This window comes from Nyctibius grandis, chromosome 14 (genome assembly GCF_013368605.1).
Source record: "Nyctibius grandis isolate bNycGra1 chromosome 14, bNycGra1.pri, whole genome shotgun sequence".
Taxonomy (NCBI): Eukaryota; Metazoa; Chordata; class Aves; order Nyctibiiformes; family Nyctibiidae; genus Nyctibius; species Nyctibius grandis.
This window is the reverse complement of record NC_090671.1, coordinates 4,638,806-4,863,452: the sequence shown is the minus strand read 5'-3', so window position 1 is coordinate 4,863,452 and position 224,647 is coordinate 4,638,806. Positions and strand designations below refer to the sequence as shown.

At 45.8% G+C, this 224,647-nt stretch overlaps 14 protein-coding genes, 1 long non-coding RNA gene and 1 pseudogene across 18 annotated transcripts; 4 read left to right on the top strand and 12 right to left on the bottom strand.

Moving 5' to 3' along the window:
* The first annotated feature begins 4,851 nt into the window (after positions 1-4,851).
* On the top strand, positions 4,852-64,866 carry SPPL3 (signal peptide peptidase like 3). Of its 2 annotated transcripts, none has more exons than XM_068412499.1 (11): positions 4,852-5,193; positions 40,341-40,418; positions 46,446-46,534; positions 49,497-49,616; positions 52,882-52,960; positions 53,707-53,819; positions 58,955-59,061; positions 60,047-60,210; positions 61,505-61,704; positions 62,761-62,870; positions 63,577-64,866. In XM_068412499.1, exons 1-11 carry the CDS (start codon positions 5,171-5,173, stop codon positions 63,646-63,648), a joined length of 1,155 nt encoding a protein of 384 aa, XP_068268600.1. In that variant the 5' UTR covers positions 4,852-5,170; the 3' UTR covers positions 63,649-64,866. The 2 variants fall into 2 exon arrangements, with proteins under 2 accessions (XP_068268600.1, XP_068268598.1); XM_068412497.1 differs by having other exon boundaries at positions 46,446-46,540.
* A 5,063-nt stretch (positions 64,867-69,929) lies between these two features.
* Positions 69,930-78,394, bottom strand: ACADS (acyl-CoA dehydrogenase short chain). Its single transcript, XM_068412636.1, has 10 exons — positions 78,323-78,394; positions 77,793-77,956; positions 75,956-76,105; positions 75,644-75,755; positions 74,631-74,782; positions 74,106-74,276; positions 72,696-72,833; positions 72,327-72,422; positions 71,887-71,943; positions 69,930-71,252 (listed from the first exon to the last, which is right to left on the bottom strand). Exons 1-10 carry the CDS (start codon positions 78,366-78,368, stop codon positions 71,100-71,102), a joined length of 1,239 nt encoding a protein of 412 aa, XP_068268737.1. The 5' UTR covers positions 78,369-78,394; the 3' UTR covers positions 69,930-71,099.
* An 88-nt stretch (positions 78,395-78,482) lies between these two features.
* On the bottom strand, positions 78,483-85,705 carry UNC119B (unc-119 lipid binding chaperone B). Its single transcript, XM_068412506.1, has 5 exons — positions 85,501-85,705; positions 84,760-84,873; positions 84,137-84,248; positions 83,752-83,924; positions 78,483-82,843 (listed from the first exon to the last, which is right to left on the bottom strand). The coding sequence occupies exons 1-5, from the start codon at positions 85,703-85,705 to the stop codon at positions 82,731-82,733; spliced, it is 717 nt and encodes a 238-aa protein (XP_068268607.1). The 3' UTR covers positions 78,483-82,730.
* A 7,482-nt stretch (positions 85,706-93,187) lies between these two features.
* Positions 93,188-100,315, bottom strand: MLEC (malectin). The gene is made up of 5 exons (XM_068412857.1): positions 100,119-100,315; positions 96,500-96,678; positions 94,950-95,126; positions 94,734-94,791; positions 93,188-93,517 (listed from the first exon to the last, which is right to left on the bottom strand). The coding sequence occupies exons 1-5, from the start codon at positions 100,312-100,314 to the stop codon at positions 93,288-93,290; spliced, it is 840 nt and encodes a 279-aa protein (XP_068268958.1). The 5' UTR covers position 100,315; the 3' UTR covers positions 93,188-93,287.
* Positions 100,316-106,058: 5,743 nt separating this feature from the next.
* On the bottom strand, positions 106,059-133,260 carry CABP1 (calcium binding protein 1). Of its 2 annotated transcripts, XM_068412694.1 has the most exons (7): positions 119,947-119,991; positions 115,073-115,249; positions 111,211-111,241; positions 110,384-110,527; positions 108,972-109,081; positions 108,412-108,559; positions 106,059-106,645 (listed from the first exon to the last, which is right to left on the bottom strand). In XM_068412694.1, exons 1-7 carry the CDS (start codon positions 119,989-119,991, stop codon positions 106,620-106,622), a joined length of 681 nt encoding a protein of 226 aa, XP_068268795.1. In that variant the 3' UTR covers positions 106,059-106,619. The 2 variants fall into 2 exon arrangements, with proteins under 2 accessions (XP_068268795.1, XP_068268794.1); XM_068412693.1 differs by lacking the exons at positions 115,073-115,249; positions 119,947-119,991 and adding an exon at positions 132,664-133,260.
* Positions 133,261-148,771: 15,511 nt separating this feature from the next.
* LOC137670090 (uncharacterized) lies at positions 148,772-162,522 on the bottom strand. Its single transcript, XR_011049207.1, has 3 exons — positions 162,436-162,522; positions 151,320-151,409; positions 148,772-148,837 (listed from the first exon to the last, which is right to left on the bottom strand). It is a non-coding gene; the product is annotated as an uncharacterized lncRNA (long non-coding RNA).
* Positions 162,523-162,750: 228 nt separating this feature from the next.
* On the top strand, positions 162,751-164,338 carry POP5 (POP5 homolog, ribonuclease P/MRP subunit). Its single transcript, XM_068412266.1, has 5 exons — positions 162,751-162,794; positions 162,869-163,011; positions 163,140-163,289; positions 163,812-163,895; positions 164,074-164,338. The coding sequence occupies exons 1-5, from the start codon at positions 162,775-162,777 to the stop codon at positions 164,175-164,177; spliced, it is 501 nt and encodes a 166-aa protein (XP_068268367.1). The 5' UTR covers positions 162,751-162,774; the 3' UTR covers positions 164,178-164,338.
* Positions 164,339-164,693: 355 nt separating this feature from the next.
* RNF10 (ring finger protein 10) lies at positions 164,694-185,331 on the bottom strand. Its single transcript, XM_068412264.1, has 17 exons — positions 184,807-185,331; positions 178,730-178,932; positions 177,555-177,754; positions 176,432-176,522; positions 175,222-175,406; positions 175,006-175,142; positions 173,276-173,436; positions 172,573-172,701; positions 172,158-172,416; positions 171,800-171,933; positions 170,580-170,697; positions 170,134-170,235; positions 169,495-169,629; positions 168,608-168,705; positions 168,318-168,378; positions 168,001-168,159; positions 164,694-167,105 (listed from the first exon to the last, which is right to left on the bottom strand). The coding sequence occupies exons 1-17, from the start codon at positions 184,967-184,969 to the stop codon at positions 167,029-167,031; spliced, it is 2,412 nt and encodes an 803-aa protein (XP_068268365.1). The 5' UTR covers positions 184,970-185,331; the 3' UTR covers positions 164,694-167,028.
* A 680-nt stretch (positions 185,332-186,011) lies between these two features.
* On the bottom strand, positions 186,012-191,380 carry LOC137669890 (dynein light chain 1, cytoplasmic-like). The gene is made up of 3 exons (XM_068412294.1): positions 191,188-191,380; positions 186,903-187,046; positions 186,012-186,624 (listed from the first exon to the last, which is right to left on the bottom strand). Exons 1-3 carry the CDS (start codon positions 191,290-191,292, stop codon positions 186,499-186,501), a joined length of 375 nt encoding a protein of 124 aa, XP_068268395.1. The 5' UTR covers positions 191,293-191,380; the 3' UTR covers positions 186,012-186,498.
* Positions 188,911-190,560, bottom strand: LOC137669889 (dynein light chain 2, cytoplasmic-like; annotated as a pseudogene).
* Positions 191,381-191,688: 308 nt separating the features above from the next.
* LOC137669982 (dynein light chain 1, cytoplasmic-like) lies at positions 191,689-194,562 on the bottom strand. The gene is made up of 3 exons (XM_068412508.1): positions 194,414-194,562; positions 193,644-193,786; positions 191,689-192,315 (listed from the first exon to the last, which is right to left on the bottom strand). The coding sequence occupies exons 1-3, from the start codon at positions 194,481-194,483 to the stop codon at positions 192,178-192,180; spliced, it is 351 nt and encodes a 116-aa protein (XP_068268609.1). The 5' UTR covers positions 194,484-194,562; the 3' UTR covers positions 191,689-192,177.
* Positions 194,563-196,499: 1,937 nt separating this feature from the next.
* Positions 196,500-203,713, top strand: COQ5 (coenzyme Q5, methyltransferase). Its single transcript, XM_068412789.1, has 7 exons — positions 196,500-196,690; positions 197,187-197,336; positions 197,817-198,041; positions 200,787-200,893; positions 202,564-202,652; positions 202,866-202,977; positions 203,096-203,713. Exons 1-7 carry the CDS (start codon positions 196,537-196,539, stop codon positions 203,195-203,197), a joined length of 939 nt encoding a protein of 312 aa, XP_068268890.1. The 5' UTR covers positions 196,500-196,536; the 3' UTR covers positions 203,198-203,713.
* A 705-nt stretch (positions 203,714-204,418) lies between these two features.
* LOC137670139 (dynein light chain 1, cytoplasmic) lies at positions 204,419-206,452 on the bottom strand. Its single transcript, XM_068412790.1, has 3 exons — positions 206,363-206,452; positions 205,913-206,055; positions 204,419-204,779 (listed from the first exon to the last, which is right to left on the bottom strand). Exons 2-3 carry the CDS (start codon positions 206,042-206,044, stop codon positions 204,642-204,644), a joined length of 270 nt encoding a protein of 89 aa, XP_068268891.1. The 5' UTR covers positions 206,045-206,055; positions 206,363-206,452; the 3' UTR covers positions 204,419-204,641.
* A 4,581-nt stretch (positions 206,453-211,033) lies between these two features.
* On the bottom strand, positions 211,034-213,529 carry GATC (glutamyl-tRNA amidotransferase subunit C). Its single transcript, XM_068412934.1, has 4 exons — positions 213,374-213,529; positions 212,836-213,002; positions 212,334-212,437; positions 211,034-211,956 (listed from the first exon to the last, which is right to left on the bottom strand). Exons 1-4 carry the CDS (start codon positions 213,527-213,529, stop codon positions 211,901-211,903), a joined length of 483 nt encoding a protein of 160 aa, XP_068269035.1. The 3' UTR covers positions 211,034-211,900.
* Positions 213,530-213,585: 56 nt separating this feature from the next.
* Positions 213,586-216,854, top strand: TRIAP1 (TP53 regulated inhibitor of apoptosis 1). 2 transcript variants are annotated; one of them, XM_068412903.1, is made up of 4 exons: positions 213,586-213,791; positions 214,288-214,463; positions 214,952-215,049; positions 216,633-216,854. In XM_068412903.1, the coding sequence occupies exons 1-2, from the start codon at positions 213,645-213,647 to the stop codon at positions 214,369-214,371; spliced, it is 231 nt and encodes a 76-aa protein (XP_068269004.1). In that variant the 5' UTR covers positions 213,586-213,644; the 3' UTR covers positions 214,372-214,463; positions 214,952-215,049; positions 216,633-216,854. The 2 variants fall into 2 exon arrangements, with proteins under 2 accessions (XP_068269004.1, XP_068269003.1); XM_068412902.1 differs by having other exon boundaries at positions 214,933-215,049.
* Positions 216,855-217,154: 300 nt separating this feature from the next.
* COX6A1 (cytochrome c oxidase subunit 6A1) lies at positions 217,155-218,602 on the bottom strand. The gene is made up of 3 exons (XM_068412901.1): positions 218,479-218,602; positions 217,981-218,120; positions 217,155-217,425 (listed from the first exon to the last, which is right to left on the bottom strand). Exons 1-3 carry the CDS (start codon positions 218,579-218,581, stop codon positions 217,339-217,341), a joined length of 330 nt encoding a protein of 109 aa, XP_068269002.1. The 5' UTR covers positions 218,582-218,602; the 3' UTR covers positions 217,155-217,338.
* Positions 218,603-224,647: the final 6,045 nt, after the last annotated feature.

Below are 224,647 nucleotides of genomic sequence, written 5' to 3'. Positions count from 1 at the left end.
TATATTTACAATAAAAGTGCTAGCAGGGGGAGCCTGTATAGTTCCCTGAATATAGTGGTAAAATTGCCATTGGCAAAAGAAACACAGAGAAATGGTTCTTTTAATAATTCTTTGCCATTTTACTGTTCTTCCTGCTGAGACTGCTAAATGCTTTAGTGGCCTGAATGACATTAATATCATCCCCTCCTTGAAATGTGAGAGCTATTATTATAACATTCACCCTTATTTCTATGGGAGGGGAAAAGAAAGCTATGCAAGTACCAAAACTGGTCATTATTTGTGCATTGGGAGCTTAGTCCCAAATGGCCCACAGGAGTGTGAAAAATCCGAGATAATTGTCGTTTATGTGGTGTTTTCATAGGGTTGATATTTCAATTATTTGTGCAAACCCCAAGTATCTCAGTGGGAAACGACTTGTGTGAATACATAGTTTTAATGTTCCAAGTATATACCTATTTACATTTTGATTTAGTAGTCTTTGTTGTAAATATGTGATTATAGTAAAAAATGTGATTTTACAGAGAAGGAAGCTGTTTTTTTCGTTGGTGCCTCCTTCCCTAATTTCAGTAGTACAATCAGAAGCAGAACAACCAAAACTTTTGGGGGCAAGGCTACCCTTTGACTGAGACACTGGAGTAACTTCCCGAGTTTCTTCTTACCACTGTTTGCAGGATTCAGTTGCATTCAGAAGAACAAATGTTTTACTCTTTATCTCCGAAGACAACATTTGTTAAGCTTTGTGAGCCTCAGTGAAACTGAGGCAAAGGTGTAACAACCATTAAGACCTGGCCTGGGTGCAGAGCTAGAAGGCATGGTGTGATAACGCCATAGGGCATCACGGGTTTAAATTCTAGGCTCTCTCTCTCTACATTACTCTTCATGTATGGGGAAATGGGACGGTGTCCTTCTTCCCACTCTTCCATCTGTTCCCCCTTCACTTACTCACTGTTTCTGCCATCAGGGTGAGGATGAAATTGGAGAGCAGGAGCAGCTCTGGAGTTCAGTTAAGGAAGGAGTTTCCCACTAGGTGGTAGTGAAGAGAACCGTGTCCCACGTACCGGTCAGTGCACACTTTAATTATTTTTATCTAGGGGAATCCCATGAGGATCTTACAAGCAGAATAGCCTAGCGTAGCTCTGAGCTATACTGTCAAAACTGGATCTCTTGATTTTTTTTGCCTTATCTTTCTGCTCGTTTCCATGCTATTTGTTCCTCTCGAACGCAAGCAGTGTTGACAACTCTACCTCTCCTGTCCTTTCCTGAAAGGTGAAGTGTCTACAGGAAGCTGCTCTGGTTCTCGTTCCACCTCCATTATAGCAGAACCAAGATGTGGTTAGCTAAATGTCATTAGGTGACATTTAAACACTTCGGAGGTGAGGACTCTTCTTTCACCTGATCCGTTGCCACCACGCTTCCCTCTGGGAGCTACCCTTCCAAACACAAAAAGAAAAAAAAAAAACACCTTATTTTTGTTTGCTGCTAGTTTTGAAATACCTTGACAGGTCTAAGTAATGAATCAGTGTACATCAAAGGTTCCAGACAGAACAGGTATTTTGGAAGGAGTTAGTTTACTCTGACATTACAATCACTGAAATTCAGAGTAAAGCTCTCTTGTAGGTCCAAAGAAAGACTGTACAAAAGATATGCTTAGAAAATTATCTGGGGAATGCAAGCAGTGCTCTAATTTGCTGTAAGAGCAGATGCTGAGTCTGCAAGGAAGAATACATCTCTCCTGTGAATTCATCCCACCACTATCACGTAATGATAGAGCAAGCTTGCAATATCATTTAGTAGTCTAGTCACAAAGCCCGAGATGCTGAAAAAAAATTACACTTTAATTGCTCATCAACTATAAATCATTTGTGCCAAATTAATGTGCTGGAAATTTTGCAAGACTGAGAAATTAGAAGCTATTTCAATCAGGACACAAAGCAGGGATATTGTTTCACAGATACTAATATCAGTTTTACATCCTGTTCCCAGGGGAGAAAAAAAAAAAAATTAAGAAAGGCTCTTTAGTACCAAAACAAGGCTGAAGCACTGATTTGTCTTTCCCTGCATTGATTCAAAAGGACAGAGAGGTTCTTTTTTCCTCTTGCATTTACTCTAAAAGGGTAGCATAAACAGGCATCCCAGAGACACAGGGGTTGCACCACAGCAGAGTGAGGATTCCAAATTATTTGTCCATTTTCTAATTGCTACTGTAGATTTTTCTGCTGTGCTGAGGTAGAATAAAGACAGGGAACTTCTCCATTGTGCAAGTCCTACCCTGAGCCTGAGCATTTTTTTAACAGGGGATATGTGTGTGTGAACACCAGAATTTCCACCAAAACTGATCGACTAGGCAGTGTACCCCACATGGGTATGACTCGCTTCTCTCTCCTTGCATCATATCCACCAAAGCTTTCTCTACCAAGATGGGCACAAGTACTGTGTAAGTTGGAGGGCAAAGAGCTATATGGTCAAATAGGGGAGAAAGTTTTCCAAGGTAGCCCAGCCTGAGGTGGATGAGAGGAAATGTTAACATTACTCAGCACTCAGTGTCCTTCCAGTACACCTAGCTGCCATAACCGACCCCAGGAGGGATCCCAGTCAGCTAGTCAGTCACAGTACATTGAATATTTCCACCTTATAGTTGGTAAGTCCAATTCTCAAGCAGATTTTAGTAAGTGGGTAGAGTGCTGATTATGTCAGGAGCTCTACAGTCATTCCTGTCCACAAGGTCAAAGGGCTGTGAAAAACACAGAGGATTTGGATGCTGGGGCATGACAACAACCCCAATCACTTGTTTTCAATGCATAAAGATACAGGCATTCAGGGGGGAGAAGCCTTCAAAGTCCAGCACCATCTCACTAAAAGCACTGTTTAACTGAAGCACGAGAATCCGAGGCATTCCCTCCCCCGAGAGCAAGTCAGTCTGCGTCGCATGTGCAGCATCTTCCTTCTGCAGTGCCAAAAACTTCGGTGCCTGGAACATGTTGCAGTTTCCTCTTTATTGATGAAGAGACCGAGATAGCAGAGATTAAATGAGTGACCCAACATTACATAGACAACTGGTAACAGGACTGAGAAGAAATGAGCCATTCTTTACTTCTAATCCTGTCTCATGACGACACACCAGCCTAAGATTTTTCCATTTAAGAGAATAAATGAGATGGACAAAATGGAAGTCATGTATTCAATCCACCAATAGAAATAAACTAGAGTGGGCTTCAAATGCCATTTTAGAGGCATCTGGCGTCTCTGTAGGTGCAATGAGTACGTCCCAATGCTCCATTATTTTTTTTGAAGATTTCAGCAAAATTATATTAAGGCATAGAATTTCTCCATACTTTTTTCTTTTTTTAAACAAATACCTATTTTTACCAGACCCGGGCATTGTTCTTCTGTTTATATTTAATGCAATTACATCACCTCCAACTGTAAGTTAAAACTGGCTCTTCTCCCTCCCACACTAAAAGGAACAATGAGACTGCACAGCTGGCCTGGAACAATTGCTCTAAACTCCGCAAAGCCCCACTCGCCACACAAATTGCTGCAAGTGAAGTAACAGGAGGTAAGGATTACTCCAGTGAGCAAACCCAAGATAAGACACTAGTTCTGCATTTGGCAGACACATAACCAAGGACTGAAGATTTGGCAGCAGCACCAAAGAAACCAGGGAGGAGAGAGACAAGACCGGTATCAATGGCTGCCAGTTCCTCTGCCTGGGACTTGCACAGTTTTAATATAGGGCTGGTGATAACATGAAGCATATAGCTTTTATTTGGTCAAAGTATCTTGAATGCTATTTTCCTTCCTTAAAATATTTTGAGCGTATGATCCTATTTAATTGCTTTGTTTAAAAGATAACAAATTCAGAGATAACAGCAATCTCCAGAACCACACTGTGAATTTAACTTAAAACACTCGAACTTATGAATTATCTTACCTGAACTTCGCATTTACCACCTAACCCTCCTTTCAGAGGAAAAACCCACCACAGCAGCAGCTCGGAGCGGTTCTCGGGAAGGCGCGTACCCCTGCGGGACGGCAGCGGCCCTGCCAGAGCAGCGCGGAGGGCACCCGCTTCCCCAGCTCGGCACGGGCACCCGGCGCGTAGCCCACCCCGCTCCCGTGGGGCACAGCCGAGCAGCCCCGCTCGTCCTCCCCGGCCCCCGCACGCCCGGGGAAGCCCGCGCTGGCAGCGCTCTGCCCCTGCTCGGCGTCTCCAGGCGGGACCTGCCCGCAGGAGCTGACGCTTCACCCGGGCGGGGTGTTCAGCCGAACGCGCATCCCCTGATCCCCGGGTGAAGCCGCGGCCGCCCCGGTGCCGCCCCGCGGGGCCCGCGCCCTCGCTCCGCTCCCAGCGGCGTCCCCCGGAGCTCGGCGCTACCGCGGAGCGGGTGGGCTGCGGGGCGCTGCTTCTCCGGCTGCTCGCTGCGGAGAAGGAAACGCCGGCTCGGGAGCCACCCTTCCCCGGCTGAAGCTCGGAGAAGCGCCCAGCCTCAAACCCCCCCCGCTCGGCTGTTCCGGCGGAGAACGCTCCGGCGCTCCCGCCCGCTCCCTCCTCCCGACGCCGCTCACGCCGCGGGGAGCCGCAGCCCGCCCGCCCGCCCGCGGGGCTGAGCCAGAGCAGCGGCGCAAGGCGCGGCCGGGCCCGACAACCAGCACCCCGCCGCCTCCTCCCTCACCCACAGCGCCTGCGCGCGGCGGCGGCACGCGAGCGTGTTGTGGGCACGTGACCCCGCGCACCGCCCGCCCCCGGCCCGGCCCCGCCCCCCCGTCGAGCGTGAGCGCGGGGACGCGGCGCGGCCTGGCCTGGCCGCCCGGTGCCCGCCGCCTCCTGCCCCGCCCCTCGCCGCCGCCGCCTCGCCGACCATGAGGCCCAGCCGCCGCCGGCGCGCCAGCGCGGCCCTGCGTCGCGGCTGCTGAGCCTCCGCCCTCCCCGCCACCACCATCGCCCTCTCCGCCATCCCCTCCCCGCCCGGGCGGGGACCCCCCCTTCGCTCCCCTCCCTCCTCACAGCCGCCGCCATGTTGGGCCGGGAGCCGCAGCGGGGCCGCCACTGAGCCCCGGACCCTGCGAGGCGGAGGAGGAGGAGGCGGCGGAGGAGGAGGAGGAGGCGGAGGAGGAGCCCGGGGCCTGGCCGCCCCGCACAGCCCAGCCGGCCGGCCGCCCAGCCGCAGCCATGGCGGAGCAGACCTACTCCTGGTGAGCCGCGGGGCTGAGGCCGGGCGCCGGCGCTGCGGGCCGCGGGGTGGGGGGGGTGCGGCTCCGGCGAGGGCCGTGCCGGGTCGGTCGCAGGGGATGTTCCGGCCTGGCCTCCTTCCGGCCGGGCTGGGGACGAGCGGGCCCCCGCCGCCGGGATGGGGTCCCGAGCGGGGCGGGGGTGTGAGGGGGTGCGGGGAGCCGGCGGCGCGCCTCGCCTCGGGACTGCGGGCCGCGGGCTGCCGTGGGGGCTGGGGCATAAAGGGAGCTGCCGGGCTGTGGCCTGAGGTTTAAGCGCGGCTGAGTAGGAGGGATCAGGGGGAAGGGAGGAGGGACGTGGTGCGAGCGAGCGGCTGGGGTGGGTGGGCTGTGAGGGTCCCCCGCTGACGGCCGGGCGGTGGGCGAGGGTCGCTGCGAGCATTAGCGTGGCTGTCATCGCTCTCCGTCCCGGAGCTCTCCTCAGGGGAGGTGGGTCTCTGCATGGCCAGAGCGGGCACACAGCGATCCTCGGCCCGGAGCGGGGACGGGACCTGCTCTCGCGTTTGTGAGGTTGCAGGTGATCTCTGCCTGAAGGGAGATGGGTGTCAGTACCGGCTGGCTGGTAGGGCAGTGGCATGTGTGTGTGTTTTCACCTGGTGACAATGGGCTTGTTCTGTGTACAGGAAATAGAACGAGGAGGAAGAGACCAGTTCCTGTGGGAAGACATGAAGTGTAGCAAATGAGAGTAGAGGGCATTCTTTTTTGTGTCCTGACACTGTCTGGGGCCTAGCTGGCAGGGGATCAAAGAGACAGAGTTTGGTGTCTGCATGTAATTCTGTTTTTTTTTGTATTGCTACGGATCACAATGAAAATATCTCAAATAATTTACCTGTGCATAAGCTCTATTGACCTGTCCACTGCAGCAATTTGATTGTGGTACTCTTACTGCATTTTACATCTGTTCCAGTGATATCATCCAAAGTTGTTTCTTAGATTTTTTGAAAAAAGTTATGATATCCTTATTAAAAAAGGAGTTAAATCTCAGCTTTTGACCTTGGTGTGTGCTGAATGTGGAGAAGGGGTTGAATATGTGAGGAATATTCCTATTCTGAATGGTTCTGGAAATCTTTCCCATCACTTTTGCAAAACTTGGAACCCAATGGAGATTTCTGTTCTGCCACATGTTGAGGCTTTGGCAGCCCCTTCTCCCATCTTCTGTCACTTCTCTGTCAAGCACCAATATATGTATTGGTCTTTTGCTTTTTTAGAATGTTCTTATTTTATTTCACGAGCTCAGTTCAGGCAGTGGTCTGCTCTGCTTTAAAACAACAGCAAAAAGACTTCTTTGACTTAAAGGATTAACTACGTATTGTTACAGTAAGTGAATGTTGGTACAGATTTAGGCAGTTCAATGTAGTTCAATTAGATGTGTCTAGTGAACTGTTGTCTTAGTGTGTTTTAACTGCAGAATGAAATTATAAATTCATAAACTACTCTGGGATTTGTCAGCTTTCTTTAAAAAACTAAATGAAACTAAATACCAGTTGTACATTATTTTGATCTTTAACTCCTTTGCTTTTTTCAATGAGTGTCTTTGCCATAGTAGTTTTCTAAAGGGAAGGGTTTTAAGGAGGCTGGGAGGAGGATAAACTCTTCTTTAGGCTGCGTGTTTTACGGGAGTGAAGTTGGGATTTAAGTTGTTCTTCACTGCTTGCTGGGTGGATCACAAGAATCGTAGTTCTTTCTTACAGTATTGAGGTTGCAACAGAACAAGGATGTGAGGCTTACGTTTCAAAACACTAATTTTGTGTCTGTATCCACTGATGTGTCCTCATGTTTTTGAGGTTTCAGTCGCCTCGCATTTCGACCCGTGATCAGCGTTGTCTGGGAGCTATGGAAAGAACAAAAATCCAGTTTCAGACTAAGGAGTCTTGTTCTATAACTTGTGTGCTCTTCTCTGTGGGTGCGTGTTTAATTACTTACACTTCTAGCAACAATCTTGAGTTTGTTTATTTTTAATTATGGTAATGCAGCTCAGCATAAAATTGGCTAGTGCTTTAGTGCTTTTGGGGAAAATGCACATGTTGTCCACTGAGAAAACTGGTACTTTTGTACAGAAGAGCTGTACAGAATTGTGTCCAGTCGTTAGTGCAGCTGTACGGTTTGGAAGTTGGCGGGTCGTGTCCTGTCCGTCTGCTGGACCCAGACCTTCTTCTGTGTTGCAGAGGCTGGTTTCTCAGAACGAGTGCTTTCCATGTTCCTCAGCATAGTGTCTAGCTGCTGTGCAGGTACCTTATTTGGCATCTGAAAAGACATTATTTGACATTAAGAAAAATCCTTTCAGGTACCTATCTTTGTGTAGATGTAAGTTGGTTCCTGGCCCCAGTAGTGCTTCCCTTTTCTCTAGGAGCGTAAGGCCTGATGGTGCCTCTTTTTGTGCATAACTATCAACGTGCATCATGGAATCACTGTAGCTTCATAAGATATGACAAAGGTTTGGTTTGGGTTTGATTTTTTTTTTTTAATTGTCTCAGATGTGTTAGAAAGGCCTTGTAAAAAATGTACTTACAAGCTATGAATACTGGACATGAGCATTGTCAAACACGCAAAATAGGGCTTTTTTCAGTGATTGATGTCGCTGTTAATGATGTTATTTCGCAGAGATGAGAACTAATGATCATTTTGCTGTATTTATTGTTTTGTAAATGTAAATCTAAGATTTTAAGGTGGGTTTATATTTTTCTTTTAATTATCAAATGAAATTGATTGCAATTACTTCATTTTATCAAGATATTATAAGAAGGAGGTACTTATGCTTTTTCCCCATCCCTTTCATAATTTTAAATACATACGTTGTCTTTTGTCACTATTCTTGTGAGTTACTTCTTCGAACCACCTCTTTTCCCTTTTTTCTTCTCTGTACTTTTATTTAGCTCTTTTTAATGTCTTAAATAGTCTTGCTGACCCAGTATTTCAGATATAGGTGTGTTATCCCTGAAAGGAGGATCTGCTGAGAATTTTGCTGGTGAAACCGAATATTGTCATCCTGGAAAAACTAATTTTAATGTGACTTGTGGGATAAGTGCCAGATGGAAATGCTCTTTCAAAGGATATGCACTATTTTAAAAAAAAGGGTATTTGAATAAAATGCTTGTCAGTAGTGAAAGAGAAACTTTCTTTGTCAAGTACCTGCAATAATAGAAGGAAGTTATGAGATGTGTATTATACTGCTGTTACTCAAATCTGCAAGCTACAGAGGAACGCAACTGCTGCACCGCAAGGTTGCTCATGATTTTCTAGTTTAAATGAGAGCTGAAATTGATTTCCTACAAGTGGAATAGATTGGGAGAGGAAAGAGGTGGTGGAATACCCATTTTCCCTTTGCTTCCTGTCTGTACTCCAGCGAGGAAACGGGACTGGGTAGTGATGAAAGTTCCTGCTACAACAGAGGAGGGAATAAATATGGCAAGAGCTGTTTGCCCATCACCAACGTATACGTGTGTGCATAAGAGGTTAGTAAATGCCAAGGATTTTATCTTCAGGCACCAAGCTGTTGGAAGCATCGCAGCAGATGAATGTGGAAGCAGCAGGACCTCGTGAAATATATGGTCCTTTCTTAATTTCTAGCACCTTGTGGTGAGATTTTTGCGCTGGACCCTGTTTAGAGGGCACAGCAGCATGCATATGTTGTTTATCTTCAGTTAGTAGGTGTTTAGTGTTTTTCAAGGCCTGATGTAACACCCCCTCCCTCTTTACTGTTGCCCAGTCTGGCAATAGAGGTTGCTTTGTTCTTTTTTAGCCCTTTGAATGCACAAAAGATTTTTCACAGCTTCCTTCATATGTGAAGAGAGAAGGAGATTTCTACACCAAAACCAAATATATTTTAAATTTTTCCTTTCCCAGAGCGTTGTATAAGAGTAATATGGATTGCAATGTGTGCACGTCCTGTCAGGGTGATGATTAGGAGACAGACTGGGAGGGTAAGCTAAGAACAAAAAAAGACGCCACTGTATTGAGTCACTAATCTTAAAAACAACTGAACTCCCTCTTAAATGTTTTAATCAGTGGAATGATGCTTGTATTAGCCATCAAATCTTTGATGAGTGAAACATTGATATATATAGAAACGTCTCTTTGTAATGCAAAGGGTGTGGAAATTAAGTCTAATGATGTGTCAGAGTAATCAATAAAGCTACAGGGTTCTGGAATAAGTGTAAATGTACAATGCCATCTTGGCTCCTGGGAGAATTCAAATCGCTTTGTGTTAAAAAGTCTTTCTAGATTCAGAGGTCTGAGAATTTGCTTTCATTGTATTTAACATGCTACTGCCATGAATTAAAATACAGTCTCTTCTAGAAGACTGAGGTAGTGCTTTTAAGTCTTGGTTGGCTGGATGAGATGTGTATGTGGGAGGGCAAGGAGTAAGAGAAGCTACAGCTTGTTGGCTGGCAGAGCTTGTCAAGTACTAGTAGAATCATTTTTTGCATTCAAGATTTTTTTACTTGCTCTGCTCAGTTTAGGTTGAGAGACCTTAACTAATTAAGGTGTTTTGAGGATGGGAAGCAGTTTACTACAGAAAAAAAGCAAATCATTCTCCTGAATTTTTAAAGTATTACAGTTTTTAGGTGACAGATTGCAAAGCATATAGATGAAATTCTGTTGTGTGTACTGTCTAAAATCCGTCATGAAAGTTTGGCCTACAAACATGGAGTTTGGCCTTTAATCTTACATCTTTCAGGAACTGAAATTACCAGCCACATTCCATTTTAACGATTGTTAGAAGCCTCCTGAGGACAAGGATGTCATTGTGTGAATGTGCATGAGTATCTGGCATCAGAAAAGTGACTTAAACCTCAGGAAATTTGAGAATATCAGGTTTACAGTTAATATGTTTGTCTTTCAGTACCAGTCTCACTTCGCTTGTTTGTTATCCTCCCTCTAACCTTTGCTGTCTCAGACTGTATGTCTGGTAGGCAGGGACCCTGTCTACAGCACTGGACTGCAAGAGGAGTAGGGCAAAGAGCATGCAATTAGTTGAAGTTTACAGTTACTTGAATGTACATATATATAATGACTCTGATTAGAAAAGGGAAAAAATTTTCCCACTTCAATGCAAAGGCTGTATTTACTAATGTATTAATAATTCTGTAAGAAAAATTTTGAAGTGAAGAACATAAATCAATGTTTTCTTGGTGCTGGTGTGCAGTACCTGTTTTAATTCAGCTTTCTGTCAGTTCTGCCTTCAGCCTTTTCAGGATCCTGCGGCAGCGAAAGTCAGTGGTTCCTTGCTTTTTACCCTGTGGTGAGAGAACCCAGCCAGGATATAGGAGATCAGTTCCATCCCCGAGGGTTTCTGACCTCGCCTCTCTTACCTTCCATCCAGGGGAGTGCTCTCATCACCAAACTGTGTTATTCAGAGGCTGAGCTTTGCACGTCCATTTAAATCTGTTTTGCTTCATACAGAAGGCTGCGAATGTCTGCTGGGCCAGGAAGCAGGCGTGCCTCTCTGCCTTAGCCATCACAGTACTCATTTGGGGTCGGTGGGGACCTGGGTTCCGCGTCCTGCCTTGATAAGTGTCGTTTGGAAGACTGAAGGGGCTGTAGTCTGGGGGGTAGTTCAGGCTGCTGTTCTAGAGGGGAAAGTTTGAATTCCCACAAACAGAAGATGACCTGAATATGATTTCCTGTGTTGTAGGTGAGCGAGCTGTTCAGCCTGTGGATCTACCCTTATCACTACCTTTTCCTGTGTTTTGTGTCAGGTTCGATGAACCTGAGAACATCCCTCTCTGTTACTGAAGGATGTGATCCGATAACGTAATTGCTGATTTTGTGCACTTTGGGATTTTGGTATGAGTTAAGCAACCTGATACTGTTGGAATTTGAGGAATTGTGTGGGGACCACCGGACAGACCAAATTAATTGAGGATATTAAGTTCTTCTGAGATTAGATGTGTTTTGGTGAATACCACAGTTTTAAATATTAGATTTAGGTGCTGAAATCTCTGCCAATAATCGTTTGTCACTGGAACACTGTCTCTGTTTAGCCAGCACCCAGGGCTGAACAATAACCAGTTGTTCTCTCACCCAAGACCCCTCCCCAGCTGAGAAAGGGAATTGGGAAAAGGAGGGAGACTCACGGGTTGAAATTTAAACAGATTTAATAAAATAAGAAAACCAATATCAATACTAATTCAAAAGACACAAAGTCATACTCAGCCCATAGAGCAGTGGCAAGTCCCTCCAGGGATCACAGCCATTGAGAAGGGAGGAGAAGGAGGAAGAGAGAGAAGAGAGCAGAGCAAAGAGCCCCCCCATCCCCAGCAGCTTTCCCTTTTATAGTGAATGTGATGTTAATGTTACAGAATACACCTGTGGGCCAGCCTGGGGCAGCTGCCCTGGATTTAACTGCTAATGGCCTGGATCACCACAGCTGGCTACAAACTGAAACAAAATGTAACAGAAAAGTGATACTATAAATTTTATCCCTGCAAAACCGGGATAAACACAATGCTAAAAAGAGTGTACTTATGAAACCTGCTTACAAGAAGTACTTTGAAATACATGTCATGCTTTTTTAAAATGCAGTGATTTCGATTGCCTAAAATTTGGAAGAAAAGCAAAACAGATTCTGTTTGGTTTTTTTTTTTGAGTATCTCAGCTATTTTATTTCATTATTTGGGTAATGTGATGTATCAACATCTCTGCTGTAAGTGCCACCTTTGTTGTAATCTTCATTGCCCTTTGACATTTTATGATGACTCTAAGCATTGTAATATACTCTAAAAGCAAATAATTGACACAAGCCATTTCGTCAAACAGTCTGGTTTAATTCTGGTGACATCTGAGTAAAGTTTCCAGGAAGAAGCTAGGCTGAAATTCATAGAAAAAAATCGCTGTGCACATTTGCTTTTTGGTGCTACATTGCTTTAGTGTTACTGATCAAGATTAAAATTTGAACCGATTCAGCCAGTTACGTGGGTTGAGTGGAGTGAAACACGAGCTAGTGTGCTAGCTGAACTGGATCCAGGCCATCAAACTGACTTTGAAAGGTGATGATTTAGTAAGATTAATGGAGCATATGTGTCACTGCAACACTTCTGATCCCCTTCCTCTCTCTTTAATTCTTCCAAGGATGCTAACATTGATGATCTTTTCTCCTACATCTTTTACAAGTGGTGTCTGTGCTTGAAATACTCTGATGTGCCAGACCAGGGTTCTTCTCTCATGTGCCATCCCTACAGAAACTCAGCTCTCATGAGATATTAAGTGTTTCTCTGTCCACCAGAACCACCATGATGAGATTATCCTGGAACTGATTAATTGGGTACCTGTTGTGCTATTGTCTTCATTATTAGATTCTGTTGAGTATTTCTTCTTAGGGCCAGGTCTAAGCCTCAGGTCCCAGATTCGCTTGGGTGGCCTGCGTATCTGTATGTCACATTAAGTGGTGTGATATAGACAGGGGTGTCAGAAAGTAAGAATGTTCTGCTGACTTTTTGGAAAGACATTCTGTAACTGATAACTAATTAAACCAGAACATTTTTAATATCCTATGACAATGAATATGCAAAACAATAAATATATTAAATGAGACTACCTTTATGCTTCACATGTGTGGGTTTAAGGATGGGGTGACTTTTTTTCAGGATGTCAGAACAGAGGTTCTTTAAAACCATCACAGCTGGTGTCCTGAAATAGAGGAGAACACACTATGAAAATTGTTCCCTATTGCACAATCTTGTGCTTAAGATGCCTCCCTTATTACTGAAGTTGCCCACGTAGAAGCTGGAGACATATAATCATATCTTACAGTTTCTATATGGTAGCATTTTCCCTAACCAGTGGAGTCAAAAGGGAAACGATGGTGTTTGACTCTCATTTCTTCTCTCCGTCCTTCTGAAAACAGTATTTTGCTCCGTGTGTGAGGTTTGGATGTTCCTCCTTCACTTCCTGTGGCTAGTTCAATGGCTTTTGACCCGAGAACGTATTTTCCCATGCAGCACGGGTATGGAGCTGAAGACTGTGAAATGATTCTCTTCCATTTTTACGCCTTAGCTGCGTTTCTGCAGGCGTCTCCACACCAGAGGTAGTGTGGGGAAGCAGGAGGAGACCCAGGGGGTTCCACCCTCTGTTCACACACACAGTCTTTAACTTTAGGTGTGAGTTGGCAAGCTTACCTGCAGGAATAGGCTTGAATCTAGATTATTCTTCAGTCCAGCTGCTAAAAGAAAAAAAATGTGCTGTGCAGTGTGAACTAGTGGCTTTCAAAGCTGAGCCCCCTCCAGTCCTCTGGTGTTACTGATTAGTTCTGCCTGGTCGGTGCTTTTCTGCTTGCCGCTTTCTGTCTTGAAAGCCGAAATTTACTTCTTGATTCCTATGGACTCTGCTGGTTTTGGACAGAGGTATCTTTAAAAAGTCATTTGTTCTTCTGATAACTAGCCAGAAGATAGCTTCTAGTAAATTTGCAATGATACATAATTTTAGATAGCTTTAAAAGTTTGGCAGAAGTTTACAGAGATCAGTAGAAATGTTGAGTTGATAGTGTTCCACTGAATCACAGAAGTTTGGGAACTCTTTGCTTACACCGTTTTCTTATGTCAGTAGTATCACAAATAGCAATTTCATGCTGGAATAGCAAAAGCACTGTACAGAGGCAGGTGCAGCCTAGTTTTGGGTGGTACAAAAAATCAAGGGGTCTCAGCATGTAAATTTGGTGCACCTGCCTCTGCAGCGGTGATGCACAGATAGTCTGGCAGGGGTTTCTCCACACAGGTTAAGCTGGTAGCAAGTGTATATCCTCATGGTTTATTTTAATTCCAGTAGTTACTTGGATTAATAAGTTCAGTTTACTCGAGATAGCGTAGCTTGGGCAAGAACGAGCGTTACAAAATGTTTGAGCTCTGCGGTGGTGTGATTAGCAGGACGGAGGTGAGCACAGCAGCTGGGTTATGGCTCGCTCTGCTGCCTCTTAGTTCTGGTGTCTGTGGCACTTAGCGATCTGCCATCCCTTCTTCTGTTGGATAGCTAGCTCCAATTTAAAACTGGATTTAAATTTATTCGGCATCTTTTGTAGTGGGTAGCAATTCAACAATGAATTCTGAATAATCATTATAATTAGGATCAACGAGCTGTTGGAACAGATATGTTGGATGTACGAGACCAAAGCTGAATGGTACGTTGTTAAGCAAAGGACTATTTTTACTAGTATAAATTTACTGCTTTCAAGGCTACAGTTGTGATTTGTCTCACTATCATCTGTGTCAGACCCATTTGGCAAGATAAAATAGGTGTAGCATGACTTTGACTTATTTAGTCAACGGGAAGTCCATTTTCCAGGTGACTGTTAGCTAAAGGTGAGGTCGGTGAAATAGCAGGAGGCAAACAGAGCTGGATTATATGGATTTCTGTAGCCTGTGTCGCAGACTGGTGAGGTGAGTTAATGTCTGTGTGTTGCTTTCTAGGTTTGATGGCACAAGGTCATTCTGGTCCTTCTTAGAAGTTCAGATTGATGGTCTGTTTGCAGGAGGAAACATTATCTGCTCTGTGAACTCTCTTCTCGAGGTGGCTGATCCTATACCTTCACTTGAATAGCTGCTCTGAGAAGTTACCACAAAGGGCTAAAAGCTCTCATGGGGAATAGCATGATCTCTGCAGGGTTTTGAAGATGAAGAGTAGAATCTAATTAAGCTTTATGTTGAAAATAGTTTAAAGAGCTTTTTTTTTTTTCCTCTCTTGAAAAAGGAAACTTTAAAGCTAAATAGTGAAGAGCTGGAATTTTTTTTTTTATTATTTTCTGCTAACTTGACTACTTCTAAAGCAGATGCAGCTGTAAGCAGTTACAGATGGTACAGAACAGAAAGAACCTCTCTATCGTACTTGAGTGCCTTACAAGAACCCCAGTGTTAGTCTTCCAGCTAGTTATCTTTCTCTTTGTTTTTTTTATGTTTTTGCAGATGGAACGTAAAAAAGAGCTACCTTAAAGCTAAATCAAAAGATTAAAAAACTCTGCCATAGAACACAAATACTTCTCTGCAGGGTGCTTTACTGGAAGGAGTTTCATAAGATCCCCAAAGCACCCTCTCTAAAGAATGCTTCTACTTTTTGTTGTCATCACAAACAAACGTTTTTAGATATTTGAGCTAGAATTGGTTGAAAACAGTCTCCATCTGTTCTTCTGCTGCCTGTTTTTTGCACCTGGGACTGAAACTGCTACCTTAAGCCTGACACTCGAGTGTGTTAATGTACTGTGCTTCTCTTGCACACAGGTTGTAAGGCAGAGATCAGGCCCTGTCCAGTCTATCACAGGACGGTGTCTCGTGTGTGGTGTGTTTATCTGTAAAGTGGCCACATTTGTTACTGTCAAGACCTTTTTTTGGGTTTACTTCTCTCGTAATTGGTGGTAGCAAAAACAGGATGCCTGTTTTGATGGGCTGTATTTTGTATTTTCATGCCAGATGAATCCCCTCTCTTCACTTTGTGCAGTTGTGAATAGTCATGTTCACTTCAGAATCTCACCAGCCATCATTTGGCAACACTAATTTGTCTTGATACCAACCCGGAACGATGAAAGCTGCTTAGATCTGGCTAGACAGACTGGCTAGCTTTGACTCATACAGGAATGTGCTTTCAACATTGCCACTGAAGATTCATAGTTCGGTGCTGATGATGTTAACTCATTCTTTTATGGAATTTTTATGAAAATAGTGTTTAATTCCACCCAGGAATGTAGTGATAAATTATATATCATAATGCTGTACTGTGTGGGTAAGTCAACTCATCGATAGCACTCGGAGCTGCTCTTTCTGTATGACAAGGTCATATTGATCAATTTGACTTTGGTTTTGGCTTGTTGATTGTAAGGCCTGGTTGTTAAACACTTTGATTAAACTATTAGTCATTGTTTTTATTTTTTGATCTGACTTCTGAATACACTGCTAAACAGAGTTTGGATTTCCAAGCACATAATCAATAAAATACTGGCCTAAGTGTCAGAGGTATGAGGTGTGGTTTTGCTTTGGTTTTTTAAGTCAACAGTAGAGTCAATATAGATGAGATTATGTCCTCTCTTCTGACTTTAGTGATAAAATCAAACAACCTTTTTTCTGATTAGAGAGCCTACTACATTTTGATATATTTTTAAAAATATTACAGAGAATCAAGGTATTTGCATATTTGCAACTTAAGTATGGGAATTCCTGTGGAAGTTAAACCTCAAATAAGAAAAAATATTCTTTATACAGGGATGGAAACGTGTTTTGTCTAGGAAAAAATGCAGCATTCAGAACAATATCCTCCATACCTGAGAGGACTTGTGTCCTGGTTTGGCAGGACAACTTAAACCGTGACAACTTGATAGTGTCTTTGTGCATTAAGTCTTAGTTCTTCCATCAGTTTGGCCAGATGCATTTTTTTAATCTATGTAAACTACAAAGTGATGATATTTAGTTGTTGGAAAAGTTAGAGACCCTGGCATCTCTGCTATGGTGTCTTCCTGGGACCTATTTTAGGATTTAATTTAGTTAATTCTGCCCAGTAGTGCCTGTGTATGTACACGTTAAGCTTTTATGTAGCAGTCGTTGCCAAAATGCCTGTATCTCACAGATAAACCAGTTCTATGGTTCTAGTACAAGTGTTCTTGCACTTTCTTGGTCTCTGAACTACCGTGGAGCTTCAATTGCTGCATTTCCTTTATGAGGAGACAGTGACTTACCAAAGAGCATGTTCTGCTCCGAGTTCTGCTCTGCGTGATCAGCTCTATCCCTTACAGCAAGAAACCTTATGAATGTGAGTAAGCACCTCTTTTATTAGGCCATGACTCCAACGAGTATTATACTCCAGATAGTTAGAACAAGGTTAGTGGAAGAACATCTGTACTGCTGGATCTAGGTGTGTTGACAATTACAAAGTCCATAACTGGGCACAGACTTTATAGTGGTCTGGGGCAGTTTGCTCTCGTGGAGGGAAGCTTTGATTCAAACCTTAGGATGACCGTGCAAGACGAGGAGCAGGGCCAGAGTGAGAGCCCCATGATAAAGGATTGCGCTGGCCACAAGGCAAAGAAATTAAGCAGGAATATGCACAGAATGTTTTTAGGTAATACTTTGAGAGCAAGTTAGGCCACTCAGGACGGACTCTCCAGTATAATGTACGTGTCTTGAGTGAAACTGTATACATAGAAAAGTATCAACTTCATCTTCTGGTTTTGGCTTCTGGATGAGATCAAATACAGCACTGAGTAGTGGTATTCCTTTGTGTGCTTGTTAGGAAACCTGCTGTACTTTTTCTGTGTGTTCTTCTCTATGTTGCTTCAGTTGGAGATACTTAACTTTGGTCTGAACTTTTTTGGTTTAGTCTGTTACCTGCCTCCCTGCATCCCATAAGAAGTCAGATTATAGTTTTGTTAAGATTTATTGCCTTAAGTATTTAAGTATTTTTTTTTTCCTCATTGTGTTTTTCCTGTCCAAGCAAAGCTGCCAAAATGATCACGTTATTTGTCTTGCAGTGCTTTACAATACGATTTTCAAGGTGAAGCTGTTTGTTAGGTCCTCAGAGGCAATACAGCTTGTGGTGGGTTATTTGTGCTTTTCAGCGGAGGGCTGCCCGGTTAGCTCGTGGGGTAACATGCTGAGCAGGCACTTCAGTTCACACAGCTAAGGCACCTTGGCAGGCGTCTGGCCGCTGTGGCCGTGAAAAATCCACGCTTGCCTGAGTCTCAGCACAGGAGTGTTGGTGCAGGGCTCTGCCCTTCGTGCTGGGGTTGCTCTTGCGGAATGTTGCAGGCTAACAGATGGACAGGAATTTCCCTGCCTGTCTGGAGAGTCCTCGCTTTCTGCCACATAATTAATCTGTTTTCTTTTGTTGTTGGCCTTTTTTACTGCTTGCTGGCACCGTGACAACCATAATACTCTTCACAGGATTGAATGTTGATAAATATGGTGGGGATGATGCGCCTTGGCTCAGTGGCATGTTAGATGAACTCAGCCCTGGATGTTCAGCGGATGTCTGATACTCGGGTACTACGGCTGTAAGAGGAGGAAGGTGAAGTCGAGCTATTAGTTGTATAGAGTATTTAATAAATATCTAATAACAACCTTATTCAGAAAAATGCCATTTCTGGACTTGGATGACTGACAGTGTCTGGACGAGGCTGAATTGCATTACTAGAAGACAGGCTGTGTTTTCTTATGTTACAGACTCAATTATCTGGAACCTTGTTCAAATAACCTATTGCTTTGGTTCTGGAAAACACTAATGTAGTTTCCTTTTGTTACGGTAAAGTGTGAAAAATTGTTATCCCTTGTTACTAATAGTAGCCTTGAATTTACTGTTTATAGTTCAACTATTGGAAGTTTTTTGTAATGCAATTTTCCCTTGCTATTAGGAAACTTGCTGTTGAATATCCTGTATCTTGGTACTGCCTAGGAAATGGATAGCTTTGGATGAACAGGATTCCAGAACTCCGTGGCAATTTATTAATAGCATCTATATGACTAATTTGGAAAGGCTGCAGTGCCATAGTCTTCAAAATTTAGACCTGTTTGTTGAAGTGAGATAACGGAATCTCCTGACCCCTCCGGACACTGAATTATGCCCCCACTCATCTGAAGAGATCCATCTTATCCTTCATTTCTCTAGCTTATTAATTCTTTTGCTGGCAATTTGTGCAAGAGAGAGGAACAAAGGAAATAATTTTAAAATAGTTTTAGGAATGATGTGAATTGATGATTCTTAGAAAGTATGGTGCCTTATCAGGGGAGTGATGTCCCATATTTTTTCCATGCAAGCTATTCAACACTGTAAAATCAAGCAAGTATTTAGATTTTCTTAAGGTTGTGGACACCCCAGGACGGTGACTCTGCAAAATGCCCAACTAATAGAAGTTCATAGTGCTTTTATTTTGGAAACAAAGGTTGCTTTGAGTAGTAGATGTTTTGTAACTAAGTGTCTTTGGTATATAATGTGTTGAGATACCTTTTAGCAATCAGTGCTAATTGGATGTTTTCTTGATGATGGGGGGAGCTCCTCAGTTAAATTTTTAGCATGTTTGTCACTAAGCTTTTTTTTCGCTTTTTTTTTTTTAATCCTGTGTTACTAAACTTAACGATACGCCACCCCCCCATTTCTGATACAAGGCAAGTGGGGAACATAAGGCTAAATGGTAATAAAAATCCTGCACAACTCTGTAATACCATTTGCAATTTTAATCACAAAAGTAATTTTTTCAGATCTTTTTATGATGATGTGAATGTACCAGAGATGTACCAGAACTTGCTTCTGATTTTGTGATTAGGGAAGTGGCTAACCTGTGTTGGGTTCCTCTCTTCCAAGAGGAAGGATCCTGTGAACGTGAAGGTGTGCTGGGTAAGGTGCAAGGAAGGTGGTGTGTTTCTGCTGCCATGTGATGAGCGGTGTGGTTCCTAATTCCTCTTAGGGTGTTGCTCTGTTTTAGATCAGCTACAAAACCTCCTTGCTGTCTAGCCAAGCTATGCTTTCCCTGCTGGAAAGTTACAAAAACTCTCTTAAGTAGCAAAATGTGAAGAGAAGGGCTGAGAAACCCTTTATGTAACTGTGTTGGTTGGATTTAAGGTCTGTGGTGGTGTTTTCATGCCATTAAGAGAGAATTGGAAGCCCATGATGTCAGCAGGGTGTAATGGCCAGGCAATCAGTTACCTGCTTTGGTTATTAACAAGCCATTGTGTTCTGTACCAAGTGTAGTTTTCACACTAAGACACATTCCATCTCTATAGTTGAAATGGGAGTTAGGAGCCGGTGTGTGCTCCTGAATTGAGGTCTTCTGTTCACTTTGGGCTGTACCTGGTAGTCCAGCATTTTGTCTAAATAGCAGCTTTGCATTGAGTATGCAGGAGTTGAAAATATTTGTTATATCACTTCTTGGACTCGTTACTGTAAAGTGCTTGTCTCTTAGAAAATGCAAGCAGTGTTACAGATCGTTAGTATTAGCAAAAAAAAATACAATAGTAACTGTTAAAGGATTCTCCTTAAAAAGAAATTCCATGTAACTAGTCATGAAACTTGCCTGTATGGACAAGCTCTGGGCAGTTCTGTGATGCTTTTCCTGGCTTATTTGTTTATTCTGACACTTCACATTGTTTGGTTTATTTGCTAATTATAAAGAGAAATATTTCTGCTGTTCTAAAACATCCTCTGTTTTAAGATGCCAGAAACTTGAGCTGTCTTTTGTGGTGTCACTCAACTATTCCAAACTGTTCTGGAGAGAGAATGATTGACTCTGGAAGCACGAAACTGAAGTTTATTTTAAATGCAATAACCTGTATACATGAACTTTAGGAAGTACTTCTATACTTCGGGGCATTCACTTGGACTGGTTTTTTTTGTTTGTTTTAGGAATTGATAATTGTTTAACTTCTTGAAAGATAACAATTTCTATGGAATGGCTTATGCATGGCATTGGAAGCCCATAATCGAATGCTACAGACACTGCTGCTTTGCTACAACTTGGCTGTGACAATTGTCTGAACATTAAGTGACCTCACAAGTGACTGTCATGGATGTGCTGGGACCTTTCCAGGCTCAGTTGGTTACATTCCTCACAGCTCACCATGAGGAGCATCGTAACATTCACATAGCTGTGTTGTGTTTTGTAAAGGAATTTTTCATTTGTGCAGTAGCCTGGGCTTGGACGTGGTAGAGATGCTTATATTCTCGTTCGTCTTTTGCTAATCATGTCTCAGGTGGCGTATCTCTAGCCAATGTCTTCCGTTTGAATCTTTAGGGAAATCATCATTCTGTGCTTTGATTATTTCCCTATTACCATGGCAAATAGTTCATGCTGCTAATTAAGACACTGTTAGAATTACACAGAAAGATGGGCAGGGAAAGAATACAGCCTACTTATGCTCACAATTTATCTCTCTTATAAATTTATAGAACAGTTATTGCTAAGGTAGCTCACAGTTTACAAATGAAAGTATATAACCTTCTGATTCATGGTATCTGTCTACTGAAGGTAGAAGGACAGAACCACATATTTCAAAGAGCCTCCTTTTGTCTGGTGCATATGGAGGGATGTGGTTAGAAGAAACATTGTGCCCTGAATGAGATTTGTGTTCCACTACAGAGAAACACATTCAGAGAGACCCCTTGTTTAGTGCTGAGGGCCTGAAACTGGGAAGGCCGTGAGTCCCCTGAATAACTGATGACTGGCAGTTTCACGCTTAGCAGAGTTTTTTCCGCAGGTCTCAGAAACCAAAAGGAGACATCTCTGTAATTGTGAAATGAATGGGAAGCCATTGCAGAGTCTGGGAAGTAGGTAATAAATCCAGAAGACTGTTTTAGTGTTGGTTGGAGTTCAAAGAGAAATTAAGAGGCCTAATTAAGGTATGTGTTAAACACTTGGGAAGTATCAACACTGAAGAAAACTGATGGTAGTGTCTTCATTGTCCACGTCTAATTGTGGAGACTCCAAAAGTAATAATTCTGTGCTACGCTGTGACTGCATATCGCAAGCCAGATATGCTACTTCTGCCTCTTTTCTTTTCCTCCTGTTACAAGTAATACGAATTCAGTTCCGTCTTGTCTGATTTGTGGTGGATAATTTGTATACTCTTTCCTGTCTTCCGAAAAAGTTACTGGTAATTCCTGCTTAATACAAAAAGGTGAAAATCATCAGCATTGCCAATGACATCAGAGTGAAAGATGTCTCCATCGTGGTAGTTCACGCTGCACCGTGTCTGTGACTGGGTAGTGCTGCCATTGCACACCTACTGCAGAAGAAAACGAGATGCCTAATGTTAGAAGAGAAAGTGCTTTTCTAGTCTGTCTGCTTAATAAAAGATGCTGTTTGTCAAGGACCGATGTGATTAGATGTTTATCCTCCTTCATTCCCGGGACAGCGGACATTGTGGTTCATACTTTCCTGTTTTGTGAAACAAGATTTCATATAGATGATTATGTCTCTGGAATCCATGTCATTCTCCTCCTAAAAGGAATTGATAAGCAAATTGGCTTTCTAAAACATGAAAGAAGCCTAGAGCAAACTCTGTCATCACATTCCTGGTCAAATCCAGCATTTGCTTTCCACAGAGTTCCTAATATTTAGTAATGTCTGCGGTTTCCCATGGGGTTGCTTAGGTGAACGTAATAAGCGAGAGCTGTTGAAAGAGAAAAGAATGAAGACTGGCTTCATCGTGAGCTAAACTGGATGAGAACTATTTTGGATTGTATTTGTGTTTTGTATGTAGTTTTCCAAAATCATACTCATGTCAATCCATGTTTCTTACCTTCACAGTAAGGTGAAGGTAAGAAATTCATCAGAGAAAGAAAATACTAACTATTAAACAAAATTTATGTAGATTAATTGAATTCTTACTTATATATGCTTCAGAAGTTACGGGGTGATTATTCACATCATCTTAATTTTAAACTCCAAATTTAGGACTGCATAAATACCTGAACTGAATGGACCAACCTGGTTGATTCTGTGAGAGGCCAGAGGATAATTGCAAACCCTCGGTAGAAGTGAACGTCTCTCCACTGACTGCGTAGGGAGCATGATCTTGCAAACGGAGTGCTTCAGATGCACTAGGTAGGAGGACTCAAGTAACCTCTGTATCCATTTGCTACAACACCATTTGACTGAACACCTCATGTAGATTTGTAGAGAGCACGACGGTTGAAAAAAAGGGAAGTGTTGCCATTCATCTGCGGAGGTGTCAGCAAGTACGAGCTGCTGTCTGAAAACTTCGCGCTGACTTGCACAGCTGCAATCTCCGAAGCATCTCCTGCAGTATCACAATGAACGTGAGCCCTTGCCATAAGCTGCGTGCCGGGAGCGTGGCTCTGTGTGTGTTTAGTGTTTTTAGAACTAGTTTGAGGTTGAAGATGTGCTTTCCGAGAGTTGTGCTGTTAGAGTAATTTCTGGAAAGATTAGAGGAAAACGTTTGGGCAAACACTGGTTAAGTCCTGAATAAAGAAAAGTTCTCTTAGTTTTTTCATCCAGAAATCACATCTGTCACTTTTTTGTCACTTTCTCACATTAAGATGTTGCCCAACTTTGTCCTTTTACATAATTATTTGCTTTTTCTTGCATTTTGGGTACCTTGATTTAGAAGTCTCTTGAAATTTAAAATACAGGAAATGAAATAGGCAGGAAAAATATCTTAAACTTTGTGCTGTTTTGATTTTAAACTACTTAATCTTGAGCTTTGTTTCCTGTGAAGTGTGAGTATGTATTTAATTTACTTTTCTGTCTCTGATTGTAGTATTTGATTTGCAACTTTATGCATGGGTAATGAAAGTTAATCACTTACACATTGATTAAGATAATTTTCTCTTTTTGTATTTCAAAAATACAAGATACAGTTGCTCATGCATAAAATAAATAAAAGTCCCCCAAACACCAGGCAGTAATGAAATAGTGTTTTAAAAACAGCTTAAAATTTATGGTAGCTACAATCCTTACTGTGCTTTACTTCTTATGCAAAAGCAGTTTTCAAATAAAATATTAAGGATGGTTAAGCAATATTTTAAAATTATCAGTTTTACTTTGTTCATCACTGTACGTTCAAATCTGAATAATGCTGTGAAAGTGAAATAGCATTTTAGTAATATTTTAGACTCAAAGTAGCATATAGTTTTTAGTTACAGGAATCCAAGCAAAGTGTCAAACTGAATGTGAATTATGTCTAAATGTAGTAGGTGGCTTATGTATAATACTTAAACAGTCAACAAAAAATGCTGGTATGTTTGAGTCAGCTTTGTCATGTTGCTACTATGTTTTTCTGAGTTTAACTTTTGTTGGAGTTGAGTTTTATCTTCGTCTAGTTCTGACATGAGTGCTTTTGCCTGTACGGTGCTCTGGGACTAAAAGAGCGTTCCAAGGGTGAACTCAGTTATTTTTAGGAAGGTTAAACATCTGGATGTTCACTACAAAACCTTTTCCAGGAAAGCATTTTGTTCCTGAGCAAGAAATATCAGCAGAAATATAAATGCAGTACAACAGCATGTAATCTCTGGCTTCCCAGGGGACTCTGGTATTTTCAGACTGGTCTGTTGCTTAAAGTAACCCTGAGGATTATGGAAGGATATTGGGAGGATTTACCTCTGTAGTATTTTTGTAGGTGGCTTTGAGACATGGGAATCCAGAACAGGGATGAAATCGAGCAGAGGTGCCAAATTAGAAAGGAAGGAATGGTTATGGGGGATATAAATACATTTGTGATGTTTCTAAGACACCAGGTGTTTGCATTCTGGCTGAAAAAAAAGTAGATTTTTTGATTGAGACACGTTGATTAGTAGAAAATTGTTCTCGATCAGTGTTAAACAGTTTTCTGGATTCAGAAAATACAAAAATGTTACAGGTACGATATAGGATTTGGGAAAGAAAACTTAGGTTGTACATAATGGTTTTAAGGTGTTCCCATATACATTGTATGTATATGGGAAAAAAGCCACAAGAAAGTTGTGGAAGTTAAATGAATTAAATGTGTTTAACTGAAATAACTTTGTAGAGAGCTTGACGTCTGTTTTATACGAGCTGTATTACACCCTTGATTATACAGAATACTGCTTTAAAAATAAATCTTGGCTGCCTAGCTTGAAACTTGAATGGCTCGAACAAAAGTCGTATGCAAATATGCTAATGTGTTTTGAAACTCCCAATTTCACTGATATTGATTGCTAAAAAATCCCATTTGCAGCTGAGGGGTATTTTTCTCCCTTATCAGTTTCCAGGTGCTGCTTAGAGAACTGTGACATTCCCTTTTCATTTTCTTAATACATTTTGAGTATCTTTAGCTCTACGCTTTTTTTTTTCCTCAAGCAGGAAAACAGGATTTTCAAATTTTAGTTACTGTACCAATTTTCTATAATTGGTGATGTCATGGTAAATATATCTGTGGTGAGAGGCAATTTTTTTAAACTAAGTGATACGTAGGTGGTTTATGTACCCCTCGAGGATTTCAAAACCTTTCGTGTTTATGTATTGAAAGCTTATGACTCTCCAGTTGTGTATTAGCTGGTCTAATAAGAGATTGGTCCTCTCCACAGATACTATTTGATTTTACTTGTGTGCATTATGACAGCATGCGACTGCTGCTGAGTTGAAAAAACTGTTTTGTTTATTTGAAATGCTTAAATCTGGTCAGTCACTTTAATCTGTATTTTGTTATTTATACATGTATTACATGGAAATGTGAGTCGAAATAGATGCCGAAGGATCAGCATTTAGGCTTCTAGCATGTAAAATTTCCTGGAAGGCCAAGTCCTCTCCTATAGCCCCAGCAGCACGTCTTCGAAACCATGTTGTGTTTGTTTTACAGCAGCTCCTGGCTGCCAGGCACAGGTTAAGTCATTCTGAGCCTGCTGGTACATGGACATCCCTATCAAGCCCAGCGGTTCTGTATTTTTCCTAAAAGTATTGAGCTATTAATTCCCTAATCCTTATGGAAATTATTTCAAGTTAATGTAAAAATTGGAGACTATTGTTTCAGTGGGCTTTAGGATTCATACAGAAGTGTCAGTTTGCACTTTTCAAAGCAATCAAAGGGGTTGAAAGTGTTGTGATTTTTAATAACACCTGAAAAATCTGATGCAGCTGCTCCAGGCAGTGCTGGGTTGGATTTCTGTCTGGGTTAGAGTTCAGTTGTTGAAGATTTGATCCGACTCTGCTGTAATATTTAATGAATACCTAAGTAAAAACATTTTTTTAGAAGTAGATCACTGCTCTGATGTGTTCCAGTTTGTCTAGTGTGCAGCACCCATTAAATGAGTACGACTTGAATTAATGAAATAAAATGAATGTTGCACTGGGATGCAGATGTGAACAGAAGTTACCACCTCGGGTCCTTTTGCTAAGGAATGTCAGTTGTGTATCTGGGATGACCATTGCAAATTAATGGATGACCTGTGAATAGGCGAGAACTTACTTTCCCATGTAACGTTATTTTGATGCCTTTACATACAAGTTTGCTTTTTTAAAAGGCAAACATTTTGTCCAGTAAAAATAATCTTTTTGGTTTTGTTTGGGATTTCAAGTAGCTTTTGGAGCTAGTTACTCTTGAGCTGCAGAAATATTACAGACTCACCCTCTGTGTTGTCTGACACTGGATTTGGTGTGTACATTTCAGTTGTGTTTGCAGAAGAAGAATGGTGAATGGTACATAATGACATGTCAATATCTCTCTGATAAAACTAGTTACATTTTCAAGTGGGCATAATGTGATACTGGTCAAATATAAATTTCACTTGGTCCTATATATGAAGCCTCATATACTTCAGTTTGCCCCAAAGGTTTACATGGTGCAATATTGAAGCCATGAGAGCTGCTGTTATGAAAGTTTGCTCTTAATAAGCGTGGCAACTTTGAGAGGCTCAGCATGTGAGGTGCCTCTAATAATCTGTCTGAACATTATTGTTTCATTAAACCTCTACTGTTTAGAATAAGTGAGTACAAAAGAGCAGTAGGACATGTTCTCCTCCTTTTTCTTGTTTCTCAGGACTGAAAAGAGCATACTGGATAATATGTTTGGAATGGGTCTGTTTGTTTTTTTGGGTTTTGGTGTCGTGTCATCCCCCCGCCCCGAAAGGAGAATGCATGAAAGTGGAAGAACTGCCATCTCTTGTGTTGTCACTAGTGTTCATGTGACTATGGAGATGTTCATCTGAAAATGAATTTGGATTTGAGGGCAAAAAAATTGCTCAACTGGATCAGTTTATCGTTTGTCGTTGGGAAAGAATGTGAATTCCCCTATTGCTAGTAACACAATTTTAGGTCATTTTAATCTTGTAGTTCCCTCATTTGGTGTTTCCTTTTGCCTGTGTGCCTGCTTCTCCCCTTACTGTGTGTTTTTCTAGGCTAAATAAACCCAGTTCTTATCTCTCCTAGTCATCTTAGAAACTCTGTTCTGCACTCATTCCAGCGACAGCCTGATAATTCTGCTCACGCTAAAGCTAAATTCACACTTAAATACCAGTGCCTGCCTTCCCCCTTAATAGTCCTCTCTCCTTCCTGTGCTGTGTTTATTGTTTGCTCTTACAAAATAGAATTAAAAAGAAGAGAAATGGAGAGAACACCTCAGGAAGAATGTGACTACAGAAGTGTCTATCCAAAATACTAGTATTGGTAGGCTCAGTAGTATGGGGAAATCATAATGCTCATAATGTAAAACCTTAATTGACTTCTGTACTAAATCATATGCACTTTTAACAAGTTAATTGCATTAGAGTCTGTTTATATGCATTTAGTGCCATACTATCAACTTAAGCTGAAGTTCTGTTTCCTAGCTTCACGCTGCCCTGAGTCACTGAGCCTTTGGCACAGGTACCTTAGAAACATGCTCCATTGATTCTCGGTATTTCTTTTAGTGTAGCATTTTGGTGCTTTATTCTCAGAAATTTTATTCCTGTAATAAATACATGTAGCTCTGATTCACTTGTTTCTGTTTTCTTTCTGTACTAAGTAAAATAGCCATTCTTTCCCTTCGATTAAGAGACTGTGGAGCGTGGCGTGTGCTTGTGGGTGTGAGAATTTTAACTTGGGTTAATAGGGAGTCAAGGACTTGCATCAGAACAGGAGCAAAATCCCAGTTTTAAGCTTAATTTCCCCCCTTCACCACCTCAGTTGTAACTGAACTAATTACGGGAATAGTCGCGTGTTCACATATGGCTTTGTGCATTCCCTCCAGGTGGGGTCCATTCAGCAGCAAAAAGCTAGTTTGACATACTGGTAATGTAGATCCTAATGATGTTTGATACTTGATTTTTTTTTTGCCTCTTTAAAGGAGTTTATTCATTGTAAAGAAGTTGCCTTGCGTTTTCTTTTTAAAAAGCAAAATATGTTGTTGTTTGATTTTTTTTTTAGAATTATACTTCTGGTTTTGTGAACAGCAGTGCATTATTCCACTACAAATGAAGTACTGGAACCATGAAAAATTATCATTACAGTATTACAGAAGACCTGGTGTGAGATTTTACTTAAAGCTTTTCATTCTAACTACATGTAAGGTTTGTTTTTTTTGCGTTGGGTTTTTTTTTCCTTTTAATGTTTTAAACTCCTTGCTTTTCACTTACAGTGGAAAGCAGAAGGGGTGTTATCTTCAGTCAGTGCTTCTGCTTCAATGAAGAAATTACACATACCTTAAATTTTCTGGGTTCAGCTGCTGGTAGTTCCTTGACTCACTTGAAGTTTGCTTTTTCCTCCACTAGCACTTTTTTCTTGTATTATCAGGAATAATGATGATACTTTCTGCTTGTATCAATATGCCTTTTGATTGTATTTGTATGTTGGAGAATAGATTGATTCCTCTTAGGTGTTTGACTTCTGTGTGTGTGTGTGTGCCAAAGTTAAGCTGATACTATTGTAGAGCTTTCAGTCTACTACAGACCCAAGAAGCTTTTTGTTGTTCTTGAGATGAGCAAGTGTAGAGCTGAAGTCTTACTACCCCCCACGTTTCTAAATTTAGAAAAACTTAAAGTCTGAGTGGCACAGTTTTAAAGTACTCAAAAGTAAAGCTAGTCCAGTATGACCCATTATATGACCTTATTTTGGTTCTCTGGGAATATGTGGGAGAGAAGGCTGGGTTTGGGAGGTTTGGTAGTCTTTTGCTTTTGTTTTTTTTTTTTCTAGTGAAAACAAATTATTTTGTGTCCATATAAGACACTTTTGCAGAACATACTGTTGTCAGAGGTTGTGCATTAATTGTTTGGCAATAGCTTGCAAAGTCAATAGGAATCTCTTACTTGTGAGACAGGGATGAGCTGCAGGCTCACCACTGTCTTTCTGGTCCAGATGGAGCAGCAGTGAAGACTGGGACAAATATTTAATTCCAAATAATGAAAACTTCTACGTTTTATCAGCTCGGACAACTTCTGGTTGGCTTAGGGTCCTCTGAGATGCTGTTGGCTGAAAGTAGCAAGTTGTGCTGCAGTAGCTGTGTTAACAATGTTGAGTCATGATATAAATTGCTTGTCAGCATTTTCACTGTGGTGACTTCTAACCCTGCTCGGAACAGGTCTTCCTGCTCCTGTAAGAGCAAAATACCCACACCGAGCCCACATCGGGTCTGTTCTGACTGCACTGTGGCTGGCAGCAGGAACCGTTAGGTTGTAGACGTCTCGCTGTATAACTCGGGCAGGGATCCTTGTGCAGAAGAGATGTACTCGTTCTGCAAGCAGTAAATTTATTTTATTGTAAACTGGAAGTAGGGACCATCCTCATGTTTTAGGTGATTATAGTCATTGTTAATGAGCTTTTCTGTTAAGTAGAAAAAGGCTTACAGAAATCGAAACATAGATGGGAGCCTAAGGTGAGGACTTTGGGGAAGTTTTTATTCTTTTTCCTGTAACTAGAATAAGCACAGTAAAATGAAACCTAGCACTGAGCAGTCCTGTGTCTTAATGCAGAACTGTACTACCAAGTGACTGAAAACTGGGTGTATATATGACTGGGATATAAACTGATACCTTTATAACCCGAAAAGGTCTTAGCTGTCAAAATGGCAGAAAACTTCCTTGCGCTGGGGATAGCCACTGACATTTCCAAACAGCCCTTCCTGAACACACAGTGTTGTTTGGATCATGACGAGGCTGTCTAGCATAGAACTGTAGACAGCTTGCACAGTGGTGCTCTGTGGGCTTGAATTACAGTAACCACACCCTCGATTTGCCTTTTTTTCTGATGTAAAAAGGGCTATTTTTGGAAAATGCGTGCAGTTGAAAGTGGTAATTTAGATAGAAGAGCTGTTTCAGCAAAGCTTTGGGGTAGGCTAAATATCGGACTGACCTTTGCAGAGTTCACTGGTCTGTTGGAATCTGAAAATTTACGTAAAGAAATATGCTTGTGGCTCTGGCGAGAAAGGATTGTGCGTAACAGATCTTGATTTGACCTCCTCTCTTCTCCCTCCTTCCAGTCCTCCGTTTGATTATTTGTGGAAGGTGGAAACAGTTTTCCAGATGAGGAAAGCCTTCCTATGTGGTCAGTTTGTTCTTGCGGCTAAGCTGCAACCTTCTGCTTTGTCAGATGTCTCATACATATATTTACGTATATTTTCATATTTATATATTTACATCTTGTTCTGATATTTGCTGATCTTAATTCTTCCACACAAGCATTATATTCATATTTTTTGCTTGGCAATTTATATGGTACTACAGCAAAACTTGGATCTATCCTGTGTGGTACACTGAAGTCTTCTATAAAGTGATAAACTATGAAGCCAATTACAGACAATTGCTTTACCTGAGTTCAGCAAATGAGTCTTATCTGTTTTTCTCATTCTTATGAAACATGTTTTTAAACATTCTAATAGTTTGGCCCTTGCAAATGCAGTATGGCTACTTCTTGTACCTCACTGAGTACCCTTACATGTTAATGGTGCTGGGGTTTACTTGATGGTCTTGTTGATGGATGACCAGTGCCTCAAGATGTTATACTGTGGTGGGACCATGCAGCTGTAGCAAAGGTACCTGGGGAGCTGGGGGTTATAAAAGTGTACGTGTGCTCAAAGGGCTTATGGGGACAGATTTCAAAAGATGGATACTGCTGCGTGCTGCAACCATAGAGTTTGCTACTTAAAACAAATCTGGAAGGACTGAAATAGCACAAAATGTTACAAAATGTTGTCATAGATTGCAGCAACTACAGTAGCTGTGGTCTGTTTTGAAAACTAACTTAATTAAACCAGTGCTAACTCCCGCGTGGGTTAGTTAGAGGGAAATAGGAAGGTTAGTTTTGTTGAATTTACGTTTGCTCCAGTAAAGCTTGGATTGCAGGTTGTGTGTATGACAATGTCCTTAATCAGACCTAACTGTAAGCTGCTCCTGAAAGGGTTTGAGTCCCACCTTGTCCCTGGCCACATGTTGACTCCTTTCGCCTTTGCGTCATACCTACTAATTGTGCAACTGCTGCCTGAATGAAAACTTACTTCACAAGAATGATAATTTGCCAGGTCAGCTTGCTGGGTTGCTGGGGTAATTTTTCCACCTCTTTCTTCTTTTCCTGCCCATGAATCAAGTTTTACAAGCAAAACCCAAGCTAATTGTAATGGCAAGTGTTTGAAAAAGGAGGTTTTGTTGGCAGAGCTCTACTAATGCTGCTGAAGTCAGAGGTGAGCTAACTTAAGGTGGCTAAAATGTGCAGTGTAGGGCTGGCCTGTTCGTCTTTCTTGCCTCAGACTTGATTTTCAGACCAACATAGGCAAATTCTGTCTTAAGCTGGAGTCCTTTAGATTTAATTGTCAAGAAGGCATAGAAGTAATAATTGTTTTAAAAAGTAAAACAAGAGCTGTGCCTTGGCTCAGCAGTTTGCTGGGGCTGGTCTGTGGTAGGATGCTGGTGTTCGGGAACAAGTTAGCTGATCTGAAACAGCTCGGTTAGAATAAACATGACACAATTAAAATAAAAAATTGGGTAAAACACACACTACTAACAAGCTCTGTGTTTTGCTATCAGATGTGTTTTTCCATATATTCTTGTTCAGTTTAACTCATTGAAATGTCTTCCATGGGGATGCAGTATTGCAGATGTTATTGTACGGATGTTTTGTTCACATTTTCAAAAAATGTTTGCGGTTGTGTATACTTGTGATACAGTTTCAGAATCTGCTGCTGGAGAGGATTCCTTGGCTGGTGGTGATATGTATTTGGCAGTAAAAGCATACCCTGGTTTTCATGACATCTTGTTTTTTCTTTCTTTCTCTGAGAAAGAAGGAAAGGAGGGGAGGTTCCCAGGTCTTTTTTTGTTTGTCTGTTTTAGAGGAAAAACCCCAGCCCAAACCAAATCAACCAGCAAACCCTCCTTAATAAAACAATGAACGTCAAAAAAGTAAATTTATTTTTGAGTGTAGGCAAGAGGTGAAAATTACATATCCAGGCTGCCATTCAGTCTACAAATGGATAGTATGAAATAAAAAAGCCTGTATTTTCTGTTGCAGCAATGTCAAAAGACATTCAATATGGTTTTGGATATTTATTTTGATTCTGGCTACTTAAACAGATAGGTCTGTCCAGTACAACTTGGCGATGTAATTTTTCTCCATTAACCATACATTGCAGATTTTGCTCCCGAGTATCCTGTTTAGTGTGGTTCCACCAGAGCAGTGGGGAGGTCAGGAGCTGAGGGTGCTTTTGAGGTACACGGACCCTGTTCTGTGTTGGTTGGAAATCCCACTCCTTTGAATGAGGAAGGTGTTCTTGTGCTTCCATGCAGGCACTGGAAGTTGTGCTCCCATCCTCTGAGGAAGTGAGTGCTCCGAGCTGAGTGTGAAATCTGGAAATCTTCCCGTTACTGTAACTCTTACACACTGTGAAACATGTCAGTCTTTGTTCTGTTGGCAGTCAGGTGAATCAAAAGAGCAGCTCAGATAATGTTTTTAACAGAAAATGGTTTTTTTTTTTGCAAGATTGTGTCTCCTGGTGCCTTACTGGACCTATACTTCAATTTCACCTCAAAGTGAGCTTCAGAGGAGTGTCTTCTCTTGGCAGTTTAGTTGGGAGCTTAGAATTTGGTTTTGAGGGAGAGTTTTAGAAAAGCAGCTTTTTGGATAGCATAGAAGAGGGAATTGGGTTTTTAAATTGGATGTGTAGAAATATATATATGGTATCTATAGTGTGAAAATGGTGTTCTGAGACCTCTGTCTGATAAACAGCAGAATTATTCTCCTTTGAATTACAACTTTGAAATGCCTGCCGGAGCCCTAACCAAGTCTGCGTAGGAAAATCGGGTTTAACGGGACATCTCAAATTACTTGGGTTTTTTTTCACTTCAGACTTGCTTTAAGTTTTGTTTCTGCTATGACCCATGTTTCCATAAATTACTCAGACTTAGCAGACCTTATCTGCACGTGACAATGAGATGAAATTGTAAACTTACTTTAGAAAACAAGCTATTCCTTTAACGTAAGCGAAGCCATAGCCATTTGCTTGTTTTTCCTATGAATCACACTGAAGAATGAAATAGTGTTGAGATGTGTTTACAGCTGTGGGTGCCATGACTTCACACTTAAAATTATACCTTTAACTGTTATACTCAGATTTAACTTTGGTTTGGCAGCAAGCCTAATGGAGGCTCTTAAATATGTATAGATCTTGCACATGTAAGGCTGTTGAAAGAGGCTTTTTAGTTATACCCTTGACCTGGAATCCAGTAAAGGAAAGAAGCAGTATTGGTTTTACCTATGGAGTGAATCCGCCCCCCAACCAAAAGGAATATTTGTGCAATTAACTGTAATTGATCTTCGTGTACATGGCGGTGCTGCTCTTTCATGTGCCCTAGGGCTGTGCTCTGGAGTCCTTGAGTTTGATTTGCTCGTCTTAATAAATGACGCTACAGTGATAGCTCACAAATGCCTTGCACTCTAGCGTCAAAAATGAATTGCTCTTAGCAATAAATTGTCCTGATCACTGTATTCTCTCACACTTCTTTTCACTTCTTTTATGGAATAAAGTAGTTAGTGGAATGTTTGGAAAATGTAAGAGACAAGTAGATTCAGGAAAACATTTTCCTCACGAGTGGCATACTCTTGCATAAAGAAAATAGATACATAGGGTCACTGCAGCGGCGTGAAGGTGAACAGTGATTTCTACCTACAGTTGACAGCTCCAAAAACCAGGGGTGGGGCAAGGGAAGTGAGTTGCAAAATATTCTTCAACTTGCCTTGAATTTTAAAACTAGTATTTCTTGCCTTTCTGTTTTTCTATTGTTATAGCAATCACTGATGTAACAAACACACTAAAAAGCTTTTGAAATGTATGAAACCCTTGGAGGAGCGGGAGGTGGGAACTTTCTCCATCCTTGATTTTGACATTTAACACCAGATTTCCAGCAGAAGTTGATTGTTGACATTTGTTTTGGTGTTTTTTGTTTGTTTTTTTTTTTGTTTCCCTTTGAAAGAATTGACTGTCTGCTGAGGTGGGACCCTCCAACTGAATGCGTGCATTCAGCAAGTTCTGAAAATGAATGATGAGTAATAGGGCAGGGAAGGAGATGCTTCATTGCCAGCCTTCCAGCGCTGGTACCTACCTGCGAGGAGTTTTCTTTCAAAGAGAATGGATATTGGGCAAGTGGGATACATGTTTTGGTGGGCATGGATTATTGTCACTTACCTTGTGAGGAGACAGTGGACACTTGATAACAGAAGTGATATTTGAAGTGTAGGTGAAGAGTACCGTATTGATTGAATAAATAGTCACGGCTTTTAATGTGGGCTGAAGAGTGTTTCAAGTTTTGTGTGGTCACTTGTCAAGCAGCCACATCTTTCAGAACCTGAAATATGCAAGTGAATTCATGTATGGATCCAGTTTACCCCAGTTGTGTCTGGTATGAGAAGCTCCCCAGGAGTTTTGAAGGACTTGTTGTATAGGAGAAAAAGTATGGACTAAAGTTGTAGTCATAAAGATTTGCATTAGATGTCAAGAAATGTCTCCTAATTTCACCAATGAGTGTTTCAAACAACAGATGAGGGAAACCTCTGTCATGACTGATTGATTGTCTTTCCCCAAAGTAAGATCAAATTATAACTCAGTGAATTAAATGATCTCTTTGCATTCCTGCCTGTGAATTTCTGTGATTCTGTGATAGATGTCTGCAAGTTGTAGATTTGGTCCCGTTAAACAAAGTAAAAGCTCTTCTATTTTAATCCATCCTTACACTAGCCTATCTAGTATGCTCACCTTCCTTTTATAGTTTTATTTTCCTTAATCCTGAAAGCGCTTGGATATTCTGATCACTGATAAAGAAGAATACCTGATGAAATGCGGTCTTCTCTCTTCAGGTGAACTTTGTGAAGTTAGTCCATCTACTGCACTTTTCAAGTTGATGTGATTTATTTGTTGCTCTATTGTTTGCATTCTCGTATGTGTACAGTAAGTGCAGGGAAAGTTTATCTTGCTGCTGTTGTAACAGCTTTTGTATGAGAATGATTCATGTCCCAGGCCTTCGGCGTGCATTGCTGTGCAAACTTCAGTGCACAGGCTTCTCATTCCCCCCTCAGCAGAATTCTTCACAATAATTTCTCTTGTACCTGGAAGTCAGGGGAGTGGGATTTGCTGCTGAAACATTGAGGGGCTGAATTTTTTTGATCATACGTTTAGTAGGCATCTTGTACAAACAGAAAGAGGTTTTTATTTCAATTGCATAGAACTCCCCTGATCTCTTAGGTGATAGTTTTGGGGTGCTTAAGCCAATGCTGCCACTGAAAAGTCTCTCCTTTTTGATTTTATGTCCAGAATCAGGCCAGATCAGGCATGTGAATCACATGAGAAACCTTTCTGTTCATTCTCCATTATTATTCAAGCAGACGGGTCCCCGATCTAGTTTTCCATGTGGTTTTGCAAATGGTTGTGCTGGCACGGGATGATGAAGGAGAATAGGTGACTGGCAAAAGGTGAGAACTTGCTTTTGCAATGGCAGTGTTGGCTTGTGGTCATTTTGAACTGGCCCACGACAAGTAGGTTATGTAGAGGGTAATGCTCTGCACTGTCATCAGGAGTCACGTTTGGTTCCTAGTTCTGTCTTTCTCTGGGTCCTCACTGAACAAAGCAATTTGCAGATACTTATTGCTTAACATGGAGGGCAAAAGGAAGTACCAGGCTTTGCCGAAGGGACTCCTGCTGTTGAGACTCTTGTCAAGAAACTGCTTATCTTTTGGTGGTAAGGAAGAGCTGAACCATGAAAACCAGTGCTTGCATTGACCGGGTGATTTTCTTGAGTGGAAGTGCAAAAGAAGTAACAAAACCATAGAAATTAAAAAGTAAGTACATGATAGGAAAACAGTGGGGCTAAAAGGGAGGGGTTTATAAGAAATTCCCAAGCAGGCAGACGGCAGAGATCCTGTAGGATGAGCGTTCACACCGACAGGTGAGCTCGGACCTGTGGAGGCAGGGGAAGAGAGAGCTTGACCTGCAGCTACCAATACAGAGAAAAGAGAGCTTGCAAGTTCCTCTAATTTAACGCTATTACTGTTGTTGTTGTAACTTTTATTAGCTGGTTACCATCTTCTCTAGCTGGGAATGAAGCGGGTCTCCGTTCCCTTGGGAATACACAAGTTATTAATTTTTTCCCAGAAGAAGGGAGAGTGCTGCTGGGAACGCCAGCTGTAACTGGTGCGGTGTATTTTGCAGCGTTACTGTTTGGGACGGGTGGAAGGGTGGTGTGTCGCGATGGCTGGGCATCCCTGGGATTGTTCTGTAGGTAAAGGTCTATGGAGCAGGCTGTGCCAGGCTGGAGAGCTCGCTGCTGGATTGTTGTCTGGACAATACTTTCACTGTATAGATGTAGGGCTGACAGAATATGTTACAGAACAGTGCTTGCTGTGTCTCTGCCTTGGCATGCATTAGCAGGCTCTGTGTTGTAAGCACTTGCCCGTGAAGCTGCCAGAAATAGATGCCTAATGGCAGAGAATTTGCTAAAATTGATCTCAGCCATGTAAAGATGCAGGTTCAGAGAGAGATCTCGAGTTGAGGAGAAGGCATTTGGGAAGTCGCCTCTCACTAGTTGGCTGAGAAAAGGAGCTTACAGAGAAAAGTAAACCATGGGTGTGTTTGGTTTGATAAAGTACTTGGGTCTAATAATTAGTTAGTTACTTGTTACTTGGCTGAGTTAGCAAGAATCTGTCTGGTAGCCTGATTAAATAACTTCTAAACCAACTTCCTTACGTGGATGTTGAATTTCAGGTGTGGTAGTGGAAGAATCCTAAAAAATGTACTTCCCTGGGAAAACCAACCATGTCTTTGTATTTTGAGCAGTGTTCTGCACACATACTAGAGTTTAGAAATGGGTTGGTGGTTGTTCTTGTAGCGTAGCATGCAGAGGAGCTGCACTAACGTCCTTCAAAAGACAGCAGTCTTTAGCATGGCCTTATCCAGTATTAATTTGCAGAATGAGAACGAAGAATAATGATCTTTTCTTTGTGTCATGTAGTAAGTACCAAGAATTGCTTCTAAACCCAGTATTTAAATCAAAGGACAGCTATGCACGGGCTTGTGACACGCATTTTCTGTGCCTAAGTTTCCACTGCTTATTCTGAGATTAAATACTTAATTTTACAAAAGTACCTTGTAGAAGGAAGATGGTTTTGTTTTTATATGTGCAGTGGAAGGCTGGTTAAATGTGACTGCACAAAGTCTACTCCAACTTCTGAAAAATTTCATTAGTGTAGGCTTTGTTTTGGTTTTGGCTGATGCCATTTGAGAAGAACGTGGCACTGATGCCATGTTTGGCCGTGGGAGTATGTGAACTTGTGTACTTGAAATATGCTTATAGGAGAATGCAGTTATATGCATATGGACTCTGTTGGACTTGTAGAAGGTCATTTATATTTCGGTTAAAAATATAAATGGGTTTGCAGATCACTGTCTGGTGTTTTGAATAATACTAAGAACTTTGAAGTAGTCTTCTCAGTTCTTCCCTGGGATGCTGTCATTTGCTTATCATCTTGTCTAGAATAATGCATTAGAAAGTGTTTATGTGGGATCAAGAGTTTTTAGTTTCTTAATGAAGTGTCCAGCAGTTAGGATTTTATGAAGCAGTTCTGTTCTCAGGTTTTGTGCAATACCTTGTATAATGTAGGGAAATTAAATGTTAAAAAGATGCAGGGTTTTATTACAGTGATATTCACTTCAGCATTATAAAATATATATTGAGTTTTTAGGATGTCCTGCTGTAAGATCTCTATGCGGAGAAGTTAGGAAACATGCCTGGTTTGCGATGAGTTTATAGTTACACTATTGCACTTCCCTTGTGCAGGATGGAAGGACTTTAATTCTCGTTTTTCCTGTGCATAGAATCAGCAGGCATCATCGCTGCAGCCTGTCAGTGGGGTTACGGTGTATTAGGTCATTGTTTAGAACGGGCTTGCATGTACTCCGTTTCTTTGTTGTACCAAAGAGCCCTCAGTTTTTAATACAAAACTTAATGGATTACTCACAGGGCTGCTCCATGATCCCTGTATCATCCTTATTTTATCTGTTTTATAAATCTTTCTAACATTTACAGACTTGTTTTGACTAATGTTTAGTGATTATGATGAAATGGCATTTTAATTATCGTAGCTTCCAACGTTGCCACTGAATGATGAATTATATAGAAAACATTGTTCATCTCAAAAGTATTTGCCAATTTATGAAGATACAATTTTATGAACAGCAGTTAAAGTTTAGTGCATAACCCTGGATGTGTTTAAGCCCAGTTGAAATTCCATTCAATCCTTTTGCTTTTCTTACAAATTTGGAGTTCCTGGATATTCTTTTAATAGATGAATTCCACTACTTATTCTCAAATCCAAACAGGATACAAAGTTTCCCTTTCCCTTCGCTCAAGGTTGGGTGAGGGACTGCATCTCTCTGAAACTGGAGCTAGTAACAGGACATAAAACTAGTACACTCACCCTTAAGCCGTTTCTTCTTGATGTGTGCTTAGCTGTAATCATTGTCTAAAAATAATATGCTGTGAACTATATTGGATATAACCTGAACAGCATTTATAGATACACTGATTGTAAGTGCTTAGTTACATATTGCATGTATTTGCAATTCAGTATATTGATCTTCATGGATGCTTGTAAGACCTCTTTTCCACAGCGTGGAAACTAAAGGTCAAACATGACCAAAAAAGAAAAAAAATATGTAAAGCTTAAGAGCGCCTTGATGTGTTGGCCAACTTTATGAGCAAATAAGACATCTGTTTTTCACTTTTAGTGTGGGGTTATGTTGAAGTTATTTACGGTAATTAACCAAAGTACTTTCTCGTTTCTTAAAAGCTTATTCCACAAGTATATAGTTTCATCTAAAAGAGGCAGTCTGTTTTTCAGTGATGTTTGATATTGAATTTCTACAGTAGAAAGTTCACATTTGTGTTTATGTCATAAAAAAAGTATTTTAAAGTGTGTGTCTACTGGTTTGGTAATTTTCTCTAAATTGCTTTTAAATTGCGATTCTTTAACTGTCTTGTATCTTTAGTTTTTATTTGCTTAATGATATTTAATTTGGAACTATCATGTAATTCAATTATCTTTGTTCCATATCCATAGTCTTGCTGAAATTGGGCTTTTTGGTTGGTTTTCAGAAATGTTCAGTTATCTTTTTTGTAGGATAAAGACTAATGCAGTTAACATTGGGCATTATTCTTTTCCTTTTCCGTTACTTTAGCACAAGTTGTGGAAGAACTGTTGGGAGTTGCAGTGTGACTCCCAGGGCCTCTCCTTGCCTGTGGTCCCCCAGCCAGCGTGGCAGCCCTCTGCTTGGCTTACTCCAGTGTGCCAGTGTTTTTCTCTTTTGGGGCCCCCAAAACCGTAGGCAATACTTGAAATACGGCTTCACAAGTGCTAAGTAGAGGGAGCAGTCGAACTTCACTTGCAAGGTGTTGTCTTCCTGTTGGTCCATTGCTCGAGGTCCCTCTTAAAGGTTTTTCTGTCCTCTGCTATATCAACCCTGCTCTCCCCAGCTGGGAACATGCTGAGGTTGCCTTCTGTCCCATGGCTGGATCAAAAGAAGTTTCTGCGTAGGCTACAGAGTAGGGTTTGGTCTGTCAAGGATAGGAAAACAAATTGGCAACTATTAATATTTATATTTCTGTGCTTTAAACACAAAGGTATGTTGTATCTGGAAATCGATCTAAATAAAGCTGGTTTTTAAGCCTTCTGCTGAAATTTCTATTGAGAAACCTGTATCGAGTGGTCTGCAAGATGCAATAGGGAAATAATGGTGTGTGGTTTAATCAATGCATATTACAGCTTGTTGTGAGGTTTGGGGTTTGTTTGTTTGTTTGGTTTTTTTTCCCCCTGGACTAAGTGAACCTTGACTGCCATTAACTATTATCAGTTAAGACATAAGTAGTCTTACAGAAAACAGGTTAGTGTTACTTACATGCAAGGTTGCATTAGTTGCAATTGAAGCAATTTTAATGTGTTCGGGGGAAAAAAATCTGAAATGTGGTGAGTTCTGAATAAATTACCACAAGGCTTTTGAATTGTCCTTTGGTTGTTGTACAGATTTTGCGTGCTGCAGTCTTGAATACAAAAAGTTAATTTCCAAGCTACAGGTTTTATATTCGTAGACGATAGGAGAACTTTTGAGAGAGCTGCCATAAAGATTTGTCATCCAATTCTGTATTTATATTACAATAGGAAAATGAATTAGCAAATGGCACTGGAGAAATGGACACTCGTGATGACACACCTGCCTTCTTTTTCCTAATTCCAGGGCATATTCCCTTGTGGATTCCAGTCAAGTGTCTACCTTCCTGATCTCTATTCTCCTCATAGTCTACGGCAGTTTCAGGTAAGATTTTTCTTTAAGGTTCTGCAGAATTTTTATTTTTCAAATAAAAATATGGCAAGTGACTGAATACAGTTTATGCCTTTTGTTTCATTGCATCTTTGTCAGACTGATGGCTAATGTAAATGAAATATTTCTTGCTTCTGAAAAGGAAATGGAAAAGGAAGAAGTAGTAACTAGTTGGGGTTTCTGAGAGACATAATTCTATGTCAAGTTACAGGCACATGCAAGATAACTTAGAAGTTAGTCCTTGAAGACAGCTCTGTAAAATTGTGTTTTGGAGGGATTGTCGAAAGAGGTATGAATGTAACGTTATCGATAGTAGAATTTTATATATAATGTTTCAGTGTTGGTCGATTCAGCATGTCCTTGTGATTGCAAACAAGTCTTGTACAACAGAGATTCCCGAGTCCCAGTACTTGAGCATGAGTAACAGCTTATGGAGAGGTGGGCAACACCGTCAGGGTTGAATTCCAGCAACGTGTCTGAGAACTGCTGCAGGATAAGTTTGAATCTTCAAAAATAAAATTTGCCCCATTTTCGAAGACTTGAGTATAGTTCAGAGCAGACACAGGTGTCTCTTTAGACATCTTGTATGATACGGTTTGTTTTAATGTAGTGGCACCTCAGGAATGAGGTTCATACTAACATATTAAAAAAATAATCACAGCATGAAAGTACTATTTTTCCAAACTTAAGTACAGCATGTTTTTCTTTCTGTTTCTTGAAGAACACTGCTTCATTTAACAAGTCTATGATAAAATGCCATACATTCACTATGAAGTCCCTGAACTGCTATGAGTATTCCTGAAACAGATGATGGCCATGATCATACATATGATGTAAGTTGCAGCTGTTAGGAGAAGAGGTTTTAAGTCACCATCATGAGTTAATAAAATCACATAATGAAAGAACCAATTTTTGGTAAGAGCTGTCTGTTGTTGCTAGCAAGTATTAGGTAATAGCACTGCTGATGGAATTAAAATAGAAGGCTTTAGGAGAACAAAATCTAGAGATAATGAAAATAAAAAAGAAATAAAAGGTTGGATTTGTTTAGTTTTCAAGTTTTGAGACAGTCTAGCATATAGTTGAGGGACTAATTCATTTTTTTAACTATTTGAATTTATGCAGTTGTGTAAAAAGGAACTCTGCATCTGGCTGCAGGAAGCCACAGCATTTATTAAAATTCAATTGTGAAAACATAATGCAATAGAAAACAGCAGGAGTGCTTGAACTTAAATTGCTTGCCTTTCTCAGAGCTCCTTGCTCTTAAAAACTTTCCCCTGCTGTTTGCCATCCTATTCCTACATACACATGCTCTTTTACCATCTTGTCCTATGTTTTACATTTACACAGCTCATGTAACAAGGACTGGGAACTTCAGAACAATCTGACTTACGGGATGAAGTAGTGGAATGGTGATGGATACAAATCAGTTGAGGAAATGCCCTGTTCTAGTCCACTTCCTTTGCATGTGTCCTGAAGACCCCAAGAGTTAAGCTTACAGCCCAAGATAGGGTCCCATAGTTTTAAAATTAATTTCCTATACGTAGTTTCTTTAGCAGATGTCTGAACTGAAACCTGCAGTTATGATGGTGACTCAGACAAGTTCCCATTTTGTTTGGTCAGCAAGTGAGGTCAAAAGCAGTTTTTTACAGAAAATTATACAGTGGTGTTAACAAAGGGGTCTAAGATACAATTAAGTTCTTGAAGAAATTCAAGTGTGTTAGTAAGTTGCAAAGTTATCTTCATCTGGAAATTCCTAAAGTAGTAAAATAAAAACTTCTGGCAAAATGGGTGGATTTTCTTAGAAAAGTGACTTGCCAGAAAGACGAAAGTTACGGCTTAGGGTGCTCATTCTCAGTGACAACCGTGATGTCTTCATGTAGATTTGAGCGCTTCGTCTCAAATGGAGCTGTCATTAAGACAAAAAGAAAATAGCCCCGGTTAGTTAACCTTCGTGTTGCAGACAGTGGGTTTGGTTTCTGACTTTCAATCTCAAAAGCAGCAAATAGAGTTATTGTGGTAGTGCTGGCAAGTGACTTAAGCAGAAGTGCAGTAATAGGATCAGAAAGAATTGGGTGAGTGAGTCATTAGGATAAATTCCACGTGCGTGGTGGATCTAATCCAGTGCAAGAGGTTTCAGGGGAACAAAGGAAAGCCTTGGTCCACTGTCCTTATTTGTACAAGCAGCATTTGTCCAAAGCCAAAACAAATCAAAACACCCCAAACCCTCAAGATACTCAGAAGAATGTCTAATAGAACGCGGGTAAAGTCTGCATCCAGAATGAATACAGAGTTGAGTTCCCGCTCCTCTTACTGTGGGTGAGCGAGCGTTTCCTTCCTACATTTGTGCTGGGTCAGGAGTTTGAGCTTCAGGCCCCTCTGAACGTCTCTCCCATATACATTCTGACTGTCTCTCATTCCTTGAACTTGATATACTTTATTATTGACTGCCAAAGGGGCAAGTGTAATCCTTTAAACCGTTACAAGCTGTAAACTGGAGCATGCAAGTATATGTGTTAATTATGGGGCTTTAAAGGGGTGAGCTTAGCTTGAAACAGGTTGTTTCCTGTGGGTTCTTGCAAGACAGCCACCTATTCTTGTCCAAGTGTTTCTCTGTGATTTAAATGGTGGGGTTACTTTGCAGGCAGGTAACAGCTAAATCTTTTTCTATCCTATCACGTACCCAGATATGGTCTCTCAGCTTATCCAAAGCCAGATTTAACCCAGAATCTACCTGTTCAAGTATCTGCTTTTAAACTGAACAGAGAAGCATGGGATGAAATGTGTCTTCTGTCTCTAGGCTTTGGGTACCAAAGTATGTGTGTAAATAGAAAGTAGTTCAAACGGTGTCCTTATGGTTGGCTTTACAACTTGACATTTATGGAAATCAGAAAAAAAAAAAAAAAAAAAAAAGAAAGGCTGAGCTTGGAGTTCATAAGCACCTACAGCCGCAGCACTGGCAGGGTGGAACCAGGGGTTTGGACAGACCTTCTCACCGAATGCTACAATGGTTGACTGCATGTGTGCACACAAGTGGGTGCACATAAAATACCTGCTGAAGGTGATGTTCTTGTCAGCGATGTGGGACTCAGGCTCTCTTACTCCATATAGGCAGTGAAAACATTTTTTACATGCACTTTCTGCTATTCTTTCCCCTGTTCTTTTTTCCACTCCAGATCTTGCATTGGAACTTGTCCTTTAATCTCATGGGAACGTTTTATAAGCGACTGTAGCAATGTTAGAGAACGCAACATATTTTAGGCTCGCTCTCTATAACATGCATTGAGATTTGGTTGAATTGAACTGTCTCAGGTCAATGACTGATTCTGATCATAGATTTTTATTTAGAGCAATTGAAATCTGGCAATTCTGTGGCAACCCACAGTTCTCACAGTCCCAGAGCTGTTAAGACGGGTGACTGTCCTCATTGAGTAGAGTGAGAAGGAACTTCTCAATATATTGCATCTACAAGCGACACTATAGATGCCGACTTGCTTTCAGATTTCTTCCATTGTTTCACAAGGCTGTTCTCCTGCAGGGTTTCCCTGAAGCGTTACTGCAGGGGAAGTGATCCATAGTTGAATCTGAACTTTCACGATAGTGATGTGCCAGCAGCTTACTCATTCCTTTGGCCTTAGTGTAACCCGACTGAGTGGTTCCCTGCAGGAGGCTGAGCCGTGCTTGCTTTGAAATGCTGTACTAGAAATCCTACCGACTTGAACTGTGAGGACCCACAGAAGAAACAACTGGGTAGTTTATCGCCCGATGGGAGGTGCTGGCTGGATGGTGCCTTTGGAAGCCTGGCAGGAACTTGAACAGAAAAGCAAATGTTTCTCAGCTTGCAATTTCTTTACAGTCCAGTAGTTTTGAGTACATCTTGTTTTGCAATCTAATTTTTAACTTTCTTGGAGGATGTTTTAGTGATCACTTCTCAATTTTTTTTTATTATGTTAGTGATAATTTGTAGCAGAGGGAAGAGGCAACTCATAAAACGGTTGGAGATTATGCAGACGTCTTGGATCAGCAGCTGTGTTGATAAGTGAAAGTAATTTCCTAATTTATGCTTACTTTTGAGGTAGGGATGTTTATAGGTAATAATGTAATAATTCTTGACACTATTGCAATGAAAGGAGAGGGGCTGAAGTTGTTTACAAGCAGTAGATCTAATAGTTTCTTTCCAGTTTTCTTTGCTGATAGCAATCCCTTAAATTACGAGTTGCGCGATGCCACTGGGAGAATGATGGTGTGAAGTTCTTGCTAAACTGCGCTAATTCAGAGGGGAATGAAACGCTGCACTGAGAAAAGAATTACCTTGTTTGGTTGAATCTTGGATCAAATCCTGGAGGGTTGTCAGCCTCCTCCCAGATTTTTATAGCTTGAGAGGAAAATTATGAAGCTACAATATATTAATGGGGAAAAAGGAAGCATGAGTGAAGGATAACAGCAGCCCAAACAAGATGCAGAGCACAGAGATCTTTCAAAGAACAAGCTAAGAAGAACAGATTAATTTGTTAGAATGTCAGTGTTCTCCATTGCCTCTTTGTATTTTTGATAACTTTTTAGTTGATGATCCATAATCTGTGTAGAAGTGCTGTATGTCTGAGGTTGAAGCTTCCTCATATTTCGCCTGAGCCCAAAAGCTGCTTTAATTTCCTACCACTGTTTGGGAGCGCTTGCATAACAGAAGCAGAAGAAACAAACCAGTTTTATACTGGAAGAGCCTTTTTCTTGTTTTTGTTTTATACAGTGAAACTGCTCAACCCCTCTGTCTTTAATACACCCCACCTGTCCTGAGACTATAGACCTCTATGTGCATGACTTCAGGTTGTATGACTGCAGCACAACATTGCAGTAGGAAACCTATACACTGAAATGAAATAACTCTGATACTTACAGAATTGTATGGAAGACTGTGGTGTATTTTTTACTTGTCTGATAAATGGAGAGAATTTGTTTACTTTGCATAGCACAATTATTCACAGCTCAGCTTGAAAAGGAATTTAATGCCTCTTGACCTGGAAGTTTATTGAAATACTTGGATGCTGCTGCAGACTTCAGACAGGAGCTGTACAGTGCTTCTGGTGCTTCTCTATAGCTTATTTAAATAAATATGCAGCTAAATCATGGATAACATGCATGTATCAGAATGAAAAACTATCATGGTAAACTTGATTGCTAGTATTTTTATTAAAAACGACAGAGAATTTAATGATAGAAACAGACCTTAAGTGAAATACCCCCATTTCAGAAAGTTATGCCAAAATTTGTTAGAATGTAAGTTAGAAATTGCATCAAAGTGAAGGACTGTGGCAAAAGGGGCAGAATAGTGTGTTAAAGTGTGTGTATCAAAATGAAAAGATGAATCATTTACAGCTAAGCTGGGTACACGGGGGAATGTTGTCAGCTCCTGTGGATTAATTAAATTGTATCAATTGTACTATTTATTCAGAGCTTCCTCTAGTCATCTGTTCTGCGTGTATGTGAAATACAGATCTGGTTACTTTCTAGGCTTTGCTGAAACTTTTTCAATGAAGTAAGACCTTACATTCAGCAGACAATTACTTCTAAGCTAGTTTTAGTCATCATTCATAACAAAATTTAGAGGACGGAAATAATATTGTTTTAACAATGAAACCCGATAGTCAAATTTGCATGAAAAGGATCAAAATGAGAACTTGGAAAGAGTTTAAATTCATCAGAGAACTGAAACATTTATTGCATTTCCATCATGTTCTATGCTTCCCAGTAATGCAGATAAATATCTGTGTTGCGGTTTGTTGTTAACCAGTTCAGACACTGGTGACTGGTCTCACTATTTGAACCCGTGTGATTTGGTGCCTCACCTGTAACTGGGAGCATTTTTTTTTTTAAATTTTCTGGTACGTACGGTGTTTTTTCTAATAACCAGCATTAAAGGGCGTTTTCAGGGAGAGAGTGCTGTGGTAGAACGGTAACGAGACTGCAGCTGATGAGCCTAAATCAGAGTTTGAAACTTGCCTGTTAAGTTTGCTTTGTTTCCTGCAGGTCTCTTAACATGGACTTCGAGAATCAAGACAGAGAGAAAGAAAACAGCAGCGCAGCTGGGTCTTTTAATGGCAACAGCACCAATAACAGTAAGGGTTAGCTTTACTCCTTATCTTTCTTTCGTCACTTCACTGTACTGCATCTTCTTTTCCTTCATCTGTCCGTGTGTCTTAGCTACGTGTGTTGTAGATTCACCTGATGTAACGGAACTGTTTTGTCTGGGCACTTAGGTCTTGCTGTGCACTAATGCTGCTATCTTGTTCATGCCGTGAAAGCTAAATTTAAAACATCAACGTAACATTTCCACAGTGCATAGAAATTGCATGCTGCACAATTTGTTCAGGTTTCACTGGAAATGGAAACAGCTTTACTTTCAAAAAAAACACCACACAGTTATGAGAAGGGAATGTAATTTCTGTTTGACTGCTGTTTATCACTATGATGTATTAGTCAGTCCATAAGCAATGAGAGAGCTCATGGTATGCTAACAAGTCCATAAGGACGATTCAGCTTTATCAATAAAGAAATTGAAGTATAGAGTTCACATGGCTTTGGGCAACTCATTTATAATGGACAACAAAATATGTGTCTACACACAATCTATTCAGGGTGGGGATTAACGTGTCAGCTCCTACATGGTGACTGTCCCCTCTGTAATCTATAAATAGATTGCAGGCAGCTTGGCCATTTGAGATGCACTGTTTTGCAGGTAAAAATACGTATGTGAACAGTCAGAGTGGAACGCGTGGTACGCAATGTGCTGTAAATTCACACCTGAGTTTAACTTATAGCTATTTCTGTGGCCATATGCTGAGAACAGGCTCAGAATGAATAGTTTCTGCAAGTTTAGAAGACAGGAGCGAGATATGCGAGCAGCCCTGTGCACGAAACACTGAATGCTAAGGTTGCTTTGTTTCAAGTAGGAAATATAGCTTAAAAATTATAAAATAAATAACTTATGTTGTATGTGTCTCTTGCTTTTTTTGCCTTTTTTTTTTTTTAATATAGACTCTTGGAATTTACATAGTTGCCAGAGCACAGCTTCTGTTGACAGCACAGAGCAAAGAGGTGGCTGTGCTTGGTGATTCAGCAGGGAACAGTTGAGGCTTTTGGCATCTGGGAAGTAAGAGAAGACAGTCTGGGGCTGGGGAATAAGCACATCAAGGGGATTAGCTGTCAAAATGACCAGAAATGAAATTAAGAACTTTGACATTTAACACTGCAGGCACTAATTCCCATCTGCCAAGGTGGTTTGTAGTATGTCATTTCTGGGTTTCTGTTTTGCTTGGAACTTGAAGGGGCACGTGAATAAATGCTCCTTCTCTAAGCGGGAGGAACTAGATCTAAGTCACAGATTAGAACACAGGAATTTCTGTGTCTTCACACTGTGATCCCCGGACTACCTATATTGTACTCTATCCTTTTGTACCAGACTTCAGTAACACAGAAATCGCAAGTGACTGAGTTCTTCTGCTTTTTATTGTTAAAATTTATTGTGCTACTTATGTTTAAGGATAATAGATCTGTGACCTGAACTAATAAATGGCCATACAGTGCAAGTGTATTGGCTTTCATGCCCATTGTTCAGCTTTTCTTTTATGAAAATGGTTAAATAATTATGACAGATACTAAGCTGTAGTGAGTGTATTTCACATGTGTTCGAGGTTTGTCGACATACTCAGATACACTGGTAATGGAGTTGTGTAGGTAACCCATTAGTTAGACAGCTGGGCACTCTTCCACAGAAAAAAACAAACCAGACACATTCTCACACACACATGCACAAACAATGCGTGTGTATATTTACGTGTATGTGTATGTCTGTGTGTACGTGCGTACACACATATGCACAGATATTCTGCTTCCTAACCTAAAACCTTATCCTTAAGATCCTGGGACTGGTAAAACCCTGCTTCATACAGCAGTGTTTTATTATTTTGGGATAACACAGTGATGTTAAGCTGGTTTTGATCTCATCTAGGTCTGAGTTTTGTATTAATTTTTCATTAGAAACATTTTGGATACTTCTTATCAAGTGACTACTTCAGATGTTACCTATTACTTTAATGCTCTACAAGTATAAATATGTTTTGTATTTTGAATTGGTTTACTTCTTATGGCTTCTTTCCCCCCCACTCACAATCAAATGTAAATACAGCTACAACGACTGGTTAAGTATTAGAATTTGCAGGGATAGGTGGGCTTTTCAAAGCCTGACCTTCTCGACTTTGTTAGTAATTCTAAAAACTCGTGGTAAAATATAGTAAAAAATGTCCTGTCCCATTATTAATATCCCTAGTAGTCACACGGCGTGGGCGAGGTGGGAGAAATAATCAGAATAAAATACTTCAGTATCGCTGCACAGTTTCAAATTGCGATTATAGTGCACGCTGAACTGAGTTGGTAGTTTCATAAACAGGTAAATGACTTGGGTGTTTTTTGAAAACTGCCCTTTATTGTTAGGCTTGATGTTATCTGGTGGTTGCAATCAGTGATACAATTTAAGTGCATGGTGGCCTTCACCCAAGTGGAATTTGAAGCTGTGGCACCCTTTGCTTGAGCTCGGTCATCCTAACACTGCAGCTCTGCTGTGGGTCAGGCTCTTTACCTCGTGCCAAGTGGTTAAATAAAACTGTCTTATGCTCTTTTCAACACGTTCATGTTGCTCAGTGTAAGATGAAGCAAATACATAATTGCTATATGATTCCTAATCCCTAAATAATGTTAATTTTTTTTAACTTGTTATTCATTCTATCTATGACACAACAGAAAAATCATATATTTTCTTTCAACTTTCAGTTCTGGGATGCTGCAAAGCACAGTTAGTGCTGCACACACCCAGCCGCTGCGATTGTGCAGTGCAGCTGGAGTGTTTTCGCACTGACTGCTTGGCTATGACAGTGAATGAGGATCTCTGAGTAAACATCTATCGCACCAGCACTGAAATGGAATATATTGTCAGAGTCCTCAGTTGTGTCGGAGAGGGCAGGCTGTCAGTATGTGCGTGGCAAGAAACAGCCCAAGTTAAATGTCACCTTCTTTCTTCCGCAGGTATTCAAACCATCGATTCCACCCAGGCGTTGTTCCTGCCGATCGGAGCGTCTGTGTCTCTCCTAGTTATGTTCTTCTTCTTTGATTCAGTTCAAGTTGTCTTTACAATATGCACAGCAGGTGACTAAGTTTTCTTCTCTTTATAAGAATTGGAGTAGAACAGAAAGCACTGATATAATTAAATGTTGTTGATAAGAATTATAATACATGTCATAGTACATTAAAAAAAAACTCATCAGGTTTCACAGTTGTATTTTCGTGTCTCTGTAGCTATTAATAAAGTGACAAGTATTATTTGAGAAGTATTTTCCACTTAGAGATTTGCAACACCTACTGAACTATAAATTGCCAGAGTTCTGAAAGATGCTGGATGTATTATTTTACGTAAAGTTCACTTGTTTATAAATCAGTGCTCAGAACTGTACATGGTATTTCATAATTCAGGTACTTTGTAGGATCGTGGCATAACTGTGGAGATCCTGTCCAGAGACTTCTTTTCTGAGTTAATTTTTGTTTTTTTCTATTATGCAATTTTTCTTTTGTTTCAAGGGTGCTTCTGGTCTCACTAGCATTTTGAGTATTATTCTTTTGGACTGCTTGAATTTAGAACAAAAATGTCATTTTTTCATTTAAGTACATACCAGGGCTTTGATTTTTGGAAAATTTTGGCTTTTTGATCTTTTTGCAGTTCTTCAAGAGACCAGCTGCTGTTCAGGGTAGCAAGATTGTTCCTGCTGCTCCCAATTTGCAGCAGTTTTTAAAAATTGTACTCCTCAGACTTTTAAACCCCTAAATACCTCTCATCCTCTCCTACTTCATGTATATACAATGCAGGCTTTTCCCTCGTGATTTAACTCCTGAGCTGTGCATCCTCTCCAGCCTCTTCAACAGGGCTGATATTGATGGGTGAAATCTAAATCTCTGCTCTTGACACGAGACTGGAGACTCGGATCTCCAGTTCTGGAGGCACAGTCCTGTAGAGGTCTGTTGAATACTGCTTTTATACTTTGACCTATGACACATGTTCTTTCCTATTACAAATAAATTATTGCTTCAGATAAATTCTACTGTATGCTAGATATTAGGGGAATATATATATACACATATATATAAGATAAGGGAAGATTTATGACAAAAGACAAAGTTTAATTTGTCAAGCTTATTGGTCCATTTATTTCCAGAATTACCTTGACATTTGTAACTTTATTTGTAACATTTGCGGTGTGTAATTAGATGATATTGTGTCAGTTGGGGCTTGTTGCCAAGAGGATTGAGTTTGGATTAGTGCACTTGGGTATCTTTATTCTTGAACGTGGTTTCATGATACTTCTGTGCTTTTCCTTGGTCTTGCATCAGAGGGTGTCATTAAGCACAGGGGACTTTGACCCCAGAACCTCTAAAATGCAAAGCTTTGTTAGAGGCTGTACAGCAGGATGCGGACCCTGCTGGGCCTGGGAGCTTGGGAGCTCTGGGACTTGGTCCCTCTGTCCCCTGGAGCTCAAGGAGTGCTATTTTACATCTTCTTTTTGTAGATTTGAGAGGCTGATGTGGGAGGATTTCTAAATGATAGCTGATGTCTGGTTTCTTAAACCCCTCTTAAATCTTCCTCCCGTGAAGATTTGCCTTTCAGGGAAGAGTCGGGAGCAGGGGTAGGTACAGCAAACAGCCCAAGGCCAGGACCAGCTGCTGAGCAGAGGGCAGAGCTGAAGAGCTGGCGCGTTGCCTGCAGACAGGAGTTAAGCCAAGGGATTGCTGATTGGATAATAGGTATTGAGACCAGAGGGAAGAGAAAATTTATGACTGGAAGCCTGGACAGTCAGGAACGAGATTTGAGAGTGGATACTCGTGGGCACTGTGTATTAGTGAGGTTACGTTTTAATTCTTGTACTCTCTGAATGAGCCCAGCTTTGGGGTGGCAGCGGTTGGGGAAACCAGGAGGGGAGGCGCAGGGTTCCCTGCTGAGAAGGGCTGGGGGGAGGAAGGGGAAGGGGAAGGAGAGATTGCAGGGGCAAAGAGGGTCGGTTTGGGGTGAGGAAGGGTCGGTCCTGCTGTGGTGGAGGCAGAGTAGGGAACAGGGCAGGCAGGCAGCGAGACCTGCAGGACTTGGGGCAGCAGGGGCACAGGTTTTGCTCTGCAACATTCTTTGCCAGGCACCTCTGCACATGTTGAACTAGGAACCTTCTCAGAGTTGCCACGCTCTTCATTCTTTCCCTACCCATTCTGCTTTTTTCCTCCTCTCTGAAATACTGATAGAACTGTGAGTTTCCATGGTGCTGTTTGCATACAGACACTTTTTTTAAAAGAATTTTTTTTTTTTTTTTAAAATCTTCCTCTTGCCAGAAGAGGCAGAACTGAGGGGTGGAAAGTTGTGGTTTGACCAAACCAATTTGGCTTAAGCTGTGTACTAAAAAGAATGTTTTATTCCTTCCCATCGTCTTCATTTGAGAAGAGGAAAAAAAAAAAAAATCCCTTTTAAAAACCCAATAACATCCACCCCAACGTTTAAAGGAATGAGTAGAGGGCAGCACAAAGATTTGATATGCAGCAAATGTTGAGCAACTCTTCCATTTTCATTTCAGTCTGTTCTTGCTACAGCAGTTTTGGATACACGCTGCTGACGTGAATGTGTCTCCACGCCCTCACTCTTCAGCCTTTTAAACAGTCCTTAGTACAAATTCAGTGCTATTAATGTTTTAAAAAACTGGGAGGAAGAATGATTATAAGCAGTTACTAAACATTTTTACAAATGTGTGGGTGGGATAATGTGCTTCTTAAAAAAGGAAATGTTTATGGAAATAGTCTATTTGGATATTTATGTATATTTATCGTCCTGTTTTCAAAAACTTAAAGCACTTTGTATCTTCAAAAATTTAAGTTGCCAGCTACTGGATATAACTTACTTTAAGTTGTACTGTGTTTCAGTAATGAATAAAGGGGTTTGAGTGAGATGGGGGAAAAGCCTGACTGAGTTAAAGTGTTAAACCCTTTATTGTGCTGACTTAGTCTGTGTCATGTTGAAGAATTTTAAAAGAATCTCACAACCAGTTTGTAGTAAGTTCTTTCATTTTTTTGACTCTCAGAACATTTGAAAACTGTTTTTCTTGCTGACATGATCATGAATAGCTTTAAGACTTCTTTTTTAAGGTTTGGGGATGGGGCGTTGCGTTCCTTCGAGAGCTTTGATTTTGATGGAAGTTTGAAAGCATGCTAACAATAGAAGTTCTGCAGAAAACCTTGGAGCCTTTAGCTGCTCTTGCTTTAATCATACTGCAGCATATGATAATAGGACATTGTTGCAAGAGCTTTTTCAAACTGGAGAAGCTTGTTTGTGTACTGCAGAAATTAGGTCTGAATGTACTAATATTACCTTTTCTTCTTTTTCTAGTCCTTGCAACAATAGCTTTTGCTTTCCTCCTGCTCCCGATGTGCCAGTACTTAACACGGCCTTGTTCACCTCAAAACAAGTAAGGACTTGAGAAACTTTTTGCTCCTCTTCTTGTATGTTGTATTTATTTCTTTTAATGAGAATTCTTTAACAGAGTATTTGGTTACGAGCATTAACCTCAGGGCTTCAGGGCTGATGTTTGTGCATATTTTTCGTGCCAACACCATGTTTGCACTTTGAAACTAGGAAGCACAATTTCTGCAAGTCACACAGGCGTGCCAGCCTGGGAAGTGCAGTACCATCGCAGGGGACTTGGTTTCCCAACTGTGGTTTTTAAGAAGCCTGGCTTATTTTGGCTGAGGTGTCAGAGTTTGGGTTTGGTGTTGGATTTTAATGTTTAACATTGACTATGGATTTTAATGCTGGCTCTTTCAGGGACGGTAGTTACACTAGTGAAAATTACAGTTGTTAATGTCATGTTTTGAAACTAATTTTTTTTTTAACCTTGTGACGGGAGTTCATGCAAAAAGCACTATCTTAGATGGTACTAGGAAATAGCATTCATGGCAACAATTTCAAGAGAGGTGCTAGGATTTTACAGGGTTTTTTACATCTCTGTAGTTCAGGCTTTACACACGTTATTTGAATGTGAGGAAAGCTTTTATTTTGTTGCTGTTTTGGTACCTATTTGTGGCAAAGGAACTTCCCTTCAGTTGTTCTTGGCATCTTTCATCAGCAGTTGAGCCTTGTTCCAACAGCGTCCATTTTCTGTTCTTTAAATGGAAACACAAAGTCTTCTAGCTAATGTTTATGTGTTGTTCCTAGGATTTCCTTTGGCTGCTGCGGGCGTTTCACTGCTGCTGAGTTGCTCTCATTTTCTCTGTCTGTGATGCTTGTCCTTATCTGGGTCCTAACTGGCCACTGGCTCCTTATGGATGGTGAGTATGTGAATTAAGGGATTTTACTACTGGTTTGTGCCTGTTCTGACACATCCAGTCACCTGGCGATGACTGGTGAAATTTGCTAATGTTAATGACTTGCTGAGTTGTAATATTGTGCGGTCGACTCCCTGAAAACAACCACTGTCAGGAACATGCCAGGGTAGTGTTTGGGATGCCTGTTTTTCTGGTTTGTAAAAGCTTCCAAGGAAGCGCCAGAACACTCATGAAAGATATTCTGCACCTGCGTGGTGCAGGGTGAGTGACCAGTTTTAGTTAAAGATGTGTGGAGACAGTGGTTGTTTATGAATCATAACTTGATCTTAACAGTCTGTTTAATTCTTGCTGTGCATCTTGTTGTTTTTTGGTTCAGATGATCAAATAATTTGTTGTGAGACAGTTCACAGTAGCTGGTTGTCTTTGATGCTTGCCAGTTAGGATGGTGAGATGGGTGAAGCTGGCAGGCATCCAGTTGGCTCCAAGGTGTGATTTATTTTTTTTTTTCATGCTGGTTTAACTGAATTCACAGCTTACTGTTCCAAAAAGGAGCTTTCCTCCTCCCTCCTGCCTTCCAAGTCTCTTGTGCTAGCTCTGGCACTTATTTAATCACATGGTAAACTGATTCAGCTCACTAGAATGGCAGAGTACTATTTTTTTGCCAGGCTATTTTTCTGCTGCTGCAGTGAGATGAATTGGATTATTGTGCAGGCAGGTATATGCTAAAATTAGCAAAAGGTAAGTGGCAACATTATGGGATCTGAGAGGATAGAGTGGATGTGATAGCAAAGGGATGAAGAGGTAGCCAGGAGCAAGACCTCTGCTTCTCAGTAGTGTCAGGCAGCTAAATTGGCTTAGGGCATCTCATGAAATGGCACCCTGAGGTTGTGATTGATTGAGGAAAAATAGCTGGGACAACATTATGTGCCCTTGAAATGGTTTGTTGCAATGGAAAACATACATCCCATCAGCTTCCCAGCTTCTCCAAAATGAGACAACAGCAGCAAAAAGTCGTTAGCACTGAAACCTCTCATGGCACCTTGATTTGGTATGTAGGCATTATGTTGCATTCATGCTTTTTGCTGCATTTAAAAGTTCCCCCTGTTGTATGTTATGGAATACCTTCTAGAATACCCAGATACTAAATAAAAAAAACGCAGATGAAGTTTGTTTTGTGTTAAGCAGAGTAGCCCACCATGAAATCAAGGGTGGTTTTTGATCTGCAGTAGCTACAAAGCTAAATGGAGTGTCAAGTGTGGATTTTGGCAAAATCTGAAGAGACGTGTCTACACGGAGATATCGAAAGAATCATTTACTTAAGAATAGCTATTTCTGTGAAGACTTCAGTCTGAAATAGCGGGCTTTGGGGTAATTAATGCGCAGAGTACTGAACTGCTGGTGCGGAGCGGTTTCTGGGTTTTATTTCTCTTGGTGGTTGTTTATGATTTACTGAATTGCGTTGATACTGTCTAGCTTGGGAGCATTTTATGTCGTTTCTATTAAGAGAGCTTGTACTATATAGGTAAAGCCTCCTGTTCAAATCCAATTAAATCAACTTTGTCAGTGACATTGAACAGGGAACAGCATTTATTGGCCTTCGTCAGGGAAACAGACTGCAGTTTTACTCCTTGTACTGTACTGCTGCAAGTGGGATCACATCTCCTCTGCCTTTACCCTTTGCTTCTCTGTAACCGAATACTTGAGACCCCAATTAATCTTGTGCAGAGGGGAATGTGGGCAGTAAGTACTGCTCGGTAATATATGCAAGTGGAGCACTTGCTGGTCTTTAAGCCAGCGCCTGCCAGCTGCCGGGTGTGCTGTGATCTGACTCCTCCTCCCCGGGATGATCTTCTGTTTCGCTGTCGGCAGAAAATGAAGCAGATGTTGTGAACGTGCTTCCCATCGCCCGGGCCGGCGGCTGGAGGGAGGAGCAGGGCAGGCGTTTGTTCTTAACAGCACACCTCGATTTCTGTGTGTATGGTTTGTTGTTGTGCAGTTGATTCTCTCTTCATGAGAGAGTATTTGTACTTTAGAGCTGAGGAAAAAGGAGGGGAAATACTTCATGGTAATTTCCAGTCCTTACAAAACTGAGGTATGGCAGTTCCTGCCAGAACAGCCTTCGTTGCTCAAATACTACAATTCCCCCGACTGCACAGTAGTTGGTTGAACTGTTTCTAAAGCCAGGGACATTTTAGAGGACAGCATGAGCAGATACTGTCTCCAAAGGGTTGTTCTGGCATGTGATAATGTACATTTATAGGTCTTGAAATGTGTATTTCTCAGAGCGGCTTGTTTGATGGTCACTGTCCCCTGGTAAAGCCTGGTTAAAAGCTTTCCTAAGTAGTGACATAGCTGGAGATATAAAATGGGAATGCTCTAGGTGTGTGCAGTGTCTGTCCATAGCTACAGAGTGACCTGAGCGGTCAAGGATGCCCCAGGAACTGCTTCAGACATTAGGCAGAGGCTGCTTCATGACATGTGTTCTTATTCCCACTCTTTTAAAATACACTTTGAGAGTTTTATAGGAACATGATTAGATCAGAACTTCAGTACCTGTTTCTTTCAAAGGTCAACTGGTGGCTTTTGGGGGAAGTTTAAGCCTTGCCAACTTGTGTAATGCTTCACAAACCAGAGACCACAGCACCAGCATCTCGGTGGTTTCATCTGTTCTGGACGCAGTAGTGCGGTAAAGCTGAAAAATACGCTGTATCTGGAGAGACTAATCACAAATGCAAGAATATTCTTAATCCTCAGAATATCCTTATTCCATAAGGAGTGTGCTTGCAGGGATGGTGAAGATAATTCGGTCTGTTAACTGGAGGTTAGCTCTTTCAGTTAGTTCTTTATTCAGCTCCATGAACTCTCTGCCCAGCACTTCCAACCCAGAGCTGCTGTTTGTGTGGCTATTTCTTTCTTTCTCTTTTTTTTTTTTTTTTTTTTTTTTAATGATTTGCAGTATATTTCAATGGAGATCTGCCTTATATAGTTTGTCAACACCATCCATGAGCTTGGATATGGATGACTTTGTTTCTTATACAATTTCTGGACTTTTCCATCAGCAAAGGAAGCTTGCCTCCATTTAGAGAAGCCTGTGGGTGGTTTGCCTGCACTTTGGCCTATTTTACTCGTACTTGCTCTCAGGCGTTCTCGCTTCCCTTCTGCTTTTTACATTTACCGATATTTCTTAAAGCAGTTGTAAAACTGCATAATTATCAGCTTGTGTATTTCACTGTCATCTAAAGGACTTTTTCCATCTCCTTTTCTACCCGATACTTGCTTAGTTTGCTGAAAGTGTGCGCGTGTGCCTGTGTTTGGTTCGGTGATAGAGAAAGAGAGCGTGTGAACAACAGATAAAACTTCACGCTGGTTAAAATATTTCCACTTCTAGTTAATTATAACCTGGAAATCCTCTCCTAAATATAGGCTTGCTTGAGCTATTATTAACATTGGCTTTAGAGAAACCTCTTTGATTTGACAGACTGTTCCTTTGCATTTGCTCTTCTGCCAGAGGAAGTCTGTAACTGAAGGCTATACTGAATTACTGAATGCAGTTCTTTTTCTCGCTGCTTTGCTGTGTCAAATTCTTTAAACCTCAGTAATTTCCTTACGTTTTGTAGCTACTTAGAGTTATGCAGCATGATTTAGGGTACATTTTTATCTGAGTAATCCCATTACTTTGTTAAAACTGGCAGCCATGACACTTGGTGTTGCGCTAAGCTTGTCAGTTCTCAAAAGATAAGGTGGCTTTGGCAAAGTCCCCGCTGGGGTGCAGCCCCTGGGCGCTGCGGGCAGCCGTGCTGGCAGGCGTTGGTGGCACTCTTCTCCCCTGAATCTGTACGAAATGTTTCCTTAGTGTTTTGATGGCAGAACTCCACATCTTTCAGGTGAAATGCAAGCGTAAGGTAGCTTTACAGCTGCGTAATTACGGTGTGAGAATCAGAAGGTTAACCTATCAGTTTTGGCCTAGTCAAGTTGTCATGCTGGTGGGCACACACATAATGAATCCATTTTCCCTGCGGTTTTGGTTGGTCAAAATGGGATCATAACTTTTTACAAATTGTGTGTCACGTTAGACAAATACACGTGTTTACAAATGTCTGCACGCTTAAGTGAAATCTGTCCCAACAGGGCTCCATTATTGCTTGTACACTGACATCACAGAGGAAAGCTGATTTACTTTTTGGTTGTGTTTTTTTTTTTTATCTCTTTAGGGATTTGCTTATAACCAGTTGAAATATATCCCATTGTCAGCTGAGTATCTTTGGTAGCTAAGGCTAGGCTTAAAGAAGCAGGAAATCACACAAATGTGAAGACTGGGATTTTTTTTTTTTTTTTTTTAGTGTAACATCTTAGTTTTCTACCCTGACAAAATTCCCCTTGGAACAGAATTAACGTCTGAGCTGTGGCATGTTGTTCAGCTCGTTGATCTGGCTGAAAACTTACCCTTGGGAGAGGGCTTAGGAAAAGACTCGCCCATATTTTTTTCCCTTGGTAGGTAGGCTTCCACAGAGATTTTTGCTATTGGGAAATCCCTGTCTATCTAGACAATAATATTTCACAGTTAGTGTTCGGGCAGTCTTACACAATCTCGCCCAAGCACAAGATTGGTTTGAGTGGGTTTTTGCGTTATCATGTTCTAACATGTCACGTAACCGTGCTATTTCTGAATTAAGAGTCAAGGATTTTATTTATTTTATGCATTTACTAGAAAACCTCCTAAGAGTGTAAGAGTAGAGGTTTATGTCTGGGGCACAGAGTTCAAAGTTGTCTTGTTGCTTCTGTTTTTAACTGGGTAGTCAGTGTTTACAGGGGAGAGAGGCTCCAGGACATAACACGTAAAAATACTTCTTTGTGGTGGGTAGTGGAAGTCGAGTGGAATGGGCGGCTGTGCCTGAAGAGGCATTTCTGCGTCCATGGGGGCACGTTCGCAGTTGGCTACTGAACGTATTCTGACGTTTCCTAACTCTAGTCAGAAGAATTTCGCTATCTGGAAATAGTAGGCAGTGCACACAGTGCTGCACAGGTACAAACAGAGGCTTCTCTGGGGTGTTTGGGGGGGGCAGGTATTGGCTTGGGGTTTTTAATTTTGTTTTGTTTTGCTATTTTTAATGAACTAATTATGTGCTCACATTTTGTAGCTCTGGCGATGGGCCTGTGTGTTGCAATGATAGCCTTTGTTCGGCTGCCGAGCCTGAAGGTTTCCTGCTTGCTGCTCTCTGGGTTACTAATTTATGATGTCTTTTGGGTAAGTGTTTTGTTTGGTTTTGCTAAGACTGTTTTTATCCTTTGCATTTGTAATTGGCCTTGGGCCATTTTTACATGAAATGTACTAGTATGAAGTTGATGACATCTGGCAAAGCCAGAAGTTTGGCTTCATTGCTCCGTTCTGAGACGTTAAAGTCTACAGCAGGATACAGAACGATTTCCTTGCTAATCAGTTGGCAAAAGCAGAAGCACGATGAGAATATTTCAACTTTGGCATATTATTTAAAAAAAGAAAATGGACCTCAAATTTGGAAGGCCTGGCTGAAGATCAGAACAAGCATTTCCAAGTAATCGCAAAGCCTTATCCACGCTTGCACAGTCCGCACATACCAACTTCTCATTAGCAGTGAAACCCACAAAACAGGAGTGCAAACTGATGTACAGCCAGTAAGGCTGGCATAAAATCTTGACATGAAACCTGACAGAGTATATTTTGTAATAGTGAAAGGTTTTTGTTTTACCGTTCCATAACACCGAGCACGGATTCAGGGAAACGCTTGCTGACAGCTCTGGCAGCCAGTCAGTCCCCCAGTGTGATGAGCTGTAGCGTAAGAGCCTGTCTGAAACAAGCACTGCACCATTCCGTGTGTGAGCGAGCACCATACTCACCTCCTCTCTGCTTTCCAGCTTTCTCATGTTTTCAGTATCCTGTTACCTGCCTTTGTAGTCCTGGACTACCTGCTTGTAGTCCGGACAGATCCTTTGCCAAAGGATCTCTATCCATTGATCAATGTCTTGATATCAGAAAGTATATTCCAGTTATTCTTGAGGATTAATAGTGTGAAAAACCTTATCTGAATTTTTGAAATACATTTTGCCTTTTATCATCATATATACAACATACATATATGGAAAATTTGGACAATATCCTTTCTTTTCTTGAATAAGCAAAGCAAAAATACATGCAGCTTTGAGTCGCTATATAATTGCAGTTTGTAATTTCTGATGATTTCCTTGCTCCACAGGTCTTTTTTTCTGCCTACATCTTTAACAGCAATGTTATGGTGAAAGTGGCCACACAACCAGCTGATAATCCCCTTGACGTTTTATCCCGGAAACTTCACCTGGGACCAAATGTGGGTAGAGATGTTCCCCGTCTGTCGCTGCCTGGTAAACTTGTATTTCCGAGGTAAAATTAGCAGTTCTTTTACTGTATTATATAAAAAAATTTTCCCTCCCTGTACTTTGTAGTAGCACTAATTCTATTGGAAAATACCAGCTTAGTTCCCTGTTTAGTCACTCCCTCTTCATGATAACAATGTATACTGTGAGTAGTGAGGGTCGGACACGTGGCGTTTGCTGACTCACAGGGTGCAGAAACGATCCTCATGAGGCTAAAAGGTGGCCTGTTCCGAACAGGACGGGCTTTTCAACGTAGGTGCGAGTTCTACAGTTTAATGACTGCTGTTGTAGGGTCTATGACTTTAAGGGTGAAAAGCAAAAGATCTGAGGTTTATTTATAACATCAGAATAGTCTTGATTACTGCATAATTGCAAGTGATTGGGAAGGGAGCTAGAAACCGACCCAAGCAAGGACGGCTTACCGGGTCAGTGCTGTGTTGGAGGGAGATTATTCCCCATCTCTCTACTGCAGGGGCTCCCTGACGTCTCAGGTTGTGAACCAGATACACGTAGGCCTGACTGGGCAGTAAGCTCCGCTGCGTCAGCAGTTATGCAGTGGGCTTTGTTGGCATATTTACCTATTTTTGTTTCTTTAGATGTTGGGATGCTGAAATTGCTGAGATCAGGTGTTGATTGTCTGCAATGATAAAAACAAAATTGTTCATTTTGTCAACTTTGTGATAACTTAATTTGGCTTCGTTTTCATGAAAAATATCTTGGATTTAAGATAATGGGCAATTTTAGTTCTTAATCTATTTCACAATTGGCTCTTTTCTGAGAATCTGGTGAGACTATAGTTTTCTGTGTGTTTTGTCTGAATGAGGCCAAAGATCTGAGAAGTCCATAAATTGACTTACTGCCTTGTATTAGAGGTGATCTATGTGCCTGCTAATGAAGGTGCAGTGTCTATCGACGTTAATCAAAGAGTTTGATAAAATGGTCAGGCTGGTGCCTCCCATGAATGCTTAGAAGGGAATGAAGAGAAGATTGACTACAGAGTTGATGGATCTGTTTCATTGAGTGAGTTAAGAGCAAAAGCAGCTTAAACAGTACTGGTAGAAATAAACTGGTTTGGAGCAAGATGTCATTACTGTCAAAACGGGTATGTTTAAAACTGAGCTGAGGTGGTGGTGAAATCACCGAGGAAAAAACTCTTCAGTGACCAGCATTTAGCTCCTACAACATAGAAGTTTGCTGGCAGAAAGAAGGGATGTGCAAAATGAAGCTCAAAACCAAAGTGGAGGAGTCTGGAGCTTGTCACTTTGTGTCTTGGGCATGAACCCATTTCCATTGCTCTCTAGTTCCACAGGCAGCCACTTCTCTATGCTGGGGATCGGAGATATTGTCATGCCAGGTCTTCTGCTCTGCTTTGTCCTGCGTTACGATAACTACAAAAAGCAAGCCAACAGCGATTCCTGTGGTGCCCCAGGACCAGGGAACATCTCTGGACGTATGCAGAAGGTCTCTTACTTTCACTGCACACTTATTGGATATTTTGTAGGTGAGTAGTTTAATATGGATAGCTGCTTAGTGAGCAGAAGGGGGATTATAGTCGTAGGTTTAAAAGATGATGAAAGCAAGTGTAAAGAGGCTTTGAGAGAACGCTTGGTTATGTTCTTTTTTAATCCTCCTCTCTTTGGGTTTCATTGGCATGGTCTAGGGAGGAAAACCCTTCTACAGTCTTCTTTTTAACATTTTGTTGTTGTATTTTATTTAGAGGATGAAAGAGACTATCAGTGTATTTTTGTTAGCAACTTTTTATACTTTGCTTTACTAGCATAGAAGGTGGTGTAGCTCACACCTGGGTTATGGGAAAAATATGGAAGTTTCTAGGTGGATTATGCTGTGCAAGAGTACATCTAGGTAACTCATTAGATAATTCCTGCATTGTTGTATTCCACCGTTAATGCTTATGATCCTGTGACATTTTGGTACATACAGAAAATCATAAGTAGTCACAACTGTTCATGCTGTTCATGACTTGATGGAGCCGTCCCTCTCCTCCCCAACATAAAGATTTTTCCCTAAGCAGGACAGGTGTGTGCATACCCTGACCTCCTGCAGTCTTTTGGGGGATGAAAAGGGAAGATCATTTCTTACCCTTCCTTTTACCCCTGGTCCTCTTTCCTCCTATTTGGGCAGCCAGCCAGGAAAATCATTCCTGGCGTGTACAATCCTTCCTCTCAGCGCCCGTTTCTCAGGCTGGGGGCCTCAGACTGACAGTCTCAAGAGGTACCAGCACTGGAGTAGCACTTCAGTCTGGTGCATTCAGCTTCCTCCCCTTCACCTTTTGTTGTGCTTTGTTTGAGTTATTCTTAGTTTAGTCTTTGAGATTCAAAACTGGAGCAAGTGGCTCAACACAGCCCAATATTAAAATAGAATAATTTTTCACCGTTTTGTTTATTTCAACTCTATTCAGGGAAAGCAAGGCACAGATAAGTAACATTTCCACAGCCTCTCTCTTAAAATGATGGGGAAGGGAGCCATGTGTGGATGGAACAATTAGAACATCCATATGCAACGTAAAGATATTTATAGGCACTTTTTTCTTTTACAGGTCTATTAACTGCAACAGTAGCTTCTCGTATTCACCGGGCAGCCCAGCCTGCCCTGCTCTATTTGGTACCATTTACTTTATTGCCGCTCCTTACCATGGCCTATTTAAAGGTAAGCCAGGATTACATACAGCAGGGAGCTCTGGGGTCAGCTGGAAACGGGCTCTGTGTTCTTGCACTGGGCAGCAGCTCTCGTGAGGATGATGCGTGTCCTTAACAGCCCTGGCCCAGAACTAAGGTACTGCTGCTGTCAGGGTGAATCCTCATTTTGGAGGACTGAGCAGCTGAGAGAGGAGTGCCTGAAACAGAAGATAATTTATGTACGTTATAAAGTAACTAAATTCTGAAGTATTAAGTGCTGTTTTAATTAAATAAGTGAATTTGTCCTTGCCCAGCTGGTCATGAAGGAATGTGCACACAAAGGTCGAACAGAGACTGGAGAGGCAGATCCTTGTTTACCTCTTTCCAGTCACCTGTTCTGAACTGAAATTTTCAAATGTGCCCTTTCCTGTTGCTGAAACACTCACCTAGCGCTCTGCAGAGCAGAGCGTAAGAAAGGGCAGAATTTTCTACCTGCATAAGTATTTCCTTCCCATCAGAAACCCGTTTGTGGTAGATCTGCTGCCAAAATAGGATATTCTGGCCTGACAGGGAAAGGATTTTTTTTTTTTTACTGTCTTTATTGTAATTTGAAAAACAGGTGAAGAATAGATTTGCTTTAAGACATGCTTGCAATTATATATGCATTTGAAAATCTGAATTCTAAATGGACTTTCAAGTTTCTGAGGGCACGGTCCTTCCGCTGTTTTCCTGCCTAGGGCGATCTACGTCGCATGTGGTCTGAGCCTTTCCACTCCAAGTCCAGCAGCTCCCGTTTCCTGGAAGTATGATGGAACAGAGAGAAAGTGACCTGAACTTCTGCCTTGGTCCTTTTCACTTTAACTTGTGGCTTTGTCGTCTCCTCAAGCTGGACTGGCTGGTACTGGGGAAGGTACCAGTTACGGGACTTGTATGAAAGGACTTTGTCTTAAAAGGAGGAAAAGAACAAAAAAAAGCGAAGATCCTGGAGCTCCGTGTGACTCCGTGTCTCCCTGCAGATGTGGAATTGGGGACCCTTTGTGCAACTGCAGCCACTTTCCTCTTTTCCTCACTCGGATGGATTCGTACCAGACTATTACCTTTGTGAGAGAGGAAGAGACAGACTTGAAACTGAAAACGGCTTGGAGTCGTTCAAGAACTTGTGAACACTAAAAGAAAAAACGGTTAAGCAAACTGAAGCTCCTTCAGAGAACCCCTCATGGACATTGGGACCAGTTTCCTGCTGGACTTCAGTTTGGGAAAGAACTGAGACAGAAGGTCTTCTGTCACAATATTGGGTTTTTTTTGATTTATTAAATATTTCCTGTGGTGTGAGGTTACTTATTAAATCCACAGACATTGAGTGACTTCTTGCAGTATACATATAAAAATTTGTTGTAACAAGTTACATTTCCACCCAGATGTCATGTTGCAGTGAAAAAGGGCACGATTTTTATACATATATATATACACACATATAGATATATATATGAATAAATAAAAAGGAAAACCTGCTAAAATCATGCTATGTAGCAGACAGGGGCTTGCTGTAATTTTTAGCATGTAGAGCAGTTTACTATGGCTTTCTTGTATATGGATCTACAATGAGCTGCTGTTTCTTTCCCCCCTCCTACACCTGAACCTGCAGTTTAAACCCAAGTGTAGTATTTGTACTGATTGTACTCATGGACTTTGGGGGATATTTGATTTTGATCAATGTAGCAAACTAGGGAAGAAAAAAGTTCAAACCCAACCCTGTTCGTTTGAGGGGGGAGGGGGTGGGGAGGTGTCTTTTTCTTTTTTTTTTTTTCCTTTTTTTAATTTTCTTTTTTTACAAACAGCTCCCTTGCAGGTTTTTAGTAGTTCCTTCTTGACCCAGTGCATGTATTATAGCAGCAATTGTCTTTGTGCTTTCTGATCATAGTAATGTATCACTTGTAAATACATTTTTTCTATTTTCTATTTTTTTGTATTTTTTGCATTTTGTTTCATTAGTGTGCTGTATTTTTTCCATGCCCCTGCCCCTTAAAGAAAAAAAAAAAAAAAGGAAAAAAAGAAAAAGAAAACTGTCCTTTGCTGTTGTGACTGGTCGGAGTTTGTGTGTTGACTGTTTTGTACCTGTAGCCTGTTAAAATGTGGATTTTCTTTATTTTATTTTAAACCAGCAGTTCCAGTTCTGCTGTTTTTTGACTGAAAGGCTTCCCAGAGGTAACTAGAACTGTTGTCCTTTAAAATACTTTGCCAGGTTGGGTCTGGGGCACTCTCCTGAAAGGTGATAGCTCTTGTTAGTGGGATAGGTGCTGGTAACTGTTAGCTGACTGGAAGGAAAACAGCAATGTTGAAGAACGGACCTGACTGAACAGTAACGTTCCTTCGGGGTACAGTTCCGTCGCACCAGGTAAGGAAGCGTCAGTGACACGTCGGAGCCTTCCTGCTCTGTCAGAGCGTATTTGGCGCAGCAGAACATTTTGTCCAGCCACGTGTGTGCTCTGTCATGAAATAACGCCTTCCTCTGTTCTTGGGCAGGTCTGTCGCTGCTCGCAGGCTGAGGGGGCTGACGGCCTCTGCGCTGGCCGTGCCACATCTCGGGGACAGGGAAACCTCTGAAGAAACAGTAAGAAGCAGCACAGCCCTTTGGGGGGTGGGGACTCCAAGATCTATCAAGTGCATGGCGGGGTGTGGCCGGGGGGGGATGTTGTGACTTTATTTAATTACCCCCCCCCCCCCCCAGTTCATATCTCTCACTTAGTTGAAAGTGTTTCCTCTAGCATGTGCCTGCAATGCCCATTGTTAGGTAACTGTCACTTTTTAATGAAGTAAATAGTTTTTAATTAAAAATCTGCCTTTTCTGTTCACAGCAGGTGTTAGGTCCCAGACTTGCAGTCAGCTTGGGACAAAAGAAAAGCATCCATTGTCAGCTACATGCTTCCAACTTAGGGTGAATAAAATACTGAGGAGGGTATTGAGAGAAAGAAAAAAGACACTTTTTTTTTTTTTTTTTTTTTTTCCCCCCAGAGGTTCCAAGCAGTGGAATAGCATCTTTAGATCCAGTCTGCTACTGCTTTACCTTCCCAGCCCTTCCACCCGACAGTAATGCACATCTCGGGTGCTTTCAGCTTCTCAGCAGTTCCCTCCTGCCTTTGGAATTAAAATATAAGGTCTTTCTCTGTTTTGCAGCAGCATTGTTTAGTCCCTGCTGGGAAAGCGTGCCTATGAATGATCTTCTACAATTAAAAAGGATTCTGGAAAAAGTTCTAGAAGTGCTAATAGACAAATGCTTAATGATAATCAATTTAGCTTTCCAGAAAAATCTGGGCCTTGCTTTTAAGCTGTATTGCCCTCCCGCACACTGTGCAACCTCGTGACTTTCATTGAGGTAAGAGACTAAGCTGTAACTGCAACACTTTGTTTCTGAGCCCACAGGTAGTGCCCGCTGCCCTGAGCTGACTGCCCTGCGTCCCCGGCAGAAGCCTGTACCTGCCAGGTGAGCAAAACTGGACTGAAAGGGGTTTGGAACAGCAGCCACCACCTGCAGGAACAGGGTTTTGGTGCTTTGCAGAGGTTAACTGAAGCGTAACTGTTCTAAATACAAAGCTATTGCGTTGGCAGAGGGAAGAGCATTCTCTTGGGTTTTCTGAGTACGCTAAAGCTGTACAGCTTTGTCCCACAGCTCTCCTGTCTGGAACAACCTCAGCATTCAGGGGATTACAAAGAGATTCCTACCTCGCTACTCAGCTGCTGGGCCCTCTCCGCGCAGATGCTCCTTTTGTCCACTTCGCTCTGGCCGACTACACGTCTCTCAGCCTGAGGATGAAACTGTACACGCTGCTTTGGGTCCTTTGGATTTCCAGAGGCCGACAAGGGCCTAGGGATCCCTGTCCCTGGTGGGTCTGGTGTGGTTGTTAATGCCTTCCTGGTTTAACATGTTGTTGAACTCCTTAAACTACTTGACACAAAGTCCTGCAGTGAGATTGCCAAGCCCCTTCTTCTGAAAAGTCAGAAAAAATATTTTAATAATTGTTTGACTAACATAAGCCTTCTTGTAGGAAAGTAAAAGGATACTGGCAAAGAAGTGACAGACTAGAGCATGTTTATAGCAAAGTTGTCAGGACATGGACCAGAACTGTAATGTACAGACCCGTTAACAGTTCTGGAGTCGGTTTTCTGCTGTGTCTTTGGGAATAGTCAGCTTAGAAATTGTGCTGTTTGTATTTTGAAATTTCCCTAAGGTCACCCTTAGTCTTGCAAACATGAGTTCGGAAATGACCTGAGGGTTGTCTGGCCAGCCAGTGCAGGTGAAGTGTATCAGAAATGCAAGCTGGTCGTTCTGTGTCTGTGTTGGCCTGTTGGGAGCAACCCAGGCAGCCGTCAGATCCGTGCCCGGGCCGGCTGCGGGGCTGTACCGCGCTGCCTGCAGAGGCTCCGGAGCACGCCGGGGCGGCCAGCGCGGCAGTTTCAATCGTGTGACATTCAGAAGCCTTTTGCTGAGATGAATGTTTCCTGTCTTGAGCGTGGAAGTACAGTATGTTCTGAGAGAGAAGGGGAAGAAGTCATTGAGGCGATGAGGAAATACACGCTGGCTTCCCCACTTAGTACTGACTTCCTTGGAGGGCAAAGGGGAGGGAAGGCTCCCAAGTGTTTCTCTTTTTATACAAGTAGTGAGTGAGTGGAATTTGAAATTAATTTTTAGCTGAACAGTAGTAAACTGCATTTTCTTTCAAGTTACAACACTGTCACATTTTCTTATCTCTATTCCATTTCTTCTTCCTGTTATCCTTACAGGCACTTTGCGTTTTTATTTCAAGATGTCTTTCACATTTGGTATTTTTCATGCTTTCCAAATGTGTGGCTGTTGTCAGGTCTCTGTGTGTGTAATGAGAGCTCTCAACTTAGGCAAAACAATTTAATTTAAAATCAAAATAATTTGTCCTATTTTTCTTACAGATAACACTGTCAGAAAAGACAAGTAGAGGAGACTATTCTGATGTGAAAGCAATGCTACAGCAATTTCAGCTGAGTCCTGTAAAACATTTTATACACTGCTTAAACTTGGAGACTGAGATGGTGCTTCCATTTTTTTTCCAAAATTGTGTGAGCCCCATCCCACTGTGCTCCAAGGAAGGGAGATACTTCAGAAGGGGATCCAGATGCCAGGCAGCTCCTCTTTCTTGGTAGGAGACAGGCCAAGGATGTGGCTCATGTCTGCGCTCCCCAGGAAGAGTTCATTTCTCACTGGTGTGTATTTAATTGTGGCAGCCCAGAACAGCTTGTCTCTTCCTTTCATCTGTTGGGAACTCACATGAAGGGATTGTGAGCTTTATATACAATGTAAAATGTATGAAATCTATAGACACAGGACGAAGTAACTATGTTTCCTAAGGATGCTAGTTGGGGCTCCTCCTGCTTCATTCCCAGTAGTCTGCCTCGTAACCAGTTTCATGTACACTTGGAGCAGTGTGGGGCAAAACCCACACTGTCCTTGAGAAGTGTAGCTGTGGCTTATCTCCCACCCCCCCTTTCTAATTTATGTATGACCTGATTTTCCCATCTCAGTGCCCCAACTCTGCCATGTTGGCTGAGTTTGTAAACTGATAAAAACTTTTGGCTTCACCTGTAAAGAGATGCTTTTCTCAAAGGCAAGCCTGGCCCTCCCCACGCCCAGCCAGGTTAGGGCTGTCTGGGGGCGGCTCTCGGGAAGGGCTCCCTATTTAATGCTGCAAAACTTGTTTGTGTTCTGCGCTTTCAGCAGTTCTCTTCTGTAACAGCCCTGAGGAGCAGACACACGTGCATTACAGCCAAAATCCTCTCAACCAGCAGCAGTGAGGAGTAAGCTTTTTTAGTTTCTTGTTCCTGAGAAAAGCCTGCTCTTTGCTCTCTCTGGGGCAGGCTTTGTGCATAACCGTGCTGTTTACCCCAAAGCACCGCTGTGAGCAGTGCTGTGTGATAGGTTACCCATCCCTCTCTGGACCTGTGGCAGCAAGGAAGGTATTGGAAAGCTTTTGTTTGAGTGATTTTTTGCACCGTTAAAGCCAAAGGGAACCTTAGTAGAATATGTGAAGATGTTTCTAGGCTCAGGAACCTGGCTGGCACGCTGTCCCTACACCAGTGATTTCTGACCAGCTCCACCCTTTCTGTAATTTGATACAGGCTGTGGCAGAGGTGCAGCACTCAGCATTGAGCATGGAGTTGAGCCAGGTAAGCTGTTGTACTGATGTCAGAGCTAGCAAGAAGCTTGTTAATGAGGCACGTGGTGCATGACCAAGGCGTTCCCAAAAGCAGGCTCCGGTTAGAGGCGCAACAGCAGGGCTCCCCCACGAGCAGCCAATACTTGATGCTGCCCCCCCATATTCTCTGCAGAAGGTCCACAGGGGATTTGGTACATCTAGTTTGTAGGCTCTTCAGGTGTGTTCTCTGTCAGCTGAGATGTTCGTCGCTATTCTCCCCCTTAGGTCAGCCACGGTGCGTGTACGGGGCAGTTTCACTCTGCTCTGGAGAAGAGGCACTGCAGTCATTTAGAGTCGGTAAATGACTGACTGCACTGAACCGTAACTGCATTCCCAAAGTCCTCACTGCCTTACAGCAAGCAGCCCTACAGCTCCTGTTCTAGCTGAGCGGCTGCAAGGAGAAGAAGTAAGTGTAAAATCATATCACTTCTTCCTACACACTCATCAAAATGAGCCTTCACCAATCATCAAAGCAGTGATAGGGGCTGAAATCAAGCTAGACAAGTGTATCTCGCTCCTAGGAGCCCTGCATAGTTTACAACACATTCAGAGTCATTAGAATGGTTTTCCAGTAGCAGTAGTACTGTTGAATTCACTGCCTGGCTCTGGTTCTGTCAGTCCTCTGGTTTGTGAGAGCAGGAAAGAGAAAGTCAAGACTTGGGCCCCAACATGCAGTTGCCCTCTAGCGCCCTGCGAAGGGATGAGTTGTGTTGCTGGGACGGCTGCACTAGTGAACACCCGCGGCGCCGCCAAGCAGTGTCTAACCGGTGCGTGCAGGCACTGCTGGTTTTTGCTGTGTCTCGTGACAGGAAGAAAAATCTGCTAAATGAATTCACATTTGCATTAAAAAAGAAAGTGGGGACTGGTGGTCCTCTAAAAATCAGGTTTTATTTGTCTTCTCTGCTCTCTTATGTGCAATAGAATCCTCCCGTTTTTCTCTCCACCCAGATCTAAATAAATGGCACCACAAGAAAATAACCATTTACCTCTAGTGTACTCATCGCTGGGACAAGGGGACAGATCATACTGGCTGCAGTCTTAATCCTCTCCAGCTGTTCTGAGTTTAGAGCTTTTCTTTTGGCTGTTCAATCTTCTGCAAGTTCCTTTCTTGCCAAAGATAACTGATTGAGGACATGTGCTACTGCTGAAGCTTCCTGGTAAGGGTTTCAAGGTCATCTGTTCATTTCCTAGCTCTTGCCCAAAACACAGCGCTTAAAGGCTGTTACTGTCGCTTCTTGTACTTTCTTTCCCATTGAGCACTTGTTGGTATAGTAAAAAGCAGCGTTAGGAGCAGAGGTTTTGTGGTGTGGTGGTGTGGGTTTTTTAAAATCAGTCTCAGGCACTGCAGCTTTTCTGTCCTTTGCTTTTACACCTACATGTGTAAGTGCCTGAGCAAGCAGCAGGCTGTTGGGCTCTGCTGGCCAAGATCGAGGGTTTTCTCCTGACCTTTGTTTTTACATTTATGTAGAGAGCCTGTACGAAGAGCCCTTTGTGTGCCCTGCTGCAAGGATTACCTCAGCACAGCCTGTGTCTGATGAGGAGTTCACACATAGCTGCATCCCACACCTGAAATTCCTTGCAGTACCCTGCAGCCTGGAGCACAGCACAGGTGTAGTGTCTCTAAGTGCCTCAAACTTTAGCACTGGTTATCGCGTACCACGTAGTGACAAATCCTTGCAAACCAGGCAGGGGCTGGGGCACGCACAAGGAGAGCTGCTGACTTTACTGAACAGCAAAGTCATTTTGCCGCTACCAAACCAAAAACAATGCTCTGGTTTAGGAACAGAGCTACTCTCCCCTACAAGGGCAGGGTGCCTCCTCCCTCCTGCACTCACAGCCATCACTTACAAACCTAGATACGGCTGTCCACGCACTGTACTTTGTCCAGAGAAGAATGAGCACATTTTAACAAGAGGGTCAGTTACGCATTTGTGAGGAAAACTTCCATCATTAGCCTCATTCAAGAGGGCCAAGACTTGATCACTGTTGTGCACCGTTACGAGGCACTTTGGGGCAGTGTCTTGCGCTAGTCGGCTTCTTCAGCTCCGGTAGGCCTTGAGCAATTGACCTGCTATCACCAGTCTTTGGATCTCGCTGGTCCCCTCATAGATCTCTGTGATACGAGCGTCACGGTAATGGCGTTCTGCTGGCATCTCTGTCACGTAGCCCATCCCGCCCAAGATCTGGATGGCCTGAAACAAAGGCAGCAGCTTAGAAAGGAAGCAGGGTCAAGGAATTCATTTTCCAGAGACCACAGCCACCTTAAAAGCAGCTAACTGGGGAGGGAACACACATGGGGATGGCTGAAGCCTGTTTGCAGAGGAATAAAGAGGATGTGAGCTGGGTAAGAGCAATACTGATGTCCCAGACAAAGAATGAATCACTTCAGAGGTATTTGTTAGTGATCCATGTTCAGCTAAGACACTTCTATTAAGGACAGGGGAAAATAAACGCAGATGCTAAAGGTCCTGCTCCATTTGCTCACTATGTTGCAAACTTACTACTAGTCCTGACTGGTGCACCTGTGCTCCCTCCCAGGTTGCTTATCCCGCTCAAAACTTTGGCACTGCCCTGGACAGCAGCAGGCACAAGACGACTTGAATTACAGCTGTCACAGGCCAGCAGAAATCCCTGCTCTCCGCCCCCCACCATCCAGGCAGATGGCTGTGCTAGCCAGCTTCAGCCATAGGCCTTGGTTGGTGTGTTGGTTTGGGTTTTTTTTAAACCTAGTAAATACCATCCCACCTTCCCCAAGCACTTGTTGTGCGACACCACAGACTCCCTTTCAGCATGCTGTGTATCAGAAATGCCAGTTGAAGTAGTTACCTGATGAGCGATGGCTGTTGCAGCTTCTGATGCAGCCAGCTTGGCCATCGCCGCTTCCTGTGGGGAAGGAAAACATCACTGAGGGTGCAGCTATCACAAAAAGGAACACCTCTCTCGCACAAGGAGCTGGCGCTCACAGACCCGCTGTGCAGAGAGACAGGCCTGATCGTTGGTGCCAGCTGACAGCAGCCACCCCTCTCCCCTTGGCTAAAACTAGGACCCAGCTCAGCCGGCTGCCTCGGGATAGCACAGTCCAGGATCTGCTGGTGGGTTAAACACCGACAGCACTGGCTGGGCAAGCACTGAAGACAGCGATGCTGTACACAGCGATGCTGTACACAGCGATGCTGGACACAGCGACGCCGTACACACCATGGTTTTCTTGCCTTGAGCCTGTGCCCCGCGCTGTCACTGCCAGACAAATGTAAGGTTGGAAGTACCTTTGTGAAGGGCTTCCCGTTGTCCTTCAGCATCGCGGCTCTCCAGGTCAGCAAGCGCGCGCCCTCCAACGCCACAGCCATATCCGCCAGCTTAAACTGCAACGACAGACACCGCCCTTGTGCTGCTGCCAGCCTCTGCCCCCACAAGGACACAGAGTGGCAGTCTCCCACTGCTGGAGCCAGTAGTGCTAGAAAAGGAGTGGCCCCCCCCCAATCAGTTTTAACAGTATTTGAAAACAGAAATTATTACCCTGTTTATCCCAGACAGTGCAAAGTGCACTGTGTGCCCGAAGCCACGCCTGAGAGCCCACATGAACTTTCCACCAGCACCAGCAGTGGCTGGAACTGCCCAGTCCGCCCAGCTCGTACCTGCACTGCCTGCAGCTTTGTGATGGGCGACCCAAAGGCCATTCTCTTTTCAGCATAATCCACAGCACAGTCCAGAGCTGCCTGTGCTATTCCAAGAGCCTGTGAGGCAATACCAATCCTTCCTCCATCCAGTGTTTGCTGCAAAAGACACAAAATATACATTGAGTCAAGTCGTGCTTGATCAAAAAGACTAAACTCACATTTCTGCTCCTGCTGGGAAGCTGCTGTAACCTTAGTATCCTCTGATCAGACCTCAAGTCAGAATATTCCTGGTTGTGCATGAATAGAGAACTATAAAATGTACTGGGCACTGCAGAGAAAAGCTGGGGGGTACAAGAAGGACAGCAGAAAGGAAAGGTATTGCTTATTAGCTGGGGAAAAAAAAGGGGGTGCAAAATAAGGGAAACAGCACAGTGAGGAGCATCTGCTCTGGAAGGGGGCTGAAAAGAACCCTTCAGCTAGACCCCCCCCCGTCTCACTGTGCAGCTGATTTTACTTCAACTGAAAAAAAAATGGAAATCTGATCAGTTTTCCTCTTTGCCCTCATCATTAGTACACACATTGAAGCAAGCATTTTTCAAAATGACTAGTGAATCGAGTCAATAACCTGACTTACCTCAAACACCTGCTCATAAGGCTTTTAACTGCTTCCCCGCCTCACTGTGCACAGGAAGAATTTACAGCACAGTGAGAAAGGCTTCATCTTCTCAGTCCTGAGCTGAACATCTTAAAAAAATGGTTGGTGACTGGCAGGTTCTTTTCATTATGGACATAATGGCATGGGCTGGCCTCCAGGGAGCTCAGCCTTTTTCAAAAAGTCAGGCCAACAAATGGGTTCTTGCCCCAACAGAGAGAGCAATGAACACTTCCAAGGGGGGAGTGCGTCACTGCAGGGAACGCGCTGTTCCGGGCCTGCCTGGCTCCTCCTCAGAAGTCACACACGTGCTGTAACTCAGATTTCATCCACCTTTAGACACTATCCAGAGGTTGTCCTGGGCCTCCAGGACAGCTTTCCTCTGCCAAAGTATTTAGGGAAAAGGCCATGTTTTCCCTTTATCTATGGGTACAAACTGGAGGAACAGAGGGTTAGGAGTGGAGAAAAATTAAAACACACCACTGCGGCTGACACAGCACCTTAGTGGCATCAGCATTCCTTCACCTGGGAACCACTACATTGAGTCTACAGAAAAAGTGCTGCCAAGGATCTATGGTGAACTAATGGTTCATCAAGCTCTATGAATGATTTCTCCCACGTTGGCAAGAGGGGGTCAACTGCTTAATGTTACACAGAACAACTTACGCTGGCAGTTCTCACCAAAGTGACCGGGAGTCTGAAAATGCTTTTGAAAATGGCAAGCTTGGGAACTAGAGCTTTACACACCCACAGCTGCACCCCGATGCAGCTCTTACCATGGCGATTTTGAAGCCCATTCCCAGCTGCCCAAGTAGGTTGGCCTTGGGTATCCGACAGTCCTCAAATATCAGGTTGGCAGTGGAAGAGGCTCGGATTCCCAGCTTGTCTTCTTTCTTCCCCAGTGACAGCCCAGCAGTTGGCATGGGAACCAGGAACGCGCTAATGCCCTGCAACAAGACCCAAACCCTTAGGAATGGTGCCAACTTCCCACCTACCTGGCTGTCAACAGGCTTCCTCCAAACATTTTTCATAGAAGCTGCATGTAAGCAGTGAGGAATTTAGCAGTGACCTTGGTTTCTTTAAGACTAATTGGCCTGGTTTGGGCCAAACCAGGACACTAGGTAACAGGAGAAGGGAGGGGAGAGCCGAGACAGAACAAAACCAGCACCATCAGCTCCTCCTCTGCTCTGCTCAATGCCTGCACAGCTCTAAATACAGAGTCCCCAGAGCCTTTCCAAAGTGCTTCTCCTGCACAACTCCCTTACTCCTGCCCCTTTTCCTGACTGACCCACTGAACGCACCTTGTGTTTCAGGGATTTATCCGTAGTAGCAAACACCACTGTGGCTGAGGCGTCCCAGGCGTTGGTGATCCAGGCCTTGGTGCCATTCAGAACCCACTCGTCACCGTCCAGGCGTGCCACCGTGGATGCCGCACCGGCATCACTGCCATTTCCTGAGCAAGGCACCAGCAAACACAACTCGCAATCGGTGGCAGCCTGGAGCGTAAGCCTACCCCTGCCCACGCCTCCTCTTGTAAGTGCAGCAGTGTCAGCACTGTCCCTCCCAGAGGACCCAAACAGGAAGGGGAAAGGCCAGTGTGTCTAGATGTGTCCATCTCCAGAGCTCTGTTGTTCACAGAGGGCACCAACATTTTCAGCATGGACCACAGGGATGGCAGTTAATACCTTGGGCACTGAGACTTCATTTACACAGAATTGCTATAAACCACTTTTCTGCAAACTGTTACAATTTGACAGACTGTCTCCGTTTAGCCCGCACCCAGGGCTGAACAATAACCAGTTGTTCTATCACCCAAGACCCCTCCCCAGCTGAGAAAGGGAATTGGGAAAAGAAGGGAAACTCCTGGGCTGAAATTTAAACAGATTTAATAACATAAGAAAACCAATATCAATACTAATTCAAAAGACACAAAGTTACACTCAGCCCATAGAGTGCTGGCAAGTCCCTCCAGGGATCACAACCATTGAGAAGGGAGGAGAAGGAGAAAGAGGGAGAAGAGAGCAGAGCAAAAAGGCCCCCCCATCCCCAGCAGCTTTCCCATTTATAGTGAACCTGACGTTAATGTTACAGAATACACCTGTGGGCCAGCCTGGGGCAGCTGCCCTGGATTTAACTGCTAATGGCCTGGATCACCACAGCTGGCTACAAACTGAAACAAAATGTAACAGAAAAGTGATACTATAAATTTTATCCCTGCAAAACCAGGACACAGACCTAAAGTCCATCCTAAACCTGACTAAGGAAAGAAGCTACCCTACATTCTTTGCAAGAGGAATGGTAACAGTCACATCACCTGGTTCACTAAGGGCAAAACAGCCAATTTTATCCCCACCAGTGAAGGGAGCAATCCACTTGTGCTTCTGTTCTTCGGAGCCAAACTTGAGTATTGGCCCTAAATACAAAGACTTTAAGAATTGAGAGCTGAGTTAGTGCCTCTTGACGGTACAAGCAATCCAGTAACTCCCCAATATCTAAGTGTTCTCCAACACACCAGAACCCACCACAGGAACAGACCCCATTTCTCCCTTACACCCCTCTCCAATACCCCCCCCGATGCCAGCCTCAGTTCCACGCCTGTCCCTGACACACAACCTGAGACACTTACATTATTGACGCTGACAATGACGCCCGTGGATGCACAGCCCCTGCTGATCTCCTCCACGGCAATGGAATAGGCCAGGTAGTCGAGGCCTGCTCCTTTGTACTGCTCTGGCACGTCCATAGCCAGCAGCCCTAAGCCACCCATCTTCTTCACCTGCACGTAGGGAACACAGCAGTAAGATCCTCTGCACCACCAGTGTCCCAGCAAATACATGCAGACACATAGAAATAAAGACAGGTCATAGCAGGGCTATACACACAGAGGAAAAGATGTGCACAACTCCTGGTGAAATGAGAATCTGACTGTACAAACTGAGAAGTGTCCCCACGTCCCGATGACTTCAGCAAGAGCTGTACACAGTCACTGCTGCCTAAGACAAGGCTCTTACTTATTTAAAGACCCCTCTTCAGTACCGGGAAGGAGGGAGCCTTCTGAAGGTGAAATAGGGAGATAAAACCCCACGAGCATTTCCTCAGCCTCCCACCAAAGCTTCTCCCCTCACATGTCTCCTGTCAGTTGGAAGCTCTCAATGGGAAATCTAGCTGATAAAAATCATTAGAACTTTACCTTTGAGTCTGCTGAGCTTCAGCCTAGGACTGCACAAGGAAAGAATTTTACAGAATGAATGACCCACAGAACAGTTTGCAAGAAGGTGATTTTTTCATTCCCATTAAAGCCAGGTCTTGCTTCCCAGAGAATATGATTATTGATCACATTCCAAATTATTCCACCTCAAGTTCCTCAGCTGGACTTCTTATGGCTTCTTAACCATAAGCTCTTCAGAACACCATCTCACTCCTCCTGTTAACGTTTAGCAACACACAAGAGAAAAAAACAAGCTTCCTCTGCTTTTATATTTAAGATGTCAAGCTTTTGGTATTGCAGAAATAAGTGTACTACCAACCTCTGCTTGCTTTAAGAGGAGCCAAGAGGAATTTTTAAACATTTTTCCTCCTGTATGGGCACCCAAAACACTAGTCCTTCACATCAAATCCAGAGGATGAACAAGACAGCACCTAGTTCTATGTGTTGCTTTATCTTAATAAACACTGTTTACATTTTGAATTTTCCCCTACACATTCAAGTGAAAAGACTCAAAATCACACGTAAAATTCTCAGACAAGAACAGTGAAGTTCCTTACAGTGAGTACGACTTCCCTGGCTATCTTCCTGACTCCTTAATAGAAAGAAGGATGTATGACAAAACTCACATGCCTCTGACTGGGCTTGCTTGGAGAGTTTTGGCTACTGTAACAGTATATATTTTTCTCTGGAGCTTAGCATTTCATTGCAATGAAACGGGTGAGTTAGTCTGCTCAACAGGGCACAGGATACACTGCTGTGTCTGTACTGCTTTCCACAAGAGAAGTCACACGTTTGACTGGAATCTCAATTTCTTCACAGCCCTAGAGGATGTTCAACATGCATCTCCTATGTCCTGATCACTCCTTTTCACCATCTGAAATGCACTGAGGTCATCTACACTTCCTCACTATAAACCATTTTTATGGTTATATGCAGTTTGTAAAAGTACTTAATTGATTTTATAAGTCAGCTGTATTACAGCCCACTGGAAAGTCAGTCAAAGAACTGAAAATTCAATGGTACTAAAGCCAGATACAGAGAAACGCAAGTAAAGGTAAGGAGCTCAAAACATCCAGTGGGCATTACAACCCCCACACTCAAAGCACTCTCCAAGTTGGTCTAGACTTCCATTTTCTGCTAAGCCAGAGCTTAATGTACATCTCCTTCAGGCCCAGGCAGTGCTGCCGCAGCAGCAGAGGGAAGCGGGGCTCTGAGCAGGGCCCTCGGGCCCGCTGCCGGCGGGAGCAGCACGCACCTGCTCGGCCGGGAAGCGGTGCTCCTTGTCCAGCTGAGCTGCGAGAGGCATCAGCTCCTTTTCGGCGAAGTCCCGGCACGTCTGACGCAGCATCTGGTGGGTTTCTGGCAGCTCCACGGTCTGGTACACCGTGTGCAGCCGGCGGAGGCACCCCAAGGCCAGCGCTGAAAGCCAGGGAAGGAATTAAGCGCCGTTGCTTCCCTTGACGGCCGGCGGAGGGGGCTGAAACCGACCCAGGAGGGCCCGGCCCCAGGCGGGACTCACGCAAGGCGGCTGCGGGCCTCCCCGGAGGGACGCTTTTCCCTCGGCACCGGGGCCGCGCGATCCGCAGCCGGAGCCCAGCGGGCCGGGGCCGGGGGCTCAGCCCAAGGGCGGCACCGCCCCGCCGCGCCTGAGGGAACCCGCTCAGGCCCTGAAGGACACCGGGGCACCGCCACCCGCGCAGGCCGCGGCCCCTCCCCACCGCCCCGCCGCGCCCCGCCGCCCCCCTCGCAGACGCGGCGGAGCGAGGCCGATCCCGGTGCCCTCACCCCTGGGCGCCCCGCCGCCGCGGGCCGCCAACGCCGCCGCCGCCATCCCGCCTGCCGTCGCCTCGGGGCAGCGCGAGCGGCGGGCGGACTGCGCACGCGCCGGTCGCCAGGGCAACGCCCCCTCGCGGCCGCGGCCCCGGCCCCGGCCCCAGACGGGCCCCGCGGTGCGAAAACGGGAGGTGTCTTTATTCCTATTGCTGGTGACAAAATAACCGTTATACAAACACAGCGGCACCGGGTACCGCGCCGCGGAGGGCAGGGAGCCGCCGGCACCGTGCGGAGACACAGAGAGGGAGCCGGCAACTCCCGGACTGAAGGGGCACGGCCAGCACGGCTGCCACGGCCCCGACCCGCCGGGGAGGGGACAGCACGGCGGAGGGACGCGCCAGCAGCCCAAAGGCCACGCTGTGAGAGATACAAGTACGTGTCCTGTAACAGCAGAGATCCAGGCAGACAGAGCTGGGTTTGCTGGTGTTGGTTTTTTCCTTTGCGGCAGAGGAAGAGGCGATGACTCCGCAGGCAGCCGTCCCTGAGCCTGGTGCTCATCGTAAAGCTACAGGAGGTGGCAGAGTTCAAGCCCGAGGATTACACCTGATACCGGGCCAAGGGTAGCTTGATGTGACAGGACAGCAGCACAGAAGGCAAACACTGGGAAACAGCTGAAGAGGATGTAGTGAAACACAGAGCCGAGACATAGAGTTACCACGTTTGCACCTTACTGCTTCCCCATCACCAGCTTCATTCATTTCTGCCTTCTGAACACTTGTTTTATGCTCTTCCTGAATCCTTGAATAAGCGGAATAAACATCCTCAGGCACCAGAAAGAAGGCTGCTGCTGCTTCTCTGCAGCAAGAGACATTGAAAATCCTAAAGAAAACACACAAAGGAAGACACTTCCTACCAAAAACAGAGGACAGGGACAGCAGTACCCAGTCCGTACAGCAAGAGATGACCTTCCTTCACAAGGTGCAATATGTATTGCTCAGTCAATCATGAAAATAGCTGTCCAGGAAGCTTGCTTGCATGGATCCAAAGCACTCGCCTCAAAAATGTGAAGAAGAGGTCCTGGTCCCAAGACAACAAATACTGGAAAGATTCAACATGAGTTTGTGGGTTTGGTCCCTTTTTTTGTTATAGCAGAACACAGCATGATTCCAGCTCTTTTCTGTTTCCAACTCAGCCCATGACCTGAGAGAAGCTGTCTGCAGATACCTTTTCCCTTGCTCAAACTTTAACCGACACTGAAAGCATTTCCCCTGCATTCAGCACCTGGCCAGGACAGACCATCCACCTGACAAGGATGAGATCCCACTGGCATTTCTTCCTAGCTCACTGGCACGAGCAGCTTTGACCCATCATTAAAGCATCAGAGCACACAATCTAGAAGGAAGATGCCCTGTTAAACCGTGTTTACCAAAGACATCACCCCTGCCACAAAGAGAAGACACTTTATAGAAAGCATCTAAGAGAAAAAGAACCTTAGGGAAGCAGCCAAAGTGGGGACTGGAGTTCGGAAATCCCTGACTTTTTGGGTTACAATCAACTTTTTCAGTGCTGGGTTGCCCAGTAGGGACTTTTTTTCTGCAGCATGCTTTTTGGGCAAAGGCCTTCTAATTTGGCAAAGCAAACGAATTCAGCTTAGAAAGGGGTGCTACTGCCACCTGCGAGCCTTCCGATTTTCCTCCAGTTTTCCTTTTCTTATTGCTGAGTAGCTGATACATTCACCAATGGGAAAGCAACTGCTTCAGTGCTTTTTTCTCATCATTACTGGCAGAGGTAATGACTAAAGATAGGAATCCACTTTCCAATAAGCCTCAAAAGCCTCATTTAATTGGGCAGAGTGCTCTCCCGCTGCCAGTGGCATTCTGCAGAGCAGCGGCTAGATGGCACCCGCACCCCTACAAACACCGCGACAGCGCAGAGCTGCACGCTGGCTACTACTAACAGCTCACACAAGTGGGTATTTGCCCGCAAAGTTTCTGCTGCTCCCTCTGGCAACAGTCTATCTTCCTTTTAAGAACCTTTACGCAGTGACATAGAAGACAGATGGGAATCATCACACTCTTAAGAAAAGCAAGAGGTTGCTTCATACGGAAAATGTGATAAAAGTAACATTTAAAGGCACCTGGATTTATACTACATACAAATTCAGCTCAATATGCTAAAACTTCCCAGGGAGTAACTAGCAGGCTCTTCAGACTTCATCCTGAGCATCTCAAACCACTTCAGGATGAAAAACACACTTCCAGGCAGTTTTGCCTTGTCACAAGTAACTACCTGTTCTTCCATCACAACAAATGTTTCCCACCTCACCATCATGGCATGAGGCCTTCTGAAGACAATCACCACAAGAGGCACCTCAAGCTCCACCTCACAAACAGCTTTAACTAATTCTGAAATAACTAAACAAGATTGCCTAAATGCCTTTGGAGATGCTGGAGGGGATTGATGGTAGCAGAATCGTTCTTCATCTTCCAACCACGCAGACCTTGCCCCTCCACATTCCCAAGACATTTGTTGTGGTTGCTCCTGATTAACACTCCACCCAGAACAGGTCATTTGTTGTGGTTAATCATAATTAAATATCTTCCCAAGAGCTGGAGATTCTTTCATGGCTGCCACCCCACATACTCTCACTGCTTACCCTGATGCCAGCTGATCTTCTACGCCAAAGTTAGTATCAGTAATCTGCGAGGTAAAGGCAGTGGTTTCCTATTGCTGTCTACGCATTAACAAGCTCCAGGGTGTGATGCCCACTGCACTTAATCCTGCTAAAACGTAAACTACACTGACTCTTACCTAACACAGCAGGTAACCAACTGTATCCACCAAGGGGTTAGATTTCAATTTTCTCAAGGAACAAGTGGAACTAATACTAGCAAATGTCTCTAGTCTAGACACAACCTAACTCCCATGCACAAGACACACAACTGACCAGCCCAGCAAGGGGACAGGAAAATGCCAGTCTTGAGAGCCAGCAAAATAGGCAGAAAAGGGTTTTGGTAACTGAGACTTTGCACGGTCAGGAGCTGGGCCCCAGCATGGCTGCTGGGAAGACACGGGTCTCCTCTTCCCACTGCATGTCATTTCCTATCGCCAGATCCCAAACACAGCTGTGAAATATACCCTCTGTTCTGGCAGTAACTAACTTGGTAGAACAACTTCCTAAACCATAAACAAGCAGCTAAGTAGGCAAAGCAGCGATGGGAGCTCAATTAAAAAGAGAGCCATGTCAGTTCTCACTCTCTAAGAATCCCACTCCGTAACACCGAGTGACTTGATCTGGGAAGCTTTTAGCTACTATTACCTCAACTGAAACAACGCAAATGAGCTGGTAACACCACTGTCCCTCCTTCCAGAACCTCTGACAAATCATTCAGGTTTAAAAGTATAGAGAGATTGAAGCCCAGGAAGCTCTGCTTCCTACACATTTTTCAAGTGATTTTCCACATTCTCCCTTTTTACTCTAAGCCCCGCTAGACTGACACCTCCCCTCCACCCCAGCTGGACTGACAATGTGCTGTCGATCTAAAAAGCAAGAGATTCTGCAGCAAGAGCCAAAATGCCTACACAAGGGGAAGCAGGAGAAATGGTAAATATAGTGAGATTAACTTCAGCTCTAAGGTTGACCCCTGAGCTCCAAAATTCAACAATTTGCTCACGAGAGCCCAAATAGAAATGCTATCAGACTGACTCGATGACCAACCCAGATAAAGCCCCTTTTTCCCCCCCGTTTCATATCTCTAGTGAAATCTGTGGCGAGACAGAGATTAAGCTGTTCTCAGGGGCAGCTCAGGCCCCTGGAGGCAGACAGAAGATTCCTGCACTGCTTAGAAGCTGAATTAGTCTCTTATTTTATCTTTCCCACTGGAGAATGTTGGGATGCACCCTAAAAAGCGATGTCAGCCATGCTACGAACTAAACCACTGTGCACTAAAGAGATGATCTATCCAACTGAAGAAGAGATCTGATCTTCAGGCGTCGCTGGCTACTTGAAAGGGGAAAATTCTCCTGCAAAGAAATAGCTTACCCAAACAATCTGACCTCTTGAAAGAGGGCAGTCACGCAACAGGTGACACATCAGAAGCACTAGAAGTGCAACCTAACTATAAAGACTGTAACAGCAAGAATTTTCTAATGGTGCCTCTGATCCATGACCTAACCAAGGTACCAGAAGGTGATCAGAAATAGAGAACGTGAGGCAGGATACGCTGGGTGTTGGGACAGAGAAGTGTTGCAGGGAGATTTCCTTTTCTTTCATGAGCTGTCGTCTTTGCTTCATGTTTTCAGCCTCATGCAAGGAGAAAAGGTTTGGCAAGAAGCCTCATTGCACGAGAGAGCAACTCCAGTCCACTCCTGGACATCTGAACGGTTAACGGCATCACAGCATCCACTGGACACGGAATGATTACTGTCCTCCGTTGTAAGCATAGTCGGCCTTGTTGTGCATAATCAACTTGTTGTCCACAAAGTAAAAGCTGTCTGAGCGGGTCTCATATGGATTTTCAACCATCAGACGGACTGTGAAAGAGAAAGCTCAATTACATTCAAAAGCCTGCCACACTCCACGGGCCAGCACAAAGTCAGAGTAAAAAGTACTCTGCTGGATTTACCAGGCTGATGCTCTGCCCTGCCCAAGTAAGAGAAGCAAACTGCTCTGCCGAGCACACTTCAAGAGCTCTGGCCTGCCCCTTCCTACTCTTCTTATTCACAGGACAAGTGCTGTCAAAAGCAAACGGGGACGGAGTAATCTCAGACAAGATACCTTAGAAATTGTCAGAGCCACCCCTGGAGCAGAGCAGCAATCACGCCTGTAAGCGGAGAGGCAGCAATCCGCAAATGAAAAAGCGGTGGCACTCCCCACACGTACACAGGCGCGGTACAAGCTCTGCGCCTCCTCCCGCACCTAGTCAGCCGCAGAAGGGCCCACGTGCTCCTGCTCTATCCATCCCCTGAGGTCAAACATACCCTGCGCCATGTATATTTGCAGAGATCTCAGTAGGCTCAAAAACACACCTCTCAGAGAAGAGCTGGTTCTGTTCCAAAGCAGAAGGCTCAAGCCCTAACAAGCAAGTGCTGAAAACAGATGCGTGGCTACCAAGAGAACCCTTTTTCAGGGTTTTGTTATCTTCTGGGCTACACTGTTAGGCGTCAGGCATGTCAGCCCTGTGAGCATGATCAGTTCTTGCAGCCTGTGACTTGACAACACAGGTTGTCTTAGGCTCCCATTTTCAAAGAAGGAGAATTTGCAGCACAAATCTGTAATTCAGTCAAGATTAACACACAGCTTAAACCAGGAACCTGTATCTATTTATTCCTGTTCCACTCATCCCAGTCACAACTCCTTCCACAAGCAGAGAGAGGGAGAAAATGAGCATATGTGCACACACAAACAAAATGCCACTCGGTGTGGGAAAGGAGATACTTACTAAGGTCTTCTGAGAGCTGAGGGAATTCATAGATGTGTTCACACGTGTTCCTGCTACTGGGGATGCAGAAGCCAAAATCAAAGTCAAAGTTCTTCAGCAAGCGATCTCGGAAGTAATGTCTCTCAATCATTCGAAAGTTTGACACTGGCTTTTCTCCCACTGTGAATTCCACTCTGTATGCAAAAAATAGGAAAAAACAGCTAAGACAACATACCTCTCTTCTTATTGGGAAACACAGAGCCTTGGACCTGAGGCTACACAAGAATCAAACAGATTTGGATTTGGTATTTGTAGTGCATGTCTTTGAATCAGTTTTGTTATAAACTGTCAAGTGACACTTTGTAAACATCTGATTCTCCCTTTCTTTCTATGAACTCATACTCACGTTGCACCAACAGTCCGAAGACGGAGAAATGCCGGGGTGAACTGGTAACGAACAAAGCGGCCTGCACTAGCGTCCAGTTCACTGTTGTCATCTTCATCCTCGTCATCTTGCTCTAGAAAAAACGCACCAGCTCAGAGTTATTCTGCTAACAACGTACACTTAAGGTAATACTGCCTAGCGGGTGCATCAGGGCAACCCAGCTATTACTTAGGCACTGAATGTAAAGGTGTTTAATAATTGGTCTGAGCCTCATACTGGCACTAAGTAATAAAGAAAAGATCTACTATGATAGTTGGCACAGCCTTGGTGGCTCCGGAGCTGAAACCACCCTCAACCTCACAGGATATCCCCCCTCGCAATTGCCAAAGCACATGAGAGAAACTCTGTACCACAACCAGCCAACAAGGGAAGACTTGCAGTTGATAGCACTCCCCCGTCTCATGATAATCACTTCACATTTTTACAACAACAAGTTTCTCAGCAGAGGTAAACTCAGCCCTATGCTTAAAGGAGAGGAATTTAGTCACCAGGACATACTGAAGGACCTTTCTGCTTGGTTTGCGTGGGTCCCACAATGCAACTTCTCAGCTCCCGAGTCTCTCTAGCCTCCCTGCATGACACACCTGAAGCAGATGGCTTTGCAATTTCAAACAGCACTGTTCCGGTTTCAAGGTCCCGAATCTTAAACCTGGTGAAGTCAATGTTGTAAACGTTGTCCTCAGGTTTGCATAAATAATCTAGAAGAGAAAGAAAACATATAGTAGCATTTCAAAATATCTCTGAGCAATTACCAAAGGAATTTCTTTTTTTGCTAGCCCCAGCCCACTAAGATACATACTGCAAGTTGTTTCGTGAAGCTTCAGGAAAGCGGGACAAGATTGAGGCTAGAAGAAACAAAGGCACACTAGGTGCCAGGTAGCAGAGCAAGAAAGGGAAGGGATCGGGACAGAAAAGCAGAGATCAGCAACCCAGAGGGGGGAAAAAAAACAACAAAAAACAACAAAGCAAAACCCCAAACTCCCCCAAAGCCCCAAACTTCGTGGAGGCTGTAACAAAGCCGAAGGCAGCAGCACGCCGCGCTGCCGCAGCCAGGCGCACGCTCCCCAGCCGCCCCAGCGCACCGGCCGGCAGCGCTCACCGGGCCGCTCCCGCCGCCCCCTCCTCCGCCCCGGGGGCACGGGGCAGCCCGGCCCCGCCACCCCGGCTGCGCAGCCCTCTCCGCCGCGGCCGAAGCGGGCTTAACGGAGCCGCGCGGGGCGGCGTCCGCCCGGGCCCGCGGGGCCAGCGGGGCCCCGGCCGAGCGCTGCCGGCCCGAGGCGCCCCCTCCCCGGGCCCGGCGCCCGCGCTGCCCGGCCCGCACTCACTCTCCGTCACCCGGCACAGCCCCAGGACGTGCTCGGGCCGGACGGTCTCCAGCGCCAGCAGCTCGGACTCGGTCCAAGGCGGCCGCGGCGCTGCGTCGGCCGAGCCGCGCCGCCCCCGCAGGCGGCTGAGCGCTCCCCCGGTCGCTGGCGGCGGCTTCTTCTCCGGCCCCGCCGCCGCCGCCGCCCTCGCCTTCGAGCCGCTCATCGCCCCGCCGCCGCCAAGATGGCCGCCGCCTCCCTCGGTAGCTATGGGAGCGCGGGGCGGCGCCGCGGCGGGTCAGAGGGCGCGGGCGCTGCCTGGCAACGAGGGGGGAGCCCCGAAGCGAAGCGGGGCCGCCGCGTGCGTGGCCGGACGGGGGACCCGGGGGCCGCCTCGCCACCCGCAGAGCCCCGGCACCGACCGTCCCCCGGCACCCACCTCGCGGTCGTCCCCGACCCGGGGCGGCAGCACCCCGGGGCTTCACACAGCGGGCGGATGGCAGCGGGGCAGAAAAGCTGGGAGTTACCTGAGGAAAAGAAACACAAACCCCAAACAACCCCCCCGACCCCAGCCCGCACCCCGCTCCCCCTGCACCGCCCAGGAGATCACCCCCTCGCTGCACCGCGGGGGCTCCCGGGTCTCCCGTTAATTAAATCACGGTCTGAATCCCGCAGCACGATGGGTAATTACAGAGAGCGGGTGTCCCCCAGAGAGCCCTCGTCTTTTAGGGAGCGGCGGCAGGGCACTTTTTGGGAAGCAGCCGCGAGCCAGCGCGGTGTCAGCAAGGGGATGCCATGGAGGGCACACCTGGCCTGGGGACACCCCAGCTGCTGTCCCCAGCGAGCTGGGACCCAGAGCCGGGCAGGGACAGTGACAGGACGGTGTGCCCGAGGAAGGTTGCCCAGGGAGCACCTGTGCCCCGCCACGCTCTCCCCGGGTCAGCCAGCCTCCCAGCCGTGCCACTGTCACCCCCAGCCCAGGCCCCCTGCGAGCACACATCGGAGGGACAGTGGCAGACATGGGACACGTCTCCCGAGGCTGGCGGGAGGGATGGGGAGGTCTCACAGGAGCACCACACCGAGAAGGAAAGGATGCATTTCTTCCCAGAAGGGCAGCCCACCAGCCTGCAGTAGGCACTTAAGAGCTGCTAATAGTCACCTCCAGCCCTTCAGGGAACTGGGGCAAGAACATGAAACATCTGCATCCTCTTTTCAGACTCAAGCCAACACTCAACATGCCTAAGACGACTGGAAACACATTTAGAGCAGCGGTTAGTGACGTTTCGCTGCTGCCTGTAAGCAGCACGTGCCTGCTACTGCCGACCAAATGCTATTTCAAACAAGCCTGCCCATGCCAACGCTCCCAAATCCTCCTCGCTGCACCAGGTTTGGTCCCTCCATCCTGTGCCCTAGGAAGGGCAGACCAAGGACCCAGGCTGTCCAGAGGAGCGGCTGCTCTGCCTGGGGCAGAGGTCCCATGTCCCCCGAGAGCAGGCACCTAGAGGAGGAAGGTGCCGCTTTCTCTCTGCTCCAGCTGCAGCCCCTTCCGACCGCCTCTGACGCAGTTTCGAGCTAAAATCGGGGCAGCTTGCAAAACCCCAGGAGCTAGATTACATCTCTGGTGTTCCTGATCTGAGCAGGAAGCAACAAGGTCCACATCAGCACTTTTAAGAGGATGTTGTACCGTTCAGCTCACACTTAATCACCCAAAACAACCGGCAAGAGAATACTGGGAGCTGTACGGGAGGCTGGCAGCGGCAGGGAGAGGCTCTGGGCTGCAGCAGTGGTGGGATGTTAAACTGCATCTCAGCAGCAGCCTGCAGTCCCCTCCGCAGTGCAGTCAGCCCCGGCCTGCCGCACCTCGAGACGTAAAGCAGAGGGGGCCCCTCCGCCCCCGCGGCTAGAAAAGAGGGACCAGCTCACCCAATGACAATATAATTTTGTTTATTTTCCTTTAACACACTGCTGGTTAAAACTGCCAGACAGTAGATTTCAGAACATTCCCTCAACCGAACATCCTGAGGAAATTAAAAAATAAAACTGCTACCTTGTACCAAAAATAAAATAACCCACCCCCACACCCATCTTTTCCCCCAAACTAGTCCCTGCAAAGCCAATGCAATCAGAAATAAACATCTGTGCTTTTCACCCAGGGCCCAAGCTTGCTGCAAAACAACCTAAAAAAATGTCACTGCAAGTTGTTATAACACAAAGCAATGGACAGTAAAATGAAAAATCCTCCTTAAAACCCCTTTGTACTGGTGACAAGTACAGATGGAGATCTCTCCCCACACTGTTCAGCCTTTACAGACAACTTAGACCTGCAGCTTCAAGTAGTTTGTGACGTGTCCTTAATGCCAACAGCCCGGGTCACTTCCACGCGTCCCAGCCTACGCAGCCGGGCACTAGGGAGCGGTGGGACCATCTGCCAATGCTAAAAGCTGCTACGACGATGGGACCCAAACATCACTGTCACCTGCCCAGCATCTCGCAGTCCTGGCTGCTGCCTCCTGGCATGAAGCACAAACCCTGCCTCTGCTCTCGTGTTCTCCAGGGCTGCTTTACCAACCTGGCTGTTTCTCAAGTGGGAGAGCCCTGAACACACAAAGCCCCTGTAGAAACCATGACAAGTTCAAGAGCCCACTTGCCAGCAAGTTCCAGACTCTGCTTCACCCCATCACCCTTGCTCAGGAACTGTTAGTGTGACAGAACAGCCACGGTAGCACAGGCAAGCACATCCCCACGACACGTGACTGGGAACAACTCCAGGGCAGAGATCCCGCATTTCCTACATTCACACTCTCCCCAGTTAAACCGGTTCAGCTGTACTTCGCCCCTTGCCTTGAAATCTCCATCACACAAACTCTTTAGCAGAGACCTTTGATGTTTGCAAAAGATTATTCACATTTTCTAATCAGCCAGCACTGTTTCTAGGAGGGAAGAAAGCACTTCTGTTTTGTTGATTATTTTTTCCTTTTTTTTTTTTTTTTTTTAAATAAAACACTCTCTGGGAAAAAAAAATCAAAACCTACCAATAACCTGCAGTAGCGTCCCACTGATCAGCCTGGGGACAGTGCCGCCACATCCCTCCCCCTCCCACATCTTCCCCCAGTCTCCAAAAATAGTATTTAATATACAGCAATAAACTCTGAGCAAGCCAGAGTCCCGGAAGACATGGACCTGTTTTCACCTCTCCCGTCCAGCCCAGCAATATTTCAATGCAGTTGCTACTATACTCCTGGGACAAATCTGTTCGGATCCAGGGTGAAACGCACGTGCCTCAGCCCCGCTGGGCAGCGCACGAAGCAGGGCTGCAGCGCAGGAGGCCTGTTCGTGTAATTGCGTCTCTGAACCTTCACAGCTCCAGCCTGGTGTTGTTTGTGCCATTGAGAATACTTGTCTGAGCCTATTTGGGACTAGCCAGTGAAGACAGACTGGTGGAACCAGGCTGACATTAAAAAAAGCATTCTTGAATTGTATTAGACTTTGGCATTTGTTGTGGAGATGCAGAAGCGCCAGCAGGTAAATTAGCTCAGAGCTGGCCCAGCTCCCATTTCCCTTGCATTCTCAGCAAGGGTATTTCCCTCCCCACCACATAAGTGCAAGAAGCAGACAGATCTCGTACATTTGAGCACCAAACAGAGCTTGAAACACTTGGTACTTCACAGCTGCTCAGAATCTGTCTCACATCAAGGGCTGAAGCTGCTGTGCTGGTCTTCTCCCTCCTCCTGCTGTTTTCCATCAAAGACAGGCCTGTTCAGCCCAGGCTTCCCATACCATGGCATTCCCTGGCTGTTGCAATCCCATTTCAACTTAAAGGAAGACCAAGGGACAAAGCACAGGTCTCTGCTATATGTTCAGACCCAAACGGCATGGGACAAGCCCTTGGCAAGTGAGTTTGGGGGGCAGGACCCCCCACAAGCCGTGCTCTGTACCCAGAAGCTGTAAGCGCCATACGACTACTAGGACCCAGCCGTGACTCACTCATCTCTGAACCGCGCAGACACGCAGGCACCAGACTGTCTGGAAGTTCTCCATCCTGCCTTTGGGAGATTTCTGGGGGATACCAGACCTGAAGGAGCTCTTCCAGTTCTTCTATTCCCTGCTAGGCTTTTTTCCCATTGACCTCAAGGGCTGGAACCAAAGATACTCGCTCACAGTTCTCTGCTTCAGCTGTGACCTCCGGAGCTGGCATCCAGGGACAGTAAGACAGTCCCCAGCTGATCACAAGGGCAGGGAATGCCTGTCCCTTGGGGAAAAACAACTCAGAAGCTCCTTAGAAAAAAAAAAGAAGCTGCTTCAAATAGACTTTTATTCAAAGCCTGTGACAAAGGCACCAAAAGGAGACATGAATTAATTTGGCTTTCTGCTCACTGCCACCTGGGATACTCAAAATGGTCAGAGCTGTCATTTTAGTCACACACACAGGAGGGGAAAACTGCCTGGCTTAAAGGTACGAAAGGAGGGGCTGATGAGGGGGTAATTAAACAGGCCCTGGAACCACTACCCTGAGGCTGGATCCAGGCCCAAAACATGATCGACAGTGTTGTCTTCCCTTCATTAAGTGGAAGCTTCATTAAAATTGCCTTATCTGCCCCTCTCCACACAACTGCTCCACTAATCAAGCCAGGGTCTGTTCTGACCCAGCTCCCCACCCTGCTGCACAGGCGCTTCATCTGCCTGCTGCTGGCAGGAGGCAACAAAGCACACAGAGGCTTGTCTCTAACTGATCTCAGTTAAACACCACCTTGGATACTTCCTCAGACACCCGGACTGGAAAGCTACAGCCAGCCCAAACTTTCTCTTTCCCTGGTCAGGACCACATTATATTATCATTATACCCACGGGGCTGGCTTGCAGGTGCCAGACAGATGACAAGGGGAGCCAGCCTGAATACACCATTCCCAGCGACGTGCTGACTGGTTATCCCCTACCATCCTCCTGTGTTCCCACACACTTTGTTTGAAGGCTCCTTCCAAGGCAAAGCTGTCAGGAGGGGATGGACCAACAAGGAAAACTGCTCATAGCACCATGACAGGGTCAGGACCCCCCCCAGCTACCCAGACACCAGCTTTGTAGTGACAAAAATGCATAAAACCAGAGCCAAAACAACTAAATCGAAGCCATGAAGGATGAATTATTCCTCCTCCCTATTCTTATTCAAATAAGACAAATTCATTTGAACTGAGCAACTGGAACGAAACAGGATCACACCCTGCACAGCTTTGCCTTAGGGCGGCCGATGGCACCAAATGGGTGCCCTGGCTGCCAGGAGAGGCAGGGATAAACTTATCCTAGAAGACTTGTCTCCTGACTTTTGCACACCTAAATGCACACCCCTTTTCTCACGCTAGGCAAGATGCAGAGATTACTGTGTGAGCCACAAGAAGCTGAGTGATTCCTTGCTTCAAGGATGCTCAAATAAAACACAATCTAAAAGGCCTGGAGGAGAACAGCACCGTACAGAGAAGCCTGCTTTCAACCTCAGGTTCTTTGCTTAACAAATCAGCGCAGTTTAAGCTTCTCAAAACTGATAAGATCTAAGTGTCTCTGTGCTCCAGTTAGAGCAATCCCAAAAACGCTGGAGAATCTTTGCAGGCACTGCCACCAAACAAAACAGAGCTCATATTTTGTAAGAGTTTTGTAAGGACTAGGATTTTAACAGCAGCTAGAAGACGAAGCAGACAACTTCAAGTTTACCACCTTTTCATCCTAAGGTTTCTTCTTAAGATCTGCTCTCCCTAAAGCCTGTCTTCTCCTGCTGTGGCAGAGACTCTCTTGCTTTTCCATACTGACTGTTACCGCTCGTGCAATTGGAGAGAAGGTCATTAAGGTCCTACTGCGTGCTTTTTAGCTCACAGACACAGAATTAAGGGTCAGGCCTACAGCAGGGATACATGCAATCAGAAAGGCGAGGTGCAGTGCCACTGCTGCAGAGCGCGGTGCTTTGACACCTCCTCCAGCTCCTGTTCTGGAGCCCATGAACTGACAGGTCATATCACAGCTTGAGGGTTAGGAGGAAGCGAAGGCTTCAGCTGCTTGGGCCCAGCCAAGCAGAAAGGCTGCTCCTCCGGTTTCCTTTGCAGAAACTAGGGAATTCTGCTGACCCTTTTCAGCTCAAAGAAAGGCTGAGTCGCTGCAGGGGATCAAACCCAAGAACAACCACTAGGGAAACTCAGGCCCAGGGAGGAGCAGCAGCAAGGAGGACGCCGCTCGGTGCAGCTGCTCCAGGTAAAGAGAGAGCACTTCTGAGAACAGAGACAGCATGAGGTGACGTGTGCTGTGAGCCCAGAGCTCACCAGGATCGAAGCTGGCCTGCAAGGACCCAACCATGCCAGGGCCAGATCCTGCTCCGGCACACAGAACATCTCTCTCCCGCCAGCCAGAAGTGCTCAACACGTCAGAGGCCAAGGCCATGGGAAGGCAGCTCCTCGGGGCCTGCAGCTCTGCATCAGCAGGCGCCACGAGCGCTTTCGCCCTGCTCAGCCTCTGTCAGGCAGGCAGAGGCTCTGCATGTGGAAACAGAAGCCTCTTGCAGAAATATCCCCGGGGGAAGCGGGTGACCTTGTCTCCAGTGTTCTGCTCACTTCCAGATCTCTGGAGGGCAACAAACCACCTTGCTCTACAGTACTGAAATGTTGGACATCTGCCCCTTCAACACAGTGCCTTGATACTCTAAAGGCCGAGCTAACTGAAGACACTAACCAACTCCACTGCACTTCTCACTGCTGGCAGGCAGGCCTGGTCCCTGCTACAGGGAACGAGAGCTCACAGGGAGCATCCGCGAGGTTGCTACGCTCTGTCCTACAGCACAGGTTGTTCACAGTCACAGTCAAGGGGCAGGGAGGGGAGCTAACCGTTAGGAAGGCCAAGGAACGAGCCCAGAACCTCCTTTCTAGGTCATCCAATTCTCAGCTTCTTCCAAAGGAGAGGTCATTTGCTAGAAAGGGCAAACCAAGGAACTGGGCTTAAAATTAAACCTTAGAAAAGAAAAGGATATTAAAGGAAACAAAAGCCATCATCAATGCAGAGAATAAGCGCATCTGATCAGACAGTAACAACGACAGCCTCTCGCAGGCCACAGCAGGATCCCTGTGCAACGGATCTAACATTACAATTGCCAAACTAGGGAAGTCTCTCCCAACTGGTGCAGCAAATCAGGCCAGATAAATCCCTCTGCTCCTGGCGCAGCTTGCACTCTTAGGAGGGGAACGTCTCCACAGAGGCTGAGCGGCTAGCTGGAGTCTTGGTATCTTTATGCAGGCGAGTACCACACGTCGTGTTGCACCATTCAGGGAGATGCTGAGCCGGTCTACATCCTCCATAGCTGTTAGCCACCCAACGGCACCACAACACTTCCACGCTCCCAGACAAAACGTGTATCCAGGCCTGGTTTTAGGAGCTGCTTCCCTGGTTAAGGAACCGTATTCCACCCAGCAAAGGCAGAGATCTTGCAGCACATGGCTTTCTCTCAGTGCGGGACATGGCCCAGGACTGCTAGCATCAGCTTCCAACAGCCCAATACACAGACAGCCAGGACTCAGTTTACTGTTGGACGCCCCAGGGAGGATTGGAGGCTGCACATGGTGCAAAGGGGAAGGCGAGGGCCTCGCTGCTTGCTGGCAGGGGGAAGGTAAGCTCCCTCTTACCTAGACCTGCTATTCATTCCAAATGAATCATCTTTTTTTTTTTCTTTTTTTTTTTTTTTTTCCTTAAATTATGAACAATATGGAGAAATTGAAAGCAACCGTGTTTGGTCCAACTCCTTCCCTCCCAGCCCCTTGGCTGATGCTCTGTGGGAGTTGCTCTCACAATCGGCAGAGGCAGAAGAGGGTAGGAATGAAGACACCAAAGGCCACCAATATAGGAAACATGAGGCTGCTGTTGTCCGAGGCATAGGGGTTTGGTGTGCGTGGGCCCGACTGAACCCGGTTCTTATTTGCCTGTTTTTTAACACTGGAGCCATCATCATATTCATCTTCATCATCATCTTCCTCTTTTTTCTCCAGACCCGGGTGCGGCTGCAGCTTTGGAACATCTGTTGGATGAGACAAAAGGTTGCAAGGAGGAGGCAGGATGTAACCTGGGAAGTCACCCAAGTCACTCCATTCCCCTCTCCCCAATCCAGCAGGCACACCAGCAACAGGGCACTTGACACCACATCAACACCACAGCCAGAGCACCCCAGGAAATAGGAGCATCCTCCCTCACAGAGGCTCACACCATTATTTCTTTCCTCCATGATATAAGAGCATCTAAAGACCCCATCTGCAAAGAAAACAACATCCATCCACCCCATCTACCTGTCACACAGGAGAAGTTACAGCACAAAGGCACACTTACAGCGTACACAGTCAGATACTGCAGCTGCTCAGTGAGATCTAGTCAAGAACAAGGAGCTGCTGCCTGTGGGACCCACAGATACAGGTGCAACAGGAAGGGAAAGAACCCTTTTCACAAATGGTCCTACCTCACATCACTGCACCCCTCAGCCCCAGACCTATCAGAGCAGCATGGTCCTACCCCACTCAAATCCAGTCCTGTGAGCCTGGAGCCTGAATTGCAGGTCCCCGCACAGCAAAGTGCCACCCGGCCGCTGGGTTATGCACCAAATCTTCGGTAACACTTCGCAATTCCTGATCAATAGTAAAGCAAACTGATGCTTTGGTTAGAGGGGGGTCCTAAACCTCCCCTGTTCAGGAGCTAGAGGGGCTCCAACTCCAGCACAGACTTACAAAGACGGTGATGAAAGAGCAAGGACTTTACTAGCACTTCCCACTGCTATCCAGAGGAACAGATCTCTGGGAAAAAAAACACTGCCTTGTCCTCTAGCTGAGAAGGCAAAACCAAGCTCCAGGTAAGAAACACTTAACTACTAGCTAAAAGATCTCTGTAAATTACTTGTCTGCAGGGCTGCTGCTGACATCCAAGGCCAGAGGGAATTTATTTACAGCTTTTAGCTGTAGCTATAAGCTAAGACTGACCAGACATGTTTCCTTCTCCTCTACCCCTTATACAGGAAGTCCTGAACCAAACTGATTTTTCTCATTCAAAAAGTGACACAGCTTTGTGCACTTGAAGGAGTAAGAGGACACTACACACTTATTTCATTCTGCAACTGCACTCTGTGGGAACTTGCTGAGAGAAACAGTTTTGGCAGAGGTGGGTCAGCAAGAGCTATGATCTCATGGTCTGAGAAGCAACAGGCTGCTCTCCAAGGGGGAAGAGCCTTCTGGCTCAAAAACTGTGCTTACCTTCCACTGTTCCTTGCAGGATGTATAGGGCACAGATTTTCGGATTGTCATAGTAGCCCTAGAGAAAGCAAAGAAGGAAGTCAGTGCCACAGCTCTGAGGCAAGAAACATTCCCCCACCTACCACCACCTCTCCTCCCCCAGGACACAGCTGCATCACGTGGCTGGGGAAGAAGGGGAAAAGGAAGATCAGGGCTCTGCCCAGCAAAGCTTATTACCTTTACAAACTCAATGTGGAGCTTCCCTGTGAACGTGGAAACCTCTCCCTGTACACTCAGTTTCCCCTTTTTGATACTCATGGGAATGATCTCATCATGAGCTGTGCTGTGTCCGACTCTGTCAAAAATGTCCAAGTCTTTCACCACCACGTGGCCATTCAAGCGAACATCAAATACCTTCAGGGTGGAAGAAACAACTGTGTCGGAACGGATTCAGGCACGTGATAGTTGAAAGGGGAACAGAACAGGAAAGGTCTCTGCTTGTTATGCACCCAGGACCAAAAAGCATTGCAGCATGCACTGTCCCACCACACATGCTCCACCCCCTTGGGAAGGATTCAGAGCCCAAAAGCAGCCAGGTAAAGACACTGAAGCATTAACATGGTTTTCAAATACTCTGAAATCTCCCTTCAACTTTTAAAATAACCCCTATGTCTGCTGTACAGAAGTGAGGACAGCACAATTTTATTCTGGTTTATTCATACTTTTCTTTCACAACTTTCTTCCACCTACCGGCTGAGGACCTGCTCCTGCCACCCCAGGGTGGCCGCGGCACAGCACACCCTAGGGAGTTAAGCCATTTCTAACTAACAGCCTGCAGCGGAGCAGAGAAGAGGAAATAAGCTGGTGAAGTACACAGCGTTTGAAGGAGGTAAAATGTTGAACTGCTAACCACACCTGTGAATTCACAGTGAAAGTCCTCCTCAGGGCTGTAATGACTAAAACTTCACTCAGCATCTGGGGAATCCCAGCAGAACCACACGAAGGAAGAGGAACCAAAGATGCCTCAGCCCTTCAGTTTAATCTGAGGCTGCTTTTTGCATCCATTCTGCAAGCCAGACCCACCAGTTCTGTTCCCTGAAATACTTCTCTGGCAGGACGGCAGCACAGTGCTTAAGGAGCAGGGCTCTAAAGAAGCTGATGGAGTCAGGGGAAAGCCAGACTAAAACACACACCACTTCTCTCCCAATTTATCACAGCGCTTTGAGTTCTTTGTGCTTCTGCATCTGTACATGAGGGATTTCAAAAGTTCATAACGATTATTCTTCTCTAAAGAGCAATAAAGAGGGTTGAATTTAACTCTGTGCTTTTGGGACCAGTTTGAATCACTATCAAGTCTTATTACATTAGTAAACATTGTTTTAAGTAGGTTATTTAACCCAGATCACTTCCGTGTTTCAACCTGTGCAAACTTCCTCCAGCACAAGCATGCTGTGAGGTCAGGAACAAGCGTTCAGGAAAAAGGCAGAAACACTTCTTCTCAAAGCCAGCACAGCCTAAACAGATCGTAAAACTCTAGTGCTAGTTATGTTTAGTTGCACATGTTTGTTCGAATACTTCGTAATGCAGTTTTCCAGGCCAACTGTATATCTGGAATGTGGAAGAGAGCTCGCAGTTTCAGAGCCCATGAGAGCTCCAGTAACTAAGTTAACCATCAGTGCCTTACTTCCCTCCTTTCTGCAGCATGCAATGCAGCAGAGGGAACCTGGGCATGCACAGGCTTAGCCAGGAACTTGCATCAAATAGACAAGCAAGGAGCTGTTTCTTACCTTCTGTTGAGACTGTGCAAAATAGACCTCTGCAAACTTCAACACCAGTACGTAGTCACCCTCCTCTTTGATGGGAACTTCATAGCCAAAGGTTTCCTCATTGTAACGCTCAGTCTGGTACAGAATCTGATCTTCTGCGTTGGACCGCAAGATTGGCAGCTTCATACCATAGTCAGAAGCTGGGTTGCAAGCACAAAACAGTGAAAGGAAGCGTTAATTTCTGAGACACGTGGAAGAAACACTTTATACACTCTTGAAGTGCTTAACTCCCTAAGTGGCATTAGCACTTATGCCCTCTTCAGACCTGCCTCCCCTCCTTGCTCTGACCAGGAGGCAGCACTACTGGAGCAGAAGCAGAGGTAGCCAAAGCCCCAGAATCCGGGTCCTGTAGAAAAACAGGTCTGGAACTGCTGCAGTCGAAGACACAGTGAACTCACTCACACTGTTTCAGAAAGAAGAGTCTGTTTCACAAAAGGGCACAGAGCCAAAGGACTTGGCCATTGACTCCTGCTTCAAAGAGGAAGAACACCTAGAATATTTTTACAACATTTTCAAATTACAAACTCTGAGAACAAAAACAAAACACCGTATGACTGACTTGACTCATTCATTTAACAGATCTGAACTTAGCAGTTGATGGCATCAGGTTATAGAGACACCCTCCTCAAGTGAAAACCTGGGGAATGACAGAAGGGTGAAAAGCATTAAGACATCTTACAAACCCCTTTCTTCTCACGACAGCCACGCAATACCTGCTAGCTTGAAGACAGGAAGAAGGAAGCAAGAAAGATCCACAAGGCTCTCAAGAGCACCAGCAGCTCCATCAGCTGCTGTTCTCACAGTCACCCAGCTGAAACAGGTGCTGTCTGCAGGCATCTGAACAGCCCCCTGAGAAGGGCCCGAACAACATTCCCAAAGGGGACAATACCTGAGAAAATAACAGAAATCATAAAATTTGCCTTTTCTCTGTCATTACATCACTGCCTCTAGAGCAGCCCTTAAAAGATCTTAACCCGACTTGACATTTTATTGCGTCAGGTTTACTGTACGAATGCAAACTGATGCATGCCTCAAGAACTCCAAATCAAATAATTCCCCAGCAAAGCAGGGGCAGGAGGGAAGACTGTGGACACCATCTGCCCACTGACACTTCAGTAAGGAGAAGGTGATCCGGGCAAAGTTCTCTGCTGACACTTGCCACTTCCACCCCCATTTCCACGGGAACAGACACTGCATTGGCCAAGACAAAGCAAGAACTACCAACCCAGCGCACGTTGCCAAAGATGGAGCCAATGCAAACGAGCAAGAGGAAATTAATGCCAGTTCTTAGCCTCTTGTTTCATACACAGCTACTCAGGCAATCTTCTGCTTCTCTTTACCACTCAAACCCAGGCGCAAAGACTGAAGACTCTAATCACCAGAAATACAGAGGGTGAAGTTTAACCTGTCCTCCCGCACAGGTATTTCTGGCCAGCTACAGATTACAGTGACTGCGAACCACAGACTCCACAGATGTCAGCCCCTATTAGAGGAAGGTCTGCATATAAAGAAAGGGTCTTTAATAGCCAAGAAGGTAACTGGAGAGGAAGACCTGTCACCTGCGTATCAGAGGTCTGTTGACATAGCTGTGGAAGCGAGCTTGATTTCACAGTGTGCTGAGGTAGCTCACGGAGAGATGAGCAGTACGCATTAAGCTTCGACCCAACTGTGTTTGGCACCTGGCTATCCTGTAATTGCCATCAGGAAATTGTCCTTTAGGGCACAACATCTGAACTGAGGCTTGAAAAGAAAAAAAAAAAAGGTTTTAATTTGCCCAGAGGCAGCACGGCCCAGAAACACTGTTTCCTCCCAGTCAGCCACATATTTCTGCTGTAGCCATTACATGCCTATCTACACAGAGAGGAGCCCAGAGTAAACCGAAACAATGGTGCAATAAAAAGCCATTGAGGGAAAAGCAGCTGAGAGCATAAAGTGGTAGTCTCCTCCGCTGTGCCTGGCACCGCTGGCTGAAGCAGGATTACTGGAACAGCCTGCTGTGTAGAGGAAACACCACAGGCCTTCCCCAAAGGAAGAGCATGTCACAGTGTACTCAAAAAAGACCTTTTTTCTCCTCAACTCAAAAATAAATTGTTCAAGTCCACAAGGACGTTCTCCTTCAAGTCACACACACGAAAGGTCTGTGAAGGGAAGCTGACCTACAGCATTCAGTTCACCTTGTGTGACCAGGGCGCCAGCTTCCTTCCACAGGGGGCTGAAAACTACCTAACAAACTGTATTAATATTTAAATGTGACCTCCTCTGTACCCATTGGGCCCAAATGGCTCTCCATTCGGGATGGCATTTGTGCAGGGTGAGCAATGGCAGTCCTAGCTGCACGGCACAGAGCAATCCTCACCATCCTACATGGAAATAATGTTTAGACTTAAAAGTCAACAGATAGCTCATCTTCTCTGCACTCCGCCACCCACGTGTAACTTACAGCATGGGCAGCTCCGCGCAGATAACTTTCCAATACATTTGCAAGTCAACTAAGTTTTGGTGCACTGGTTATCAGAAACAGGCAAAACTCATACAGCCTGAGCGGTTTCAGGGGAAGTAGGAAAAGGCAACCCAAGCACAAGCGTAATATTAGTTCTCCATCCTGTCCTTACCGGTAGACAGGAGCTTTTACTGATTCAGTGGTTAGAGCAGCTGATCATACTCCATCTGCCTCTACTTCTGTCCCTGCCCTGCTCTTGAACACTCTGCCAGGACTGGAGCTCGGCTGCTCAGTGGAGCAGACCAGCCTGCTGCACCTTCCTCCTGCCCGGCCCCAGCACCGGCGCTCCCAGCAAGCGCTCCTCCCTGCTGGGACCAGGCTGCTGGCGGCAGGCATCACCCCGCACCGTGAGCGAATCGGCTGCGCAGAGCGGGCAAAGCACGTTCTCACTTTACCGAGAGCACTGCAGGCTGGGCTGCAAACTGGCAGACCTTGCTGTGGAAACTGGGGTCTTTCAGTGGAAAATGGAAAAAAAGGAGCCAGGCGGCTGCACGCGGCCGGTTTGGCAGCCTGAGCGCTCCCGTCGCCTTTCCAGCCGAAATTCCACTCCAGCCCGCGAGGAGCGACTTCCCCTCCGGCATTACACAACCCCGCAGCCCCAGGCCGGGAAAACCAGCCCGAAGCCCGCAGGGCTCATCCCGCCGCCACCGGGGCCCAGCGCCCGCTCCGCCGCGGGGATGGGGGGTGCACCCCCAGCCGGGCCCGGCGGGAGGACGGGGGTAGCCGCAGTCCCAGCGGGTGACAAGTGCCGTGCGGGGGCTGGACCGGCGCTCCCCGCGGGCCCTCGCTGCCCGCCGGGCCGCCCCCTCCGCGAGGCCGGGCCCAGGCGGCTGTGGGAGCGGAGACCCGGCCTGCGGGCCTGCCTGGCCCACCGCAGCCCCGCCGGGAGACCCACGGACCCTCCACGGCGGGGCCGGGGAAGGGGGGACGGTGCCGGGGGACGCGGGTCCCAGATCCCCGCCGCCCCCGGCGGGCCCGGCCGCCCCTGGCGGAGCGGAGCTGAGCGGGCCCTGAGCGCGGCCCCACCGACACCCCCCGGCGGGGCTCTCCGCGCGGCACCGGCGTCCCCCCCGCCCTCACCTCGGCCCACGCGGCCCTCGAGCGGGTCTTTGCGGAAGTGGATGCCGTTCACGTCCACATGGGCATCGCCGCCCGCGTTGACGGCCCAGACGACGCTGTCGGCGAGGCCGCCCGTCGCGCCCCGCAGCAGCGGCGGCACCAGCAGCAGCAGCACGGGCGGCAGCAGCGGCGCCCCGCGCGCCCCGGCGCCCACCATCTCGGGCTCCCGGCGCCGCGCCCGCCCCTTCCTGCCGCCGCCAGGGGGCAGCCTACCCCGCTGCCGGGGCGGGCCGCGCGCTGGCCAATCCGAGCGCCGCAACGAGAATATTAATTCTCTGCCCGCCTGCCATTAGGCGGCCGCGAGCGCCTATCTGCATATTCATAAGGCGTCGGGCCAATGGGCGGCGGGAGCGGGCGAGCAGACTTGGGTGAGAGGCGAGGGGACGGCGGGAGGCGTGTGCGGCGGGAGCGGAGCGGAGCGGGACGGCGCCGAGTGGGGAGTCGGTCCCTGCGAACCGGGAGTGCCCGGGGCCGGTACCGCCCGCTCGGCGAGGGGAGCGAGGACAGAACCGGCTCCCTCAGGAAGGAGCGGCGGGGAGGGACGAGGCTTCCCGGCGGCGCCACCGGAGCGGGGACGCAGCCCGGCGAGCTCCCGTCTGCGCCGGACGCCTGAGGGGACAGCCCCGCCCCCTCCGCCCCGCCAATCAGGGAGCTCCAGCGCGGCCGGAACGCAAAGCACTGTGGGACGGCGGCGGGAAGCGGGAAGGCCGCGGGGTTGCCGAGGCAACGGGCAGCGCTGCGGCAGCACCGGCCCGGAGCGGCCCCGGGACCGGCCCGGGCCCCGCGGACGGGAGGGGAGGGGGCGGGCCACGGCCGCGGCGCTCGGGGAAGCGGCTGGGAGCGGAGTTGGGATCTCCACTGCCGTCGGGGGCGGCTCCTCGTTACATCCCGGTCGTTTCGTGCCCGCCGCGCTCTGAACAGCAGCTCCCAGTACCGGTTCTCTGCCTCAGCCAAACACGCTGGTTCCCCCCTGCCATGGAGTAGGGGAAAAGGCAGCTACCGGCCTGCCCGGTAAGGAGTGAGACAGCTGGGTAGTCTGCAACCACTTTGGACCACAATAATCTGCTGGAAAAGTAAAACAGCCAGTAACAGAGGGAGGGGGAAGCTAACCATGACACTGTCCGCGATTTTCCTCCCTGTGTTGCATTTTACAGGAGAACATAAGATCCTGTTTTTTTTTCTGGAGGACCCTGGTGAGGTCTTGGGAGGGCTGGGGTGAGACATCACAGATGGAGGATGGATGAAACTCACTCACTACATGGGGCGGGGGGGCAAATAACTTAATGTTTGCCTCCATGTTTGCCCTGCTGTCTGACCTTGGTGTTCCTCAAAGCTTCAGATGCCAGCGAAGCCTCGCGTCCGCGCTGCGGTCACCAACCACATTAGCAGCGGCTGCTCCTAAGTCCCAATGATGTTTTATTAATTTGGGTCTTCCACAATGCATTTGCCTTTAGAAATAAAGACTTGGAGCTGCAGATTGTGAATTAAATGGGCTTGTTGCTTTTGTAATGTATCTCAGAGGCCTCTTAACAGGACATAGCCTTGGAGAAGTGATGTCAGTTTGCTGAGGGGAGAGTAACCACCTGCTCCCTAACCTGCTCTGCCCAGGTTGGAGTGGGCCCCAGAGCACATCCTTGCTGTGGTATAACTGGGCCGGGGCCGACATGGCACTGCTGTGTTCCCACGCCAGCACTGCTGTAAGGGGTTCCTGAAACTGCAAGGTGGCTTAGGAAACCGCAGCCAGAAAAGCTGTGTAAAACACACACACACTTAGCACCTCTCCAGATTAAGCCACCTCACGCTGGTTCCTGGCAAATTGTCTCAGCGTTACAGACCCCAGCCCTGGCAGCATCTGATCAAATCCAGACTAATCTCCCATATCCCTGCTGTGTTTGCAACCTGTTGGGTGTCCCCCAAGTTCAGTTAGCAAAGGAGTGCAAGCAGCCGTGGCCAGAACAATGCTGTCCAGTTGGCGAGGCTGAGGGAGGCCTCGTTAGAGCTCATTTGTACTGATTACAGATGATCCTCCCTAATCTCCCAAGATTTCTCAGCTTAAACTGTGATGCGATCAGGAGTGCAACTTCAAAGCATGTAAACACTTTGTGTGTCACCAGGTTATGGCCGTGAGCTGCAAAAGTGAAGTGAGAAGAGGGACAGTGTGAATCATCAGCAAGCCGAGGAGACGGCGGGGTGGAGGTTACGAACAGCAATGTCCATGGGTGCCAATCCTCATATTTCCAGTCCTGAGACTCACCAGGGCAGCAAAGGTCCCACTGAGGGTCACACAGAGCCCCTTGTGTGGCCCAGGTGGGCTGAGGCAACTCACCCCGTCGGCCCCTGGTCAGCAGGGCCCTCGCAGGTCTCACGCACACACACATACAAAATGGCAGCGGGGGCCCAAGCATTGGCTGGGCAGAGCCTGGCTGAAACCCTGCTGTGCCTCTCAGTGAGCTGGGGAGCGTGGGGCTCACAGAGGGACCTTCACTGCCTTGATGGGCACAGGGGACGTGCAGCTGGTGCCTGGGGCTTCATTATAAACCCAGCATCAAACTGCTCTGCCCAGACCAAACGTGCCCATAAGCAGGAATTCAGACATGAAGGGATTTACAAGCTGACATTTAGGTATGACCAAGACAGGTCTCCCAGCTGAAGGGGCCTCTTTGGCCCCAGATGTGTGCAAGGGCAGCTGGGAGCTCACCCAGCTCATCCCCTGCCTTGGAAGTGTCACCAGCGGCTTTCATGTCTGTGCCAAGCCTAGGGTCCTTGTTGAGGGCTCCTGGGCCTCCTGCACATCTCACAGTGAAATAACAGCAACTCTTCCTTGAAAAGAGAGGAGTTTCCTTGAAAAGGAAGAGTTCTCCTCCTTGAACAGAGGGGAAAACCCCTCTCCTTCCCCTCCATCTGAAGACTCAGCCTTTTTAGAGGGCAAGGCACTGAGCATGGCAATACCTCCTCTGCCTCCCCAGTCAGAGCATCTTCTAATAACTAGCCTGGATGATTATTTCCCAAGAATCAGCAGCCCATCATGAAGCAAGAGGGATTAACTGAGCAGCAGCGAGTGAGGAGGGATAGTGGCTGTGCTCATCTGGGTGCAGGAGGAGCACTCGCCCTGGCTCACGGTCTGGCCATGGCCGCTGGCAGAGGATGCTGCGATGGCTTACGTCTGCGATGTCCTACACTGCTGCCCCTGAATCATTACTTGCAGTCACCAACAACTTGGTACCAGCTTGTGCCCCAGATGTCGAAGGCTCTGTATCCTGTTACTAATCCACTGAGCCATCAGGCCCTTGATGCAGGCTGGATTTACACCAGTAACCTACAAGTGAAAGGCTCAGGGCTGTCTTCTCAATCCCTTGATCTCTCCCTGTCCCCTGGCAACTGTGCCAAAATGACTCTCAGTCTTGAATCAGTCCTTCCTGGTCTACAGCGTGCCCCTACGGTGAGGGGCACGTGTTTTGGGTATCAGCCATTTCCTGCAGGAAAAAGGGATTGGGATTTGGTATGTCCAAAAAGAGCAATGGAGACATGTGGGTCAGAAGCAGACATCATGGCTAACGAGACATCTACAAAGTCAACATGAGCCAGCTCCTGAACCACACGGGGCTACGGGGCTCAGGTGCCCAGTGGGGACCAGCTCTGCCCTGCCACATGGAGCTATTTGGAAGCCTCCCTGGTACCGGATTGGAGATGAGAGCAAAAGGATTATCTCTGGAATTAGATTATTTAGATTGGAGCTTTAATCTCTGACCCTGTCTGCACAAGAAAATAGTAAAACTCCCTGGGATTATTTGGGGTTTGTTGTGGAAGTAAAACCAGGCTTGCAGCAAGAGCTTCTGCTGGAAGGAAAAAAAAATAACGCTTTGGAGACCTGCCTTGTCTGACCTGTTCACTGTATCATGGTGAGACCTGGCAGAAAAGAGCTACAGATCATTTGGCAGAGACCCAGCTTTCCTAGGAAGTAGCTGCAGCTCCAGGACTGCCTCTGCAATGACACAAAGGTGTCCTGCAGCCACCCTTCCCCTAGCACCAGTGTCCCTGCATTTTTTGGGAAGACTAATACAGCTCTGCCATGGTACAAACACAGGAACCTGCCTAAGTGAAAATGGCAGTAGTTCGCAGAGAACATCCCCAGCCACCGTGATGCTGCGCTGTGGATCCGTGCAGCCTCTAGAAATGGGGTTACAATTTTAAATAAATTAAGACCGTGGCCTGTTGTCTGCCACCACGGGCAAAAGATGCGGCTGCTCAGTGCAGGACACGGGAAGGAGCAGGCAGAGACAGCCACTGTGCCTGTTGCCACTGACTGTCCGTCGGGCTCGTGCATGCTGGCTACAGCTCAAGGCACGTGCCCCGTCACTGGTCCCTGCGGGCAGGCACAGTCACTCTGCTGCACCCAGGCAAGCAGCGCAGCTGTCCTCTCGCTCTGCATACGCCGCACGCTTCTTCCTCAACGGGCTCCACTGTAAGTGAAGCACATTTGTGTACAGACACTCCCCATGGCAGACACAAGCCTGCACAGGTCTCTCCCTCCCCAGTATTAACCTAAGTACATATATAACTTACCAGGACTCTGGACTCTGTTCGGTTTATCACCCTCATCTCCTAAGCCCAATATAGCTGCTGTACCAGTAAATATGGAGATCTGTAAATATCCATTTTCCAATTTCTTGGCTCACAACCACATTTCTAAGACTGAACCAGCTCCATAGATACACACACATGGTTTGCATACACCCACTTGCAAACAAACTCTTCTACTGCTGCGCTCCCAGGTACCTATCTGCACTCCCTGCTTTTATGTGCACACACACAAACCTGCCCCAGTGCACACGCCTGTGCAAACATCAGTACACACACTCACAAATATAAGGAGAAACAGGATTTTTCCATTGCTGGGATATCAGCCATCGCTGCAGCTATGCTGGTTCACACAGCGACAGGAAAGTGGAAGAGAAAATCCTCCTTTAGGAGACAGGATTTGTGGACCCTGAGAATTTGAAAGGGAAGCTGGGAAGTGAAAGATGTGAGATTGAGGAAGCAGGAGGATATTGGTCCCTAATCTCCCAGCTGGAGTAAGGGGGCAACTGAGAGGAAAACAGCTCCCAGTCACACTGAGAAACACACAGCAATGATGATGCCCTTTGAAGCCAAGCAGAAATTTGTCCTGGCAACTTGTGACTGAGCCTCTGCAGAGAGAAAGGGGACAACTGTACGCCTGGCAGAGTAGGGGAAGGGAGCAGGAGGCTGGGAGCATCTTGGGAAAAGGGGAAGGAGGAGAAGCATCTGACGTGCCTGGAAGCAGCTGGGAGGGCCTGGAGGCTGCTGTTGTCACCGCTGCAGACATGTGCAGCATTTTGGAGTGTGAACAAGCTGGAGAGTAAGGGCACTGCCACACAGAGAGGCTCCCGGCCAATTCCCAGCACCAACAGTGTTACAGCTCAGCTCCCACAGCACGGCCCCCACTGTGCATATGCTCACAGTTGTGTTTGAAATGGTCTGAAAAGGGGGGAGTTGTCTATTGCTGCCTATCCCACTCCCACCCAGCTCCCCTCTGCACCTTTTCTCCCATTGCTCCTTGCCACAACGCCGCAGGGGCTCTCACCTGCCCCCCTGCAAGCCAGGGGGATGCAGAGGTGGGGACCCTCCACACTGCCCTCACCGAGAGGCACCTCCAGGCCCCTTCACCATGAGGAGAGCAGGAGGGAGGGCAGAGCCCTGCCGCTGGCTTAGTGGCCAGCAGTGACTCCCCTTCCTGCAGCAAAGACTTGCCTCTGGACTCGGGTGCAGACGCCGCGGTGTGCATCTGCCGCAGCCGTTCTCCCCCAGCCCAGCCACCATCGCTCACAGGGACATCCAGGCTCCACATCATTTCAACGTGCATATTTATCGCCTTCCCCCCACAAGACATGTATTTGAATTTACTCTTGGTAAACATAACCACAGGAGATGCGAATATGTGCCGGGGAAGCATAAATAACTCCACACAGATAGACACACACACAGAGACAGCAAACACAGACACAGTTCACCAAGGGAAACCAAGAAGTGCAGAGCACGCCCTGAGGCTGCCACCAGTCCCAATGGCTTTGCTCTCATCCACCAAGCCAAGAGGATTTCTCCTGCTCTTGCTTTGCAACAGCTGGTGGGAGAATAAAGCTGGGGAGGAGGAGTCTAAAGTTTCAAATATCCCATGAAAGCATCATGGAAAGTCCTGGCTCTGCAGTTTCCTGCAATCATCTCCAAGGAATGGTTCCAGTTGTAGGAAGTTGCAAGTCTTTCACAGTGTGAAAGGGTGGAGGGGCATGGGGACCACCATGAGGGAGGAGCAGCAGGTCATCTTGCAATGTCCCAATTGCAGCCAGCCGATAAACCTTCATACGGGAACATCGGGGCTAGATGCTCCATCTAGGTCCTCTTCTGCCCTCTCTAAGGTGCTGATTCTTCTTTAGCTGAGAATTACCTTCAACGGGACATCATGCGAACAAACTCTGCAACCAACAAGAAAAGACAGCCCTGAAGCAGAAGGCATCCATGGTCCCCAGCCCAGTTCTCATTCCCTGGAGACAGCATGCAGCCAGGGTGAAACTGAGAGTCCACACACTGCCAGCAGGTCTGTGCTGCTCCGTGACTGGCCCTGGAGAGCTCACACAAAATGGGCTTTAATCCTTGCATTAGATAGGGTGACATGATCCCACCAGCAGGTCAATTCATTGCCTCAGACTCCTTCCCAGCCAGTGTACAGTCTTGTTTGCCCAAGCAACTCCTTGTGAGACACTACGGCAATTGTTGTGTCCCTTCACTGTAACTTCAGGGAACCTTGATTTATAGTCTCGGGAACACAGTAAGCTTGCTACTTCACAGAGACACCCGTGTGGGAAAGCACTAGTGTTTTGGTAGGTACCAGCATTTTTGTAGAGAAAAGTTTACTTTGATGGACTTTTTGTTTTTAAAGATGCAGGCTAACTGTAAGGATACCCTGGATCTATTTCTTCACCACCCTGCAGCTTGTGAAGTCAATTACAATTGTTCAAATTGAGTGTAAATGCCATCAAATATAAATGTGTTTTCATTCTGCACTTGAATTGCCGAGGAACTAATAACTCTGCAAAGAGGAGGGCAGTGGAAATTACCCCCTTGGCATCTCCTTTTCCATTGATGGAGCTGTCCTTTGACAACTAAAGCAGTAACTCACAGAGAAAATGATACTGGGATAGCATTTCATGTATTTTAGCTGTCTAACATAATTTAGCTGTGGGAAACAAGGAGAGCGACTGTCATGTAATCAGCCAGTGCATTAGAACAACTGCAGCTACCAGATACTTTCTAGGGAGACACTTCCAGTTTGTTAGCATTTTCAAAGCCCTCAGGAGCTTCCGTAATCCTGAAGACTGAGACCCCTTGTCATGTAGGAGATCCAGGAATGCCTCTGAGCCAAAAAATTATGTTAATTTTATTTTAATTCTGTGGTTCCTATGCTTTGCCCTTACTGCAGAGGGATGTCTGCATTTGCACTAGGAAAACAAGCAGCCTGCCACACTCACACATTCCACCTCTTATATCCACTTAGCTATCTGATATCAACTGCTTCCCTTGTCAGAAACCCTGAGCTCTATTAATATTTCTCCTGCCATGGCTAATGGCTAGGATAGTAGACTAACCACTCTTAGTTTTTCCAAGTCCTTCTGGCATGAAAAGTGGAAGAAGAAATTGATTATCTCTAGGATTTAACATGACACCTCTAGATCAGATATCCGCAGTCCTAGTGAGCGCGTCTGGCACATGGCCATCTTCTAGCATAAAGGCACAGAAATAAATTCTCTATAAACCCAGGTAATAAGGTGAGCCAGAGGAAATACAAGCCAATCCAGCCTCCTCACAGCTCTTGCAACAGATTTAATAGAAAGGAAAATGCCCCATAAAAAGAAGGCTGGCACAGCATGTGTGCACCAGAATCTGCTTCTCTGTGACAGGGCATATCTCTTACCATGCTAGAATTATGGAGACCCCATTGAAACTGAGATGCAGCAAGAGATGACAGACAAATGAACACTTCAGCTGAGGAATTTCCTGTGTGGGCTAATATTCTCCATTTTCCTCAGCTGACTAGGGAAAAAAAAGGTCTTGTTTGCTTTTTTCTCCATACTTCAGATACCTGGGCCCCGAGCATGCAAATCTTCCCTTCCGCTTCTGCCTCTGAGCTGAAACTCTGACTCACACCAGAGCAGATGGACAGGGAGTGTTCATCCCTTCTCACCTTCAAAATCAACACGCCCATCTCCATTCAGATCCACGTCCCGGATGATGTCTTCAATATCCCGATGGCCCACCTGCTGCCCTAGAAGCTTCTTCATGGCTTCTCGCAGCTCACTGGTGCTGATCTCCCCATCACCATTGGTGTCAAACTGCAAGTACATGAAAAATACCAGCAGGGGAAATACAGTTACTGGAAATGGATCTTGCTCTGGGTTGGATTTTGTATTGTTCTGCTCCTGAGTGCCCTATTTTTCCTGCATTCCTTTTGTGTCTCTCCTTTTTCTCCTTTGGGTGCCTTTTGGTCTGGTTCCAGTCTGTCTTTTCTCCACAGAAACCCCTCATAACTGCTGTGTCTGCACCAGCTTTCCTCTCCCTCTTTTCAAGGGTTCCCTTATCTCAGTGACTTTCTCTGCTCCTCTCGTTTCATGTCTGGCTTAGCTCTTTCTCTGTCTTCCACTGTGCTGCTCTCTCCTCCTCATCTTTTCTTCCCCAGTGGGTCTTCTCTCTTTCCTGTCTCCTGTTGCTCACCTCTCTGGGGGGCATGCAGTAGGGAGCACTCACCTCTCTGAAGGCATCACGGAGCTCTTTTACACCAATCATGTCTGCAGTTTCCGCCAGCAGCTTTGGTCCCATCAGCTCAACAAAATCTTCAAAATCCACATGGCCACCCACTTGGGATAAGATGAAAGATGGTGTGTAAGAACTCCATACATTAGCCAAGCCCAGCACTCACTTTGCACTTCTGTGTGCCCCAAAGAGGGCTTGGTTCTCCAGGAAGCAAAGCACAGAAGGTGCAGGATAGCGGAAGGAAAAGCAGAGGTAGTTTTACACTGTCTTTGTATTTTCTGGATTGTGGGCTAGGCAGAATGAGCCCAAGCTCCTAGGCATCCTAGGCTGCCATGGAGTGTCACATCCTTATGGCATCACGTACTAGGTATTAGAGGGTTGATCATTCTAGTGCTTATAGCAACCCCCTCCTGTGCCTGTGCCAAAGGGTATGGCAAGGGCACAGCAAGGGCACAGCATGATGTTCCTGCATGGCCTGGGCAGTGCCCTGAAGCAGTGGCAGAGTCTTGCTCCACTAGCAGTGGCTAATGTACATCCAACTGTTTATTCATCGTATTAGTCCTTTTTCTTGTTTGTCCCCTATCTGAAAGCTGGCAGCGACACTCTCAGACTCCTAAGCACTTGTGTGCCAGGGTTATCAGCTGCTTTTGTGTGTGACTGGTGGCGTATGTCACAACTGTTTTCCTTCCCTTTACCAAGTAACTTGTCCTTTTTACATCATCATGTGTCAGAAATAACATGTACTAAACATCCTTTTTCCCACCTGGCTGAGGGTAATACCCTGCACTACCTCAGACAAGAGGCGACAAAAAATGATGGTGAAAGACAAGGGGCACAAACACAGTTACAGTGAATCAGACGCATTTGTCACATTTTTCCATGACTGCAGCAGATGCCCCCATCTGACACTGCCAGCACAGCTCGCTCACAGCCCATCCTCAGGCACACAGCAGATCCACAAACACCCACCACAGAGGGAACAGCCCATCCATCACCCACTCGGACCAAAGCGTTGACATCTTCCCAGGCTCTTTCTTCAGTCTGACACATTCTGACACCAGCTTCAGTATGACAACGCCCACAACCTGTGCACCAGTGTCTTAACTGCCCACAGCAAGGGCAGTTTTATACCTGACAGCATAAGCATGAAGGACAATGCTTCCACACACTGTTCCCATACAGCACAGTCCACACAGTCCCTTCATCTGATAAGCAAGAAACAAAGGCAACAACTGCCAGGGACCACAAACGCACAGGAGATGACAGGGAGCAAAAATGAGAACCAAAAAAAGAGGGGAGGAAAAAAACCACAAAGGAAAAGATACAGCAGGAGACTGAGAGAGCCCGAGGCAGTGATGCAGGGCACAGCAGCAACATGGAGGTACAGCTAGGTAGATATTACTCACGGTTCATGTTGATCTGCTGGGAGAGCTCTATTAGCTCCATCTCAGTAGGCATGTAGCCCATGGTTCGCATGCAGTTCCCCAGATCCCTGCAGTTAATAAACCCATCCTTGTCTTTATCAAACTCCTTAAAGGCTTCTCTTAATTCTGTGGGAGTGGATCCAAAGAACAAGATTGTCAGTGACAGCTTGAAATACCTTTTCCAAGAAGCCTCCCCAGAATCAGCAGCACTTTATGAGGCCAGACCCCCTAAGATACTCCATATTTTCCCAGCAGATCTCCCTGTGAAGAGGCAATGACTGGAGCAATGTTAAGCTCTTCTATCAGCAGCACTGCCGACCCATTCCTTTCAGGAAAGCCTGCTTGGACTACAAGTGCCATGAACTGATCATTCCTAAACTGCATTCCCTAAAGAAACTGGAAGCAGTAAGTTTTCCCAACTTTTACCCCTGCACTATATTATATAGCACTCACTGTAGGGATTAGCAGGTAAAGCAGCTTCCCTGGAGCCATACTGTTGTATCATGCTCTGCGACACTTTCTGTGGGAGCTGGAGTAGACAGCAGTTCCCTGACAGCTAACATCCCATTACTTTACTTATCCTCCCACCCCGAAGAAGCTGGAATGGATGAAAATTCCTTCACTGTCAGCCCTCTTGCAGTTTTACCTATTATTTCTTTTTGCTGGGGTTGCCAGGAATTATTCCAGTAATTGTCTCCCTTGATTTGCCCCAAATTATTTTACCCCATGGAGGCCAACCTGGAAGGGCCAGCCAGTAGGTTTTCCCTGGGCAGGGAGAAAGGTGACACAGAAGGAGTGACAAATTTTACCTTCAATTTCTTCCGGGCGCAGTTCTCTATCCTGCAAAAAGAGAACATACTGTGTTAAAGCTTGCCACAAACATAGTTTCAGAATAGCATTTGTTGGTGCAAACAGTTCTGGGACAAGCCAGAAAGTGAGAGAAGAAACAAGAAGGTGATGACATGTTTAATACCATCTACCTAGCAAGGCTTCCCAGCTCTCCTCCCCAACAGGAGGGGTGTTAGCCTGCACACTTCCCTGTGGAAGCCCCTCTCCATCTCATCTGCTGGTCAGGGGGATGACAGGTGCTCCCTCAAAATAGAAGAGACCTGGGCTAGCACAGCCATATTTGTGGCCTCCCCACCTGATGGTACTTTGAGCACCTTCACGAACCTCCTACACCATTCCCCAGCACCAAGCCCTGGAGCAGAGACTGGCCCTGCAGCAGTTATGATCTCCTCTAGAGCTTTGATTGTATTTCCTACCACAGCTCCCGCTGACACAGCCAGATCAAAACAGCTGGAAGCAGTCCCTCTAACCAGCAGGTCTATACCATTGTCTGCTTGGATCGCTGCTTGATCCCTGTCCTTCTGGCAGGACAGGGACAGACACGAGCTTGCTTACAGCCAACATCCCAGTGCCATCCCCTATAGTCAGTCCCCACAAAAAGGTAGGAACTTCCCCCTTCCCCCAGCCTCAACTCCATATACAAGCATTTTGAAACCAGGCATGAAGGCAGACACACAACATGTACATCACCAAGGTCATCTACAAACAAAACAGGACAAGGATTCACCATGTTCAGGAAACAGTGCAACTTCAAACATCCAATTTGAATTTCTTGGAAGAAGGAGGGGGAGGTTATAAAAGAGTATAGGAAAATTCCAACACTGCACCAGGAAGAAGAGATAACCACGGAAATGCACTGCTTTCTGGTTTAAATGCCCTTGCTAATTCCTCTCATGGCTCCCAGGCAAATCCAAAACATCTGAGAATTTGGAAACACAGAAATGCGATCTCTCTTGTTGTCTCACTCTCAGCTTTTCCCCTCAACCGTGTGGAGTTTCTCCTTGCCTTCCAGGTGTCCTCCAGCCTCACCACACGCCCCTGGAGACAGTGCCCTTGATCAGTTTGAGAAAGATGATCTTTTGCTATTTAACCGCAGGCTTCTCTGGAAACTCTAATGGGGGCTGCTCGGAGTGCTTAGCAAACTAGGACATGCACTGGTTTACGTCTGTGCAAACGTGGGCTGTGCCAGAGAAATGACCAGCTTGCCACTCATAACCTTCCCAGAGGCATCTCTGTGCTGGATGGAACTGTCAGAGCACGCTGGCTCTGATGTTTCATCCTTCACAGACCTGGTATTTTCAAACATGTCATCCCATTTGTTCTGCTTTCAGCAACACCAAGCAATGAAACCATTCAAACTCCTTCAACTGGATGCAGGAGGCATTACTGCCCTCCTGCCTTAGATAAAACAGCAGATGAAAACCACCCATGACCAGTACCAACACCTTGTGCTCCTCATTCTAGAGTTCACAAACATTAATCCCTGGAGATACTGCTGCGTGCCAGCAGCCGGCTCGGCGCGGCAGCAGATGCAGGGGTATGATTACCACCGCCACGGTGCAAAGGGTGCCGTGACTCACCCACAGTAACTGCTGTCTTGTGAGAGTGGCTGGGGTGGGACTCAAGGCTTCCTCCAGTGCAGCCATCACAAGACCATCCTCCTCCTTGCTCACTGAAGACCACATTGCAACTGACATGACTGACACATGTCAGAAACGGGGGCTTCAGCACTGGCTCTAATTTTGCACACCAAGGCATTTGCATTTGCAGAGCTCTGAGCACATCTTTGCACATGCAGATTCTACCATCAGAGAGCCACAGACTGCGAATGCAAAAGGAGGGGGAGGGATTATGTCCCTCCAAAAGTCTGACTCAAGCGATAACTAACGTCATGAAGAGGTTTTCTTTTTTAAATTTGAAAGAAGATCCCCTAAAATGATAAAGGAGGAAAATTGCTTGGGAAGAAATGGGCTGAATCACTCTACAGCTTTTGGAGAACATATGGAAAGAGGAATAAAACTGTTCAGAGAGTTTAGATCCTAGATATGAGCCGAGGTGACCCTCAGAGAGTCCATTATACGTAATGGTCTTACCCTCATTTATTTCTGTTCTATGCACAATAAATCCTGTTGGTCTAGAGAGTCAGTAAAAGTAATGCTGTTTATCAGGTGCATTTATTCTACTTCAGGGTAGTTAAAGACATCACTAATCCTATTTTGGAGACTGTGAGTTTCCAGGACCTAAGCAGGATGGATACCTGTCCAGCTGTGAGCCTTCCACTAGGGAGCTGGACCTGTCTCCTATGACAGGTAGCTCTGTGCCTGCCAGCAAGTGTGCTTGTGTGAGAATATTATGTTTTGTGTTTTAGTGAACCGGCACAAGAAATACATGATCACTTAGAGGCTGAAGGTTAGAAAGAACAAAAGCCCTTTGATCAATAATGACAAATAATGACTCTTTTTTGTGTTGTTAGTTGAAGAAGAAGTTTCAGAAATAAAGATCTAGGTGTCTCCTACAGCTGTAGATAGCCATATCAATGCACGAGTAAGACAGAGATTTCTCACAGAGGCAAGAAAGCTCTGACTCAGGTAACTGGGGTGAGCTTTGTTTCACCAGAGGAATATGGAACACACTGGGTGAATATCTGACAATGCACATATTCACTCATACGTATCCATAAAAAGTCTGTTAATCATATTTGTGTATGTCTTTAAATTCATGTCATTTATGAATCAAATGTTTATGTGCAAAAATACATTTTACTTCTTGTAAAGATACCATACTGGGGTGCATATTTATGTATATTTAACATGTCCAGGTGTATGCATTTGAATTTACATACAAACACGTATTTTTATTGTTTGTATATAAATACATACATTAGATGCATATGAACACATAGTTACAAACAGGTGTGACTGAATGGAGAGATGTTGTTGCTATTTATCTCTGTGCATGTATGGGTAATAGCATCTGGTAGTCTGGCACTGTTTCCAAATATGAGGGCAGACTAATGTTCTTTGGTTTATCTGGCTGGGATTGCTGCAGTGTCAGGCTGTGTCTGATAGTGTATAAGAGATTGCGTTTGGGTATCTGTGGGGAGGCAGACGCGTGCTTATTTCTGCTGGTACTAGCGTGCTCACAGTGAACTGACAGGAACTTTTTTTTTTCTTTCTTTCTTTAAGACAAGACTGGACATGGCACTTAGTGCCATGGTCTAGTTGACATAGTGGTGTCAGGGCAATGGTTGGACTCGATGATCCCAGAGGTCTCTTCCAACCTGATTGATTCTGTGATTCTGTGATTCTGTGAACTGTATCAAATATGGGCATCTATGTGGGCCAGCTTGTTCCCAATATGAATGCTCTGATTTGCATTTAAGTGCAGTTAAGGCTATTTAGGCCTTGAATGCTAATCTGAGCCTCTGTGAATGAGATGTGAATGTCTTGCTGGAATAACAGCTTCAAACACTGGACTCCTCCTGAGTCCATATGATTATGTAAGTCCTGAAGTCCTAAGTCCTTCTCCTGAGTCCATATAGTTATGCCTACTTGAGTGTAGGCTTGGATCTATCTTCCATAGCCGCATTTTTAGAATTCTCCTTTCTTGGTGTTTAGGCACAGGGATGTCTCTGCACATCCTTCGGGTTAGACATTTGCCTGTGATTGTATTTGCACTTGGAGCTGGAGCCGGGATGCTTGAGACCCAGGGCTGGGGGTTACAGAGCTCCACACAGATGGAGCATGCGGGCAGCTCCGCATCCCCAGCTCGCATCCACGTGGCTTTGTGCATGTCTCACCCGGCTGGGTGTAACTTACGTACAGGCTGCCTGTTTTCTGCGAAGCCCTTCCTCAGGAAGATGCATGCTGGCCCCAGCAGGTTGTGCATGACGGCGCAGTTCTGGGCCAGCACCATGAGTGGACCCTGGTACTCGCAAGCCGACGGCCCCTCTTCACTCGTCTGGACAGCCTTATAGCACGTCTTCTCCTCATGGCGGATCTTCCCAGCCAACCAGCAGCAAGCAAACAACACAACAGAGGATGTTACCTCCCCGTCTCGCCCAGCCGTTCCTCTGAAGTTTTACTGAACCGCCTCGCAGAGACATTATTGCTAAATTTCCTTCATCTGGTCCATGCTGCGTCCCCCCCCACCGGTCTATTAGGATTTGTACAGAAGCAGTAAGTCCAGGAGTTCACTTTCAAAAGCTGATAGAAGTACAACCAACCAGGAGAATTTCGCTTTGAAACGACATCAAACTCTCAGCACTGCTTACATCTACCCAGACACAGCCCAAAGGGCCACGCTCCTGCTATCAGCCCCAGAGTTAATGATCCCTTGAATGAGCTGCAAAGGACGATCACGCCCCAACCTAACAGTACATGTGCCAGCCTGTGCCCAGGGCGAAGCTGCTGGCAGAGCTGCATCGCCCAGGGCATCCCCAGGAGACCGGGCAGAGCCTGCAAAAAGACCCTGCGCTATGTTCCGCGTTACATTTCAGCAACACAGCATCACACACTTTATAATATTATTAGAAGGTCGTTTACAGCATCAGGTGGCTCTGCCAACTGCAGGTTCACACTCCCTGTGCCACTTCTAATTAGTTACATCCTCGGGGTCTCAGGCAGTTGCTGCACTGGCCTCTGCTAATCACTGACAGTCCCAAAGTGGAGGCCAGGCACGGGCACAACATTTTTGTCTGTTTGCATTTGCACATTTTCCTAAGTGCACACGTCCTGCTGAGCTACGGCTCCAGAACAGAATCCAGCACTGGATTTTATAACTAGGCACTGCTTTCCTTTTATAGAAATGCATTTCCCTGGCTCTGCAAGAAAACTCTTATCCTGATATTCCCATGCAGCTATAAAAAGCCAGCACAACCCACAGGACCCTTGGTTTTATAGCATAAACATTAATCATACATCAGATTCCTCTTCAGGAATGATTCTACTTTTACAGCCGGTGTTCCCAGGGGTGATCAGAGAAGCTCTGTCAATTGTCATTGTCTCTATTAACCCTTTCCTTAAAGCCTGAGGTGCTTTTTCAGGCTAAAAGACCAGATACACACAAACGCCCCATTCACACTTGTCCGAGTCTACTGTACCTACTTGCTGTGTCTGCCATGTGCTAATATATTGCACACATGGTTTGTGGTTCTCATTTTTGTACACAGTCTTACACCAATCTGCTCATGTATAATGTCATGTGAATATCTAGCATCAAAACAGAAACAACTCAAAAAGCAAGCCATGGAGAAAGAAAATGATGAAGCAGAAAAGCATTTTCGTTGCAGTCATGGATGAGGAAGAAATCTGTCTGTGATTAAATCTGACACATAAGACACTTGTCTTTAAAACCCTGAAAGATGAGCATCCATCCACAAATGGCATATTACTAGCTCAGCTAAATGTCAAGGCATCTGTGTTGAACTGCACAGCTTCATGATACCAGTGCAAAGTATTTTCAAAATCATCAGCTTTATTTCCTGGCACATTTTTCAGTTTAATATAGCAAATAATATGAATCACTTAAAATAGCCTACATTGCTTCTGTGTTTAATTCCAGTGAAGCCATATGAAAGACTGAAGGCCCCACAGCCCCTAATCCTTGTTTGCTGACCCTTCCAATCAATAGAGTTTATTACCAAGCCACAGAGCAGTACCACAGAATGGCCATCCCATTATTTTCCTGCACAGACAGAGGTCGCCAGTTTGATGAAACAGTTGCCAAGAGCCACCAAGGATCCAGACCAGACAACCCGACGCAGTGGCAGGGCAACAAGGTGCACATCTTAGCAAGGCCCTGACAGGGGATCCCTGCCCTGCTCTGCCACTGCAGGCAGGATTTACGGCATTCGATGTTCCCTCTGCCAGCAGCCCCCCAGGTTTCTCCTGCAAGTATCCCAACAAATTCCCTCTACCACGTTCCTCCTACATCCCAGCAGAACCAGAAAAGGAGCTGTGATAAGGGTATGGGGCAAAGCAATGGCAGCCACCTGTTAAAGGGGAAACAGCAGCGTGCACGACAAGGAAAATGCAAGGACAGAACTCGGGGGCTCAGGGTTTCCCTGTCCCTTTCCTGAGCAAAGGACCACTGCCCCTCCTGGCTGAGCCCGGCCCTTGGCTGTGTCAGACCAGCAGATTGCGGAGAGGGAAGACACTGGGCTGATTTAGAGATGGCTGTAGTGATGGTGAAGGGTGGCAAAGCGAGGGACCTGGATGCCAAAGCTTTCCCTTTCTGCACAGCAGAAACACAAAGGATTCACCTCATTTTCCTTGTGTCAGAGGGACTTCACAGAGCGACAAGCCCAGAGGGACCTCTTCATCCCAACCGCAGTGCCTCTCAGAGGGAAAGGCAGCCAGGCTGGCTGCCGGGATCACCAGGGGGACACTGTGACAGTGGGAAAGCGAAGCTGCCAACAACAGACGTCGTGGAGACAAAGCCTGAGCACTGCCACCGGGACAGGCAAGGCACCCCCGTGTCAGCCAGCCCCAGACCAAGCCAGCCGGTGCCTGGGAGTGATGCCCAAATTTCGGGTTGAAATCATGTATCGAAGAGATCACTCTGTCACCCCAGAGCAGCTTTCACACACGTCTGCAGTCCCTCCTCTTTACCATTTCAACAAAATGAGTTTGCCCAAGGTAAAATCTGAGGAAAAAAGACCGGGATCATAAAACAGCCAAGTGAAGTTGTGCAATATTAAGACCAATCTGCAAAGTCTCCACTATAATCATGTGCGTTGTGATCAAAAGAATGGCAGAGCCCCAGGACCTGTCAGGATGAGTGCTTGAGGCCGTAATTCATGGCTAGCTGGAGTGATGTCTGAGAAATTCTCTAATTCAGCTTTGCAACTTTCTCCCTTTTGTCCTGCCATCCCAGGCCTTCTAACCAGGCACAAAGTGCATTATTCGAAGCAGCTTTCAGGAATGAAAGCATAAATTACCTAAAAGACTGACAACACAGAGCTTCTAAGTACTTGAATCCATTTTGATTCAAGCAGCCTGGCCACACGTCAGACTTTAATTGCAATCGCCTTGATCATGTTGAGCACAGCTGCAGCCAACCCCTTTTATTGCAAGTTGGAGGCGACCTACAAGCAACCAAGTTGTTTTTTCATATGTGCAACATTTGGGTAAACCTCAACTACTTCTGCCTCTCCCTGAAGGTCACCCTGACCCAGGGACTGGTCTCAGCACTGCCTAACTGCTTGGTGATGAATTCCCTCCTCGTGCATCCCAGCTCCTCTGCAGCAGCACTGTGCCGTTACTGTCTTTGTTTACAGCAGCCGATATAACAAGTAAACTGTGTTTCTACACAGAAGAAGCAAATCTCTGGCCAGAAGAAACTCCCTGCTAGGGAGGTCCTCTCCCCAACAGCTGCCCCCCAGAGGAGCTTTCCTGGGTGGCAAGGTCTCCTGGGTGGAGCATCCTGATGGCAGTGGCATTTCACCGTTGGCAAGATCTCCACAGAAGTAGCTCCTCATTGCAATACTTCAGATGCTTAGCATAACTTTTTCATTTATGAGGAGTGAATTGCATAGTTTTTTCCCAAGTTACTAGATTTGCAGCAATGCTAAGTGAGAACCATGCAGACCTTCCTCAGTCAAACAAGAAATATTTCTGGGGCACATAATTCCCATTTCAATCTAGTCCCTAACAGCAGAATCGTTCCTGAATCTAATTTGTCCTGGGATCACCATAAAACCTCAGCACAGAGCAGACCGCGGGTTGAAGCCTAACAGATACACATGGCAGCTCGCAGATGAAGTCCAGCTGGGCCCGAGCATGTAGACACATGGGCTGTGCTGACATGCGACATGATGCACGAACACGCAGCCAGGGCCCAGTGTATCCACTCACAAACAGAGGCATGGGCAAACAGATCACAGAGAAAAACAGGCTTCTGTGCCCAAACACATACCAACAAAACTAGATGTGTGCATACGCAAGGATGGATATACACAAACACACACACATGTCCACATACAGACTTCTGTGAGAACATCCACGAGCAGGTACACGCACACAGAGCGCCATACAAGCAGGGATACATGTGTGACGCACACAAATTCCCCCCTATACACTCACAACAAACATTGCACACTTGCTCACGCACCTCAGGATGCACATGTAGAGACATAAAGAGCTAAGGACACGCACGTACTTCAGATGGGCTCATTAGGTGTGCATATTCTTGCACACCAACAGGAATATATACAGACACACACCCATTCACAGGTACATGAATATATGTCCCTACAGAAACGACACACGTGACTAGACTCGTGCAGATACCTCTCAGATGAAGCACACACAAACACACACAAACTCACACATAAACACGGACAGTAAGACGCCCGTACAGAAGATGTGTGCCAGCATACTGTGCACATCGACAAGCACAAGCTTGCATGTACTCAGAGGACAGCTACACACACACACGGAGCAGGACACAAGCCTACTCATGTGCACGCATACGCGCACATTTATTTACACACGTGCTACGGCTCCCAGCATCCCAGGCTCTAACAGCTGCACTTCCATGAGCAGCTCTTACAAAAAAAGTCTGGTGAAGAGAGATGAACCCTTCATACACATCTCTGTGTTTCTCCCACCTCCCATTCCCATCTGTCCACGACGTCACCCATCCCAAGAAGCAGGGCTGGAAACGCACAACGCACTTTGATTCAGGGAACATACCTTTTTTGAGAGGTTTCTCAGTGGAGACTTCACACAGTTGCCCATAATATGTTGAGTCTGCCTTTCCGGTGGACTTGGTTATAAAGGAACTGAAGCAATTGATCCCATTAAAGGTATTCCTTGGGAGCAAAGCAAGAAAGGCAGCGCCAGGCAAATCCAAACAGCTACTGGCTGCTGGGGCTTCCCTCTTCAGGGAGCTTTTTCTCTCTCTGCCTCTCTCTCTCCGTGTTTTTACTTTATGTTCACTTTCTTGAAGAGATGAAGCAGGAAGGAGAGGGAGGGGAGAGAAACAGACAGAAAGAGAGGGAGAGAGAGAGAGTGAGAAGGGGAGAGAGAGGGAGGCGGATGTATAATCTACATCAGATTAATGTTCAAATCCCTCCCACCCCCCTCAATCTGCAGGCAAGATTGTTTCACTCACGGGCGAGGGCTGATTCAGGGAGAATTAAAACAGAGAGGCACCGCAAGAAGTGATTTCAGTGATGAGTTCAGTGAATCCAGCTAGTTTGGGTCCACACAGACTCTGAACATCGCATTCCTACCCACCCCCCTTCTAACTCCTCTCGGCTTTTCAATCACCAGAGAGCTAGGCTGGCCAGAAGGCAATCCACTTAGGGGCTTGGAGCAGAGTCCAGAGCTTGTTTCAGAGCAGAAATGGACCATTTATCTGGGTGGGACCTGTTTCAGTTTATAAATACCAGCAGACCTACAAGTCCCTCATTCTTTTCCTGCCACGGTGGAAGCAAGCCTGGAGGCAGCAGTCCTGGGACCCTACAACACTCTCAGCCCCAGGATAGTAATTTTTAACCACAAGGGAGAGACCTCGAGCCAGTCTTGCGGCAAAGTTTTTCCAGCTTTCTGCAAGTAGAAATCAACTGGTGGTTTACCTGCACAAGTCTGCCACAGATGGGCTAACACCTGAATCCTAAACCTGAACAGCCCCAGGCTAGATAATGTGAAGCAAAGAATTTGCTTGGACATCAGATCCATCCATTCCATTTCCAAGCACTCAAGTCCTGGAATAAATAAGATGTTCCTAAACCTAGAGCCAGCTCTGAACTCTGGACTTGAGGCCTGTTGTGGTAACAGAATAATCTCTGGAAGAAAAGGGATGAGTCCACAATACATTTTCCTCTGATCTCAGGCTGAGCATTCAGTCTGAAAAGAGATATACATTGCATATAAAACTCACCATCACACCCAGGCAACAGGATCTGAACAGAACAGTGAGTGAACCCTTAGCTATGAAGCCACCACAGCTGCAGCTCCACAGTGGTAAGAAGCCATGGCATGAAGAGCTACCTCCTTCAAGAACTGTGAAGACCAAGATGACACTGATCCTACACCCTGTCTATGCAGCAGGATGGTTGGACACTCAGGTGTTCAGCTGAAAGATTTCACAACTTTGCGAGTGTGGTTCCAAACAAAAGGCTCTTCAAAGACCTAACCCATGGGCTGAGTACTTGCATCACATGCTTTTTTTGCTCAAGAGCCAAGGACTCACTCTTCTGGCAGCTCTAGGGCTGTAGGACAGAGAAGGATGAACTATCAATGTCACCGCAAAGCAGGTATTTCTCTGTTTCCACCCTGGTGGTGCTGTGGCAAATTAAGTATGATTGTAAGATGAACCAACAGTTGCTTTAGAGCTTAGAGGCTTCTTCCACCTGAGGAGATGAGTTTAGGAGTCCAACCATGACAAGAGTCAACAGCTTCTCCAGTTCCATTTGCAGCCAGAAGTGCATGGCCAAGCGGGATGGTGTTTCTTGCTCTTCCTTGTACTAACCACTTCCCAAGAGCAAAGGCAGTAGAACAGCCTCCTCGCAGATCCCCTCAATGCCTTCTTCACTGCATGGCCTGGGAAGGAGTTGCAGAAAGGTCTACAGGCCCTCCAAAGCAAGAAGGTGCAGTAGCAGATACTGGAAGACACTGCTTGTACCCAGGGCAGACTGAGAGAGGGATAGAGAGGATGGGGAAGCTCTGGTCTGGAAGATCTCCACAGCAGAGTTTACCCACGGTGGGCTGGGAAGCGAAACTTCCTGAGCTGAGCCTGTCTCCTGCTGTCACAATTTGAAGACCCCTGATGCTGGGGAAATACACAGTCACTCCTTGGGGGCTGTGCCAGCCCTGGGCCTCACAGCAGGGGACTTCGCAGGAGGATGCTGAAACTCCCAGCTCCTATCAAGGCTGCCATCTTCAGCTCTATTTCTCTTTCCCCTCTTAAAGCAGCTAATGGGAGGCTGATCTACCCTCAGCCAAAGTGCAGGTCGTTTATAATGTCCTCTGTCAGCTGGAGCCATTCCCCAGGCTCCTTGTTTGTTGACAAAGTGCTTGTCTCCCTTGAGCAGAAGCTGCCACACAGCGAGTGAGGCGCCTGGGCTCCTTCCCGAGACAAACTACTCCAATTCCAGAGCAGAGAGGAGAGAGAATCGCCTCCCTGCTTCTAATGAATCTCCCCTTGACAGGCAGCGCAGAGGCCAGGAACGCCCTGCAATTGAGAAGTGCCTTTCTCCCACATCCTCCCAGAGAGAGGGAGCGGGGCAAGGGAGTCGGGTATCTCCTGCCAGGAGAATCCACCACAGCGCACAGACTGCCACAGGACAGCTTTGGAAGACAGCCGTTGTCTTACAGAGCTCTAAAAGCTCTCAACAAAAGCTGAGATGGTCACGGTCTAAATATTAGCTTGTACCAGAGCACTCGGAGACAGCCACCATGGCACGCTGCCGCATTTGCCTCCTCTCCTGCTTTTCTTCCCTGCAGTTGCAGGCAGCTGTAGGAAATGTGCAGGGCAGAGTGAGAGGGCTGAGACCTGCTGCCAGGCTTGGCAGGGAGTTCGCAATCCAGGAAGGGAAGAGGCGATGGGAGCCCACTTATACCAGGTTTGCAGCACAGTCACAGTCCTTCGACTGCAAGAACTCTGGCAGAGCTGCAAGGGCCCAAGAGACACGATCGTAAACAATTTTCTTATCTCCTTATTTATCTACCCTGCATCTCTTAAGAGCAATTGAGCAGCACATCACAATCTAGCAGACAGACCCTGCTGACCTCTGAGGAGGAAAACCACTCTCTACATGGAGATCTTGTTCCCATCACCACCACGGGCAGCTTAGAGATAGGGAGGAAAGTGGAGTTGGCAGAAAGGTCATTAGAAGATTAGGTTAGAAGGAACATATTTTCTCCCTTCCTCCAACTGAGGCTGCTGTAAGAGAACAGGATGCTGAGAATAAGTGTGTCAAAAACATTTGTGTGTAGGTGCTGATCTGTGGGTATGCCTATATCTGGGGTAGTCAGTGTGTGTGTGGGAGGGCTGCACATGCATGTATACTGGTTTTCCCACACTGTTCTTTGTGGCAATCACACTGTTCTTTTAAGGCCTGGGGCTCTGTTGCAAACTTTCTAAAAATCGGTAGGAACTTTGTGAAATGCGAGTCTTGCCTATGTGCCCACATCCCTGCCACTCCCCTGAGGTCCAAGGTGGAGAGCAGAGACCTCAGCAGATGAGGTTTGGCACAGAGCAAGGTCTCAGCTCACGGGAAAGAAGCGTTTGGCACATTGACTGACCTGAACACAGAGCAGGGAGGAGGCTGGATGACTTGGCACTTAACAGGGAGTGATTTAGGTGGCTTAATATGTCTGGAATCTTTAAAAAGCAGCAGTGCTGTGTGTCGGGCTGGCACCTTTGGCAGAAATGCTCATTCCATAGGCAAATGTTGGATCCCACCATAGCTAATCACTTGGTAGCTGCCAGAAACTTTATCCAGTGACAGCAAATATCCAACAGCCACAACAGAAAGAACAAAAGTAAATCCAAAACTTGGGATTGCTTATCAGACTGTAGCCTTGCTTCGCAAAAATTGCCAGTGGAATTATAGATTTGTACAGGGAGACTGTTCAGATGCCAGGCCCGTTTCAGTGCACTCTCTTTCACTTGCTGGAGCATTATATCAGATGGTTGTTCTCAACACAACACAAACACTGCAACAGGGCAAGGTCAGTAGGTGGGAGGGTTTAGTCTTTGACAGGAGTATATAGTAAAGCACGGAAAACTCATTCCTAGCATCTCTTCACTGAAGTCCATAGTTTTACCTAAGACCCCATTGCATGCTTCAAAGATTTAGTATTTTAAAATATGCCACATTATTTAATTTATCCTATCAGGGCAAGAATTTTTGGTCTATTTTTCTTATCACAGAATGGAGAGTGTACATATTGATTAGCAGCTTTCAAATCTGCTCCCAACCACCCTTTAGCTGGCGGCTATAGATCTGTATTGTACAAGAAACAACCCAGTCTTGTTTACTGGATGACCTCACATGAGCCTAAGCATTTGGAATTGTTAACATCCTCCCGTTGCCAGTACTGTCGAAGGCCTCGTTTCAAAGCTCCTGGAACATGCACTGGCACTCCAAACTTCTGCGACTGGCTTCCCTCTCTTCTGCATCAGGCTCCCGAGTGCTTTTGCGGCACATTTAGTTGTGTCTTCTCGAATGAACCTTGGATGGTTCCACATTCCCGTCGGACAAGCACAGGTCCATCTCAAGGGGAGGCACCAGCAGGTATTGGTGGATGCAGTCCAGATCCTTCTCTGGGGGGAGGAATATTTCTGCAGAGAGTTTGGGAACTTTCTTTGCTGTCAGCTGTTCCAGGAAGAAAGTGTTGCTGACTCATGCTGTGCATAATATTCTCCTCCATTAGAGCAATTGGATCATATTCAATCACAAACAACAGAAAGGTTATTAAAAAGACCAAGGATATTTTCCATCCCTCTCAAGGTAACAAAGCCTGGGCTGTCAACTTCTGTTTAGAACAGCTTTGTCTGTAATTAGCTAGCTTTATTCTGCATTAGATGAAAAGAGATGGGAACGTGCCATCTCCTGACACCTTCCATGCAGATCTGGTCCGTGTATTTTGCACTAGCCCAACTTCCAAGTCCCTGCGCAGGAGATGTGTTGGCCAGAGCACGTCGTGTTGTGGATATTTTCTGCTTGCAAGATCATCAACAGGCTACAAAAAGACAAGTACAAGCTTGACAGCCCAGAAGCTGCTGTGACAATTTGCCACGTATACGCAGTAGAAAGATTGTTTAAAACAAACCTTACGTGATCCCTTCGCTTTGCTCAGGAATGTGAGACTTGTGAATCACTCTCTGCCCATCTGGGACTACTGCAAAAGCAGCTAATTCTGCCCTGGCTCCCTCACCTCTTTCAAAGTAAGAGGGACAGGGGGTCAGTATTTGGCTGGCACACTGAGGTGCTACAGAAAGCGTGGCTGACTATTAGGTGAGCAGAGGCCTGGGAACCAGTACTAACCAAATACTCCAAACCAACACTGCAGCACTACATGAGATACACCACCATAAAACCGAGGTCTGCCCACTTCTGTATCGAGTAAGGATCTGAGGGCACCTTTAGAAGGATCAAACTGTCTATCCCAGTATGACATCTCTGGCTATATCTCAACACAGCTGGTCACAAACTACCTAAACCCTTTTTGCGTTATTTCAGCAGAACGCAGCGCGGTTGCTGACGGGTTTCTACTTCCTGCCTTCAGCTGTTGTGACATGATGCCTCACAACGGTACACGGTCGCCTGTTTCCTTCCAAGAGCAGAGAATGTATTTCATCTGTGTGGGATGAAGCAATGCTATATATTCTTTCCAAAGATGGTTGCAAGGTGCAAAGTACTCTAGGGGAGGAATGGGTGGAAGATATATTAGAATATTGCCAATGACCTAATTCATATCAAGTATTGAGTTCATGGTCTTATGCTGGTGCAGAAAGCTACTAAAAAACTAAATATGACCATACAAACTATGACAGCTGTTTGTCTTTCTTTCTAAGAGGGGCATTTGACTGAAATTGGAGGATTACTCAAGCTCATAGGCACTGCCGTTGCTCTCTAAGGTCACAGGAATGTCAGAGGATTATTGAAAGGGAGCCCAAAGTTAGCTAGGCGTCTTCTGCTGGATGCACACCATATCGCTGCTTGTTATTGGAAATCAATACCACTCATGGACTCATCAGGGAAAAACAGTTACTGAAGCTGCGATGCTACAAAGAACCACAGCTAATTCAGCTGACAAACCTGCAGCCCAGCCACTACATCTAAAGCTAAACTCCTCCCTGACACTTTGTTCAAACCCAATATTGCATGAAACAAAAAACCAGGGCAGTACAGGTTGATGGAATGCACAGCAGACTAACTTAAATGATTATTAATTTATTATTGAAAGACTTTCTTCTCTCAAAAGATAAGCTGAATCTAACCAGAAGGTTTGTGTATTTCAGTGCATTAGATCATGCTGCTGTATATTTCATGAACAGAATATTTAATGAATGTTCTTTTAGCTTGGTTTTATTTTGATGTCTTTCCATATCCTTTTAAAACAGATTTGTTTAAAAAGTAAATCACTGACAAAGATTAATGTTTGCTGGCAGACCCACTGCAGGCAGGAAGCTTATCCATTGCCCCTCAGTGATTCTGTACGTCTGGCTCCCATCCCTCAAGCTCTTTACAAGCAATAAATGTGATAAATTTTTCTCCAAGCTGAGCAAGGGGGGAGCTGAGTGGATGTGCTCAAGTAGAACAATGTTTTTTGGTGTGTCTGTTACACACAGAAAACACAAGACGTACCTTGGACAGTATGGTGGGTGTCAGCAGGCAGGGATGTACGCGTACACCGATCATTTAAGCACAGGAATGCACGTACAAGGTGGTTGCACATCCACACAGAACATCTAGCAGAGGCTGCACACATACAGGCTGTGTGTATACAGACAAGGCGTCTATACGAAGGGTCTTTATGTCAGGCTACATGCACGGACACGGGCTGTGCCTACACACGCAGGGATGGAAGCACGGAGGCCGTAGAGCCCCACGCCGGTACCCGGACCCCTGCGAGTATGCGCTTGGCCATCAGCGGGACGCCCGGACCGGCTCCCGCCTGCATTCCGGGAAGCACGGGGCTCTCCCCGGGCCTGACACACGCACCGGGCGGCGCGGGGAGCGGGCAGAGGCCAAGCCCCGGCGGCACGGGCAGGCCCGGGGTGCCCAGGCCCGCCGGCCGGGGAAGGGGCCCCGGGGCAGCAGCCGGCCGGGCCGCGCAGCGCCGCCCGCAGCAGGGGGCGCCCTGGGGCCGCCGAGCGCGGCGGGCCGGGCCGGGCCGGGCCGGGGCCGGCGGAGCGGCAGGTGGGGCCGCTGCTGCCCCGTGTCCCGGGGAGCACCGCGGCTCGCCCCCGCTGCGGGTCCTGGACGGGACAGCGACGGAGAGAAGGGCTGAGAACGGCCGCCCGCAGCGGCGTTTCCCGGGGAGCCCCGGCACGGCACGGCAGCGGCTCGGGGCGTACCGCCGGCTGCAGGAGCGTCCCCTGCGGCCCCGGGGACACCTTCCCTCCCCGGCCCTTTGAGGGCCCTTCTGGGGACAGAACAAACCTTCAGAGGTGCCGTAAGAAGAGGACAAAAAGTCGGGGGCGGGTACGGTGTTTCTTCGGGGTTTTTTCCCTCCCAACCCGTGCACCCACACTCCGTACCTCCGAGCCAAGGCTACGCGGTGGGATCAGCGTCACTACGGCAGTTGGTCATTTTGAGTCCGTTCACCCCAAATGACTGTGGCGATGTAATATGGTAAATGAGGAGCTGCTAGAGTCTGTCCTCAGTTTGCCACGAGTCCTGACCCACCGCTGCTTCACCTGCCTTACAGCACGGTACAACGCCACACGCGAGCACCCGCAGACCCCCACCTTTCACCTGCACCTTTGCCATCCCACAGCACGACACCTGAAAGTTTCCGTCACTGGTGTCACCGCTCCAGCACAGCCCAACGCGCTGCAGCCTCCCTCGCTAATACACGCGGGCAACTGAAAACTTCCATTACTGAGCCGTTAACCACTCTCCCTCGGCTGGGCTGGCCAGGGCTCCCCAGCTCTCCGCTGGCAGAGCTCCAAACGTGGTCCTGATGCAGTGACTGCTCTTAGGCAAAACTCCCGTTAGAATCAGCTGAAGCTGAAGCCATTGGAGGGAACAAGGTCATCCTGCAGATGAGGAGACTAGAAGGGAGAGAGGCTGGTGCTTTTTCCCTACCTATTTCCAGCTGGTTTAGAGGAGGATGTTCTTGACTCCCGCTTCCCTCACAGGCAGCCTGGGGACACATCCTGCCCCAGAACAGGGCCACTTCTGTCAATCCCTGTTTGCTGTAAGGTACATTAAGAGCTGTTAAGAAGAACTAAAGTCCATGAGTAAAGGAAGATGGAGCAGAACAAGAAAAGGAAAATGATACAGGAAATGCCGAAAGGTTCCTTCCCTATTTTAATGGTAATGTGGACTCTGACATTAAAGCAGGAATGGGAGACAGTGCAGATAGAAGAGGCTTTTAACTCCCTGTACAAATAGAAATACAAAAGCCCCTTTGGCCACAGTGCGAACAGCAGAAGCCTGTAAATATTTAATGATTCCCTATGGCATTGTTTGTCCCCTCTGATCCCCATGCTACCAGAGGCAATTGACAGAAAACTGTTGGGGAATCACTTCCCTGAAAAATTTAACAGTCAGGCAGGGTGTGAAAGCTAAACGTCTCTGAAAACGGTCATGTCTCACATGGCAGGATCGCTTGCAAATTAATATTGCATAGCAAAGGCCCGGAAAAGGCTCTTCTTAAAGGTGCCAGCTAGGCCAACGCTGTGGCACAGGAGGAATGAAGCGACAAGAACCAGCGGGTTTCTGTGCCGCAGTGCCCGTACAGCGCTGTGCCGTGAGCCCGGTGCCAAGCTGCCGCTGCACTGTAGGTGCTGCTGCCGCATCACCGCTGGCCCAGGAATCCAGCTGCCACAAAACTGTTGCATCACAGTCCCTGCCGCCACTGCACAGCTGTCCCAGTCTCTGTGCTGCTGTTGCTACTGTTGTCACATTAATAAACTCTGTCCTGCTGCCAGGCTGCCACCTCACCACCATCCCCGCTGCCGAGGGATCACTGCTTCTCTGCTGTTATGGACAGGCAACTGCTCAATACCGCACTGTTGCTAAACTGTGTCCTATAGCCATGCTATAGGCACTATAGGACCATCGTGCTATTCTGCTTTGCAGGGGTGATAGCACGCTCCCTTTTGCTCCATGACACTCCTTTACCACTTGGCCATTCCAACACTATGCACCTACCATAAAATGAAATATCCTCCCCACGCTCCCTTCTCTCGCCACTTTCCCACGTTGCTGCATTATCACACACACATCCCTTGCCAGCTACACCCATGAGTCACTGCACTGCTCTCACACCATGCACCGAGCTACTGCTGCTGCAGGGCCAGTTTAAAACACTGCTGTCCCACTATCACATGCATCATATAACCGGCCCGTACTCACACTGCACTTCTGTCACCAGGTAAGTCTGTGGCATTGCGCTTGCGCTAACTCACAGCCGTGCTTCCAAAACTGCGGCATGGTGGTAACACCTCACTCGCTGCCTTCTGGTACAACGGGATGGTGCTGTCAGATCAGCGCAGCCCTTTCCTAATATCGCACCAGAAGTAATCACTGCTGTACAGAACAGCTCCCATCTGGAATATTGTATTACTACATCATTAGACAGCTAAACTCTCCTGTCAGGCTACAACACTACACAATTATCACACCCGTGCACTGCCAAACTCCTCCCGCATGGCACCAGCATCACATCTCTGTTCTGCCACAGGATTGTGTTACCACACCACCGCATTGTCAGTGCCGTGTTCTCCAGGCACTCGGTGCTGCGCAGCACTGCGTGCTAACCCAGTATAAACTCCACAGGAGAGTGCTTTTCTGCAGCTGCCTCACCGATCCTGTGTGCAAACATGTCATTAGACTAAGATAACATCCTGGCTTATACCAATGCATCATTACACTACCCTAGACTTGTTAATTCATACACCACTCAATTACAAAATGGTAACATGCCCTAAAAGAGTATTATTGCTTTATTATATTAGAACATCACTGCACCAATATAGCATAAGCCTAATTAATACAATACCACTGCATCCTGTATCCTGGCAGCATCTTAGCATTCTCCCGGAGCACACACCCACAGTGCACTATATTGCTGTGCTGGTTATATAAACATGGCACTTCTGCCTTCACTCCGTCTTTTTTTCTGCACAGCTACAAATGTGTCTCCCTCAGACACAACCCTGTAGTCCTGGGCTGCTCCTTGATGCTGTTACTGCAATAACGACATCCTCTGTGAAGTCATCCCTGCAATCTTTTCTGCATATCTGATTGTACCACTGTAGTACTGCCTGCATCTGTGACCACATCACTGCACCACCGTGGAACAACAGGGTGATGATGTTCCACATCTGTAGAGCTAGGACAAGATATACTGGTGCTGCTGGACCACAGTGCTCTGCTCCTGCAGATATGCATCCCTGTGCTCCTCTCCTTCTATGTACTGCGAAATTACTGTTTTAACTGTTTCACAGTGGGCTGTGTGGGCTGGAGAGAAGTTCTTGTATTAAATAAATTGTCTGCTAAGCCATTGCTGTCTTCTAATTACAATGTGGAGCAGTCTGGTGTAACAGCACCTGCAGCCTTATACTGCAATCCTGGACGCTTCTGCGACTGTGCCCCTGCCTCAGCCTAGGCCGCGTCTTGGGCTCCTGCAGATTTAAGTCCTTGCCCATCTCAAAACATCACTCACATTTTTACACAATGCTTAGCATTTGTTTCTTCACTCACTGAAACAAAATTTCCATTGTTCAGTTCCATGACAGAATTTCCACAGTTCTTACCCTTGGGCCTTTATTCATCCCAGGATTTTGATATCGCTACAAAAAATATTCACATTATCTCTTCCTGTAACCAGCTCTTTGTGTATCCTACATTATAGTTGTTCTTCTTGTATCCACAAATCCCCTGTACAGCCCTACTGCAGCTCACTCCTAAAAGCCAGTCCTAAAATCTCCACTAGATGGTCGTTCTCTCATAGTTACTTCAAAAAAAGCAAGTGAGAGATGAATACAGAGAGAAATGGGAATAAATGATATTATGCTCTAAAAGAAAGATGTTGGTGTTTGTTTATAAGCACTGGTGCAATGTACCCAGTGAAAAGACAAAAACTAGAATTGTATCTGTCTCTTTTCTGTAAGGTGGATTTTTCAACACTGCAATTAAATTTTGCTAAGTTCACAGCTTTCAAAAGTGTCTTACGACACTGGAATGCAAGCAGCAGAGCAGGTAAAATAAAGATGCCATTCAGGTAAAGACTGAGTTCAAAACCAGAGAGGTTTCTGTGAGTGGGAGCCCTGGCATGGATCTGTTTGTGTTTCTGACACTTCAGGGACATACAGCTCCATAGACTTAAAATCTGTTCTCAGTTACACCTTCACTTTCCTCAGAACTAGAGGTACAGCACAAGTCAGCGCTGAGCCCATGGATTTCAAAGCCTGGTGCTGGAATATTGCTTCTTGTAACCTGGGTGAGCACCAAGCCGCTCAGCAGGCCTTTCCTTATTGCTACCACAAAATTTTAATGTAGACTTCTGGTACACCCTTGGCACAGGCAGGGTAATACTTGTTCTGAGTTAAACACAACCATAACATTCATAAATAACAGACTGTCAGTGAGGATGCAGAATTGTTGAGGAGAACAGATGTGGTTTGATTTTTCCCTGGAGAAGTCAAGATGAACAGAAGTAGACAACACTTCCCGACACCAGATTAAACAGATACGGGTGTATCACCTCCTTCCACCCAGTTACAAAAATTCTTCTCATTCTCTCCATAATCTTCATTTGAATGGGCACCCTGCAAAGCCTCCCAAACCTGCTTAAAAAAAAATATAACAACAACAAACCCCACAAACCATAATTCTGGTTTAATCGATCACTTCCAGGGCTGGAACTTAGCTGCCCAGGCTACTGGCTTATACCTATAATTGTGCTTCTGGGAGATTGCAGTTACTTTAATCTTCCTAGAGATTACATCTCCCAGTAGCATCCCTAAATGGCTCTAAAAGAAAATTTCGAGCCAGTCTCCCTCTGCCTTTTCATTTTTAGAGGGTAGCCCTGTTGGGTAATTTCACTACCAGAAGCAGCTAAAAGCGACAGCTTTGTACCGAAAGAGCTTGCAAACACCGAAAGCATCTGTTCCATCCTAACACAGTGACTGGGAAGGCTTCGGAATTGGGTCAGGATTTTTTTTTGTCGTCCTCCCCACTACCTTCTCCTGACAGCTTCTGCCATCAGAAATGATTCATATGCTGATTGTACAGAAATGTACCATAAGGAGATGTAAACAAATACAGCAAAGCAAGGCGGGGAGCCAGAGAGATGGAATCTAATAAGTAAATACATTTTAAAAATCCGCTTCTCTGACTCTCACCCTCAGCAGGCAGAGCCACAACTTCCCCCGGCGACAGGGAAAGTACCGGCACTTCCCCCGCCAGCACCACCGAAAGCGCCCTCCGCAGCGCCCGGCGGGGCGGGCGGGCGGCCGGGGGCTGCGGGCGCTCCGACCCGCGCCCCCTCCCCGCCGCGGAGCCCTCCTCGGTGCCGGCCCCGCAGCGCCCCGGCGGAGCCGCGGCGCCGGGAGAAGTTCGGCAGGGGCGGCCAGGAAGCAGTGCATTTACAGCTGCGGGCTGCGCCCGGGGGCTCCGGCCCGGGGAGGCGAAGGTCCGCGAGCGGGCGGGAGGAGGGGGCGCGGAGGGCAGGCGGGCAGGGAGGGAGGGAGGGGGCGAGAGGCACCTTGCCCTTTACCTGGCCAAAGACCGAGCTGAGCATGGGGTGCAGCTGGTGGAAAAGGGGGTCCGCTTCCACCGACCGATCGCTGCCGCTGGACTTGGTGGAGTACTTGCTGCTGGATTTGGACAGAGGTGAAGCGCCTTCCGAGAGCTTTAGGGACTCTCTGCTGGACCTCTGCCTGTGACTGAAGAAAAAGTCCTCCTCTGCCTCCTCCCCGTCCCTGTCTGAGAGCTGATGCTGGTCCTGGGGGTGACCGTGGCTGGCGTGCGGCGGGAGGTGGTGGTGGTGCCTGGATGTCCGCACCGGTTCCTTGCCGCTGCCTCTCCTTGGACCTCCTTCCGCCGGCTCGGGCTGGCTCTCCCCCCGTCCATGTGACAGCTTCCCCGCGCCCCTCGCTCCGTCCTCCCGGGCGCCCGGGTGGCAGAGCGGCCTGCGGGCACTGGGCTCCCCGGGGAGCGGCTCCTGCCTCTGCTCCCTCCCCGCCTGCCCGCCGTGTCCTCTGCTGTCCCGGGCGCGGCTGCCGCGGGGCTGGGCGCCCGCCGCCCTCCGGCTCCCCGCCGCCTTCAGCAGCGAAGTGCGGGACTCGCTCTTCGCCATGGAGGAGCCGCTCATCGCGGGGCCGCTAGAGCCGCATCCCCGGCCGGGCGGAGCGCTGCCGCTGCGGGCCGGGCTGCGGCGCGCCGCTCACGGCATGTCCTGCGGAGACCCGCTTAAATCCCGCACCGCGGCCCATGTGACAGCGCAGACAAAGGCCGCGGAAGGGGCGCTCCGGCGGGGGCTGGCGGGCACCGTCCCCCCGCCGCGGGGGCTCCCCCCGCGCCGCCTCTCCAGGTGAGCCGGGGCCTCCCCCCGCCGGCGCCGGCTCAGGCCGGGGCGCGCCGGCTGGCGAAGCGGCAACGCCGAGGGGGTGCGGGCGGCGGCGGGCGGCGCTCCCGCAGCGCGGCGGGCGGGCAGGGCCCCGCGGCCCCGGACACGGCGGGGAGGGGGGCCGCAGGGCCGCAGCCCCCCGCCACGGCGGCGGGCCAGAGCCGCGGGAGCATCGCCCCCGGAGCTGGCGGCGCGGACGGGGAGGTCGGGGGCGGTATCCCGGGGGCGGCGGAGGGGAGGCCTGACCGCCGAAGCCCCCGCATCTCCCTGGGATGGAGCTTAGTGCCGCCCTGGGCAGAGCCGGGAAGGCGAGCTCCCCTGCGCCGCGGGGTGACCCCCCCCGCCCCGCGGGGTGACCCGTCCGCCCCACGCCTGCCCCGCGGAAGGTGCCCCCGCTGCCGCGCCGGGAGCCAGCACGCTGTGGGGCTCGGGGCCCACCTGAGCGCTCCGCCCGGGTGCTCAGCCTAGTGATACGGGACCACGGTAGACACCGGCTCTATAGGTCAGCACCTATAGGTCTTATCGTTATAACTGAGAGGATTCAAAGCCTTGATCCAAATTCCCGATTTCCCAAAGTTCAAGAGAGGGGCTCGGTGCTCAGCCGCTTCCTGTCTGATGTAGCCCACGGGGGAAGTTTTGATCCAGCCTTTGAAATGGGCATAGAGGCTTCGTTAGGGCACGCCATAAAAGGATATAAAAATGAAGGAGTTGGTACCTAAAAGCCAATTACTTAATGTCTTTGTAATCAAACACAGGTAATTAAGTGGCAACAGGTGGTTCAATAATGATGTTCTGTTTAAAAACAGTAAAAGATAATGGTGTCAAATCAGACATATGTTCCCAATGAGGAAAGGACCCGGTTCCTTCTTGCTCATCTTCAGACAGTGATTGTGCCTCCCTGCCAGACTTGGATACCCCAGCAGTTTATGTACCCAGAAAGATGAAGGTGTGATTATCGCATAATAAGCTTACTCATGCTAGCTCTGCTCCTGCTGGCACATGCACAGCAGTTACTATGTGATGACACAGTCTTCTGCAACAACCCAAGCACAACTTCTCTCTGCAGCCTGGGGTCCCACTGCAGCCTGTGCTGCTGCGCCCTCCCCACTACAGTCACGCACGCTGGTCAGGGCAAAGCTGCCACGGAAAGATAATTATGCTGCGGCACTGGCTCAGTGTGCTCTGTCCCCTCAGCTGTGCTATCAGCGCCAGATGCGCAGCAGCCGTGCACAGTTCCTGCACAAGGTGCCCTCCATCCATCCTCGGGATGGCAGAGAGGAGAAGAGGCTGGTCCCTCTGCCCCTTTCCTGCTTTGGACACTTGGTAGCAGCTGTCGTGGTGGCTAAATGAGCTGCTGAAGGGGTTTGTGGTGGGGACGTTTGTCGAGCAACAATTTCCCATTCGTACCTGCAGTGTCATTTCAGCTCCTGATTATAGCCAAGGTACCTTTTTGTTTGTTTTGGTTTTTTTTCAGAACAGGCTGCTCCTGTTTGGTATCAGCAGTGCAGAACCACCACTCACAGCTGGACGAACATAAGCCCTGGCTTTCCTTACTGCAGCTGCATTGCTGGAGCTGTGGCTGCTATAGGCGTCCTTCTGCCAGGAAGCTCAGAGGTAGCAGGAGGCTGAAATGAACGTTTCTCAATACCTCTCTGTCCTGAGGAAGATAATTCCATCAGGCTGTAACATTGCTTCTGGAGAAGCTGCCATTTCTGGAGCTGCAGCTGGTGCTGACGAGGCATTGCTGTGAGGAAGTTCACACAGATAAGATTATTCCTGTCTAGCCTGACTAACACTGCCCTCACTCTCCTTGGGGTCTTTTGAGCTATTCTTGAGGACTGTAGTGACACTGCTGTCTACAGGTGGGTTGTAGCTCCTTGCCTCAATCAACTGAGCACTGCAGAATTTGGAGCAGATGCCTCATTAGTGAGAAGGGACTCACTAGTGCATGTGTGATTCATCACTTTGGAGAGCACTTCAGGGATCAGGGCAAGAAACGGCTTGACTAACAGAGGCAATAACAATGCAGGCAGGGGCCATGTTACAGAACCGAGTAACAGAACAGTAGCAGCAGCTGAAAAAACTATGAAATGGGACAGACTGAGAGCACAAACCAGAAACCTGTCTGTCCACGACACCTGTATTTAGGTTTCAGCTGGGAACAAACCCTGGCTGTTCAGAGAATCTGGAGTACATCCTCCTCACAAATTAATTTTGGAGGTTCTTCATGTATCTCTCTTTCTAGACAAATTAATCTTGGGATCACAGTGGCTGCGTAGCATCCACTGCATACTAAAGAGCTAGCTATTCTGGAGCCAAATGCTAGGGAACAACAGTGCCCGGCTGCAGGGAGAAGCACGTAATTCCAGCACGGCTGAGCAGCGAGATGCGCAGGGACATCTCTCCAGAGAGAGCATGGCTCCTCTTCCATCTGGCAGCACAAAAGAGGACAGGCCTGAATCCTCAAGACGCAAAGATTATATTATGTAATGTGCACGCTCGCTGCTTCCAGAGACAGAGCTAATTCAAAACTACCCGTGTGATTCGGTCAGAGGCCGAGCCAGTGCGCTTCCCTCCCTGGGGCGAGTGAGTAGCCGGGGGCCAGTGGGGGAAGGTGGATCCAATTCCAGCTTGCAATGACAAATACGGTACTACTTGCAAGTGTAAAACCCTGCCTTTCCTTAAAAGTGCTATCAAAAAGCATGCATGTAAGCAAACGCATGAGTGCTTTGGGGGGAAGGGTTCATTTGATTCTTTTTTGGCTTCACTTGTGTAGAGAAAATTTTTGGAAAAAAATGAGAACACTGCTCAAACAACCAGGGGCTGCATTGCCTGCCCTGAGCTTGGAGGAGTGTGTTTCGATTTTGGTTAAAGACAACAGCCCAGAAGAAGTGTCTGAGAGTGAAATGAGTGAGAACTGCCCATGAAAAAAAGTCTCTAGCAAGCTGTTGACGGGAGGGCACAAAGAGTCTGTAATGTTTTGGAGCAGTTTTCTTGGTGCTAATTTCTTAGTCTTTATTATTTCTCTCACCTGCATTTGCAAGAACATGATTGTCTAGGGTAAGTATGATATCATACAATCAATCTACCAAAGCACAGCAAAATCTAAGTTGGATTGGGCTGAGAATCACGATACTAACCATGAATCCGGCCTGTAACAGAAGATGAAGTGTCTAGCCCTCATTTATGGCCTTACCTTTCCCTTCACTACGTTTCCATCGCTTTTAAAGGGTTTCAGAAATATGGCATGTTTCAATAGTCATAAAGATGCCAAGTATCAGTCTTCCAGCATATTGTATTTGGACAGGCATGTGTCTGCCTCCAGAGGAAGCAAAAGCACTGACAGCTGGAGATTCTGTTTGCTTGAAGACTTGGTATTGCTCTTCAGGTTTTACTCCACGGGAGAGGAATAATCCCGACAGCATTACAAAGGCATTATTGTTCTGGCTGTAATCCCCGTGCTCAAATCCACCCTGGTTACTTGCATCCTGATTGCAAATGGAGAACCTCCCTTTGTATTTGTCAGGATGAGACTGGCAGATGGATTGGAAGTCAGTGTTTTCTATGGTCAAATAGTGTTGAAGGGGGGAAAGGCCACAGTGTGATCCTGTAATAAAGCCTACAGGAATGGGAAAGGAGGATGAAGGGCAACGGGACAAAAATAACAGTCCACAGGAGGAAGGGATGAACTACAGGAAAAACACCGTTGCAGGAAAGCAAGATGACAGAGATAAGGGGGAGAAGAAGTGTGTAGGGACAAAGGTGAAGCTCCCTCTACGTTATAATGTAAAAACACAGGGCTCAGAGGGCCAGGCTGTGCCCACAGAGCTGGCAGTGGGAAACCAGGAAAGAGCAATCATCAGTGTGGAAGAGGGGAAGTGTTTCCAAAAGGAAGCAACAAACCTTTTAACTATGATGCCCTGTGAGGGCACAGGCCTCATCTTGACTCTACAGCTCCATGTTGTTGGCACATGAGAGGCCGGTCAGAGCAGGAGACCACACTTCACATGGAGATGATGCCCCAACCCTTTATTAGCTTCTTAAATCAAATAACATGAAAGAAGATACAACGGAAACTCTGCTGCTCAACAGGACAGGTATAGCTGAGCTAGCACACGTGGCCTAACTCTAGCCAGACTCCTGAGAAGAGACCCAGCCTCCCTACTCCAGGTGTGTACAAAAGTAAATAATTTTCCTGGAATTACTCCTCACCCTACCTCCTTCCCACACACCCTTTTTGAGTCTCAGTCTTCCAGTTCACACAGCTAGGAATGCAATTAATGAAGCTGACATAGCTGGCTCAGCTTTGCAGTTTTAGTGCTCATGGCTGGCAAGTGTCACCTCTTTCATATCAGACATCTCTGTCGCCAAACTACAATCAACTTCACAGTCACATCTATGTAGAAGGCACTGCTGTGCAAGTGGAGGTGAACCACAAGGCAGGCAGGAAGCACCATTAAAGTGGAGATCTGAGTACAGGCTCTAGGAAAAAAATACTCTGAAAATCATGGAAGCAAGACTGTCGTGGTTTTAATAGTGATAGCGGTCCCTCTCTCTGTTTGACACAGTCTCAAGGCACGAAATGATAGTGTGCCAAATAGTAAATAGCAAAGGAATGCGCAATTGGTTGGCTTGTCTTCGGCTTACATTGACAGCAGCAATTAATATAGGAAGAAAAAAATTAAATCACTTCATAATTTTCCACTTTCAGGTGACCTGAGCTCTCCTAGATAAGAGCAAAGCTTTTCACAAGCCCATGCAGATGTTTTACAGTCACAATAAACTACGTATGTGATGGAGTGATCTCTTCCAGAAATATGATCTGGACCACAGGATTATGCCTGCATTTCAGAGAGAGAGTTGGACTCTTCAGCTGCATTTAAAAGGATCCTTGATTATCAGGTAAAAAACCTGCATTTTTTTCCAACTAGGAACATTTAATCTTTGTCAGGTTAAAAAAAAAAGGTTATTTATCAACTGCCTAAAGAATTAGTTCAGGGAATGGGAGGGAAAGAGAGCAGCACTGAAGGCCAGATACTTGTGGTCTGGGTTGGAAGTAGTTTGGGGACAAGGCTGAATTAATTGCTATTGCTCGCTCATTGCCTGGCAGCCTGATCTCTGGCCAGTCTCCTGGCAAACAAAACCTCTTGTGTTTATTTTAGGAGAGGGTTACTTTCCAATGGGAAGGGTATTAAGGTGTATCAAGATGATGATACATCAGTCCTTATATTTTATTCTGCCACTATTGATGCACTGGGAAATCAGAATAAAAGTAGCTGCTGCTTTTCATCCTTTGACCTGTCTACTACCACCAACTAAAATATGAGCTACCGTCATGAAACAACTCAATTATACAACAGAAACTCAGTTATACAACAAACAGGCAAGAGTATGAAATAACTACAGTGAGTTGAAATTCATTTGGGATCGGCTGGAATGAATCACTATCATCTCCAGGGCAGCTGCTCTCTCCCAAATATTTTATTTAATGAACACTGATATTGGTACCTAAGCAGCACAGTTCTGGTAAAAGATAGCTCCAGGGAGAGACAAGGTTTGGCATGTCTGGCTTGTAACCAGAAAGGAAGCTGTAGGAGTTGCAAAATATGGCCAGGTTTCTATTAGCAGCCAGCAGCCCCGTTCAGATGAAAAACTATAGCCCTAGTACTGACACAAGAGAATAGGGTCAGGAACATGGGGCCAGTGGAGGAAGGACACCTTGTTTCGGTAGCAGAGCTGCTCAGGACTCCTGAGCAAGCATGCCCACTTCCCTGCTGAGTTGGCAGGCTAGCAGAGGGACAGGGGGCAAGATGCTGCTACCAGTGTCATTGGCACAAGAAACTAAACAAAGGCACTGAGGATTTGTAATCTTGGATATCTAATTTTTTTTTTGCAAGAATTTAATTAAAGACCTGATGTCCTGAACAAATTACAGCTTAGGTGGTTACATTCCGCCTAAATTACCCTTCAATTTCAGATAAAGTCATTGTCAATTCTACAAATAAGTTAGTTGCAAATGCTTTTTATGCCTCATTTCAGAGGGGTGCTATGTTTTGGTAGTTGATCTAACAACATCTTATTAATACAATTATCAAGTTATATTGAATAATGTAGGTTTTTGTAATTTCCAACAAATCCTGTTAAACATCTAGAGAGGCATTTCTATTTCATATTAAAGGATCGAATTAACTCATACAGAATGAGTAGTTTTATCTCGTGCAGTGGCAAAAATGAGCTTTGCGGTTTTCAGGCAGGCAGCATACACTAGTGTATAAGCAGGGAGCGGGGTGTCAAAAAGAGAGCTAATGACCATTCTGACTGCCTGCAATTTTGTTTGAATTGCTGAATGCTAAATTCTGACACCTTCCCCCCCAGTGAAGAGTACCTACAGGGGTTTGAGCTGTAGTGCGCTATGCCTTAGTTTCTTTCCATGTGAAGTGCAGACAGTAACGTCTGCTTCCCAAAGGTGTTCTCATGTCTTTGGATTTAAGAATTTCTGTTCAGATACAAAGTAGAAAGTGTTGTGGGCTTCTAAAAATCATTAAAGGCAGCATGTACGGAAGTTGGATGAAACAAATCTTCTGCTTCTGGATGTGACTTCTAAATGCAAACTGCAGACACGTGCTGGTATGTTCTTTATCTTTTGAAGTGGTATTTAAGGAGAGGTTCATATTTGCTGTCTGAAGCTTAAGTTCACATCTCTCTTTTATGTGCTTATTAATAACATCGAACTCTATTAAAACTGTTTGTTTCCAGCATTAGTTTACCAGGAAGGCTCTCTGTTTAGTCTTTGGGTTTTGCTCAGTCGGAACAACATGTGTCTGAGCTGAATCAATCTCCCGAAGAAAATCTCCTTAAGACAAATAAGCATGAAAGATGGAATGCTTAGGGACATGGTTTAGTGGTGGACTTGGCACTGCTTCGTTAACGGTTGGACTTGATGATCTTAAAGGTCCTTTCCAACCAAAATGATTCTATGATTCTATGAAGGTTCATATTCTAAACATGCCAGTTTGTTAGTTTTAAGGCTCACTCCTAGTCTTTACTAAAATATATAAACATTGGGAAAAGCTGGCAATTGCATGAAATAGCTGAAGCAGTATAAGAGGAAAAGGGATGATCAGCTGCAATGAGTTAAAATCTTAGGAACCATACTTCATAAAGGCTTATTAGCAGCATAAAGGCACAAAGGAGCAAAATCGCCTCTCCTTTCTTCCGTTTCAGTGACTTTCTGGGATATTCACAGTGAAGAAACAACTTGTTCCCAGTTTCCAAGTGCTCTCATCTATTTACCGAGCTCAAAAAAAGCTAATGTGTAGTAGGATCTTATCAGCACTGGCACTTCATGAAGCGTCTCAGTTCTCTCCATTTCCTATAGCTTCTTTCACTTTCCAGATGATTTAGAGCTGCAGACAAGGCTCCTAGAAGACTTTTTAGAGACTTTGCTAACTACATCACTTAAATCTGTACATGACAGCGAGTTATAATCGTTCTAATAATATCAAATATTAAAAAATATACATTGACTGTGCTTAGACATTTGAAATGTATTTTTAATTTCTAATGGGTTTGTGCATTAAAGGCATGAGGACTAATGACAGACTAGGCAGATCAAACAGAGGTTTTTCCAGACACTCCAGCGCTGAAGTGTGGATAAGGCTGTTATGTAAGACAGGCTTTTGGATATCACTGAAGTGCTTTGCAATTAAGATGGAATATTAATAAAAGACTTATAACTGAAAACCTTCAGCTATTAGAAGGATTAGGACTTTGCAGTGGGCTAGGGGAATACATACAGTGTCAAAGCCATCTTCTTGGCTGTGATCAAAGGCTCTGGCAGAAACAGCATCTTGGAGGGAGGAGAATAGATCTGCAGTGACACATACTACTACTACTACTAATAATAATAATAATAGCAGCAACAGCAACTTGTGCAGGGATTGCAATCCACAGCAGCAAAAGACAAGAAATGAGGGGTGCAGCCTGGAGCTTCCCCTGCTCAGCAGTGTGCCCTCTGACAGCAGATGTCCCCACAAATGGGGAGAAGCACCTGCTCATTCACACCCGGGCGGCTGGACTGGCTTTGCTGGGAAGAGCACATGAGAACAGAACTCACACTCGGTGCGCTTGTCGTTCAGCTGCAAACTCAGCTCCTTACACCTGTGCACTGGCCAAGAGGAATTAGCACCAAAGCTCACAGGGCTCAATGCTATGTAAACAAACTGCTTTTTATTAGATTTATTTTCTAGAGATTGATTCTTTTTTTCTAAAACAATCTCTTCAAGGAAGTGCGCTAAAGGGTATTTCCTTTAAGAGCTGAGGCCATTTCCCTGTGACTCTCCTGGGAACAATTACTCTGATAACTTTCATTGTGTTCTACAGAAATATAATTTTGTAACATACTGTAATCAGGCAAATAGTATTGACTGCATTCGGAATATACTTCTTATGAGGTAGTTTCCTTCTGGAAAAACCTGGGGACTGACCCCTCTGCCAATGCCCCATTCCCATACTGTGCCTTCTACTGCAGGGACCGTGCCTGGAGCATGTTCCCTCCCAAGCCATAACCCTGGCAACTATAACTGTAAGTGGTTCAGTTGCCCAGGCTCAGACACAGGGACGTGGCAAAAGCCTTCATTCTGTTAAGTAGAGACAGCTGGAAATGTGTCATTAATAAGGAATAACTTTTAAAGCAGTTTGGGTGCAGGGGGATTAAGGAATGCCATATGGTATCAGGAGTAAAAAGATGCCAAAGAGTATAACTTGAATGGAAAAGAAGCAGCTACCAAGATGCCCAGAAGAGCTGAAAGTCTGGAAATACAGAAGGCAACTGGGAAAATATCAAATTGCATGTGTATGTGCTAGAAAACCATGTTTATCTAAAAGCCATGTATGCCACTAAAAAGGAAGACAATCAGAAGCTTTATTTTTCTTAATACTTGATTTTGATGCATTTGAAATGTTTAAGAGATTCCAGTCAATTCTGTCAGTGAAAACCCCTTAGAAATCCATATATGTTACAAGATATTGCATCTCACATAAAAATGAAATGTAAAGATTTTTTTTTTAGGCAAATATAAAAAAACAAAGTGCAGTTGAAGAAATGCATGTGCCTGGCTGATTCTTACCTTTTCAAAGATTACTACAGTGTGTCTCTCCTGAGATTTTTGCTGAAAACTCAAATAATGGTCTCTCCTCTTATTAGGGGATTGGTTTTCCCTCAAAATTTTCAAGACTGATAGGAAGTAAAAGAACCAACATATGGCAATCATCCAGTCCGGAATTAAGTGCAAGTCAGATCTAAACACAATGAAAACACAAAATACACCATGCAAGAGATCTGAGAGAAAAAAGCATATTAAGCTCAAAGATAAAATCATGTAGAATCACACGCACACTGTGACAACCAGGATGGACCAAGAAAATATTTGGCATGTGGGAGAAGATGCAAGAAATGTCATGGATCAGCTTCGCAAATTTTGCAAGCAGCAGCAGAGCTTGCGCGACACGGACAGGATCATTGCACAGCCACCTCAGGTAAACTGTTCATAGGAGGAAAGCTCAGTGCTGCAGTGATAAATGAATATGCTATCAGCTTGAAAGGAAAGGGAACATTTATTAAATTGGACAATGGCACACATATGAGTGGGATGCTAGAAGCAGTCTTATGTGCAATAAAAAAAAACAACAGATAGAGCAAGGTAACATTCAGAGATTACACTGATAAGCCTGTCACCATTAAAGGATTATAGAGACTAGATATATGAGTAAATAGGAGACTAAAAAACACTTCAGGGTAGCGGCTACGAGTATTGTTTACTGTGCCAAAGGCACAGCAAGCCCTAGACTTGAGCAAATGACAGCACACGTAGGAAGGCTGGTACCACATAGAATGCAAAGAAAAGCTTGATACCGATTTTCCAGCTGAAGGATGCCAGCCACATCTCTAAGACTTTCCAATACAGGAAAGGCTTATTGGTCTCAGAGTCACCAACTAAGGAAAAGAGACAAGTGAAAGAAAAAACCCAACATGATGCTTTCTCAGTGGTACTGACATTGTATTCTATCACTATAGATAACTTCTAGTCTCCATTATCCTCACTCCAACAATGTGGTGGAAACCAGTATTAAAATAAGTTATCAGTTATTGGCAAATGCTGTTGATAAAACTGGTGCAGTCAGACGCTAATATGTACTTAACATCAGATAATTTGATATGCAGCAAGTAAATCCAATGGGTATCCAGCTCGATTCACAACTCATGCCTTTGGCAAAAGGACTGGTGACTTAGGAAAATGTTCAACCAAAATCTTAATAAACATTATTAATAGCACACAAGCAATCTAGAACATTGGCTGAAACAAGAGAGTATTTAAAAACCACGTTTTCCAAATATTTGTCTACTTCCTTTCTGTGGTGACAAAGCACAAAGTTAATGGATCAGTTACTTCTGCAGTAAAATCTCCACATTTTCCAGCAGAAAGACAAGATAGAAATTTAAGAACTCCCTTTTTACTCACATTTAATTCAATTTCTTACTGATCCTTTGGAAAATGGCAATTAGATTTTTTTTTTTTTTTTACAATCTAAAGATTAAAAAAGAGACTTGCCTATACCATTGCTGTAACAATTAGCTGAAGCTTTCAGGCTACACAGCATCTACTGGTTCATAAATTAGTATCCTCTTCTACCTAACAGATTTAGCATGGTTTTATTAATGAAGTTCCAGAGTTCATTAACACTTCAATTTACTGCCCCTGGCTCAAAAGCTTGGGGCTTATTGACAAGGTTGAAATATAAAATTACAAGCAAGGATATATTAACTAGATAAAGTAAGTAATTGCTGAAATGCTATTACTGTATTTACAACTAGAACTTCAAGGTATGCTTTATGTATAATTTTGAGTATTTGTAATGCAAGCTAATAGTCTCTGATGCAACATACTAGAAAACCACACTAATAAAATAGGGCTTCTCACCTGTAGACAATGTATTTAACGAAACAAAAAATGAGAATTAGAATACTTATACTGAAAAAAGCTGAAGTTAGAGGAACTGAGGTTTTGAAATAATAGATAGATAAAATGGAACAAACTCGCAAGCTACATCTTGTAGTCCCTGGATCCACCAGCTTTATAAGCACGACACAATACACATTTATGATGAAAATCAATAGCTCTAAACAAATATTCACAGGAGGCTGTGGACATAGGAGGTTGTCCTAGGAGACAGGCATATGCTGAAGAGGAACACACAATACATTTCTAGCTCCAGGAACAAGATTTTTTCCTTGCCCGAGCAAGTGACAGCTTGGTAGCAGTTATAATAAGTTGAAACAACTTAGTCTAGATATGGTATCACCAAGCGGGTTAGCACACTCTAACAACAGTAGTTTTATACATTGAGAGACATGGTCAACTTCATGCTACACTCTTAATCCTTCAGAGAATAATGAGGATCTTTAGCTTGCTGGTTATAAGTATTTATTAGAGCCATGTATCATAGAATGATTGCTTTGTTAATTTATATTATGATTATGATTTGGCTTGGATAGAAGGGTGAGATATTGAGCATTTAAATAGTTTAGCCTCCCAGACACAGGAACTCTGTGGAAGAAGCCCAGCAGAAACACATGGTGGCTGAGCAGCTGAAATTCTAACTGATTACTGAATGTTATGCAAGCAGAGCCCTTGCACAGTTCCCCACAGTGATTTCTGCCGGCAGGGAGGCTGGAAATTGTAATAAAAAGCAATACTTGTCCATTACAATAGCAGTATGGTGAATTGTACACATGTTCAAACAAGATGTCAATGCTAAAGACTGCTGATTACCCAGACAACGCTTCAGTCACTAACCCCATCTCTCAGCCTGTGGTGTTGTCTCAATCCCAGCTAGAGCTGGGGAATATGGAAGTTTTCTCAGTTATTCCACCCAATCCAGTGCTATTCCTGGAAGCACAGTCTGGTCATATTATTTGAAACCTCACTTGCAGCAGAAACACTGATGTGGAACATTGCATCCTGTACCCCTCGGAGCAGCAAATCTTTTACGGGTCCTCCTGCGACCGAAGAGCCAGGAGGACAGCATGGGAGGAATCATCAGCAAGAAAGCCCCAAATGAAGAAATGAAATACGTTTCCCTCGGAGAGGAGGCTTACTGGAGTGTAACGAGAACAAGCCCCATCCCTCCTCCCCTGCGCGCGCACACACACACCCTAGAGGCTTTTGCAAAGCCACAGGAATGGAAATAATTTTGTTTGAATCCATCAAGCATTAAAATCTGTTCGCTGAGGGATTGAAGTGAAAAATGAGCCGGAGACAGGAATTAGAAGCTCACCGCCTGGGCTGTCAAAAGGGATTTTCCCCAGATAGAAAACAAGCAATTGGAAATGCAGAGAGGTAAATCCTTTCAGTCTCTGACATGTACGCACACTCTTGGTTTCCACTCCTGGCCCTCTCAGTTCCGGGTTCACAAAGCCAACCCTGGACACATCTCCTTGTGTGCTCTCTGGCCATGGCGCCCATCCTTGGGATCCCCTTCCAGGGGTCTGCTTAAGAATGTTGCAAGCCTCGGGCAGAGAGGAGGTGGTGAGACGCACAGGGAGCTGGCTGCACTACGTGCAGAGTACTCAGGGGTGCCTAAGGCGCCAAAGGGAAGACAAGGCAGCTGCTGAAAGGATAAACCAACAGCTCTAAGAACCACTTTATCTGCTGTGTAAAATTTGCTGAAGAGACAAGGAGCAAAGTTGACATTATAGTTATAATCACTGTACATGTTAGTTTATCACTCAAAAAAAATAAACACAACGCTCCATGTCCCTGAAATATGGTCTCTTTCTCTCAATACCAATACAAATATCTCTGCACCAGTTACATTTTGTTGATGTTTCAGAGGCTTATTTGCAACCATCAGAGCCAGAGGTCTACTTTTTCCAAAACAAAACTAAGATTCAGGAAAATAATGTGGCAGCTAGGGAGAGTTGGGGCTACCACACAGAGGCCACCTCCAGCCCAGATTATGAGCTGAAGCATATAAGGAACATCTCATATTCACAGATCTCTGCAGTCTTATAACTGGGCTTTGAGAAAGAAATTATCATTGCAGCACTGTTTGGTTTTATGCAGGGTAGACTTCCCCTTTAGTTGGTTGCCAGAACTGAAGGCAAGAATTATTTATAGTACAGCTTCTGTATGAAGATAATAAACACAACCCACTGTAAAAAAGGCCAGTGTACCTCTGGGTCCATAGCACAGTGATGTGGGACAGCCAAAAGAGAGAATACCAGAAAACCTTACGGATCTACCAAATGGCCTTAACAATGTGCTGAGACTTTATACTCATCAAACTGTACACCGGTCATATACTGTGGAGCCAATTGTCTACTTAGTGAAGAAGGGGTAGGAAGAAAGAAGAGAGAGAAGAAAAAGAGAAGACGAAGAGCCACATATGCAGCATTTAAGCTACAGGAAGAAGCCTAGAGAGTGACAGGAGCCAAGGAGTCCTCTAACTGCAGCTCAGTTCCAGACACTCAAATTAGTTTAAGAGTAGGGCAGAGGTAGAACAAGAACAAGGTAAGCAGTCACGCAACAGGATGCCTGGCGCCATGTGGCTTTGAATTCAAAAGCCAGTTAAGAGAACAGACAACTTGAAGAAGTTTAGTTTAACATAAAATTCAATAATTTTAATGTATGCTAATATGCTTCAAGGTAAAGGCCACAGTTACCTAGATACAAAGACGTATGTGTTCGTAGTAAATATTTTCTTTAACACATGCTGTCCTCTACTGTTGTGTAATATGCTTTCCTATTGTTCTGTGACTCTCTCTGGTAATAATACTACCACTTAGGTGGTGTTTCATAGTGGTGTTTCATAGTTATAGATCACACTGTGCTTAACTCAGGGGGTATCATTATCTCTGTTACACATATGGAGTCATGGAAGTACCTAAAGATTAAATGAGTCCATGGAAAGATCAGAAAAACAACTACAGTTTTATAAATTATAGTGTTAGCTCGTATATAAGAGAAACCTCAGGAGGTTTAGATGGGATTTGCTGGCAGCATAAAAACTGTTTGAAAACACCCATGAAAAGAGCTCATCTTAATGGCAAGCCAGGGATAAACATGGACAGAGACAAAGAAAGGATAAGGTGATATTGCTATGGCCATGGGTCAGAAAAGGTCAGTAAGAGCCAGCTTAGCAGCTGCAGTAGAAAGAGTTTGTGGTTTTTTTGCACTGATGATATTCACAGTTGTCTTCCTGCTCTTTGAGGAGCTGATGAGTTATCAGCAGAATCTTACACCCGGACCAGAGCACTCAGACAGCTGAGCAAAAGGCTTGGGAAAAAGAGGTGGCTGAAGTCAGCTGGTGGCTACAGTATTGGGGTGGGGGTTGATCTGTATCTGAAAAGTCTCATGCACCATCCCCATTCTGTCCCCCTCCTCCTGCTGAAGATGCTGCTGCACTGAACCTGAAAGGTCTGGTTATAAATAGCTTCTCCCTGCAGCTCCTCAATGAGCCACTGAGGCGGAATGAGTCATCTCTGCCGGCTCTGAGGCCCCCCCCAAACCGACTGCGTCAGGTTGGGAGCGTGGCTGCCAAAAGCCGTGGTACACACTGTTCTCTCTCAAAGGGCAGTGGCCTTGGGGGACAGGGACACTAAACAAACTAGCACTACTCATTACCCATAAGCACCCGAAAGCCACATCACTTTGTGAATAAGAATAATGTAAAATCCATCAAGAGCGCTTAGAAACCGACACTGGCACTTCATCGCCCTCTGTCCACACCGTTATCCATGCCACCCTGGTTTTCAGCTGTAGCTTCTAACCCATTAATTGGTTTGTTATGGAAATGATTGAGGAGCTCTCTGAAAGTGAACCTCTCATTCTACTTACAAAGAACTTCTTACCAAGACTTGGTGACATTGTTCAGTGAATGGATACAGCAACAAGTAGGTGAGCTGGCGAAGCCTCACCTCGAGGTGAGGTGTGATACTAAGCACATCTCTGTATTTCCTAGGAGGAAAGATGATGAGAATTTTAACAAGAAAAGTCAGACTTAGATTTGCTTATTCCATTGTGAGAGAAACTCACCCAGGACCCGCATCCTCTTCTAAACAAGACAATGCATGGAGCTGATAGACAGCTGTATCTCTTCTAATCCTGTTGCAGGAAAGCAAAGTGTTCCCCTGTGTGATTTCCTGAACTTGCATAGGAGTCAGGTGCCCAGAGTAAAGGAATTCTAGCGATTATTTGCTTTGTTCATGTGGGCTTTATTCAGAGGCAAATGGAGCTCTCCTGAAACATGTCCTTTGTCAAGCCTAAGACAATAAAGACAGACGTTTGGTGAGCTTTAGGATAAACACCTATGTAAGTAAGTAAAGCACAAGTCCTAGCCAAGATAAACATATCAAATTTGCTGTGATTAGCAGAGACTGGAGGGGTTGGGAGTGAGTACTTATGGTGGGGGAAATAATTTAAACCAATACTGGGTTAAAAGGAAGGAAAGAATATCAGGTAGGCAGGAAAATACAAAGTCGATGCCAAAGAAGAACACAAGCAGGGTCTTTATTGCTGTTATAAAACAAGACAGATTAGGAGATAGGAAGTGAGGAAATCCCCTAGTGCTACATTTCTTTCAAATGGAGAGGTTAAGATAACGTGATCAAAGTGATTCTGGTGTATTTTCCATAAACTAAGTTTAATGGCTGTGACCCATGGATCACTCAAGCATTGTGTGAGCCCTGGACAACAGGACAGGCAATCAATAATATCTTACAGTGCAGTTGAAGCCCAAGCTTTGCAAGTAGAATCTTGAAAAATAAAATTCACACATAGCTGTTACTGGAACTGAAAACTGGTAAGGTTGATGAAGATCCACACAAACAGAATAAACAGAGCAATACATTTCAGTTCCCTCAGTTTGTCAGCGTTCAGTAGTGCTGACAAGAGCAGTATTCCCCAGCTATACGGCCACTGTAGCTCTGCAAGTGATCCCTGGCACTCTACTGTGTGACAACAGAGGGTATGTTTGCTTTCAGGCCATGCTGTGATGCAAAACGATGACAAAGCCTGATAGATTTTTCTGTTACCAGCAAAGGTGATACAGTGTTGCCTCAATGGAGGCAGAGGATGATGCATCTTTACATGAGTTGCCTTTTCAGTTTCCCTCCAGCTTTTAATTCATCATCAAATCAACAAAGTACGTTCTGTTAAAAGTTAATGACTTTGTTCTGAGAGTTTTAAAACTGACCTACTTCAGAATTTTATAAGTTCATCATGTGCAGCCTCATCATTTCTCTATTCATGTTGTCTGGGAATATTTTATCTTTAATGATTTTTTTTTCTCAACAGAACAGTCTTACTCCATAGAAGAACACAAACCTTGAAAAGACCCCTGTCCTACTTTCTACCTTCTTCTCAGCACTTAGAAAGTTATTTATTAGTACCTGGCACCCAGAAAGGACAATTCTCCTTTCTGCTATCACCTCTAACCTCTCCTCCCCTTCCTCATTATTGTCTCTTCTCTGTCTCCTAACAAGGATACAAAGAAGAATATCTGTTTTCTCTTGCGGTGTTCCTGTATCAGTGAGTAACAACAGAAGATCTGCACCTCCTTACTTTTCATTGTGCAGAAGGGACGGGCTCATCACCTCTTCTCTCATCTCTAAATTTTGCAATTAGAAAAGATCTAGCCACATTGCTATCGATTGCTATATTCCTTAGCCTCCCTGTGGAATCCAAGCTTTACAAAGGTTGTACAACTGCAGACTAATTGTGTCTCAAGGATGCATCTGGGCTGTACCTGAGTGCTGTCCCTAGCTCCTGTGTTGTATGATGGCTAAGAAAGAAAATCACAATGGTCAATCCCTTGGTAACAATGATGTCAAACCTCTATCTTCCTTTAGTGATGGGAGAAGGATAGAATAAGTGAACTCCTGGAATTTCATTAATTTCTTAGCGCTCTAGGATTTTTTAGTCTCACTAATAAATGTATTTATCAACTGAGAAACTTAACACTTTGTTCCTTTATTGTATTTTAATCTCAATGCAGGTTATTTTAACCATAGCTGTAGCCCTGTTACTTGCCACTTGGATGCAGACATAGTAGTAGCCAGTACAAGATACAGGACATAGGTATCTCAATACATAAGAAAGCAAATTCTTTGCTCATTTGCAAAGATACAATTCTAATTACTTCAAGTGATATGGCCAGTGTACCCGAGGGACCATCTGTCCTAACAATGGGAGGGAATGCCAACGGCAAAGGCTACAGTGACTACTCCACAACAGAGAGGATGGTTGTTCCCATACTTAAGAACTATAATATATATTTTTATTAATGAGCAAGAAAGTAGTTAGTAGAAAGAAAATGAGGTATATGGGAGGTAAGAGCCTTAGTGAGGGTTGAGGTTCTGATGGGAGCAGGGGAAATACGACGAAATACAATTTATTGCTTTAAATATTTGTAAAGGCTAACACATCCCAAAACAGCCTTTCAGGACATGAAAAAAAAAACAACAAAACAATTCCATCAACAGGTGTCCTAATTGTCCCAAGACTGTAACGCATCCTCTTGTTATCACACACAGCAAACCTGGAAATTAAAGATACTGAAACCAATGCAAATGAAATAGCTACTGCCAGGAAAGGATGAGAACTTTGACAGAGCAGCTGAAGCTATATAGCTACCTGGAAAGGCCTGCAATCATCAAACAAGAAATGAGAGAGAGAAAGTATCTCTAAAAGTAATTCCTTCTGTTGAACTGGTGTTTGCAGGATCATGTCTATACCCTTTCTTACCTGAGACCAGGTACCTCTCCGACATCCAGGTCTGTTTCATCCTCATCTATAGCATTCTGTGGCTACTCCGAGCAGAGGGAATTCCAGCTCCTAAAGACAAAAAGTAAAGAAGCAATTAGCCCAATGCATCCGTGGTATCAACTACAATTGCAGGTGGGTTCTCTGTCTTTTAGACTAGGATTATTCAAAGTATTATACACACTGCCTAGAAAAGCAGGCCTTTTTAAGGCCCTAGAGGCTGCCTGCCAAAGTCTCCAGAAATTTATACAGACTTTCCTTAAATATCCCAAGGGAGGAAGTTTTCTGTGGGCCTCACACTTATCTCTCAGGTTGTGTAGTTTACCAGGTCATCCCATGAAGAACATGGTACACAAAGTGAACAGAGATAATCAGATGTTTTTCATAAGCACCATCCCCTTGCAACAGACAAAAATTCATGCTAGTCAAGTTCCAAATTGGACACTGCACTTGAAAACTGACAAAGGCAATATTCTAACTGAAAACTTCAAGGAATAGAGGAAACAGTTCAAAAAAAGCCAAATCAACCTGAAGCACGCTCAGGTAAGAATAATGCAGGACTCATAATTCAACTCCTCTTTCCTGCATCCTTCCACCATCGTATTTTTTCTGATCCACTGGATCCATTTCGCTTTCCCTTCTGCCTACTCTACTGCATTAAGCAGAAATGTAGTGATTATGCAATTCCTTAAATTGCCAAGGGGCATGATTAAATTGTGTGTATGAATAGAAGAAAAATTCTCCTGATGGAACTAAAAAGTCAAGTATGGATAGTCAGCTGCTGATGCCCAACGGCATGTCCAGTCGCTTGGCCATGCTGTATGGGAAAAGCCATGGATGAGGTGCACTGTCATCCTACCCAGTTACAAGCAGGATTTTAGATAACGATGGGGACACAAGCATTCGTATCTGCTGTCATTGTTGCTTAGCAGAAAAAATTTATTCCTTTTAGGCTGTCCAGATATTTCAGTTTCTCTTAGGACTCAGTTTAAAAAAAAGAAGTGAAAGAAACTGATTATTCCACTGTGGATAGGAATATGGAGGAGGTCACCATATGCGTAGGATAAATACCCTCCTGTTGCAAACTTACATCAGTCAGTCACCATCATCTGGTCTGTGGGATAAAAATGTCTCAGATGCTGTGCGCTCAAACATCAGAATTGCCCATCTCATTTACAGTGTTTACTGCTGTTCAGCACGATCAGCCATGAAGTATAAGGTGATTTCTTGTTCAGCCAATTGCGCTTTTTTTTCTTTTGTGTTTTTTCTTTTTGTATTGAACCTTCACCTCCTCCCTTTCCCCAATGTTAAACGTAAAAAAATCTGAAGAGACAACACCATAGTCATGAGAATCTCAAAAGAACTGATCGTGCTCTCAAAAAGACACCGTAGACCCGCATTTGAATCTAGTGCCAATGCACTGAACAAAAAGTCACTCTGTCCCGAGGAAGAGGAAATGGAATGGGTAAAGAAGAGCAATGAGAGAGAGAGGAGCAAAGGGAAGAAAAGAAAGGCCAAGCAATAGCTGAAAAGAAAAAATCCTTTCTTTTTGCTCTATGTACCTTCTCTTGTTTCTTTCTCACACTCAAGTTCCCCCTCAGGCAGTGGGATAAAGTGGTCTGCAGCACTGTGCGTAGCTGCAGCTTTAAACTGAAACTGGGTCCAAACCTGACTTCTCAATTTCTAGAGCTCTGGAAGGGAACGGGCAGGAGGTAAGAGCATCCCTGAGGAAGCAAGGCTTCTCCAGCAGAGCTGCTGCAGCCGCAAAGCTATTAATAAATGTTTGCAATCTTTTAATCGTTCTGCTAAATTGCCATCTTGTTCTTGCAAACCCCATAGCGTGTCAGTGCAGCTGCCACCCCCCCACCTGCCTCCCCGTGTTCGTGCATGTGAGTGAGGGGGAACATCAGGAACATGCTCATATCTGAGGGCTGCTGCAGCGTTAGAGGGAAAATTATTTTGACAAGTGACTTTTTTAAAATCTTCCCTATTCCAAAGAAAGCGGCCCTATTAGTTACATCTATAAACCATAATTTCACCTGGTTTTCTTTCTCCAGCAAATCCTGCCTGCTCAATCCAGACGCTAAACTTCACTTCATGAAAATATGACATCTGATCTGCAATGGCTTGGGACCCGCTACCTGAGAGGCCGCGTCTCTTGCGATGTGATAGCACCGTAGTCACAATCAGCTAGCAGTCACTCTGGCTTAAACAAAGATATCCTCAGCAACAGAATATTTTTTTCTGCTTTATCCGACCCACTACAGAGTTGATAGTTATCAGGATACAACACACATATATTGCTTTTCAGGCTTTTTCTACAGGGTCAGTTAGTCAGAACATAAGTGGACTGGAAAGCTGTGATCCTATTTATGGCGAAAGGTAACATTTCAGGATGAAAAGGATTAATACTTCCAAACAAATTCTCTGTTTGCCTCTTCATGTGCCTAAAACATATTCATTGTTGTCCAAACTAGGATATAACAGACAAAGCCACCTTCTAACGTCATGGTGGAGATCAGCTTAATCCTTTGTCTGTTCCCTCCCCCAGCTCAAACTCTCATCTTCGTCCTAATTATAATAGCATTTGAAATTATCGTGGTTTAAAAAAAGATGCCAGCTTATATAATATTCTTATTGCTTATTAATGATATCAGAAGGGAAAGCAAGTTGCCTTGCATTCTGGGAATTATGCAAACTAAGGCTGAGCTGTACCTTGCTGGGCTCCACCAGTTTCTTATTTGGAAGCCTGATGCGTGAGGAGTACCATGTAATAACAGATGTTCAGGCTTTTAGTGAATGACAGGCCTGCCGCACGTACTTGAAGGAGAAGACATGACAGGCGTCACACTTCACAGTGATTAGCCTTGGGCACTTTTCAGAGGCAGAAGACTCGAGGCAAAGTGACTTTAACCGCCCTGCAAGTGTGATAATCCCCAAGATGGCACAGCCTGAAGAGTCTGATTGCTGTTCTGCATGGAAGCTTATGAATAATAATAAAGAAAACATCAGACTGGATATCGGTGACACGGTTACACGGCACTGACAGCCAGAAAGACTGTCTGCTTGGATATGAAGTCCTTAAGTCCATTACTTAATCTAAAGTTACTTATACTCTGTCCTCTAAACATCACCTCTTCTATAAAGCTAGAATGTGTGAAAGACACTAAAGAACCGAACTTGAGATTTAGTACGTGCCCTTCAATTCTCTGTGTTTGTCACTGCGGTATCTTTCTGTTGGAGAATACGGGGTAGAGTAGGAAGGAATGTGAATGGGAGCAGGAGCTCTGTATCCATGTTATAAACTGCTCCACTTTTACTGAAAAATGAGCTTCAACATAAGGTGACACCATCAGCCTCTGATACTAAGACACTATTAAAAGACGAATGAAGTTGCTTGCCCCCACACTTACAGAGAAACACCTGCACCCTGCAAGTCCCCGAAATAAAAGAGCTCAGTATGTATAATTTAAGTCAATTAATTAAATAAAATTCTTTTTACATTATTTTGTTAATGTCTGTGATCTGACTCACAGATGTTGATCTTACAATCCTCGGTAATGTTATAATAACAGAGAAATAATAGAGAGTATATATGCTTTTTCAAGCAATAGGTTTATCTATGTAGCAATATACACAAAAATGTTGAGAGCTGAAGCTGAGTGCATGTTTTAGGGGAATCTAATAAACACTCAAAATCATCATCTTATGCTTTTTTAAAATCCTACATCTTATAAAAAAGAAATTCATAATTGCTGCTTAAATAGCTGTCCCTCTGTGTGCCACAAACAAAGCTGAGGGAGTTGTTTTGTTTTGGCCAAGTGGTTGGGGTGGCGACAGGGAAGGAGAAGAGACGGAACAAGTTAAAAGAATCAATCCATCTCCCGGAGACAAATCATCACATATAGAAGATTTTCCATGTCAGCATATTTAGAAATAAAAAAGGATGTCATGCAGACAGGGCTGGGCATTAAACTATGATGCTGGGTGTAGTGTGTCCTCTGCCAGCCCTGCAATTACATCAGCAGTGCCTCACCCTGCTATTTACCCTGAGAAGTCCCTTAGGTGCCCGTTACGGTATCAATGAAGAGGAGCCACGCTGTGTGAAAACATTGGCTCCCAAGACACTACAGGATGAAAATCTTGCTACCTCTGTACAGCCTACACAGAGAGAAAAAAAAACCAAACACACTTAACTGGCTCCAGCTTAGTTTCTTGACCCATAAGCAGTTACTAGTTTTAAGCTACGTGCAGCCCACAACACCGATTCTTGATGCATCTCACGCTCTGTCTCTACACCATCTTGTACCTTGCTGGCTGGAAGAGTGGTACTTGGCTTGGCACGGAGACAGAGGCAGCTCAGGGTGCTGACATACAACAGGCATATGCTGAAATGTGGGGAAAAGTGAGCTCCCTTAGGAAAGATGGAAAATGAAACCAGATGCCACCAGTACTGAGAGAGAGAAGAAACCAGATCTGATCCTTTAGATGACTTGATGGAAGCTGCTCATGTTCAGAGGCAGTAGGACCAAATTCAGCTCTAATTAAGTCACTAATGTTACAGCAGGATAAACATGATCTTTTAAGCATCACAGGTATGAAACAGGGACAGAGAAGGTCACATAGCAACAACTGCTTGAGTTCCAGCGTGAGCACTATGGAACTTTACTGAGGTGGTCTGAGGGACATGCCCTGAGTCAATTGCCCCCAAATCATCTCACTGTGGCAGATGCCATCAAGCACTGCACGAAGTTATGTGCATCACCAGGAGCTTTAGCTTGGGACCAACCAGCAGCAGGCAGAAGTCATCTCAAATGCCAGCTCAAACCCCCATGCCCTCAGGGCAACTGGTGGAATCAGCCTAGCAAATGCAGCAAGATAATTTTAGTTTGCTTCTGTCTTCATAGTGTGCATACTTAGGAAAAGTGACAAATATTTACAGTCTCCTTGACTCAGGTGCAAGCACATCTTTAGAAAAAAAAAATTGAACAAAATAAAAGCAAAAAGCCCCAGCAAGCTTCCCAAAATAGGTCAGATGCTTCCAGTGCTTTTTGTCTTCTTCAATCTACAACAACCACTGCCTCTGGAAATCTGTTTGCACTTACTGGTCTTTGTGAGCACCCCCAGTCAGCACAGCAGAAATAAAAAGAGTTGCTGTTGATTCTCCCCGCTGAAATCTGCTCTCGTACACTGCACCCTGCTCTGCTTTTGAGGGGCTTTCACTTACTGTGCTGGGCAGTGGGATGCTGCAGCTAAAGCTGGATCTAGGCAAGAACAGACGGGTGGGGAGGTCTCTGTCAGAGTGGGTCAGGCAAAGAGTGGAGACCCGTGTGCCCCAACTAGTCAGTGACTGCCATACTCTTTGCACCAAGCTGACACCAGTACAAGCTGAGACCCTGCAGCTGCCAAGGGGAGCCCTGGCCGTACCCCACCGAGCAGCTCCACCGCTGCCCCCCTCCTCCCTGCACACGTTGCTGCTGCCCTGCCAGAGCCAGGCGGCAGGCACGGATTATGCAAGGTTGCTCCAGGATGCCTGTCCTCTCTCCTCAGTGCCACAGCCACTGAGTGACGGATGCACTGGAAAATGTTTTTCATTGCCTCCTTCATTAGGGAGACAAGTGCTCTGAGGAAGACATGTCTGATCCTGTGCTGCTCTAGGCTGCTGGAATTAAACATAAAGCCACGTAGAGAAAGGGTTGTTCAGTACATGGCAACACAAGCAGATACATCTTACTGTAAAATAGGACCCTGGCTTAATCCACACGTGGGAATTCAGGGGAAAAAAAAACAGCGCAAAGATCTGCAAGACAAGCAATGCCAGACACATCGTTTTTGTTTCAGGGTAGCCTCTACACCAACTCATATGTGAAGAAGGTGGCTCAGGGTAGGCTATGTTTATGCTGTAAGAGCTTCTATTATCTCAATGATTACATTAAAGTGCATAATAACTCAATAATTTATTTGTAGCACTCCTTGAAGTAGATAAATGTTATTATCCTCATTCTGCCAACGTGAAACTGAGACCTAGAGAGCTTATGGGCCAGACTTCTGTGCATATGAAGGTGCCCAACTCCCACTGAAATCAAAGGAAATTACGCACCTAAATATTCTGAGGATTTTTAATTAACAACAGAAATCGGTGGGGCAGTCAGGAATTTCAGGTCTCAGCCTAACCAATCTGCTAATCTTATATAATTGAAAGTGCTCTGTCCTTGTAAAAATCATAAATATTTTTTCTTTTTCACCTTACCTCAAATATCCCAACATAGCCTCCGTTCTTTGTCAGACACCTCCACTGTCTGTAGCCCGCAGGTGATGTACTGGTTACTGAGGAGTCATGGGTGTTTTTTTCTTTATTTCAAAAGCTTCCTTCCCAGACAGGCAAGCTCAAGGGTTTGTTTTGTTGTCATTGCCCTTATTGTTGTTTGTTTGTTTCTAATACTTTCCCTTTGGTTTACCTCTGGTTGTTCTACGGGTTTCTGGAAATTTACCAAGGAAAAGTCTTGCAGCATCATCAATGAGAACCAGCCTTACAAATTGCATCTTCTGCTTAAGTGCCATTCAGCACGGAACAAAACACGGCGTCCTGTCTCACTAGTATGCTCTGAGACCTGTTATCTCTGAAAATACAGGTCTCAAGTGTGGCCTGGAAGGTGAGTAAGACTCTCTGAGGACATTGTTACATTTACGGCAGTCTTTGCCATAACATTATGGAATGTTGTACGCCTCCCTGTAGGTAGCAAGAAGTTAAAATCCCACTAATGCTACTGGATTCTTTGTGAAGGAGCAATTTTTCAATTACACATAATTAATAGTAATTACCCTCTATCTTCAGAGACCAGAACAAAGAATAATTAATCCATCTTAACATTCCCATTAAGGAGGTATTAAATATGGGGTTTTTACACAGCAGATCACATAGTAACTTATGTGGCCTACTGTTCAGTGTGTGTTCCCTAATGCAGAAAGGAAAGAGAAAAGAGAATCCTGAACTAGCTGAACTAATATTCTAGTTTTTGCCTTAATTTAATTAACTAATTTGGAAACAGCTGTTTGATTCTTGCAGAAGCTCGCTGCAAATGAAAAGTGTGCTGCCTACAGCTCTCATATATAGAAGCAGTTTTACTATATTTGATCATTAACAACATTCAAGTGGACATTGAATGTTGGACTCATTTTTAACGTCTGTTTATGAGTAAAGTATTTCCAATTATTCCCATTGCAAAGCTGGAGAAAATGAAGCTTGGAAGTTTAGGGCCAGCTTCTCACCTGGCACAACACCTCTTTGCACTGCTCTTCTCTCACACTGGTTTTTGCTGCACAGGAAGAGAAGACGTCTGATTCTGTGTTCATTCTAGACAGCACATGCCAGATTCACAGACACTTATGCCCTTTATCAGATCTTAAAATTTGGCTTCAGTCTTCCAAAGTGGCTTCCAATTTGCGATATCTTAATGGAAGCCCACCTTACAACACTTGGGGTGTCTCTCAGAGCCTGCAGTCACTATTAATCTGAACTGAAATTTCCTGTTCTTGACTATTAAAAAAAATAATCAAAGAAAAGTAAATTTACTATTTTGATCTTAAGTGAGTAGTCCAAGATCATGCTGCAAGCCACTGAAAGAGGCAGAAACAGAATTTGCTTCCAACACATGGCTTTGCAAGACAAATATTCCATGTGGCAGGATGACAGCAAAGATGAGGGCAGAGCTGCAGGCAGCGTGCGTGTCAGCTCCGGCAGACAGACCAGCAGTGTCCGGCCCACGACAGCTTGGGTGCCCAGAAAGCTTATGATTACTGATTACATGTTAAGGTGATAAAAAAAGGATAGCTTTTATTCATACGTGTATTGATCTGAAGGATCCTGAGCTCAAAAGAGGGGAGTAGAAGAGTAGAGAGATACAGAAAATTGGTGAGTAAAAAGAAAGGGACTAAAGGGAGTAGAATGTCCCAAATGTTAAATGAAAGTATCTGCATTAAAGGCTCCAGGCCAACATGCTCAGAGAATGCACTCTTCTGTCTCAGTGACCTTGTAAAGATAAACTGAACAAAAAGCTTCAGGCAACATCAGAGGATTTAAGAAGCAGTTTTAATTTTAGCCAGATTGTTTTGTGTTTTCGACTGCAGGGTCATCTGGGGTTGCAATGTGCACTCAGTGGAACAAAATGTAGTTGTCACCCCCAACTCTGATACTGCACCTGATGGCAAATTCAGTTCCGTGCTTCCAGGGGGAAGCAAAAATCATGGTTTTGGCTACACAGCGAAGATCAAATTGTGGTATCACAAGGACGGCGTACCAGTGCATCCTAATTTTACTCCAGAATGTAATTAATTGGCTACCTTATGTATAAGCAACATAGAAAACCTGTATTCCAACACAATATGCACCAATACGCTGGTTCCCTCTACTCACGCTATAACCTTGCTCTGTATTGACAGCTATTTATTATGAACAAATTGTTTAATCCCCCGGTACCTCAGTTTCCTCATCTATAAACTGAAAACATCCTACCTAAAAAGAGTTTCTTAGCAAGGATTCACTAAACGAAATATGTTTTTTCAGTGAACACATTTGCTGGTAATTTAAATTATAAAAAATACAAACAAACTCTAAGAGCTGGCCACATACAATAAAACATATGCATTAATCACAATGTCTATCACAGCTTATTAGCACAATTAATTCTATACAATACAAATACAATCTAACTCGCAATCTGGAGGCTGCGAATGCCATATAAATCCAAAATGAGGGTCTAGATCTTCAAGCCTGTAGTAAAATGTCAAATCATTAACTAAAATGGTAATAAAACCAACCCAGACAGATTGGGAATAACCCCTCCACATGCACACTACCACACGTAGGAAACACGAGCTGGGAAAACGAGACTTCAGTGTTCCTGCTGCACCTCCCTATCATCACCACTTTATTGGACAATCATTGACGAACACTCACGCTGATAAAGAATCTTCTATCCAAAGTGCTCAAACTGCTTTACAAATGGTCTCTAATGTGTATAGACAGTGCACTTTATTTCCCCCTGTCCTCGTATACTCTGTCCTCCATAATTTCTATTTTATAAGCTATCCGGAGGCCACATTGTCTCTCCAAGTCTGCAGGAGAAACATTCATCCTCTCTCTTGGCAGGTCTCTTGACCCACTCTTCAATTTAAATAGCATCTTCTGATCTTTTCTCTCTCAGATCTTTTCTTAGAAGACAGTTCTTTCCCACCTTGACTGTATAACTCACCATCACTCGCGACAGTTTCTTGAGTCACTGACGCTGGAATCAATACAGCAAAGCTGGCAGAGGATGGGAGTGAGGAGGTGGGAAAAGGAATGTGAAGATGTTGTAACCTTTTAGTCCTGTGCTGTCAGCTCAGCACACCATGACGCCTGACCGCGATCACGCAGCTTGTGCTAACAGAGGCAGTGATTGTACAGGGAGCTGTGGTGGCTCAGGGCTGCTCTGCGCGTCCTCCAAACCAACAACAGGGAACTAAAGGCAATATCCTACATGAAATGAAGCAGGACAGGGCTCTCTCACAACACTTCTCTCTTTGCACCGTGTCTCTCCTAATCAGCTTTCTGAACCGAAAACAGAGGCCTTCGCTATACATAGGGCCCAGCCCGTAGCATGCACAGTGCACATGTCCTATTGGATTACAGGGCAGAGCGCACTCACATGCTCTGCTTGTCAGAGACCCAGCCGTGCCTCTGCAAAGAGAAGGAAATGAGGGAGGGCATGAATGAAGGCAACCCGAGCAGCACAGGACAACCCGAGCCCAGTCAGAGGGCAGGATGGGGCAGGCCACCAGAAAGACAGGGGCAGCAGGCAAATACACATTGGTGGGTGTGCTGGGAGGTGAAGTCAGGACCTCACTCCACAAAGAAAACACACGGGAATGTGTTTGATGCCGCTCAAAAATGTGAGAATAGCTTATCACCTAGGAGCTCACTGTATTGACAAGTGGAACAGATGACAGCTAGATCCCAGTTTGGATGTTAAAACACAAAGCAATACAGCAAAGATCAATGCAGTGCAGTCTCTCTCATCGATAAAATGCTTCTATCTGCATCAGTTTCAGAAGCTGACAAGCTTCCCCCAGTTCCTTTGATCGTAGCCCAAAAGAAAAGGTCTCTTGGAAAGTCCATACTGGACTTTGTGCTTTTTTATCCCCAGGCAACTCATATTCTGCAGTTCTCAGAAAAACGTCACTCGAAAATGTGATCACAGGTGAAGGAGAGAAGGGCTAATAGAGAAAGGGAGAGAGCAGCAGAAAAGGCATCTATTTCAAAGGGCAGAAGTTTATCACCCAGGACAGGATTTCCACTGGGTTTATCATTGTAGTCTTTGTCTAGAATTAAGGTCATTAAGGAAGATGTTTCCATTCTTAATTAGCAATGAGTTCCCACTTAATTTACAGTGCCTCAGCGCTCCCGTGTGATTTGGCTCCAGGGACCTCAGTGAAAGTGCTTCTCCTGTGAATTATATGTTGCCCTAACTGGCTTTTACTCCCACCTCACATTCAGGTGCCCACCTCATATCTTTTTCCTTACCCCCCACCTTCCCCTCTCCCCAATTTCTTCTCGTAACAGATCTTTTCAAAAAGCACTCCGTGCTTCCTCAGATCATCTGTCAGAGATCACAACTTTGAAAACCACTACAGAAATAATTAGAAGTAGCTCTGTTCCACAATTTTCTCAGCTGTTTTCATTTGTTAGACAGTTAGTATACATCCCCAAATGCCCCATACCGGGAGCCTGAGGAGCTACTGGGGTAGAGTTTTGTGAGGCAGCGAAGGCAGGGAGCCCTTCCAGGAGCACAGGACTGCCACTGGACACTACCGAACCCCTCAGTCCCGGAGGACAGATGGCGGCCCCACCACCTGCCCCAGCCGGAGGGTGGCTGCAGCACCGGGCCCTGTCCTCACCCTCCTCCCCAGGCCCCACCCGCGGCTGCGGTCACACGAAGCAGGGCTGTGAGCGCGGGACGTCCCGGCCCCATCATTTAGACCTTTTGTCACCAGACAAAGCTGGCGCAGCCAAGCCGGGTTGAAACAACGCAAGGAAAGGGCTGAAGCCAAACGAACTGACCTTCAGCGAACCCGGCGGGGCCGAGGGCCCGCCGCCCCCTCAGCCGCCCCCTCAGCCGCGAGCCGCGCGCGCCCCCGCGCGGAGGGCGCGGGAAGGCGGCGGGGTCACCGCGCGAGCCGCCCCGACAGACCCGCCGGCGGCTCGCGGCGGGGGGGGGAGCAGCGCGCATGCGCACGCTCCGCAGCCGGCTGATGGAAGGTGGGACCACGCTGGCGGCTGGGGCCGGGAAGTGCTTCCTCTGCCCCCGCCCCTGCGCGACGACGATTGGCTCTAGCGCGCGGAGGCGCCTCGCCCATTGGCTAGGCGCAACGTCCGTCCGGATCGGGCGCCGCCGCCGCCATGGTTCGCTTCAAGAACAGGTGAGGCAGGAGGCGCCGCCGCGGGCCCGGGCCCAGGCCCGCGCTCGCCCCGCTGAGGCTGCGCTCCCCCGCAGGTACGTGCTGTGCGAGGTGGTCTCGGAGGACCCGCGGTGCCGGCAGTGCATCGAGGACCGCGCCGTGGGCCTCGCCGTCAGGGACGCCATCGGGCGGGTGCACGGGGACTACGGCCTGGCCTGCTGCTCCATCTCCTTCACAGGTGCCGGCGGGACGCGCTGCCCGCCCCCGGCTCCCCGGGCCCTCGGAGGGGGGCGAGGGGGCTGCTCCGGGACGGGACGGGCCGGGGCGCGGGGGTCCGGGCTCACCGGTGCGTGTGTGCCCCCGCAGTGAAGTACCTGAACGCCTACACCGGGACCGTGCTGCTGCGGTGCCGCAAGGACTCATACAGGCTGCTCTGCTCCGCGCTCCCCTTCGTGAGGCAGCTGGAGAGCCGGAACCAGCGGTACCCCTGCTTCCTCAGCACCCTGCACGTCGGAGGTCAGCCGCTGCCTACGCTGCCCCGCTGCTGGGGGGGGAGGTGGCAGAGCTTAATCGTACCTTGCAGGCCTGCTATCGTGGAAAAACTCCATTTTACTGCTGTGGGTCACTAACTTCGCAGCTTCTAACATCTAAATAAGAAACAGGCACCAGCAGTTCTTTGTTGAAACCCTTAGTAATTCTGCTTGAATCTTCATTACATTTAACACAAAACCAGAGCAGCAAATACTGTATTACATTATTTTCCTTTTAAAATATATTTTCAAAGTATAGTATCGTCCCTGTCCTGAAAATTAACCAATTGGGGCAAATAACGGGCACTACATGTTAGAAATTACTCTTCCTCCACTTAACCTCAGCAGTGTGAAAATGAGGTCTACAGCCACATCTTAGCACTTGCATTAATAACGTTGTTGCCTGGGGCATTTGTCACTTGATACAATGATCTTCAGAAAATACACTAGCAGCTCTGAAACACTTGGTTTTGTAGATTGTTACATATTGTTCTTGTGACTCCTACAGGTACTATAAGAACATGTCAGAAATTTCTAATTCAGTATAATAGAAGACAGCTGCTGACGTTGTTGCAAAACTGTACAAATGAAGGTGAGTTCCTCCGGCCGTTTTCTGAAAATGCAGCCTCAGTTCCTGGGGGTTTTGTAGGATATGCTGGGCTACTTCTGAATGCTTGAACTGAGAAATGTTCCTTTCTTTAGAAGTTGAGGATATTCCAGTGTATGTGAAGAGATCAAGTAATGACCCTCTGTTGCTCTCTTTATTGCAGAGGAAAGACTGTGTATACAGAAGTCCTTGTTGAGCTGTTCCCTTACAGAAGAGGAGGCTCAAAGTGGAGATGAGGAAGATGATGATGGCATAGAGACAGACTGAACGTTACCAGTTACTCTTCACCTCTGTCCTGTACTTATGTAATCAGGATGTTACCAATTATCTTCAGTGTTAAGCAAAGCAGGGGACAGAAAAAGCATCTGTTCATATTTAGACTTCATTCCCCTATTCCAAGTGTTCTTAAATAAATTTTAAAAAAATTATATACTGTTTTACTTAAGTAGGTTACTTGCCTGTTTTACTCCAGGAGTCAAAACCACCTGCACTCCTCTAAGGAGCGTAGCAGCTCAATGTGATCCTCATGCTGAGGTAGAAGTGAGCTGTAGGCAGTTGGCATGGACAAGGAATGTAGTTATTCTCCTTCAGTACAGAAAAAACATTAACATCTTACTGGTTTTTACCTTATCTTCAAGTGCACTTGTTATCTATAAGGCTATCCCTTGTTTTGAAGTCACAAAAGCACCAGTTGTGTACACAGAAGCAGAGATTACAAGGAATGCAAGGTAGAGCTGTAAGGCTCAACTCCATCCAACCCATTATAAAACTCATAGGTACAAGTACTGCTTAGATATTTATTAAGTTTACACCAATCAGTTACAGAAAGGTAGGATTGCTGGTATTATCATCTCTTGAATCCATAGGAAAACAAAATACAACTTGAAGATGCTGTCCTGTGGAGACTGCCCCCACAGAAGGGACAGTCTTCCTTGCCTGCATCACTTCCCTTGTTCAGGTGCCTGTGAGATGTGGAGGCGAGTTACACCAGCTCCAGCTATTCTGTCTCTCTTCCCAATGCAAAGAAAAGTTGACTATAAATGTGTAGTGATAATAGAACACAAGAGATACCGGTTAGACACTAAGTAGTTACTCCTGTTCCATGGCTTAAAGTGACTATTACAAATAGGAAACAATAGTACTGTGAACGCAGTTAACTGCATACTTAAATCTTTCTTACTTAGTTGCTTTCTCTGCCCTCACCAATAATTTTCCAATGTGCACATAAAGTATTAACAGCAAAGCGTGTTACCACTTTCAGGCACCTTGTCTTAGTTTCTTTGCACTCCCTTGACAAGCTGTACTGTCTTTCCATCAAGTGTAGTTAATTGTGACCAAGCGTGAAGTCAAGCTGCTTTCAAATAATGTTTTGCAAGTGTTTCCTCTATCCTCCTGTAGCAGTTGAGGTATTCTTTACCCACCCCCCACATTCTTTCTGGTGTACAGCCGCATACAGAGCTTTGTGAAGTATACTCTTGGGTACTAGCTTCCCATGCACACACGCTTAAGACCCTCAAGGAAGCACTTGTATAACTTAGAGCCTGTTGCTGCTTTGAAATCAAGCATCAATGTATTGACATAAACTTTTTAAACAGGGAGACAACCAATGAGTTTACCAGTGGTGTTCAAATACCTGACTCCAGGAGTCTCAAACACACAGTTCCCTTGCTCAGACCAGTCACAATGTCAAAGGGAGAGAGCACATCAACTTTTTAAAGCCTGTGCAAATGCAGGCAGACCACTGGTGCAAGAGCGGCTGAAGATAACGAGACACCCATGAGCCTTGCACTGTAAGTTAGTGCCAGCTCCCTGGCATGAATTCTGTCAGCAGGAAGGTAAGACTTGATTTTGTGCAACTAAGCGGTATTGTGCTCCACGCTGATGTGACAGTTCAGTTATAGCTCAGGAAGTGTGCAGGGAACAGTACAGCAGGGAACTGCTGTAAGTGCGTGTGCGTATGATTTATTGCAACTGTTGGCCTTGACTGGTACATTACACCTATAGTTCGTTTTATTCAACAAAATCCACACCGCTTAACTCATTAGCTCAAATCAAACCACAAGCTGTGCAGAACGTGACCACCCAAAGAAAGAGCAGCAAAGGGTCCAGAAGAGGCATGTTTATAGCCTGAGGTGCTTAGTGCAGATTAACTTAAATGCCAGAACTAAGCGGATACAGGCCCTTACCCCAGTACAAGAGACCCCAGTTTCTTGCTGGGGGATAAAAGTTACCTACAGACTCCAGCTATCAGTTGTTCCTCCAATTCAAGAGCAGCCAGTGTCAAAACATCATTCAGGTCGTTACCAAGAGCCCTAGGGTGGAGTGTTTATTCTAGATGATCAGGTTACAAAGAATGTGTAGCCACGGATGGCAAAAAAAAAAAAAAATTAGCAGCCTCATTCACCCACATTAAAACAGTTGAACAACTGAGAGAAGCCAGGAGGTTCCTTCTACCACTAATGCCAGTACGCATTTTGAAATACACAAATTCATCAAGAGTCACTTCAAAACCAAGTAGCCAAGTTCTGCTTTACACTCACCTCAGCTTTAAATCTTTCCAAGCCAGAAGAACAGGAGGAATTCTTGCTCGTTAGAAAAAGAACAGATATAGCACCTAACACTCTAAAGCCAAGCAGCTCTTTTGCCCATTTCCCGTGCACTGGAAACCAGTTTCTGAAGAGAGCAGTTTGACAGCTTTACTGAAACAGCACTACTGTCACAGTCAGATGGATTTCTGCCCATGAATACTTGTAGGGAAATAAAGGCTCTCTGCCTCTTCACTTAGGTAATACTGCAGTATTCTGGCAGTGCCACACAGCTGTAAAGACTTTCATACTGCTTATTAGGCCAAAAGAACCAACCTGGCACAGACTACAAGCCTTGGCTGATTTGTCTCTGGGTTGTTTCTTTCAAAACTTTGTTTCAGTATAAACTGATCAAGCAGTTGGAATCAAAAGATCTTACTTCAACATATACTGTCATGATTTCCTCCTGCACCCCCTAGAAGCCCTGGAAACACAAGTTTAGTCTCTTCAAATTTAAATACTTAAACTATAGCAGCAAAACAAAGCAAAATGAAAAGAAAACCAGGAGAGGAAACTTCTCTTGAATAGCAGAATCACTTTGTGTGAACAACAGAGGTGCTGAACAATAGCTTCTGCTTCTGTTTCTTTCTTTTCTTGCCTCCCTTTTCCTCTGTGAAGAATTAAAATGATACTGTCATTCTTCTCATGGAACAGGAACATCACACAAATTATAAATGGTCTTCCCTAGCCTAAATGACTTCTACAGGTCCATGACACTTACTGAGCACCAGACAGTTCAATTTTAACAAAAAAATTACTGCAGACAAACTAAGGGAGACTCAGTCACATCTAAAACACACCTATAAACATGCCTAACTGATTCTAAAGTTGCTGTTGCAACAGCAGATCCTAGGACTGCAAGTGTGCTGCACTTTGCCTTTCAGACAAGTATCGCTTCCATCCACATCCAAAACCAACTACAACTGGAGCTGATACTCAATCTCACTGAAACTCCCAGGCCCTCCCATCCAGCTCTCTCCATCATTCTGTGCAGTCTCCAAACAGAAGCCAAAGCTAAACATCAGAACTGAGCATTATCAGCCAGCCCCAGGCTTGGAGGTTTAAGTTCATCTCAATTTGTTTCAGACTCCCTAATTTGGAATTTCAGCTAGCAGTTACCTTGACATTTTGGTCAAACTTAAGTGGTAGTTCAGCAGCTCAGGTATTTTTAGTTTAAAAGTGCATAACTTGAACTTCCTTGAGTTAAAGCTTAATTTAAAGTTCCAGTAGAGACATGGCAAACATGATTGTCAAAAGCCATCTTTGTCCTAACAGGATTCTTTGCTAGTTGGAGATCTTCTCAGCTCCCACTAAGAGAGCTGCTTTAAGCTAACAGAAGCCCTAGTCAAGCTGTTCAGAAACCACAACCTGACAATTTTCAGAACTGTTCTGTGGCCAATTTTTGGTCCCCAAAATTGCTGCTTTTGCTTCTCCCAGAGGAATAAGGGGAAATATTCAGTTCTTCCACTTCAGTAATTTTTCATGCCTTCCCCCCTGCCCTGTACCTGACAAATGATCAGCTGTGGACGGTTTGTCCAGTTTCAGGAGGGCTGCCTCAATAGCTTGGCTGAAGGAATTCTGGAAGCTGGGCACAGGTATGCGGTCAGAGCTGTCACTTTCTCCATCACTATCCACTGGCACAGGGAGTGCCAGAGCGTTCTCATCTGAAAGAAGGAAAGGGCCTTGAGAGGCAGAAGGCTGTATAAAACTTTTGCAGTGCAAATGCCCCTCCACACTCCAGATGTTTCTTGTGAACTTATAAGATTTCTTAGATTTAGATGCATGGAACAGAAGCTGAAGTAGTAATACCAAATCTTCTTACCTCTTGTCTTTGGAGCAGGTTTGGGCCATGTTTCTGGTTTTGCCTTTCCAACTCTCAACATCTATCAAAAAAGTTGTGAGATATGATTAAGTCTCATGTACTAGAATAATCCTGCATAACTCCTAAGTGGCAAGAAAAATCTAGGAACCCCTTCAAGCACTCAGACCATATGTTGTCTCTGTAAGATCTATCCCACAGTGTTTTTGTGGGGGAAGCAATTGTGTTCTCAGACTAATCCCCAACTAAGACACAAGTAATTCTGACAAGATTTACTCTGCTACATGGCTTACCTGGGCAAAGGAAGGGAAGGGAGACTCTTCTTCTAAACTCCCACAGAGCGATGGGCTGACCTGGCTGGCAGCAGGTGACAGTGGAGCTGGAATAGACTCTACAGAGAAAACAGTAGATAATTAAAGCCAGTTGCATTTGGCAAAGGCACTCACTATGCTGCTTATCAGGATGAAACAGAAATAAAGTTTTATTATCTTATGTAATTAACCATTTTTATCTCATCAGTTCCATCCATTAGTCACACAGTGGGACCTCTCAAATTTCCTCAATCTTTTTATTTCAGGGAGATTTAAGTTTGGGGTTTTCTTTTGTTTTGGTGGTTTTGTTTTCATATTTTGGAGTGTTGTGTGGTTTGTTTTGGTTTGGTTTGGTTGGTTTTTTTTGTTTTAGTGTTTTTTTTGTTTTGAGAAAAACATTTAAGAATAGTTTCTATTTAGTATTTTTATGAACTGCAAGATAAAAGATTTGGTAAAGCATCACTGGACAACAACCTAACTGAGTGCTCATCAACTATGTTTTTAGTATAACATGGTGGGAAGATGGGAGAGGGTAGAAAGAAAAAATGCCAGTAGAGTTTTCCTGGCATACACACTTTTCTTCCCTTTTTGGGGAATTTTTTTCCTTTCTTCTGCCTCAGGAAAGATCTAAAAGATGGGGTAACTACACTGCAGATCTCATATTGTCACTGAAGTAGAGGCAGTAAAAAGCAAACAAAGGACTAGAACGTTTCTTAGCCATGTCAGCCTTTTGAGTATGATCTCATAGACAATCTAGGAAAGAAGCAGTCTTTCATCAGTATTAAGAAAGTTTAAGCGTGATGACCTGAGGAGTAGGTCCCAAAAGAACGATCAAGAGCTAGATGTGATGTGTTTTTCCAGATGCTCACCTGTCTGAAACACAGGGCTTCTGCCAAGAGGAGACAGACAGAAGCTCTGATGATCAATGCTGGTAGTTTCTCCGGGGCAAGAAGTAAAAGCAGGGAACTGCTGCAGATTCTCTAAAGCAATATGGACCTCTGGATCTAGAAAGAGGTTTTAAATTAAAGCACTACACAATGTGGGGGAGGACTGTCAATATGCAAGTTGTTTCGGGAGTCTAGGAGGTGCCAACTCAATTTTCTTTCCACCCTCTATTTTAGAGACCAGTACAAGCCCTGCTGCTGGATGGAAGCAGTTCCTAGGCATTTTTTTTCCTTCTTCACTTCTCACTCTGTATCGTGATTACTATAAAAACAGAAACTAAGAATCCTGAGAGCTATGTACACCATGGAGACAGCTGCGCCCTCGAATGCCCTCCGTCTCTCCCGTAACATGCAAGTATGCAGCAATTGCATAACATCATTTAACATCCTGACTAAAACAGCTTTTATTTTTCACTCTACAGACGTTGTTTCTAATACCTTGTAATCTTGTTCTAAGTACACACTACAAACTAAAGGCCTTAGAGTTCATCCTATAGCTCAAGAAATCAGCTCAGCAACTAAAGATGACTGGAAATCCACCAGTTATGCTCAATCACAACTTACATTTGCCCTGTTTCTTGTTTTCTTCTATCTCAATTCTGCGTTCACGTCGTCGTTCATCACGAGCTTTCTTCTGCCGTAGACGTTTTCTCTTTTCAAGGTCATCTAGGAGCAATGCACAGCACTGGATATCAAAAAACCCACAGCAATACTTCAGCAATGTTTTCTCCAGCTTTGAGAACAACATATTCGGTTATAACACATTAGTAACAAAATATGCTTACAAACAACATATGCTCTTCCAAGCAGTCAGGCTTTTTTACTCTTTGTATAATTGTTGTCTATAAAACAGTGAATTGGGGTTGTTCTATCTAGAAGTCATCAGACAGTTGGTGCAAGAGCAGTAAAGCTGCTATGTATGTTCTTTTTTCTGCCATTAAGGGATAAGAACGACTTCCCCTTCACCCTCATGGATACATGACGGAGCCTACTAGACAGTTAGTACCAACCTGAAAACAATTCTAAAGTCTCCTTAGAGATGATGGGTGGCTTCAGAGCTAGTTCACAAATGCTGAACTCGCAGGTGAGGGGCAAGTGACAGAGGTAGCGATGACGCTGTCTTATATCCTGATAAAAAAAAAAAAAAAGAGCAGATATATCATCACAACAAGGTCTAGAGGCTGCCCTGGTGGTGAATAACTTATGGAGATAGAACACCCACCATTCATCAAATCAAATGGAAAAAAATATCAGCAGTGACACAATAATCACTTAATAAACTACAAACACCTGAAGGATGCCCTGGGGTCAGAACCAAATGCTCCAAGATCTCCATCAACTACATCATAATCAGATTTGGATGCAGTTACACCAGCTCACTTCCCGATTTTCTTGTTATTCCTCCCTTCTCACTCACATTACTGGAATAAAATTCTACAATACCAGTCTTCCAATGCAATTATTTTTGCACTGGACCATATTTGCCTTTTACACTTAAACTATTTGGACCAACAACCACCACTTTGCTAGACTGAAACAAGCTGAGTTTTGTATTTTTCCTCACAGAGCTGAAAAACTTGAAGACAATTCCCTACTACCTCTGCATCTATGCTTACTTGAGCATATTCCTTCTTAAAGATGAATTAAGAATTATGTATAGTTGTTACTGCACATGCCATTCTTACAGTTGTCTTTATCTGAGGTAAAGGAATTCAAGACCCATCCCCTCTTCCAGAATTTTAGTGCCTTAAGCACTTTCACTGCCTCTATCTCAAACACTGAAGTTTCTTTCCATCATCTTCTTTATTTTCATAACATCCTACCTCTAACCCCTGATGCTCAGAAACAACTGTTTGTTCAAGACAGAGGCAGAACACTTCTTCAGGTTGAGAAAGGTAATTACCTGTCTAGTTCAAGCTACTGTCTTATATGAGAAAAGAATTTACTTTTTTTAAGACAGCTTTAACAACAAACCAATCTTAAGCTTACAATTCTCTTACTCCTAGAACTTCCTACCTTCTAGGAAAAAAAAAAAGCTAGACTGCAGCCTACTTATCAAAAGCAACATGAGGTACCGCACCTTACACAGATGCCCTTCACAGATTAGCATGCCTACCCATTCATAGTTACTATTTCTTATTACTGAAGAGAAACAAGTCTCATTTGTCAGCTACAATGATCAATTGGCTAAAACAAGGGCACTTAATTAATAAGAAGATAAAATAACTACCTCTGTCATTGAGTAGCCGGTTGTCTCCACTACAGCTGCAGTTATCTTCTCTGGGCTCTTCTCCAAGCTGCCGTATTCACGAACAAGACATCGAACATTCACAGGGTGAAGATACATACACTGTCCATCCTCCGCTATAAGATAAGATATCATCACTTGTTCTTTGCCTGTTAACTTTCAATACCCTTCTCCCCACCTCAGTACATTCTCCAGTAATAAAATTAAAGCTCCTTTCTGAGTTTTTGTGGGACTTATTTCACAGGGGTTAGCTGCATCTAATGAGTTGACAAACATCTTACTTAAGGATCCCCAAGGGGGCATCTCTGCCCCCATGATTCCAGGATTTCATTGCACTGACCTTGATAGAAATAGTAAAAAGGAGAGTTGCTAAGATGTCCACTGCTAACTGTATCTTTAGATTCTTGGTAGCTTGTTTCAGCTGGGTTTGGTTCTTCTGTCGTGTTCACACCAGGCTCCCCTACGGTCTCCACCTCAGGTACTTCTTCTTCATCCAGCACTGTCTCTTCTGCTTCCACAGGAAGTGAAAAGGAACTTGCCAGATCAGAGCAAGGCTCCACAAGCTCCTCATCAAATGCAGAGATATATTCCACACCACACTATCGCAGCAGAGAGAATACAGTTAGTATCACATCACCTCCTTCAAAAGATTATCATCTCTGCAAAAAACTTTGGCACCGGTTCACCATACACTGCAGTGTAAAGTGGTAGAATTAAGTATTAACAAGATCAGCCAGAGCAGAGTCGTCACCCACCTTTTTCTCTTGGGAAACTGCAGGGTCCACAGCCTTGGAGCTTTCTAGGACCAATTCTTCCACAGCTGCACTGACTCCAGCAATGCCACTCTTTTTATCCTGGTCAGCAGAGAGTGCTGTTTCTCGCTCCTACAGGTCATCCAAAAAGTACAAGTTTCACTTTCCTATTTAAGCCAGGAGACTATCACCATAGTTATTTTTAGCCTTGTCTTATACTTCAGGTTTCATAGATCTACAATTCATCTGTGACAAAGAGTGACCCTTGAAGAGAGGTCCTCTCCCTCTTGTTACTGGAAAGCACATCCATTGTAGGATGCCTAAAGGCTTTGAAAAGGAACATCCTACAGGTTTGCTCATGTCTGCCCAATAGAAGTTATCCCAGAAATTGCTGGACCTGAGAGGGAAACATATCTTCCTTTCAAAGCAGAACTCCTTTATCTTTATGGAAGGAACACCATTCAGTAAAAAGCATTCTGTTCTGTTATCTTGAACATCACACCAGATACCTGGGGCCCAAAGGCTATAGTCTCCTCCAAGATTTACAATGCTATTCTAGCAGCAAACATCACCACCTTGCTAGTACGCACATCATGGGGACCAGAATAATCACACACACAAGCATTTACACAGCAGAACACAGATGCTCAGCACTCAGCATACTCTTAAAAACAAAGTTACTAAAAGCCTTCAAAGAGGTTCTCACCTTCAGTTCCTGGATAGCCGCCTCAATAAAGCAAGCTTCTGGGGTGTGTTTTTCTTCCTCATACTGTTTGAGTAATGCAGCTTTCTCCTCCAGAATCACCAGCTGCAAGACCTGCTCCCTGGATGCCAGAAGCAGCTTTGAATACTGACTGTGCTGGTCATCTGAACAGAGGGAGCACCAAATTATTAATATCTCCATGCAGAGGCACCAGTTTGGACTGCTGTTTCTTCTGAAGTTTTGTTACAGCTCAATTTTGTGAGTTAATCTACCCCAGAGCGAACAATACTTAGCGAGAGTTTGACACAGACTCCGCATATTACCATTATATCATTGGTGACACAAGCTGGTGCCACATACCTGCTCTGCTACACACATCTCCCCCACACAGCAGTTTATCTGCCACTTTCAACCTGCCACTTCACCACTCAGTTGCTACACATCAAAAAAAAAAAAAAAAATCAGGTCTAAGCTTCTATGCTGTGGAAGCATCACCTTTGAGAAGCCTTAGGTGGCCAAAGCTTCCTGAAACAATGCAGTCTGCAGCTTCTTCCTCTTCTCTACATACTCAAAGATACTGCAACTGGAAAGTTCTGCAAAAGTGACCTCTGTTTTGGCTCAAACTAGTTCATAAGCCCATATGTATTAAAAATCCGTATAAAACATTACTATGAGGATTTTACAAGCAGCACAGCTAAAAGCAAGCTAAAGAATTGCAAGTTTAGCAAAAGGTGGTCATCTTTGTTACTAGAGAGCTTATCTTAACTATAAACTGTACAGCAACCATAGCATCACATCCTAGTACAGTCCCTATAGTCACTGCTCCCCAAGGGGTCAACCTGGCCTACAGAACACCAAGTTAATGCTGAATTTCCTGGGTTTAGAATGATCTCAAATCCCATATTTGTTCTTTTGTTTGTTTTATGAAAGAATTTGAAGTCTCTTACTTTCAAATACTGAGAAATATGCAAGCACACACCCTGCATGCTGGACACCCATCACACATTAGGAGACTTGACTTTTTACAGAGAGCTTAAATGCACACAGCCTTTCACAAATGTGACTGCAAAATGCAGTGAGCCAAGACAGCCCACAAAACAGCAATGTTAAGTAAAATTATTTCTTCAGTCACAAATTTTTTGTGATACTAACAGATAAGATGATGATGTCTTAGTCACATTACTTGACTAGAGAAAACCCAAGAAGTCAGGCAACAGATGTTTGGAATAGGTTTGCAATCATTTTGATTATTTTCCCATATCATTCACAGATTTTAGTTGATAAGTGAAGATGATGAAAACCTTGTTGAAGATTACAACCTTGAAATAGATTAGACATGGAGACAGCTATTTCTGCTAAACTGTATAAGGAGAAGCCAGGAGGGGAAAAAAGTTAAGGACACTGAAGAGCCAACAAAAGCAGCAAGAGTCACACCAATGACTGTACGATACAAAACATGCATCAACTAATAGTGATGATTGAGAAGGCAGGCGTCTGCAGCGCAGTAACTCGAAGGGAAACAGCACACAAGTTAAAGCCTTACAAAAAACATAGTGTGGGTAGAAAGCTTGTTAGTATGTGGTCATTAAGGTTTTCAGCTGCTAAATCCCATGTTTTGTAGTCTGGTTTATTTTAAGGTGACAGCATGGCATTGCCGTTGTAAATCCTCTCTACACAAGTCCCAGTCACAGTTAGGAGCAGGATGCCAGCCACCAGTACTCAGATACACTCACCTCCGATATAAACAGGCTGCACCACGTTCATCCACTGAGATTTGGGTAGTGCTATCAGAACACCTTTCTCTCTTCTCATAAGTTGCATCGTAATGGTATCACCAATTGCATATTGGCGTGTTTCCATAGCAACAACACTGCAATGGAAGGAGGAGGTTAGTAGGGTAAAAATAACATTTCAGAGAGATATATCATTTAATAAATATCAAGTCTCACCTCTTGAGATCCTTCTTGTGAACTGAGCCATAACAAATAGGACATTTACTCCAGGTCTTTTCACTCAAGGAGAGATAGTGAAGGATACATGCCCAACAAAAGATATGCCCACAGCGGGTGATCTTTGCTGCGGTTGGTGGGTACAGACATATTGGGCAAGAGGGCACTTCATGGCTACAAATGCGCTGAAATGGCACATGAGAAGAACAGTACAAGTTTTAGACTTGGAAATCAGTTCCTGTGCTACAGAATAAGCCACCTGTAAGATCCACTCTAACATATTAATCTTCCAGCTCTTTGGGCTCTTTCTTGGTTTTACCAAGAAATTAAGTACACTGTGAACTAAGTAACACCTTCAGACTGCACATGGAATAACCTTCAAAGCCACCCATCTATGACATTAAAAAAGTGAAGGTTCTCATGTTTCCCCTCATGTATTCATCATCTCTAAGAGTTAGCAGCATCTTCATCATCTGAATTCAGACACTGAGAAGACAGCAAATGAGCTCTGTGGCCTCCCTTACACAAGCAGACTTGTGCAGCCCTGTGTAACTGTGAGACTGGACTTACCTATTTCCCTGAACACGCTAGTTTAGTCAGACACTTTGTCAGCATCTGTATGTTGCAAAGACCTAACTGCCAAGCAAGCACCTAGATTTTTCAGTTCTCTTGTACTGTCAGGTAACACTAAGCCTACTTCCTCTCCAGCTACACCATACACCAAGCCTAGTCTTGGCAGATAAGTTTCTACTTGAGGCAACTGAAAGTTCTGACCACAATTCTCAAGAGGTTTTCCATTTTGTTGCTAGGCAAGATGGGCCACCTATGCACAGAATAATTCTTCAAAATTCTACACTCTAGTCCTCTTCCATGGACTCATGCCCAAGTTTTCTGTTAATATCTCGATCACAAGGACTCTGTCTACAGAATGTCAGATACTATTTTTGATGAGCTCCCATCTGCGAAAGCAAGAAGAAGCTGCTAATTTTCCTAATAGATTTTAGCACTTCTCTTTTCCTGTCATGAAAGTATTTCATAATATATTCCATGACAGATCTTTCCCAGTATTGTGGGAGTGACAGAGAGGCCTCAACTCAAGAACAGCTGAGTTTTATGTAACATCAGAGAGACAAAGAGGCAGTTAAAGACAGGTTGAGCTTCTTAAGAAGGGGAAAAAAAACCCACAACAATCTAGCCCATCAAAACTGACCACTTGCTCCACAAAGTCCCAGTTGACCAAGGTATCTGGATCAGCAAAGTGGACTGTGTAGTCCTGTTCTTCAGAGACAACAAACTGGCAGCTGGGGAAAGGCAAAGAGACAGATGATCCACTCAGTAGTTTCTAAAAATTCTTTGAGAACTATCCTATAGGATTCTCTGAGCTGCTGCTTTATCCAGCAGAAGACTGCTGGACGCAGCCCGTAACCGCTACCAACAAACAACAAAAGAGTTCAATTCACACCAGATTTACAGAATAGAGGTGTGTCTAATTTCCGTTAGACACAACGTCACATACTAACTACAGAATGAGCCAGGCACAGTGGCTTTCCAGAAACATGTAAGAAACAGCCAGCTCCATCAGGGATCTATTAAAAAACACGTAATCCACAAGTGGAAAAAAAATGCTCACAAAAAACAGAACTACTGGGGTTCCTGCAAATAGACCTCACTACAATAAGCCACAAAACAATAGGGAAACAGTCACAAGCACCAATGCTGAATAGTTTTTATTATCTTCAACATGACCAGATACAGGAAGTCCTGAACATGCTTCAAATTCTGGTGAAAGCGACCATTATTTCCAGTCAAAAGCAATTCTGCTTCTGGATTACCGTACTGTTCATCGTTTGGGTTATATTAAATACCTAGGGGCCTGGGAAATACTCAGCTGTTTAAGAACTAAGACCCATATGAGTAATTGCTTCTGGGACTTATAAATTCAGATTAGTTTTCATCCAGTAACTGTTACCCCTACCATCTCAACATATTATTTTTTTGAAGAAACTACCATCTTCTGCAAGGCAGCTACATAGGTCTTCCCAAACGGAATGTCATATTCCACAAGCGATGCTAGAAAATTAGAGCAGAAGACTAACTGGTTTGTATCTAAATTTGGACTCACTCCATCAGATATTTTGTAAATAGGTAAAGATGACAACTTGATATATTTTCACCCTTTTCAAGTATAGTCATTACCACTAAAAACACTACAGAGAGGTCACTTCACGCTGGAAAAGTCAAGCAGTCAAGGTCAAACACAATTCCCTGGCTGATCACCCCTACAGCTCACTGTCTCTGTAGAAGTCTAAGAGCCCTGCTGGTCTTCCACTCACTTGGCCTGTAGGAAGAGCTCCTTGTTGAAAGGCTTATGTCCCCACTTGTTCCTTTTCCCCCAGTTGCCATGTCCATTCCCATCAAAATGACCTGCTTGGCCACGGGGTTCAAAAGTGAAGTTCAGTAAGTGGTTCAGATTAATCTTCTTGGGACCAGAGAATTGGGCAGGGCTGAACTCTGCCCGCCGAGCCTCTGCTACCTAAGAGACAACAGCATGTTAGAACTTGCTAGAATTTACTGCAAAAGCATCAGTACAAGTTGATACCCAGGCCCCATCAGTGATTACGTACAGAACATGCAGCATCCACTCACTCACCTTTTCCTATTCCAGTTCTGCAAATCAAGTAGTGCAGCGTTAGAAGTGCATGAGAACCTGAAAGTTAGAACTGAGTGGTCTCACCCCACACTGATCAAAAGGAGGAGAGCACAAAAACAATCCACGTAAGGACAAGTAAAAGCTGGCAAAACCTAGTAGTCAAGGTTAATAACAGAAGAAAGTTGTTCGAATCCTGACAATATTCTTTTAGATGGCCAGTAATACAAGTCTGATTACTATTTGCACAGGTTGTACTTGTTTTGGTTAGTTTTCATATAATGAAGCAAAGAATAAGAATCCAACAGACAGCAGGTGAGTTTTGACAGAGTCAGCAATTTAAGTAAGCAGTGTTGCTCATCGACTAAAACTAAAAATCAGAGTATCAATGGAAACCCATGAACAGCCTACCGTATTTAGACCCACATCAGCGTAAAAGCCTCAGTCTGGTTTTACTCCATCTTGATGTCACAAGGCTAATATGATTACTTTCCCAATACCACTATCACATGCAAATTTGTACACTGAAGTGGTTAGACACAATCAACTCAGACTTAATAGCTAGAAATTTTATGACCAGATATTTTCCTGAAGGACCTCTGTTTCATGGCCTGTCTAGGTACCCATTCCTCAGATGGTATTTTTTATTGCCAGTCTCTCAGAGCAGAGAGCACTCCTCTTCTGTTGTTGCCAAGTTGTTGTGCTCACACTCACTCTGGCATCTCAACGATGTTAGCACCTCTTATCGCTCTTTCCCTTCCCAGCCCAGGAGCTGAACACAGAAGACCTATCTAGGCAGGTCAGAGCGATCCTCTCGTCCCAAGAAAGAAGGCCTTGGAGGGATGGCATTACAATTCTCACCTCATCTCGTCTTCCACCATTACAAGAGCTAAAAAGTCTGCCATTTCCACCACTACCTCCCCTTTGAGGGGGCATCTTGTTAAAAGCTTTGCTTTTCTGTGAATTGGAGCGACGGGACTGACTGGAAAAGTTCTCATTTTTTGAATATGAAGTTTCTCTTTTACGATTATAACGCTGTTTGGATCCACTCGCATTCTTTCCATCTGAAAGGGGAAAAAAAAAAAACAACCAAGAATCAGATCGGCAGCCTCATTGTCCACATGTAGGCACCTCAGCTAGCTTCACCTCAGAGATGTGCTCACCTCAGCCACTGCCTTGGGCCATGGTTAAAAGGCTGGTGTTTTTCAGGACACCAAATCCCTGCAGCAACCCAACCATTTCATTCCTATCACTGCCCAAAGAACCAGTCAGAGAGTACGAAAGAAGGATGTATTCACTGTGCTTTATCTGTTATTAGAATGGTCGAATTTTCTTTATTCAGATTTGGAATTGCCATCACCAGATGTTAGTGTGTTGCCTGGTATATTAAATCATAAATACCAACACCACATCTTCATGCCCCACCAAACTGACAACAACTAGTTCATTTTTTCTTTCCATTTTCTGAAAACACAAAATTTATCATATATTGTTCCCTTATATAAATACACTGCTGCCTGCATTTGTCTCGAGGTTTCCCACTTTGCAAGACCCCGTTGCCTGTTTTCACTCAGTTCTGCGCCCTATGCTTAGAAGACCCCAACAGATCTAATTCTGTTTTAAAAATACCCTTTTCTTTCACGAGGCCAACAAATGCTAATCGATCTTGAAGCACAAACACAACGCTTTGACCTTGCAGGGCACATACCTAATATCTAAGTACTAAGTCCACCAACCTGTGCAACAAGAACTGTTTGCCCGAAAGCGTGCTGAGCGCACCTCTGACCCTAACACAGGACACAGTGGAGAAGCACAAAGCAAAATACTGCAGGAATAAAGCTCACAAGAGCAGAAAAATCAGACAGGTTCTTGAGAAGGGTTTCCTCTGTCTAAACAGCTGCTTCATTAGGCTGCTAGAATATAAAATTAATACTATGAAGGTATTTCTAATAGTCTTAACACAAGATCAGAGTGGCCCCAAGGACACAATAGACTGCTTACCTGTCACTTAACCTAGCATTTCCACCAACTGCCCTAAGTTTTATTTGTAGAAGACGGATGTTGATAAGCTTGGAAGCAAAACTCCACAGGCCCAGCGAGACGTCTATCCACACCAGCCAGCCCCAAAGTCACTTTGGATACTCAGTAAGCATTACACAAACATCAACACCTCATACAATATCTAAATCCATTTTATAAAAGCCTACTAGTTTCCCTTTTCCCACTTGATAGTCCTCTCCACCCCTTAGTATAAATCTTACGTAGCAGGCAAACACGCCACTGTGATTCAGGATCATGTTTCTCATAAGGGTCGTTTTCATTACTAGTGCCTCCAGTTTTCCTCCTCCCTGGCACCACTTCCAATCTACCCGAGCATTTAAAGCAGCTGCAATGGGACCATTCACATGAAATCTCACTTTTTTGTTATTTTTAGTTTCTCTCCTACTTATGCCCCCAAAGAGGGAAGCACTGGATTGGAAGGCCTGTGTGTTATTGTACATTACTAAGGATCTGACTTCTTAAGTAATAAAAGCGGCTTGACTGGGTTTTGGGGTGGCGTGCTGCTTCTTGCACATGGTAGGCTTCAGCCTTTGCCTGCAACTACAGCTACAGATGTAAAAGGACGCTATCATTGCTTTCATATGATGTGACAGAGCCATTTTGCAGACAAACTTCATCACCAGAATTGGTCATTTACTCTGCTATTCAAAAGGCTGATCCTTTAATTCAGAATTAAACCAACTCTGTTGGAACCACCGATGTGTAACTCAAACAAACACATGCTTGCATAGCTTGCAGTGCTGTAATGCATGTCAGGTTAAAAAGACATGGGTTGAGTGTTATCAGGAAAAAAACAGACCAGAAGCTGCCAAGTACTGAGGGTGTGACCAGGTCTGGCTGAATGATTATTTCGATAGACCTTTTCTGAGAGTGTTTGTAGGCAAGAGGCTATAATCAACACCACTGAGTCTGTGGTAAAAAAATAAGTAATTCTGAAGAGGTTTGGACTACGACTTCAGTTATTCAGGAGTGGAGCTTGTCAGCTTAGAGCTCAACCCCCCTCTTAAATTTGCAGTTTCAGTGAACATGCTAGAGGGGCACATGCCTATCCTGTCTATAGCAACTTTGCGGTTTCTCTGCAATCAACTGAGGAAAAGAAACAACTCGAGAGAAGTTCAGTCTAAAGCGGGTCTTTACAAGGCCCAGGAACAAGGAAGAGCTTGCACCTGCAGCTGACAGAATTTCCTACTACTTACAGTTTTAATCAAGTTAGTCACCATCAAATTTGTCAATCAGCTGGTTTACACACATTCTTGTCATACTACAGGTCCTCTCAAATGACCTCCTAGAACCTTCGGGAGTCACTATAATGACTCACATTTTATAGGGAAGTCCTCTCCACCTGTGCCTTTTTTAGGAAGGACCTTACATGACAATCTAACAATGCTTCAAGCCTGAGTTTACTGATTGCAAGTTCCCCCTCCCAGAATAATTACCCTCATGAGGTGAGGATTCTGGTCCATCAGAGGAGTAATGAAATCAGTCAACAGATAACCAAGAGTTTGGAGTATGCATTTGTAAACTGGAACACTTTTCCCCCACCCTGAATCTAAGCAACACTGTTCCTTCCAACCTTTCCAGCATGCCACGTGTCAGGGAGCTCTCTGCTTTGTATCATCCCTCCTTGCATTCCCATGAAGAGCAGGGCAGGACAGGGTAATCTGTGCTTATACAGAGAGAAAAGTGGAAGATTCTCACTGTCATCCTCTCTTGTTAGATCCCAGATTTAAGTAGCGTAGGTTTGGATTTCCGAGTTTCTTTTTTCCTTTCTCTTCTCGGCAAATTAGGAATGAGCAACAGCAATAGTGCTGGTGAGGTACTTACTCTTTACTCAGGTCCTCAGTTAGTCCTTTTGCCGTTCGCACGAGATCTAACCTGTAATAAATATATCTACCCATCCACACTCTGAGAGAACACAGACTTATAAAAAATACTGTCTATATAATTCTATAAAACTAGCGACAAAGCTGTTCTCGCCTTTTGGAGCAAGCCCTGACATCTGTGGTTTCTCCTGATGGATAGCACGTTCTGTTAGAGGACCTCTGTCTTCAAAGATCCAGAGAGCGGACACCAAGTTCACAGGACTAAAAGCAGCTCTAGGTGACTACTTCAGTCCTGGAGCTGCAGTACTGGTTTGCTACTGGGGTGAGGACTGCAGTTTCCTTTCATCTTTCTTTGCCTCTTCTTTTCAGCTGAACCGTGCTGAAGCCAACCATATTGCATAAGGGGTTTGGGTGGTGGATCACGCTTAAGCCGCAGGGTGATTTCATGAAAACACACTGAAGCTATTGCTGCTGCTAAGGCAAACACCCCAGTGAGCAAGAGGTGAGTGAGCAGTCACGTACCCCAGCTATGCACGCTCACACCGTAATAAGGCGGCCCAGGAATGTTTGCGAGAACTAATGTTGTCCATCAGGTCTCAAAGGCTGCAGAGAAACCCAACGAGCCTATCTTCCCTCTGCTACTTTATTCCATCCTAATGGAATGCATCTCCTGTTGCTGCACTAATAAAACCCAAACAAACTTTTGGGGTCTGTGGTCCATCAAGAATACTTTCCATTTCAAAGGAGACACAAGATTTTCAGAATACATCCTATACCTTTCCTGAAACAGGGGGGAAATGGGGTGGAACGTTTCAGCTACATGTAGAATAAGGAACTCAAGAAAAAAACCCTGTATGGTGACATGCCAGTGTCTTGCGTGCAACAGCTACCAAAACATAGCCACCACTTAACACAGCTGCATCCTGTATGTTCGTCCTGTGGTTGGTTGCCCTTATCTGACCGAGGGAATCTTCTCATTTTAGTTTTCAGTACCCCCCAGCTAAGATATTCCCAAATATACATCTACTCCTATTAAGAGAGTTCTAATTTTGCCAGGCCTCTGTTGCACTGTGAAGGAAGCAACTCATTCCATATCCCTTTGCCCTCCATTGTAGTTAAGGAACAAGCACCTTAGAAGTGGAATTATGTCAAGCCAAAATTTTCTTCTGTTTTATTAAAAAAAGAAGTGTTAAAAAAAAGTTGTGTTTTTTTTTTATTAAAAGTTAGTCTATTGTATCAGAGTAGAAGAGTACATCAGGATTTCTCTCCTCACTGCTCCTCTGCTACTAGTGACATTGTTTCAAGCCTGTAAAAGGTGGCATTCCACAAAAATCACTTAACACTTATTTTGGGCCTTTTATTTCCTTCCTCACTATAGATACTGTTTCTTCCACACGAAGGCATACCAGCCACAGGACAGACCACCTTAACTCCTTACTGAAGGATGTTTATAGTGAACACCCCTCCATAGAGCATCACACATGACTAAAGAAGCTGTAGTCATGAGGCATTTCTTGGCGAGACAAGGACAGAAACCAGCTCTCCACAACAGGAAAACCTCACCTCTGCTAGCCTTTCACACTGCCTCTCACAATACACGCAGAGAAGTTTATATACTTTGTTATTCCATCAGAAGCCAAAGATCTGGTTCTAAAACTCTTATTGCATACCTAGCATGTGATATGCCTGGTTCCACTGGTCTGCCCAGTAGAGGGAAAAAAAATTAGAGACTGAAAAATAGCAACAGTAGCTAGGGATAATAAGACTCTGACATCAAATCATGTTGCTGATGCAAAAAGCTTTGCAAATCAATTAGGAGTACTTCCAGAAATCACTGCCTAAAAAGTTCTTCCTAAAAAGACTTTCAGGTGTTTGAATCTGAAGTTAAAACTCAACTGTAACACAGTTACACCACTACCTGGGGAGCTGTGGGTGAGCCACCTCCCACGTCACTCACTTCAGCCTATCCTGTGGAAGATCAGCTAATACAGGAGAAGAGCAGGTAATACTTGGTTACCCGGGATCTGAGTGCATTTAGAAGGTCCAAAAAGGAGTCAACACCTCCAAGTTACTCATTTTGTTAACCCTCTGGAATACATTGCTGCTTTCTCGGAGACCTGAAGTAAATATAGTTGAAACAAAACACTGAGGAGGAAGGAAATTAGTACAGCGATGGTGGTGTAGCAACTGTAGACACTCTCACACGTACTTCCAGGACTAAAAACACTAAGTTTCATCACTACTGCCCCATTTATAGGTTTTAGAAAAAAATGCAAGGTTGCCAGGAGCACTCTGCTCCCAAACAGGTTCAGAGAACCAGAGGCGGCTCAGGTCTTACCTTGAAAAGACAGGACAGTAACGATAATGGCTCCTCATGAACTGCTATGCCAGCAAAACTACCTGTTTGCAATGACAGACGTAACACTATGGTTCAAATGCCAGATGAGCAAACAACATGTAACTAACTCTGAACTCCTTCAAAGTAAGTTACTGAAACACAGCTGGTAAGGGTACGCTGCGTACCGATACAAGACCTCCTTAAGCAAGATGTAAAACACACAACTCGAGTACAGAACAAAGTTAAGGTTTCTCCTAATAAGCACTGGCAAACATATATTCTTACTACAAAACCAAAGCTTTGGCTCTCAAGATGATTACTCCAATGCTAATGGAGATAAAGCATTAATCCTTAAAGGAAGAGGAGAGGAGTAACCACAGCTCACCCAACAGTGAACAAAGCCGGAAGAGGAAGGAAGAGGAAAGCAAAAACAGTGACCTGAAATGAAGCCTGTTAAAACCCAGCTGAGAGACAAACAACCCGACCAGGAGAAGTTCAGCTCCACCACAAACCCAGCCCCGGGCCCCCGCAGCCTCACGCTGCTCCCTCGCTCACGGTTGTCCCGTTCCTCCCTCCCGAGCCACCGCCGCTTCCGACCCACCAGCGAGACCCAGGGGCCGCCGAGGGGCCATCGCCAACGGCCTCAAACCCCCGGCACTCCCGGGGCCAGACACCCACCACTCCCCCCGGGCCCGCTCCGCCGCCCCGGGTCTTACCGCCTTTGGGCTTAGACTCCCCCGCGGCGGGCCCGGCCGAGGCGGATCGCGGCTGCTGCCCTTTGCTGCCGGCCGAGGAGCCGGGCGCACCGGAGCCGCAGGGGCTGCTCTTGTCCATGGCGGAGGCTGAGGCGGGGGTCGCGCCGGGCGGGCTCTGCAGCATCAACGGGCGCCCCGGCGGGCGAGCGGCGGCCCTGAGCGGGGGGGTACGACGGGCGCTGGCGGAGCCGGCGGGGGCCCAGGCTCATGGCCCGCGGGGGCGACCGGCGGGGGCGGCGCAGCACGGACTCGGCCTCCTTCATGGCGACATCTTCTCGCTGCTCCGCTCGAACCGGGGAAGGCCGCGGGAGGGCCGGGCCGGGCCTGCGGGGCTCCGGGCGACGAGGGAGGGAGGGAGCTGCTCAGGGAGCCCCGCGGGGCCCGGCGCTGCCTGCCGCCCGAGTGGTCGGCGCCACCCAGGCACCCACCGGCTCCTCGGCGCCGCCCCGGCCCCGGCTCGGCCGCCGCTGCCCCGTAATGGCGACGAGTCGCCTACAGGAGTGGCCGGGACCCGGATGGAGCCGGTCCCGGCCGGCCCCGCGGGCACCACGGGACGCGGAGGCCGCGGAGCACACCGGGAGCTGTAGTCCCCCGCCACGGCCCGACCGCCGCCGCCCCGGCCCCGGCCGCCCGCTGCTCGCTGCGACACCGAGCCACGGCCCGGCGGCACCGAGGGATCGGGCCGCCCCCGCCCGGCAGCGCTCCCCAGCCCCGCACAGGGCTGCGCCACCCGCGGCCTCGCCCGGGCCCACTCACCCACCGGCACGGCCCGGGCGGCACAAAGCCACCAGAAAGAACGACCCGGCGGCTGGGGCAGAGCTTGTCCTTTATTTTCCAAAGCGGTTCTCTCCAAGAGGCATCGGCAGAAAAAGAAACAGCTCAGGCTTTGGGGCAGCACATCCAGCAAAACAAGAGGGGAAAAATTATCAAAAAAAAAATCAGAAAAATAAGAGGTTTGGAACAGAAAGAACTAAACAGAGCCAGTTCTTAAGAAAAGGGGAAAAAAATACACAACAATGGAGATTCTAAAGGCATTTTAATTAACCCTTAAAATAACATTCAAAGATCTTCAGCACATCTGCTGATTCCTTTCCCATTCTTTAGGAATGAGAGCTGCAAGTTCACTGGAACAGTTTCCAGGTTCCTTACAAGAAAACTAGCGGTGGTGTGCGAAAGGGCAGAGCTAACAAATAATATTTTAGGAGAAGCCTCATAAAAGGCCTTCTTTTAACTCCTGATTGCTCCCTATTTAGGTCTATTATTCTTAGAATTACTGACCAAATTATGAGAGTGGTTACTGCAGTGTTTAGAAAATAAACTTTCCAACAAAGTTAGCCATCCACATTCACAGGGGAATAAGAAATAGCACAAGCAATACTAGAAAAAGAGGGTAGATAGCCATAAAACTTTTAAAGGCAGAACACAACACTTTTATTAGCAAAGCAGCTGGCTGTGGAAAGAAAATAAATACAAGGAAGTCGGGGTTTTTTGCTATTTTTCCCCTAACTACAATAAAAACATGCTAGCAAAATCCCTGCCACTCCCCTTGAAGGCCAAGCTCTGCTTCCTCAGGAAGGCCGAAGGGCACCAGCCTTCGTGCCATTAGCACACAAACGAGTAACGAGATGAGAGTCTGAGAACCAGTCCATGGCTCTAAGCACCCCTGAGGAGAACAGTAACAGGACCCAGGCAGACAAGAATGAAGTGACTGGTCTTGTGAGTCACAAAATTGCTTCCCACAGCGCACTGCCAGGTAGGATTATATTTCCTGTCAAACTCCTGCCCACCAGGAACTCAGGATTACTATTCAAGTGCTGTCTTTGGAGAGTAAAGAAAAGGACTTAAGTAGAAGGAACTGTGAAAGAGAAGGGGAAGAACTGGAAAAGTACACACAAGGGGGACAGAAAGGAATCTAAGGACACTGATCTACAGAGAAAGTCTGACTGGATTACCTAGTGTCCACAGAACTTGCTTCTCTAGAACTACGTACCCACTAACATTTTTTCTTGATTTCTGAAGTCCACATAGGATTCAGCAGGAAGACATTATGAGCAAACACTTATCCTCTTTATATGAGCTGCAATGACATGCTCAACATGGCATTCCTCCAGAGACTGAATGGCACACTCCACAGCATCTTGCTGCATCTCTTCTGACATGTCTGTATCCTTTATCACAGCCATCTGATCACCCATGGTTACCTGTAATAAACAAAGAAAAGCATTCAAAGCTGCTGGAGTATCTACCTGCCCGGATCACCTGCCAAGCAGTCACACACATCATTCATATCATCATTGACAACGGGTTTTAATTCCGCCTAGCCCATGCTGTGCCCGCAGCCGTGGCCGTGCAGCTGCGTTGCCGGGTGGGTCAGAGGCACAGGCACAGCCGGTGCTCTCAGCCACACGAACCGTGGCTCCACAGCCCGCTCGCATTCAGCACCCGCTCTGCAGCCCGGAGCGGCACAAGCTCCGCCGCAGCGTTTCCAAACCCCGCCGCCCTCCCAGCCCCTCTCCAGCTCGGCACAGCCCGATGCAGGCCGCTCCAGCGCCCGGCCCCGACGGCCCTTCCGTGCCCGGGGGAGGCGAACGAAGCCCAGCACCCCCCGCCACGGGCTGGGAGCCCCGCGCGGCTACAGGGAAGGCTCCCGCCTGCAGCTCCCAGGGGCGCGGGGAAGGAGAAGCAGCCGCTGGGGAAGGGCCCTGGCACGGGGGAGCCGGCGGGGTGCCCGGGCAGCGGCTGCGCGGCCTCAGCCTCCCCAGTACCCGGGTGGGACCCGGCCCCGCTGAGGAGCCGCCCTGTCCCAAGGCCGCCTCACAGGGCCCCGCCCGGCCCTCACAAAGCTCCCCTCACGCACGGGCGACGTCCTCCCGTCACCGTTTCGCGGGCGCCGCGGGACCTGCCCCACGTGAAGCGAAGCGCACCGGACCGGACCGGAGTGGGCAGGCGCGGAGCCCACTCCGCCGCCGCGCCGGTTTAACCGACCCGCGCACGCCGCGGCCGCCTCCGAGCGCCCCCAGCCCCGCCCTCTGAGCAGCGGCCGCCAGCCATTGGTCAGCGCCGCGGCCCGCCCGGGAGCTCATTGGCCAGGACCGGGCCCCGCTTGGGGGCGCGTTCTGTTTCAGACCAGCGTGCCCCGCGCCTGCAACCGTTGCCACAGCGACGGTGCCGCGCGCTGGCGGGGCCTTCCCTCCGCGGGGCCGCGCCCGCAGCGCCCCCCGCCGCCCCGCGGCGAGCGGGGACACCGCGGGAGCCCGGCCGCGGCCCGAGCGCTGCCTGAAACCACCGTTTACCGAGGACGCTGCGAGCGAACAGGAAGGCGACTGGCCTAGAGCCCGCCGGGGCTCTCTGGCAGGTGGATCCACGGTAAAAGCAGAGCCCAGCTGAGCGCTCCCCGTGACCTCCAACCGGACAAAGGGCTCTGAGTGCACCCACGGAAGCAGCTTCTGAGCTTCTCCTCCATAAGGAAGCTATCAGCGCGAATTTTGGTTACTGCAAACCAGTATAGCTTCAAGGCCCCACACACCTACCAGCGCAGTCCTTACCCACACCAAGTCACTGGGAGCTAGCCATCGGGCAACCGAACTGCCTTCGCCCCGGGCCCAGGGCTTGCTGTAGCTCCTCCTTGCCCCTGACAGAGCACGGCCCTGTCTAACCGCCGGGCTCCTCTGGGCAGCTTTGGGTTACTGACTTACTCGTGTGTTTAGCTCGGCATTCAGATATCCTGGATTTTAGCAGAGATTTCTTTGAAAGGTTCACAGGGACATGAGGAGGAGCACAAGCAACATTAGGGAAAAAGAGAAAACAGCTGTAAAACTTTTGAAGATGGAACACACATAACATTTTTATTAGCAAAGAAGCCAACTTTGGAAAGAAAATAAATACAAGGCATTTTTTTCTTTTTTTTTCCCTACACACAACAAAAACACCAACCATGCCAGAAAAACCCCTGACGCTACCCCGATGACCACAGTCTGCTTCCTCACGAAGGCTAAACGCACTAAGCTGCTGCCATCAGTGTACAGTCCTGTAGGCACAGGCAACTCTGAACAACAACCCATAGCTCTAACCAGCTTTAAACAGAAGACTATTTACTTCAGGCACAAGGAAGAAGATTAAGTGCTTGGTCTCATGAGACACGTAGCTGCCAAATGTCCTACAATGCAGTGCCAAGGGGGATTGTATTTCTTCTCAAACTCCTGCAGAAGAGATCACTAGGAACTTGGTATTAGCACAGTTCTCACCCAAAAGTTGACTACAGATTTTCTGTTATTAATGTGTCTTTTCTTCACAAGTGCCACTTTTTGAAAAGGCAATTAAGAAGCAGCATATGCTTTTAAGTATAAGGATTGTGTTACTTACCTCTTATACCTCATCTGCTGCTTTGACACACAAAAAAAAAAATCCCACAGCACTTCCCAACTGAGCAGGAATAAGCCCAGGGACTGCAATTTCCCCCCCGAAAGTCATACCATGTTCTCAAACTGTAGCACTGAAGTATCAGGTCATGCGATCATGTTCCCCCGTCATATTCAGAAGCCTACCGCACATTTCAAAATCCAAGATATACATGTCTACTAAAAGCAGAACATTCCAGTCTGTGATTATATACTGTCATACCCAATAGCTCTCAAATGAGGAAACTTTCTGTGAGAGCATGCAAGATCTGTTATTACAACCCTGGATAAATTACCTCCTCGCCACAACGTTTCAGGTTCCAACTAGGAGCCTCAAAGAAAATCAGACCAGCTCAAACCCTGTGCTCTCTGCTAACATAGAATGTTGGAAAAAACAAACCTGCTACTATCTCTGTTGGGGTGACAGGAAAGGAAGACCGGCCCAACAGAAGCAATTGTACCATTTTGTTGAATGACTTTTCAAACAGGTCTTCCACTCAGATTTGTGTAATATTTAACCTCCACCAGCACTCTCAGATTTCTTTATTCTCCTGAGATGGCAAAGCAGAAAGTATATCAGAACTAGATCTTCTGTGCATCCATTATTCTTGTTCATGCATATATAAAATCAGGTATTGTGTGGACACTAGACAAACAGTGCTCCAAGACTTGGGATTTTAGCATGGTTCAGCACATAAAAATAGGATGTGAATACAGAAGATGTGCAGAAATTACTTTTCCCTGCAAATTTTGAAGCAGTTAGCCAATCTTGCACAACTATTACAGAACTATGAACAGAACCTTAAGACTAATTTGCACTCAGTTTAAGTCAAGAATTAGGTAAAAAAGGCATTCTCTCAGAGGAAAGTTACAGCAGACTTCAAAGGGATGTATTTTCTACCAGTTAATCAGTCATGCTGGGAAAGGCCAGCAGACGCTTTCCTGTTCTGCTAGACAATGAGATAGTGGAAAAAAAAAAAAAAAAGTAAGTATTGCAAAAAAAAAAACTAGGAAAGGTACATGTAAGGCACGGGAAAAGGAACACAGGGACACCAGCCCACAGGAAGAGTCCAATGTATCTTGTGTCCACAGAACCTGCTTTTCCAAAAAGCGTAGCAAGGCTCATCCTGCTTGACTTCTGGTGTGGACAGTGTTCAACAAAGGGATAATACAATCAAATATTTACCCTCTTTGTAAGGGCTGTAGTTTCTCTTTCTACATTATATTTCTCTGTGGCCAAAATGGCACACTGCACAGCATCTTGTTGCATCGCTTCTGACACGTCCGTACCCTTTATCATAGCGGTCTGAGCACTCATGGACGTCTGTATCGATCAATGAAAAGAACTCAAAGTCACAGGAGCAGCGACCTGCCAGGATCACCTGCCAAGCACTCACCCAGGTACCATCGCTCACAGCCGGGTTCCAGGGCCCGCGCTGTGCCCGTGCAGCAGCGTTGCCGGGCGGGTCAGAGGCACAGGCACAGCCGGTGCTCTCAGCCACACGAACCGTGGCTCCACAGCCCGCTCGCATTAAGCACCCGCTCTACAGCCCGGAGCGGCACCAACCCCACCGCCGCCCTCCCAGCCCCTCTCCAGCTCAGCACAGCCCGATGCAGGCCAGGAGCCCCAGGAGAGGCCGCAGCCGCTCCAGCGCCCGGCCCCGACGGCTCTTCCCTGGCCAGGGGAGGCGAACGGAGCCCGACTCAGCCTTCCCGCTTCCCCAGGCCGCCCCGTACACCCACCCCGGGGCCGCCGGCCCCCCTCACACCGCGCACCCCCCGCCCGGCGGGACCCACCGCTCTGTGGAGCGAGGCGGGCGCGCGCTCCCCTCGGCGGCGGTTTAACCGACCCGAGCGCCCCAGCCCCGACCCCCGGCCGGGCCGACGGAAGAGCCCTGGACCCCCCGGACTGCGCCCGCAGCCCGGCCGCTCCTGCCCCTCTTACCGCCTTCGCGCTCACGGTCCCCCGCGGCGGGCCTGGCCGAGACGGATCGCGGCTGCTGCCCTTCGCTCCGGGCGTACCGGAGCCCCAGGGGCGGCTCTTAGCCATGGCGGAGGGCACGCAGCGCGAGCGCTGCGGCACCAGCCACTGCGCTGGCGAGCGTTGACCCGTAACGGCGACAAGTAGCCCACAGGAGTGGCCGGGACCCGGATGGAGCCGGTCCCGGCCGGCCCCGCGGGCACCACGGGACGCGGAGGCCGCGGAGCACACCGGGAGCTGTAGTCCCCCGCCACGGCCCGACCGCCGCCGCCCCGGCCCCGGCCGCCCTCCGCTCGCTGCGGCACCGAGCCACGGCCCGGCGGCACCGAGGGATCGGGCCGCCCCCGCCCGGCAGCGCTCCCCAGCCCCGCACAGGGCTGCGCCACCCGCGGCCTCGCCCGGGCCCACTCACCCACCGGCACGGCCCGGGCGGCACAAAGCCACCAGAAAGAACGACCCGGCGGCTGGGGCAGAGCTTGTCCTTTATTTTCCAAAGCGGTTCTCTCCAAGAGGCATCGGCAGAAAAAGAAACAGCTCAGGCTTTGGGGCAGCACATCCAGCAAAACAAGAGGGGAAAAATTATCCAAAAAAAACCCCAAAAGACAGAGAAATAAGAGGTTTGGAACAGAAAGAACTAAACAGAGTCAGTACTTACATAGCACAAGCAGTAATTGGGCAATACTGTAGATGGTTATAAAACTCTCAAAGGCAAAACTGCTCCAACAGCTCTACTATAGCAAAGCAGCAGCCTTCTGAAAAAAATAAATACAAGGAAGACTTTTTTGGTATTTTTCCTTTTTATATCCACAATGTAATATCATCTGCTATAGCATAATCCCTGCCACTGCCCTTGAAGATCAAGGTCTGCGTCCTCAGGAAGGCTGCAGTAACTAGTCAGAGGAGCCAGCACACAGTCCTGTAACCAGATGCAAGTTTCAGTAACAGTCAGTGGTTCTACCCAGACTTGAAAAGAAGAATCGCGACTTGGCCGAGGTAGAAGTAGATGAAGTGCTTGGTCTCATGAGTCACGTAGCTGCCAAAGTTCCTTCCCACGATGCAGTGCCAAGTGGGATTGTATTTCTTGTCAAACTCCTGCAGAAGAGAGAACTAGAAATTAAGAACTCTTCTAAACAGGTATTCACTTTTGGAGCAAGGCAATTAGAGGCAGAGCAGATGCTTTTACATACTAGGATTATCTTATTTACATCTCATTGTTCACCTGCTGCTCAGACAAAACACAAAAAAAAAAGCCACAGAGCTTCCTACCTGAGCAGTAGTAAGCTTAAAACATTACTTTTGTTCAGGGAAAGTAGTCTTTCTCCCCCCATAATTCATACCATGATCTGAAACTACAGCCCTCAAGTAAAAGCTTCACCACTAGTTTTATACCCACAGAGATTAAGCCATAATTTAGACTTCATTGTTCATCTGTAACATGCTGAAGGACTCTGTGGACAATTCTCTACCACACGCTCTGTAACACCAGCACTATCATCAAATCTAAGAATTTGTGTTTTACATGTTTCAAACAAATCCTCTACAAATTCCCAGTAGTTGCTACAGAGAATACCTGAAAAATATTAGACTGAACTCTCTTTTCCACTGTCATAGATACTTCTTTGTACCTGGGGGGAAAAAATGCCTTTCTGTACAGTGGGCACAGCAAACCAATATTTCTCTAGTGGAAGCAATCATTCTGCTTAGCTGAATTACTTTTTAAACAGCTTTTCCACTCTGATCAGTTTAACTTCCATTGATGCTCTTTGATTTCTCCATTCTCCTGAGTTGACGAAGCAGGAAATATAATCGGAACCAGATCTTTCCCATGTTCAGTATGGTTAATCCTACATAAAGAATGACACAGACGTTGCAAACAACAGATCATCAGTGCCACCAGGATTTTTTTGTGTTTTTTTTTTTTTCTTTTTTGCTTATGTCACTACATAAGGAGAAATGTGATTACAGTGGACTTGCAGAAAACTACTTTTCCCTGTAATTTCTGACCCAGCTGGACAGAGGTGTGAACAGAAGATTAAGTTCACTAAAACTGAAACCAAGGACTATGTAAAATAGGGTTTCTCTCAGCGGAAAACTGTAGGAGAGCTCCACAGAACCCCTATGTTTCGTACCAGCTCAGCAGTCACAGTCGCCTGCCGCTCCCTGTTCACCTGGACAATGGGACAGTGGCAGAAAAGGCTTAAGTAGAAGGTACTGCAAAAGAAAACCAGAAGGACCTGGAAAAGTCCACGGAAAGGGTGGGGAAACAAATGTAGGAACAGCAGCCTCCAGAGAAAGCACAACTTGATTATCTATTGTCTCTAGAACTTGTTTCTCTAGAGCTACTTGCCCAGCAGCATTCTCCCTGCTTGATTTTTCATGTGCGTAGAGATTTCATGAGGACATTCCAAGCAAACATTTACCTTCTTTATGTGAGCAGCAATGTCCTTCTCGATGTTGTACTTCTCCAAGGCCTGAGTAGCACACTCCACAGCATCTTGCTGCATCTCTTCCGACATGTCGGCATTCTTGATCACTGCCTTCCGATCACTCATGGTTGTCTGAACTGAGCAAAGAAGACGACAATTCAAAGTCACAGGAGCAGTGACCTGCCAGGATCACCTGCCAAGCACTCACCCAGGTACCATCGCTCACAGCCGGGCTCCAGGGCCCGCGCTGTGCCCGCAGCCGTGGCCGTGCAGCAGCGTTGCCGGGTGGGTCAGAGGCACAGGCACAGCCGGTGCTCTCAGCCACACGAACCGTGGCTCCACAGCCCGCTCGCATTCAGCACCCGCACAAGCCCCTCCGCAGCACCTCCAAACCCCGCCGCCCTCCCAGCCCCTCTCCAGCTCGGCGCAGCCCAGTACAGGCCGGGAGTCCCAGGAGAGGCCGCAGCCGCTCCAGCGCCCGGCCCCGACGGCCCTTCCGTGCCCGGGGGAGGCGAACGAAGCCCAGCGCCCCCCGCTACGGGCTGGGAGCCCCGCGTGGCTACAGGGAAGGCTCCCGCCTGCAGCTCCCAGGGGCGCGGGAAAGGAGAAGCAGCCGCTGGGGAAGGGCCCTGGCACGGGGGAGCCGGCGGGGTGCCCGGGCAGCGGCTGCGCGGCCTCAGCCTCCCCAGTACCCGGGTGGGACCCGGCCCCTCTCGGGAGCTGCCCCACTCCAGCACCCAAGACCCTCGTGCCGCTTCCCTCACCGTTCGGCGGGTGCCGCGAGACCGGCCCTGTGTGGAACGGAGCGGACGAGGCGCTGAGGCACACGGACATCCAGTTTCCTCCGCCGCCGCGGCCGTTTAACCGACCCGCGCACGCCGCCGTCGCCTCCAAGCGCCCCCAGCCGCACCCCCTCCGTACTGGCCGCCAGCCATTGGTCACCGCCACTACCCCCCCGAGCGCTCATTGGCCAGAATCCGGCGCTCTCGTAGCATTTTACTGCAGCAGTTTCTTTCAGACCGGCATGCCTCGCGCCTGCGTCCGTTCCCATAGCGACGGGCGGCCGCGGCGGTGCAGGCCGAGCCCCGGGCTGGGCGGGAGCGAGGCCTCTGGGGCGGCCCCGGATCCCACAGGGCCCCTGCCGGGGCGAGCCTGGGGTATGGCGTGTCCGCCGCACCCTGCTTGCAGACATGCCTGGGCCGGTTGCTCAGGCGGTGCGCAGCTTCTGCTTGGCCCTTCCCCTTTCCTCACGGCTGAGGTGCCTGAACGTGGCTGGTCACTGGCGTCTGTACAGCGGCCTGTGACTACAGCGTTGGAGAGGCTCTCTCGGTCACTCTCTGGGAGGCAAAGATCGTCTTCCTATAGCTGAGGCAAACAAAAAAAACCCACAAGCCCAAAAACCGTGATGACTTGCAAGGCAACCCGCTGCAAAGAACGTAGAGCAAAAAGCCAGCATTTTAGGTTTTCCTGATTCTCCAGATAAGATGTTAGAAAATCATGCCAGGATCTGAGGATGGCTCTAGTAAGTCTCAACACAGAAGGTGAAACGGTTGGGGCCCCAAGAACAAGGAGGGCATTGTAAATACCTTAATTACTCAAATATCCTGGGTGCTCAACTAAACAAAGGAAAGCCTTTGAATTTGGAAAGCGGTAATGGCTGTAAGATAAGGAGGCTCTGGGATGTTCTCAATTCAGATGGCTGGGCCTTGTGATGGGCGGATGCACAGAAACACAGAGATAAGGGAATTGCAACACCTGCCTCGAAGGCCATGGCCTACATGATCCCCGGACTGAGTTTGCACAGAAGCGGGGGTCAGTCAGCGAACACAGTGAGGAAGACTTCCGGCCTTCATCTGAAGACCCATAACGACCACTAGGGAAGATCACTGCGCATATCTTATGGTTATGTCAATGAGTTCTCGGAAATCCTATGACTATGTATGACTTTATGGTATATAGTCTCTGAAAATCTGCCAAATCGGTGGTGCATTCATGGTGGATAATCCCCAGTGCTGCCCAGCGCTGCAATAAAGAATGCCTGCTTAATACCACTCTGGCGTTATTGAGTTTTCTCTCTGACTCTACCCAGCTGCACCCAGCTCCCCACTGCGGTGAGGAAAGTTAGAAAGCAAGGGGGTTTGGAGAGTTCCGATTTTTGTATCAAAGGACGATCTTGGCAAGGGGGACCAGCTTGTGCTCGGGCAATGCAGTGTGTCTGGTCTGATTTCTTAAGCGTGATGTAATCTCTCATGAGAAAGGGTTAAGTATCCTCTTTGTATCTACAAAGCTGACAGAATTTCTAGATTTTTCAAACAATGTGTTGAGCAGGGCAGCTTTTGCAAAAAAGCTCCCTAATTTGTACTAATGTTCCTGACAGGAATCACAGGCAGCCTTTCACTCCTCCCCTCAGTTCACCAGAGCCCACAAACCAGCCCTCCCTCCTGCTCCCCAGGAGGTTTTACTTTAGCCAGGAAACTGCAAAACTAAAAATATAAAGAAGATAAATTTATTTGCAAAATTAATGCAATTTGCTGTGTGAGGTGTGTCGAGTTTGGGGTTTTTTGGGAGGTTATTTTTTCCCCTGCCACGTATATTCTCCCAGGAGGGATTCAGCCGTGCACATAAGCAGCCGGTAGCACGGGGATGTTTGGCGGCTGCTCGGGCCGGCACACCCGCGGTGTAAGTACCCCGTGTAGGGTTCAAGGGCCCTGAACCCCGCGGTTCTGGCGGCCGGGGCCCAGTACGGAGCCCGGCCACCTCCCGCTGACCCCGGCGCGGCTGGGCCGTCCCGGCGGGCCGCCTCCCGCCCCCGCGGGGCCGGCCCCGGCCGCGCCCTCCGCCGGTACCGCGCTCGCCGGGGCGGCGGTGGAGGTCGTGCCCTTGCAAGATGGCGGCGGCGGCGCTGTGCCCGTGCCGGGCGGTGCTCGCCCGCCGCGGCGGGGCTCTGCGGGCGCTCTGCGGCTCCGTGCGGGGCCTGGCCGCGGGGCCGGAGGCGCACTTCGGCTTCCAGAACGTGACGGAGGCGGAGAGGAGGGAGAAAAGTGAGGGCGGCGGCGGGGCCGCTGTGGAGCCGTGCGGCGCCCCGGGGAGGGCGGGCTGGAGCCTGACGGGGCTCCCGGGCAGCCGGGTGAAGGGGCGGTGGAGGTGCGTTTGGAGCTGGGCCGTTGGTCTGACACGTTACCGGGAGTATCGGTGAATAGTATCGGTGTTAGGCCAGCTCCGTTCTTCCCCTCAGCTCCGGAAGGGTTACGGGAAGAGGCTGTTTGTCCAAGGAGACGTTTGTCAGGCTACAGGCTCAGTAGGATTCGATGATACTGATTGTAAGGAGTTTTCAGGTGGTATTTTTCAGTTCCACGTGGTGGCAGACCTCCCCGAGGCAATAAAGGACACATTTGCATAGAATCATAGAACCGTTTTGATTGGAAAAGACCTTTAAGATCAAGTCCAACCATTAACCTACCAGTGCCAAGTCCATTTTACTTCCGCAGGAGCATTTTTGAGTAAATTGCATCTCATTCTCATGTCCTTTCCTTGCAGTTTACCAGGTCTTTGAAAATGTGGCCAAGAAATATGATGTAATGAACGATTCGATGACTCTGGGGATTCATCGAGTGTGGAAGGATATCCTCGTGCATAAAATGAACCCTTCCCCAGGAACACTTCTTCTTGATGTTGCTGGAGGAACAGGTAAATAATTTTGGTGAGTTCCACGTGACAATGCCATGCTATTTTGAACTGTTTGAGTCTGCTCAGAATTAAGTTGCCTAGCCTTCCCCCCCCGCCGCCTCCAGCTCAGTTCCCTGTCTTTAAAACTGCTGTAGCATTTACCTGATTTTCACAGAGAAGGGTTGAGAGCTGACTTCTTTGTATTTTGTAATATCTTGCTCCAAGGCTCTGAAAGTATTATAGTACTGCCATGGTATGTTATGGAAAACTCTTTCCGTTTGTAGGAAGTCAGGGCTCTTTGCTTTTAATATGTTCCCTTTATATATTTTTATATATATGCATATACACTCTCTCTCTCTGTCTCCCTATACTGTGTGCGTGGTTTTTATATATGTATTAAAAAAAAAACCAACTCAGTTTGACGTTTAGAGCCTTATGTTCCAATTTCCTGGAGTCAGAAAACATTCCAAAACAAGTATCTTTCTTTTAAAACCAATGCAGGTGACATCGCCTTTCGATTTATTAATTACGTTCGCTCTATACGAGAACGCCAGCTCCAGCGGAAGCTTAAGCACCATCAGAATTTATCATGGCAGGAAATTTTTGAGAGTTACCAGGCAGACAAATCTAAGTCACTAGGGGATTCCCAAGTGGTGGTCTGTGACATTAACAAAGAAATGTTAAAAGTTGGGAAGCAGAAAGCACAGCATCTTGGCTACTCCGAAGGTAAGTCGTGCGTTGTACTGTTTCAGTAGTATGCCTGATAGCAAGAATTTGACGCATGATAGTCATCAGGTAATCACCACTTCAGGATTACAGTATACATTATATAGCCATGGTGTGTACTATAGCTGTGCTTCCATATTTGCCAATGTTCAGTTACTTTTTCAGTGAGCATGTATATAGTGTGTTATTCAGATGTACAGTGATCCTCTTGAATAATACTTGAACTTTCAGAAATACATATATGGAAGTGTCAGTGAGGTCTGATACCAAGCTATCCTTCAAACCTGGTTAAATAACCTAAACCTGCTGTTTATACCTGTGCAAATGAGTCTGATTTTACTAAGGCAGATAAGGCAAAAGAGCTCAGCCCTAGAATGATTACCCTAAAGATCTTATAATGGGTATTTTGAGAACCAAGGCAGCAAATAAAAAAAATGCAAGAACTAAAGTGTATCATGAACCTCTAAAACTTTCCACAGTTAGAGCACATGCTAATAATACTCAGAGAAACTGAATTGTATTAAATGTTAGTTTGCAGGTCAATGGATTCATTCACTGTTATCTAGAATTTGTTGGGGACCATGCCAATCCTGATTGAAAAGCCTGATTTTAAGTAGTAAGACATAGAGAAAGAAGTCCTGCTTGTGGCTCAGCATTTGCATGATAGTTGTTTATCCTCTCTTCATTTATGGATATTTGACAAATATTTTAGCAATGTAAAGTATACCAGGAGGCTCCCAAACTTTGTTTGCCTGGGTACCACCATTACGTATGCCCTGGGCAGCCCCTGCGTATGTGTTACGAGATCTCCTGCAAGTCCATTCACTGCGCCCTGCTCCCACACTCCCATGGGGACTTCAGCCTACAAATTCTGTAGGCTGACAAACATACAGAATAACTCAGTAGCACAAAGGGGCTGAAAGATAAGCTGCTGGTATAGGTTCTCTCCGTTGCTCTTGCTCTCTGCTGGTGGGTTACCCCAGGCAATGTCCTATTGCCTGTCCATGTCTCCCTTTTCTTTAAAAAACGAACTAATTGTGAAAGCATTGGTTCTTCCAGCTCTGGCAGATTGCTTGCATCATGCTTATCTGAGCAGCTTGCCAGCCTGTCCAGAGCTCTTCTTCTCCATCATAGTTTGGGAACACCTGAACTGTACCAACATTGTACATATAAGAGCTTTGTGACAGTAGCTTAGGAACTGAAATAAAGCTTGATGGTGCCTCCCAGCTACTATACCTAAAGCATTTTGTTTAATTGGCTGCACTTTTCAGGTGTTTTTCTGACTTATTAAATTCTCAAAATGCATATTTACAGTTTTTAATTTTTCTTCCCTGTACATAATAGCTGTAGAAGCCCAACTGTCTTGCTGCCTGGGTTACCTTCTGCCCCACTGTGCCACAGTTCTGACTTCTTAACTCTTTTTCACTCCCTTGTTCAGCACATATCCATTTAATATGCCCTACCTTCTGTTTTTCATGCGATTTCTCCTTTTTGTAGTAATCTCATTTCTGAGCTTGCTTATCTGTTGATTGTCTGAGGTCTAAATGTTTTTTTTTCTTAAAACTGTAAGGGGCAGAGTTTTCTTTCACTGCGTTCCTATGTACATTCACCAACAGTGGGGGCTATGCATGCCAAAATGAAACGTGTTGCACAATCGCTGATTGTCCTTTTTTGGCCAGCAGCAGTAGTAGGCTGTGCTGCAGGTGCCCTAGTTCCTCTTGTTGGACACCGACAGCCCCTTTTATGTATCCACATACAAACTCCTGGCCTGTGATTTTACCACAGTGTATTCCGAGGGGCAGTTTTCCTGTCACTCAAAACTTTTTTGTGATGCTCACTTCTTAGGTGTCTTTTCAAACTGTCTACATTTAAATAACACTAATAATTGCTACTTTAATAATGTTACATACTGCTTTGCATACAATACTTTCTACAACTATAAATATATATATTTTGTAAAAATGAAATTTGAATATCTCCTGGCAACAACTGTTGTTTTCTGCTGTGTTTTGCCCTCCTCCACCTCTCTTTCTAGCATACTGCTCTTTGAAACTGCTGATCTCTGTTGCAGAAGACTCCTGTTTTTTTTCTGTTAGTTTTTTTGTTTTGCATTTGAGTCACCAAAACCAGCGACTTTAAGAACTATTAATTCTAAATTGAGCAGTCTTATTTTTGGTACAAATAACCTGGACACCCATGCTCCACAGATAGACATGGCCTTGACCCATTAGGTGGGGAAGCAACAGAGCTGCAACGGGATCACGTACTGATAGTGCTGCTGGAGGAAGCATGGGTTTTCATGTTCCTCAGTCTATGGAAGCTTTCTAGCAAAATGTTTTGAGTGTTTGGACATTGTTGCATGGCAAGACAGTAATCATTATTTATAGTTACTCTTCCAGGAGGGATTCTCTTTTTGCAACTTTGCTCCACTACCATGCAAGATTTGGGTGAAATCTTTTTGGCAGATTAAGGCACTGTGGACACAATGTGTGTATATGCAGAAGAATGTTTCAGCTGATCTGCAACATTAACTACTTTGCTTGAAAGGCAGCTGTATAGTACAGGGCCTTGTGAGTATAGACCAAGGTGTCTTTCCTCCAACAAAAATGCAAAATTGAAATATTAGTGTTAAATCTCACTTCATTAATAACCATTTCCTTCTGGAATAGATAAGTTCTAGTCTTTCTGGAGCAGTCTGAGTTATATAAGGTCTGTTCAATACTGTGTCCTTGACTTTTGCTACAGGTTTGTCCTGGGTACTTGGGGATGCTGAAGAGTTGCCCTTTGATGATGATAAGTTTGATGTTTACACAATTGCCTTTGGAATCCGAAATGTAACTCGTATTGATTTGGTAAGTTGCTATAGTGTATCCTGACATGGGGTCCTTACAATTCACCTGAGTTTTTTTATTCTAGCGGAGGAAGCAAAGGAAGAATTCCTTTAGATAAAGGAACATCTTTGTCTACTCATGAAGCATTTTAAATAAGTGGCATGTAGTGTTCAACTTGTCTGAATGAAGAATGCAATAAATGCCCCACCTTTGTCATAAGAAGTTAGATTTATACTAGTTGTGCCCAATCCTTCCAGCTTGGCAAGCCACACAATCTCTTCCTAAGGCAAAAGGGGCTGAACGCTACAGTCATTCCACACCTTCTCCTGACGTATGATGTTACTGGATCTACACAGGCACAGTGCAGTCAGCCTGCACGTCTCAAATCTTTCTGAAGCACCTGATCCATATCCCACCTGCAGTGGGTCCAACGCTTCCTGCCCCCTTCCGTTTGCCTGCCTGAGCCAGCAGAGCTCCCAGAGCAGAGAGTGGGAAGCAGCTGGCTGCTGCCACCACTGCCGTTGAACTAACCTGTTCAGCCCATTTCTGCTCAGTGTCTTTACACTGGCTGGTAGTCAAGTGTCCCATGAAGAATGAGTATTATTTTAATTAGGGTAAGTAGTACCCTTTGTTCTAAACAGTATCTTTTTCGAGAATGAATAGCTGTCTTGGGGGTGAAGATAGATCCCCTGTCTAGCTGGATTAGTTGTCTGTGTTTTGGAGGAGTACGTTACAACCTTGGCAATGCTCCTTCTGTGGAAGGTGTAGCGTTTGGATCCAAACCACCTTGAACTGTATGCCTTTGAACTTCTCTTAGTGTGGGTGGATTTTCACGATGCTTTGTCTACACCCTTCCAAAGCACAGGCTCTTTGCCTTCAGTGATACGACAGTCTGGTAGCATAGCTCCCTGGAGACCTGATACAAAACACATCCAAGCCTCCCATTCTTTTGCAGAGCTCCCATCACATATGGGTACTGTTTGTATTTTATCCCTTAGGAACATGACAGCTGAAGCCAAGCAGATGTACAATCTGCAGAGGTTCTTGAATACAACTCTGCTGTGCTCTTGTATGAAAAAACATACAGTTGTAAACAGAATTTTGTCTTGGTGGTTCTTGGGTGTTTTATTTTGGGTATAGGATGAAATTTTCAAAGTAGCCAAAGATTTTCTTCTTCCCTTTCCTTCCTCCCTGTTCTCACACATTGCTCATCCAAAACCCAGTATCATTTCTTTGATCCTTTGGGTGTGCCTCACAATTGAGTAAAATCTTTTCTTTTGATTTAAAAAAAAAATCTGTCATGCCCTCTTTTCATTTTCAGCTTTGTAGCTGAGTCACCTTCTCCCTTTTGGGTTTGGTCTGTAATTACAAGAGCTCTGCTGGCAAACATTCATCAACTAACAGCAGGGAAAAAGAAGAAAAATTGCAAACCTGACATCATAGTTTCGACACAAAGCCTGGTATAAATCTATTTATGTAACAGCAAGAGTTTCTGTGGTTTGGTTTTGTTGTTTGTTTGGGGTTTGGGTTTTTTTTTTTGTACTTGTCTTGGGATACTTCTCTACAATATTGGAGATTGCCACTCAGGATTCTCTTTACTCCCCTCAGTTCATCACTGAGTTGTCATCACATGGCATAACAGGCAGGTGCTGTTCTACAGAAACAAACTTATCGCATCTGCTTTGTCTCAGGCACTTCAGGAGGCTTATCGTGTGTTGAAACCGGGAGGAAGATTTCTCTGCCTTGAATTCAGTCACGTCAGCAACCCTCTTCTTTCCAGGTAGGAACATGGTGACGCTATGCAGTATCAAGAGGCTCTTTTATTTGTACTCAGACAGAATAAGAGATGGAGACACTTTGAGGCCACCTCATTGTGCACTTTTAAAATCAGAAGGAGACTCCATAGCATAGTGGTACAGAGATAAACTTGTGTTGGAGAGGGTTGGTTTTGAACTTGTTTGTATTAATCTGCATTTGCTGTCTGTCTGTGCAGGCTCTATGATCTATACAGTTTCCAGGTTATCCCTGTTCTGGGTGAGGTTATTGCTGGTGACTGGAAGTCTTACCAGTATCTCGTGGAGAGCATCCGACGTTTCCCCCCTCAGGTAAGACAGTATTTCTCTGAATTCACTAACACACAAAACACGGTCCCAGCATAATCTTGCAAGCAGCTGGTTTATGGGCCTTCAGGTTATTATAATTACGGAACTATTATTTTTTCAGGAGGAGTTGAAGGCAATGATAGAAGATGCAGGGTTTTTTAAAGTGGATTATCAGAATTTAAACTCGGGCATTGTTGCCATTCACTCGGGTTTCAAACTGTGAGTCTACTATGTAGCAAAACACAGGAGGTGCAATTTTTCCGAGGAATAAGGCGGCTGTGGAATTTTATCAGTATCAAGATTGAAGAGGAGTTTTAAGAACTTGTGCAACAGATACTTGTTCAGCACTCGGACCCAGAAGAACATCAGCTACCTTTTTTCCCCCAATAAACCTGCGGATGAAGTGACTCCTGGGGTGGTGCTTACACCTGCATTCCCCTTCAAGTGCAATGTAAAGGACATGGCCAAAAGCGAGCAATGCTAACAAATGAAGCAACTTCAGTTACCAGTGGTGTGGATACAGAAATAGACTGACTGGTCTTCAAATAAGGTGCCTCCTTTTTTTTTTAATAAGCTTCAAGGAGGACATCGTACTAGTGAGAAGTAACTTGTATTTATTAGATTTTTATTAAGCTGTGATTGTCTTTGTCATGTGGACTCTAAGGGATTTTTCCCATGATTCCTTTACTTCTTTCAAAGGCAAATGGAAGGCTTGTGAAATAAAACAGCTCTGCATCAACTTTTTTCATTGAGTCAATATTTTAACCTTTCTGAGGTTTCCTTTCTAAGAAAGGATTTTTTTTTTCTGACAGGGAATGACTGCATAACTATATTCTGGGATGAGATTACATGTTTTCACCTCCATATGAAATACTTTTCTTTGTCAGTGCTAGATGCATAACCTCTACATAAAAATACGGTGCATTTCCTTCTGTTCTTTAAACTAAACTGTTGAAGAACAGATGCTTCTGTAGCAGGATACAGGGACAGAGTAAAAAAAAATCTATAGAAGGTATAAATTTACATTCTAAAGTGACAGCCACGTGATGAACTCGTATGAAAATTTGTCTCTTCTGAAAATCAGGAGATGAAAGGACTATGGCTTTTAGCTCACCAGTTCACTTGAAATCAGAAAAGCAACACCATGTATCTAAACTCCAGAATTTGCACCGGAGGTTGCACATGCTGAAAATTTGCTTATCAGGAATGGAAAAGCAGTCTCTTTTCCCTCAGGGAAACTATCTCCTGTTGTTCTCAGTTACTGACTGATGATGTATTCATAGATTAGCTCAGGCTTCAGATGCTGTGGATTTGGGGGGTGAAATGGAGGTGGGGATGTTCCTCCTTCATTCACAGTGGAATAAAGAGGGTAATGCAAGCACTGAGAGGGAAGAAAGGTAGAGAAGACTCTTAAAGGATAAACTTGTTTCAACAGTTTTATTAGCAAAGAAGCTGTCTTTTGAAAGAAAATAAATACAAGGAAAACACTCTTGCCTTTTTTTTTTATAGCCACAATGAAAATACCAGCTGCTACAGCAAAATCCCTGACATCTAACAATACAACAAAAGACCTGAAGATCAAGGTCTGTTTCCTGAAGGTAGGAGGCTGTTTGGAGTTAGTGTGCAGTCCTGTAACCAGGTGCGAGTTTCAGTAACAGTCCGTGGTTCTACCCAGACTTGAAAAGAAGAATCGCAACTTGGCCGAGGTAGAAGTAGATGAAGTGCTTGGTCTCATGAGTCACGTAGCTGCCAAAGTTCCTTCCCACGATGCAGTGCCAAGTGGGATTGTATTTCTTGTCAAACTCCTGCAGAAGAGAGAACTAGGAATTCAGCGTTTTTGTGAGAATTGTACTAATATTGTCTAACAGGGGTTTTTTTGCAATGATATGTCACTTGTTAGCAAGTATCACTTTTGGAAGAAGGCAATTAAGGAGCAGCATATGCTCTTCAGTGCAAGGATCATCTGTCACTTTATAACTCATCTGCTGCTTAGTCAGACCAAAAAAAAAAGTGCTTCCACGCTGCACAGGAATAAGCTTAAAACATATGTTTGGGGAAGTAACTTTTCCCCAGAAGGCATACCATGATCTCAAACCATAACTTTTAGGAACGTCACTGCTTTTTCTGAATCTAAGCAGGTTAAGCGATTATTTTGACTGCATTAGCTGTTTTCAACAAGGATGCTGAAAGGACTCCGGATGGAAAATTCTCTGTCACTCTTTTGGTACCAGGTCATGAGACCATGTTCTTCCTACACACTGTAGTCAGGAGCCTGCTCTAGCTTTCAAATAAACTCAAGTGTGCAAGTCTACTAAGGGTAAAGCCGTGCAGTCAGTGGTTATCTACTGCAGGATCTAACAGCAGTCAGCTGAAGAGACTTTTTGTGAGAGCGTGCAAGAGGTTGTGTTCTGCTCAACCAAACCCTTCAACTACTTGCAGCTCAATCAGGCTCCCAGCAGGAGTCCGAGGGAAATTCTGACAAACTGGAAGCTATGAACCATCTGTTCTGCATTAGCATGAACAGTTTGTCTTACATGTGGTGGGGGAAAAAAAAAAACAACACAAAACCACTTCTTATTACAAGGTCAGCAACCCACTGCTTCTCAGGCCTCACAGAGCCCCTATGTTTCGTACCAGCTCAGCAGTCACAGGGACAGTCACCTGCCGCTCTCTGTTCACCTGGATAATGGGACAGTGGCAGAAAAGGCTTAAAGTAGAAGGTACTGCAAGAGAAACCCAGAAGGACCTGGAAAAGTCCACGGAAAGGGTGGGGAAACAAATGTAAGAACAGCAGCCTCCAGAGAAAGCACAACAGAGAAAGACAACTCTATTGTCTCTAGAACTTGTTTCTCTAGGGCTACTTGCCCAGCAGCATTCTCCCTGCTTGATTTTTCATGTGCGTAGAGATTTCATGAGGACATTCCAGGCAAACATTTACCTTCTTTATGTGAGCAGCAATGTCCTTCTCGATGTTGTACTTCTCCAAGGCCTGAGTAGCACACTCCACAGAGTCTTGCTGCATCTCTTCCGACATGTCGGCATTCTTGATCACTGCCTTCCGATCACTCATGGTTGTCTGAACTGAGCAAAGAAGAGAATTCAAAGTCACAGGAGCAGCGACCTGCCAGGATCACCTGCCAAGCACTCACACGGGTACCATCGCTCACAGCCGGGCTCCAGGGCCCGCGCTGTGCCCGCAGCCGTGGCCGTGCAGCAGCGTTGCCGGGTGGGTCAGAGGCACAGGCACAGCCGGTGCTCTCAGCCACACGAACCGTGGCTCCACAGCCCGCTCGCATTCAGCACCCGCTCTGCAGCCCGGAGAGGCCGCAGCCGCTCCCGGTCTCTCTCGCCAGCCGCCCCGCCCCAAACACGCCGCCGCTGCCCTCACCGTTCGGCGAGCGCTGCGGGCCGACCCTGCGCGGAGCGGAGCGGAGCGGAGCAGCGATAGGGGTTGCCTAGTGCGCGCCACTGCCTCCGAGCACCCGCGGCACCGCCCACTGCGCACCGGCCGCCAGCCATTGGTCACTGCTCCACACCCCCGAGCGCTCATTGGCCAAGACCCGGCGCCCTCTTAGGGTTTTACTATTGCGTTTTCTTTCAGCCCGGCATGCCTTGCGCCAGCGTCTGTTCCGATAGCGACCGGTGGCCGCGGCGGCGGGGCGCAGTCCGCGGGGTGCAGGTGATCCCCGCCGCGGGCTGCAGGTGAAGTACCGGGGAGCACGGCCCGCACGTCCGACAGAGCGCACGCTACTGGGGATGTTGATGTAGGTTTCAGCCGTGTACGGAAAGCCTCCAGTCCTGGCTCCCGGGCTACTCGCCTTGGCATCCTCTAGTGATCCGGGGCCGAAACACTTCTTCCTTACAGTACGCTGTCTCCAGTGCGTTTTAATGTGTCCACCAGTTTCTGTAAAACACCTTTCTATAGTTGATATTTGAGCCCCAAAGGCCATTTTATTACATGCCCCAACCCAGATCACAGAGCCACCGAATTTAACCCAGTAATCTCTGCAACAGGCCCGTGTTTCTCTTTGAACTGGGACAGCTCTTTTGATAAGATGCCCCTTGCTGAGAGGAAAGCCCACCCATGTCGGAGGAAGGAGTTCCATACCTTATAAATGGCACTTGATCATCTTTCCTATTCACGTGTCTGTTTTCAGTTTGTCTTTGTCTTTCAGATTAAGTGACCCCTGATAGAAATCTTTTGCCCATGTTCACCGAGGATGATCAAGTCATCTCTAAACTTTGTTCCTTCAGTGAACTGAATCCATTTAAGGCATCTTTTGCAGACCTCACCATTTCTGCAATTCTGCCTTTTTTTTTTTTAATGAAGCAAGATGTTTTGGGAGATCCTCAGTGCTCTGTTTTGTTAGTTTCACTCTCCCTGAGGCACTTTCTGCTTATCTCCTTGTCAGCAGATAAAAAATTGCTGTTAAGCCTTCCATAGCTGGCGATTTGTTAATAACTGGACTCTGAACCATATCTATAGCAAACAGCACAGGATGACTTAAAAGAAAGGTTGTCAAATACTGGTTGGTGTTGTAGAAGTAAAGAACTCAAGAGCAGTCATCCACCTCACTTGAAATGCAAATATTTTTCATTAGTGCAGTATAGTTACCTGCTCGGTGTCACTCGTAGTAAAAGTAGCATAACTGCAAGCAACCTTTTGCTTTTGCAAGCTCTGAGGCAGCCTCAGCAGAATATACTGTCCCCAAAATACTAAAAGTGGATAATGTAGTACTTTTGTCACTCTAAAGTATGTCAGAAATAACTTTGGACTTTAGCTCCCAGGTTTTACATTCCAATTAGAAGAGATGCAATTAATGGCTTTGTTTTCTGTCTTGCCGTCAGGAGCCTGTGTTAGGGACAACTCTGAAAGTTATGAAATTAAGGGAGTTTATCTGGTTTAATGGAGCAGGTGAAAGGGCATAAGAGACCTTACACGCTAGCAACTTGACGAAGCTTTGAATAGTCTCAGGGCCACAGTAAGCAATTAATTGACAGAACTGTGTGTAGTATGTGCTGCACCAGCCATTGGGTACGAGACAGTTTTGTGCTGACAGAACTGAACCATTTAACAATCTTCCCAGTGCTTACAATGAACTTCAGAAACACCCATGAATCTCTGAGGAGGTGGCTGTGTTTGGTAGCTGCAGGCAAATTTCTGTGCATTTATTAAGAAATGGTTAGCTGAAGGAACAGATGTGATGACGACTGCAGGAAATGTCAGTGTGGGTGAGATACAGTCGTTAACGAGAAACATTAAAGCCTGAGATACACGGCTTTAAAGAGAAACATTAGAGTCTTACTTGTTAATCTAGAATATAAAAGTATATTTCCCTCAGGACAGAGCTGCAGGGGAAGGCAGAACAAATACACATGGTAGATGATAGCTGGCGTAGAGGAGGTGCCAAAGAAAATTGGGTAATGGATAAGGCATATCATGAGATTCCCTTGCAGATAGAGGTTAGATTGTAAGCACTTTTCAATTGAGGCTTTTTTATTTTTTGTGCTCTGTTTTGAATACTATATCACTGTATCTAATAGAGACTTTTCCTGGGGCTCCTAGTTAGTATCAAAACATAAAATAATCATTATTAGTAATAAAACAACTTCCATTTTCTTTTTTCCATAAAACTGAAGAAATCTCCACCTTGAAATTTTCTTTGTAAACCTGGAATCTATATGCTAGGGCTTCTAATCCCATTTTATATGTTATAGATCTACATAGCAGTGGAAAAACCTTAGCAGGTGTAAGTCATCTCTGTGGTCTCCACGGAAACTAGATACATTTACACCATCTCAGAATCCGGCCTCCTTTTGCTGGTTTTTTTTTTTTAACCTAACAGATTTTTTTAACCACTGAGAAAAGATGAGTTATTTCACTAATATACATTATGTTTGCCTCACTGCAGTTACAAGGAATGTACAGGTAGTGATTTTATTACACAAATCCTTAAATATATCTATTCACTTGCCTTGGTTTATAAATTGCCTTGTGGCAGAACACTCTAAAGCTCTGACCCAGATCTGGACCCGCTTGGGCGTCGAGTGAAAGCAGGGGAACCGGCACCACGAAGGGCGTCTCGTCCCCACCTCAGGGTGCAGCTGGGGCCCAGCGAGCCTTTGCACCATCCCCCGGGGCACAGCACCCACCACATTAGACATGCCAAGGGCAGGCTGAGGCACTAATGTATTTTGCCCCATAGGCAGCTCATCTGGCCTCGGCTAGGGTTTCTGTTTCAGTGGTTGCAGGTGCCTGAGTCAGGGCTGTAATTCCCTTATCAGTGGTGAAGTTGCAACAAACCCCTTCATTAAGGAAATGTGTGTTTTCCACTTTAAATGCAGTTTGGGCTGCAGGGAACGAGCATCAGGCAGTCTGTTCTCTCACTGGAGTGTGTGGGTAAGGGAACAGCAGTGAACTGGCAGTTTTAATCATCTTAGCCTGTGCTGCATTGGGAATGTGGGATAGTCTTTGTCCAAATTGCTGGTTTGGTTGTTGCTTTTAAATAGTTACTTGATGATATATTGGGCTGGAAGCTCCTGTAGCCATGCAGTTCACTCTCAAATTCCTCTTCCTTTTTCTATGTAAATAACATTGTCCCCATTCTCTCTGACAGTCAAAGGAGGCGGCCAAAACGGATTTCTCAAACTGGGAATTCTCTGCTAACACACTTCTTGTATGGCATGACTTGAGGTCTTTCCTTATTGTGATTTATATATGCATCATAAATAACTTTTAAGCTGAGCTTATATATTTGTAAAACTTTAGCATTTGCAGAGTATGAATCTTGAAAAGCCTGAGACTAAAGCACTGATAGTGTTACAGCTTTGCAGAGAATTGGATTAGTGGGATTAAATAGAGACTTTAGTTCAACACCCTTGAAAGAATTCAAGTATCATAATAATTACATGTTTCATGTGTATGCATATATGTATGTGTATATATTATGGAAGCTTAAACAAATAATGAAGTAACTGCACAAATAAGAGTGGGACAAGTGTTTCCTCTCACCTCCTGCCAGAGAAATATGAAAAAAAAAAAACAGTTCTAGAAAAAAAACAGTTCAAAGCTTCTCAAACACACAATCTTTCAGGGTAGTGAGTGAAAGTGGATTCTACCCAGTGGCTGTGAGTTCTTATCCCAGCAAAGGCAGCTGTAGTCCTTTTCGCTTGGCCTGGGTTTTCCAGTAAATACATGGCACATAATGAACGGCCTGAGAGGGAGCTTGTCAAAGCAGTTTGTACACACGGTATTAAGAGCAAGCCACTAATGGGTGAACCTCGTACCAGTACTATTCAAACTCTTTAGGATTTTTTTCAGTGTTTTTCAAATTATGATACTTCTAATATGCTTGGTGGACTTTTGAGACGTTAAGAAACAATGCATGTGTATCATTAATCTCTAATTTATATTACCTGTTGTTTGCAGGGATGTGGAACATGCAGTTCATAGGAGCTCAGCGCTTCCTCTACCAGACAGCTGGCAGAACCTGCAGGGACACATGCACCAAGCTCGTGGTGTTTATTATGCAGATGTACAGAAAGACAGAATGGGAGTAATGGCTTTTCTCTGCAAAAAGATACAGAAGGTGCCCTGTGTAAGCCAGATGACATCAAGTTACGATCTCTTGAGGTGAGTTTCTGCCCTCAGGGGAAGCGTGTGCCTGCGCAGTCACGGGGGAGCCTATTTTCCTTCTCCTGTCAGGCTCTGTAAGAGCAGACTCAGAACTGTTGATTAGCAGTATCCTGTTACAATAACTTCGGAGTCTTTTCTAGAACTTCTGAAGAAAATTCCACTGTGGCTCAGGATGTAATTCTATGCACTAGAGCAGATCATGAAAATTGGAATAAATAATTCTGGATTCTTAAATCTATGTGGACAGGGCACCATCCAGGAAGAAAAGTTACTGCTGCTTCTAATAAGGCTGTTGCTAGCTTCCTGCCAGCAATGCTTGTCTGCAACACTAAGGGGTACTTGTATTTCGAAAACCTGTTCCAACAAAAAAATAATGGTTTTAGTGTGTGTAGTTCACTGTGCTAGCAGAACAAAAATAGCAAGTTCACAAGTAATTACATTCTTTATTTACAACAAGCTTAGCCACACAGGATACTTTAAATAACGCAGAAAACTGCAAGGCTTTGTTAATCCAGGAAATATTGCCAGTATCACTAAAGATATGTCTGGTGTACATAAATATTAGCAGAGGTTTTTAATTTTAGAGCAACTATTTCTGTGTATGAAAAGTTCTTAAATTATGTACAACTCCTGGTATTTAATCTGTGAGAATAAAAATACAAAGTAGGAAATAATAGAAGGTAACCCATACAGACATGGAGCACAGAGATAAAATGGAAATATTAAATAGAAGCAAAATATTTGAGTGAATCATCTTCTCAAACTGCCTTTTCTTACATAATGAAAATCTGAGTTCTGTCCGTACGTCACAGAGATACTCAGCAATGTTACGGACTCTTCCATACCAGACGTTGTTACTTCTGACAGGGTCCGAGCCAGAGTCGAGCTAGAGGTGAGAACAGGCAAACACAGCCTTCCAACTTCTCTTGTTTTCCTGACAAACTTCTTGAGGAAAAAACATAGTGTTCTGGGTTTTTTTAATCATCACCTTTTAATGTTCTCTTTAAATCCTTTAAGCCATTCTCTATCTTACAGAATAACATCAGATTCACTTTGCCAAATAAAAGCACTAAGGTCATCTGTCATGCTGCCTTCCAGCTTCATAAACATCGAATATTTCAGTAGCAGTACTGAACTTTTTACACCTTCCTCCTACTGTAAGGTGGAATTGTCTTGCAAGTGCTTTTCTTTTGATCAAAATATATGCAAGGGTATTTCAGCTGTGACTGCACAAACCTTAGTTTTTCCTCAAATAAAATACTGAAATTGTGTTTGGGTTCTGGGCTTTCGCTAAGAGCCCTGCAGAAAAGTCTCTCGTTCTTCAAGCTTTGGTAAAGGGATGTTACCTGATAGAAAACAAAAAGAAAGTTGTGTGAGACCAGCTGAAGTTACATTCTGGGTAGCAGAGCTTAGATTCTCCAGTTTATTCTAAGTACGTACAGGCAGCTTGAATTTCCTGAGCAAGTCAGGAACACAAGCAAGTCCTGTCTGACCTCCTGTACATAACTGCTCAACATGTGCAGTAACTCTAGAGTAAGGTTAGCTTCTGCCCTGCTTTTGGACCAACAGATTGCAGTCTGGTTTTTACAGATGGCTACAGTTATTTATTTTAGTACTTCCTTATTACCAGCTAATATTTCTGAAAGTAAATGCAGCTATGGTGGGTTATATTCCTCAGGTTAATTCAAGCAAAATTAGGAGGTTTTTATAAGCAAGACAATACCTGGTGGGGCTACAAAATATTCCTCTACTTTCTCTCTAGCATTTTTCAGCAGCTCTTTTGTGCAGTTGCCTTCTGTAACATCATCTTCTCTGAGATACAGACACCTGAAGAACAAAGATTACTTAGTCTGTTTTTAAGCTATTCTATGAATATGAAATATGAAGTGTGGCTTATCTCTAAACATGGCGTTGGCCTTAAGTAAGCAATAAGACAAGTACTGGAACATTAGGAATGCCACTGACATATTTGGGGAGCAGCATGTGCAGATCATTCATGACAAGTAAGATACACAAAGGAATTAGAATACACCTTTGCTATGCTTACACATAAAGATCACAGGTGCCAACGACATCTTCCTGCCACATAAAACCATAACAAGACTTTTCTGTAAGCAAAGGGACCAAACGCATAACCAGGGTGAGTCCCAGGAAAAAAAAACAAGTTACAAAAGCAAATAGTTGGATACATTAACAGTTAAAAGGAGGCTGCTGTGATTCCTTACCTGTCCTCCAGGACTGAATCCATCGGTTCTACGCCATCGGTGTTTACCTCATGAAGCTGATCAGCAAACTGGATCGCTTTCTGCAGCCGCTCTACGCCCTCCGCATCGCGGAAATCAACCAAGGCCAAGCGTTCCAAGTGATCCAGCACCTCCACCGTCACTTTTTGCTGTACAAAGAGACAAATACGGACAAAAAAGGCAAAGGTGAGCAAGTCTAATACAGTGCGACTTCTCTTTTTTTAACCAAGAGCCGGTTACACGGCCCAGCCCCGAGTTCACATCTGCTGGGACACGCTGATTTCTTGTACTTTCCTGGAAAATTAACTTCAATCGAAGTCACGTTTTCTCCTTCTGATCTCCCGCCTAGCGAAGGCAAACCGGAGCTGGCGCTCGTTCCGGTAGCCCAGCCCGGGGCAGAGGGGTCCGGCAGGCGGAACGGCCCGCAGGCGGAACGGCCCGCAGCCGCGTTGCGGGGCTGCACCCCTCCCTCCCTCCCTCCCGTTCTCCTGCGGGCGCTCCCCGGCCCGGCTGCCCGTACCTGCGGGGGCGGCCGCCGCTCGCCGTGCTGCCACGCCGGGCGCGGGGGGACCTGCGCGTAGGACGCGACGGGCGCCGTCAGCAGCACCCGGGCAGGAGAAACCGGCAGCGGCGGCCGCCCCGCCCGCAGCCACCAGCCCGCGCGCAGCGCCCGCATCGCGCGCTACCGGCGGCGCCCGGCGCGTCACCTTCCCGCGCCGGAAGTGCGTCAGAGCGGCGGCGCGGGCGGCCCGGCGCGGGGACGGGGCGCGGGCGGGCGCTCGGCAGCCGCCATGAACAGCGTGGGCGAGGCGTGCACCGAGCTGAAGCGCGAGTACGACCAGTGCTTCAACCGCTGGTTCGCCGAGAAGTTCCTCAAGGGCGAGAGCGCCGGGGACCCCTGCGGGCAGCTCTTCAAGCGCTACCAGCTCTGCGTGCAGGTGCGTGCGGCGCCCGCGCTGCCCGGTGCGCTGCCCTTGGCTCGGTGCGCGGGGGCCCTCACGCCGCTCTGGGTTCATTCTGTTCGCTCCCCGCCCCAATCGTTCGTTCTCCCACCGGCCTCATTCCCCTTGCCGAGCTCCCGGTAGCCCCGGAAGAGCCCCCGCCCGCAGCTGCGCACCGCGCCGGGTTTTAGCTTGTCTCGTTTCTGCCGGGCGTGACGTGCGGTGTTTTCCAGGTGTCCCTTACCGTGTTTTTCTCGTTAATGTAACTGCTTACGCCCGCCGGTTTAGCGGCTGTGCTACGTTTACGTGATAGGATCCGGGCTGTCGTTCAGCGTGAGTTCTCGTACGTACTTGAGCATCTCTAATATTGACGCTGTATCCGAACAAGTCTTAAGACTACTTCTAGATTATCTTTTCTACCAAAGATTACATCACTGAGCGCTATAAAGACGTGTCAAGTTTAAATTTTTGGCTTTCTTTTTCTTCTTTTCAGAAAGCGATCAAGGAAAAGGACATACCCATTGAAGGCCTGGAGTTCATGGGCCCAAGCAAAGGAAAAACTGAAAACTCCTCCTGACCTCAGCTGTGTGGATGGAGTCACTAATATGGGCCTTTGGACTAAGCACCACCACCAGGCATAACACTAGACTCCACCTGGATAAAACCTTGGTAAGCTGCTCTCAGGAAGGGAGGAATCTTCTCTGCTTGTACAAACAGCCACAAAAAAAAAAAAAGACTGGATCATGTGGTAACTACTGCCTCCTTTTCAATGAATTTTGGTGGTGGTTCAGCATCTAACAGCGTGAAAAGCCGTTTGAACTAACTTCCTATTGAATGTACTCTATAATGGGAGAATGGTTATTAGAGGGGGCTGAGATAGTAGCTGCTTTGTGACTGATTTCTCTTGCTTATTTATATATCACTTGAAAGTGTTTTTAAAGAATATGAAGGAGAGTGATTTACCTTGTCTTGTCTCCATGCTGCTTAATTTTGGTGGAAGAAGTTTATTTTACATGATCCTGAATGCTGAGGGGCTAAAGCGTTGTTTTGTATCAGCAACAGAGATGGTACAAAAGCACTCTGTTGGGCCTGCAATAACTTAGCTAGAATAAATATAACCAGGTTATATGTCGTTCAGGTAGATAACTGTCCCGTAGAACCTGACTGTGACCTCCAGGGGGAACGGAGGTGGCCTGCAACAGAAGCTGAAGAGGACGCGTTTAATGCAGAGTCTACTTCTTCAGCCTTCTCCGAGGTACGGAAACAATCCTGAACTTGAATTCTCTCTCCTTTAGCATTATGCATTCCTGCAGTAAAACCGCAGCGCAGCCCTGGCCGTCCTTTTCCACACTGCCATAAAGCACCAGGCAACCACCATCACTGTTAGACTTTTGCTGGCAGTAGTTAAAGTGTGTGTTGAATGAGGGAAACATGGGGTTGGAGCTGGACAGCTGATAATGTTAAAGCCCCAGCTGCTGCTTGGGCATCTCACCTGCTCCCGAAGCTTCTCCTTAACTGTGTGTACTGTACACCGAGGAAAGCAAATGAAAGTTATTTGTGCTGGCTTGTAAACTGCAGGAACGCTCGCAGCAACTAGGAAAAGGGTGTTTGGAAGAGGAGCAAGGGATCAGGATCCATCCCATCCAGTGGCTCTGTGAGCGCTGTGGCAGGGGAGGAGATTTCCATTGATCCTCCTACAGAGATGGGCAAAAGCAGGTGAAAGAGTAAAAAATATTACAGCCTGGGGATGAAAGAGAAGTCAGCTTTCTAATTCTCCTGGAATGACAGCGAGGAAAAAAGTGAGCTTCACTCTCTTAGCTTTTAAGCACTACCTGAAGGATCATTCAGAGGTTTTACTTTAAAAAAAAAAAAATTTTAAAATTGTTCTCAAACATAATAGCTGGCTTGTCTGCGCCACAGTCCCTGAGTAATGACCCCAAGCACTGAGAGTAGTGTGGGAGTTGTGGAGAAGATCAGGAACTGCAGCAGGCTGGGGCTGTCATTCCCTGTGTCTTCAGCGATGGCTTAAACACGTCAGCTGGAGCGCAGTCACGTAGCCTGGGTGAGCCACGCTCCTGTTCACTGGCACATGAGACAGTGCAATGACAGCACAGGGATTAAATGTAGCACTTAAAACCCAAGCTGTTGACACTTAAAACTGCTGGGTCACTCAGGTATAAATAAAATCAATAAGTTAAGGGAAAGGTCTTTCTAAGAGCACCGTAAATAGCATTTTGGGGACTGTCAAGTATTTGGCTGCTTTTTTTTTTTAAGGACTAACATGTACAACCACTTTCCTTTTCTATGATCCTCATGTAGGAATAAATGTAGTGTGATTTTGTCAGCTTTAAAACAACTGTGCCCATCAGTGCCTTGTTCTGTGCTTTTAACACAGAAAAGCTTGTCTTAGCGTTAATTTTACTGGTAAGTGGATGAAATAAATTGCCCTGTACCGTGGTGAGGTGTGTCCCGCAGTGCCCACTTTGAGGCTCTCACTTGCTATCCATCACTCCTGTCAGCAGCAAGATGCCAAGTCAGTTGCTGCATTCTTCCTTTTGGGAAAAACGGCATTAGTGACAGCGAAGACACAGCTCTCTCTTTTGTACCACGCAAAAAAAAATATAGAAGTTGCAAAGGAATTGGGAAACAGTTGACTTGCAGAGAAGAAAAACTTCAGAATTAATATTGTACTGGAACAGACCCAGGGCTTTAGAATTGGCTGTTAACTATGTGGAAGGTAATTAAGCTCTTCTAGGTTAAGAAGCTTCTGAGTGACCAGTATACGTTATACAGATGTGTGCGATGGAGTAAAAACTGTGTTTTCATTTATAACACCAGTGTGGGAGACTTTGTACAAGCAGACTGAAGCTTCATGAAAAGCAGAGTTGTGAACACCACACGTGCTGATATCCTAGAAGATTTGAGAGCTGAAGATTAACATTGTGAAGGCACAAGGAGCTTAATTAAACATCTTTGCCACCCCTCCCTCTCTCAGAAGGGGCTAAGAGAAAATTGCCTTCATGACTGCTAATAAATACTGCAATAGCTGATTATGGAGAATGTGCTACAGTATATACTGAATTTTAACCTACAGTGTTAGCCTGATACGTGTTCATCTGTCTGTGAGCTGTGGGTTTACAGTGATCAGTTAAACCAGACATGAAGGATATGAAATTAATGTCCTACGCTGAATGTGTTCCTGTTGTTAGTGTTATCAGATACAGGAGCAGGTACTAACTTTCAGGCAGTCCAACACCTTTGCTCCTGCACGGTATCCTGTGGGAAACCTCAATGTTTTAAGCAAACACTGAAGTAAAGAACTTCTAAGGATTCAGATTAACAAAAAAGTCAGATTCTGAATTCAAGTTCAGAGTTGTTTATTTAATGGACCTCTGCACAAGTACAGACAGATGCTGCAACGCCACGCAGCTTCCTCGTAGAAGGAATGTGGAGTTTCTTAAATGATGGTTCCCTAAACCATGGTTCCCACACACCATTCTGGTCCAAGACAGGAAGAGCCAAAGTTCTGGCTGTGGTCAGGATCTCAGTTTTCATCTTCATAACCGGTTGGGAGAGCATTAACGTGGGGGTTGTGGAATAGGGTTTTGTTCCCGTCACCCCAGGGGAAAGGCTGTTGAAAGAAGAAAGAAAATAAGCCCATGGCAGCCAACTGAACGATCCGTACAGCACAGGAAATCAACAGCAACGTGACAGGCTGATGAATTAAGCAAGTTGGCATCTGCTGCCAGGCTGTAGGAAGCAAGAGCTGGGAAACAGTCTCCCTTAGCTGGGAGCCACCGTCTCTAGACAACAAGATCTTTGCTCTTGCTTAAACATCAACTGTGCTACACTGTGGGACCCCAGTTTTGAGAATTTGGGATCTTCCCTGTTAGTTTTTAGATCTGTATTAGTTAAAGGTGGGTACAGCAGCTCTAGGACTGAAGCATTTTTCAGCAAGACATCAGCAGGATTCCTTGGGGGTGGGAAGGCCCGTGAATACCATGGGCACTTCATCTGAGCTGTGAGAAACTGCTGCCTCAGAAACAAAGCCATGAGTTAAGATCACGGCTACGTACACGGCATCTCACGTAGCAGACAAGAAAACAAGAGACGCTCTCGTCATCTCAGATGAAACTCTGCAATCACAGAAAGTAAGAGGGCCTTTAAACAGCGCAGGGGAACGTACCTTGGTCCTGATCCGGAGGTGGGCGTAAGGAATAAACTCTGGTCTCTCGTGCTCGTGCTGCGCTTTCAAGTAGCAGTTGAGCATGCAAATGCCAACCCCGGGCAGAGCCACCACGAAGGTCAAGAGCTTCCACAGGCGGGCTAGTAGGGAGCGTTACGTTAATTAGAACAACAGTCACCACTTCCATTAGCGTGAGCTGAGCGCATGTTAAACGCAATTAGTACGTTAACGAGGAACTGCGCTCCAGGCCCCTCACCAGAGCGTGGGTCTCCCGCCCGGTTCTCAACGGGAGAAGGGAGCGCGCCCCTCCCCTGCGGGGAGCCCACCTCGCGGTTCAAGCCACGGCTCTCCCGGGGGCGCTGCCGCCCCTCGCCAGGGCTCGCACCGCCGGCGCCTGCCCAGCGCCCCGGACCCGCCGCGAAGGGCAGCGGCTGTCAAGGGCAGCCGTACGCCGCCCGCGGGCCCCGGCTCCGCCCTCGTCCCGAAGAGCCCCGTTACCTCCGCCGCCCTCGTGGGCCGCAGCCGACATGCTCCGCCCCGGCAGGGAGCGCGGGGCGGCGGCGCCAAGCAGCAGCCGCGAAACGCGTCCGAGCGCCGCCATCGCCTCGGCCTCCGCGGGCGCCCCCCGGAACCGGAACCGGCGGGGACACGGCAGCTGCGCGCGCCGCCGCCCGCCTGACCTTGAGCGGCGGCGGGCTGAGGCCGCCTTGCTGCGCACGCGCCATCTCCGGCGGGGCGGGGGGCGCTAAGGGGAGGGGGATCGGCGCCATTTTGGTGCTGAGGGGTGTGGGGGGGACGAGGCTCGGGGTGGCCGCTCTGCGAGCAGAGCCGGAGCTGTGGGGATGGGGAGGGTGTGGGGGGGGCTGGGGGCGTCCCAGGTGTGAGGGGACCGAGGGGCTCCTCGGACGGGGCCGGTCTAGAGCCGGGGCAGCCAGGAGGGGAGCGAAGGAGCCTGGTGCCCTGGGGGGCTACGGAGGGGCTCAGGGGCCGTTAGGCTGGGGCACAGAGCAGGGGTCTGCAGTGGGGAGGCTGTGGTGGCTGGCCGTGGTTTGTGCTGGCTTCCATAAGGTGTTAAAGGGCACCGATGGGTGGAACCTGTGACACCCAGCTCTGCAGAGCAGAAGGAAACATACTGATCTGTGGCATCGTGTACAGAAAGCTGGGGGGGGGAGGGATGTGTTCCAGTGTGGGTGTCCATGAGCGAGGTTCAGAGACGGTATGTTCAGTGTAGGTGGCCTAGGAGACAACCCTGGTGCCCTGTGGAGGATTTTCTGGCAGTGAAGCGATTGCACAGCTGTATTTAAGTTTATTTTATGCAACAGCAGAGAAGGGCTGTTTTATTTGTTAATGTGGCTTTTTCACGTTAGGGACCAATTCCATCACTGGGATATAAAAACTTTCAATCATGACAGTAAAAAGATGTTAATGAAATGCAGTTTTGTAACCACTGATGTGTTTTTAATTATGTGGATTCCTGGGATGATTCTGCTGAAATAATAACCTCACTTGAATAAACAAGATCTCCAGAAAAAAAAAAAATCATAATTAATTTGCAAATACCTAGATCCTGTTTTATTATAATTCTTTATTGGAGCCTGATGGTTGGCTGTTTGACCTTTGGTTAGAAGCCATGTAGGTGGAGAGTACATTTTCAAACACTTAAAATGCTATGGTAAAATGGGAGGGCTCCCATAGTGGATGTAGAGACTGAAACAGGCAGAGTGGGAAAGCAGAGGAACAGGGCTTTCAGGCAGGGACCGTGGTAAGGTCTGGTCTGTGAGGGAGTGATATGAAGGAATTGTATTTTCCTCCTAACAAGGCATGTTTGGTTGTGGAAGGAGAAGGAGGAGGAGGTTTGTCTGTCGTGTAAAACAAGCATCTGAAAGATGAAGAGGAGCTGAAGGGAAGAGCTCCGTCCTGGTTTGGGATTATGTTATCACACAGTGCTGCTCTGGCCAGGGGTAGTACAGCTCACATTTCACCTTGGTCCCACAAAACTGATCAGTTTTCTGTTGACAAGACCAAAGCATGTAGCATGGCTTGATTGCTGCTACAGCACAGTTAGATGGTAGGGACCTGTGTTTGCTGCTGGGGGTTGGGATTTCTTTTCCCTTTTTCACTTAGAGCAGGACTTGTGTCCAGATTTACTGTGTAGCATATAGGAATGGTAAAATGGCCGGGATCTTGGCAGGCTCTTGTGAAACATACCTTGACATAAAAATAAGTATTTTGTTTGTTTTTCTCTTTATTTTTTAAATCACAAGTACCTCTTACAGTGATTTGCCTTCATATTCTTTCATTTAATAAATAATTTTAAGAGCAGTCTTGCTTCCATACTGAAAGGAGAAGTTATTCCCTGGTGGCATTGTGTGTATCTACAGAAGTGTTCTGTCTTCATCAACGTGATGCATTTTGTACAGTACAGACCTGAAACCCCTGCCGCTCACCGAGTGCACGCACGCCTGCTTTGCTGAATGAGGTTGGGGACATTATGTCATGAAGTTCTTGTCCACATTGGAGGTCGATTTTGTCTTTCTCCACCTGCATCCTTTGGATTCAGGCTTATGAGATGTGTGATATCTGACTTTTAAAAAGGAATTTGCATGTGACTTGTATTGGGAATAGAAGATACAAGAATTATTTTGTATAATATTTAAGTGATGAAACCAAGATTAAGTTCCGGAGCCTAAATCAAATACAGTGGTGTTTTTATAGCAGGAGCTACGTAAACAAAACTACTCTTGTTTGTAGCAAAAAGAACTGTAAGTAAGCAACAGACACTAATCTTTACAAAAGAGAGAAAACAAAAAAGGATTAGCAAAACCAGAAACAAACTTCTGTCTAGGATGAGGAAAGAAGCATAAAATGGTACTCTCTAAAATAAAAAGAATTTGTGAGTTGTGCTGCTGCAGTAGCCTCAAAAGACAACGTGCAAATGTTCAGCAGGAGGTGAGAGCAGCCAAGGTGTGCTGCTTCCTAGTTCCCCTGACACCTTCACTCCTCTGACAGTCTTGAAAATGCTCTTCAGAGAAGAAAATGCTCACAGAGAGCAGTGCGTAGTGGTGGTAACTCAGCACAGCTGCCCCAGGTTAAACGAAGTTCCTTGTGAGCACTTCTTCCTCCCACAGAGCTCCAGGGGGCTCGCGGAGAGGAACTGAAAATGGAGTTCAGGTCTGTCCTGAACCTGAGTATGGTGGCAGTTTCATTACAGTCTGAGTTACGGTGGCTTTAAGTGGAACTTTCTTAGGCTTTATCATCCCAACAGCTGCGATTACTCTCCGTATTAGGTGTGTCAGGAGTCTAATGGGTCTGATTCACCTCTGCTTTAAATGTGGTGTAAATTGGGAGTGACTGCAGGAAGACACAAAAGGTTTCATGTAAAAAAACTTCTTGTGGAGATAAGACAGAGAGGTATTTGAAGAAACCTAGGTATTTTTAAAAGTATTGTGAAGAATGTTTTGATATAGTTGTGTGAAATATGTTTAACAGTGCGATACGCAGTGGTTGTTGTCACTGTGATGATTGCACTCATCCTGACAGCGTGTGTTTTTACAAAGGGATGGGGAAAATACTGGTGAGTGAACAGTCAGCTCTGCCACTGGCTCAGTAGCTCTGTCTGGATTATTGACCTGTGGCATAGGATCCCCCTCCTGCACTCGCTGGTATGCACGACTGCCTTGCGGAAGGGACATAATGTGAGTTTTTCCAAAGCTGGCCTATTTGAGGGCCTATAACTTGATTTAGAAACTAGCTTATCACCTTTAAGAATCCAGTCCTAAATGCATCATTTTGAGGAAGTTTCAACACGTACATTTTTCCAAAGATCCAGCATCCTGGGAGCCTTCTGAGTGCAGATTAGCTGCAAAATTGGCACTGAAAAGGGAAAAGAAAAAAAAAAAGTGCTGATAGCCAGTCACTTTGAGAAAGCTGTTTTCAGTGCGGTGGTGGGACAGGAGGAGGTCAGGCCAGGACTCCTGTAATGTGACTTGGCTCCCTGTAAATGTCTGCTCTTGGATATGCAGCACCTGATTTGAACGCTTTGTATCCTGTCGCTGTTCAGTCTAGCAAAATTTGAACGATTGCAGCAAGCTGGTGTTCAGTAGAGGTGGAGTTGACTTGCTAAGCTGAAAATGTTTGTAGCACAAAATAAAGCTTGGGTTTATATGTACTAAGCGCAGAAATGCTTGTGGAGGCCAGAAGCTTTAGCCTTCTGCCTAGAAGTGAGTGAGTTTTGAGTTAGGGAGGTTATATTGTAACTCAGAATCAAAGACGGCTTTCCAAAGGCTAGTTTTTGACCTTTCTTTTTCTTATTTTTCCTAGCTGGAGTGGTGGCTAGCAGAGAGGACAGGATAACGGCATGAATCACTGATGAGATGTGATGGATAAAAGCCTTCCATACAGCTGGGGCCGAAGGCTGTCGGAGCAATGCCGGCCTGGCCCGCCTGGTGGCAAGCTGCTGTCGCTGGAAGGGCCTCTGCGTTTAGGGGATTTGGGAACAACCAATGTGCTCCCTGGGATTTCACACTGTAATCTCATCTCTGTGCGTTTTCAAGCATTCAGGGACCTGCTCATCACTCTCGAATAGCAATGTTTCCTCCATCAGATACTGTCTTAACAAACACGGAGTCCACGCTGCAGAGATAGCGCCTGGGTCTCAAACTTCACAGAGTTTCTGGGGGGTTCTTCATCGTCTCCCTGTAGACCTGGAACTGCAGAAATCAATATTCTGCCATCTGTAAATCCTTTGTTCCCCTTTTCAGCAAGGCTTTATCAGCTTTGTAAGTGAAGGAGGGAGGGGGGAAGAGGGCGTTGAGAGAGCCATTGTCCCTTCTCTCGGGAATGATCTGGAAGTACTATGCAAATCTTCATTTGAAGACCCTGGGAACTGGGGGAGGGCTTTAGCTGTGAGCTCAGTAGGAGGGGAGCTCTGCATCTCTGCTCGCACCGTCCTGCCTAGTGCAAGGAGCTGGGAAGAGTTTTTTGAACTGGCAGAAGAGACGTTTTGCGCTTTGTGCGCTTCTGTACGGCTTCGCGCTCCTTGTGTCTCCTGCTTTGTGCCTTTCCCTGCCTGTTTCTTCTAATGTTTGCACAATAATTGGGTAGGGGAGAGATCTAAGAGCTGCAGTAGCAGTATGAAGTCAGAACGGTGCAGGGTGCAGCACCCCTCCCTCCTCGCACCCTGAAGGCTCCCACCAAGCAGTGGTGCAGCTCCGGCGGTGCTTGTGCACGTATAGCACAACTGCTGGTATTAGCATAGAGCACGGACGCAGTTGCCATAAGCAAGTGATTCAGCTGGTCAGGAGTAGTGGAGTAAAATAGTTTGCAGTTCTCAAATTATCACGTTGTAGCCAGGTCTTAAAAAGCCGCCTCTTACGGGGGCAAAGCCTCACAGAGCAGTACCTGCTTTGTGAAACCCTGCGGTCTGGCCTGGCTTGGCTCAGAGCTCCGTGTCACCTGTTTTGTATTAGGGCAGGGTCACACTAACTGCCGGTTTCCTGGAAGCTGTGTAGGGTCCTTCTTAGGCCTCATGGAAGAGGAAATATCCTGACTGCACAGACACAGGGGTGAACAGGATGGCGGGGAGGGAGTACAGATTCACATCTAGGCATTTTTGTGTTTATAAGCTACTGTAAAGGCTTTTTGATTTCCTGACCTTAGTTTTCATGGCAGTAGTCCCATTGTTTATTTTTCAAATTTTGAGGGGTTTTGTGTTCCAACAAACCAAAAATTACTTTTGAACAATGACAGCCCTGGACAATGCATCACTATTCTCTCTCCTGGGCTGGTGAGAAGATGCAGCCTTTTAAAAAACCTCACCTTCTGTCAAAGCCACAGGAACACATGCCACGAGACCCGATTCTCTGTTACCTCCCACATTATATCCAAAGCAATATAAAACACTAGTGTTTTGTTCTACAACTACTTTACTGCTTTGTAGAGGGAAAATGCATCACCAGCATATTCTCATATGCACAATTGGGTCTAAATCTGCTCTCTTTTTTTTCATGTGTAACTCTAGAGTGACTCAGCTGACTTGGGTGAATGTCCCCTGGAACCGTGCTAGCTGGAAACCAGCCTGGACATGCCCTGGCTCCTGTAAGTGCTCTCGACTACCTGTGGACACGCACACATCCATGTAGATGCTTTTCCAAGTACACTTGTGTGCTTGCGGGCTGGTGTACAAATGCACATTCTTCTCACCCGCTCGTCACATGTGCATGCAAACACACACGCATTCTCAAGTGCGCACATCCATTCCCTTTCTCTTGTATACATTTGTGCACATACACAGACCTTTTTGAAAGCTCCTGTTTTCAGAAAGGTTTTATTTATAGGTCCTGCCTGGTTGTGAATGTGAAAGGGAGAAAGCCCCTCAGAGGGTTCCTTTCATGTGTAAATCAGCCTAGGCTGAGAGCATTGGGGTCACAGAGAGGAGGATTTCACTCTTAATTACTCAGAGAGAAAGCAGGCAGGGGACTTTCTCAAACTAATAGGGTTGTTCTCTGCTGGGGAAAGCAGCTTGAGATGCCCAAGTTTCTCTTGCATCAGACTTCGGGCTCTGATTCACAGGCCTCTTCTGCCAGTAGCAAGAGCTGGTGTGTATGTGGCGCTTGGAACAAACTGTTCAGCTTCCAAACTGGCTTACTTATTAGGGATGGTTATGTTC

Coding starts and splice junctions, on each gene's coding strand:
- ACADS (XM_068412636.1), bottom strand. CDS start 78,368: ATGGCGGCGGCGGCGTTGGCGGCCCGCGGCGGCGGGGCGCCCAGGG. Junction 72,834..74,105: donor TGGGCTTCAAAATCGCCATG/GTAAGAGCTGCA, acceptor TGTCTTTTGCAG/CAAACACTGGATGGAGGAAG. Junction 71,253..71,886: donor CAACAGCCATCGCTCATCAG/GTAACTACTTCA, acceptor CCTTTGTTTCAG/GCCATCCAGATCTTGGGCGG.
- POP5 (XM_068412266.1), top strand. CDS start 162,775: ATGGTTCGCTTCAAGAACAG. Junction 162,795..162,868: donor ATGGTTCGCTTCAAGAACAG/GTGAGGCAGGAG, acceptor GCTCCCCCGCAG/GTACGTGCTGTGCGAGGTGG. Junction 163,896..164,073: donor GCAAAACTGTACAAATGAAG/GTGAGTTCCTCC, acceptor TCTTTATTGCAG/AGGAAAGACTGTGTATACAG.
- TRIAP1 (XM_068412903.1), top strand. CDS start 213,645: ATGAACAGCGTGGGCGAGGCGTGCACCGAGCTGAAGCGCGAGTACGAC. Junction 213,792..214,287: donor GCTACCAGCTCTGCGTGCAG/GTGCGTGCGGCG, acceptor TCTTCTTTTCAG/AAAGCGATCAAGGAAAAGGA.
- COX6A1 (XM_068412901.1), bottom strand. CDS start 218,581: ATGGCGGCGCTCGGACGCGTTTCGCGGCTGCTGCTTGGCGCCGCCGCC. Junction 218,121..218,478: donor GGCCCACGAGGGCGGCGGAG/GTAACGGGGCTC, acceptor GCTCCCTACTAG/CCCGCCTGTGGAAGCTCTTG. Junction 217,426..217,980: donor ACCTCCGGATCAGGACCAAG/GTACGTTCCCCT, acceptor TTCTTTCAACAG/CCTTTCCCCTGGGGTGACGG.
- MLEC (XM_068412857.1), bottom strand. CDS start 100,314: ATGGTGGGCGCCGGGGCGCGCGGGGCGCCGCTGCTGCCGCCCGTGCTG. Junction 96,679..100,118: donor CGAGGGCCGCGTGGGCCGAG/GTGAGGGCGGGG, acceptor CTTGCAACCCAG/CTTCTGACTATGGTATGAAG. Junction 95,127..96,499: donor TTGCACAGTCTCAACAGAAG/GTAAGAAACAGC, acceptor TCCACCCTGAAG/GTATTTGATGTTCGCTTGAA.
- CABP1 (XM_068412693.1), bottom strand. CDS start 133,260: ATGAGCGGCTCCTCCATGGCGAAGAGCGAGTCCCGCACTTCGCTGCTG. Junction 110,528..111,210: donor GCGCCCGGAAGAAATTGAAG/GTAAAATTTGTC, acceptor CCACTCCCACAG/AATTAAGAGAAGCCTTTAAG. Junction 109,082..110,383: donor CCAGCAGATCAACATGAACC/GTGAGTAATATC, acceptor TCTTATCCCAAG/TGGGTGGCCATGTGGATTTT.
- GATC (XM_068412934.1), bottom strand. CDS start 213,529: ATGCGGGCGCTGCGCGCGGGCTGGTGGCTGCGGGCGGGGCGGCCGCCG. Junction 213,003..213,373: donor AGCGGCGGCCGCCCCCGCAG/GTACGGGCAGCC, acceptor CTCTTTGTACAG/CAAAAAGTGACGGTGGAGGT. Junction 211,957..212,333: donor ATATTTTGTAGCCCCACCAG/GTATTGTCTTGC, acceptor GTTTTCTATCAG/GTAACATCCCTTTACCAAAG.
- RNF10 (XM_068412264.1), bottom strand. CDS start 184,969: ATGCTGCAGAGCCCGCCCGGCGCGACCCCCGCCTCAGCCTCCGCCATG. Junction 175,407..176,431: donor GGGACTTTGTGGAGCAAGTG/GTCAGTTTTGAT, acceptor GTGCCATTTCAG/CGCATTTGTAGCCATGAAGT. Junction 175,143..175,221: donor CACAAGAAGGATCTCAAGAG/GTGAGACTTGAT, acceptor CTTCCATTGCAG/TGTTGTTGCTATGGAAACAC.
- UNC119B (XM_068412506.1), bottom strand. CDS start 85,705: ATGAGCGGCTCGAAGGCGAGGGCGGCGGCGGCGGCGGGGCCGGAGAAG. Junction 83,925..84,136: donor CTTCGGACTGTTGGTGCAAC/GTGAGTATGAGT, acceptor TTTTGCATACAG/AGTGGAATTCACAGTGGGAG. Junction 82,844..83,751: donor TCAGCTCTCAGAAGACCTTA/GTAAGTATCTCC, acceptor TCTCTTTCACAG/TCCGTCTGATGGTTGAAAAT.
- LOC137669890 (XM_068412294.1), bottom strand. CDS start 191,292: ATGGCTAAGAGCCGCCCCTGGGGCTCCGGTACGCCCGGAGCGAAGGGC. Junction 187,047..191,187: donor GGACCGTGAGCGCGAAGGCG/GTAAGAGGGGCA, acceptor TGTTTATTACAG/GTAACCATGGGTGATCAGAT. Junction 186,625..186,902: donor CTCATATAAAGAGGATAAGT/GTTTGCTCATAA, acceptor CCTGGTGGGCAG/GAGTTTGACAGGAAATATAA.
- LOC137669982 (XM_068412508.1), bottom strand. CDS start 194,483: ATGTCCGTGTGCCTCAGCGCCTCGTCCGCTCCGTTCCACACAGGGCCG. Junction 193,787..194,413: donor CTCGCGGCACCCGCCGAACG/GTGAGGGAAGCG, acceptor TTCTTTGCTCAG/TTCAGACAACCATGAGTGAT. Junction 192,316..193,643: donor TTGCTGCTCACATAAAGAAG/GTAAATGTTTGC, acceptor TCTCTTCTGCAG/GAGTTTGACAAGAAATACAA.
- SPPL3 (XM_068412497.1), top strand. CDS start 5,171: ATGGCGGAGCAGACCTACTCCTG. Junction 53,820..58,954: donor CCACTGGCTCCTTATGGATG/GTGAGTATGTGA, acceptor CACATTTTGTAG/CTCTGGCGATGGGCCTGTGT. Junction 62,871..63,576: donor TTACCATGGCCTATTTAAAG/GTAAGCCAGGAT, acceptor TTTCCTGCCTAG/GGCGATCTACGTCGCATGTG.
- LOC137670139 (XM_068412790.1), bottom strand. CDS start 206,044: ATGAGTGATCGGAAGGCAGTGATCAAGAATGCCGACATGTCGGAAGAG. Junction 204,780..205,912: donor TTGCTGCTCACATAAAGAAG/GTAAATGTTTGC, acceptor TCTCTTCTGCAG/GAGTTTGACAAGAAATACAA.
- COQ5 (XM_068412789.1), top strand. CDS start 196,537: ATGGCGGCGGCGGCGCTGTGCCCGTGCCGGGCGGTGCTCGCCCGCCGC. Junction 196,691..197,186: donor GGCGGAGAGGAGGGAGAAAA/GTGAGGGCGGCG, acceptor CTTTCCTTGCAG/TTTACCAGGTCTTTGAAAAT. Junction 202,978..203,095: donor TCCGACGTTTCCCCCCTCAG/GTAAGACAGTAT, acceptor TTATTTTTTCAG/GAGGAGTTGAAGGCAATGAT.